At 45.6% G+C, this 279,763-nt stretch overlaps 3 protein-coding genes across 5 annotated transcripts; all 3 read left to right on the top strand.

The window, feature by feature from the left end:
• The first annotated feature begins 2,519 nt into the window (after positions 1-2,519).
• Positions 2,520-10,966, top strand: LOC135398035 (alpha-1,4-N-acetylglucosaminyltransferase-like). The gene is made up of 3 exons (XM_064629485.1): positions 2,520-2,625; positions 6,962-7,215; positions 10,310-10,966. Exons 1-3 carry the CDS (start codon positions 2,529-2,531, stop codon positions 10,919-10,921), a joined length of 963 nt encoding a protein of 320 aa, XP_064485555.1. The 5' UTR covers positions 2,520-2,528; the 3' UTR covers positions 10,922-10,966.
• A 9,770-nt stretch (positions 10,967-20,736) lies between these two features.
• On the top strand, positions 20,737-21,375 carry LOC135398628 (uncharacterized). Its single transcript, XM_064630013.1, has one exon. The coding sequence runs from the start codon at positions 20,737-20,739 to the stop codon at positions 21,373-21,375; it is 639 nt and encodes a 212-aa protein (XP_064486083.1).
• Positions 21,376-44,356: 22,981 nt separating this feature from the next.
• On the top strand, positions 44,357-154,536 carry LOC135396690 (calpain-A-like). Of its 3 annotated transcripts, XM_064627796.1 has the most exons (21): positions 44,357-44,537; positions 45,033-45,255; positions 70,315-70,401; positions 74,580-74,756; positions 85,675-85,744; positions 85,805-86,066; positions 101,579-101,747; positions 102,547-102,663; positions 106,887-106,978; positions 107,546-107,623; positions 107,692-107,855; positions 122,954-123,102; positions 123,388-123,602; positions 124,326-124,359; positions 126,489-126,633; positions 150,262-150,320; positions 150,403-150,471; positions 150,766-150,844; positions 150,925-151,038; positions 151,110-151,165; positions 153,311-154,536. In XM_064627796.1, exons 3-21 carry the CDS (start codon positions 70,375-70,377, stop codon positions 153,335-153,337), a joined length of 2,103 nt encoding a protein of 700 aa, XP_064483866.1. In that variant the 5' UTR covers positions 44,357-44,537; positions 45,033-45,255; positions 70,315-70,374; the 3' UTR covers positions 153,338-154,536. The 3 variants fall into 3 exon arrangements, with proteins under 3 accessions (XP_064483866.1, XP_064483865.1, XP_064483867.1); XM_064627795.1 differs by lacking the exon at positions 45,033-45,255; XM_064627797.1 differs by lacking the exons at positions 45,033-45,255; positions 150,262-150,320; positions 150,403-150,471; positions 151,110-151,165; positions 153,311-154,536 and having other exon boundaries at positions 150,925-151,033.
• The last annotated feature ends 125,227 nt before the right edge of the window (positions 154,537-279,763 follow it).

Raw genomic sequence — 279,763 nt, 5'->3', positions numbered from 1 at the left:
ATACAGCTCAGACACAAAGGCGTTATTCAAGTCGCGCCACACCACCGTTACGTAGGATTCTTTGTCACAAATCAAACCAAGGCACAAAACAATACCAATACATGAAAAAAGATTACAATCGTGGTCTCATTATGACGTAATACCGAACTTGTGCGTAAAGGTAATTCAAAGAAATGAATGTGGCACTTGCTTCCGCAGAGAACACGGTGTACCATGCTAGCAATGCATGCAAAAAAGCGCTCGAGTGCTCGCACATATATTGATGACAACACTACCTGTGTAGTGTAACGTGTTCTTTCAAGCATATTATGCACTCAAACTGTATTTGCCGCCGGGTAAAATGCAAGTGTGCTCGATTGAACGTCGGAAGAGCGATCAAGCAACCTGCATCCAGTGCTCGTTTTGGGCAAAAAAACACTTCATAATGGTCAACTAAATATACAGAATGGACGCCTATTTATTCCTCGATAAAGAGTGACTCACCTATATAAATTTAGGCCCTGTATCCTTGCCAGTACGGTTGGTACGACCGTAATTGCAAGAAGTTGCCACGATCGCTGCGGCGACTGTTGTGGGTACAGTAAGATGGCGGCCGGTTTCTTCACGCTCGCGCTCCCTATCCGCGATCCAGCCTTTTACAATCGAGATCAGTGGGTTGCACCCTCAATCCGCTATCCAGCCTATTACTATAGAGATCAGTGGGCGCGCCGCTGCCGTCGACCATTTCAGTCAGATGCTGCCGCCGAAAAAAAAAAAAAAAAAAAATCTGCCTGGCGCTTAGCTGAGACCACGACCTACTAGATTATAACGACCATGTCATAGGCACCCCTTCCTCATTGGGGAGCTACGGAAGCGCTACTCGTCGGCCCGGTTATTGCTTGCTCAATTTCTGCTATACTTTGTATTTCAGCTTACCTTAGTATTTTTGTACAAGCGATGGATGTCCCACAAGAGATGCTTCTTTCTGAAGTGGATTATCGTCATCACTCTACGCGTTTTCACAGGAGCTGTTACATATTGTGGCTGGCATCAGCTACGGTAGTCGTACGTCCGCCTCTGCGCGTTCATAATTCGAATTTCAATTATCCAATCATGATGTAGATCTCGCAGGCCGATGAGTAGCGCCCCTATGAGAGGGTTTGCCCCTTTGGTAGGTGATGATAGGGTTTGCCGATTATGACATGGTCGTTATAATCTAGTAGGTCGTGGCTGAGACATCTTTTGCTTGACACCGCCTGTCTGACAGACGCGTTGCTCCACGCGCATGAAACTTTACTCATAGATGGCTCTGCATGTCCGCTTTATTGCAAGTGGGAATCGTCCGGATTGGAGTAGTGTCCGATGTATGTGATGATGAGAAGAAAAATTGGTTACTTCTGCCTGAAATGTAAAGACCCGCCAATAAGGCGCGATTTTCTGTAGGTAGTCCTTTTTCTTGTCCTCTGTGCAGAAGCGTTTCGCAGGCTTATTCTGTCAATGTAAGTCTGCATTCATTTAGATATGGACACTCTTGGTTTTCCGGCGTTGAACAGAAAAAAATAATTCATCCGATGGTATGCACAGGGCAAGTCGTGACAATTTAGAAATTAATAGAAATTAAATTAATAGAATTTAGAAATGGATAAGCCAACTATATTAGGTGGCTTTATGCTTGTTCCTCAGATATTTCTTTTTTGCATATTACGATTTTCCTGTTTTCTAGGATATTTCCGGACAGCACCGGGATCTGTATTGTTTCATTACACAGCATGTGGGCGGTGGGATCACGGGCATTGTGTAGGGGCCCACGACCTTTACTTCGTCTGCTTCGACTGCAAAAACTAATTTGTATAGTCCATTACCGTGTCTCATCTTGCACCACGCGATGTCTCGTCTTGTCCCGAGGGTTGGGGTAAGATCAGCCAATTTGCATTCTTGAATTTCTTGTTCTGTGTTTACCTTACACGGGCTACGTCCGTTCTGCATTTACAGGTCAGTAGGTCTAGACACCTGAGAATGCGTCTAGTCTATCCTATTTTTTTTTTAAACTAGGAAACTAAAAATTTCATATTAAATTGCAAATTTCTGTCTCATCTTGCCCCACCTTACCCTATACGCCACAAGTTTCTGGTATCTTCTGGACAGTTTCGATAAAACTAAATCAATGGTTACTTGTGCTATGCAGATAGTCTAGTGTGCAGGAAAGTTATATAACAAGGCGCCACCCCGTCAGCAGGCACGTTCACTGCCATTGAGAAAAGCACGGCCTTCCTACCTCCATCTACACTTCCGATCCAAAGATTAATGTTTGACGGCGGGATTCGGGGAAATCCACGCAGTTCGAAATGCTGTGGCATCATGTACGACGATCACAAGATGGGAATAGAATATTGTAAGTTGTAGACGTGCGCGTAAAGTCCCTGCCTTCACCAGCTTATTTTCTCAGTTTGTCTCTATTACGGAATACACGTGTTCCTATCACACCGTACGGAAAATATTTTCAGTTACCAGCAACTCTGGCAACGCACCACTCGCAGACGCTGAAGAAGATGGCGCTCAGTAACTTGGAACGGTGCGCTGTTCCATTCTCTGTTGTCTGGTGTCTTTCAGTCTGTATCTTCATTGTTCTGTATTGCCCTATTGCACGTGAGTATTCTTACCTGAATAGCGTACCCCTTTTCAGCATGCTAGAAACCTAGAACGAACGATGCACTATGGATCGTAGCAGTCGTGGCATGTCCCCTAGTTCCCTTCAGGTGGCCTGTACAGCTATATTATGTAAAACCGCATAATGCAGTTGTATATGCCAACGTGGACGTGTGTGACCACAAGATTTTCTTTAAAGGAAGTAAAAGAACTTTATGAAACTGTGTTATGCACTCCTGCGTCTGTTTCAAGATACCGAATACCATGCGATTTCAATCGAATTTTATAATCCATCAGCTTGCATAGAACAGAGCAGCAGGGCACATGCTAGCTGGTCTCCAACAACAATTAGCCTACGTTTCGGGAATGAATGTCAGGGGATAATCTACAATAGAAGCTTAAGCATGCCATCACGCACCATGTATCCTGCTCGTATCCTGCTCGTATAAAAGCTCCGTGCACCGTCTCAGCGCCCATGTGCGATGCAATGTGAATCTGAGTGTCTATAGTCAGCACCCTCTAATGCCTGTTTAATATCGCTCTTCGCATCCTCTTCGCACGTGGAGATATGGTGGTCCGAGCCGTAGCGATGCGGGCGAAAGGGGGTGCCCTCGTCATAGAGGGCGCGTAGTTTGTACAGCATAAAGCGGGATGAAGAGAATTTGAATTTACGATCTCGGCAATGTAAATAAGCATTCTCTTTTATTTGTTTAAAAGAACTTCTGATGGCAGTGAGAGAGAGAGAGAGAGGGGGGGGGGGGGTCCACGCTTACCCTGTCCCTGCGCAAACTCGCCTCGCGACGGCTGTGATGGTGGTGATTATTGTGATGGTGTGAGTAGCCTGCCGTTGTTGGTCTCGCAACTGCAGGTAGCGTCATGACTGTACCTGCACAATGATATTATATGAGGAGATGAGCCTAGGACGCGACTATATAAGATCGATGGTTCAGCGGTACTTCATGCTATGAGAAGTAAAATGACTCCATGATAGGCAAGCCTGAGCGGTGGGGTTGCCTGCTAGTCTGCATCTACGCCATTCAATCTCAGTAATATGACCAAGCACATCATAATGGTCTCCAAGTGGGCTCCATTTCACGAAGGAAGCGTGCTAGATTCTGTGCTTTCTCTCGGAGAATGTACCTCCGGGGCGCACAATATCCTCAGGGGACCATGTTGAGCTATACCTTTGCTTTGGTCGATCTTCAACTTACGGCTCCCTTCGACAGCGTAAAAACGTATCTACTCCGTGAATGGCCCGTTCCTGACTCGTTCCAGCGTGCGTCGCAATGTCCGACGACAGGTTCGCCACATGCCCGATACGTAATCCCAGCGTCCCTTGTGCCCTGTAGGTACCGTAGCACCCTTTTCGCCATGTTCCAGTGTGTGATGGTGAAGTTGGTATTGTATTGGCTCAAAAAGTGGGTCGCGAAAGCAATGTCTGGGCGAGTTCCTTGGACGAGATACATCAAATTCCCAATCAGGTTTTGGTATGGTATGGTCGGGGGCTCTGCTTTGTCGGTGCCTGTTCGTCTGCGCAGCTCCCACGTCCTGTTCCCATAGGAGTCTTGACGGGCTTGCAGCCTTCCATATGGTAGCGTTTTGAGATGTCCTTTATGTATTTTCCTTGGCTTATCGTGAATTGCTTCGTCTCCTTTTTTCCGGCCCACTTGGATGCCAAGAACGTACTTCGGTTCGCCGAGGTTTTTAATGGCTACCCTCTTCCCCAGGTTTGCAATTGATTCTTCCATGGCTTTCGTGCTGGTCGCCAAGAGAAGTATGTTGTCGACATATACGCCAAGGACAATTTTGGTCTTCCCCCTCTCCAGCACGTAGACGCAGTTGTCTGATTCTAGTCTCCTGTACCCCTGATCTCTGAGGACAGAGTCGAGAGTATTGTACCACGCCCGCCCTACCTGCTTAAGGCCGTAGAGTGCTTTGTTTAACTTGCCCACTTTGGAGACACTAGCGCTTCCCGGGGGTTGCTCAATGTACACCTCTTCGTTGAGTGCCCCGTGGAGATACGCCGTTTTCACGTCTAACTGTCTCATAAACATCCCTTCTTCATTCGCCAGTGCCAGCAGCATTCGCAGACTGGTCAATTTCACGACTGGCGAAAAAATCTCGTAGTAATCGAAGCCATATATGCTTGCGACGTGCGGACTGCCACCACACGAGCCTTGTACTTATCAACTTTCCCGCTTGATTTCCTTTTAATCCGATAAACCCACTTCGATTTTACAATTTTGGCGCCGGGCTATGTCTCGGAACGAGGGCCCACGTGTTCATATCACGGAGCAACTTCAACTCGTCTTGCATCGTCTCCTTCCATGGGTGTTGGTAGCCACGTTGGCAACCCTGTATATATTGTACATAACTTCGTTTTCTATAGGGGAAATAAAACCGAGCTGTAGGTGCGGCAGCGCGATCTTTTTTTGGCACCGCTAAGCGACGAAGTGGACGTGGTTGTTCTGCACAACACCAGGGCACCAGCTGCGGTAGACCAAAGCAAAGGTACAGCTCAACAAACCGTTCTTGCAGTCTAACAGAGAACGTACGGGCGACCCTCGATTTCGCTTTCAGCCTGACGAGTGACGATTGCTGGCGATTGCCAAACTGGGAGCAAGTAAACAAGCCAAGAAGAGCCAAAGCGAAAGCTGACTGTGACGTCAGTGGTTCAAGCGGACGATCGGACGGCAAACGAAAAAAATCGATTTCTCCGTAAATACAGAGTAGGGTAAGGTGGTTTATGTTGAAGACAGTTGAACTATTTTGTTAATAGCAGTCAGAATAATCGCCTAAATTGTACTATAATTCGTTAACTGAATCCCCAAACCTTTGAGAAATGATCCACAAATTACTGTGGTGCTAAACCACATATTTATTTCGTACGAGCCAAAAATGACAGGCTACATCAGGCTGAGGACATAAAAAATATATAATGCCGGGTTTAAATTTTGTCTTTTGTTTCGGCCAGCCGAAGCGGTCAGCCACGGGTTGTGCACATGGAAACACCGGGCAATGACACATCATCATAACGGTGAGGTCATATTTTATTCGCCGAGGAGCAGAAACGAGCAAATTGGAAGTCAATGCTCGCGGAAGTTACAGATGGGACAAAAAAGGGCCCCTCCTACCTCGACCACATCTGCAAAACAGCGTCTCAATGTGTTTCTAAAAAGCCACGTGCGGAACGTCAACACGTTACTTCAAAGCCCTGGTGTCACAAACGAGAAAAAAAATATTGCTAAGAAAATGCCACGCGAAAAACCTAACCTGTCCTCAACTCACCCCTGTCTTCAAGTAACCCCACTTTACCCTATTCGGCCAAACTATTTTGGAGGTACATTCAGTAGGCACCAATGTCCTCAGGACATCCATATGTCCAGAGGTGGATGTCCAGAGGATGTCCTAAAGACGTATATGGTTGTCTGGGAACCTTTGTGCCTGCAGGTTTTTATTGTGATCTGTGACAATGAATTTTCCCCGGAGCTGACTTTTAAGGCGCCCCTTGACTTGTATCGCAGCAGCTGCATGTAGTATGGCGAGGAGTCCTGCAGCTGTGGAGGGTAGATGGATACCGCAGAGATTTTCCTCGCCAGGATATGATTACGGATAGGACGTAATAAGCGTCGACGGCACTTTTGTAACGGTGAACACCGCCTGTGAACACTAGCTTGTGAGCAGTGTAAGTGTCGCAGATCAGTGAACATGTATGTTCGCGGAGTCATTCACTTCAGCCAATCGCTGCAGACGGTTTTAAACACGGAAAGCCCGTGGCAACCAGTAGCTGCTCGTGCGGCTGGCAGCTCGGCTTTGTGGCTACGGCCTCTGAAAGCATGACTGTGATTGGCGGGACTGTTAATGACTACGTAACGTCGATTGCCGATGAATCCTTGTTTAGTCTAAGTGGAGCTGGTCGGTGACTTCGAGAAATACATTATGCGTCACTGCATTATGTGTCACTAGCTGTATGCGCAGTGAGTAAGTAGGCGAATGAGCACCGATGTGAGCCTAACGTAACCTGTGACGGAGACGTTATTGTGACGTGGTGTGAAGGCCATACCACGAAGGCTGATTATGAAACAAACAAAGAATATGCGCCAAATAATGCACCAAGCTGAGAATTTCCTCTGCCGTCTGTCGGGCGGTCCTTACAAAAAGAATCCCACCTCAATTGCACCAAAAACTGCGCCTCACCGAAAATGCATCGCGTTGCTACGCCGTTGCTCCGTGATGAAAGAATTCCTAGATCACGATATCAAGACATCATAGCTTAGCACTTTTCCCGAGTGACGGTAAGGAACGTATCCGACTAAATATAATATTCAATATGCAGCAATTACAGAGCCATCGATTGCGAGCGAGGATGGACAGCCTCGTCAGATCTTCTTTATGATTGACAGCGGGATACGTGTCACCAGCCGTGTGGCGTGCGCTGTTGAGTCTGCCTCAAGACATCATCCAAACTGGACAGTGTACCTGATGCGGTACACCAGGCCTCTCTTTCCAGGCTCCAACGTCTTCTCGCACGCCCTCAGGTCCTTGTCCAATGTGCGTGCCAAAATGATAACCATCGAAACCCACTTCAAGGTATAAGAACGCTTGGATACTTTTTAATGGAACACTTGGGGGATTGATTAATGCCATGCAGACTTGTACCTGACTACACCCAACCTCGTAAACGTACGATGTGTTAAACTTATCCTTCTCCTATAAATTATGCTAAATTAGCGCTTATTTATTGAAATGAGCAGTGAATCTGGGATATTTCATTTTTAACTACGGCGTATTGCACGGCAAATAACAGTATAATGGCGAGCGGGAGAAGTCTATGATATGCACATCGTCGTCGTCGTCATTTGTCGTTTTTGCAAATTTAGTTGCGCTGTAGTAAGACAAAGTACAGTAAAAACATTGTTCTTAGACTGATCGATAAATGCACATGGTCTCGAGCAGTGCTAAATGTCACTTTCTTGCTTCTTTAAGACCACTTACTAGACGAAGGACACTTCATTCGAACATTTCTAGTCGTCGTGAAACAATAACATATATTTAGAGTTCAGAGTTTTCGGAGCTTTCATTTTGGAAAATTCGGAGGCTGTTTATTGGAGTATTCAACTTTTCCGAGATTCGGAGTTTCTTAGAGAAATAAAGAGTCTGAAAAATGAAATTTCAGAGTATTTCGGAGTAGTCATCGCAGAGACAATGCAAGGAAAGAAGTGCAATAGTGACTGTGACCACACGATATAGCGCACGGATGTTTTACTCTATTGAAGTACAAACAAGCGTATTTGAACAAATTGTGAAAGGTGCCCAGGCTCAAAATGAGTAGCTGTGACGCACACAGAACTGTTCTGTGCCAAACTAGCCCAGTTCCCGGGGTCAAGTAGAGTCACGAGGGTTCAGGATGCATAGAACAGATGGACAAGTGTGTGTACTATCCTCCTTTTCGGCCATTCATGCGTCCAGCGACCCTAAGGGGGGCTACCACTTGGGACCCTTTTTTTTTTTCAGTTGTGGATTAGTTCGAAGTCGTAAAGTAGGCATGGAAGAAGGTGGACAAAGGAAGAAGGAAACGGGAAAAACCGTAAGGCCGCCACATGGCCATTGGAAAAATCGGAGTTTGTCTGATAAATCCGATATTTTGCAAAAAACATCGGAGCCATCGGAAGCCTGTGGGCACCGTGCACTAGCGAGAGGACGCTGCGGTCGCTTGACCGACAGCGCCACCCGTGGCGATTTCGCGCGTAACGGTCTGGTACTGACGCCGTATCGGCGCCTTCGCGTATGTAGCTTTGGTGCGTACGGGTGTTTTCCCGAATTTTATATATCGGCTTTGGGGCTTTCGACTCATTAACCCGTGAGACTACTTGTGTGGAAGCCTTTTGCACGTGGAACATTATGTGTCTATGCACAATGTGTGACACAGTGTGTAACACAGACACGCGTGTAGTATTCGTGGCCCGTATTTACGTGAAGTTAAGTGCATTTATCCGCAAGGGACTACCAATTATACACTACACATCAGAGACTAGCTACGTCCAGTACCTGCGCTATGAGGACGGAAATCTCGCACTGAAGAATTCACAATAATACAATCAACAACAAATTGGAATATACATTACGAAGATAGCGAAAAAAAAAAAAAACGTTCTCGTTTCTTTCTTATGCATAATCCGTTAACGTGATGATGCACTGTGAGGATAAGTTTCTTAGTCAAATTATTCCCAATCTTGCATCGCTCAAGTCGGGGGATTCCCTTTTAGCCCTTTGTGCCTGCATTTGATGCACAGTCATAGTAATAAAAATCAATCAGTCAATCAAGATTGTTTCAGGATATAAATAAGGCGTGTTTTTGTTTGAAACTGGATGTGTAATGATAATAATGTTTTATTAGTGCTAAACAACGACCACAGCGGCCTTAGTGTTGGTGAACATAGCGCATCAGACACATTGTCGCAAATTGCAACATAGAAGCAGCCAGAAATATCACGCAAAAGAAACACAAAACATAAACTATTGTTGTTAAAGGTTGCTGTTCGACAAACGCATGATTACTCTTGTGTGTGTTTGTGTGTGTGCGCGCGGACGAATAGGAAGGAGCAAAGAACCACTTGTAAACCGAGATCACAAGATTTGGCAACGATAATAAGATCATAGGGACAGAATGCACCTACATAAAATGATGACGGCTTGCGAAATGCAGCTCGGGGAGGACAAATAACTCCCTGTGTTCGCATGCAAGCTTTATATTGAAGGAAGACGAGGTCCAAATCTAGTCTTCGCCGACACGCCGCAAAATTAGGGTCCGAGTAAAAGAGATAAATACTGTACGACATATGGCAGACACTAATTTTAGCCAAGCTCCACGATGTTCATTGGTCATTCATTGGTGTATTTCGCAACTTTTTCACGTCAGTTACTGTGCTATAAGTCCGCATCGTGATGCTCAACTGGTCATTGACAAATATACTAAATGCAAGGAATAAGTTGATTGAAACAACGGATTTGAGCGGCACGTTGGGTGGATTGCCGTGAAAGCGCTCTCTCAAATACGTGATCGGCGGGACGATACAGCGAGAAGGACGAAAACTTTACGGCAAGTTGCCTCTCTTTCACAGTAACTTGGTTGTCGTGGCAGATTACCACATAGAATTAGTTTCCATTTTGTCTTCTCCTTTGACTTTCTATGCAGGCAGCTTCAAATCGCTCTTTTCGAACGGCGAAACTAGCACAGCACTGCTAGACGCTGCTGGCTGGTACCAGGGCATTACGCCGCGTTTCCCCGCGAGGGGCCGCTGCCGTCAATAGAAAACTCTAGCGCACGGTGCCCATACTCTATTATTCTTCATTGCTTTTGCCTTCGTAAGCGAATATCGTCAGCGGCTACAGGTATTTCTGAAGTTGACTGACAAGCACGGCTATAGGTTGTGATCAGGGCAAAGAAATCGAAGGTTAAATGTCATTTGTGGGGGAGCAACAGAACGTATTCTTTTTTTCTTTCTTTCTGTGGCTTGTCCGTCCTTCGGAAATTACCGCTCGAGTGTCAAAGGGGACATAGAGGTAACAAGGGAGGAACTGTTTGCCGACCTCCATCCATCCGCTTGGGAGATGGTCAAGGAACGGAATGCCCAGTTAGTGAGCTTGGTTCAGCGAGCTGAGACAGTTCTCGTTTCTGCCCCAGAACTCAAGCCTGACCTCGTGGCTTCGCCAGCGCCTGCACCATCGCAGCTACAGATTGCGCCTGTCCGACACCCTCAGCTTAAGTATCCTTCACCAACACGGCGGCATCTACCTGGACTTGGGCGTAGTGGTTCTCAAGCCCATGGATGGCCTTTCCAACTGTGTCGCAGTTTCCGGAGTGGAAACAATCGAACACGGCGTGTTGGCTTTCTGGAAGTCGCATCCGTTTCTCGATGAATGTGTTAACAATATTGTATCAGAGCACACACCAGTCGAATGGGACGGCAACACCGCAGACGTTTTGCGAAAAGCTCTGTTTCGGCGTTGCAATGAGACGTCTGTTGCACACATCACCGGGAAGACGTGCGGTGGAGTCATGGTTCACAGTCAGGAGAAGTTTCTTCCTGTCGATCAGAACACGTGGTATATTTTTTTTCGCAAGGCCAACGCAGAAGAAACATGGAAAAGTCTAAGAGATAGTTACTTAATGTTTACCTATTATATGAAGAGTCAAGGGGTTCCAGTCGAAGAAGGGTCTGCATACGAACAGGCAGCAAAAATGCACTGTCCCTTGACGTACAATACTTCTAAGAGTTACTATGGTGTATTTTAATCTACTTTTGTTTGAGAGTATTATAAATATTGCGATTTGATTGTTTTCTCTAGTTCATGTGTGAATAGAACCAGTGACGGTATTTGGACGATTCCCGACTGGCTTATGATCAGAGCTGCTGGAGCCTTCATCTGCACAGCATTGCGGACATCCAATTGATGGTTGGATGAACTAATTAATAACTTCACCCTGCATATCTGAGAGCGACATCGTGGAACTTATGCCAATCAGAAGCAGACGTCGCGGAAGCAGGCAGCTCGGACACAGCTTTTCGACGGTTCCCTTCGTCGAGTAGGCGATGAAAGTTCGCAAAACAGAGGTGGCACTTTCGTTTTGAACAGCGTCTATAGTATTAGGGAGGGTGTTCACTCGTTCACCGTGCCCGGAAATTGGTGGTTGGTTTTGACATCATACCAGAGGCTCCCGAGGCGAACTCCTGCCTGGGCAGGGTGACCGTGTCGAACCAGTTCTCTAGAATCACATGCTTGAACATAGCACGACAACCTGAAAAAAAAAAAATACGCACATATGACTGGTAATTTACCCTGCTGCAGACAGTTGTGCACTCTAAGGCTGAACAGAAACATGAAACGTAAAACTTATTTTGGCTCTTTGTTTATTGCCCAACCTTATAAACTCTACGGGATCCCTGTACGGGAACTCTACGACAACTCTACCGGGGTCTAAACCGATAATTCTACGGGGACCGTGCTGTCCGGTGCTCCCTCAAGGGAAGGCGGCCAGGGGCGGCTGCCCCTCTCGCACCCTATACCTCTCGTTATACCTCTGACGTTAAATTTAGAAGCAAAATCAGAGTTTATAAATTCGTTACTCCCTATTGAGGGAGGTATATGTTCTGATACGAATAATAGTACAGCGCCTCAGCGCAGTGAGCGAAGGTGGTTACGCTGCACTGCATTCGATGGAAGGCACTGCATAATTTAATTGGCCAATGGAGAATTCCTTGTGAACATGTGTTTTCGTGAGCATTGTGTACAACTACACTGCGTTTGATGGTGTAGCAGCACTAGTGCCATCAGATGATGGCAGCTCAGTTTGAACGTGAGCGCGCAGAGCGCGATTAAACCAGTTGTTCTCCACCAGCCACCGGGCACGGTTGTCAGTCCATTCCTGTGCCACATTTGGTGACCCAAACCTGGACATACGCAAACCTTCGGTTGGTTTCATGGAACCTCTCCCGGCGCAAACTGTCCCCGTTGCTGGCGCACCGCTGCCCGCAACTTCGACAGCGGACCCGGCCATTTCGGCCGCCGCCCCGCCACAGCTGCGACTTCCTTCTTTCTGGCGACAGAACCCTCGGTCGTGGTTCCGGCAAGTGGAGGCACAATTTGCGCTTCGGCACATACAGAGCTAACAGTCGAAGTACTTCCACGTCCTTGCAGGCCTTCTTCCGGAAATTGCGGCCGAGCTGGATGATGTCCCCGCAACAGTCTCGCTTACTGAGGCCTACGACGTTCTAAAGGGCGCCATTTTGGATCGCCTGGAAGTTTCCGAACGTGCCCGGTTTCAGCAGCTACTTTCTGAAGAAGACCTTGGTGACCCTAAGCCTTCACAGCTGCTGCACCGAATGAAGCAGCTGCTCGGAGATCCCGCCAGTCAGAGCCAGCAGCCGCTCTTGCGGGAATTATTTCTTCAGCGTTTGCCGCAGGCAATGCGCATGGTTCTGGCAGGATCCGAAGACCTCAGCCTTGACAAGCTTGCTGCTTTGGCAGATCGGATCGCAGACTATTCGACGCCCAGCGTCTGCCGCAGATCGTCGCCGTTCGCCCAGCGGCTTTAACCTTCAAGCTGCCATCAGTACCACAATCAAAACGTACGGCCTACGCTCCTTGACGTTGGACCTTGGCCTGAGGAGGACATTTCGCTTGGTCTTCGCTCTTGCGGACGTCTCGCAGCCTATTCTAGGCGCCGATTTCTTGGCTGCCTTCAACCTGTCCGTTAACACCCGCCATCGACGCCTCCTTGACAACACCACAACGCTTGAAGTGAAGGGCCTGTCTTCTTCGGAAGTCCCAACTGGTATCCGCGTGCTGCGACCAGCTTCCCTGTATGACGCGCTCTTGGACGAGTTTCCGGATATCACCAAGCCCTGCAACTTGAAGGCACCGATCAAGCACGACGTGACCCATCATATTGCTACCACCGGCCCTCCAATCTCCTCCCGCTTCCGCCGCCTCCACGGTGACCGCCTGGCTATCGCCAAACGCGAGTTTGACCACATGCTGGACTTAGGTATCATTTGGCAATCGTTCAGCAGCTGGGCATCCCCGCTACATATGCACTCTTAACTCGGTACCCTTTAGTAAAGGGTAAAAAATCGCAATATTTTACCCTCTATTTCAGAAGCTACCAGGTACCCTCTGAGCAGTACCTTTTATAAAAGTTACAAGGAAACCCACTAATTAGAGGTTACGGCCTTCAATCCAGCACCTGCCCGTAAAGGTTACGCCAACGTGCGGCTTTTTATACAGGATGTTCATTTTTATTCGCAACAGAGTAGCGCTCATTTGGCAGGTGGGTTATGTGAATTTTTGCTAATTAATCGATCCGTAGTTACGAACACATGCGTCAGGAAATGTCGGAAATGTTTGTAACTACGGATGGGTTAGTTTGCGAAAATTAACATAACCCACCTGTCAAATGAGCGCTGGTGTGATGCGAATAAAAAAACACCCTGTGCGTGGGATATGGACAGACATTTACAGAACACACCAAGGTACCAAAATGAACCAGCAGAAAAGGAGATCTTGAACATATGTATATTACAAAAACAGAAGTCTGTCGAGAGGTGACACATTGTGCAGAAGTGCGATTCTGATGTGAGGAGAGACCATGGTCGCTTTACCATGTATGTCGAAAAAAGAACTATCTTCTAAGTGAGAAGCAATGCATAAAAGTGCGAGGAAGCCAGCGAGTCAAAACAACTGACCTATGTTTGCTAAGCTGAACAGACCCAACGAAATGGAGAATTGCAGCAGAAAAAAATTTATTCCACATCCGTGTTGCAGAGGCGAGCGCAAATGGCAATACAGTGATTAAATAAAACGCACACAACCTTGAGGAATATGAGTGTACAGTAACGCAGGAGACACTACATTACTGCGTTATCAGCGTTGGAGGCGCTCTGGGACGAGTTTGTGAGGTACTGCATTGCGCTGGTGACGGTATGTGAACCTGCATGTGGGATCCTGGGAACAAAAGTTTGGGCAATGAGAGCAACATTTACGGAACCATTCAAATCCGTACAAAGCACAAGGTACAAAGCAGCATAAATGCATGAAGGCGTTCACTCCGCGATTGAGTCTTAGAATATCGTAAGAATACATCAAGTAGGAAGCTGCGAATTATATATCTCGATGCATATATCCGCAGCTCGGAAAATGCACGCCGGTGTATTGACTTGGCGACCAAGTAAGAGCAGAAAAGTAGCAAGCGTAAGTGGCGTTCATATGCAGGACCGCAAAACGCTTGCCATAATCACAACAAACATGCGCTAAGAGCTCTTGCTATCAAAATAATGCACGTACCTAGCACAAAACGTACACTTACCCAGTGTATGAAGTGTGTGAATTAGGGCTGCAGTGGTGACGTTCGTTTTCGGTTATATATTCTTTGCAATCTTCGCACTCACTACACTTTCCCCTGAGAACGCCGAAAATATCCTTGTTTGCCAGAGACATCTAGCTTTTCCGTTGTTCCTGACGATACTATGATAAACGCGAGGAAAACCACTGATTAAAACAGATTACACTTATTAACGGACGGACGACGAGCGTTAAGCGCTTCAAGGAAACCGCTCTCAGTGTGAATAGACCTAGACCAGGCTCGACTACGCAGCGAAATCGGAAATCTTGGTGGTTGCAGCATTGACAATGGTTTTCCACCCTTTAGAAAGAAACATACTATCAGTATTCCAGACTGCGAACTTATAATCTGTGTTCATACAGCATTGATAACATGTAGTCGACGTATAGATGACGCTGAAACAGGTAAAAAATAACAGCGTAGATTCGCAACTGTCGTCTCGAATGGGAGGCTGAAACGCGGCATTATGCTGAAAAACAGAAGGAAAACAAACGATAAGAAACTAACAAAGAAATTATCGTTGGAGATTTCGCTTAGAAGTTACAGTGCCGGAGTAGAGGGTACATTTATAAGTTACAACAAGCTGTTTTTGTTTTTTCCGAGATGTAACTTCTATTCGTGTTGTAAAGACATGACTGTGGTCGCTTTTAACCTCTAAATATACGTTACAGTGGTGTAACCTATAAGAAATCTCGAAATCTACGTCTATATAGAAGTTACATGTTTCTAAAAGTTACAATAAAAGGTACGGGTTTAAGAGTGTAGTGCCAAAGAAGGACCCAGGAGATTGGAGGCCATGCGGCAACTCTGGACCCTCAACGCCAGGACTATTCCAGACAGATACCCTCTACCTCACATTCACGATTTTACTGCCAGTCTTGCGGACTGCACCGTCTTCACGACCCTGGACTTGGTGAAAGCCTATCACCAGATTCCGTTGCGCCCGCCTGACATACCTAAGACTGCCGTCATAACACCCTTTGGACTCTTTGAATTTGTCAAGATGCCTTTCGGGTTGCGCAATGCTGCCCAGAGCTTCCAACGCTTCATCAACAACGTCCTGCGAGGCTTGGCTTTCGTCTACGCCTATACTGACGACTTCCTCATTGCAAGCGCCTCGCAGAAGGAGCATATTGTGCATCTCCGGCATGTATTCGCACGTCTCCAAGACCACGGCCTCGTCATTAACGTTAAGAAGTGCAGTTTCGGGCAGAGCGAAGCGAAGTTTCTGGGACACCATATCGATCAGCACGGCGTGCGTCCTCTCGAAACCAAAGTGCAGGCCATTCGTGAATTTCCCCGTCCGCAATCGGTACGGCAGTTGCGACAGTACCTTGGCCTGCTGAATTTTCATCGTAGGTTCATCCCCGGCTGCGCACGCATTGTCCAACCGCTCACGGACCTCCTCCGGGCGCCCAAGTCGGCGACCTCCCAGTTGTCCTGGACGCCGGAAGTCGAAGCCTCATTTGTCGAAGCGAAAATCGCCCTTGCCAATGCAACACTGCTCGTCCATCCAGTTCCTTCTGCACCAACCCGCCTCATGGCTTATGCCTCTACCACGGCTACTGGCGCCATTCTACAGCAGTTCGTTGATGGCATGTGGCAGCCGCTTGGCTTTTTCTCCCGCCGCCTCAAGCCCGCCGAGACCCACAATACAGCACGTTTGGGCGCGAGCTTCTAGCTGTATACGCGGCCGTGCGGCACTTCCGCTATCACCTGGAAGGGCGTGACTTCCACATTCTGACCGACCACAAGAGTAGTAAAGAGTGGTTGAGAAACAAATCGCTTGAGATTTAGGAACCTGGACTCCTGACCCCTGCCCTGAGCCCTGCGCGTATTTTTCCCCGCGCGGCGCGTGTGCGGAGGGTTGTCCACGTGATTATCGGCGGGGGATGGCTGCGCGTGCGCTCATCGTAGCGTATTTTTCAGCCTGGGCAGACTTCTTTGGCCATACTTGGGCCGACTTCACATATTTTTCCGATACAACAGGTGAGCGGTTTACATGCAGAGACATGCAACGAAGGGTCATACACAAAAAGTACAAGTCAAAATATATTTATTAATGCCAATCAACTTGAGATATATTTATTAAAGCCAATAGTACTGGGAATTGTACCAATTGTGATGTCAATCAGGTGAAGGAGAAAAACCCAGCCGAAAAACCTTCACTACCTGTAACAGGGCGGTGCTCGGGTGGAGGGCTGCCGTGGTGGGCGGAGCGTGACCGGAGGGCTGCGTGCGCGCTTACCCTTCACCCTGGGCTGACTTCTTTCACCATTTACCTACTTGGGCCGACTTCATTTCCGCGACAGGTGGGCGGTGCTCGGGTGGAGGACTGCTGTGGTGGGCGGAGCGTGACCGGAGGGCTGCGTGCGCGCCTACCATTCACCCTAGGCTGACTTCTTTCACAACTTTCCTACTTGGGCCGACTTCCTTCCCGCGACAGGTGGGCGTCGCTTGGCCGGAGGGCTGCGTGCGCGTTTACCATTCAGCCTGGGCCGCCGACTTTCGTCATTTTTCAGCCTGGGCCGCCGACTTTCGCCATTTTTCAGCCTGAGCCGACTTGAATCATATTTTTTCCAGCTACAACATGTGTGCAGTAGGCTGTTCACATGCAAAGGATAGCCATACATAGCCATATATATTTATTAAAGTCATTAGGAATTATGTTATGACTCTGTGTGACTGGGAAAAACTTAGCCTAAAATCTGAAATAGAAGGAACACAATACACGTAACAAAGAATATAATTATTAAAGGTACGATACAATAGCATTGAATAGGTATCACAAATTACACACAATATTTTTTATTAGTGGAAGTTTTCAATGAATCAGAAGTGATAGCGCATTTAATCAAAGAAGATAGTCTTAATCAATACGATTACAATCAAAATTTCAAGTGCTATGATAAAAAGTCTGAGATGTGAGAATCTGATAGGTGTAAGTAATTTCGAGCACAATAGCTAAGTTTAATATTCCAATGTGACACAAATTTAATTTCTATTGAAGTGAATAGCACAGACATAAGGCAATAATTCGAATCAACACATAGCATTAATATAGAACCTAACCGACATGTAGAGAAATAATAGCTACACCATATCAAAACGATCAACACATTTAATCAAAGAAGATATTCTTAATCAATATGATTATAAACAAAATTATAACTTGTATTATAAAAAGTCTAATATTCCTATACGTGAGAACCATCTTTGCAATAGCGGGAAGTTCTGATAGTTGTATGTAATTAACTGTGAACAGCAGAGACACTGGAAGACTATGGGACACGAACACAAGACGAAATAAAATCTATACCACTACAAAGAAGATATTCCACTTCACCACATAGCATGCTCCTAGCCAACAAACAGAACAAAGAACGACACGAACACAAGAGGAAATAAAATCTATACCACTACAAAGAAGATATTCCACTTCACCACATAGCACGCTCCTAGCCAACAAACAGAACAAAGAACGACAAGAACACAAGAGGAAATAAAATCTATACCACTACAAAGAAGATATTCCTCATCAAAACAACATAGTAATCTATCATTCAGAAAATCAGAAGAAAAAATCAAACTCATCAGAAAATAGACATGTTAAAAATGAACTTCACCACATAGCACGCTTCTAGCCAACAACCAGATCTAATGATATCTACCCTGATTTGTTGAAGACGGGTGCCGATAGATGTATGGAAGACCATGGAACACAAACGACAAGAACACAAGAGAAAATAAAATCTACACCACTACAAAGAAGTTATTCTTAATCAAAACAACATAGTAATATATCATTCAGAAAATCAGAAGAAAAAATCAAACTCAACAGAAAATAGACATGTTAAAAACGAACTTCACCACATAGCACGCTCCTAGCCAACAAATAGAACAAAGAACGACACGAACAAAAGAAAAAATAAAATCTATACCACTTGGTTCTCACGTATAGGAATATTAGACTTTTTATAATACAAGTTATGATTTTGTTTATAATCATATTGATTAAGAATATCTTCTTTGATTAAATGTGTTGATCGTTTTGATATGGTGTAGCTATTATTTCCCTACATGTCGGTTAGGTTCTATATTAATGCTATGTGTTGATTCGAATTATTGCCTTATGTCTGTGCTATTCACTTCAACAGAAATTAAATTTGTGTCACATTGGAATACTATTGTGCTCGAAATTACTTACACCTATCAGATTCTCACATCTCAGACTTTTTATAATAGCACTTGAAATTTTGATTGTAATCGTATTGATTAAGACTATCTTCTTTGATTAAATGTGCTATCACTTCTGATTCATTGAAAACTTCCACTAATAAAAAATATTGTGTTTGATTTGTGATACCTATTCAATGCCATTGTATCGTACCTTTAATAATTATATTCTTTGTTACGTGTATTGTGTTCCTTCTATTTCAGATTTTTGGCTAAGTTTTTCCCATTCACACAGAGTCATAACATAATTCCTAATGACTTTAATAAATATATATGGCTATGTATGGCTATCCTTTGCATGTGAACAGCCTACTGCACACATGTTGTAGCTGGAAAAAATATGATTCAAGTCGGCTCAGGCTGAAAAATGGCGAAAGTCGGCGGCCCAGGCTGAAAAATGACGAAAGTCGACGGCCCAGGCTGAATGGTAAACGCGCACGCAGCCCTCCGGCCACGCGACGCCCACCTGTCGCGGGAAGGAAGTCGGCCCAAGTAGGAAAATTGTGAAAGAAGTCAGCGTAGGGTGAATGGTAAGCGCGCACGCAGCCCTCCGGTCACGCTCCGCCCACCACAGCAGTCCTCCACCCGAGCACCGCCCACCTATAGCGGAAATGAAGTCGGCCTAAGTAGGAAAATGGTGAAAGAAGTCAGTCCAGGGTGAAGGGTAAGCGCGCACGCAGCCCTCCGGTCACGCTGCGCCCACCACAGCAGCCCTCCACCCGAGCACCGCCCTGTTACAGGTAGTGAAGGTTTTTCGGCTGGGTTTTTCTCCTTCACCTGATTGACATCACAATTGGTACAATTCCCAGTACTATTGACTTTAATAAATATATCTCAAGTTGATTGTCATTAATAAATATATTTTGACTTGTACTTTTTGAGTATGACCCTTCGTTGCATGTCTCTGCATGTAAACCGCTCACCTGTTGTATCGGAAAAATATGTGAAGTCGGCCCAAGTATGGCCAAAGAAGTCTGCCCAGGCTGAAAAATATGCTACGATGAGCGCACGCGCAGCCACCCCCCGCCGATAATCACGTGGACAACCCTCCGCACACGCGCCGCGCGGGGAAAAATACGCGCAGGGCTCAGGGCAGGGGTCAGGAGTCCAGGTTTCTAAATCTCACCCGATTTGTTCCTCAACCACTCTTTACTACTCACAAGCCGTTGTCATATGCATTTTCTGGCAATCACTCCGGCTACTGTGAGCGCAAGATCCGTCAGCTTGCTTTTATCTCCGAGTTTTGCACCGACGTTCGCCATATCCCCGGCGTTGACAACTCGGCAGCTAACGCTCTTTCACGCATCAATGCAGTGCCCTACTTGCCATCCCCGGTGAGCGTCAGTGACCTCCTCAACGCCCAGGCTCATGACGCTGAGGTCAAGGATTACCTCGCTGGCGAATCCTCCCTTGTCCTTCAAAAGGTACACCTCCCTGGTTGCGTCGACCCTCTTTTCTGCGACGTGTCCACTGCGCATCCTCGCCCCTTCGTCCCCGAGCCGCTACGCCGCCGGATCTTCAGCGAGTACCACAGCCTCGCCCACACCGGCGTGCGCGCTACACAGAAGTCCATTGCAACCCGCTATGTGTGGCCAAATATCAACGAGGACATCCACAGCTGGACCCGCTCCTGTCTTGCTTGCCAGCGGACCAAAGTTGAACGCCACATCTAGACACCACTCAAAGCGTTCCCCACGCCTGAAGGCCGGTTCTGCCACGTTCATTTGGACCTGGTTGGCCCACTTCCCTCTTCACTCGGCTACCGGTATCTCTTCACCTGCGTGGACCGCTTTACGCGCTGGGCAGAGGCTGTACCCATCCCAGACGCAACGGCGGATACGGTCGGCCGCGCGTTTCTACTCGGTTGGGTCGCCCATTTCGGCTGCCCTGACATTGTGACCACCGACAGGGGACGCCAGTTCACCTTCCGCTCCTTCACCTCTCTTCTGAAAGCTATCGGAGCTAAGCATATGATGACGACGGCCTACCACCCCGCGGCGAACGGGATGGTGGAGCGGCTGCACCGCCAGCTAAAAGCCGCCCTCTGTTCCCAGCCTGAGCCCACTAACTGGGTTGACCATTTGCCATGGGTGCTCCTCGGCCTACGCTCTTCGCCAAAGCAGGATCTCAAGTGTAGCTCGGCGACGTTAGTCTTCGGCTCCCCTTTGTGCTTGCCTGGGGACTTCCTCGATTCCAGTCCGAAGCCTCCCCCCACCGGTGACGACTTCGCAACGCGCCTCCGTCAGCATTTCCAGGCCGTCAAACCCGCCCTACCTCGTCAGCCTTCCCATAGGAAGATTTTCGTGTCCCCAGATTTCGCCAACGCCTCTCACGCCTTCGTCAGGATGGATCATGCCAAGCCACCCCTGACCCCTGCAAATGCTGGCCCTTACAAGATACTGACCCGCAGCGACAAGGCCGTAACAGTCGACGTTAATGGCCGCCGCGAAACCATCTCCCTCGACAGGGTGAAGCCCGCTCATCTTGAGACACTCGTTGCCCCTGTGCATCTCCCCGACCTTCCCTCCCACTGTGGAGGCCCTCAACGCCGACGCTCTGTCCCTCGGCGCAAGGTTTCCTGGCATTCTCCCCTGGTTACGACCAGGGTCTAGGAGGGGAGGCCTGTAGCAGCACTAGTGCCAGCAGATGATGGCAGCTCAGTTTGAACGTGAGCGCGTAAAGCGCGATTAAACCAGTTGTTCTCCACCAGTCCAACCGGGTACGGTTGTCAGTCCATTCCTGCGCCACAATGGCGTCTGATAATAATGACGTGTGTGCCTCCTATACTTCGCCTGGTGTGCCTCCAGAGTCTCCAAGTCGAAATCCTGAAAAGTCGCCAACGCGCCATGAGAAAGTGGCCAGAAGTTGCCAGTTTCCCTTGTATTAGCCAATTCTGAAGCCAGTGGTCTGCAGGCATCATATCATATGCAACGAGCTAAGCTTCTGCATCGTAATTGTACCACGAATGCGGAACTGCCAGTTGGACTGTCCAGCATGTGCGATACACAGTGACAAATAGAAGTAAACCCTTCGGTTCAAGTTCCTAGGGTACGCGACATTTTCAGAATGGATGACATGTCCAGGGTCCTGGGTATGTCGATATACTTTAGCTTCCAAATGAAACATGACTAGAGAATGAAACAGAAGCAGCTTAGCGGCTAGTGCTAAACGAAAGAGATAGCTTACGATAAATAATGTTGGTGCCGTGATGTTACGCGTAAGGTTTGTCTGCCTATAAAATGGAGACATGTTGCGCGTTCCGCGAGGTAGGTCAGCGGATAATTTCGGCCACTGGGGTTCTCTTGATGTCCGTCGGAAATTTCCCACACACAATAGCTTATGATTGCTCGTGTATTTACGTCGAGAGGGAGGTATATTATTATACCTCCCTCACGAGAGACACCTCCCTCATGAGAGACACAACAGCGCTTAGTCGGAGGATTAGTCTTGCCCACTCGAGGGTTTTCTAATGGGTGCTGAAGTCCCAGCACACGAAGAGAAAACAGAAGGGCGATTTTCAGGACGCCGGTCATCAAGGGAGAGACGAGTAAACGCATATTTGGTACTTCGACATTATATGAGGCGCCGCGATTAAAACTCTCCTAACTTGGGTACACAGGGGCCTCAAATGTAGCGCCAAGAAGCATCCGCGATGTAGCCACAAAACTGACCAGTCGCCCTTGCCAAAATTTCGGCGCCGACAGTGAGAAAATAGCCACTTTGGTGCAACGTAGCCAAATGTGGCAACCCTGTTGCAGATGCTTGCATTGACGCAGTCCCTGTGCCTGAAGCTAATACGAGCAGTAAGAACGGCTCGTCGGACAGGGCAACTTACTGACATTGTCGCATACCGCCGGATGAAAGCTAAAGTTACACGAGAACTTAAGAAAGAAGACCGGAAGCGTTGGCATAAGTTTTGTCAACAACTTACACTGTTTGACCCCGCGAAAAAGATCTAGAGAACAATTCGATCTCTGAAGGAGACGCTCCCTCAAAGGAATCATCTCGCGGCATTGGCTATGTTAAGGGTGTAAACGAAAACACGCTAGCGACAGACTTTTGTGTGGTAGTAACGACACCGACGGCTGCCTCGACGACTCCAGTACAGAGCAGTTTTGTCCAGCGTGTGACGGCTGAAATTAACCAACATCGGCCCAGACCACCGGAGGTCATGAACCGTGACTTCCCTCTAATCAAGCTAAAGACAGCGTTGGACCTTGTGTGAACGTAGGCTCGTCCCCGGGACCCGATAAAATCACCTATGCGGCACTGCGAAACCTTGACGGGCGGTCACTCCAAAGCTTTGCTTCATAATAATCTTGTGTATAATAAATCTTGGCAACAGGGATGTTTACCATGTACTACTCGCGACACGGTTGTCTGAAATTGGCGTTCCGCTGGTTATTCTACCCTAAATCACTACTGCTACAAGACCATTCGTTTTGGGCAATAAACACGTTTCGGAGGGCAACCAAGGAAGCGCGGGCTACGGACTCACTGATCGGCAAATTCAAACAACCGTGTCGCGAGCAGTACATGGAGGAAGCCATTAGTTTCAGGCAATCCCCCCCCCCCCTCAATGCCCTATCCTCCTTTCGCCCTGTGAGCCTGATAATCTTCATGGGAAAACTGATGGAGAGAATGGTTTGGCACCGTCTCGACTGGTGGCTGGAAAAGCAAGGTCTGTTCCATCACGAAATGGCCGCCATATTGGTGGGCCCAACGCATTCTGTCGTCTGCATTTAGTTCAAGTGGGGCTGCCCGTATTTTTTAAAATTTACCTTAAAAGAAAGGGCATGCCATGCCAGTTTTGTTGCAGCTTTGAGTACACTTCACACGGACAGAGAAAGAGGGATAATTTTTCGCAGGTAAGCTCTTTATTTTGAGGAAAAATCTGTTTATTCGTATCGCATACATCTGACAACTCGGTCTTGTTTGCATAGCTACTTCGCTGGTGCCATTACGTACTAAGAAAGTATATGTGGCAGCTCCTACAAATCTCAAGACCATGTATTTTCTATAAACAATGCGCTTGTGCTTGCAGGTTCCCCTCGCAGTCGCTCAGCTGTGCCGAAGAAGCGGATGCAGAACCTGCGCCAATATGCCAATTTGTTCCACTGTTCTTTTAATTTGTGAGGTACGGTGGAAGTAAATAAACTGTTGTGTTAACCTCGTATGTGCAGTCGCTCCTAGAGCGTGTGTGATAAGTCATGCATGTGCATGCTCTTAGTGCACAGCGCTTCGAATTTCTGTAATGAAATACGCTGACAGCTGAACAACTGCAAACCACTCATGACAATAACATTATTTTAAGATGAGGAATGGGGAGTTTTATTGCCAAGGTCTATACTCCACCTCATTGCTGGTGGTGATGTGGTGAATAAAATAATGAGCCCATTCAGAATAAGGATCGAGGTCTTATTGCAGAACACACACACAGACACTCGTAGAGCATAATACGATAAAGGAAAACGTCAAACGAGAACCGTACAATACCAAACCATAATGACGAACGAGAACCGCGGAACACCACACGAAAACCGAACAACAAACAAAAAATATAAAAACGGAAGTACCTTACAATAACAAACAGTGTGAAACCTTTCTGAGCAAAAATAATTAATTTTATAGGTTGACATTCACCAAATTCACCTTCATGCGTATGCGCCTTGTGCACGACAGTTACGAACCCCTACTCGGAATACAGGCAGCGGAGAAGAAAAAAAAAGGCAATTACCATTAAAAACTACAGGAACACGGCTGAAGCACGTTTGGAATACATCACCACCCTGAATCCTAAGAATGATGCGTGCTAATCAGAAATGAGGAGCGTTTAAAGCGCAATAAATACTCCAAATCAAATCGCTTCCCATTGTTTCCTATGGGAGCAGCCGGCGCCAGTGGGCCCTCCAACATGGCGGCCGGTTGTCGCACCTCTCTCCCACAGGCCCCTCTCCTATGCGCGATCCAGCCTTTATACATAGAGATCAGTGGTGTCAAAGTGGGCGTGTTTATCCGTGCATCTCTGCATCCGTGCCGTGTGCCCGTGCATTGAAATACGTAGTTCGTACACTTTTTGGGTTGAACAGGAAGCGACGTTCACATCTCGGAGCTGTAGACGAAGATTAACACGTGTGAACAGATGAATACAATGCATCCCCTGTTGCTGGCCCAGCGAAAAAAAAGAAAAAAAAAAGAAATAGCTTCATAGGACGAGCGGCCATGATAGCGTGAATGTTAGCAGGAATCAACTGTGCAAAAACGATGTCATGTTTTCTTGCAATGAACCTATATAATGGCCACTCATTGAATAAATGCAAAGGTCTAATCACTACGTGTACGTATAGCTCTGGGTAAGAAATTCCTTCCTAATTTCTATGTGGTCATCACGATGCCCTGCTCTTTGGAGTTGTCAAAATCTGTAATAACAGTACGTATTTCGAATTGATATGGTTCATTAAGGCTGATACGATTTACTTTTCTGTGTTCTCGTCTGGTATTGTTGCCTGGGCGAGGAAAAAGGAATACAACGCAAACGAAGTGCGCGAATGTAAACATGCCATGGCTAATTATGCACTACTTATTATTCATACTGCTGACGTTCTCTGACGTTATTTATTTACAATCGTAGTAGTCCGCGCAACGGATCGATGGCGCTGACCATCTCCATCATGGCGTCATTCTGAAGACACGGTGTCTATGGGAGTTGCGCTACCTGATTAGATATACCTTGCTCATCGGCAGATCGTCGTATCAATTTTCTTGGACATCAAGCGCGCATATGATACCGTCTCGCACATTTGTGTGCTTCACGCGTTGCGCTTTTTTGGGGTATCCGGTCGACTCTTCAGCTGGCTCCAAGGCTTCCTTACGGACCGAACTGCCGGTGTCCGTACATCCCAACGTCAAAGCTCTAAGCATCATGTTCATCAAGGAGTCCGACACTCTTTAATGTGGTGATGGCGGGCCCAAAATCGATAACTCATCGAAAAGTCGCATTCTCTGTGTATGTAGATGACGTTGCCCTTTGGACAGTAGGAAAATCACGGCCAGCCATTCAGTGCCGCTTGCAGCTGGCTTTATATAACGTATATACGTACCTCACAGAACTTGGGATGGACGTTTTGTCCGAAAAGTGCGTCGAGCTCCCTTTCACACGCAAGGCTATGACAAATTTCCCTCTTTGGGTTGGGTTGGGTTGGTGGTACGTTGAGCCTGTACGTTCCCATCGCCTCCTTGGCGTGGTCGTGGACTCGGACCTGCGCTCCGCTCGCCACATTAAGCACCTTGAAATCAAAGTGCAGCGATGGATCCCTGCTATTCAACATCTTTCTGGCTCAGGATGGGGCTGTGATCAGCTCTCCCTTCTAGCAGTTCACACGGCTTTGGTGAGGGCGACTGTGCTTTACAGCCTTCCAATCCTGTGGAGGATTTCCACAACATCATTGGATACCCTTCGGACCCTGTATGCTCGAAGCCGTCGTCTCTGCTTTGGAGTTCCAAGAATGGCTGAAACAAGGTAAGTCCTGGCTGAAGTTGATGAACTCCCGATTGAGGTTCTACGTGAACGTGAAACGGCTCGGCACTTCCTTCGTTTGTGTGCACACATTCCCCGTCACCAGCTCCTCAGGAAAATTAGGTACCGCCTTGAAAGCGACTTCTGTCGAGTAGAGCAGAGGACACGCCAGTTCCTCACCGGCTTCGTAGCTAAAGACGTAACCCCGCCGGAAGCCCCCTGAGGGCTTAATTACTTGCTCGCGTAACGAGCTAACGAGGGGCGGGGCACCCGTCGAGAAGGGCATGTGATAAAAGACGTGCACGGCGCTCCTCGCGCGACACGTGACGGATGTAGGATGCCACGCGCAATGCGCAACGTGCCATTTGAATTTCCCGCCCGTCTTTATGAATTTCGCGGCACTCGCTAGCTCGTTAGACGTGCAATAGGTACCACCCAGGTTCGTATGTCTTCCGAACCTTCAGGAACGAAGAAACCAGGTTACCCTCAAGTCATTCGAGCCCATTTTAATGCTCTGGTGGACGAGAAGTTTTCGTCATCTGCAGCAGTCACAGTAGGGACTTGACTTCGGTCCTTATTGTGCAGGGGCGTATTATTTCATTCCCCGCAATGTGTGTCGCCCTTGGCGATGCATTTATCGTCTCAAAATAAAGTTCTTGTTGTTATGATCTTATAAATCACTTAAAAGAGTGTATACGTAAGTGATTTATCCAGACCCCCCTACAGCCCAAAACGCCCCAAAATCTGCAGGAGACACTCTAAAATTTAATGGGATTGCGCATATTTCGTCAAAAGCCAAGCCAAGATGCCGAAGCTACCGCACGACGAGTGTGGGAGCAGCGCTAATAGGTTTGTCGGGAAGCAGGAATTCTTGGAATGTTGTGGATGTAATCGTGCATTTCACCGCAAGTGCATCAACGTGGGCCTAACCGAGTATAATTTCTTTATGGAAAGTGGGAAAAGCACCTTCAAATGCACGGGATGTTCGAAGCGTCGTCAATCTTTGACTAAGCCTACTACCGAGGGGGGGGGGGGGTATATATAAGTTTAATAAACAGGAGGTGGCGTCCACACAAGGAGAGGTCAGCCAGACCTATGTCGGCTTGCTACGCCCTGGTGGAGCAAAAAAGAAAAAAAAAACCGGCCGGTTTCCTTGCAGTGGGGGCGAGTGCCAAGGGCCGCGGTTCTCAGTTTACAACGTAACACTCAGCTGGGTGTCCTGTAGGTATTGCAGGAGAGCCCTTGTAACGGCTCCCTGCTGTTGGCGTGCGACGGGGCCGAGAAGCACGGCCAGTGGGAGCGAGCCGTGTCCCAGGAGTTGGAGGCGATTGGCGAGGACAGCGCGGGCTGCAGAGTACTCCGAGCAGGTTAGTAGGAGGTGCTCAACGTCTGCTACTGCGCCACAGGTAGCGCAGCTAGCTGAGCGACGCTTTCCGACCCTGCACAAGTATTGCGGTGTGTATGCGACGTTGAGTCGGAGACAATGCAGCAGCGTTTCTTCTGCGCGGACGAGCTGCTGGTATGGAGCGAATTGCATTGTCGGGTCAATGGACTGGATATACGCACTGGAGCGTACAGCGTCTTCGACAGAGCGACGCATTTCGGAGGCACACCACTCGCGGATCTTTATAAGACAGGCGGACGATGTGAGCGGCATACTAGCTGGCGGGCCGACGTCTTGGTGGGCACGCCTCGCGGCGGCGTCCGCTCGGGAGTTCCCACTGAGGCCTATGTGGCTGGGAACCCACTGTAGCCGCACACCGTGGCCTGAAGCGCAAAGAGAGTCGCATGCGGCGATGATAGCCGTTACTACCGAGGGGGAGGATTCAGAACTTCCCGCTTTTACAGCAGCGGGTTCATCAGCAGCTACTACGTCGGAGAAGATTCCTGATACGATTGAAGGCATGCTTCAGGTACTGGTTGCTGAAATCAAATTTCTGAGAGCTGAGAACCGGGAGTTGCGTTCTGAAGTACGTGATCTACAAAACGTGTTTGAGGGCAGGCAGACATCCCGGCCTAAAAGTGTAGTACCTATTACTTACGCTGGAGCTACAGTTTCGATGCCAGCGACTGGTGTGAGTGCTGTGAGTAAATCAGTTGGTCATCAGTTACACAAGGATTCTGTGGTGAACGTCGAGCGTGATTCGCGAAACATGATATCTCGAGTATTGCATGGTGCTGCTTCTGGTAGCCCAACAGAAGCCGACGACGTGGATGCAGATGGATTTAGGCTCGGAAGGCCACGGCGCCGACAGAAAACTTGTGTCGGTAGCGCTGAATCTTCTAGGGTCGCCACTGTTCCACGCGTAACTGCCCCCCGAGCACTCTTCGTGTCAAGGCTGGAGCCTTCTACGTCTGTCAGCGACATAAAGTCCCTCTTGGAGCCTATTGTACAAAAGAAGCCCGTACGTTGCACGAAGCTGACTCCGAGGTACGAAGGTTATTCGTCTTTCCATATAGTCGTCGACGATGATCTTTTTGAGGCTATAAGCAAGCCTGAAGTTTGGCCCATGGGGTGCACCTTCCACCAGTTCTTTGGCAGGCTTGATATGTCTAGAGTAGCAACGGAAATCCTACAACCAGAAGATGATGAATAAGAAAATATTTGCCTACTATCAGAATGCTCGTGGCATTCGCACTAAAATGGATGAGTTCAAGGCGAACGTTGTCGCAAACGAATTTGAACTCATTTGCATAACTGAAACGTGGCTCCATAAAGGTTTCCTGAATGGAAATTACTTTCCAACGGATTACGTGATGCATCGACGTGATAGGGACTATGAGAAAACCGGACAGCGTTTCGGCGGTGGAGTTCTGATCGCAGTTAGAGCGAACATGCGAAGTTATAGGAGGCACGACCTTGAGACTTACCCTGAATGTGTCTGGACTGAAGTCCCTTCTGGAGATGGCTACAGCCACCTCGTGGGTAACTACTAGTTTCCTCCACGTTTTTGTGAGGACTCGTTTTGTGAACATATTGCGAATATGAGTAGAGCTATAGATGTCACGAAATTTAGAGTGCATATATATGGAGACTTTAACATTGCTGGGATTGACTGGACTACGGATGTTATTTCAAACAAAGATGCTCAGGAAGCAAGGAAAGCAAATGGCCTGTTTGAGTTTATGGATATAGGTGGTTATTATCAGTACAATAGTCTAAGGAATTGCTCGGGAAATGTTCTCGATCTTTTATCGAATTGTGGTGTTGATGGTATTGTGCCTACCTGTGCCCCGCTTGTCAAGCCGGATTCTTTTCATCCGCCGTTTATTGTCTCTTACATGGGTAAGGGACGTAAATATCGTTCCCAGAGCTATCCATCTTATCATTTTGCTAAAGGTGACTATCTAGGGCTGTACAAATATTTTGATACGTATGACTGGTCGTCAGTATTGAATGATAATAATGTAGACTCTGCGACAGAGAACTTTACCTCGGTGGTTAAAAGTGGCTTAGAACGTTGCATACCAAGGAGAAGTGTATCGTCTTCCTATTACCCTTCGTGGTTTTCGAATAGACTAGTTTATTATCTTCGAAAGAAGAAACATTACCATAAGAAGTTCAAGGCTACTCAATTGAATGTTTGGCACGAGAAGTTTAGGGTCTGCCATACGTTAGTTAAGCATTTATATAAACTGGACTTTAAAGCCTATCAAAGAAGAATCGAGTACAGTTTATACAGTGCGCCTAAGAGTTTTTGGAGATATGTGAGACAACATACCAAAGACCATATTTCGGCCATACAGTTGGTTGATGACACGCTATATTGTTCTGAACCTCAAGACGTGGCGAATAAGTTTGCGTCGTTTTTTAAGGCATGTTACACTAACTACTCTTAAATGTCAAACACTTGGATGTAAATAATGAGTGGTACGACTCCTTATCGTTTGATCATATAGAATCTTATGAAATTAGTTTGGCTTTGAAAAAGCTGAAGCCGAAACGTTCCTTTGGTTCGGATGGTATCCCGGGGTTCATTGTCAAGGGATGCGGTGAAATATTTATGCCCATATTGCTTCATCTTTTCAATTTGTCCTTGAAGTCTGGTGTTTTTCCCTCGTTGTGGAAAAGTGCCGTTGTAGTCCCAGTACATAAATCGGGATCGGGATCGGTTACTTCGGTTGCCAATTACCGTCCGGTTTCTCTTCAGTGCAGTGTCTTTAAGGTATTTGAGCTTGTTATACATTCAAGACCGATGCGTTACTTTAAGCACAAGATATGTGAGGCTCAATATGGCTTTATTCCTGGAAAGTCCGTTGAAACAAACCTAGTAGAGTATGTCAACTATTGCGCCTCTCGTGTGACGGATCGGGGGCAAGTGGACACTGTATATTTTGATTTAACCAAGGCATTCGATAGAGTAGATCATTGTCTGCTATTGCACAAACTTGAAAGGTATGGAATTTGTGGAAAGTTATGGAAATGGTTTCAAACCTATTTGACATCGAGGAGAAATGTTGTTCGGATACAAGACTGTAGTTCGGATGTGTACTCGTCGCTATCTGGAGCGCCGCAGGGGTCCAACCTCGGTCCTCTGCTTTTCGTAATTTTTGTTAATGATATTGGTAATGTCGTCCAACACTCTAAGCTTCTCTTGTACGCCGATGATATTAAGTTGTTTTTAAGTATACGGGATACTGCGGATTGCTCTCTTCTTCAGAGTGATATTTCAAACGTAAACAATTGGTGTTGGGAAAATGGACTTATGATCAATCCCTTAAGACAAAAGTCTTGACAGTGACACGGAAAAAAGACAGTGTTAAAGTGAATTACGCCATTGATGGTACTGTCATCGAACGTGTGTCTGTCGTTCGAGACTTGGGTGTCTACGTAGACTGTTCTTTATCTCTCCTAGAACATGTGCGTTTGTTGGTTAGGGATTCAACAAGACTTTTTGGAATTATTTGTCGTGTAACGAGTCACTTCCGTGACCTTCATTGTCTTGTGTATTTATACTGTACTATTGTACGCACGAAACTTGAGTTCGCCTCCGTAGTATGGAATGGATTATCGAACAGTTCTTCTGGTCCACTTTAATGTGTACAGCGGCGTTCTGTGCGGGTCGTGTACGATAGATATTTTAGGAGAAGTTGTTATTTTGACTATTTGTCAATATTGTCTAGGATCGGTATGGGCACGCTGTATGGGAGGACGTGTGTGCGTGACGCTATTTTCCTATTTAAAGTTATCAATGGTATGTTGTCTTGTCAGGAATTTTTATCTTCTTTGTCGTTCAAGGCTCCGCTTAGGCGTTCTCGACTGTTACTGCTCTTTTATCCGTTGATGCCGTCCATTATGTCCCCGTCGTCCAGGCTACAATTAAGATTTAACTCTTTACCGTACGATGTTGACCTTTTTGGTAGTGTTACCTTGTATAAGAATTCTGTTGTTGACTACTTAGAATATTGTCTTCCATGATGATTGGTGTTTTATTTTAAGTGCAACATTTTGAGGCTTTTAGCTGTTATGTGCACTTTCTAATAATAAAATAATAATAATAATAAAGCATGTAGAGACACCCCCTTGCTTAGCCCAACCCCCCTCCCCCAAAGACGGAATTCTGGGTAAACCACTGATGGGTAAACTGGGTAAACCAAAGAAAAAGCAGAGCCTGTTATCCTCCTTCGACATTCGACAAACGACTGGACTACGAGGTTGCGCCTTACGATGGGTTGTGGTGCTTAAGATATAAATAACAAATAAAGAATATCCAGTCTACTTTCTCATCTCAGGGGTGCCTGATGCTCTTTATGTTATCCGTGATTCGTTTTGTAACAGTGGATATTGCCCAAATGAAGAAATAACAATGCTAGATTGTGTGAATACGAGCGCAATGTCTGGATGAAGATAAATGACGTCTGACATTGAAGTGGTACCGGGAGTCTATCTCGTGACACAGTGGGAAGCTAATTTGGACTTCTGGGTCACGTCCATGTGACAGCTGAGAACCTTTCATTTGAAAGGCAAGCGGGAGTCCAGTCTGTCTGGCTTTCGACGCCTAATGGCATTCTGTGTGCATAAACAGCCACTAATCTGTGTGCGTCGCCTTCTTTGATGTACGCACCTCTGCGCGTGGAATGAGCGAAAGTTTAGTTTAGCTCGTTCAAAAGAAGTTTCGCGTTACTGCTTCCATAGGCGAAGGGAAAGGTGCAAAACGTCGTAGTTCCAATTCACAGATTACTGTCAGCCGAATTGCGAACGTGAATGATTTCTTCGACTTGCCCCCCCCCCCTCATTCTTCCTTGCTCTTAATTATTTGTCACACAAAGAAAACCTGGATCCCCAGTAGAGGACAAAATTGGTCTCTCTGTGTATTCCGTCGGTGCTTCGCGCTTCATCGTCTTGTTTGTATTTTCATCAGTTGCCCTGTTGCAAAAGAAAAATTGTACCTCCTTGTGAACACAATGGAAATTACTGTTCTGAGGCTGAAACAGACAAACAGACGAACGCAGCAGAAGCATCAAGGTTCCCAGGAACACGAAATATTGAACTAGGCCAGAAATATTGCCATTAATTTTTTAATTGAAATATTTCAATGTATATGCCTTTTGGTTTGGCAGGACTACGCGTCCATCCTTGTTGGCTCCATCAAACTCGTTAGGCGGGAAAAAGAACGAGGTCATAGTTTTGTAACAGAATACTGCGCATAGTAATGTCGACTATACACAGGAGCATGTTCCAGCGTTCTAGCACTCCTACTCATTAAATCCCTCAGACGAAAGGAGGTAATAGGAATAAAAATATGAATATATCTGTATACATGGTGTTTGCTCTAACGTGCCCAGAAATTTTATTTAAAGCGAGCAATAAAAGAGAAAAGAACGCTACTTTTCAGCTACTTTACTAAGAAACAGGTTCTACTAGTGAAGCATGCAGTACCTGTTTCTTACTCAAGTAGCAGCAAAGTACCACTTCCTTTTCTTTTATCGCTCGCTTTCAATATAATTTCTGGATACGTTAGAACAAACACCCTGTTTTTGCTGGGTGATGAGGCTATTGTTCCTTTTACTCGAGTATACAATTTTCTAAATGACAGTGGATATCTTAATGAACTGTGAACGTACAATGAGCTCTGTTCTTACCCCTTCATGTTTTTTAAGCCACCACTCACCGAAGTTGTTTTAATATGGGCATTTCAAGTTTTAACTATGTTCATCACATTACCTCGTTGTTTGGCGCATTATTGCCCTAGCAGCTTTTGCGTAAAAAAACTCAAATCATCATCAACAAACATCCGGTATATATATATATATATATATACAAAGGAAAAATAGCCGAAGCTCTGTGGCTGTACGTTGAGCACATGTTTATAATTTGATGGTGCACTCCCAGCCGATGACAGCTGTTTCGCTCTACTTGGAGCTTGTCAGCGCGGCGCAGGGAAGTGGCACGATCTTAATAATAATAATGGTACCGTGATGTTACACATAAGGTTAGTCTGCGCAGTGTGGCGACATGTTGCACGTGCCGCAGGGTAGGACTGCGGATGATTTCGACCACCTGGGGTTCTTTTTGACGTGCGCCGGAAATCCCTGACACACAGTGCCGGAAGTGTGTTCTAAAAGTGTGTCTCGGCGAGACATCAATGTTCCACGGTGACAGCGCCACTGGTGGAGGCCGCAGTGCAAGCCAGCAAGTACATATACAAAGGAAAAATAGCCGAAGCTCTGTGGCTGCACGTTGAGCACATGTTTATAACTTGATCGTGCACTCCCAGCCGAGAACAGCTGTTTCGCTCTACTTCGAGCTCGTCAGCCCGGCGCAGGGAAGTGGCAGGATCTTGGGTCGGCGCTTACAATGCGTCCCTGTGTGACAGTGTATGGTATGTGTGTCTCTGTGTAATGGTGTGTATCTGTACTTGCTGGCTTGCACTGCGGCCGTCACACGCAGTCACGGGCGGCGCCGTCACCGCGTAACACTGATATCTCGCCGAGACACACTGTTAGCGCCGACCCAAGATCGTGTCACTTCCCTGATCCGGGCCGACGAGCTCCAGGTCAGGTCAACCAGGCGGATAGCTGATCCAAAGAGCGGATTGGTACACTGCTCCGCGCAAGAAATCTGTAAACCGAAACTGATTATTTACTTGGGAAAATCACTAAGTGTCGACGTTTTTTTTTTTTTCTTGGAATATTTTTCGCTGGAGGTCCCGATGCGTAAAACAGAGGTTCCGTAAGCGTGCAAAGTAAAATTTCAAAGTTAGGATGTTCATTTAATTAGTGAGCGTATGCAAATGAGCCATTCAGTACTCGGTTCATGGCCGATGTCCCAAGGATCTTTACCAAAGAAATTTCTTCGATGGCGCCACCTCTTCACGAATTATCGAGTCGGGGAAATGCCAATGAAAGGTCTCTTTTTACCCCACCGATGCGAAGAGCGTGCCGAATTTACTCAAAGTAATGGTAATTGACAGGAATATTGAGGAGCTGTCCCATCGAAAAAAAAAAAAAAGAAAAACGAAGAAGCCGAACATTATGCTTTTCGGAGTACCCAGAGCATAGCACTCGAGGACTTTTTTGAGCGCAATTCTCAGTTGTCTTGCGACGTACACCTTCAATTATTATTATTGAGCGCAATCGTTGTTAGTCCGACGACAGGAGGTTGCAAGCCCAGCAGCACAGAGTGATAGTAGAAAGAGATAACACAGGTATGGCTTATCGCATCTTGCTTCCGCTGGGATCATGCCTTCCTCTCCCAATTTCAAGAACTGTCACTTTTTCTGCTATCACTCTTTGGGCTGGGTTTGCAACCTTCCTTCGTCGCACTAACAACGCTGATTGCGCTCAAAGAGTCGTCGAGCGCTATGCTCTGGCTGCTCCGAAAAGCACGATGTTCGGCGCTTTTTTCTGTTGGGGTAGCTCCTCAATAACCCTATCAATTATCACAAGTCCGAGTAAATTCGTCGCACACTTCACATTGGGGGGCCGGGGGGGGGGGGGGGTTAAAAAGTGACATTTACTTGGCAAATTTTCGAGTTGAGTTCCCAAAAAGTTACATAATAAAACTTACGTCACATTACATTCACATCAATTGGTGGCAAAAACCTATAAGAACAAATGCAGTCGACCGCATCATTCTAGGTGACGTAGTGTTTTTTATTACAATTCAATGACACGTTTTCTTGGACACCCTGCATACAGGGCGTTTTTTTATTCGGTACAGAAGTTTTATAAAAAAAGTAGCAAAGCAAAATAGATGCCGTCTTAGTAGGTAGGTTGGGTTATGCGGCCGGGCGAGCATACTGTCGGACAGCGCTTGCAACTACTGGACGGCTAATTAGCCCACGCGCACTTTAGCGCAAGAATGCCATCGTGCACGGGTGAAATGCTCCTTCCGTTTGACAGCAGCTCATCAAGGTTGACGGTCTTGAGTTCACCTTGACATCTTCGGGACTCTATGGTTGACAATACATGGATTATCGCACAATCACACACGCTTCTCTATCGCACAGGGAGCATTATATTAGCCATCTTTGATCCTCAACTCGGGGTGGTACCGGCGTGGGTGCGGAAACAAGATGGCGCTCCTGCTCTCCCTTGGACCTCAGTGTCGATACGGTGGTAATAGTGCTGAAAGGGCTCGCCGTGGGCAACGTCACGACTAACACCCTGGGGGAATGCGCGTTTTGGGCCGACTTCTAAGGGAACTGTGCCGACATATGTATGAAAGCATCTGAGGAAAACCCAGGAAAACCCCCAGACAGCACAGCCGGCACCGGGATTCGAACCCGGGTACTCTGAGGCGAAGCTTATTTAGTGACTAATTAGCGGATACTCCAATCAGCTGCCTTGCTCTAAAGCATGTGCCCTCTCACCAGGATTGCCTGTCGCTGTTTCTGCGCACGGGTACTGCGTAGTTCTGGTTTCAGGATAGCGAAAGTTGACAATTTGTATCTCGAAGAATGTTCGCTCTTCAAGGGTGCTTAATAAGCAGGATGAAAAAGAAAAAAGAAATTCTTCAGAGCTGTGACATGGATACAACCTTCTAGGATTCTCGGTGCATGATCTTGGGATAATTGTGAATAGTGGATAATTGTGGACTTCTAGTGAACATGTGAACAGTGGACTCCTGTATAGCGAACATGTGAAGAGTGAATAGCGAACTTGTGAGTAGAGCACATGAGAAGTAGTTTTTGGAGGTGGGGGTGGGGTGGGGTGAGAACTTATTTTAGGAGCAGCAGAACAAGTCGGGAGACGAGTTCAATTTCTCCTCTCTTTTTTTTCCTTACAAACAAACAAACAAACAAACAAACAAACAAAACAACAACAACAAGAACTTTATTAGGAGATGATGAGATGGGGAGTTTCGTCGCCAGGGCGATACTCTACCCCATTGCTGGTGGTGATGCGGGGAATGAAATAATGAGCCCCTTCACAATTAGGATCGAAGTCGTATTGTATCCAGAAATTTGAGGGCAGAGCGTTGGTGGGCTGGATGCGGCCAGGGACAAAGCCATTTTGTGAGAGAAAGGGGGCGAGAATCTAGTTCGTTATGGGATCCGGAGAGTACGGTTCCGGAAGGTTGGTAGTATGGGCAATGGAGAAGAATATGCTCTAGATCTTCTACAGCACAGCAGTGACTCCGTTGGGGAGAGTCAACTTGCCGCAAGCGATAACGCCACTGCGCTGTAAAAGCCACATCCAGGCGCATTCGATGAAGTAATGCGGCAAATGGACGAGAGGTATGTCGAGGCATGCGGAAAGCGAGCGCTGGATCAACTCTGCTCAGCATGGCTGGGGGAGAATGTCAGCGGTCCATTGGTGGGAAGTCACGAGTCAGAGGAGTCACGAGGCTTGGAAGTACGGAAAGGAGATGGACTTGAATAGTCACATTTCACAGAAAACATGTAATTAACATGTTAATTAATCAATTTTAGCTAATTAATCGTCCAGCAGTTGCATACGCTGTCCTATAGGATGTCTGCTTGGCCATATAACTCACCTGCTAAAACTGCATCTATTTTGCTCTGCTGGTATTTTTTTATCAGAATTCTGAAACGAAAACAACAACAACAACACCCTGTATATAAAGCTGTTGGTGGCGTGGCGTAAGTGGCGTAATCTTTATTTAGTCTATGTTGAAAAATGTACACAAAGCGGGACTGTGAGGGCAAGCCCTGTAGTACAGTCCCAACACAGTTGAAGAATTAACAGCTAAAAATACAGTTTAGTTGTGATTAAGATATTGTTACATCGATATACGATTTAAAAAAAACTAAAATAAAAGTAGGGGAGTTACCCGACAACTAACACACTGATAAGTTACTAAAGAACTAAGGAACACACGGGCAGTTACTCGACAATAAACAGACTGGTAAGTAAGTTATTGAGCAGCCTTACGAGCATAGCAGCCTTATACAGTTGTTGAGAAAAACAATTTTAACCAAATCATCGTATGTCATCTTTTAATTCAGTGATAATGGGGCATTATGCTGGGAGTGTAAGAAACTGCGTAACTGATACTTAAAGTGGGGGAAAAGATGTTAGGGACCGTATATGATAGGGGGGGGGCAATGAATTCCAGACATTGGATCCGAAATAACTCATTGAATAAATCCCATAATTCGTCCGAGGTTGAAGTACCTGTAGCATACCAGGTTCGCACCGCAGCGAATAAGGTTTTTGTAGATGTGTGATTGAAATATGATGATCTGAGATCATGACGTTGCATAATCTGTAGATTAGGATGGCAACTTTGTATTTCAGTAAATTGTATATGCTCTGGATAGACAGACATCGGAATGCAAATGAGATACAATCGCGGTGATGTGCGAACATCATTATGCGCATTGCTCTCTTCTGAGCGTGGAGCAGAGGAAGCAGGCTGGATGAATAAGTCAGCCCATAAACGTCTAGGGCATAAGAAATTTGCGATTGGACTAGAGCATGGAAAACCATTAGGAGACAAGTGACGGAGACCAGGTATCGAATTCTTGAAAGAGCATAGAGCCCGCTGGTGACCTCGGAACGCACAAACTGGATATGGTTAGTGCACGATAGATGTTAATCCAAGATAACCCTTGATTGAACCTTGATTGAAGATTGAACCTCTGTATGCAATAAGGGGATAAGTCGACTTATTTCCTTTTTACTATTTTTGCTGCAATGACATCTACATAGCAGTATGTACCTGCCTAAGGAAATTTAGGACCGAATTGCAATTCATTGGCCCGCCACAGGAGGGTAAAAAACAGGAAATACATGTGTCAGTGGGACGGACAATCCCGTCAGGCCCCTTTTCTCAGTTTGGGATTTTTCGACTTATCCCCTTATTGCATACAGAGGTTCAATTTCACGGATGTCGTTCTTGACAGGGAACGCCCACAAAAATGCAATGTGTGTGCAATGTGTTGGTGAGTTTGTCATGCATTTAATCCTCAAACGCTAAGTCCCAAGATGCACGGGTTGGGGGTTCGGGGTAGGCATTAGCCGTCGTGGACCACGTTTTCGTTTTTTTTTTTTTTTGCAAATCATGCCATCATCGTGCATCGGCCGGCCTCACCTGGGGGCCCCAGACCAAGATCCTGGAGCAGCTGTACACGTTAGGGTTGGAGTTAGGAAAGAAAAATATGGAGAAGTGAGACACACGTGTTTAATACTACCACATATCTTGTACAGCGTCCCGGTCCTGCACAAGCTCTGCAACAGCAGCAACACTAACATGAACAACATGTGCTCCAAACCAAGGGGGTCATCAAAGTACACCTGCGCCACCAAGCGCGTCATACGTCTCACTCCGTGGCATACTTAGATGTAACCTACCCTAACTCAGGCTTTGGCACAGTGGTCAGAATCCTCCAGCAACACATCCAAACTGGATACAAGAAATATAGGCAGCAACACAGACCTCTTTGGAGAGAGCCGGCGCCACACCCAGCAAGCACCACTATCCCCGACATAAAAAACAAGCAACGTGCCTTCTGAAGTTGTTAGGCGGTTTGCACTGGAGGTGTTCACAGTACTAGGAGAGCGCAACACCCCTCCCTCCACCCATATACTGACGGTTCCGTGTCTGTGGATGGGGTTTCCTCGGCCGTCTACGATCCACGTATTGCCAAACCAGAGCAAGCTAAGCCAAAAGACTTCGTCCACGGCTGCGGAACTTCACGGGATAGTCTCGGTGCCCAAGTACATGGCGACTCACCGGCCGCAAAAGTGGGTTCTCTTTACCGACATATGATCTGCCATCCACACACTAGGTTCAAACAAGGAGATCACCAACGACGCCTTGAGATGCAAAATTACCAAGACATACGGTAAACTCAGACGAGGCGGACATCAGGTATCGATCCAGTGGATCCCCAGCTACTACAAGGCCCCTGGAAACGAGGCGGAAAGGCGGACGAGGCTGCAAAAGAAGCTCATTCCCTGGGAGGGAAAAGATACCACTGACCAAAGACGACATCAAAAGGGCAGCAAAGAGAACGGCAGATGTGGAGATGAAGAAGCTCCTGCATGGACCACCTACACTGGAGACACCCCCTGGCTTGTCGCCCTCGACGCTCCCTATAAATACACAGGCTGTAGATACATGAGCCGAGCTGACGCAGCACTCATGCATCGATCTCGGCTAGGCACTGCTTTCACAAGAGCTTACAAGTATAAACTAAATATGACCGACGAACCTACATGCAGACAATGCAAGACAAGCGAAGCCGACATCCGCCTATTACTGTACTGCACGAAATACGAGGACGAGAAAAGCGACTCTCCACACACTGGACAGCCGGCCACTTACCACTTAAAGATTCTGGGTGCTTGGTCTACAGACGACAAATTCTGCAAGGCAGCAGGCTACCTGCTACAACTTCTCACGGCCTCAAACCTGCGGGACCTGTGACACTTGTGCTTCCGCACATTTCCATTTTCCTGTGTGTGTGTGTGTGTGAAGAGTAGGAAGCCAAGTATTCGCTGACCTCTCGTAACACTTAAAAGGAAGAAGAAATGATTGGAACTATAGTACTACGATGTTGTCCACAGGCATCGCTTATAAGCCAGTGCTCGCAGCTCAATAACGTACTTGTTCTCCCCAGACAATGTCAGGTGTCCGATAGCGGGTGTCGCACCCGATTGTATGTGTCACACTGCTGTGACCTTTGCCCGCGGCTACATAAACATGCCGATTGCCTGGGAGCCCCAATGGCTTCGTCTCAACTGAAGACGGACAGCATGGCTGCAGTGGCAGCTCTTGCGTGGATGTGTACCGTGTCGGAAGCTATGTTGCCGCGAGCGCGTCCGTTCTCGCTGCAGATCTTCTATCTTGAAGAGCCATTCAGTCAGTGTCGGTAGTCCGGTCTGCTTTGGGTGGAGCACATGCTAGTTGCTCAAAAGCCATGAGCACAACACAAAACTCTGCTGCCACAAGTGATGTATTATACGACAGGCCGGAGTTCATTAGTTCTGGAATGACAAACGCACACGCTGTGCTTGTCATACTGACTGAGCCATCTGCGCGGACAAAAGCCCGGTCGTGATTGTCGTCTAGTGGCTCAATAGTGAGCTGTCGAAGAACCGTCCGTTGGATGCTTTTCTTCTTCTGTGGATTCCAGGAGCATCCATAGGCATTTCAAGGAGATTCAAAGTACAAGGTAGGTCACCCAGTCCCGATAATGCCTCCTGCTAAGGGGTGAGCTAGCGAGGCTCTAGAAATATCGAGACGATACTTGAACTTTGCCGGAGAACCAGTGGGCCAATCTGTTACGTTAGTCGTAGTAGGTAGGGCATGGGGGCAAGCGCTGTATATAAATGAGGCTAAAAGTAATGGCGTAAGGCGGACTCATCTAGTTAATGTTCGCTTCCGGAGAGGTTGGCTGCACCGTTGCAAAATTGTTTTCTTAGCTTGGCTTTCCTCCCGCACTCTAAGGAAGAAATGTAATCGGCGTCAGCGTGCAGAACATGATAGCAAACGAAAAAGCCATTATTTTCATTCGCAGGGATCTGGAACACTGCAGTAAGCTTGTCGAATTTGTTGATTGTAATCAATTCCCAGACTGTTACTGTAGGGAATGACATCATTTTGGCCCAAATATCGCGGGCGGGCGTTCCGAGAGAAGCGAGTTTGTTGCATCTCCCATACACTCCCATACATTGAAAATATGACAAACTTTAATTCGCCAAAAATCAATGGATCGCGTCAGGCCTTCAAAAATGTGTCATTCCCTAGATAAACTCGAGGGGAATACGCCTGTACCTCTTTCGTATATAAATTTAAATAGGTTTACGGGAACCCTGCGAACAAAAATTCCCCGTAGACTTTCTTAAGAAGTGAGTCCACCGTAAGGTATGGAAGCTTTTTTTCGCGGATGTCGTCCGCATGAAATTAATTGTATATGCATGTCAAACAGACGAATAAACACGCATAAATCACATCTACGCATCTGTTGTACGCGTTTGACCGTCATCAGCACCATGACACGACATCATGATTTGAAATTAGAAGGAAACTCACGTCAGACATCTACCGGAACGTTTTCCTAAAGTTTTGGTGCTGTATGGATACGACCCGGATGTTCGAAGATGTGTGCGTTACTGCGAGGTTGGACGGGGAACGCGGAGCATGATATGGTTAGCACGATGCCTGGTGGGATTATGTTTCGGTGACATACCATATAAGGTAAGCGCCGTGGAGAGCATTCTAGCATAGAAAAGCATAGCCCCGTTCACCCCTCCAGATATGGTCATTAGTCTAGAACGTTGTGGTTCGCTTGGCATTAGAGGAAAACTTATAGGAAGACGAGGAATTCTAAATTAATCAATACATTTTTATTATGTCAATTTCAAATTACAATGCCCGGAACTGCAGTATAGCGGCCGCTTGGAAAGGGCACAGTCACTAAAAGGTTCGACATTCGCTTCGACAACAAGTACACTGGATAACACGCACACTGCACTAATAGTGTAAGTTGCTTGTAATTACTTCAGTAAACTTCTTAAGGTTATCTAACATATGCGAAACTCATCAGCACCGTCGCGTCAATAGAAATCGAATTATATTGGATTGGACGGTTCGCGTGCGTGGGAATACAAGTACCACCTGTGGCGATGAAGCACTCCAATCATCATCATCAAAATAAAGTTGTTGTTGTTATGCTCTTAACAGGGATGGCGAGAGATCATTAACAGTCACACATTGAGTGCATTGAGAGCATTCAAAGCGCTGGGAAGACAATAAGCCAGCAATTTGTTGCCATCATTCGATCTGGGGGTGAAAGCATTTCACTGTTTTACATGACGGGGGCGCTGTGTGAGGTATTTTTCTAATGGGGATAGCGATAATACGATTTTGTCATTGTGCGTTACTCCTAATAAATAAGCTTTAATAGACCCCTGCCCGAGAAGCGTCATCATGACGTTGGTAGACAGACTGAAACTGAAACAAATCGAAAGGGGAGGGCTGGGTTACTTGTTCGATGCCTCCTATTGAAAGAAAAGTAGGACGGACGGACGCATCGTAGTCCCCTCAAGACCGTGGCTTTGGGGCGCGACCTTGTTCGCCCCTACCTTCGAGCGTAGTTCAACTCTACCAAATTGGTGGCACTGTCGAACACTAGTGACGTCATTTGTTTACAAACAGGGAGATGTCTATTAAAAGAGAGATATAGAAGTTGCTATTTTCATGATGTTGAGAGCGTGAAAGGAAACTTATGTATAGGAGGTGGTATTCCTTTCCAAGAGTCCTGACCGGCGATGATGGAATGTCCCAGCGGGCAGATGGACGTGTCCTCACACTAGGACGGTGCCGGTAGAACTGGCTGCCAGGCGCAGTGGCGCGCGCCAGCAGAGGCACGTCGTTGTCATCGTCGTCCACGGGCCGCCACACTTAAATGGACGATCGTATCCAGAAACCCATCTATGAAACCGATAAAACCGCGATAACACTATATGTTTGGCATCGTCTGACAATGTACCCAACAAAGAGGTGCTTAGATATTAAATCACGGCGGCCATCACGCCATCACAACGGCGAGGAAACGTGCCGTCCACGAGCGCCGTTCGCCGTTGCTAGCCTTATGAGACCGCCGGAGCATTCCTTTATTCATTTTCCCAAGGTCGCGTCTTCCTTGGTTCATGGGGAGCGACGTTTTTTTCGTTTTTACCAGAGAGGAAATTCAACGATACTCTCAACATCGGTCGTCTGCGCTTATCATCATGGCCTGCGTCTGTTCCATGGAATAGCAGTCAAACTACGCCACTCTTTCGCTTAGGATATTAGGATACAGTGGTCAGTGGCCCCCGAGGAATGAAATGACACTGTAGTTTCGAAATCGAGTGAAACAGATGCGGCCGTCCCTTTAAGAATCAGTGTCATAAGGAACGTTACCTACAACTCGAACAGACCTCCTTTGTATCACGAATGTACTTTTAAAAGAACACTGATGTGGCCAACATAACTTTTTTGCAGCAGTTTTGGCGTGCAGACGAAAGAATGACTAGTGAACGTGACCTGCAGCGCGCACGAGGGAGCTCTGTTCCGCACACCGTTGAAAAATTTTCCTCTCTTACAAATAGCGTGTCGGAGAACGGGGAGAGGAGGAAGGTACGTCGTGACGTCATCTGTCTCCCGGGTGGGGCCGGTCGTGCGATTCATGACGTAGACCGGCACAGCTCAAACGCGCAGCGCGTGAGCTGAGAAGAAAGAAACAAAGCAGAAAGGGCGCAACCGTGAATACCTCCCTCGGCAACATGCCTCCCTAGGCACCACAACTACAGTGAATAGGAAGAGGGCAGTGCAGCGAACGGACTGCGAGCTCCGTCTTGAGACGAATGTCAGAGCAAGTGGTGAGAGTACACTCTAAATTCAAATACACCTATTGTACCGCCTGCGATGAAAAAACCCTTATTTCAAGCGCTTTTCCGGTCAATTTGTAGCCGATACGAAGCTGTATGAGTCATTTTACCCCTAATACGCGGCCGAAATCAAGGTCTAACGCTTCATGAGGGGAAAGTTGTCCACCTTGCCGCCTATTTGTGCCGTGTAAGCCAATACGTCTCTGTTGTTTTTTCTTCTTGTGTTTGTTTGCTCTGGCTCTTACGTGCGTCGCGACCGTCTCTCTCTCGCCGACAGGTGATAAGCGATAACGACCATAACCTCGGAACGCGAGGACGCGCGGTTAACTGTTTGTCCGATGAACACTTGCGAGTGGAACATCAAATGCACCGTAGTATAGTTGACGGAATTTACAGAATTTGACGTTCAGGACATCTCTCAGTCAACATCGACTAAAACGAAGACGCAAGGCGAGCCGGCTGTTGCATCAAGTACGTTGTTGACACGCTCAAGGTCCATTTTTTAGATGTGTGCCGAAAAGCGTGTTCATGAACGTGTAGTGAGTGTTCATACAGGGACGAGCCATGAGAAAGGGTCACATGTAGAAGCTTAAAGTTATTGTTTTTTATGAACGCTTTTGCATGTAACAGACGAAATCTCATTTTCGAATTCTCTTTGTGTACACTGTGATTATTCCTAATAACATTGAGCTGTTAGTTCTGTCAAAGCAACGAGCAAAACAGTAAGAAAATGACCTTGAGTGATCTCATTACACTTTTTGTTTTACGTGGGACAGTTATGTTACTAAAGTGCAGGCGCGCTAAATTAATATTCATTTTTCATAATTTTTAAGTTCAGAATCTTATTTTTCCCGCGTTCAGTACTTTCCGGCAGGACTTTTGTCAAACACATGATTGTCCAACACAAGGAGCGTGTTGAGTTTTGATGGTGTGCCAAATCACTCAACAAAATTAACAAATTTCAAGAAGTCAACGAGACCTCTCACCGTCCCACCCTCATTAAACTTTGGAAAACGAGGGTCTCCTTCAAACTCTGAACCCAGCCGGCACATCATAAAGTGAAACACGGACACCACACAGCCCACGGCTCCACACTTGCCTACGGTTGCCCCCCCCCCCCCCCCCCAGCCAAGCAAGGAAGCTTCAAGTCCAGGCAGTTACCGCCCTAGTGCTCTTACAAGCTGCATAGGTAAGACCTTTGAGAGAATTGTGAACAGCCGACTGATTCATCTCCTAGAAACAAATAACTATATATCTCAATTCCAGTGCGGTTTTCGAATGGGGTGTTCTACAACTGGATCACCCCATTCGTCTAGAAACAACTATTCATGAAGCTTTTGTCAGGAGGCAGCATTGTTTGTCAGTTTTCTTTCACATAGAAAAGGCCTATGATACCGCATGGCGATACGGTATCTTGCAGGACCTGTATTCCTTGGATATAAGGGGTCGTCTTTTGAAATGCATCGCTGATTTCCTTCAGCAAAGAACATTTAGAGTTCAACTGGGAACTACTTTATTACGTACATTTGTGCAGGAGAATGGTGTCCCGCAGGGATCCGTTCTCAGCATCACATTAGTATTGGTCAAAATTAACTCTATAGCCAGAGTCATTCCACCTTCCATATCATAATCTTTATATGTGGATGACATCCAAATATCCCGTTGTTGGGCAACCTTGTCAAGATGTGAACGACAGATGCAGCTGTGTATAAATAAAACGGCCAAATTGTCTTTACGAAACTGGTTTAAATTCTCCACAGAGAAAACAGTGTGTGTCCACTTCGTGAGAATGAGAGGAGCATTTCCACCACCCACACTCAAACTTAATGGGCAAGATATCTCTGTAAAATTGGAGAGCAAATTTCTTGGCGTCATATTCGACTCTAAACTCACCTTTAAGTCCCATATCCAAAGCCTGAAAGTTAAGTGTATAAAGTCGATGAATTTAGTCAAAATTCTCGCACACAAGTCATGGGGTGTGGACCAGGAAACTTTGCGACGTGTGTATACCTCTTGCATTCGTTCAAAGAGAAATTACGGATGTGTCGTATATGGCTCCGCCCGTCAGTCTGTATTGAAAATTTTAGACCCTGTCCACCACCAGGTTCTTAGGCTCGTACTCGGTGCATTCCAAACCTCGCCTGTCGAAAGTCTATATGTTGAATCACATTAATGTTCCTTGAACAGACGGCGATTTTACCTTGGGGCATCATACGCCCTAAGAATAAGAAGCTACCCAAAACAACCAGCTTTAAACTGCGTTACAAAAACACGGTTCAAACAGATGTTTATTAACAGGCCTTCGGTTATCCCTGCTTTCTTAATGCGAATTGAGAGGGATATTGAGCAGCACGAATTTTCTTCTTTTAATTCCAAAGTTGTAGAGTGTAGTAAGAGGGTCCCACCTTGGGAACCACTTCCGAAGTCTGATACCACATTGACAAAATACAGTAAACAGAAAACTTCTGCACGAGTATTACAACAAGAATTCGAACACTTGAGAGAAAGCTTTGGAAGTCACACCGAAATTTACACAGATGGGTCAAGCTCTAGTGCAGGAGTGACTTGTGCCATGATTTCTGGCACATGCACAAAGTCACATCGTATTAACAACGTAGCATCTATCTTTACTGCAGAGCTTTATGCCATTATCCTGGCACTCCAGTACATTCTTCGTGGCTGCATAAAGTCTTCGGTAATATATACAGATTCCTTGAGTTCCATCAGTGCCATTTGTAGCAGGCACCCACAGAAGAATTTTCTTGTTCAACGTGCACAATTCTTAATCAGTGCAGCACAGAATAAGGGCTACTCTGTAATTCTCTGCTGGGTGCCCAGCCATACAGGCATACCGGGGAATGATTTGGTAGACCAGGCTGCTAGAGCTGCTACTGCAAAATATATTACTCTGCTTGAAATACCTCAGGAAGATATGAGATGTGCACTCAAGAAATCTCTATAAAAAAACTGGCAGAATTTCTGGGATACACAGGCACACAACAAGCTCCATCTCATTAAACCCCAAATTCAAAGCCATGGAACTTTCCCAGAAAACCGATTGTCATGCGTTATACGAACAAGATTACGCATTGGTCATACATTCTTAACCCATGCATTTTTGTTTTATGGAGAGGAGCTTCCTCAGTGTACGCACTGTGGTGAGCTTCTCTTGCATATACTCATCACCTGTACATACCATGAACCTCATCGTCAGCACCATTTCAGAGTTTTATAGACAGTTTTTACCTCTTCACCCAGCACTGTTGCTCGGTGATGAGGCTATCGTCGCTTTTAAAAGGGTTCTTAATTTCTTAAAAGACACTGGCATGGTCAGTCTTCTGTAATTTTATACAGCTGTTTTATGCATTTGTAAATATGCTTTTAATTTACTTCATATATAATTGTAACGATCCATTCACTCTCCATGCACAATTTTAACTAGTCATAATTTCACCATAGATTTGGAGCACTATGACTTTAGTCGTCCGTGCGCCACAAAAACCCGAAACATCAACATCATCACCCCCCAACGGCATTGTTTTGGTAGGCATCACAATTCTGCAAGTCGGCTTCAGCTAGCGCACGGGTGCTTTAGGGGAAGCCCGCTTTACAAAACTACCAGTACTGTACGTTAGTTTCCGCCAGAAATGACGATTTGTAACGCTTTGATGTCGGGTGAAGCCCACCTTACGGAGCAGCTTGTGTTGCTTCGTTTCGTTTTCTCCCCTTTTTTTTTTAATTTTTCACATTTTTTTACACGGTTTCTCCGTCTGTACCATGGGCGTCCCTGTGACTCTTTTTTTCAGCGTAGGGCAAAGAATACCCGGAGGGGAAGAGGGGACGAAAACATACAACCAATAGTCCCAAGACAATAGCATGATGACAATGGAATGCTCTGATATGCAGACGGTCCTCTGATAAGGTTCAACTTATTGTGCGATATTCGAGTATAATTCTTGACTACCTGCGAATGAAGAGCCCGGAATTTCCACTAATGACCTCTAGATGGAGGCCACGGTCCCTTTTATTTCTCCCTTACTCCTATGAGCTGTACTAACCTCTCCTCCTTTGCTTTTCCTTGCTTGTTTTGAGGGCTCGTGCACCCCAATAACGGAGTGGCAGTTTTAACCTGACAGTGACGCGTTTATGGCGTGTAATGTGGTGCGACATGCGCATATGGTGTGTGTTATGAAACAAGCTATTTATGTGCCTCGTGAGTGCGACCTCGTCTCGGGGGCTTCTTGTTCGGGAATGACATTGGCCATCAGTTTCCGGTGTCCACCTGAGGTAACCCGGCAACGTCCACCAGCTAGTTCACTAGTGACCACACGCAGTGAAGGCCTTCAAGGGAAGGAGCGTTCTTGGCAACCCGAATCTGAGCGATGAGTTCGGCTCCATGAAAAGTCTGAATATCGCTGTGGTCAGCAAAAAAAAAAAAAAAGAGAGAGCTGACTACAGAGGTACCCGCACCTGTATACGTCATGGTTGCCGCTCAGGTGTGATACCGGATTACGCGTGGCTGGTATCCCGTTCTGTGTGTCCGTCTGTATGCAGGGGCGTCGGAAGGGGGGCACGGAGGCAGCCCCCCCCCTGAACTTTTGCTCTGAGTGTCCTGCTACTCTATTTTCCATTCTCAAGTCTCATGCGAGACAGATTTCCTTTCAGGTCTGCTGCCGCAAAATGAAAATGAACATCGAATTAAAAAGCAGAAGACGAATAGAAAAGAGAAGACGAAATTCACCCATATAGGTGCTATCCCAAATTATCCTACGTGATACTATATATGCGCACCTCCTACGCGGAGAGCAGCGACACGCCATTCACTAGCCTTGCTTAGACGGTGAAGGCAGATTTGCTCTCCAGCAAAGTCACCGCCTTGTTTTTCAAACATCACAGGCAAGCATTCGGAAGCTCTTGTTCTATATAGAGGAGTTCGATGGTACGATTGAGGACTCGTGAGGCATACCTGGCTGTTTTTGCCTGAGTCATTGCTAGAACAATTGACAAAGCCTGTATAGTTTAGCTGTAATGACAATTTGCAGACGAAATCTTTGTACTTTTGAAGAGAACAAAAATAGAAAAATAAAGCAACACGCTACCGATCGCTTACTTCTATAAATTTGTCTTACCGCATTTATTGAAAGCATCAACAAGTATTTTAGTTTCTGCTCCTCTAATGCGAATATCTTTTTCGCCTCAAGGTAAGCAAGAACGCGAGATGGTCTTCCCTATCTGCGTTACAACTTCCACCTTTCATCGGATTACTTGGACGACTAATTTCCAATGAGCGCGTCAATGGCTCCCATTTTTAAATTTGCCGCACTTCTCAATCTAGAACTCCACACACCGTAATACTCTCCTTTAGGTTAGGTTAGGTTGCCTTAGGTTGGGTACACGCTGGGTGTTCGTGCACGTTACGGGACACACAAACTTCGAGTTATGGTTAACTGTTGCGTGCTGCAGATTCATGTGTGTTCCGTTGACCACGCGCAGGTAGCTTGCGTACCTGTAGTCCTGCCATTCGTCTGTTGCTGCTTTCGTGCCCGGTGTGACGTCCCACCGAATGGGTGGGCCAGGTGTCAAGAAACGAAGAACTATTCTCGGGTATCGTCAAAATGGTTTCAACCTTACCATAGAGCATACGATTGTCCTCATGCTTGTCTTGTGCATGCATCTCTTGTATCTACCGGTTGTACGTTTTTACCCCCCCCCCCCCCTCCCCGTGAATGGATTACTTTTCCCTACGCTGAGAAAAAAAGAAAAGACACAGGGACGCCCATGGTACAGAGTGAGAGGCGAAAAGAAGCAACGTTGCGAACACCGTCCCGTATTGATCCGTTTTTTCTTCGCTCACTGTTGTCGATAGTCAAAAAAATACAAGATAAAAATGCACAAGTAAAGTTACAAAGCAAAGAGAGAAAACAAGAAGAAAAGAAAACGTGCCAAAAAATGCACATAATTTTACAAAGAATACGAAGTGGAGAAAACGACACGAAGCAACACTAGCTGCTCCGTAAGGTAGACTTCACCTGACATCAAAACGTTACATTTAGCTATTTCTACTGGAAACGTACGTAGTCTAGGGGTGATTTCACGCCGGATCAGGCAGGGTGGTCTGGTCGACCGCTCCAATTTTTTTCTTTCAAACACATATTAAGGCCTTGTCCCTAGGAGGCATATCCGTGCCGTGCGTCCCTGCTTGTAATACGGGGTTCGTACACTTTTTGGGCTAAACAGGAAGCAACGTTCATATCTCGGAGCTGTAGACCAAGATTTACACGCGTGAACAGATGAGTACAATGCATCTCCTGTTGCTGGCACCGCGAAAAAAAGAAAAAAAGATTTCGTCAACGCACGACCGGCCAAGATGGCGTGAGTACTAGCAGGAATCAGCTGTGCGCAAACGATGTCATATTTTTTTGCAATGGACCCATAATAATAATATTAATCCTTTATTGGCAGTGTTCCTGCAAATAGACAAGCCTCAGTAGCAGTGCACATTCATGCTGAGGTAACGAAGGACCTCCTGCGTAAAACATTTAAAAGATGGATAAAAAGGTCACGTTGACCAGATATAAGGCTAAAAGTAATCTGAATCCGTCTAGTAGACGACTCACACGCGGCAACATCGTCCACATAAAATAAGGTAGGACGACGAATAGAGCGAGCCGGAGCATGGAAGCGAAGTAACTTGATAACAGATGGGACATCGAAGATATTATGTACACCTTTGCATAAAAAGAGAAAATCACGAATGGCCCTACTATTTGACAGGAGTGACATAGCTGAGTCGTGTACAGTGTCTAGTGGAAATCTACGTTTCACAACATTCAAATAGCGCTTGGGGATACTATCCAGACGTGTCATGTTCGTTTGCCCAATACAATTACATGCAACTGAGCGAAACTCAATCACAGGCAAAAGAAGAGAGACAAAGAGAGTGTGTAAGCAGTCAGGGTCGTTTAGGTCTTTAGTGACAAGACAAATGAAGCCAAGTACACGATAAGCCTTTTTGACCACATAATCAAAGTGCAATTTAAAAGAAATGCGTCGGTCAACCCACACACCAATATCTTTGACGCTAGTCAGCTTACTCAGCTCAGAATTGTACAATTTATACGTAAAATGTACCGGCTTCAGCTTATTTGTAAGCGACATTATTTTAGTCTTGTCACTATTTAGCACTAAACCGTTACGTAAGCACTCCACTCACACGTTACGTAAGCACTCAATAATGGCCACTCATTGAAGCAATGCAAACGTCTAATCACTACGCGTACGCAGTTCGCAGTTCCCCCCCCCCCCCTCGACTAACGTGTCAATGCAACCTCCTTTCTTCGCAGCTTTACGCTCAAACTACGAGCCGACAAAAAAAGAGGCGGAGCCAAGGGCTCATGTTCGGCGAATTTATTTCGGCAATTGCCATTGCATTATGAGTAGGATTATGTGCTATACTGACTAAAATGACCCCGGGGAACCCATTTCCGCAAAGAAAACGTTAGGTTGCCTTTGGAAATTTCGGAGTTCAATTCAAGAAATTAACTTTCCGTCAATTGAATGAAATAAAAATGTTACCAATATGTGGCAAACGTTATTGCCAGAAAAATCCATTGACCGCATGTCTCTCTGGGGCCTACGTTTTCTACTATGAATTTTTTTACTATCATGACTGTAGAGCCATGTAGAGCCATTTCTATATTAGCATCTGTAGAGCTGGGATTAGCGGGACAAAGGTATTACTAACATCGGGACAAAATTGGGACACTTTCTGGAACCACGTACCCGTCTATGAGTATGTCAAAACTGCTTTTATTAGCTTCAGATCATTTTAACTTGTTTTGCATCACCGAAACCGACAGACAACAGACACAAGAAGAAAAGAGAAAAAGCAGAAGGTTTTGTGATAAAACCACAGCCATTTCCCGATACCTTCCCGTTAACCCTTATGCGTCGGCGCCCCCCCCCCCCCCTCCAAGGCACGCACTAGGCGATGCGGGCGTCGAGACTGTGGCTCGGGCCTCGGGTTAGGTCAGAAAGTCCTCATCCAAGATGGCGTATTGCCTCGAAGAAACGAGATAAAATTTAATTTTTGTATGTGTGGTGCGTTATACGACGTTGATTTTTGTTTCATTTCATCCGTAATTTTCTCATCTTTCTAGTAAAATCATCCGTTATTTGATGTCTACTTCCGTGTGTTTAAAAAAGCCATAAGCAGGGGTACGGAACCACCTCTGCACTTCTTGAGCAGCAAAAGTTTCGTGCGATGGTTGATGTGATACATGGTAACACGGGCGAAAATCACAGGAATGAAGCGCTGATACGAACAATCTGTAGCGAGCGTGAGCGGCTGCACAACAGACAGGGTCCCCAACACAAGCCACCGCAGTACGCCTAACTGTAGACAAATGCGATAAATGGTTCGGCGCAGGTTCAGTTTTCGGATGGGTATCATGGAAGGCCTTGGCCCGTGTCCTTGTTTGAGAGCAGCGAAGTTGAATACATTTACGTATCCGCGAGGCAAGCGCGTGCGAAGTGACGCCTCTTTTGTGAACAGGACACGAAGAAAAGAAAACGAAGCCGTCGAGCGCGTTTGTGAGTGAAGGTGTTCCTCGATTTGCGTCGTACTCGTGCGGTAGTGCTTGCTGGCGAGGAAGCAGCAACAGACATTCGGATGGGACACGATCGCACCAATCCAGCAAGAAAGTACTTTAAGTACGGCATGACGACAAACAAGTCCGCCTGTATCATGCGCTTCAAGGGAGGAGAAAGCCTATTTGAACAGACAGTCACCTACAGGAACCAAGAGCATATCAGTTTCTCAGCTGCCTACTAATATTAAATACTATGTATGCGGAATAAACGGGGTTACATTTTGCAACATTGATTTTTCTTCTGGGAATGAATATGCCCACCAGAGGCGGAACCGGTTAAAACCGGTAGGAATCGTTATTTTTTTTGCTCCGGAGCAGAACCGGTACCGGACCGTTTATGATAGAACCGGAACGACAAACGGGGGGGGGGGGGGAGGGGGGGCAGCCGGCAACGAGATGAGTACTACGTAAGCGCAACCTGTAGCCCGTAAGCGCGAACGTGGCAGCGTGAACCAGCCTTTACTCTGTGGGCACATTTTGTTTCGTGAAAGGAAACGCAACCAATCATTCCAGTCTCCTACTCTGGCACACGACGGTCGACCGCAGCACGCTGTGAGGGTTCGTATCTCGTGTGTCCCCGCACTCTCAGCCAAATTTATACCTTTAAAGGTATAAATGGCTTGTCCTGTGGCTCATCCCCCAAAAGGGATAAAAATTATACCACCAAGTGAGGTATAATAATTTATCCCTCCAGCAAGGTATGAAAATTCAGACCTTGGTGTGCAAAGTATACACCATACATGAGGTATAACTTCAATACTTCAAGGTATAGATTTAATCCCAGGAACAGGGTATAGCAAAGGTATAAAAATGTAGACCCGTGGGTGCAAAATGAATACCCTTCACAAGGCATAACTTAAATACCTCAAGGTATAAACTGAATCCCAGGAACAGGGTATAGCAAAGGTATAACAAAGTAACCCTTGGGGAGTAAAATATGTACCATATAGAGGTTCAAATTATATACCCCGAGGTATAAATTAATCATAAGAACAGGGTATAGTAACGGTATAGAAATCCACGCCTTTAGGTGCAGAATAAACTGTTTAGAAGGTTTCTATCAGGTAATTTGAAGGTATAAATTTAATCTAAGCAGCAAGGTACTACACAGGTACAGAAATCTAGACCAGTGGGTGCAGAACAGTATCGTTCTTTGCACCAAAAGCACGCAAGGAATAAAGTGCGCCATGTCTGTACCTAAAATAACTTCAAAGACAATGCGGAGTTTTGTGAACCAAACAGGAAAATATTTATTTACAGTAGTACATAAATAAATTTACAAAATCAATGCACTTCTCCCGAGCCTTTGTCACTTCGAGCTTTAAAATTGCCCTTTCAATGATGTTTATATCGATGAGCTTGATTATGGGGCAGAGAAGCAGGTCTTGTTCCTGAAAAGACTGTACCTACATGCAAATACATAATACCTACATGCAAAGGAAGCGTATTTTGTTCTCACCTGTATGATAAGTGACGAAGACTACTCATTACATCTCCGTGAAATTAATTTCAGGGCAAGGACGCGCAGGTCACCTGAAATAGCACATATTGAATATTTAGTTTCCCAAAATGGGAAAAGGCAAAAAAGGAAAACTTACCGTTGCTATCTGCAATGAGGAGTAGTTCAGCCTCCGTGCCGTTTTCCTGTACGATCATCAAAAGATCTTCAAATCCCTGCTGCGCTTGTGCGACGAGTTCTCGTTGGACGGAACAATATTCTCAACTCAAGCAGCAGCTATACAAAAAGATCAGAAGCTGTCAGTTTCGTTAAACGGCAACAAGAAATAAGTATTGATGTAGGTAAAGGGCAGTTTATGATAAACTATATCAAAATGCATGCATACATAGTCGTATTTATCAAAACGAACACAACTATCTATCTTTTACTTGGAATTTGGCAGTTTCAAATTTTATCCTGCATTTTCCCGCACAGCACGTCGCTGCCAATATTCCGCCAACGAAATCCGATATATATCAATATATCATCTTCTAATCCATCCGCATATACGCTAAATGCAAACAGTAAACGCAAAACTGGCTGGTATGTCATATAGTAACAAACGTCACCGCAACAAATGACATACGCACGAAGGAAGAAGGTACAGACGATAAGACTGTGTTCGCTTGTCTTCTCGCAAGGCGCAATCTTGTCGTCTGTTCCTTGGTGCGTATGAGTCACTTGCTGCGTTTACGTTTGAAATTACTCTAATCCCTCGAAAACACTCTTACATGCGAGTCGATTGAACAATAATTGGGGCGAAAGAAATAGAAGGTCGACGAGAACGGCAAAAGAGTTTATGTCAGGTTCGTGTAGTACTGCACAAACACATGAGCACATCGTCCCTTTGTGTGCACACACTCCGGCCTCTACATTATGAAGTTTATCCACCAGCAAGCCTGCACCTACGCCATTTTGTCAGATCACAACTGTTATACAAACTATCAACACTATTAACCTAGAGGCGTTCAGCTCTCCTTAACCAAAAATAAATAAGGCAAGTTTTCTTACCAAGATGTTGCAAGCATTGCAGTCTAAAAAAGCGAACAATCTTTCGATGAGGTTTCCATGCGTTGGCTCTTGGAGGGGAAGAATCACCATGCAAAACATCCGCATAACTTGGTTGTATGCTTGACCTGCACTGGCGCTCGCTCGTGGAAGGCCAGCTCTGGCAGACTCTGGCAGGAATACCCCATTGATAACAAGAAGACCCCTGAGAAGCGAGGCCCATTCTCCTCTCTTACTTTTCTGGGTCGGTATTCAAAAACTCTAAAAGGGTACAACAGTTAAGATAGCCGTTATTGTGTGTGGGCAGAGGGAGATCTCGTATCAGACTTCGTGTCGTGTTTGTGACGTTGTGTGCCGTGTGTGTGTCCTTCGTCGTCAAAAATTCAAAATGAGAGCTACTATAGGGTTCATTTTCAAATTACCTTTATTTATTTCATTTGTTTCATTTGTTACCATTATCCCCTTAACTGGCAACAACTACAACCACATGAATGTCGATGGGGCAACGATGTCGATTCACGGCAACAATTGCGGTAATTAAAACAGTACTGTCCATTATTTATTTCTTGCATTATTCCATAGACACCACTGGGGTTGCACTTCTGGGTGATGAAGCTCTTTTACCGTTTAGTAGAGTTTATAATTTTATTAGAGACACTGGTTTTTAAAACGCCTTGTAATTTTAAGGAAACCTTTTTTGAAAACACAATACTTGAGTTAATTTGTATCCTGCACTGTTTTTAACCTTATCATTCAATTTTTAACTCAGTTTCTCTTAAATCGTTAATGTTTTTAAGACAGCTTTGGCGCATTATAATCGTAGTTACCGCTGCGCGAATAAAACACTAATCATCATCATCATCATCACCATTTTAACTAGTGACACTTTTAACAATGTTTTGGCGCATTATAGCCTTCGTCGCTGCTGCGCCATAAAAATACCAATCAACATCATCGTCATCATCACCTCTGGGGTTGGTGTCATTTCGGGTATCCAATAACAAACAAAAAAAGTCATAGAGGGGCCAGTATTTTTTGCGGCCGACCACAGCAAGCAATTCCATCATCACCACCCTCAGTCCACAACAACAAATGCCACACGGTAACGAGTAGGGAAATTGCCCATAAGAGAAATATGTCAAAGCCGAGGATAATTCAGGTTGATTCCAGTTTTATAAGTTTGATTTTAGATTAGGATGATGTGTATGAGTACATAGAAGGCTGTGCTAGTGCAACAATAATGTTTTACGTTAGCGTAAAGGTAATATGGATAGTAAGAAACGAAAACAGTATCATATGAAATAGTGTTACACATAAAAGCGAACGGAGGAATATAACATGAAATTCACGAGTGCTTTCCTACACGCGAAATGCAAATTCCTCGATACGTAAATGCGCACTTTTTCTCTTTCGTATGTTTCCGGCAATCATAATTTTACGTGCCAAGTTTGTAACTGACGCTGTTTATCCTTGAGACGGACAAACGCGTTTAGCGATATGTTTGTAACGTTAACATACCCGTGACCAGTGACTTTGCTTAGAGGCATGCACCCTTTGTTACCTCAACGGCAAGTTAGGTTAGGCCAGGTAAGTTCTTGCTAGGTTAGGTTACGGTGGGCCAGTGCAAATTGCGAGTAATTATCTGCCTTTGGCGTTTTTCTGTGGTGAACAATTGTACGAGTGGCCGGACGGACGGCACCACAACAAGTATGGCGCGAAAATAAACTACTGTAAATAAATGTTATCTGACTATAAAATGCATAGTTGCGCGCGTGAAACTAATACCCCTGTCATACGACAAACCGAATGACATTCCCATCAAATGACATCGCACCGAATGTCATTTGTTTGTCTTATATCGAGCTACACGAAGAAACAGAATGTCATTCGCAACTGATGTCAGTGTCGAAGACACCAGGGCCGAACATCTGAAGCATTATACTGGTACATTAGTTAAATTTTTGTTTCTTTTGCTCGAAATTGGCGAAACCTTAGATTATTACACAGAATCGTTGCCTTTTCAAAGACACCACAAGCACCACAAGCAAAGACAACTAAGGGGCCTATCTGCACCGCACTTGGCAATGTGGCGATGGGAACCAGGACAGTTTTCCGAAAAGCAGTGGTTAGCCTTCCTACCTTTTTTATGTTTTTTCTACCTGTCCTAAATTAACGAATTTTAATACATCTGAAGGTTTTCACGATAACGGTTCTGAAGGCGCCTGCCAATAATGATAAGCCAATTGGCCAGTTTCTTCGAAGGAAAGGGGAATCACATTGCTAAGCTTGAATTTGATAATTTCCTTTGTCGTGTCATTTTCGTAGAGTTCATCTAATGTACTTGAACTCGCTATTTTTTTGTATCATGTACCGTGTATCGTACCGTGCAGCATATCCCATATGACTGGCACACGAATGGGAACAGAGTATAGCTTCGAAATGCTAAAACAGGAAGAGATGAAACATCTATTTATTATTTCCTATGCTACAAGCTTTCGCCCGGAGCCCTTCTTGAGAATAAAGACTAGTCGGACGGGGAAAAGCGGGAACAAAAAGGCAGATGATCGAATAATGTTCCAAGCGCTCAGCGTATTTGGGTCAGGTAGCTATAGAGGTTGTGTTCGAAAACCGGATGTGCCTGTGTGTCCTGCATGGGAAGACCTTGAGTTTTGTGAAACAATGCTGACCAGTGGTTGTTAGTGGAATTTTGCGATTCGGAATGACTCCTGATTATTTTATTGTGTTGCTATCCGTAAAGTTTGACTGTATGATGACAATGTTTGATGATTATGTGTGTCGTAAAATCATGTTCCAGCAGTAGAAATTTGCAGTACGGACATGTGTGGAAGCCTGAATTTTTTTGAAGGCTGTAAACTGCGTAGAATATTATTTTCTCTATCATTCTACACATCCCATGCATACTGTGCAAAGTCAACAAATGCACCTAGAACATTTATTCTGTGTCTGTGACACTGCGAAGGGTTTACGCCGAAACATTCAAAAATCCGCGTTTGTATGTTTAAAATACACCCGTGAAAAATCCGCGACGCAAATAAACACTGCCAAAATAAATCGTAGTTAGGCTCAAAGAGGGAATGTCCCGAATGCTAATTCAAAGCGATACATATGTTGTTTGCAATGCAACGCACAATTCGAACGTTTTTTTTATGAATATTTCTAGGGTTATTAATGCTGTATCTTCTAATAAGAGCTGGAAAAATTGAACCATCCAGCTTAACATTGCAGAAGACGACGCGCGTATGAATACAGGAATAACAACGAATTCGAACACCAACATGTTGTTTCGACACGTCCACCCTGGTAAGCCTAACGGCCGCTAAAATTTGACTTTTATTCGCCAAAAAGGACATACATTTTATAGTGCACTGGAAATAAATATCTGCTTTTATGTAAGAAAATTCCAACAACAACTCATAGTGTGCATCGTAGTTCACAACAACACTTCTACGACAACACTGCCGCATTTTATATTAAAACGGCGCAGATGGCAAACCAACACAAATTTGTGAATATAGCCGCTAATGCACGAAGACGCATGATATATTCCACTTAAAACTTCCATCCGCCGCATGGCGTCACTGAAGCACATCACTAAATCACAGTATTCTTGTGTTTTATCGACGCAAAACTACAGCAAAACAGCGCAAGCGGGCATCTTCGGAAACCACAAACAAGTTATACCATTATAATGCATTATACCTTCCCTTGCGGAGCAGGTTGCCAACGAGGTCTCGCGGAATGCAGGGGTATAAAAAAATAACCCTGAAGGTATAAACGTGGAACATAATACTGCTTTTATACCTACTGACAGCGCGCAAGGTATATAGTTGGAACATGACACTTATTTATACCATTTGAAAGGTATATATATAGCCCTGATGGTCTAAAGGACATGACAAGACCCGCCTTTGCACCCCGTTTATCCCTTTTTCGCACCATTTTGGCTGACAGTGCGGGGTGGAGATACGACATGTCGCAACGCGCGTATGGTACGACACATCGCATGTCGTGTCGCCTGTTTTGTCGTACATGTGTCTCGGCTTCGCTCCCTCGTCCCTGCGACGGAGTTTTTCTACGTTTCGTGGCCACATTTGTTATCGCCTGGGAACATTTGTCGTTATCACCACACACGCGATCTCGAAGCAGCAACCAATGAATGCAGGTCTTACACGGCGACATGTCCTGCCTCAAGAAAATGCAGTCGGTTCGCTCATAAACGCTATCGCAGTTAAAATGTTTTTGTTCCACCTAAATGTACCACCGTCCGAGCTCATTTAGGAGCTGTTGGCGAGCTATTAATGGTCATCTGCACACAGGTTTGGAATTTCTGCGTTTCCAACGCGTATAATCAGGTGCACTATAAAATAGACGCGTCTGTCTGTCTGTCTCTTTATCTGTCCGTGTCTGCCTGTTTTCATTTTTATGAGTATCATTTTTGAGAGAGATTTTATTTGAATTATGATACTCCATGCGAGTCCCATAGTAAGATAATGTTGGTCAACCTGGACACACCTTTGTTTTATCACTTGTGTCTTCATTTCTGTTGCCTTGGCGGTACGTCAATGCCCTGTAACCCTCCTGGCGTGCTAGACTCGTCGTATCTTGAAACACGAAGAAAGTTAAAGAAATGGGAGGTTGGGCAACCATTGGATGCTTTCTGTGGCCCACGTGAGCGCTAGTGACTGTCAATCAAACCTCAGGTCAAGGCTACCGAGACGCGCGCACTTTGAAATATTTCCATGATGTCAAAATGACGCTTTGGTTGCCCGGGGGGATGGTGCCTTTGCAAATTTTGCCAATGTAAACAATTTGGGAGATATGAGGAAAGACAACCGCGTTGGACAGCTTCCCTGGCTCACGTGACCGCCCGTGTTGTCAATCAAACCAAAGTTCAAGGAAAGGGAAAATGGAGCTTTTGGCAGAAGTTCCGTGACGTCAAAATGACGTTGCGCAACTTTGTTTCCACAAAGAAAAGTTCAAGGAAAGATAGTGGCGAACTTTGAAGTCTGTTAGAAATATTGCAGCCGCTTTTATTGCCGTGCCTTTACTACTGGGCCTCTGGCTCCTCATTTATCGTGAGTATCGTTTGAAATGCCAAACGAGGATTTTTGCCAGTGTCACCGACTGTGGAAGAATGCTGTTCGTTCGCTGTGTGACCATCTGCTCAGAGCCTAAACTCTGAGAACAGAACTTCACCGCATAGCATGTTGTGCGCCAACTACAGCCACGAATGATTTGCTTGTCGCTTCTGATTTGAAGAGAGAGGGGGAATAGGCATTTTTATAGCAATTATCATATATCCAAATTGCTATACGCCCCCCTCGCTCTTCGAATCAGCAGCGGTAATCCTATCATTCGTGTCAATGGTTTGCGGACAACGTGCTATGCGGTAAAGTTCTGTTCTGAGACTGTAGGATTCACGCAAGATGCGCTTCTCGTCACAGATAATGATGTCACTGCGCACAAGGTTGTTGTGTTCTCCACGTATGACACTGTACAGGGTCCGCCACACTTAAGAGTATCGCGGGAGCGCATGACCTGCAAGTACGCCAGCGCCGCGCAACGGATGATCCTGGGTTTGAGACCTCGCGCATGCCTCGCGCCTAGCGAACGTCCGCCGCCTCCCTGTTGGGTCCGTCATTGCTCTCGTAACACTGACGGGCGGGGAGACCACAGGGGGGCCAGAAAGCCGCCATTTTTGTAACTACCCCCAAGCGGTCGCTTTCCGCAAAATCGCCATCTTGTCGTGTTCAACGTCACGGAACTATCGCCCAATCACATCTCGGCTTGGCTTGTTTTCTTTATTATGTTTTGTTTCTCCGTCTCAGCTGATCCGTGTCATCTGCTTCGCCGCTTTCGACGTCCGCTTTGACTTCGCGTGTTTGGCTATTGAATTGCTGTTTGCTTGCCACACATGCCACTTCTGTGACAGGCCATGGTAGTGTGTTGTTATTCCGGTTGCGCTAATCGTTCAGAGTTTGCAAGTAAAGAATCTGGCATAACGTACCACCAGTAAGTATATACCCCTGTGCTCTCGGTTTCGATTCGTCTCATTATGTTGCCTTTGTTTGTTCTCGGCGGTACGTTTTAGCTTTCCCCGAGACGAGTCCTTACGATTGCAATGGGTGAATGCGATCGGGAGACCGGATTGGGTGCCAACGAAGTACAGCCGAGTGTGCTCAAAACACTTCAGGAACGAGGACTTCGACAGAACGTCGCTAACACGCGTGCGCCTGCGGGAGGGTTCCGTTCCTGTCGCACATCCGTCGGTTCAAGTTCACCAGGTACGTTTCGCCATAATTATGGTCGATAATCAATTGCATATAGCCACACTATGGGCCCAGAGCTTGGGTACAAAGGGAATTAATGCAAGGGACATGTTAGCGGTCAAATTTGCCAAGTATTTGCTCGAGGTCAGGCCCTTTGACCACAAAATACGTTCACCAGTTCTTTTGTGTCTTTGGTGTTTAAAAGTCTGGTAAATACAACTCGTTCGTTGTCACCTCAGGAGGAGCATGACTTGCCAGCCAGACGGGAACCTAGCGGCCAAGAACCAATAGGCGTGTGCACGCCTGAACCCGGCACACAAGAGCAAATTAACGTGAGCCTGCCTGAGCCTGACACACAGGAGGAGATTGAAGTGAGCATGGCGTCTGGATCTGACACTCAAGAGCCAATGGATGTGGGCCTGCTCGAAGCAAAGACACCAGAGCGAATCCATGTGAGCACATATTTGAAAGCCTTTCAAATGTGATGCCGAACAATAGTATGCCGTTACAGGTAGACAGAACTACAAGCACACCTCTTGTGTCTGCTGTGGTAGGTATCATTTTTTAGCATTAACCGCACAGTTTGTTTCACGAGTAAATCTTTATGGGTTTGTGCTGCCTTCATGTTTTTATTTGTTCTATACGATACATCAATTTCTCAGTCTTGCTTACACTTAGTGGAGTAAAAGATGAACTGTATCGCATGCTAGTCCTTGAGTTAGTTAGCAAGCTTCCTATTCATTGTCATCCCCAGTTGACCATTAGGTCTTACTCAGAATTGAGCCACTTGCTCTGTGGCAGTGGCTGCCCAAACACTGGCCTCCCTTTCTCTTCTCCAAGTGTGTCATGGTTCGGTTTTTCAGGCTGTACAGAAGTTAGACCCAAGGTGTTATGCTCTTACTCATAATCGTGTGTAGGGAATCAACAGCTCAGGCTTCACTACTAAGCCACCTACCACAACTTCAATGTGAAGCCTCAGCAGCACAAACAAATGAACCACAAATGCATTGTGCCTGTCATGCACTTACACATTCGGTGCCTGGCTTGCATGTCACATGTATATAGTGTGCGACATTAAAAACTGATCAGAGCTCTTCATGAAGAGAGCAATAATCCTAAACCAGAGAGTATCTATATGTTGCACATGAGTTACAACCAGGTGCTACTTTTGATGTGACACCTGTTTGTAACCCAAGTACCACAAAGGTAGCCTCCGGTTTCCGTTTATCAGTCTCACTGTGATGCACTCTGATCAGTTCTTAATGATGCACCCTGCAATATATCTATGGCATGACGATCACACAGAAGAGCAAAAATCATGAGAACACAGTAGGATTTAGTTCGGGCAACTATATTTGAAAAGCATTTCCAACGACCATAAAACCACATAAAACCCACTTCCTCACAGGTACCCCAAACAGATCTTGTACAGATTTAAACATGCCCTACGCATGAAAAAAAACACTGTTCACTTTAATGCCCATCCAATCGCATTTTCCATTAAAATTTCGCACACTGGGTCACTGCTTCCAAGACTACTCCCGCACGGTGTAAACCGAGGTTGTCCGCTACCCCCTCATATCTTGGCTTTAACATGGTGTTCAATGGACCAATCCCAGCATGCGCCTGGCATTTGTCCATACTGGATCCCAGCCGCGAATAATCCTGGATCCGCCCATGCTTTCCACGATACAGCACCAAACTCCATCTACAAGTGCTGCAGGACTTTTGAATCTTTATTTGGAAGTTTTCGTTTTGTTCTGATTATCAAGGGGTCCTGAATGAAACAGTGTTTTAATGATAATGGTTCTTGCGTGCACTCTCCTTCCAGTCCAGCCCCACACCAGCCAAGGCTTCCAGCAGTATCAGTTCCGACACACCAGGGCAATTTGAACAGTCGCGCACGGTAAGCCTTCGGAAGTATTGACACTAGGGGCTTCTCTCATTCTCTCTCCACTGCAAATCAAATGTAGCCTTCCTCTTTGCCTCTGAGTATTGGGACTTTACACCGCGGTTGTGTACTTAATTTAATTTCTTTTCAGGGCTCTTCCGTTTGTCTGTTCACAAGCTTGACTCCGAACACTAGCAGGCCTGACCCCATGGTAAGGATTGTGCTCTCAGCGGAAAGACTAGGATGTACATAACTAACGCACAGGGGTTATGATCATACTGAACATCCTGTGGATTACATTTGTACTGCTATTTCCACGTCTTTCCAGGGCACAACCCCCAGTGGCTCAACTCCAAGCACCAGCAGATGTGAACCTTTGGTAAGAATTATACTCAACGTGGAAAAGAATTGCATGTTCATAACTAATACGTTAAGATTCCACTGTAGGTGCTGACTGCACCATTCAAGTATATGTTCCAGGAGCAGGCTTTCAAATACCTTATTTCATACAGTACAGGTGCATAAGGGAAAACCAATTAGACTTGAGCATACAGTTTAAACATATTATTGCCCCTTTCACGTCTACATTTCAGTACAGTGTAGTGCCGTTAGTTGCAGCCTGTTGTATAGTTACTGGCCCGAGGAAACATTTCTCAAATTATCTGTTGCCAGCACTTATTGGTGTTAGCAATGGGTATGAGGGTAGTCTGAGTGAACTAAGAGGGACAGTCTTTCTGACAAAACTGATCTGTCTCTGCTGCAGCGATGCTGGCAACACTTGTAGCCTAATAGTTATAGTTACAAAGCTCAGAGAGTGCTCTATATCATGGAGGGAATTCCCAGCTTGGTATGCATGCTGCTGATTATTACTAACCCCAATACTTGTCACAATGAATTGTACTGTTTGAATCAATAAAGATGGATTTGATCAAGCGCAATGGCGTGGAGAAACTTCTGTGATCTGCATGGCTGACTTTTTGTGATCTACTGTGACCACTGCAATGTGGATCTCTCCTCTAGTGAGTATATGCACAGTGTGTCAAAAAAGGAGCAGTGTTGTGCTACTGTGTCTCGTGATACTAGGTCCTAATTCACAAAGATATAAGGGTGCGATCGCTTCCATTCAGTGCTAGGTAAATACGTCAAGAGTGCTCATAGTAAACAGTTAAATTCGAGACATCCAAGGTCTGTTTATCTGTACGAGTGATACGCTGAGAGCTGGCAGCTCACTATAGGCAGGCTAACTGCCGCATCAGATGTTTTTTTTAAATTTTAGTAAACATAATGTTAGGACAGTAACTGTAGACCTTCATACTTTCTTCGAATAGCCACCATATGAGTAGGTCCTGTACCAGACAGTCAATCATGCTGTGTTGTAAAGGAACTCTGAGCAAGCAGCTCCTACATGTATCTGAGCAGAAGCACAACCTGTGCATGACTGCATGGCCTTGCATGTGGCTGCCACGTACTATCTAAATTGTTCACAGCTGAGTATTAATGAGGTTATTGGTACCTGTTGTCTCAGGCGACATCCTCTGAAGACACGCCAGTAAAGGCCTTCCTCAAAAAGGAAGTCAAACGTATAGGCAACCTGCATACCCTCAGCAAAAAACGAATCAAGGCCTTGCAGCAGGCACAAAGACGCATCAAGCAGAAAGTTGCAAAGCTACAGCATGTGATATCCCATCTCACATCTCAGAACATTTTACTTCAAGAACACGCAAGCTGCCTCGAAAACATTGCCGGTGCAAATAAGGACTTGCTGATGAGGCAGTCAGCAAAAAGTGAGGGGACAAGCTTGCCTCATAAGTACAGCCCAGAGTTACGAGCGTTTGCACTTACCTTACATTTCTATTCGCCACGTGCATATAACTATGTAAGGCAGGTCTTTGACACGTGTCTACCCCACCCACGTACGATACGGAAGTGGTACCAGTCAGTCGAAGGTGAGCCAGGGTACTCAAAAGAAGCGCTGTTAGCCCTGCAGATGCGTGTTACGGACAACAACCAGAAAGCACTGTCAACTGTATGCAGTCTTATGGTTGATGAGATGGCGATTAGGAGGCATGTCGAGTGGGATGGGAAAAGGACTTATGGCTTCGCAACCGTTGGGCCAACCTCGGAGGATTGTTGTGCTGTAGCAAAGGAGGCATTTGTCATCCTACTTGTTTCGCTACATGAGCAGTGGAAGCTGCCGATAGGATACTTCCTTGTAGATGGAATAACTGGCGAGCAAAGAAGTAACCTTGTCCTTCAAGGCTTGTCTCTTGTGCACAATGTTGGAGTGAAGGTTGTATCTGTTACCTGCGACGGTGCTGCAGCAAACTTGTCAATGTTGCATAACTTAGGATGCTCGCTGCAGTTTGAAAATCTAAGGACCAGCTTTCCCCATCCTGACACAGCCGAGCCCATAAGCGTATTTCTTGACGCTTGCCACATGCTGAAGTTAATACGAAATGCATTTTCTCACTTCAAGTCCTTCATTGATGAAGATGGCAAGGAAATATCATGGGACTACATAGAGGCACTCCACTCACTTCAACAGAAAGAGGGGCTCCATGCCGCAAATAAACTAAGGAGGGCGCATGTTCAGTGGCAGCGGCAGCCCATGAAAGTCAATCTTGCTGCAGAGCTTTTAAGCATGAGCATTGCAGATGCCATACATGAGTGTCGTGATCTAGGTGTATCAGGGTTTGAGGACTCGGAGGCAACTGAGAGGTTCCTGAGAGTTATCAATAATGTGTTCGATGTGTTGAACTCCGTCAATATGCACCAGAAGTCATGGAAGAGGCCGCTCTGTCCGGAAAACATCGAAAGGGCACGCACAATGTTTCAAATAGCCACAACATACATTTGCAGTCTACGGAGGAGCAACTCTGGGCCACTTCTTGTGCAGACTAACCGGAAAACTGGGTTTCTTGGTTTCATCACATGCTGCAAGAGTGCCATCGAGCTCTATGACTTTCTCCACTCTAAGAACCTTGTGACATACTTCCCAACACATCGCGTCAGTCAAGATCATCTGGAACTGTTCTTTGGTTTAGTACGTTCGCACGGAGGATACAACAATAATCCTACTGCAAGGCAGTTTGCAGCAGCATACAAAAGATTGATCATTAACACCGAAGTGGAAGCCTCTCATAAAGGAAATTGTTTACCACTCGAAGATGTCTCCATACTGCACGTCAGCAGCGCTAGACAGCCCCTATCGGAAGACATAATTAACTGGACATCAAGAGGAAGAAGCATACCTGCAGAAGAAGTGACTCTACAGGAGGATCTACGTGAGCATAACTACTTCTCAGACCCAACGGAGCCATCAACTTTTGGTGAAAGAGTGATAGTGTACATTGCAGGACGCATAGTGTGCTACCTATGCGAGTATCTGAAATGTGACATCTGCATCTCCCACCTGACAGTCCGTACACCTTCCCTCTACCATTCACTAATACAACAAAAGGATTACTTTCACAGACTTCCCTATCCATCTGATGATGTGATCACCATTTGCAGGAAATCTGAGAAGCTGCTGCGTGCAGCTCTTTTCCAGGAGGGCATATCATCGGCAACACTTCTGCAAAGGTTAATCTTACAAGTGCTGGAGTCTATGATGGACAGGGGTGTGTTCAGCTCCATACGTAATGACCACATGCTCGAACAGACGTCACTTGAAAATCACTACTTTCATCTCATACGATCTATTGCTCACAAATACTTAAGCATACGCATTCATCACGCTTGCAGACTACGTACAGAAGAGTTGCACAAGATTAGATGCCGGCAAATGTACACTAAGCTTACCCAGTTCAAAGGACAATAGTTGCCTTAGGAGCCAAAGTACATGCCACTGTGATTTGTTATTATATTTGCCCTAATAAGTTGTTGTTCCCAATGATAAATGTGTACTAATTGGGCCATAATACTGTCATCTGCATTCATATTCCAATACTATACCCAGACGTTGCCCCAGTCCTGAAGCAGTGTCAGCAAAAAGGATTTCTTAGCACGACAGGAGAGAGCAGCCCTACAGCTATAATTACAGGAGAAACGCAAGTACTGCAGCTGATAGACTGGAACAAACGCTGGCAGGCTGCTTGAGGAATGATTGTGTGTGCGCATGAAAGTGAGATTTCGGTGCCTGATGCTGAAAACTGCTACAAGCTTTGTTGCTTTCGGGGTGATTTGGAGGTAAAAATTTTCGAGCACAGTGAGAATGCAATTTATTGCTTAGAACGTTTTGTCAGTTGCAAAAATGCAGAAGTCACACTGCCTCCTTCCTTTGGTTGTATACTCAGCCCGGCTTTTGCAAGCAAAACAAAGCAGTCTGTTGAGAAATCAGCTTTACAGGCACAGTATGAGGTGACAGAAATCAGCAGACCTAGCGTGAAACAATGCGCGCAGGCTGCATTTCAGGTACTACGGTAATTCTTCAAATGTATTATCAGTGATTGTGCCTTATAAATAATGTGAGGTGAATGGAGGAATTACAGTTTTACCCAACAAGTAAAGTGGCACAAGTAACAAGGTCTCCTACAGCATTATTTCGTTTTTCAGACATCCCACTGTCTTCTAATTGTATTACACTTGGAGACCTACTTTTCTACTACAACGCGACAGTAATAACCAAGGCTGGATGATCTTATAAAATGAAACGGACAAAAACAAACGAACGGCGTTACAATGTTTACATCGACCCAGGTCGCGGTTCGTGGGCGCCGCCATGTTTATGGTCACGTGTGAACACGACAAGATGGCGCCTACTGGCACGCTCTCGTGTATGGGCGATTGCATTGAAGGGCCGCCCTGTGGGGGAGACCCACCTGTTGTTGCTATTCAATTACTGCTGGCGATGTTTTGATCAGTGCGTGGCGCGGCGTATTCTTTTACTTTTCTTCTCGATTCCGATAAGACAGAGATTACGTCGCGCCACGCACTGATCAAAACATCGATAGAATAGCAACATCAGGTTGGTCACCCCGCCTGCCAGTGTTACGAGAGCAATGACGGACCCAACCGAGAGGTGGCGAACGTTCGCCAGGCGCGAGGGCGCGAGGTCTCAAACCCAGGAGAATCCGTTACGCGGCGCTGGCATACTTGCAGGTCATGCGCTCCCGCGATACTTTTAAGCTTTTAAGTGTGGCCGACCCTGTACCTACCATGGCTGCAGGTTCCGTGATGTCCTTCTGTTTTCGCGTGGTTTCCTTGCTGTACAAAAATGAAATTTTCCATTGAGACGCGGAGGAGGACAACAGCTTTCCTTCTGATTGAGAGATGCATCCTAAATATAAAATGCACACAAAAGACATGAACACTGCATGTGCAGGGCGTTGGAAAGCGTTGGTGCTCTTCTATGCAGCGGAGCAGCACCTCGAAATGGGCGCTTGGAAGTGCACGGACCCAGGGTTTTTCGGACATGCGACCGTTTTCCGAAGTGGTTGTGTCGTTGCAGTGCGGGCACCAGTCTGTTCACATGTGCTCAAATTTACGCAGGGTCCTTTTGAAAAAGCAGCGAACAGATATATAGAAAAAGGAAATACGAAATAAACTGTTTTTTAACCGAAGCGTTGTTGTGTGCACTGATCCCGAATACACGTATAGTACACATGCCGACACATCGGGTGTGTCATGTAATGTGTCACAAAACGGAGGCTTAAAATTCTACTTCGGGGCTGTCACTGGCGCTTGTCATCGACAAACTTTTGGTGTGACTTGCGCGCACCTGATCGATTTTCAGTCGCGAGAAATATTCTGAATATAACTCTGAAATGTGCCAAGTCAGCGCAACTTTTTTTATTTCGTTTCTTTGTTGTTGTCTTTCTTCGTGTTTTTTCTTGTCCGGAACAGGAAGCTCATTTCGTTTTCTCAACCAATTTCAACACAAAACTCATTACCCTACTACAATAAAAATAGCTGCGGAAAATTTTCTTTGCGCAATTTTCTTCCTCTTCTACGCTTCTGCTGATAGCGGCAGCAAGGTTGAAACGACGCAGCTATCTGAAGCAACAGTGAGGAGGTTACAAGAAAAGTTGTGTCATCGTGCTTCGTGTTTTCTTTTTGCGTTTGCATAACTTGACGGAGGACTGCACTGCCGGCAATTACCGTGAATCGTACAACAATCTTCCGTTTCCTTTTTACCATTACCCAGTAGCGCGGGTGTTTTGTGATGCCATGGGATCAGGTCTCGAGTCATGCTGTTTCTGTATGTATTCGGTGTGGAAGAAATATTAATGCGATTCAAAATTGACCATATAATTCCGTATTCCATTCGGAACACACTTATGCGCCTCAAGGTCCGAAATATTCTAATGTTCGCGCAGCCCAAATATATTTGGCAATGTATGATTTGACCTCAAGGATGTATTTCTCTGCATTTCACTCTTCACCGGAGCGGACAGAAGCGGTGCGCTTTCTCGTTCTTCATTCTATCACGCTCGTGCCAGTGGGCGGGTCGCGCACACACTGATTTTGATCGGCACTGACGTAGACCCAACTTCGGTTGCCGGGAAAGGGAAACATTTTTCTTGAACTTCGGAAGTTCAAAACTCCTCCCCGCGCGACGTCATCTTTTGAATTTAGTTCTGCTTTCACGAGTCTAGCACCCCAGGAGTGTCTACGCCACGGAGTGTTGTCAACGATTGCAAATGATAAGTGATCTTCTGTTCAAGTAGAATTTATGGTATGATTGAAGAGCGTCCTCCAGGAACAACTTTATCTCTCTCTATATATGTAAGAACAGACAGGAACTTCCCAACGTTATATGCTATCGGCGCAGCACACATCTTGAAGTGGATTGGTCGTTTTCAAGAAGGTTTCTTATCAGTACAGCTCCCGTAGTAGCCCTTGTCGTGATATAGGTCGGAAATTTCTAAGCTCGGTTGAATGCTCTAAGCTTTGCTCGTTACCATTCCAGTGCATCGAAGAGCAGAGGGTTGGAAGACGGTGGTGAAGGCAAAAGTGGACCAGCTGTAGTATGTCGAAAACCGAAAAAGTTTACAGAGTAAGCTGTTCCTTACCTACTTGTGCCACTCTAATTCATAATGCTTTGTTAGTGTTAATATGTTGCGACTGAGTCTTTGATGCTGTTGCGTCTGTGTTGCTGTATCGTTTTTGTAGTGTTGGTTTGGACACGTGGTCTTGTGCCACGAGCTTGAACTCTGAAAGAGCAAGCGTTATCGTTACTATATTTAAAGTTCGCGCGCTCCAAAGCCATTTTGGCAGGCTTGCGCAAGAGCTCATAGCGAATGACGGGCGATGTGAACCAGCTCGCGTGACTCAGTGGTTATCACGTCGAGACTGGGAGGTATCCGGATTTGAATCCTGGTGCCGACTGTGCTGTCTGGTGTGTTTCCTGGGATTTCCTCGGACACTTTCAGACATATGTCGACACAGTTCCCTTAGAAGTCGTCCCAGGATACACTTCCCTCAGAGCGTTAGTCGTGACGTGGCTCACATCTGCGCGGCCGCGAGCTCTTTCACAAGCACAACCACCACCACCACCGTGGGGCGGATTGATGCATATAACGCGCGTTATGGGGATAACGACACTTTGAAGATCGGGCTTCAGGGTCCTATGGCCTATGTGTGTCGGTAGCGCGAAAGTGAGCGCACGTGGTATGTGACGCATCCTAACGCTAGTGATGACAATTTGGTGTTCCCCGCACTCCCAACCGCGTCTCCCGTAAGCGAGGGGGTCGTTTCCGGGAACAGCAGCCTCAGCAAGCCTTGCCGATTAGCGGAGGGAACGCTATCGAGATGGCAGCAAGCTGTTTCTTCTGACATTTGTTGACGCCCAGCGCGGTCATTCAGTGAAAACTAATTTTTACCGCTTCGGTTTAACACAACAGATGGGAGTTTTAGGAAATCGTAAGCGCCCTCAGACTCATATTCCGTATCGCTATCAACCAGTCAGCTATCAGCGTAGCAATTGGTGACTGCTGATAGCGATACGGAAAAGGAATCCGAGGGTGCTTAAGGATTCCTAAAACTCCTTAATGTAACAACACGTAGACGTTTCTTCACCTACGTAAGTGGTATCCTCAGTACACACTGGCCAAGAAAGGGGTCACGCCAAACTATTTATCCACAAAGGACGTCCCGTATCCGGTATAGAGGGCCACGGTTTTTGTTACATGCTGACGTTTCACGTCTGATGAACCAAGTTTCCAACAATAATTTTCTTGGGCCCCATCCTCGTCCTCAGGATGTCCTCAAAATGTCATCGCGTCCTCGTCCGTGATGGGATGTCCGGAGGAGATCCACAAAGTGTCATAGGATATTCTAGTGATAATCATGTGCGTACGTCCCGTGGCCGTCAACCGAATGGCATGCACAGGAGAAGAAAATTACTTTAATACTGCGCTGTGCATTTTAATGCCTGCTGCCACTAACCGGTTCCGGTTTGTTTGTAATAACCAAATTCAACCGAACCAGGAGTGATCATGTATAAATAAAACGAAAGTTACAAACAAAAATACCAACAGATACAGGGGTACAGATACAGATTTGATGATTCCAAAGGAATCCGTCCATGTAGTGAGTTTAGCCATAAAATATAGCTTGCTAGAACTCTCATTGTGGTTTTGTTGCCGTGAACGTCCGAGGAAAGTCTCTGACTGGATGCTACATGAAGCATTTATTGCGAAAGACACAGAAAAGCGATGGTGTAGTACAGCGCATGTTTTACTTTCGATGGATGTCTCAAATCAAAGCAGTAGGAAACACAGACGTTATCTTGATTGTGAGTTAATACTCCAAACAATTCCTCACTTCACTGTTGCATATATACGAAATCGAATTAGAATTAGGCACCTCACCTTCATTTTGACTCAGATGCGAGGAGCGCTCTCGAATTTGCGGGAGTTCGCGACACCATGAAGTAACTTCGCTAATAATCCTGGTGGTTACCGTGGTACAGGGAGCATCCCAATCAAGACTATTGAGGGATGCTCACATATGTTTTCTGTGGTGGATAGTTCTGTTGGACTACCCAAATCCCTGAGCAAGAGGGGTAGCACACCTCTCCAGTGCCACCATCATCTCTCCCCTCTTTTGTCCTCAGGTGTTGTGACTAGGATCATCTCTGGAGGCTCATTTTAATACTTTTCGAACAAATTGAGAAGCCCGTGGGATATTCCCAGAGTGTCATTTCAGGGACATCCTCAGAATGAGCGAGGGATGTCAGTGTGTTCTTGGGGCATGGTCACATGCAAAGGTTATTGCACTGTCAAAATTAAACACGTGCCCCTTCGACCAGTAATGATGTATCAGTTCGTTTTTTGCACGTGTAGCGTTAGTGACCCTGGCCACATCTCTCTTGTGGTGCTCCATAAGCCACCCAAGGATGCCACCTGCAGAAGTGGCGAGACGTCTACGTGTTGTTACATTGTTGTTAAGCCAGAGCAGTAAAAAACGAGTCTTTACAGGATTGCTTCATACCCGGCTTTTGAAATATTTTTTCACAACTGCGATCGGTGCCCATATTTAGGTCACGTGACAATGCGTCGTCATCTGTCGTGAAAGGTTTTTACGTCTCCAAGGGATCGGCGTGGGACAAGCGTGAGGAGCTTGCCCTTTTAACCCCAGCGTCGCGAAGACACTTACGTATAAGGAGACAGACACGGTGACTGCACGCAGGAAAGCAAACTACGGTGTTCGGACATGAACTTCTGCATAATTTTGCATTGTTCATATGCGAGACGTATTCGGGACTTTTCTTCCATGGTCAACACCTGAAATCATATGGCGCGTCCATTTTCAAATCGAATTGTTTTCCACGTGTTTTCTCTTCTTCGTGCCTCTCGTTCCCAGATATCATCGTCGCCAGGTGTGCATCAGGCGTGTGACGTGAAGCACGTGAATGGGTGGCGGCAAGCTGACAAACGACAAAGCAAACACGCAGTCATTAGAAGTGATAAGGAAATATCGAAAGAGGCAGATGTCACTACAAACACTTTTTCCAAGATGAAATCAATTGCAATATAGCATATGCTGCAGAACTACATAATAACACATTCTTTATAACAAAATAAAGAAAAAATGGCGTTCCTTCACGAATTTTTTTGCGGGCGATCTACTAAACGGATTTTTGTTCTGGAAACGGCTATGATATCAGGTTACCAAAAGGAACAGATGATCTCATTGGGAAAACTTTGTAGCTTTTATAATTAACAAGTTAATTAATGAAAGTTAATTAAGACATTGCCTTTGGAGTTTGCTAATGCCCTCCTAGGGAGTGCCCTTCAGCATATGCTATATTGCAATTGATTTCATCTTGGAAAAAGCGTTATATATATTTAAAAAAAATCTGTATACACTTAGCTGGGACACCCTGTATATTTAAAGCTCTCTACCTTTGAGAGAGGAACATCGGTAGGGAGTGATCCGTGCGACTCGCTCGCGAAAAATACTTCTGAACATTAAATTAAAAGCTGATTTCAAGCAGAAATGCCGTTTATGGAGCTGTCGCATAAAAGGAACCCTCGACGAACGCCTCTTTTAGAAGATAGCTTCTCGGCGACATTTGCATGTTGTGAAGAAAATTCTCGAATATGATTAAAAACGAGTCCGCTGATATATACCACACCCTTGCACGCAAGCTGAACAACGTATCAGTGTGTCACAAAGGAGGCATGCATTTCCAACTGGTCGATCGAGGCTGCTCATTCTGTATTTTCACACCTCAGGTGGGTAAAATTACTTTACGTACGCGGCGTTGTGGAGTAACCTTTGCGGCGTCGCTCAAGATCATAGTCGTCCCGCGGGGTAAATCCAAGAAATTGAACCTCTGTGTGTAATAAATACGGGAATAAGTCGAAAAATCCCAAACCGAGAAAAGGCGCCTGATCTGATTGTCCGTCCCATTGACACATATACATTTCCCGTTTTTTACCATGCTGTAACGGGCCAACAAATCGCAATATGGTCCTAAATTATCATTGGCAGGTGCATACTGGTATGCAGATGTCATTGCAGCAAAGATACTAAAAAGGGGATAAGTCGACCTATCCCCTTATTGCATACAGAGGTTCAATTATCATCCGCTTAGCGTTGCACTACGTTTGTTCTCTATGTCATGCTGCTACGCTTCTTTTGCCCTATAAAGACGCGAGTAGTAAAATATGTATTTTTTTTTCTGATAACCGCTTGTGTATTTGTATCATCACTCTTGCCATCCAGTATGGAGAGCGCGGTTCCGGTACCAAGACAAAGAGTGGGAGACCTCAATATTACGAGAAGATCCTGCGTAAGTGCTTGGACGGAAAGAGGCTCTTCGAGGACCCTCAGTTTCCCTGCCAAGATTCCAGCATCTGCATTGAGAAGCACGAAGGAGAGATTGTTTGGAAGAGGCCCCATGTAAGAGTCAACATGGTTATTTTCTTTGTTTTTGTCGTGTCATAGAGGTCCATCGCACTGGAAGAATCACTTTAAAGTAACTCACTTCCATTTCTCTTGCAAGTCAACGTTCGAAGGATAACTGCAGTGAGTTCCTTTTCGTCGTACATAACCCCATCCGATAACACCGCATCCGTACATGTAGTTGTCGTCCTAAGACCAGTGAGGTGACAATCGACCAACTGGTGACAGTGACAACCGTCGGACTGGGGGAATGCTTTTGCTTCTGCTGTTGCAAAACAGAAGAAAAGCAAGAAACGAAGACAGATATATATTTTTTTCGTACTACTGCACAGCGCTTCGCAAACTCTAACAGAGAGAGAAAGAGAGACAGGGGACTAGTCCAAGAGGCTCTACAAAACAAATGAGGTGCGAACAACATAAGTGGTGAGATTAATAGAAGGGAGAGTGAAAGGGGACGCTTAGTGCAAAGTGCTACCCTAACGTTGCACCTGGAATGCAGATCTGTAACGCGCAGTGTTGCCGTGAACCATCGCTGTGTCGGCAACAACCACAAAAGTACATTGGTGTTATTTGTGTGTTGCGATATTTTGCACTGTTGCGGAGTTGAACACGGACCGAACCGAAAAAAAATAACTGTTCCAATCCTTGCTTCTAAATGCAAAGAAATCTGCTTGCACTAATGGCTCAAGCGCTGTCTCGGCTGTCCATGCCGTGCCTCTTCGCTCCCTCTTTACTTTCGTTCAACCAACAGGCGAGCTGGGCTCCTCGGACAGCTCTAAACAGAACTACCACTTGTCATCTCCTTGCGCTCGCCATATTAACCTCTTTTGAAGTGGGGTACACTCTAAGGGGGAAAAAGAAGTAAGTAAGAGTAAATGGAGTGTACCTATGACTTTTACACTCACTCTTGCCATACATACTTTTTTCTACCCATCTTTACTCTGATCACCCCACCTTACTCTTCCGATATTCTCTTTACCGTGCTATGACAACTATGGCACGACTATGGACTAGAAACTCTATACTAGACGGAGCGTGGACATTACGGCGGATGTGAACGGCGCGCTCGGTCCTGCGTTGTCGCGGTCGAGACGCTCACCCCGGTGAGCTTTTGCGGTGCGCTCGCACATTCTGTGGTGCAATCGTACCGTTTCCTTTCTTTTTTCTTTTCTGCTTTGGGGTGTACCGTCTTTCTTTTTTTTGGGGGGTAGCAGAATTCGCTTGCGCGAATTCAACCTCCCCTTGTTATTTTACCAACCACCACCACCACTATGGCACGCAGCACGTTGCTATACCACGCTGTATACGCAGGTTCTCGTCCGTTGACTACCTGTACCCTGAAATGGCGGCTTGTGAATGAACGCCAAAGTTTGTGCGTGTTAGTGAGCCATCCTTTGTTAGTTCAAGTCTCAGCGTCTGTACGCCCGTCCATATAACCCTTCTCAGTGTGTATACTCCCAGAACGACGTCAGGCCCAGGGCACGAACGTTAAAGGGGCACTCTTCATCAATAAACAAAAAGCAGTAACAAAGCAACGCAAGTGAAGGACAGTAACATAATTTTCATCTCAGTTTTTTTTCTTTATCGCATCACCATCACCAATAATTTTACCACGCATCCACGCAGAATAATTTTTACACCCTTGCAGGGTTAAGTTACACTCCTGGGCGACAGTGTAACACGGTTTCGAAGAAAGAAGTGAACATTACGCTAAAAAAAGGTGATGTCAGTGACAAAGATTTTACACTGCATAAGAGTTGGATATATTCTTTTTTTTCTTCGTCTTAGAGTGTATAGGGTCCTGCGACGACCCCGGGGAAGCATCTCACATGTCACCATCACTTTTCCTTCATTCATTTGTTGCACCGTTGTTATCCCGGATTACAGTCTACTTTAAAAAAAATTACGGCAGAATTGGCTGTGCAGATTGTCATTGAGGTGCGATAGCATTTAAAGGCTCATGGCGGAATTATCCGGCGCAGCATGATCCCTGTTATCCTTGCGAAGTAAGGTCAAATCAAATCAAATCAAACCTCATGGCGGGGATTCTCTGATGATGGACAGTAGTGGCCTGTGAAGACTGAAGTAGATGACGTATACTTGTCCACCACTAGCTTGTCTGTGCTTCTGACGAAGACACAATGGACACTTTCCGTACGGGTTGTGGTAATTTATGGGCACTGACTTAGTCGAAGTCACGTCACTGCACTGACTAATTTATGGTCACTGACGCACTCCGCGAAGTCCGCGCACAATCGTAGTAAACTAGCACTGCAACGAGGACTGACAGGGGAGAAGACAAACACCTGTTGTTGGAAGTCTAGCACAGTGTTTGTCTTCTCCCCTGTTAGTCCTCGTTGCAGTGCCAGTTTACTACGATGGATCCATAACAACCTGCCCGGTTCACCACCGTCATGCGTCCGCGAACCAGTTGTTCTGGGACTTCCTAATGTCCGTAATGAAGCCTCCCATGACGATCATGGGCATATTGTAGATGGGTAGAAATCCAGCGAACCGGTAGAGATGTAGGAAGGGAGTTGCCTCAGGACAGAAGCCGCCGATATTTCGAACAGAGACTGTTCTTCTTCTGGGCACCGTCCTCATCATTGGCATGGTATTTAAAGGGTTAGGTGTGACGTGTTTAAAGGTTCATGCGAATTGTGGGTCAACAGCCCGGAGGGAAGAAAGGTCCGTACGGGTTTTTACGGCGGGAGTGAATGGCTGCTTTGTTAGAGTGTGGAGGGGATTATGTGAACGTAGTGATCTAGGCTACAGACCGGTTGCAGAAAAATGGAAGGTTCACGAACACGTGGACGAAACGGGACAACAGGCAAGAATTCGGGAGCATAGCGAAAGATAAGGAGGTTAGTGGTTACGTGGGGAAAATTCCAGAACGAGCAAATTTATTTTTTATTTTTTTTAAATGTATATTTGTAATACAAAGTTGTGGCATGCAATAAAGAGAGCAGAAAGCAGTGGCCATGCAGAACATAACAGATGATAATGGAGGTAGATGGGAAAAGCATATTTTATTTGTGAAGTGTTTCTAGGGTGCCTTGTGATTTGTTGATACCGGACGGGTGAAGAGCGTTGAACTTGTATATGAGATAAGACTCCCTATCACGTCTGTCACGTGTGGATCTAAACCCGGTTTCTAGAATATATAGTTTAATGTTGTCAAAATTGTGACCAGGAACGTTAAAGTGTTCGGCGACTGCTTTGGGGAGTTTGTTGGACGTGTCGGTTCTGTGTCCGGTAAGGCGGTTGTTCATTTGTTGGCCGGTTTCACTAATGTATTGCATAGAGCAGTCGCCGCATTCAATGCAGTATATAACATTGGAGCTTGTGCATGTGAATGCGTGGTTAACGGGGTGGGTGTAATTGCTCGCAGTGCTTTTGATGGAGTTAGCGTGTTGAACGTGCTTGCATGTTTTGCAGCGCGGGAGGTTGCAGGGTCGTGTTCCCGTGTACGGGGCGCTCGTTTTGCTGATTTTGGCATTGACCAAGGAGTCTGCCAGGTTTCTTGCGCGTCGGTATGTCACCTGTATGGGATTTGTGAATATGTTGTTAAGTCGGTCACTGCTTTGGAGGAGGGGCTTGTGCTTCTGTAGAATGGCTTTGATGTTTGGAAGTGCGTTGGAATATCTTGTGATGAAGCTTATTTGGCACGCGTCGGGATTTTTTCGGTTTTCCAGAACCTCGTTTCGATCGAGTGTGAGTGCCTTGCGACGGAATTCGGTTAGGAGGGAGTCTGGATAGTCCCTTTGGGCAAGTGTACTGCAGAGTTCGTCAAGCTTCTCAGCGTAATCTGTGTCGTTTGAACAAATTCTGCGTAGTCTTACACTCTGCCCATTAGGAATTCCAACCTTACAGTGACGCGGGTGGTGACTCTTGAAGTGAAGGTATTGTTGTTTGTCAGTTGGCTTTTTGTACAGGGTTGTGACGAGGTTGCCGTTGTCTAGTGATATCGTGGTGTCGAGGAAGTTAATTAAGTGAGTTGACTGTTGTGATGTGAACTTTATGTTGCTATGCGCGGTGTTCAGTAGATCTACGAACTTTTGAAATTCATGTTCCCCGTGTTCCCATATTATCAGTATATCATCGATGTATCGAAGGTACACCGTGGGTTTTAATGAGAGGGCGCTGAGAACTTTGTTTTCTAGGAACCCCATGAAGATATTTGCGTATGTGGGTGCAACAGGTGTGCCCATACTTGTACCGTGTACTTGTAGGTAGTATTCACCATTGAACTCGAAGTAGTTCAGTTTAAGAACCAAGTCCATTAGAGCGAGTATGGTTTTCGTGTCTTTTCTGGTGTTTGTATTAGAAAGGGTATTGCAGAGGGCTGTGATTCCGTCGTTGTGTGGGATGTTAGTATACAGTGATGTCACATCCAGCGTGGCTAGTATTGTGTCCCTACCAAATGTACGAGTGTTGTTTATATCTCTGATTATTCTGAGGAGGTGGGGTGTGTCTTGTACATGCGATGGCAGTGTTGTCGGAATATGGTTTAAATAGTGGTCCAGGAATTTCGAGAGTCTTTCTGTTGGTGTGTTGTTATTAGATACAATTGGCCTGCCGGGGATGTCAGCCGTGTAGAGCTCGTTGGCGTGTACCTTGTGGATTTTGGGCAGTAAATAGAAACGACCTGCGTCTGTGTTTGATGGGGTGAGATATCTGAGGTCATCACGTGTGATGAGCTTTCGTTCGTGGAGATCCTGTATGGTATGGGTTATTAGCGCCGTGTACTCCTTTGTTGGGTCATGGTCCAGTTTGAGGTAGTGTTGCGTATTGTTGAGTTGCCTATGTGCTTCAGAGATACTTCAAGTTCTATACTTAGTTCTCTGCTAAGTAGGTGTACGTGTAGAGTAATTGAATAATATTGCTAGATAGAACTTCTTGATATTGCCTTTAGGGGATCCCGGCGTAGTGTGCACCAGCACGATGAGGGGGTGCATCCATGGATAGTCCACTTGTACACGCATAGGTGGGGTAACGTCTCCAATCATACTGGCGGTTACCGTGGTACAGAGAGCATCCCAGTAAAGGCTACTGAGGGATGCTCGTGCGTTTTCTGCGGCGGATAGTTCGTGACTACCCTATTCCCAGATCAGGAGGAACTGCACAACCCTTCCTCTCTTGTGCCATCACCACATTTCCCCTTTTTTCGCCCTTCCGTCTACTCTCTTGCTTGGCTGCACCGAGCCGCCACCCACGACCAGGCTAACCGCACCTCCCTCAAACATCATTGTCCCGTCTCTACGACGCATAGTGCCACAAGCTTCGTCTGCAGCAGCTAGGACGTCTTCTACCTTGTCTACTTTGAGCGTGACTATCTTGGTTGATAAGATAGTTCCGTCAGTTCTCGAGTAGGTGGAGGCACCGGCACTACGCTTGTCTTCTCTCTTGATAAGGGAAACGCATCACAGGTATCCAATGTCGCGGTAGATTGGTCCAGGTCTCCTGCGCCTTGCATCCGTCTTGTATCGCCCGCTTACCTTGTCGCATTTTGCACAAACGCGCTTTGCGTTGGTCTGAAGTCTCCCTCGCACACAGTTGCCGCTGCGCCTAGACACACTTACGCTTGAACTCGAGAAGTTCCTCCGCAGGCGTGCGTGGCGTCGGCACGTCCACGGCGTGACATCTGAAAGCGCGCCTTCTGTCACGTCGGTTTTGTATCCGCGCTGGGAAAGCACACCTCAAAATCACACGCCGACCTGTCTGACCACAGCCAATGACCCAGAGAACACAGCAGCGTATAAGTTAGCCAACAGCAGAGATGTTTATTTGCTTACATGGAATTCTGTCGTGCTTGAGCTGTGCACCGTCCTCTGCCTTCTCTGTGCAATGTTCCTATTGTGAATGGGCCACTCCTTCATGTTCGTCGTGTCTCTTCTTTTTCTCTTCGCTTCGCGCTGCTGGTGTTGCCGCACTTAACGGCTTCGCTCCCTCGTCCCTGCGAGGGAGTTTTTCCACGCTTGTTATCGCCTGGGAACATTTGTCGTTATCACCACACACATGATCTCCAAGCAGCAGTCAATGAGTGCAGGTCTTACGCGGTGACATAGCAAGAAAACGCAGTTGGTTCGTTTATAAATGCTATCGCATTTAATATGTTTTTCTTCCACCGGTGGTACGGTGGTACATTTCGTACCACCGTACGAGCTTATTTAGGAGCAGTTGGCGAACTGTTAGTAATCATCTGCATACAGGTTTGGAATTTCTGCGCTTGCAACGCGTATATGTGGGTATACTATCAAATAGACGCGTCTGTCCGTCTGTCTCTTTATCTGTCCGTCTGTCTTCGTTTTTATGGGTATCAATTTTGAGAGAGATTTTATTTGAATTGTGATACCCAATGCGAGTCTCATAGGAAGGTAATGTTGGACACACCTTGTTTTATCACTTGTGTCTTCATGTCTTCACAGCCGCGTACAAGTTAACGAACAGCAAAGATGTTTATTTGATTACATGCAATTCTACCGTGCTTGAGCTGTGCACTGTCCTGTGTCTGCTCTGTGCAAAGCTGCTGTTGTGAATGGGCCCCTCCTTCAGCTTCGTCTTGTCTCTTGTTTTTCTCTCTGCTTCGTGCTTCTGGCATTGCCGCACTTAACGGCTTCGCCAATGAGATAGAGAGACATACCCAAGGTAGCACAATGTACTAAAAGTCGAGTGCAATAGGGGTGGACTGGTAGGTGGAAGGCCTTGAAGAGACTCGTGAAACTAAAGGACACTGATAAGACACATACCGTTCACCCCTATTGCACTCGACTTTCAGTACATTGTGCTGCTTGGGTATAGATCGCGCAACCGCCCCGCGTTTCCCGTTGAATTTTGATGTTTCAAGGAGACCTCTAGCACTCCTTCGTTCAAGGCAAAAACGAACGAAGAGCGAACCGAATGACCAATTAAACGGGAGTGCGCGACGCACGTTGGGTTGAGGCGGCCGTGGGACACGCACACTCGAGCCAGTGCAACTTTTTCTGCACGAAAACAACCAGCTGAACTCGCTGTAAAGCCGGTTCCTAAAATTGTTGGCGGCATTACCTAATATAGAACAATAAAAAAAAATAAAACAACAACAACACTGAAGTTTAATACGTACAAGCTTTCGCGTGGGGGACCAGGCTTTATCAGGTAGCGAATCCACTGAAATTCATTGACATTCTGCGATGCAGTGGGCACACGATTGTTCAACACATTATAGACCTTGATTCGTTGTATCATACGCTCTACATGAATCCTAACCTGTGCAGTATTGTAGCAATCCATCATTTCCTCCTCTGTAAATTGTCTTCCAGAAAAGAAGGGTGTGCATGACTAACACTGCATTTTGGTCTGCCATAGCTGTTTTGATAGTGGGAAAACCTTTGTAGGCAAGAACGATATCCCCACTTGTTACGTGCTTTAGAAATCCTGAATCCACTGTTATGAAAGAGTGAGCTGCGCCCACCATAGCCTTTTGACACGAAGCTAATTGTGCCATTTGGCAGCACAGCAACTAAGAACTTTAATGTGTGGGAGTCTTTGTGACTTAAGAAAAATGCACGCTGCCGCTCTGGAGTGTCTGGTGTTTCTATCCTTACTTCAGTGCAGGTTATGATAAATTTGCCGTTGAGCGAGGCCAGGTTCCTGTAGAAAGTAGACTTTGCCTCACAATAGGCTGTGCGCCAATCATTTACGCCGAACGACGCTGTTATCGCTTCCAATTTGTGGGGAGATACTGAGGCGTACGCCTATTTACGGCAATTAACGTAAATATGTCCAAATTGTCCCAAAAGGGCATACGCTTCCTATTTTCAACAAACAAAGGGGTACGGTGTGCTTCTCAATTATTACCGTTGATTCTGAGTGTGTTATGCAATGATGCTGGGTTTCTAGAATGTGGTGGTCATGGAACTGTTTACCGTAGTCGCGGCCACACGCTGTCACACGCGGCCATACCCTACCTAGAGATAATAATATTAATTTATTTTTATTTTTCATCCCAAGTTTTTGCAATACAGTACCGCTTGCTGAAGCCAATTGACTTGTGAGGAACATGAGCGAGATGCATTAGAGCCACATATCTAATCAGAAAGCACCGCACACCCTAGAAACAGAGCGTCATCAAATAATACAGGATCGATACTATAACCAGCATTCAGAATTGTTTCGCTCCTTCTCCTGATTTATTAAATTTGTTTCACGAGTCGTTGCGTTATACTGCGTACTATTGCCATGCGTTATACTAAGAGCTATACTAAGGCCATGAACTATTATAAGTGATAAGAACAAAGATCCAATGAGCTGTAGCAGAAGTCAAAGTTCTCAAAATTAAAGAAAATATTCGAGACGCAGTAGTTCTGTGCACCCCAAATAGAATGCCTATTGACGTAAAAGATATTCCTAGCTTCATCTTCACGAAGAAAATAAGGAGCTTCTTCGGTAATGTGACATCGGTTTCCCTCACTCGGAAACTAGAAAGTAGGCTGAGCAGCAAAGCAAACACATTCATACTAATACGACACAAGTCCTGCAAAGCCTGCGGAGAGTCCTTCAAACTCTCAATACCCTGGAAAAGCGACAGCCTCTCAGCATTCCCTGTTGCTGTTGACTTCGTTGTGGGTGCAGCAAGAACACTTGCAGCAGCTATGATGATATGTGTCACTTGCGTTGACGCACCATCAGTGGAAACCGCTGAGATGAAGACGGAGAACCTTGCGTGGCTGGCTACACTTTGCTCATCAGTCTGGGTTGCCTGGTTATGAAGGAATTGTTTGAATGACGGAGAAGAAATTGGATGAAAGGCACTTATTGACACCAATAAATTGAGGATCAAACTTTTTGCCCTCAGTGCTAAACATTACACATTTTTTGTCTGTGCTGCAAAATCATCATATGATGTAGTTCGCTTTACAAAGCTGCTGAACAAGGACGACAGGTTCAACATATGGCAATGCTTACCACTGTGGCATGTGTGGCTGAGAAGACCTCTTGATCTGCAGCCACGCCTGAGATAATTTCTTCAGATGGTAGGACATCAACATCCGTGGCGCTCATGTCTTCCAGCTGGATGCAGTGCGTTTGCTTTCTTTGCTGGCCCCGCTTCTTGGACCTAAATTTGCATATTGTTATCCCACACACAGCAAGGCGCACAAATCTAACTTCGTCACAGTTAAAATTTCTATTGATGCAAAGACATGTACTTGCCTTTCGTATCGTGTGAGATCTAGGTCCGCTGTACTTTTAACTGCATAGGCAGAGGGAAAGATTGACGAGACGTAAGCCGGGTGGCGCTCAATATCGCTCTTGACCCCGCCGACAAAATGCACGCCTCTTGCACAAACTCTTGAGCCTTTGTTCGGCTGCCATGGGCTGCCATCCTCACTGTAACATGTAACCGATTGTTTCGTTACAGCCAGGTTACCCAACAGGAAATTAATGTATATAATGTATTAATGTATGTATGGTATACGTACATTTCTCGCCGAACGGCTTGTATCCAGCGCTGCCTCCGATCGCGGTCGTAGGGCCGAGACAAGAAGCGGCCGAACTTCAGCGCTGGATTTCTTCCTTGGTTGTTCGAGCAGCCCACAATACAGCAATAGGAGCCACGTGAAGCGTACACAGCGTTCCCGTTCGTAACGCGAAAGCAAAATGCAGTTACTTGTGATTACAATGCGATTACAATTTTCGCCAGATGGCGCGCTGCCATCGCTCCGAAACAGTAGTGCCTATAGGGGGCCGAGCACGCAGCACACTCCCACCAGTGACTGGAAGGTCTCCTGTGCTTGCATCAGCGGTCATTATAGGTCCCATAACTAGACTGTACAATGTGCAAAATAGGCGCCAATAAATGTACTCACAGCTTCCAGAGTTGCATACAGAAATAGAGTCAAGTGTTTGCTGTTTCTAAAAAAATACTGAAAGTACAAATACAAACAAGTAAAATATAAAACAAACAAACAAATACACTAGCGGATGCACATCCCGGCGATATATTTATGTTCGAACATCTGAAGTAGATGGACTTCTTTTCTTGCGATATTTTAATCTGACTGAAAAGCTGTAGGCTCCCAAATTTGGAGGAGCAGTTCTCCTAATGGGCAAAAAGTTACAAAATTATCCAAAGTGAGATATTCGAAATATTTGAATTTGCCTTTCTGGGAGTATTCGAATTTGTTTCGAAATTCATATGAACAGTTGGAATTCACTTCGCAGTGTCTGTGAGGTATTTTTGTCGATTCTATTCGATCAGTTTGAAAATTTTGCTGCTCACACAGCTCATATAACAATCGGGTGTCCGCAGAAAGAAGGCAAAATTCGGCACGCAATGATGGGGTCATATGGTGCCGCCGAGCGAGAGTACGGCGCTGGAGAGAGCGTTGCAATGCTGTGGCGTCAATGTCACAAACGACACCGTGACAAAACCACACTGACGTATCCGACATAGCGGATTTGTTCCCGACACTGCCCTGGCCGCATTTTCAAAGAAAACAATGTCAGGCATCTCATCGCCTTAAATTAAAAATTCCCTCGCATCTGGGCAAGGAGGCACAAAACGTGCTGTTGGGATGGACGCTGTTGGTGTTGGACACAGACGTTGACGTTCTGCCTTTTGTGCAACTCTTCCATTACCTCAGATTTTGTCTGCCCGGATGGTCTTTCGAACGTTTGATTTGCTGTTCACGTTTGTTTTTCTACGTACTTCCGAGCACTGAAGGAGCAGATTTTGTCCGCATCATTAGCTAGTTATTGTTCTGGTTGTTGTTGACCACGTCGGAATTAACACCCACATTTTTTCTTTTTTCTATCTAATCTATTGTACACTAGTATAATATACTATTATCTCGTAAGATATATCGCATGTAATACTGCCTGTAAGAAGATTACGTTGTTAACAGGAAGGGGGGGGGGAAATGTCTTATGACAGGACATTGTGGAGGAGCCACAGTTCTTCGTGGAGGGCATCAGCAAGGACGATGTTCGCCAAATGAACGTTGGTTAGTGCAAATGACCTCCAGTGCATGTTCTGTAGCTTATGAGGTACTCTTGCACCACAGGTAACTGCTGGTTCGTTGCCGCACTGGCGTCACTGACGCAGCGCAAGGGGTTGTTCGACCGTGTTGTGCCTCGGGGCCAGAGCTTTGAAGAGGGCTTGTATGCGGGCGTGTTTCACTTTGTTTTCTGGAAGGACAACCGTTGGGTGGACGTCGTCATTGACGATAGGCTGCCGATGTTGAACGGAGGAGAAGGCTACCTGAGTATCAAGTCCGGCGACGACAATGAGTTCTGGAGCTCCTTGGTGGAGAAGGCGTATGCCAAGTAAGTCTGCACAAAGATCGTTTTCCTCCCGACACTCCCAGTTTCACCCCAGACAACCGCCCGGGACGCCCGGAAAAAAGTTGTGTCGAAACATCGTTGTCCTCAGAGAATGCCATGCAGACGTTCGACGGACACGCGTCTCGGACATAGTGCTCTGGAACAATCCAGGCTGCATTGTGTGAAGAATGATCACAGATTGGTTGATTGCGCCCCGGAAGCATCGCGAGTGCGAGTATACAAATTCTGTAACGTCAAGGATGTATTATCCCAATGCCGTTCTTAAGTTAACCACGAATAGTGGAAAATGCTTGTGGAGACTTCTTCTGGACGCCGTACTCTTAAACGATCCTTGACTCGACTCTCCACTTGAGCTGCTCCCCGAGGCTGGTTTTGTGGTTAAAATCAACTTTCTCAAAAGGTGAGATTCTCAAAAGATTCTCCGAGCGGAGGAAATCTTTCGCGCTTTCCACTAATGCTGCAGGTAGCAGCGGTTTTTTTCTTGAAGCCCAGTGGCTCCTCAACTGGAAGAGCGCTTCTTTCATCCACTCACTGGAGTTAAGGAGGGATGTCGAGTCAAGGATCGTTTAAATATCGCCGTTAGGACGACCTCTGTAGAAAGAAGACGACAGTCTCGTAGGTCTCGTAAGTCTCGTCTATGTGCCACGTACGTTTTAAAAGGTACATCGGCAGTGGAGGAAAGAAAATCTGATCTACAGGCTGGTCCACCAACCATGATAGAAATTCATAGTAAAAAGCGCAGGTCCCGAAGAGACATGAGGTCAAGGTATTTTTTTTTCTGCCAATAACTTTTGCCACATGTTGGTAACTTTTTTATTTCATTTCATTTGACTAAAAGTTAATTTCTTGAATTGAACTCCGAAATTTCTCAAGGCAACCTAACGCTTTCTTTGCGAAAATGGGTTCCCCGTGGTCATACGAATAATACAAGCCATACTCAAAATACGAGCCGTCAAAAAATCGGCGGAGCCAAGGGCTCATTTCCACGGATTTTCGGCGAATTTATTTCGGCAATTGCCATTGCATTACGAGTGGGATTATGTGCTATACTGAGTAAAATGACCACGGAGAACCCATTTCCGCAAAGAAAACGTTAGGTTGCCTTGGGAAATTTCGGAGTACAATTCAAGAAATTAACTTTCCGTCAATTGAAATGAAATAAAATGTTACAAATATGTTGCAAAAGTTATCGGCAGAAAAAAAAATCCCTTGACCGCGTGTCTCTCCGGGGCCTACGTTTTTTTCTATGGATTCTATCATGGTTGGTGGACCACCCTGCCTTTGGCATCTAATACACTGTAAACTTTTTCACACCTTTAAAGGTGTGCGCTATGAACATTCAACCTGGTTGCGTAACATTGCATCTCCAGGGTGATATTTTACAAAATTTGGAAAGCATTACTAAAGATCAAGTGTCAGTGCAAATCTTGCTTTCATTATGTCTTGGATATCGTAGGTACGAGCTAATGCATATATGCATCGCTATCGATAATAGAGCACGCGCAAGTGTCTACAATACTGTTGAACAATGTTGAGATGTTGCAAGACTGAATTTTTGGAGGACAGACAACACTCGAGTAAAGAAAATTTGTGCGAAACCGTGCTCCATTACGGTGTTACGAAAATTACACCTAAAAAGGCGTGCGCCATGCACGCTATTACACCTTTAAAGGTGTGAAAAGATTTAGAGTGTACCCAAAAAAGGCACTGTCGCACACAATCTTGATCCGTCCGCAATCCTGGTCTGCCTAATCCCGCTGGGCACGTCGTACCATCCGCACTTCACGTTCGTGATATTGGTTTTCATTTGCAGCCGTTTGGTGGAGGCACAATACCCAATACCCAGGTTTACACAATACCCCCAGAAGTTAAAAATTAAAAGAAAACACTGGTCCAGGATGTCTACTTTAAAGAAATTCACATTAATACAAATGTGATTTCATCTGTTTCGGCGTTTGTCGAGGTTTTTTCTTCGTGCGGGCCGCTGTCATCGCCGCAATCTTGCCAACCCGGAACCTGCAGTGCGAGTAGCGAGAAGGTGAGGCTGAAAGGAAGCCACTGCGCCTGCGCCAACCCTCCTTGAGGTGTGTAATCATGTTTGCGAACGGGGAACAAGTGTCTGCGTTGTTGATCTCTGTCGCCGAGACTCGCTTTGTCCGCACCTGAGGGCGATCATAATCGCTGCCTAATCACAATGCGCGCGATGTGGATCCTGCATCGGTGCGTTTTGGGTATAATACCGCAAACGCACTGTCGCGCACAATCCGGATCAGAGAATATGCCTGCGCCTTCCGTACGTCACACTCGGGATCCAGGTTTTCATTTCCCGTCGTCTGGCTAGAGCTTGGTACGATACCCACTGAAGTTTTAAATCAAGAGGAAACATTGGTTTCGAAAATGTCTGCTTAAATGAAATTCACATTAAAACAAATGGCATCTATGAGGGCAGCCATTTCGGTGTTTGTCCGTGTTGTGTTCTTGTTGCGAGCCCCTCCCCCCCCCACCTTACCAGAGCAGAACCGGCAAAGGCGAGCAAAAGTAGGCAAATGCCCTCATCTCAATTTTAGTCCCAGATGTGTTTCCTCACCTGAATTTTTGGGTGAATTTTTTCCTCACCTCATCATATTCCTCAAAAAAATTCTCCTAACCTCAGCCTTGTTTTAAAACCTCGCCTTGCGCCACATTTTTCTGTTCCTCACCTCACCAGTATTTTGTCGTACACCTTCCTCACCTCATGCCACCTCATTTCTTGTAAATTTTCCCTCGCCTCACCTCACCTCAACCTTGTTTCTAAAGTATTTTCCTCACCTCACCCATCATAATAAAATGTATTCACCTCATCTCAGCTCCACCTACTTGCCATAATTTTTTGTCTCGTCTCAAATTAACCTGTTCCCATGAAATGTTTTCACTTTACAACTACTCTTTCTACTAGGAATCTGTAGGTGTAGGTAATGTGTCGTAGTTGGCTTTGAACTGCTTCGTTGGTTGATTCCTGACAAAAAGTTACAAGTGCTCACTATTAAGATTCATTACATTGCTTCGTTCATTCTCTTTTATCAAGTGTCCACTACATGTGCGATCAGTAAAAATTGGACGTAAGGTACTTGGGTAGAGTTGCACTAACCGCCAAGAACAACAACAACAACAATAAATGATGACGATGAGATGGGGTGTTTCACCGCGGTGGAGCGGTACCCTACCCCATTGCACGGGAACATTATGTGAAGATGATGAAGGAAGGATGAAAACACAAACAACCAGAGTTCGAGGTAACTCGTTAGAAGTAACTCGTTACTGTAATTAAGTTCCTTTTTTTGGTAACTTGTAACTTAACTCGGTACTTTTGCACCGTGGTAACTTTCAGAGGAACTCGTTCCTTTTTCAGGTAATTTTGCCAAAGTAACTTAAGTTCCAAGTTACTTTTAACTCGCTTTTAACTCACGTCCACATATTTTCTTGCTTTCTCTCCGGTTCCTTCATGGTACTTTTTTGCCATAAAACGTGATATTCAATCAATGACAGTATTTCATTCAGAAAGTAAGAACCGTAGCGGTTCTTACTTCCATTGAAATGAAGCTGAACCATTCTGCGCCCACAGGGAGTAAGATGCAAAGCGTTCGAATAGACCTATACCAGAGAAACGTCATCATGACATTGGTATAGACAGACTGAAACCGAAACAAATCGGAAGGAGAGGGCTGGGTTCCACTGACGGGCACTTGTTCGCTGGCTCCCATTGAAAGAAAAACAGGACCGAGGGTCGCGTCCCTTTATGGGACCATATCGTAATCCCCTCAAGACCGTGGCTTTCGGGCGCGACCTTGTTCACCTCTAGCGTCGAGCGTACTTCAGTTCTAGCAAATTTGTGGCGCTGTCGAACACTATGACGTCATTTGTTTACAAACAGGGAGATGTCTATTGTTGGACATAAACTATCTAAGCGTGTTGCATTCCTCCGCAGGCAACTGAAGGTGTAACTCTACTGCTCCCGCGCGCTGCACCTGCTTAATGATATTTTGTGTCTGAAGTAACTTGGATGTAACTCGTTCTTTTTGTTAAGTCACTCAGTAACTGCGAGTTACATTTCAGACTGAAGAACTTCGTTATTAACTTAGTTACATTTTGCACACGGTAACTTAACCTGTAACGAGTTCTTTTTGACGGGTAACTTCTCAATCGATGCAAAGAACTAAAGCGTCTGAAGCAATCCAGTGGACGACAGGAAGTTCGTGAACAGGTGAAGAACCCGACGATGGAGCACAATAGGGGGCCAATGAGTGCAGCTAAGGTGAACGGCATCTTGCTGATGTGGGCAAGCTCACCACACAATGTCCGCCTTTGCGCGCAGTAGAGTGAACATTCCATAAGAATGTGCTGGGCGATCGCCACGACACCGCAGGTGGAACAGAGGCCCGTGTCACAGCATCGGATCATACACTTGAATTGCGGGGTGAAAGCAACATTGAGCCGCAGTCTACGCAGGAGTGAGGTAAAACGGCGTAGGAGACGGGCAGGGAAAGAAAACGACAGATTTGGATCTACCGAATGCATTAGAGATCGAGCCGTGATATTCCGGCGCCATTGCTGCAGAGTCAGGGGCTGAAACCATGCAATTAGTAAGGCCCTTCTGTCGCCGCTCGAGAGCACAATGGGTACGGCTGTCGGGGACTCGTGGGCAGCCGTCGCTGCTCTGTCAGCCTCCTCATTGCCTCTTAAGGCTGGTTCACACTGTCACGTTTACGCTTGCGGCTACGGGTTACGGGCGCTTACGGTGGGGGTTGCCATGACGACGAAGAGACGGCGTCCGCAAGATCGTTTCCGCAAGGAGTTGAGGCAACTTCAACTTTTCTCCCGCAAGCTCCGTAACCGTAAGCGCACTGGCCAATAGGATGGCAGAAAAGTTCGGATGCCGCGCATGCGTTTTGTCTCGCGCGTCTTCTTGCAAAGATGGCGGAAACATTGGCTGTCTTAGAAGCTCTTATTCTCCAGGTTGAGAAGTTTTCCTGGCTATACAATACACAGAAACCGACACTGAAGATTTTTGTTTAAGTTTAATTTGTACAAGCTTTCGCGTGGAGGTCCACGCTTCCTCAGGTACAAAGTGAAGTGGTGACACACATAAGTATATATAGTATAGCCATATACACGACTAAACATACTGCTGTACAAAGAAAGGGAAGGGGAAGGAGATATGGTGCCACATGTCTGTGTACAATGAATAGCTGGGCAGACGGATAAGTGACCTCTAACCGTTTAAGAACAGTAAAAGGTGTTATTGTGAACAAAAAGGCTCGCCAACCCAGTTTCGCGGAAGGGGGGGTCAGGAGTATGGGAAACGAGTGGCCCAGAATGGACAAAGGGGAAGGTAACGGATTATCTAACGGAGTGCCAGACGATGACTGAAGCGAAGATTCAAGAATTGTGCACAAATAAATATAGATATATAACTATTAAATTTACATAAGCGGATATAACGAGCCAGGACTAAGATTCAGACCATTTGGTGCGAGACACTTGAATTGCGAAATTAAGTAGGACTCCCTATTCTTACGTTTGATGTCGGTGCGGAACCCAGATTCTAACAATATAATTTTCAAATCAGTTTCAAAATCGTGATTAGGTTGATTGAAATGAATGGCGACAGGAGTTTGGCGGGCATTTAGGATATCAAATTTGTGGCCGTAAAATCTTTTTCTCATTGTGTTGGAGGTTTCACCGATGTATTGTGAATTGCACTTGCAGCAGAATATCAAGTAACAAATATTGGGTGAATTACAGTGGAGTGAATGACGAATTTTCAAACAGAAGTCACCCAAAGTACTACGGGCAATGGTGGACGGTGCGATAAATTTACAGGTCTGGCACCGTGCACTACCACAGGGATAACAACCCGGCGAGCGCTTCATGATGCATGATGACGTGAGGATGTCGCGCAAATTTTTGGATCTACGGAATGCTACTAATGGGGGAGTCGGAAAAACTTCCTTTAATTGCTCGTCAGCATGTAATATATTGAGGTGGCGTCTAAGAATGGAATTGGTATTGACAAGTGATTTATGATATGTAGTGGATAAAACTACATTACTTAAGTCTTCTTTGCGTTTCGGGGTGAATAAGGACTCCCTGGATAGGCTAGATGACTTGGCAACAGAGTCATGAATGAGTTCAAGTGGGTAATTTCTTTTTTGGAAATCAGATACCATTTGCTGAGCATGTTTTACAAAATCAGTCTGATCTGAGCAGATTCGTTTCAGGCGCAAGAACTGACCATATGGAATACTCCTTTTCTGGTGATTAGGATGATAGCTTTCATAGTGGAGATATTGGCGCTTGTCCGTTGGTTTCTTGTATAGTTCAGTGGTCAGCCTACCAGATTTACATGACACTGTCACATCAAGGAAGTTGATGGATGACCTTGAATAGTTACAGGTAAATTTAATTTTGCTATGCAGAGAATTGAAGTGATCAAAAAATGACTGCAAAGATGCCTCATCACCAGACCAGAGGACAAAAATGTCGTCGATGAACCTGAGATATATGAGTGGCTTAAGGGGGAAAGAATTAAGGGCTAAGTTTTCAAAACGACCCATGAATAAATTGGCATAATTAGGTGAGACCCGGGAGCCCATGGCAGCGCCATGAATTTGGACGAAGTGTTGATCGTTGAATACGAAGTTATTACAGCCAAAAACTAGTTCTAAAAGGGGGATGATAGCGGGCATGGGAAGAATATCGGAAGGGTGAGAATTAAGGAACTGTTCAACAGCAGAGAGACCCTCGTCATTAGGAATATTAGTGTATAGCGAAACGACATCCATTGTTGCCAACAAATTGTCAGCATGGTTACTGAAATGGTCATGGACAGCGTTAATTTTGGAAAGAAAATCGTGTGTGTCTTTGACAAAGGATGGGAGAAGGGGTGGGATGTGTTTGATGCAGTGGTCAGCAACTAAGGATAAATTCTCTGTCGGTGTGTTTATTCCTGAAATAATGGGCCTCCCGGGGTTATTGGGTTTATGAACTTTGATCAAAAGATAAAAATTACCTGGTGTGACGTTCTTAGGACGCAAGAATTTGGAAATGTGGGACGGGATAAGTTTACTAGTGACGAGTTCATCAATTTTCTTATTAATAAGAAGACAAAAGGAAGGGGTTGGATCCTGATCGATAGCTCTGTAGAACGAGCGGTCACTCAACTGCCTGTCCGCTTCTGCGATGTAGTCGGATGTATTGAGAACCACTGTACCGCCACCCTTGTCCGCTGGTCTGATGATAATGTCATTACGGGCTTTGGGTTTGTGATCTACAGGACTTGACTCCCCTCTTCGTATACGCTTCTGGCTATACAATAGCAAAAGGAGCGACTACAGGGATGCCACGAAAAAAGAAAACTCATGGATGACAATAGACGAGTTCAGAAAATCCCAGTGCTCTTTGCGCATGCATTGCATCCTGGCGCTTGCGCAGCGGGGAGCGAAGAATAATCCTTCACATTTTGCTTTCGCTGACCTTGACACGTCGTAGACAATGGGCCGGTAGGGGAGAAATCGGAACAGTTTGGAGGCCACCCGTTTCTTTCGTGTTAGTAAACTTCCACAGTTCAAAGCGGCGCTAAGCACTCTGGGATTTTCTGAACTCGTCTATTAGCATAGCAGAGGGTCTGTCAGGTGATATCTTCACTCAATGAATCTGTCTGAAGTAGCGAGTTGTACGTAGCACTGTCGACGATGGCGTTAAATTAAGAACATTAACAGTTAAGAACATCGTCAAGGAATGTCTGATTGTCTTCCCAAGCACCCAGCATCGGGGTGCTGGACGCTGGACGCCATGCTATTCTGTGGCTCTATTTCACTTTTCTTCGGAAGGATGGCGCTCTAGGAGGCCGATCCTCATTGGAGGAACGGAGCGCCGAAACGTAGTAATGTAAACGATGGAGGAACGCAGCCGACAACGAGATGGGTAATACGTAAGCGCAACCCGTAGCAGTGGCGTAGCCAGACCTCCAAGGTAGGGGGGCTCGATACAAAAACTCGCCCCCCCCCCGCTGATCCTGTGTCGACAACACACACATACTTGTGCACACTGCAAACTGAGGATTAAAAAAAGGAACGAAAATAGTTGATTTAGACGTTCACAGTACGATTACATGTATAGGCTGTCATGACAAATGAGGGGTGTCACGAGATTGGAAGTATTTTGAAAAGCTCATACTTTGAAAACCATTCAAGAGTGCTTCTTAGATAGACACCATGAACTGCAAGAACTTTCGCGATCGTCACACTGGTCCCCCCCCCCCCCCCCACACACATGTATTATGTTCTCGGATTTGCACAATTTGTGTGGGTCGGTCCGTGGCAAGTAGGGGGACCTCGAGCCCCCCCTAGCCTCCCGTGGCTACGCCACTGACCCGTAGCCCGTAAGCGTGAACGTGGCAGTGTGAACCAGCCTTTAGACCGCAGTGACCTGGAATCCACTGCAGGGATATACGATGACCCTCATCATGTAGACGCCGAACTTGGTGGAGAATGTCTACCACGATGGGGGCTAGAGACCCACGAAGCCCCATGGTTGCCACACATTGTAGAGCAGCCCGCGAATCGGTGTATACCACCCAGGAGGAAGTTGGAGGAAGTGGAAGTGGAGGAAGTTGGGAGACCTGCTGTAGAAACAGTAGAATGGCATACAGCTCCGCCGATGTTGACAACGTACGATGTGACAGACGATATCCACGTGTGACTGCATTTGATGGGACAACAAAAGCACATGACGAACCATCCCGTGTGGAAGATCCATCAGTGAAGACGGCAGTGTGGTCACGATATTTAAGGTGCATCATGTCCTCTACCAACTGCTGGAGAACTACAGGTGGCACTTGATGCTTTGGAACATTGAGTCCAGGGACAGTAAGGTGAGGGAGAGTGACGGGAGCGGAAGCGACCACGGAGGGGTCGTGGGAACTGTTGGGTGGATTATGAACGGAGGAAGCTTTGGCCTCACTTCCATCAGCACTTTGGCTTCGCCCATAAATTTTTGCTAGAAGGGGATGACGACGGTGGTGCGTTCTGAGGCGCAGGTAATGGCGAATTGTTTCCATCTGCCGTAGGATTTCTATCGGTAGCTCACCGGCTTCGGCTATCACCATTCGAGTTTCCGCGGCTGTCGGCACACCAAAACATATCCTCAGGCTTCGCGCAAGTATACACCGATATTCCGCATGGACCCCTTATGCGTGCGAACAGAGACTGTTCTGTCGCGCAGAAAATCCGCCAGCCGCAAGAACATTCTGTCAGAGGCCTAGGCTTGCAGCAGTGCGTGTAGGTACGGTATCGTAAGCTCTTTTGACGGCCAGGAAAACCGCCATGACAATTTTCTTCGGAGTCTTGGCTTGTTCGACGGAGGTGACAAGGCCTAGGACCGAATCCATGGCGCTGCAATGGCGACGGAAACCTATCATCTCTGCAGGGAAAGCTCCATGTCCATCAAGCCACCATTCTAGCCTATGCAGTACCATCCGCTCCAAAACTTTACCGAGACAACTTGTCAGGCTGACAGGACGAAAGGAGAAGAGATCAGAAGGTTGCTTGTTTGGCTTTAACAGAGGGACAACTAACACATCTTTCCAGCTTGCCGGCACTTCCCCGTTTCTCCATGATTTGTTGTAGACATGACGCATACAGGAAACACCCTCATCACAAAGATTTTGTATGGCCCGACAAGTGATGCAGTCTGCACCTGGCAAGGAGTTGGCACGTCGGAGGCGTACGGCAGCCCAGAATTTGGCAACTGAAAATTCCATGCCCATCACGTCGTTGATCACTGGCTGTCTACCCGCAATGGCTTCTTGGATTGTGGAAGTATGGTTGTGAAATATTTCACCGAGCAATTTTGAGCTGTTTCTGTTTTTCATACTGGCAAAACAAGAATTGCTTTTAACGAGTATCTTTCAAGCGAGAATGATAATGGAGCTGCGAAGGTCGTTTTCAAGATGGTGCGCAGCTACATTTTCACTTGTATATTTTGCATTTTTGTCTGTTATGACTTTATATTATCGATCAATATTATTTAAATAGCAGACGTATTCATGTGTACCAGAACTTTGGGGCCTTGTCTTAAAGACCCTGGTTTTGAAGCCACCATGTATAGGCGAATTGAACAGATTACTGGTGGCTTATGTCTTGACTTCCTATTAAAATTACTTTATGAGGACACACACACCTCTTGTTCCTTCTCACCTACCTTCATTGCTGACAGTTGGTTACTAAACGGTCAACTTGTGCAAATACGGAATATACGCCAGTATGTGCGCTTATTGCGTTAGAAGCGCGTGTTGTTGCCTCCATTTCTTACAACAGTCTCTGGTGAGGTCATTCGTTGTTAGGTATTATCGTTCCCAAATATTCCAAACATATCTGCTTGCAGAATGACTAGTTTGGCTTCGGTGAAATCTAAACACACAAAGCACACAAACTATATTGACTTGTCCATGCATCTGACACATCATGTATCTGACTCAACTGACTAGTTTGACTGTATTGAAATCGAAACTCAATAGATAAAGCACATATACGCTATATTCACTTGTATTTGTATTTGATGTGACATATCTATCATGTATGTGACTCAACTGTCTCTCCGTGCCCTTTTAAGCGATCGCGCAATTGAAAATAGCTGCATCTCCTCAACCTCAACCTTCTCCTTCAATTTTCCTCGCCTCGCCTCGCCTCGCCTCATCTCATCTCATCTCACCGTCCTTATTGGAAAATTTTCCTCACCTCACCTCAACCTCCTTCTCGAAAATTTTCCTCAACTCACTACGCCCCAACCTCCCTATCGAAAAAGTTTCTTCACCTTACCACACCTCAATCTCTCTTTTGGTATTTTTCCGCACCTCACCTCACCTCAGCTCACCTCACCTCAGCTCACCTCAATGCACGTGAGGTGAGGGTGGCCCTCACCTTGTGAGGTGACCCCTCATCCTTACCTTCCCTCGTGAGGATGCCCACCTCTGAAGGCGACAAGCGAGCAGGCGAGGGAGAAAGGGAGCTACTGCGCCAATCCTTCTTCAAGTGCGTAATCTTAATCCCGTTCACGAACGGGGAACACGTGTCCCCGTTGTTGATCTCGGTCGTCGAGACTCGCTCTATCAGCAGCTGTAGGCGATCACGATCGCTGTCTAATCGCGATTGCGCGCGACTTGCATCAAGCCTCAGTGCGTTTGAGGTATTTGACATTAAACATTAAACATAATGCAGGTTAGAGCACATAGGGTGCCGCCACATCCTTCAGGCTTAGAGTACTTTCCACTGCAACAAAGTCACCACAAAGGTTGTGGTATATCCGTATACTTTGGGATGTCAGGAGAATGTGTACGAAATATCTCGTTCCAAAACTGCGCATATTTTATTTAAACAAAGGTACTACGAAGCGCGCGCTTCGCCTCTGTGAAGCAGGAGGGCACTGAGAGCAACACGCGGCAGACCTCATACGGCATCGGGCAAGGGAGAATGCAGGTTTCAAAGCAGACAACAATGCTGGGTGACGTCACATTATGCTCCTCCGGACGAACTGTCGTAGTATGGAGCTCTGTTTTCTGCTTTTCGCATTTCGGTTTGCTATTGCTATTTGTGTTCGGTATCAAGGGGGTGTTTCGTGTTCGGTATTATACTGACCTAACATTTTTCGAATGCTTAGGAAGTCTCCCTTAACACGGAATGTAAGCGAAAAGGCACAACGAATGGTACTCACATGTACACACACACACACACATAAATGGGATGATGATGAGCTGGGTCATTCTCCGCCGTTATGGCGGTACACTGCCCCATTGCGCTTGTAGAATGGATTAGAAAGTGATGATGATGGAAAAGTGTTCGGTTAGAGTTCCTCCATTACTCCTGTGCTGGAGAGGAACTCAGCAACAGCTCGTAGGCCTTGCATCAGAGGTGAGGGCTCCGACCATGGCCCCATAATTTTGGCTAAGTCGAACTGGCGTTGATCGACGCGTTGGAGAGCAGTTTCCATGAAGGCGCGCTCGCGATAGTACTCTCCGCAGACCAGGAGGACGTGATGGAGGTCACCGCGCACACCACACGTGGAACAGAGGCTGGACGCGCCGACACCGAGGAGGTGTTTGAAGGCCGGTGTGAACGCCACAGTAAGTCTCATACGGTGGAAGAGTGTGGCAAAGGAACGCGGCACTCGACGGGGGAGAGTAATGGACACGCTGAGGATAACGGAGTAAAGCAGAGAGTGGGTGGTGATGTCACGTTGCGATTGAGGCTGCATCATCGGGCCAGTGAGGCTTGAGACGAGGTAGCGGCGATCCCCCCGAGACAAAATGATGGGGACACGCCGGGTGTACTGGTGCGCGGCTGCGGCTGCTCGATCTGCGTCCTCGTTTCCGCTGATGCCCACATGACTCGGGATTCACTGGAAGACGATAGAGTGGCCCTGTGCGCTTGCTTTCTAGTATACTTGTAGAATTTCAATGACTACAGGACTGAGGAAGCCGCAAAGCCCCATAGTTGGCACACATTGCAGTGCAGATGTGGAATCTGTCATAACGACCCAGGAGCAAACGGGGCTGTCAGTAATTTTCCGCAAAGCGAAAAGAATAGCATAAAGCTCAGTGCATGTTGACGATGTTTTATGTGGGAGATGATGTCTATCTGAAATTGACTCGGAGGGAAAAACAACGGCAGACGACGAACTTCCCCTCGTGATTGAGTCGTCCGTGAAAACTGCGGTGGAAGTATCATAACACGAGCTCATCATATTGAGAGTGAGCTGCTTCGTCACGCACGCAGCGACGTTGCCTTTCCTTCCTGTTAGCCCAGGCACCGACAGAGAAATGCAGGGCATCGGAAAAGTCCAAGGAGGAGTGCTGGGAGCTGTGGGTGCGACCACAAAGTCAGGTGTGCTAGCCTTCATTTGATGCACACATGGGTGTACACTGCTGTGCTTGCGTCTCCGAAGCTTCCTAACTAGCGGATGCCGCCGATGCTGAGCTACAAGGCGGAGGTACTGCCGACACGTCTCCCCGTAGCGAAGCACTTCAAGCGGGGCTTCCTTAGCCTCAGTAATGACCATATGGGTCTCAGCCGTCCGAGGGACTCCCAAGTACATTCGGAGTCTGCGCGCCAGGAGGCACTGAAGCTTATGGACTGAGGAAGGTGGGAGACCGTTCAACACAGGCAAACTATGCAAGTGACGCGCGAACCAAAGCTCGGTGGACGGCCAAAAGCGACGCCATGGTACTGCCCCACTTCATATCTGCAAGATGCCTCATCACCGCAATCCATCGGTGGACCTTGGCTTCCAAGCTCTCTATGTGTTTGCTATAGCTATGTGCTTGCTATAGCTGTGTGCACCGATGAAAGCATGGCGTCTACCGTAACACCTAGGAAGCGATGAAAAAGTGCACTCCTCAGCTGTACACCTGCAACTGTAAGAGGGAATGGGTGCATGCCCCTTCTCGTAAACGGGAGTACCACGGCCTTTTCAGTCGAGATGTCCATGTCGGCCGTTGTGAGGTAGTGCTCAATAGTGTTCAAAGCGTGTTGCAGGCGCCGCTGGATGGCCGGACGGGATTTTCCGCTGGTCCCAATGCAGATGTTATCCGTGTAGATCGAAATTGACAGTTTCTTTCCAATGCAGCCCCGAATATCAGTCATGGCCACGTTAAACAGAATTGGGCTCAATACGCTCCCCTGTGGAACTCCATGGGTCATCGATACATGCTCTGTATCCCCTTGACTGGTGCGAACAAATAGTTGCCTCCCATGGAGGAAGTCCTTAATCCATGAGAGAGCTCTGGAGGGCAGGCCAGCTTGGGTGAGGGAGATGGAGAACGGAGGCATGACTCACGGTGTCGTAAGCGCGTTTAACATCAAGAAACGCAGCCACCACTGTCTTCTTGCGCGCCTTTTCTTCTTCCACCGACGTAATGAAGTCAAGAACCGAGTCCATGGAAGACCTGTGCTGGCGGAATCCAGACATTTCCTGCGGGAAGTAGGAGTGCCTCTCGAGACACCACTCGATTCTGTGGAGGATCATGCGCTCCAACAACTTGCCAAGGCAGCTAGTCAAGCTCACTGACCTGAAAGAAGAGAGCTGAGAGGGCGATTTTCCCGGCTTCAGTAGTGGGACAACCCGCGCATGCTTCCAACTGTCAGGTACTTTCCCTGTTCTCCGGGACGTGTTAAATACCTCGAGCAGGCACCTCTGACATCGCACATCCAGATTACGGATAGCCAGGTACGTGGTATTGTCCGGGCCTGGGGAACACATGACAGGAGGAGAGCGTTCTTAAACCCCGAGAGCGAAAAGTCACTGTCCATGTCCGGATCAGTGATGACTGGACTAGCTTCATTCTGTTCTGTCAAATAGGTCATGTGGCTCATGAAAGCCGGTGAACAGGCTGCCACGGAATGAGTGCCCATGGTCTGGCAGAAAGCCAGAGCCACTTCACTTTCTGGCGTAGAAGAGAACAGCGCTAGAGCACCTATCGGGTCGCGGTCAGGTTCGGCTCTCTTAAACATCAAGCGATCCGCTATACTTTCGCAGGACTATGAAAAGGCGACAGCATTTCACAGAACCGCCGACAACGTTTTCGGTCAACAGACTCCATTCCCTTAGTCACCAACTTGTTCATACGCCGAGCCTCCGCCACATCCTCCAACAGCCCAGTCCGACGCGCTTTGCGCTCAGCTCGCCGACCGCACGCTCGCAGCTGCTCCCCCCGTGGGTTTGAGCCAAGATGACCAGGGACCACCTTCACAAGCTTGCTAGAGGAACGAAGCGCTTTCTCAATGCCTTGAGTCATCTGATTTGCAGACGTGTCTTCGCGGGTGCTTTCTGCGCATAGCGCGCGAAAGGCCGACCAATTCGTAAGGGTCACAACTTTGTGCCGAAGCGTCCGTAAAACTCACATGTACATGTTGGACCTTCTGGTACGGTTTTCCCGGCTGTTAATCATACTGCATTATACCGAATCCGGCGCCATCATGCGCTAACGCAGCGTTCTGCAAAACTTTCAACATGTCGTTCACTAAAGAGCAATTTGCTGATTTCCCCTGAAATCGTAGCCACTTCTTCGAAGTTTTTCATCTTAGGGAGGCTTTAGAATTTCACACGGGTGCGCTGAATTTGCAAACCGAAAAGTAGTAATGCTAGGAATAACAACGAATGTTACTCTTCTGTTTTCGGTGAATTGTTCAGTATTCTTATTTTCGTTCTAGTTAGTAGGGCCTTTTGTGGCTGTACGGCAGATGCGCAGCATACTGTAAAACGACTAGAGATCGAAAAAAGAAAAATACCAGTAGCAAACTGTGGGGTTTCTCGGCACCTTCCGTCATCCTTTCGCATCCTCCTCCCCGAGACACCAAAAACAAAATGAGATATAAAAATGCATGTTAACCGTCCCTGCCGCCTATGCTTGTTGGTATCCAGAGACGAGATCGTTTGAGTGCGTACTTCAACCCCAACTGCAGGTTAAACGGATCGTATGGAGCATTGGAAGGAGGCACAGGCACGGAAGCACTGACAGATTTCACCGGTGGAATCCCTGAACAGATCCTTGCGATTCCGCTACCCAAGAACACCTGGCGCATCATGAAGAGAGCCTTCGAAAGAAAGTCCATAATGACAGCCTCCTTCGTGGTAGGTCACACCATGGTATAAAGAAATTATTTCAGGAATCACTCCATGCATGCCGATGACTTTGGCCATCCCAATTCTGTTTCTCGAAGAACGAGTTATGTTGTTATGAAGAAATGGCTTACGGCGGGTCGTCCATCACGTGTAGCCAAATTATGCGACGCATTAGAGTCCCGTACTAAAAATACTGTATTTTAAATACTTGTGTTGGTGTTTTAGTATACCGTACTTAGTACTTCTTCCGAAAGGAATTTGAACCCTTCTTCAAATACTTATTCAGTGTTTTCTACTCAATATTACCGTGCCTCCCATGATGTGGTAGATAGGGCGAGTCATCGGGGCCTTCCCAGGGTGATATGGCGTCGAACGATGTTTTAAGGTCGTCCTTTCGAACGGCCAGGGGCTCCAACGCCCAATTCAACGCCTGTGCCTCTTGGAGGCAGACGTGCTCAGCGCCGCCGCGTGAAGATGTTGGGGATTAGGCTGTTCGGAAAGGGAAGAAGCAGGAGAGGCAGGGAACGTTTGACACGTTTTGTAAGAAAAGAAGTAAAGGTTATCACTAGAACACACGGGTTGAGCTGGGACAGCCTCCTTCCGTTCTTAACCTAATTGTGAATTACTTTTCGTTTGTCTTTTAGCCATGTGTGCATGTCGTTGGCATAGCGTGCTCCGACTGATAACGTGCACTGACTCTTCGCGGCATATGCTACTATGTACAACGCACCTGCTTTACACACGAAAATACGATACCTCTACAAGACTAGAGGTACGATGCATAATGTATTTTCATTCCTGGAAACAGAAACAGGCAGGAGGAGATGACGATGACCAGGTCACAGAAGGTGGAGAGGTCACAGAAATTGAACAGGATGACGGTCTTTTCGCTAATCACGAGTACAGCGTCACAGGCGTAACTCAGGTAGGTGAATGCGCGCACGAGAAACGGTGCCTTTGGTAGCAATGAGCTGGTAGGCTTTTGAAATCAGTCATTGAAGTCCATGTTTAGCTTTTGTCCTACCAAGAGTGGGTAATTTCAACTACCGCAGGAGTTAAGATTCTGCGCGCATGCTACCTGTAAGACCTCTACACGAGTAGGCAACTAAGTTGTTGAGGAAGTCGTTTGAAGCAAGAGAGCACGCCTCACACAATAGAATTCCACATGAGACAGGAGTGACCAAATATGTCCCAGAAATAACGTCATGTGATACGAATTCTGGTCTGGCGTTTCCCCAAATTCGACATGTCAAAGTCGCGGACCTACTAGGTTATAACTAGGGTTCCGCGTTTTCGGCATTTATTCCTGCGAAGATTCGTAGGGCATTTCTCGGCATTGATATGTTTGTAGAGGACGATGGTCTTCCTCTACATGAGCCCCGACCGGCGATGATGGTATGCCACGGAGAGGCGATGACGGTGGCCTATCTCCATGGCCGCGCCGGTGGAACTGAGAAGCGGGTGCTCCACGCGCGTGGCCATCGTTGTCGTCGTTGTCGTCGTCCAGCGTCCGCTACAGGGGTCCCCCGGCCGTCAGATGCGTTGCGGACGCATCGCAAGAGCTGGAGTCCAGGTAACGCGTCTGGGAAAAGCTGCAGTTGGGGACGACCGTGGTAGACGTGCAGACGTAGTGACGTGTGGTCGAACAGGGGCACGGCACACGTTGGCGGCATTTCACAGAGGATGAAGACGGGAACAGCGATCCGTGTCTAGGTAGTCATCCTTGTGGTAGGTGAGGACGGGAACAGCGATCCGTCAGGTAGAGACGAGCGAGAGAGAGTGAGTCGCTTGGTGGCGTGGTCCTGGGGTGCCGCGACCGGCACGGGAGCCGAAGCTCGAGAGTCCCAGGTGTAGTGAGTGAGGTGCCGAGACGGGCTGAAGCGTGCCAAGGCGTCGGCTGCCGCGACCGGCAGGTGAGCCCAAGGCTCGAATGTCGCGGCCGGCAGTGAAGAGCGTGAGAAGAGGAGTGAAGAGTACCGAGATGCGGTAGGAGTGAAGGTGGGCCGTGTGTGCCGGAGGTAGCGCTGCTCGATGGCGTCGTCACAAATTTGGGATGGTGAAGGGCCGAATTGCTCCGGACGTAATGTTCTTCGTCCGGGTCACCAGTTGTGGTGTCAGGACCACAAAGAAGAGACAACTGATACCAAGGAAGGTCGGGATGAGAACGAATGTTTAATTCCCGCGCTCTCGCGGTTGTCGAGCGGACGATACTGATGAGAATGAAGACGAGGATGAAGACGATGCGCTACAGGTGTCCCCCCGCCGTCAGATGCGACGGAGGCGCATCGATGGAGGTGGTCCCCAGGAAACGCGCTTGGGGTTAGGGGCAGGCGAAAAGTCGATGGTCTGGAGGGCAAGGGGAAAATCTTCGTTCGCCACGAAGGCCGGCTTGACGCGGTCGACCGAAACTGTGTCCTTGCGGCCGCCTATGTCAAGTACCATGGTCTTCTCGGACCGGGAGATGACACGGTAGGGTCCTGTGTAGGGGGGTCTAGGGACTTGCGAGGTGTTGGAGCCCGGAGGAAAACGTGTGTGGCCTTGGCGAGAGCGGCTGGAACGTAAGAGTTCCGGCCAGAAGGGAACCGTGGAGAAGCAGGCCTAAGGGTCTTGAAGACGTCACGGAGGAGCGAGACGTACTCCGAGTGGATTGTGGCTTGCGGCTGGTTTTCAGAGGAGATGGGAGGTTGTTGGGTGACGAGGTCGGCCGGAAGGCGTAGTGGTGTGCCGAAAACGAGCTCGGCGGCGGAGCAACCTAAGTCCGGTTTGAGGCATGCTCGTACGTGCAGCAGAATGAGTGGGAGAGCGCTGGTCCACTTTTCGGGATGGCGGAGGGCACGGAAGCAGCTTTTCATCTGCCGGTGAAAGCGTTCTACCAGACCATTGGCACAAGGATGGTAGGCAGTAGTGCGTGTTCGCGTCGTGCCAAGAAGACCGCAGAGCTCATGGAAGAGGGTAGACTCGAATTGAGCCCCGCGGTCGGTGACGATTTGTTCAGGGGTCCCGTGTCGGCAGATCCAGGCGTCGAGAAGAGCGCGGGCCACGGTTTCGGCACGCATGTCGATGATGCTTTCTCTCTCTCTCGTCTCTACCTGACGGATCGCTGTTCCAGTCTCCATCCTCTGTGAAATGCCGCCAACGTGTGCCGATCCCCTGTTCGACCACACGTCACCACGTCTGCACGTCTACCACGGTCGCCCTCAACTGCAGCTTTTCCCAGACGCGTTACCTGGACTCCAGCTCTTGCGATGCGTCAGCAACGCATCTGACGGCCAGGGGACCCCTGTAGCGGACGCTGGACGACGACAACGATGGCCACGCGCATGGAGCACCCGCTTCTCAGTTCCACCGGCGCGGCCATGGAGATAGGCCACCGTCACCGCCTCTCCGTGGCATACCATCATCGCCGGTCGGGGCTCATGTAGAGGAAGACCACCGCCCTCTACATGTTTTGTCAAATTCGGAAACTTCTGGCATTTTGTAACGTTTGTTCCAAAAATAGGGTCGACAAATGAGCAGCTGTAACCGCCGTACAGAGTTACACGGGGAGGAGCCATTTCCCTGGAAACCGCGTGAAATACAACTAAATGATGAAATTATGAGACGAAACATATTTCCATAACAAACAGTCAATAGCTGCTGCAGACGATACTTCAAACTCAGGATTTTCTTTCATGTAGTCATCAGGAGCTTTCCTCTCGCGTCCTATTTCACAGCCGCTGGAGGGACTGCCTCAGGGTTTCGCGCCAGCCAACTCAAAAAGACCACTCCTGACCTAAACGTGCAGGGTCATCGCTACTCCTTAACCAATGACAGGTATAGGCATGATTCATGGAAGGAGAGCAGATTACTAGGAAGACATTGGGGACGCAAATAATTTCCTCTCCTTTGTTGACCACCTCTGTGAGGCCGACAACGGCAAGCCCTTTCACCAGAGCCAACACTACCACACGACTGCGGCGGCGGCGGCGGCGGCGGCGGCGATAGCAGACGACATGAGCGGTGCGCGTATTTCGAAACTTCGAGACATATTCAGACACATGGAATGATGATGGTAATCAATGTAACACTTTTTGCAAGAACTCATGTCTCATGGGACATGTACTCAGTGTGCGAAAATCCTAACCTAAGCTTGAGTACAAGATATAATAGGAACTGAAGAACCAATAAGCGGGCCGGTGACTAGTGCCGCCGCTAGCCTCGAAAGTGCGGCTCTGGGGATGGCTGCAAATGACATGGCCGCTGAAATCTAGTAGGTCGAAGTCAAAAGTATGCTGCGCTGCTGCACCGGGGTGCGCTTATCTGGACGCAGTTGGAGAGGAGAATACACCGCCTTGAACTGACATCACTTTCGCGGCTAATAATATGCTACGTTACCAATTTCCGCAACATACTTCATTTAAATGCAGGGCCAGCATCACGATGTAATGTAGCGTGTGTGGGTTGCCATGATCTTGAAGAGTGCTGACCATCTTAGGAATGTCAGTAAGGAATTATCATGAAAGTGTCCAAGCAAGCCCGAAGTTGTCGTGTGACGAATTCAATCTTTCCCTAGTATTTTCAACATCAACATCAACTACCTAGAAACGCGCGTTCATAACATTCGCTTAAATTCCACGTTGAGCATGCTGAGAAGAGAGTCCCAGGAAGGTATACGTCCCACTCTCTTCACAAACTATAAGTGATACCTCTGCCATTCTGTGCCGCGGTCGTCAATGGGCGTGCTATGTGGTTCGTTTTTTGAAGTGTAGCTGAAGTCATCCAGTATTTAACGTTGAACGCGGTTTCGGAGCTGGTGTTATTATAGGGAAGAGTGACGAAATCTGGGCTTGTTGGTATGAGACCATATGAGCATGCGCTTAGCGCATGTGTTGTGTTCCTTCTTAAGACCTCGTCTTATAGCGCTCAGCAGCAATATGGTTATTATAGGGCATTAGGATCTATGACCCTATTTCAAGTCTCATCCTTAGCTCTATGGTTATCTTCGTCTGTACGTCATTCGTTGCGGAGGTGCACGTTGACTGCGCAGAATATATTTTTGCATTCATCTCCGGGGTAGCCGGCTGCAGATACCAACCTCTCGATAATAGTTTGCAGCAAATCGGTTGTGCTTCCTTTACAATGTGCAGTACACAATAGTGTTCTTCGCAGTTCAGATTAGAAGACACAGAAGAGTTAGTGAGACTGGTTCGCCTTCGCAACCCATGGGGTCAAAGTGAATATACTGGGCCCTGGAGCGACGTGTAAGTACCATGCCATCCTCCTTCTGAAATACTCGTGTTTTTTTAGTTATCCAATTCAGTGGAGGTACACAAGGCACCTCATTGTTTAAACGTTGGACAAAGCCAGAGGTTATCGATTGCTCGCTTCTTCCCTTTCCGCCAATTAATACATGGTACACTGTAAACTTTTTCACACCTGTAAAGGTGTGCGCTATGAACATTCAACCTGGTTGCGTATCATTGCATCTCCAGGATGATATTTTACAAAATTCGGAAAGCATTACTAAAGATCAAGCGTCAGTGCAAATCTTGCTTTCATTATGTCTTGAATATCGTAGGTACGAGCTAATGCATATATGCATCGCTACCGATAATCGAGCACGGGCAAGTGTCTACAATACTGTTGAACAATGTTGAGATGTTGCAAGACTGAATTTTTGGAGGACAGACAACACCCGAGTAAAGAAAATTTGTGCGAAACCGTGCTCCATTATGAAGTTACCAAAATTACACCTAAAAAGGCGTGCGCCATGCATGTTATTACACCTTTAAAGGTGTGATAAGATTTAAAGTGTACACCTGTTTCAGTTCGGAGGAGTGGAATAAAGTTTCACCGGCCAAGCTTGAGGAATTGGGCGTAACTGTCCGAGACGACGGAGAGTTCTGGTATGTCCGCTGTTTAGTGTGGACTTGCAAACCTGTTCACGTTTTGGTCGCATGACGAATCGTTGCAGGATTGAAACGGAATATTTCCTGAAGCGCTTTATGATGGTGGACATGTGTCACCTGAAGCCCGGATGTGTCGAGAGAGACCCTCACACAAAGCGTTGGGAAACAGCAACCTTCGAAGGAAGCTGGGTGACAGGAGTCAGCGCGGGAGGGTCCGACATCGAAAACGGTAACCATCAGAATTCCCGCTTCCGTACATGACTGAAGTAACTATAACAGCACGGATATCAAGTATGGGCAGCTGTACACAGGTAGACGCTCTAGTTTTAAAAGGAAAGGACGCAGAAAACGCTTTTATCATTAAAGTGCAGCTCCGCTGCTGTTCCGAAAGTATGAAGACGTTGTGATATTCAGAACCGTGGTCCCAACTTCATTCATAAACGCATATTGCTTTCCAAAGTTCCATACTCCTTCGTGAGAAATTTGAGAAAAACTACCGGGCGGCGGTTCCACTTGTGACGTCATACTTGGAACTGCGCGGATTGGATAGCCACACCTAGCCAGCTCTGCCTGGCAACCAGTTTGTGTTTACACTCCGTCATGGCCGCTGTATCGTGCTGAAATAGCTGTCACGAGCTATCGGGGACCACAGCACCGTTTTATCATGTTTCTTATAAGGAATACTTCGTCTTCGAGCACGTTCTCGTTCTCAATAGCTTTGGTGGTGCTTTCTGCACGCGCAACAAGTCCGCGCATATTGCGCTGCCAAAGCTATTGAGAATGCGTAAGTGTACGTCACACGTTAGGTGTTAGGTCTTGTTGGTAGCATGAAGCACAGTGCGGGCACAGAATGTCCGCTCACGACGGCCGTCGTTGCACAACGAGGCCACCCTGTAAGGCTTGTTAAAGAAGACCGGCAAAACTATCTTTGAGGCTATTAACGACAGCAATTATCACGGAACACACCCAAAACATTCACCTTCGCCCATAGATCTCCGCCATCGCATCGACGATTTGGCGTTAGCCAAGCCACGAGCGCGGCTAAGCCAGGACGAAGCCGGGATTGGTCAGGGTTTGCCGACCACAGGACCGCCGTGCCAGGGAAAGTTAAAAAATTGTTTTCTTAAAAACTACAAACAAATGGGTGAAAATTTTTCACATGTATGCTCCCTGTGCGGAAACGAACGCACAGCCCAAGCATGGCTCCATTCTGTCGCAGTCGAAAATCGGCGGAGCTGAGCTTTAATAGTACGAAGTAGTGCACGACTTTCTTGTTTGTTTTTTCGGCGCCAGTGGTAACACTCAGCTACGCTCTAGAACAGTAGGGCGATTTCACGCGAAACGATCCAGCGGGCCTACTCCGCCCTCTACTGTGGACCGAGCAGGTCCGCTGGATCGTTTCGCGTAGAATCGCCCCACAGTATTTTCTTCTGTAGCATAACGCGCGTATTGCAATCCTGGGTGGTGAAGTTTATGGCAATGTTTCCAGTGTGCACGGTGCCGTGACGGAAATTTGGGATTAGCGGTGATGGCCAGGTCTAAGTAATACTTTTTGTCGTGTGAGCTAAAGCCCTTCGCGGATGAGCTTTTTGACATTCGCCAGTATGAAGCAAATTGATGGCGCAGTCTTGCGGTTTATCTGCATTCGATTCGCTCCTGATCCGCAGGTCACAACATGCGTCCATATTTCATCCGAACCTGCAATTTTCTTGCGAATATCCGCGGATATACGCTTCCATCCGCGGATGGTGCAGGGCTTTAGCAGTGAGCCTCACTGGAACCTGTACAGCGTGGACGAAGAACGAAGACCACAAGATTCCGTCGCTTCCCGTAGTTCTGCCACGTAAATGACATGAGAGAACTGATGTTCTGAGGCTGGAACAACACCTAACCTTTTCAGTGACTTTCATCTTTCAACGTAAATGACGTTTTGGTATGTTTGTCTATTCGTGCAACGTTATAATTTCTTAGACTTTTCGTGGTTAATATTTTTGCTGAATTGTTCACCGTTTAAATATGACTTTAATATTAACCGAATTAACCTAATATTCATAGTGGTGAATTGTAACTCTACAGCGCTCAACTGGAGTCACGTTCCTTTGGGCCGGATGGTTGTCATATTGAAAACCAAAGAGAAAAAATTAAATCGGAAATAACAAGAATTAAAACTGGAGCCTAAGAAACAAATACAGAACACCCCGATCACCCATACGCTCGACTGTAGCGAATTTCGGAAAAAGCGCATATTCACTACCCCTATTTCTCCTGCAATGACTGCGAAAGTACGTGTCTTGCTATTTTTCCTGTTGAAGTATCCCATGAGACCTTGGAAGGAAAAAATTTTTTTTTTTTTTAAATTTAATGGCTTGATTTGCCGCAAAAAATCGCGAAATAGGAGGAAAATTGCGACCTGTGTATACCAGCGCCGATTACAGCATGACAACAGGGATTGGCGACGCTGTGTAGAGCATAGTTTCCTCTACAGACCTTGCCGTGTTATTCTCAAACCATCAGTCTCCGTGCGCTCCTTAGGCTTCACACGGGGCAACATTTTCCAGCAACTATGAACAACTTTGGAGTTGCTGACAGTCGACAACCTCCAGCAACTCGAGTTGCTCAGAGTTGCTCCGAATCGCTCCCCGACCGAAAACTTGAGAAGTTGCTCGCGCACCGGCCAGTCAGCGAGGGGAGCATTGCCACGTGACTCCCGATGGCGTTGTGGATTTTGTTCGTGGATTCATGGGTTCAAATCCTGCAGGTGCAGCTGAGAAATACCTGTTTCTTTTTTTTTGTGTCATGAAAACATGTCAGTTCAGTTGCCATTTCTGGAACGTAACAACGATCTATTCGCGCAATAAAACTGACTGAAGTCTGATAAACAGCAGCTAAAGAAAAGGTTCCACCAGTTCGATTCGAACCCACATTATCCGGTCGCCATGAGGTTGCTTGTGGGTGGAGCTACAGAGTTGCTACGTGTGAACGCGGACTCGAAATTGCTCGAAAGACGTTGGTTTGAGTTGCTTCGAGTTGCTGCGAAAAGTTGCCCCGTGTGAACGCCGGCTTAGCCTCGTTCCCAGCGACGACACAACAGGAATGGACTGCCAAAATCGCTCTTCCCATTGGGATGAATACTGGTGGCCGCCGTCTTTAATAATTATGACTGACGATGACGTAACATTCCATATGCTAGTCATCCGGTAAACATCTGAGTAGCGTATCCACGTTTGAAGTATCAAGAAAAAAGAAGATTGCTTGCTTCAGCGTGCGATATGCACACTTGTTGACGTTGTAGCGCCACCGCCATCTAACGATGGTCACGGTCCTCGAGGACTGCTGCTTCCCTCTCGAGCTGGCTGTTCTTTTCGGGCAGTGTCAAAGTGGCACCACGCAGTAAAGACTGTTTTTTCCCTTTCTGTCGGAGTCAAGTGTGGACCCGTTTCCTCAGACTTCCACATCTGGTGACCCGAACGGCGAACGCCCTCCTTTTCCTCGCCACTTCCAATGCCAACGCTTCGCTCCGGCCGGACTACTACTACTACTACTGAACTTGATATGAACACGTCTGGCCCCTTGCCCACCGCTCCCTTACCTTCCGTGGAAGGAACTCTGTCCCTGCGTCTACCACCTTATTGGGCCCACGACCCGCAACTATGGTTTGCCCAGGCCGATGCTCAGTTTTCCGCCCGAAACATTTCGTCGCAGATTACCAAGTACGGGTATGTCCTTGGGGCTTTACCTGCCGATACCGCGGCGGAGATCCGCGACATTATTCTCCAACCACCCCTCGATAAGCCTTACGACACCCTCAAGACAGAATTAATCGCCCGAACAACAATGTCTTCCCAACGTCGCCTGCAGCAGCTTCTCACCAACGAAGAGCTCGGCGACCAGAAGCCAACCCAGCTTCTTCGACGGATGCGAGCTCTAGTTGGGAACGCCACTCTAGATTCATCGCTCCTCCAAGAACTGTTTCTGCAACGTCTGCCCGCGGAAGCACGCCGCATCCTTGCTGCGGCAGGCAGCACTTCCTTAGACGACCTTGCCAAGCTTGCTGACCGTATACTTGACCACTCTCCTGCGGCATCGGCTACCATCGCCTCCCTTGGTCACACGCCCCCTCCTGCACGTCCTGACATCGCACTCTCTGACATACCTGCAGCAACGGCAGCCATGACTCCAACGTTACAGAGCATGAACGCGGCCATGGCGAATCTCACGGCAATGGTGGCTGGCATTTCCACCCGCAGCAGGTCCCCCTCTCCCGTCGGTCGCCAAGATACCCGACGGCGCCGTTACTCCAGCCGTCGTCGTTTCCCCTCACCCGTACATTCGGAGGACAGCCCATTTTGCTGGTACCACTTTAACTTCGGCGGCAGAGCTCAGAAATGCAAACCCCCATGCAGCTGGCCGGGAAACGGTCCAACCAGCAACTGAGGGCGGCAGCAGCTGGTGTTTCGGGAACCCGCCTGTTCTTTATTCGGGACAAGATTAACAACGCAAGATTTCTCGTCGACACGGGAGCGGACGTCAGTATCGTGCCTCCCGAGTCGCCTCACCGACTACGTCCCGACCCCAATTTCAGACCGAATTTTTTTTTATTTCCCGACCCCGACGCTTGCAGGCGGTCAATTCCTCACCAATTACATGCTACGGCCGACGATCGCTCACCTTGAACCTCGGTCTTCGCAGAACCTTTCAGTGGCTCTTCATGGTTGCTGACGTCCCCCACCCTATTCTTGGAGCGGATTTTCTGCGGCACTTCGACTTGCTTGTCGACGTGAAGCGCCAGCGGCTCGTCGACCCCGTCACCGGTTTGAAGGTCCAAGGCGTCTCAACCACCTTGAAAACCGTCAGTCCGACCTTCCTCCGCCCCTTTACTTCTCCCAATTTCCTCGCCATTCTGGACGAGTTCCCGGAGATCACACGTCCTCCACCTCCGGATGCTCCAGCACGCCATTCCATTACTCACCACATACTCACCAAAGGTCCGCCAGTTCACGCCCGTCCCCGGCGTCTCCCTCCCGAGCGCCTGGCGATCGCTCGACGGGAGTTTGACCCCATGCTTGCCCTCGGTATCGTCCGACCTTCCAGCAGTCCATGGGCATCGGCCTTGCATATGGTCCCGAAGAAGGATCCGGGGGACTGGCGGCCTTGCGGCGATTATAGAGCTCTTAACGCCATAACCATCCCCGATCGTTACCCTGTGCCGCATATCCAAGAGATCACCAGCCATCTTCATGGTGCTACTACATTCTCAAAGGTCGACCTCGTAAAGGCCTATCATCAGATTCCGGTAGAGCCTGCGGACATCCCGAAGACCGCCATCACAACACCTTTCGGCCTGTTCGAGTATGTCCGCATGCCATTTGGCCTCCGGAACGCGGCCCAGAGCTTCCAGCGCTTCATCGACCAGATTGTTAAAGATTTACCATTCTGTTTCGCATACACCGATGATATCCTGGTCGCGAGTTCATCGCCCGAGGAGCACGAATCACACCTGCGTCAACTGTTCCAGCGTCTCCAGGAATTCGGGGTCGTCATAAATGCTGCCAAATGCGAGTTCGGCGTACACAGCATAGATTTTCTCGGTCATCACATCACCTCGGACGGTATCACGCCACTCCGCACGAAGGTCCAAGCTATTGACGATTTCCCTCAACCACAAACTCATCGCAAGCTCCGCCAATTCCTTGGGTTGATCAATCTTTATCGAAGATTCCTTCCCGGCTGTGCACGTCTACTTGCCCCACTTTTCGACCTCCTTTCTGGCACCAATCGTTCCAGTAAAACCCTCGTGTGGACAGCTGAGGCTGAGCAAGCGTTTCAGCACGTTAAAAAGATGTTGTCCGAGGCTACGCTGCTCGCTCATCCTATCCCGAATGCACCGACGTACCTCGTGGTTGACGCCTCAAGTGTGGCGGTAGGCGCAGCCCTCCATCAACTCGACGACCAAGGCCAGCCCGTCCCATTGAGTTTTTTCTCTCGCAAGCTCACGGCTGCAGAGAAACGATACAGCACCTTCGGCCGCGAGCTCCTTGCCGTCTACCTAACCATAAGGCACTTCCGCCATTTCCTCGAGGGACGACCCTTCACCGTTTACACGGACCATAAGCCGCTGACTTTCGTCATCAAATCCTCCAGCGCCTCGCTTTCGCCCCGTGAGATCCGGCATCTCGCTTTCATCAGCGAGTTTACCACCGACGTTCGCCACATTTCTGGCCAATCCAACCAAGTAGCCGATGCGCTGTCGCGTCTCGATGTATCGGCGGTCACATCATCTCCACCTCCAGCCATTGACTATGCTGCCCTTGCTCTGGCACAGGCTGATGATCCGGAACTCAAGCAACTCTGCGCGTCGCCGAACAACCTAGCCATCAAAATGGTCCCATTGCCTGTCAGCGCTCAACCCCCTTCTCTGTGACACTTCCACGGGAACGCCCAGACCGTATGTCCCTCAGGCCCTTAGACGCCAGGTCTTCGACGCGTTCCACTGCCTCGCCCACCCCGGTATACGCGCCACGCAGCGTCTTATCTCCACCCGTTTCCTGTGGCCCAGCATGCAGAAGGACGTACGTCACTGGACCCGCACGTGTCTGGCATGCCAACGAGCCAAAGTGCACCGTCACACGTCGACGCCCTCCGCTGCCTTCCCCGTACCCGAAGCCCGTTTCCGGCACATACACATCGACCTCGTCGGGCCCCTTCCACCTTCTTCGGGTAACACCTACCTTCTAACATGTGTTGACCGGTTTTCCCGACGGCCAGAAGCCTACCCCATTCCCGACATTACCGCCCCTACTGTCTGTGGTGCATTTCTCACCACATGGGTATCCCGGTTCGGGGCGCCAGCCACTATCACCACTGACCGCGGTCGCCAATTTACTTCCCGCCTTTTCGCCGCGGTATGCAGATTCCTGGGAGCCCAGCACCGTCTCACCACTGCATATCATCCCTGCTCTAACGGGCTCGTAGAGAGGCTCCATAGACAGCTCAAGGCAGCCCTGAAGACCTCGGATTTCCGGAACGTTGGTCTGAGCACTTGCCCCTGGTTCTGCTTGGTATCCGCAGCGCCATCAAAGACTGCGGTGTTTCCGCAGCAGATTTGCTGTACGGCGGCCCCCTTCGCCTCCCCGGTGAATTCTTCGCTCCCGGCGCAACTCAGCCCCTGCCCGACCCGCAAGATTTTGCCACCCGGCTCTCCTCATTCTGTGCCACCCTGCGGGCGCCGTCTTACCGACCCTCATCCGATCGTCGCGTCTTTGTGCACCCCGACCTGGCAACCACGACACATGTCTTCGTACGCCACGACGGCTATCGGCAGCCCCTGCAGAACCCATACGACGGTCCCTACCTCGTCCAAAGTCGCCGTCCGAAATCCTTCACACTCCTCATCAATGGGCGCTCCGAGGTGGTTCCACGGATCGCATTAAGCCCGCATACATGGACATTCCGCCTGGCTCAGCGTTTCCAGCCCCCGTCTCTTCGGTCCCCTCCCCCGTGACCCCGGTTTCCTCCCCGTCTCGCCGGTGCACTGGGACTCGAAACCGCCTACCTGCCTTCGGCAGGCTCCAACAGCTCCCCATAGAGCCCATAGTTTGAGATAATTCACACAACACTGGGCACACGACCAATGAAATTGCGACGTGGTGGATATTATGCACAACCAGTCGGCCAATCAGGAGCCTCCATGCCTGGCTGGCTTTTCGGTCGGTCCTGGCTACCATCGACTTCTACAGGATTTCAGGCCTGCCGCCGTTACTCGGTATTCAAAATAACTAAAGCGATTTTGGGGTAAAATAAAGATTTATTTGATACAAAACACTAATTCAATGATCTGATACATGGGTGCACTGTGCGTACAAAGCCCACTGCGTTGCTGACACACTGGGACAAAGTTCGAACATGAAGCAGAACGAACACACCGTTCAACTCCTAATACCGAGTCAGTCTCATGAGTGCGTACCATTTCATGATGAGCATCTTCTTTCGCTGCCTGCGGTGCATCCATTATAGCGAAGCGAAAAGCGCTTGTGTGGCACGTAATCCTGTCTTTGTTGACAGTCCTCGAAGTCCAACGGCGCTCGAACTTGTTCTTCACGCTCCAACTCATGAAGCATTCCGGTACAGCAGTTGACAAATTGTTCGTGGGATAACAATTGTGTCCAGAAACAGCACAACACGCGTAGACTCACAAGGACGAACTAATAAACCCGCGAACACATTTCTGCAAACTGTTCTGTCGATTGACACCACCGAACACAGGAGGACGACATGCCGGCCATGCTATTTCGTAACTATGCTGAAACGGCCGAGACGCTGTACGCACATGCGTGCTACAAAATGCTATTTCAAAACGTTCTCGACCAATCGGAGCGCGCGCACAGTCTAGGCCAATGGGCTTGCAACATGGTGTATGGGCGCAGTGGTACATACTCTACAGCCGCGTCCGCGGGTACCTGAGGAGGACTGCCTTCGGCCTTAGACTCTTTTTGTGTGCTCGCTCTCCGAGCGTCTAGAGGGGGGAGCCTGTAGCGCCACCGCCATCTAACGATGGTCACGGTCCTCGAGGACTGCTGCTTCCCTCTCGAGCTGGCTGTTCTTTTCGGGCAGTGTCAAAGTGGCACCACGCAGTAAAGACTGTTTTTTCCCTTTCTGTCGGAGTCAAGTGTGGACCCGTTTCCTCAGACTTCCACAACGTTAAGAGTGCTGGTCGATGCGTTATCTTTTCTACACCGGTTCCCGAGAGGGCGGAAATGAACGGGCACGAAACATACACGAACGTACACGACAATGAATGAAAACACACACGGGAAAATGAAGAAGCTTGACAAACGGCAGTCCACATGTCCACAGTTCCTGTGACTACCACGGGGTGGCAGCGCTACTGTCCACGCCCATTCCTTGAATCTTGTTTTGTGTACACGCAAAAGAAAACCGCAGGTACTTTCTATGAGCTGCAGCCGCCATCCACGCCAGGCACGGTTTTCGTCAGCGCTGCGAGCTTTGCTGGTGTCCGGCACTCGCCACATCGAGATCTAGGTAGAAACCTTTCGCAGTACTAGGAATTGCTAAAAAAAATCGTAAAAACTCGCAATAGTTTTGTGAGGGCCGAGCAGGTCCGCTGGATCATCTCGCGTGGAATCGCCCAGTAGGTCTCTTCGATTCTGTACTCCCTGCACTAGTTTAAACTAGAGTCACTAAATAAGCTACGCTTACATTCCGATGGAAGGCCCGGCCTAATTTTGACTTGGCCTCGGCTACTGCTTTGAGATCAGTCATTTGACACATCAAGTGCGCTAAGTCAAGTACGAAGTTGCACTTCCCAAGAGTCCTGCAGGCAAAATGGTAGTCAGTCAATCTCACAGAATGCTAACAAGTCATACATTTTTTTAGTACTGTTATTCCGCGTCAAGACGTCAGCTGCATATGAGTGTTGTAAAACCTCCAGAACACCTAGCGCTAAAAATGACGTGGACATGCGCAAAATAGTAGTTTTCCCTTACAAAAATCTGTGATGTGACGAGTGTCTGATTGACTCTAACTGATCTTTCACAACGGCGCCATCAGACTTTCTGTTGAGTTTCTTTGATGTGTTTCAGATGAGTTTCAGTGGAAAATTGCCCGCAGTATTCGTGATGAGGTCCAAAATCAAAATGTCTGTTTAGTTTTTGATGACACATAACATGAGCATCTTCTTGTGTTTCTGATGATTTTTGATGTTAGATGTTTCCTGTGAATTATATCAACCCATATGGAAGCATAAGTTATCAACTATATATATATATATACACACATAGATACTCATGGAACGATGCGACAGCACCAGAGGACACGAGGGGTGCTGTCGCATCGTTCTATGAGTATCTGTTTCTCTGCATGCAGCCATAGAAGCCACCTTAATCTGTAATTTTGAATTTCAAACACGTCTAGTGTCATTTAATTGTTTCTTTAATGGCTTTTTCTCTCATTATACACACACACATATATATACCGGATGTCTAAGCTAAATCCCCTAGCTAAATAATTCGCGAACGGGAGCACAAATCGAAGAACTTTCTTTTTGACAAGTATCTGTCCAATACCGCCTACATCCCGCGCACCGTGCGAATGAGTTGGAGCCGCTCACTATTTAAATAAAAATTCAAATGAGTTTCGTGAAAAAATATAACTTCTAAAGCAGGGCGGCGTCGGCATTAGAATTAGCAGAAGGTCGAACCTGGTAGTATTTGGCATCGCGTACAGCGACAACGAAACAGAGTCCACTTTACGTACGAAAGTCATTAAGGAGGTTTTTGAGGATAGGCTCGGCTTAACGTGCACTTCCGTTGCACGTGTTCACAGACTTGGGAAGGCTTCATCTATAACAAACCGGTCAGATTATAGAGAGAAAGAAAGTGTTTTGAGAAATACTAACAAGCTGGAAGGAACCGGTATCTTTATCCAGAACGATTATTGTTCACATACGTTGCGGAAACGTAAACGATTATGGGAAAGTGCCAAGAGGCGATAAAGAAAGTGGCAAGAGGGTATCACTGTCGCATGATAAGCTGCGAGTGGACGATAAGGTATACGTGTGGGATGATACCGCGGGTTGTCGCCGTCTGGTGCCTACGGCCCCTGTTGATCCAGGGACATGGAATTGTCGCAGGTGACCTAAGACGCGCGCAAGGAGCTGACAACCCAACAACTTCGTCGGCTCGCGGGAACTAAAAAGAAACGGCTCCTGCAGTTCGCCTTTATTTGGTCAGCTTACGAAGAAGAGAGAAAACGACAACTATGTACATGGTTAATTGACAACGTGCAACCAACAGCCCCCTTAACTTCAGCTGCACAAAGATAGCGATCACGGACCCACCAACTTCGCATATTGTCATTCCATGCAAGAAGTATTTGTAATAAGGTTGATAGGCTTGAGAGCATCCTATTGTCTTATGATCCTCATATATGCGTGATTACTGAAACATGGTTACATGGACACATGTGAGTGATATTGTTCCGCCAGGTTATCGGCTTTATCGACGTGATCGTGGTTCTCGTGGCGGGGAGGTAGCTATTGTCACAAAGCATTCTGTTGATGCCGTTCTTGCTGATCAGGTTCCTTCACATGAAAGTTTATTGTTGAAAATATCTGTGTGTGGATTGTCATTTCATTTATGTGCAGTGTATCGTGCCCTCGATTCGAGTGATTCCTTTTTGTGTACTTTCTATAATCATCTTCTTGCATTGCCCAGGGGACATGTAATTATTACCGGTGATTTTAACCTTCCTTCGCTTGACTGGGAAAATCCATCTTATGGCCAATCTCGTTCGCATGATGTTCTTTTGGATCTTATTTTATCACTTAACATGGCACAGTTGGTGAATTGCGGTACACGTGGAAGTTCCATTTTGGACCTCTTATTTGTGAGTGAAAAATTTCGCTCTGGAACAGTTGTCGTAGAACCAGGATTATCCGATCACCAATTGATTTCATTCACGTGTGTTCTGATTCTCGTACTGATGAGGTAACTTTGGCTAAGTATTTCGGTCGAGCAAATGACCCGGAAATAGTTAACTTTTTAGATACATTCAAAGTTCTTGGAAGCATTTTTGCGGTACTATTAAGTATTGTATTGACAACTTTGTTCCGTCAAAAAAGGTCCATAAACGGAGATCAAACCCCTGGATAACGCGGGAGATTATTCATATGAAACGTAAACTTAAAAGGCTGAGAAAAAAAAAATCAACGTCTACACTGGAATTCAACGCGCTGAATACAAACCTTGGCATAAAGGCTAGGAGTGCCGGAGAAAATTTCTTCACATACAGATTGGAGGAATTTTTGAAGCAGGAACCTCAAAAGTTTTGGCGTTACTTAAAGCAAGGTAAACATGAAGAGCAAAAACTAATTATTTCTGGTGATATAGTTTCTGATCCGTGTCGTGTTTGCCGAAAGTTTCAATAATTATGTTCGAAGTGTCTTTGCTTGTCCTGAAGTATATCGTATCCAATCGCCGGCAGGAGATCCGGGGTTTGATCTTACGGTGTCTACGGAAGGTGTCTTGCACATGTTATTGAACATTAATACTAAAAAGACTACTGGAGGGGGGGGGGGCGCAGGTGGTATACTAAACGAATTTTTGAGGTGCTATGCGCCGCAGAGATCTAGGTTTTTGACGAACCTTTTCAATATGTCGGTACTCACCGGTGAGATCCCAGATGATTGGAGAATTGCTCGTGTAGCCCCAATACACAGTAAGGGCGATCCATTGTTGGTCAATAATTATCGTCCAGTGTCTGTCACTAGTACCTGTTCTAAATTGTTGGAGCACATTATTGCTGGGTAGATACGGACATTTTTGAATGCCTGTGGGTATATTTCCGAACACAAACATGGCTTCAGGAAATCTATGTCAACGGTAACTCAGTTGATCTCTGTGGTACGAGGATGGTTCCATAAGTTTCCGGTCCGAGGTAGAAAATGCCCGCTAATTTGAAAATGCGATTAAGGACGCGTTGCGCCATATGTCGGAGAGCCGCAGCACCACCCTCAACCCTCTCCGTGCTTTTGTCAGTTGGAGAGCGGCATTTCAACCAGCCAGGGTGCACTCTTCAGTTAAAATGGAAAAAATCGAGTACCGCGCTGTGATAAAATTCTTGACAAAAGAGGGACTTTCGCCTAAAGAAATTAAAGCGCGACTGGACAACGTGTACAGGGAATCCTCTCTGTCGTACACAACGGTAAAAGACTGGGCTAAGCAGTTTCGACTGGGGCGAGAGTCCATTGAAGATGATCCACGCGATTGTCGTACAGTGGAAGTGGTGACACAAGAAAATTTGTCTCTTGTCGTGGAGGAAGTGCTGAGCGACAGGCGTCTGAAGGTGAAAGAAATCTCAGAAAGGCTGGGGCTTTCCAAAACAACCGTTTTTCGCATCATCGGCGAGGGCCTTCACGTGATAAAGGTTAGTGCGAGATGGGTGCCACGACTTCTCTCGTCAGTTCAAAAGCAGCAGCGCGGCGTCTGTGCCAAAGAGTTTTTGGAGCTCTGTCAAGACAACGAAGAAGAAATATTGAAGTCAATTGTCACAGGGGATGAGACTATGGTGCTCTACTATGATCCCCTTTCGAAAAGGGATCATAGTAGAGCACCATAGTCTCATCCCCTGTGACAAGCCCCAAGAAAAGCCAAGGTCACACAATCCACAAAGAAGATAACGGCAACAATATTTTGGCATTGTCACGGGATCCTCCTCATCGACTTCAAAGAGAGGACCACCACAGTGCTCCAGGACAATGCCCCTGTCCACACGGCTTCTGTTGCTAAGGCTGCACTGAAGGAGTGCGGCTTCGAAGAAACCCACCACCCACCCTACAGTCCAGACTTGGCACCGAGTGACTACTTCCTGTTCTCAAACTTGAAGAGGGATCTCAGAGGACGGAGATTTCAAAACGATAGTGAGGTGGAAGAGGCAGTTTTCCAGCATTTTGTGGACAAAACTTCGGACTATTTTTTCAAGGGTATAAGAATGCTGATTGAAACGTGTCAAAAGTGCATCGAAGTTAAGGGTGACTATGTCGAAAAGTGATACACTTGTTTCGTCTCTATGACTATTAAAAGTTGGTCGGGCCGGAAACTTATGGAACCACCCTCGTACATCATTTTGCTAGTGTTCTTGATAGGATCGTAGAGCCTTTGACAAGGTCCTACATGGAAAACTATTGCGTGAGCTTGAGGAAACTAGTCTTCCGTACGGTATTTTACGGTGGATCTCTTCATATTTGAAGGATCGTCGCCAATTTGTTGAAGTTAATAATGGTCGTTCAAAAGTATAACGTAAGGTTACTTCCGGAGTTCCACAGGGAAGCATTTTGGGGCCCTTATTATTCTTAATTTATATTAATGATTTAGTAAATGTAATTCCTAGTGGCGTTTCTGTATAGCTTTTCGCAATGACTGTATAACCTATAAGGACATCTCCTCATTGGCAGATCATACCTTATTGCAGAATGCTGTTACAGAGATTTCCAAACGGTGTTGCCAATTGGGAATGGAAATTAACAACGAATAGACAGTTTTGTTGAGAATTACCAGGAATAGGATTCCTAGTATTCTTGCCTATTTCCTTAATGAGTGTGAGATAAACCAAGTACCAAAATACAAATATTTGGGCATTACTCCTACTAGTGACCTTAGTTGGTCTATACCCACGTAGCGGAAGTATGCTCTTCAGCCTTGAAGAAGTTGTGGGCTATCCGAAGAAGGTTGAATGAGGTCCCAGTAAGCACAAAAATTTTAGCTTATTATTCTTGTATTAGGTCAAAGCTGGAATATGCGGCTGTCGTTTGGGATCCCAGTTTGAAAAAAGACATTACGCAGCTCGATAGGGTTCAGAGGAAGGCTGTGCGTTTTATTTTTGGAAAATGCAGAAGATCTGATTCACCATCTTGTCTGATGCAGCAGTGTAATATACCTACTTTACAGGCGCGCAGAAAAATAGCTCGGTTATCGTTTTCTGCAAATTGTTTATCAGGTAAATAAAATTGCCAGATTGCGTGAAGCCCCTCTCAACTAGGCGCACTCGTCATAGCCAGCACGTGTGGTTGCTTACTCCGGTTTTTGCGAGGACCTGTGCCTACAAAACAAGTTGTTTTCCTAGAACCATAGGGGAATGGAACTCGCTTCCATCTCAAGTTTTCCATTCGGGAAGTTTTGTCAGTGAGCTTGAACGTATCTTTTGTTGATTATTGTATGTCAAAGTGGCTGTATAGTTCAATTGCTGGAAAAGTTTTCCGAATGCTCTTTTACTGAACCACTTTTGTTGTCTTGTTGGCTCAATTTGCGCTTGGCCCCTCCTGATTGGGCCCCGCACTCGCAGTATGTATAAATAAATAAATAAAATGGTTACTACCCCTTTTGGGACCTTTAGTGGACACCTTTTAGAGGAAAATCTGCCACCGTAGCGGGTCATTTGTTGCAGTAATTAATTGGTTTCGATTAACATATTTTTGTCACGGCTGGTCGCGGTGAAGCTCAAAAGGACTCTCTTCCGCTATCATATCCACCAATGAATTACGTCCTTTTGTTGCGTTGTGATGCGTTGTGACGCGGGGAAACGTCCTATGCGTTTCGGTCTTAAGTGACACGCAAGGGCGTAGGCTCCGCGCTTTCCAGAAATCGCAAATGACATCGGTATCATTCGGTGCAGTGGATGGCCTAGTTGGCCTTCACTGTGCTGTGTGGTGAAGCTCTGTATTTAGAATGTAACATGCTGTCACCCTGATTATCTTCAGCGACACGAAGGCTGGGCCTCGAATGACTTGACGTGTCTGTCGTATGATATACGCAGACAAATACGGCACTAACCCTCAGTACCTGGTAACTCTTCGAGAGCCCGACAGTGAAGACCAGGATGGAGAATGTTCTATGCTGGTGTCCCTGAGACAAAAGACCGAGCGAGGAGAAAGTTGGACACCCATCGGATTTGCTATTTATGAGGTACAGAGCCGCTTTCACTTCCTCCTTTTCGAATTTTGTTTTCAGGTGATGCCTTTCTGCATGCATACAGAGTTCCACATGGCGTTCACGGTAACTAAAGTGACAGTGCGTATACCAGCTACCGTGCCACTGTTTGGTATAGGCTCCACTCTACGACGTATTTTGCGCAAAGTTTACCTAAATCTGGCATCTCTCTTGCTGACAACCTTTCCGTGGGAGAGGCAATATCTATGGCTAAAGACAAGACCTGGATCGTGAATTTACGGTGTTCGGTTTCGTCCTTAGGTAGAAGACCCAGAATCTTGTGAGAAACCTCTACCTGTTGAGTACCTGCGTGACCATACCTCCGTCGAGGTGGTCGAACTTGGGCCATGTCGAGACTTGACCAAGCGGCTTCGCGTTTTGCCGGCGACATACTGCATTGTGCCATACACGGAAGATGCTGACACCGACTGTGATTTCCTGTTGCGTGTGTTCACTGAACAAAAGAGCGAGTCCAGGTGAGACATCAATCACGAGATTAAAGCAGCATGGAAGGGCTAAAAAATATGTCAGGAGGAGTAGAAATTAGGATTACGAGTCCTGGGACATACATTCGCACAAAAAGTACAAGTGCAGCGCGCCATCCTGGTGCACAAGAGATAATCTCTGGGGTCAGAAACGCTTCTTCCCTCAGCTTCCAGCCTGCGACGTCATGTCATCCGCCCAATAGTGTGGCGCGTGCTTTGTTTTATTTTTTTCGTTTCTTTTTGCGCTTGTATTTGGCGCCGTACGTCCCGCGGCTGGCGCAGAGCAATCGCCCGGTCACCTTGCTCCTGCGAAGTAGGAGACTATTCTCGTCATCCAATAATAAAAGTGCTCTGATGATTTGATCTCACAACACGCATGAAGGAACAGGGAGAGTTCGCCGCATTCTTTTAAACTAATCTTCTCAAAAAAGTGTGCGGTGAAGAATGTGTTTCCCAAAGGAAACATTTCGCATGACAGTTCCTGGATTCATATCACGCGGCTAGAAGAAGAAGAAGAGAAAACATACTCGAGGTGACTTCCATGCTCTTTTATAAGTAATGGGGCCTATTACGCAAGAGAGATTGTGCAAGCGAAGGAGAGAGAAGGGGCCATAGTTGCACTGCTGGTAACTCTGCCGTGACTCAACTGCTCTGCCCCATTGGCTCTTGCGATGTCCATGGTTTTGTTAACTACTTTTGGATTTTTCTTTTCAGAGAATGTGATGGTAATAATGCATGCGTTCCTCAGGTGAGAAAATGTCCGTCTCGTTCATGTAAATTTTGTCCCCCTGAGTGTTCTTTAACAGGTACTGAAATCTCAAGCACACAAAAAGAAAGCAACCCGGAGTACATTATACCGACTATGAGAGGGCAATCGTTACCGAGAGAGAAGCGAACGCATTGTTTTTAGGCATTAGATGTGGCGCCACGACGAAACACACATGTGCCGATTTGGGCACGCAAGAAACCCTAATGTAGCGCAAATACAATTTCGCAAAGTAGCCAGAAAATAGCCATGTCGCCCAAATTTCTGTGCCGCAGCAGTTGCAAAGTAGCCAATGTAGCGCGAAGTAGCCAGATCAGGCAACCCGTACCAGGACAGATGATGGGAACGGACGTGCTAACATTGCTCACCGGTACTATGGTCCTTGACGATGGTGTGGGCATCTGAAAAGCTATACTAGATGGTAGTTCCATTCTCTACTTGACTGTGGAAAATTCAGTGCCAATGTCAGTTTTCCGTTCATCATCCCCCATCATCATCCCCTCATCCTTTCCCAACGCGCAATAGGGGAGTGTAACGCCTCAGCGGCGGTGAATCGCCCACCCCATCATCATCCAATGTGTGTGTGTGTTCTTCATCAGTCTTTAGAGTGGAGCTTCCACAATTCGAATAAAAGAGTCACTGCATTAGGGGGGGGGGGTGATATGTTTATTGAGAAAAAAAGCAAGGAAAGGTTAGTCAGGCAAAGGCCGACTTGCTATTCCTTTCGTAAAGAGGAACGGAGAAGGAAAGGGGACGGAAAGATAGGAAGAAAACGAAAAAAGGAAAGAAGGCGGCAAGAAAGAAAACGAAAAAAGGAAAAAGAAAAGAAAGAAAGGAAAAAGAAGAAAGAAACGAAAAAAGAAACAAAGAAAGGAAAGAAATCGAAAAAAAGGAAAAAAAAAACGAAATGCGCGCGCACACACACACACACACACACACACACACACACACACACACACACACACACACACACACACACACACACACAACACACACAACACACACAACACACACAACACACACAACACACACAACACACAGACAGACAGACAGACAGACAGACAGACAGACAGACAGACAGACAAAAGGGCCTTAGAGGCTGGGCTGAGGCTCGGGGGAGTTCGTCTGGCGCATTACACACACACACACACACTACATTAGCACATCTGTGCTACCCTGTGAACACTTGATAGTAGTCGTGGGGAACCCCTTATGAGCCCGAGTTTTCAATGAAGGCCCTGAGGTTGCCTCGTTTGCTGCAGCAATTGCGCCGTCCAGACTTCCGACGCACATTATGCACAAGGATATCGTTGTTGCAGAACTCTAAAAGAACTAGATGCTACTGCAGCCTTGTGGTTGTATCCTTGCGGTGTGGTCACTCTCTTGCAACTTGGACGAGAATGAGATCAGATGTTTTTTTTTTCTTAGCTCTTGATAAGACGTCGTCAAAGCGTAGTCTGGCAGGCCTCCATGAAGGATTTTCGAGCGTGCCAGTCCCACAAATGTTCAAAGCGCACAAGACGTTTTCCCCGCCGTTAAAAATTACAAGCTAGGTGCTAAGGGCTCACGTGCTTGTGGCACGTGTGGGACGTACAGCAACCGAAAGGTTGCGCTGCGGTAGAATCGCATACCATGATTCTACCGCAGCGCAACCTTTCGGTTGCTGTGTGATTCATGTTGCTGCGTTGTTCTCGCACACACTCAAGGAAACAGAGTTGGTTCCGAGTCTTACTCATCCTCGAAAACAACACAGCAATTAGAGAAACCACTTTGAACGTGTTAGCTTTAAAAAGTAGCCAAAGCCCTCTGATACAGTGTCACAACGCTTGGTTCAGCAACGCTGTTCCAGCCAGGTCATGAAAATATGGATGACCACGCAGCTGGTATTATCGCACATATATTTTCTGGCTCGTTGTGTTTTGAATGCACAGGTTCGTTATTGCGAAATGAGAAAAATAGCATATGTCATTACCTGGAGGAAAACAAGAAACTGTCTAACACTTCAGTGGTAAGAACCGGAGCGCACAACACGGTTAATGGTCTAAAACAAAATAATTGGGTGTAGATTTACACGTAAAGGTCTGTAAAAGGTGGTCTGTTTCACATTGAAGCCATTGGAAACCCAAGAAGAAGGCAACACAGAGGAGGAAGAAATCCCGGAGTATGTCATTGAGATCAGAAAAGAAATTGTAGGCGAGAAGGAAGCAGCGAGTCCGGGTGATCTTCGCCTGATGCTAAACAAAATCTTCGAAGAAGGTAGGTTGCACCACGTTTCCTACTTTAACGCTTTCCTTGCAAAATCGGGAACAGTGTCCGTTACAGTCAAAACAACACCGTCAGAGCAGCCAAAACCAAGCTTGATGTACCGTGTCTTGGGTTACGGCCGAAAGGTCGCAGGGCAGTATTGCTTGCAGTGTTCCTCCTTGAAAGATTTTTCCAAATTTGTCAAGCCTCACCAATGCTCAAGCAGCGATCTGAAACATGGCTGAATTTTTGTAAACTGCATGAGCACTGTGTGAATGTGATTGGAAGAAAAATGTAAGAGAGAATGGGCCAGAGTGGATGTGTGTCCGTGTCTTCATGAACGAGACCTTGGTATGTCGATGACAGTGTTGCTGTCCTTTAACCGACGTCTTTCAGTTCAACCGGTTGTACGAAGCGTCGCTACCGTAGCGCCGCTCTTTTCATCGTAGTGGAGCAGCAGTTTCTCTACATTTTAAGTTCTTCATGGAAAAGGTATTCCCGTTACCAATTTAGATAACGTTGGCGGTTGCGACTGTTTCTGTTGCTACTCAGCGAGAAAGGGAAAACTCAAAATAAAGGGGGGAGAACACTGCCCTGGGGACCAACTGATTTAACACACGCAAAATCAGGTATAACATTATGTATAACGACATCTTGATCTGTGGACGATAAATAAGATCGCATAAGATCGACTGCAGCTCCGCGAATTCCATACCATTCTAATTTGCTAGCAAATATTTGATGGTTTAAGCAGCCAAATGCTTTACGATAATCTACGAAGATCGCTGACGTTAGGTTGTTTTCTTCGAAATCATTTATTGCAATTTCATTTAGTCTCAATAGAGTCGTCTCTCTGTAGACTTATTCTTTTGAAAACCAAACTGCTGATCAGTTATTATTTCATAAAAATTTCTGTAATCTGGTCTGAATAAGCCTCTCAAGACCTTTTGAAAATAAAGGAAGAATTGATATTGATCTGTGATTTGATAGATCCTTTTCATCCCCACTTTTATAAATAACCGAGAGCTGAGCTTTTTTCAATTATGTGGGGAAAGTTCCTGCTTGGAGGGAAAAAATTATAAATGTGCACTAGAGCAGGAGCAATCAAGTCTATAAAATATTTAATTCGTGTTATTTGTAGCCCATAGATATCGCAACTTTTCGAATTGTTAAAGAGTAAGTAGGTTGTAGCTACTTGAGTAGCATCTGTTGGATATAAAAATATAGATTCATTGGCACGATTTCGCAAGAAGTCATGTCAGCCATATCGGGCTATAAGTGATATCGGACTGTAAGTGACTATATGAACAAAAAAAAAAGTTAAATTTACTTGCCAAAGCTTATCCGCTAATAACAATCCAGTCAGTCTCAACACCATCAACAGAATGTTGACGTGGTAATTGGAATTCAGGATGTTGTTGAGATTTTTCGATATTACAGAAGGTAGGAACTCCTATCTGCATCTATCTGCTGCTGGTGTAATAGATGTAACATTGTTCTTCCACGCTTCGTAATTCTATTTACAATTTATTGTTCAACACTTTTCCTTCATAACGTGTGCAGCGTTAATAAAAAAACGCACTTTTTTTTTCGGATACGGGCGAGTAGACGCACCGCCATCTGGATACCTCTATCCATTGTTACGTCATCTGAAGAATTGTAGCACCCAATCAGACGCAAACGCGGAGGTACACATAACGTTCTGCTCTACACTCTTAAAATGAACTTCACCACATGGCACGCCCCTAGCCAACCATCATCCCGAATGACAACGTTCTCGTCCCTGATTTGTTGAAAACGGGAGGCGGAGTCTGTTTTGTCGCCATAATGCAGTACATAATACGCCCTGCCTCCCGTTGTTAACAAATCAGGAGCGAGAACGTTGTCATTGAAGATGATGGTTAGCTAGCAGCGTGCTATACGTAGTGAAGATACGGATCTATCACATTCATCTATACAAAAGGTGTCGCAGTCAACATGTTAAAGGAACTGTAAAGTGAAATTTGATCCCCCTGTTTCTGTGTGCGACCAGGGGCGCGTTCCTAGAAGCGCGTGAGCACCATAGCATCGTTGCGCAGCCCGTGCTTTTGCAATGAGCGGCACGACGGTGCTCACGCGCTTTCAGGAACGCGCCTTTGGTATGCTTGTCTGTGTGATGCTGCACACAGAGCCTAAGCCCTCAAAGCGCGTTAATTATTACACAGCATAAATTAGAAAAATTAAATCGGACGGTAGGTTGCGCCCCGCAACAGCTAAAAAAGTCATGATCGGAGTACTCCCGTCATGTGATACCTAAGTAATACAAGATTAACTTATAGGAAGGGAGTTGCCTCAGGACAGAAGCCGCCGATATTTCGAACAGAGACTGTTCTTCTTCTGATCTACTAATTACCAATAAACACTACTTTAAGAATCACAAGAATTACTGGGACTGTTCTTCAAGATATCGAAGAAACAGTATCCCAAAATACTGTCAGCGCCATCTGTTTGCTCTCCTTTCAACCATAGCGCACGGCGTGAATAGCGTCTGGAGAGGTTTATGTATGCAAGAAGTTCATTTCCTGCCAAAATTGAACAGAACTTCTGCTGACAGCAATGCCAGGTATCTATTGTAATGCTCAGGGATACACCAAGTGTGCTCTTTCGACAAGGGACGTTGTGTGTACCACAAGATTCCAGGATAATGCGCGGAAACGAAAGTGGTTGCAAGAGCTTGGTCAAGAGGTTCGTGATCCACGCCGTATTTGCTCAACCCATTTTTCTGACGGGTCATACGAAATGGTAGCACCGGACGGTCGAAAACGTCTCAAACGGACCGCAGCCCCGACACCAGTGTTTCTCCTTGCGACATCTGATGATGCGAACACCTGTGCACACAAGGTATGTATTTGCCGATACACAGGAATAATACATATACATACAGGGTGTTTCACTTAAGAGTGACCCTTAATTATTAAAAAAAAAGTACTTGAGATAAAAATTAGAAACCTTCTGCGTCATACTTGTGAAGGTTTTCGCCGCCCAAACAGGTGGTTTCCTCCAGTCTACCTCATTAATTTGTCTAATTAGCTTAATTGAACTAAAAAATTCGGAAGGAAAGGTAACGTTTTTTTGCTCTAATTAGAAAGCCCATGGCCACAACACTCCATTTCAATCACAATTACAGGATCTTTCACGCTCTTTCCACAAAAAGTTGACACCCGAGGACACGTAAAAACTGCCTGAAAAACTATCGCTCATCAAGGCGCGCTCGTTCAAGTTGCCCCGTCTAAAGTATGGGGAGGACAACACAGGAAACAGCACAGAACATCCGATGTCGGTGATTATCGGTAACTGATGGCTGCGAACAGACAAGCTTGCGAAGACAACCCAAGCAGCACAATGTACTGAAAGTCGAGTGATAGGGGTGGACGGGTAGGTGGAAGACCTTGGACGAACTGGTGAAACTAAAGAACATTGATAAGACACATACCGTCCACCCCTATTGCACTCGACTCCCGGTACATTGTGCTGCTTGGGAAAATGCGGGATTGGGCCGGTCCCCGCCCTCACCCCTTTCTTTCTGTTTTTCTCACGCTGTTTTCGTGGGGGGGGGGGGGTCGACGTAGCTTGCCGTTGTTGGTCGCACTCAAGTGGGCATCGTTACGACTATAGCAAAAAAAAAAAAAAGAAATAGAAGAGGGGGAGAGGAGAGTTGACGATTTCAAAGTGAGGCATAGGCAGGATGACCGATACTGATGGGACGGAGGCACACTGTAAATGAGAGGTACGCTAGAGTGGTCTTTCTGCGAGGCCCGTTTCTCGAAGAAAACGCACGAGGCCGCGAGTTTTTGAAAGTCGTTCTGCATAAGAACCTACGGAGAAGAGGACGTCCGTCAGTATGCCAGGCCTGGCGTAGGGAAGGTGAGTTTCCCGCATAGTATGGTATGCCTGCATTCTGTCAGGATATGTGCGATAGTCTCCGGATGATTACGGTGACCGCAACTGGAGCCCTCCCTTGAGCCGATCTTGAACAGTTGCGAGTTCGTGAACGCAGATCCCGTGCGTAACCGATGGAATATTGTCTGCCTAACACGGGGAAGATATTTCGTGGGAAGAGAGGGACGATGATTCTGCATGATGTCCTATATGCCAGGATGACGCACTTCAACTAGCTGTTTGACGGCCGTGTCTCTGAAGGTGTGAGATTACCCGATGCCCAGCAATTCGAGACAAAACGTAAAGCGGGCTCCACCTGATACTTACTCCATAGGAGCCATGTATTAGGAATAGAAAAGGGCGTGCAGCACGTTTGCATTCGTTCACTAATGGGACGTTCTCTGTGTCACAGCGAAACATATGGTGCAAGTTTCGTTAACGAATATTGGGGTCTTCGAGGTTCCATTTTGGTTCCAAATTTCTTACATGTAAACTAGGCTTCACGAGATGCACGGAAGAGCTGGTTGGAGCCCTCTACCTAGTTAGTTAGCAAATACACCATGTACTTTGCAAGAAACGCGTGAGCAGTTGAATGCTCTGTACGGCATCTCAAACATGCTACAAGACAGATAAGTTCGCATAATCTGTCGGTGTCGGCTAGAACTGGTAAGGATGGGCTGCAGCTGTGGTGTGCTGAGAATGCTAGCTGGTCCGCAGTGGGAGTGTCTTCGGGCTCAGAGCCAATAGGGAGAGTTTGGCCATTCTTTGATCTTTTGCCGCCTCAGAGGCCGCTTATTTTGACATCAGAGTCGTCGTTGCGCCGCCCAAAAAGCCTGAATCCGAGCGCAATCCGCTTATCAGCCATCTAGTCCGCGCGATATTGATGCTGTCCGCCAGCTGGTCGACAGTTTCGTGGTCACGTTGAATGTAATCTACAGAAATAACCGGCTTATGACCCACTGGCGCCAGTGATAAGGGGGGCTTTGTTGCCGAACTGAAAGAGTTCAAGGACGAAATGCTTTCGAAGCAAGAAGTACGCACGTGTCTTCTCTCCTTGTATTGTAAACAACGATCAGCATCAATATGGCGTCGGCGACCGGTTGACGACTGGATAACAATAGAGCACGACGAGGGAGGTCGCTCAGCCGTGACGTCTCATGACGCGCTTTAAGTTAGCTCCCCCTTATGGCCAAACTCTCTCTATAAACGGCTCTGTTCGGGCCTTGCAGATAGCGCCGCCACTGATAAAATCCGAAAACGGTTTTCGGGTGTCGAATTTTTGTGGAAATCGTGAAAAATCCTGTAATTGTGACTGAAATGGGGTGTGGTGGCCATAAACTTTCTAATTAGCGAAAAAGAGAAACACGTTACCTTTCCTTGGGAATGTTTTTAGTTGAATTAAGCTAATTAGACAAATTAATGGGGTACACTGATGGAAACCGCCTGTTTGGGCGGCAAAAACGTATGACGCAGAAGGTTTCTAATTTGTATCTCAAGTATTTTTTTTTAATAATTAGGGGTCACTCTTAAGTGAAACACCCTGTATATCAGACAGCGAAGCTTGTACCACCCCATCCACAGGAACCAGTGTTTGGACAGCAAAAGTGCTTGAACTGGGAGATAGCAGCTAATCGGAATGGCGACCTTTGTTTTCCACCCTGAAAGCAGAGGTTGTAATGTTGAGGGCAGGTTTACGAGTGGTGCCAAGATGTCTTCATGAAAGAGCCCATGAAAAGCGGAATATAGGTGGATACTGAAATTATAACATCACATTGTCCTATCTGTTGGTGGCAGCTAAACTGCAACTTACGTGTAAGCAATTTCTTCATGCACCAGATGCAAGCATGACCCTGCTTGATTTCCGCCTTCAGCGTGCACCTGTGGTAATTAACAAGTTAGATTATCAATACTGTTGTGATGTTAATCGTGGCTATATCAGAGGAAGCGCAGTAGGACCAGGGATCGGAACCGGTATTTTTTTTCGGTTCGGGTTCGGGTTTAGGCATATTGGTTCGGTTCGGGTTTAGCTCCGCTGAACCAAAATTCTCAGCTTGAACCGGTTCAGGTATGTCGGTTCGGTTCAGGTTTGGCTCCGGGAGAAACGAGAAAAAATAAACGGCCAAGCGGTCGGGACACTTACAGGGATTGGAACCGTTACTTTTTTCGGTCCTGGTTTAACCGGTTCATCGGCAGTAATGTTGCTACATGAAAGCGAGCTTACCTTCACTGCACACGGTTGTAAGAGAAAGGTGTGAGATAACCCGATGCCCAGCAATTCGGGAAAAAACGTAAAGCGGGCTTCACCTGATACTGACTCCATAGAAGCCATGTATTAGGAATAAAAAAGCGCGTGCAGCACGTTCCTTTGTTACCGCTTTGCATTCGTTCACTAGTGGGACATTCTCTGTGTCATAGCGAAACATATGGTGCAAGTTTCGTTAACGAATATCGGGTTTCTTCGAGGTTCCATTTTGGTTCCAAATTTCTGACATGTAAAGTAGGCTTCACGAGATGCACTGAAGCGCTGGTTGAAGCCCTCTACCTGGTGAGTTAGCGCAAATACATCATGTATTTTGCAAGAAACGCATGAGCAGTTGAATGCTCTGTACGGCATCTCAAACACGCTACAAGACAGATAAGTTCGCATGATTTGTTGCGCATGCAAACAAGAAAAAAAAATCCCTTGCTATTCACGAGGCTCTTGCTTCGATGCACGGAGCTAGTGAGGAGGTCTGAGGCCAGTGGCGCGCGTGCAGGCAAGGAATATCGTGGTATGAGCAGTGGTGAACAAGCACAAAGGGCGATATTAGACCACTAAGTTGATTCCTTTCGCTTATTAAAGCATGCATCATCTACCTGCCGCCGCGGGATGCGCGTATTGAAAATGAAAGAGCGCGTGTAGTGTTGTTTCTCTTATGGTGATGCTTGTAAATGCATATATGTTGGTGAATATTGTCAGGTTCCTTTGGGGTCTCTCCTGCGTCGACTCCTCCTCAATGTGGCTTTCACCCCACAATTCCAGTGCATGATCAGATGCTGGAACACAAGCCTCTGCTCAACCTGCGGTATCGTTGTGAACTCTCAGCATATCTTATGGAATGTGCACTCTACTTTTCGCAAAGGCGGATTCTATGTGATGAGCTTGCCCCTATCAGCAAGACACCACTCAGTTTAGCTGCACTCATTGTCCCCATAAAGATCCTGTGCTCCATCTCGGGTTCTTCACCTTGTCATGGACTTCCCGTCTTCCACTGGATTGCTCCAGACGCACTAATTCTTTCTCGTATTTTCATCCTTCCATCATCATCATCATATAATTTTCCACGTGCACTGGGTTAGGGTACTAAACCACCGCGGTGAAACACCCGATCTCATCGTCATCATCTATTGTTGTTGTTGCCGTTTGAGGTTCCAAACTGTTCTGCTCGGTTTGTTGAGGGAGCTTCACTTGGGAGCCCCAATGTTTGTGTGTGTGTGTGTGTGTGGGGGGAGGATTTGCTCTGCATAGTTCCGCATGTACTTCGCGTGCTCAACATTCCGCTTGCATGGATTTGACATAAGAACAGATCCAATGCCCCTACAACCCGAAGTCCTGTATAGGCTGTGAAAAGAGCAACGAAAATCAGGTGAGAAGATGGTATTATTCAGAGGGCAATGGTAAAATCCCCTTTCTTGTTCTTTTTTTTTGCCAATAAACCCCCCCCCCGCAACAAACATCTGTTTCCAAAGTCACGAACGTACACAATAATCTTCGCCTCCTTTAATGTACTCTATGATTAGTCCTTCAAGCAGTCATATTTGCGTATGGATATCTTTTTGTTTGAGCTACTTGGCTACGCGCGTTTCGGAAAGCTTTTCAGACATAGTATGTGCAAGCGGAATTGGTACAAGCGGAAGACCAGCTGTCCAGCACCGGATCAGAATCCGTAAAAGTGAAGCATTATTTCCTTTGTTGAGTATGCGGTCATCGTAGTGCAGCGCACAGTTCACGCAATTTCAAAGAGTTCTTTTGGCGCTCTATGGCCTTTGTTGCCTTTGTGCCATTCAACACATAATCAATCAATCAATCAATCAATCAATCAATCAATCAATCAATCAATCAATCAAAGAGTTCTAGCAATTTGTCGAAACATTTATCTGCATAGAGGTGACATCGGGGGCTTTTACAGCACCCTGCTGTGTGTGATCAAGAAACTCCAAGAGCGTATACAACCTGTTGCGATAGAACCGTGTCAGCTTTAGTTCACCAGTAAAATACCAATGAGAAAACATACAACGTCCTCGTACAGTTATCGCTGCTATCGGTGCTTCAGAGACATGTAAGAGGAAAGCAACGCTGCCTCTGAGACCCCCCAAAGCGCATAATATCTTCTTTTTGTTCTTCAGATTGATCGAACCACAGTTTAAGCACACGGGTTTCAAGCAATGGAAGCTATGTGAGCACCTGCTGTACAACGCCTGCGGTCTGTTTATCAGCATCGTGATAAAGGTTTATGTTAAGCTCTGTACGGAGAGCGTCTGGAGCTTCCGAGCATATTGCATGATACGCCAATCGCCCTGTTTCTTTGAAGCGGGTGACATCACACTGCTAAGCCTGCATATGATAACTTCCTTTATCGTATCGTTTTCGTACCCAGCAGCACAATGTACTGAAAGTCGAGTGCAATAGGGGTGGACGGGTAGGTAGAAGACCTTGAACACACTTATGAAACTAAAGAACGTTGATAAGACGCATACCGGCCACCCCTATTGCACTCGACTTTCAGTACATTGTGCTGCTTGGGTAGACGTCTTCCGATGTACTAAAACTCGCTATTAGCGAGGTTTAGCGAGAATTCTTCCGGTGTACTAAAACACACGATAACACGAGGTTTAGTGCATCGTACACTATCGCCTTTGCATACGTAGAGGATAGCGTGGTGGTCCTGCGCAATGCGCGAAGCTCTCTATGTTTTGCTCGTGCGCAGAACCAACAACAGTATCCTTTACGTGCGCAAAGGAGATACCGTACGGTGCACTAAAGCTCACTATCAGATAGTTCTAGTGCATCGTACGCTATCGCCTTCGCGTATGTAAGTGATAGCGTTGTTGGTTCTGTGTACGCGTAAGACACAACGCGAGCTACAGAAGGTACGCAGCCAGAGTCAAGGGACGACAGACACGCAACAACTGCATGCTTACTAACAACTGACGTAATTTAATGCAACAGAAAACAAGGAAAACACAAGCGGAAGTGATAGGAAAAACTGTCTTGTTAGTCACTATCTTCCTCTACGGTGGTCTAACAGCGCGTGTCGTACAGGTAGCTAATCCCTTGTAGCGATAAGAATCAATTGACCACCGAACAGGAAGATAATGACTAAGAAGACAGTTTTTCTTATAACTTCTCTTTGTGTTTTACTCGTTTTCTGTTGCATTAAATTCTGTTAGTAAGCAATTCTTGCGTGAAGTCTGTCGTCTCTTATCTCCAGCTGCGTATCTTCTACAGCGAATATGTACCAGCATGAACTCATTAATAAAGAGAGCTTCGCGCAGTGCGCGTAACCACCACGCTGTCCCTTTGCACTAAAACTCTTTGTTGGAGACGCCGGTAAATAAGGTACTTTTTACAATGACACTTGAATGAATGATAGCGAAAAGTAAAGTCAGCAAAAGGAAAAAAGAGCATATAGTGATGTTATTGACACCCGGAGAAGTTGGCTGATTCGATTACAAACAGCTGAAGAAACATGTCTTCCACATAACACGAACAGCAATTTACCTGTCGAAGCGCGACGTAGAGTATACGATCATGGTTATCGCTTTTATTTCTTTTTTTACGTGCGAGTGATCTGAAGCAGTCATCACCGCACTATTGAGACTCCTCAGTTTGCACTTTGGTTTGATTTGGTAGGAAAACACTGAAATTTCAGTAGGCAGAAGGCCACTAAGACAGAAAAATACAAAACGTTCGAACAAGAAATGCAGCGGCGGCTCAAGGGCTGTTGCTCAACGCACATCGCAACATTTGCCTGAGCTTCCTTATGTCCTTCGAGGTGTCACTATGTCGTTTGCGTCGAGCTCCGCGCGCAGTTCAGCGTGCGTCATTGAGCGGATATGTGGTTATGTGGTTCCATCAGCCTGAAGGTAAAAAAACAAACAAAACGATATTGTGCGATTTGGGGGCGTGAGAGGCAGCATTGCTTCCCTCTTAGGTGTCTCTGAGGTAGCGATAAGCGATAACTCTAGCAGGGCGTTGTATGTTTTCTGATTGATATTTTACTGGTGAAGTAAAGATGTCGCCTCTCTATCGAAACACGTTGTATACACTTGTGGAGCTTCTTCATCGCATACAGCAGGATGCGGTAAAAGCGTCTTGATGTTACCTTTATGTACGGAAATGTTGAAACGAAAATTGCTGGAACTGTGCGCTGTATCGTATACTCAACACAGGGAATTGTGACATGATTGTGGTTCATTTTTACGAATTATGCTCCGCTACTCGACAGTTGGTTATCCGCGTGATGTGCAGCTTGGGACACGGCACACCGTGGTGTTACATTTCTCCATTCGAGCGACAGCTCAGCATCACCAGAGCGGACGCACACACACACACACTCAGAGAATAGCTGGTCATCGTTTCTTATTCGATCTCTTCCTGATAGTTAGCAGAGGGCCGCTTCGAAGAAGAAATACGTCAGCGCCGTGTTCCGTAAACGTGTATCCCAAGCTGTACCAATAGACGACTCTCAGCTGCACGTCATGTCAAGATATCATGAAACTGGGAAAGAGTGGATCTTTGGCAAAACAAGCGCACGTGGTTGTCGCCGTCGTTTAACGTCGTGGTTTTCGCAAGAGATCCAGAAGATGTGGGTTCGATCCCTACAGCTGGCTATCCTTTTCAGTGACTCTTTCATCGCGGTTTTCGCGTTTTGTGAGGTGAGGTCAGGGTAGTTCTGCCTCGCACATGAAGTTTTCCTTGGTATCTCCTTCTTACAATGGCATCCATCCTTGGAAACTCATGTGGTCGGCGGCTGCCAACCCACGTCGCTTTATTTTGCCAACGATGGGTCGCGACATTTGGCAGTGTGACGTAGACTGTTCGCAAACATCGGGTAGTCTATTGCGCACATTCTATGTACCGAAATGCTTTACTTCTCTCTTTTCTTTTGCGGGCAGCAGCAGAATGCCCGCCTTGTACAAAGTTAGGCGCGATGACAAACACTGGACGACAAAGGACGCATTAACAATTGCTTTTTTTTAAAGTTCAGTGTTAGCGCAGCGAAGCAAATGTAGCTATGATCGGCGTACAGACGTGGACAGATGGAGAGAGGACAGCAGGAAGGACACGGGGGTTAGTATGCGTCCTCGGCAGATTTCAGCGAGAACTGTGCAGACATTCGTCTGGAATGTCTGCCCGAAAAGCCAGGGACAACCTCAGACAACACAGCCGGCGCAAGGACTCGAACCCGCGTTACCTCCCAGTCTCGGCGTAGAAATTAGTAATTCTAACCACTATGCCACGGTAGCTAGCACATAAATAAATATTGGGTAATATGATAAGGTGGGGCAAGATGAGACAAATTTGTAATTGAACGTGAAATTTTTATTTTTGGTGTTTTTCAAGAAAACTAGCCATAGACATATTCTACGGGTTCTACAACTTCTGACCTGTAAATGCAGAGCGAATGTAGCCGGTCTAATATAACTACAGAACAAGAAATTAAAAAAAACGCAGATTGTTTCATCGTGCCCCAATCCTCGGGGTAAGAGGGGCAAAATGAGACAAGCCGTGGTAATGTACTACACAAATTAGTTTTTGCAATCCAAGCAGACAAAGGGAAGCCCGTAGACCCCTATACAAACCCCTGAGCCCACCGCACACATAATGTCCAATAAAACCGCACACAACCCGGTGCTGTTTTGCTCCAGCGTCCTTCACAAACACGGCACGGCCCGTCTGATGTGTCGCTGGTCGCTCGCTTTTGTGTGCGCTTCTGCTTTCCTGGAAATATCCTAGGAAACAGGAAAATTTGCTGGAAAATACTACACAATATGCAAAAACGAAATCTCTGAGGAAGAAACATAAAGCCACCTAATAGTTGACTTATCAGTTTTTAAATCACATTGAATTTAAATTGCATTAAATTGTCGCGTCTTGCCCCGTGGCATGTCATCGGGCACATTATTTTTTCTGTTCAACAGTGAGTAACCAAGAGTACCCATATTTTGCCTATATATAGAAGAATGAATCAAAAAACGGGATGTGAACTTACATTGACAGAAAAGCCTGCGAAACGCTGCTGCACTGATTGCAAGAAAACGGACTACAGAAAATCGCGCCTTTTTGTCGGGTCTTTACATTCCAGGCAGAAGTAACTAATATCTTTCTCCTAAACGCATACACCAGTACGTACAATTCCCACGTGCAATAAAGCGGACATATAGAGCCGCCCATGAGTAAAGTTTCAAGAGCATGCAGCAACGCGTCTGTGAGACAGGCGGCGTCGAGTAAAGAATGTCGCGCCTTGGCCCGTGTCTCATCTTACCCTACATGTTACCAACCAAAGAGAGAAAAAACGATCCGCAACGCGCGTAGTCAAGTAGCGCAAACAAAAAATCATCTATACGCAAATATGGCAGCATAAATCAGCTGTTTCAAGGACGAAGATGGCAGATTCTGTACTTTCGAAACTTTCGAATCCGATGTTCTAACTGGGATGGTACCATTACCGTTTGAGTATCTTGCATTATTTGCGCATTAACATTACAGCGTAACAGCGGTATTTGGAGCACGCGAAATTCATGCGGAATTGTGCAGAGGAACCACCCACATTGGGGCTCCCAAGTGAAGCTCCCTCAACAAGCTGAACTGGAAAGTCTGGAACCTCAACGGGTCAACAACAACAACAACAACAATAAATGATGACGCTGAGATGGGGTGTTTCCACGGTGCGGTACCCTACCACATTGCACGTGAAACATTATATAATGAGGATGAATGAAAATACGAGAAATAATTAGAGTGTCTGGAGCAATCCAGTGGACGACAGGAAGTCCATGAACAGGTGAAGAACCCGACGATGGAGCACATGATCTTGATGGGAACAATGAGTGCAGCTAAACTGAGTGGTGACTTGCTGATAGGGGCAAGCTCATCACACAGAATCCGCCTTTGCGGGCAGTAGAGTGCACGTTCCATAAGAATGTGCTCAGAGTTCACAACGACACCGCAGGTTGAGCAGAGGCTTGATTTCCAGCATCTGATCATGCACTGGAATTGTGGGGTGAAAGCCACATTGAGGAGGAGTCGACGCAGGAGAGACCCCAAAGGAACCTGACAATATTCACCCACAAATATGCATTTACAAGCAGCACCATAAGAAAAACAACACTACACGCGCTCTTTGATTTTCAATACGCGCATCGCGCGGCGATAGGTAGATGATGCATGCTTTACCAGGCAATCAACTTAGTGCTCTAATGTCGACATCTGTGCTTGTTTAATACCGCTCATACCACGATATTCCTCGCCTGCTCGCCACTGGCCTCAGACCTCCTCGCAAGCTCCGTGCATCGAAACAAGAGTCTCGTGACAGCAAGATATTTTTTTGCGTGTGTGCATGCGCAACAAATTATGCGAACTCATCTGTTTTGCAGCGTGTTTGAGATGCCGTACAGAGCATTCAACTCCTCAGGGGTTTCTTGCAAGGTACATGGTGTTTTTGCGCTAACTCACCAGGTAGAGGGCTTCAACCAGCGCTTCAGTGCACCTAGTGAAGCCTACTTTACATGTCAGAAATTTGGAACCAAAATGGAACCTCGAAGACCCCAATATTCGTTAACGAAACTTGCACCATATGTTTCGATATGACACAGACAACGTCCCACTAGAGAACGAATGCAAAGCGGTAAGAACGGAACGTGCTGCACGCGCTTTTCTATTCCTAATACATGGCATCTGTGGAGTCAGTATCAGGTGAAGCCTGCTTTACGTTTTGTCCCGAATTGCTGGGCATCGTTTCAGGAAGCGTCTACTGCTGCCTCGCCACGACCCCTTGCTTCACAAGACGAAGCGTTCTTAGGGAAACGCACTAAGTTTTGCATAATTTCGGTTTCACTCTCTGCCTCTTCGTTGTACAAGATGGTCAGGGCATCCGGAGGGAGTAGCAGGGCTCTGATATTTTATTATTTCACTCCCGTGGTCGTCTGCTGGAAACGAAAAGCGAAGTGCTGGAAACCTTTTGTCAGAACCCGGTCAGGGTCCTCATTTGTTCCTGCAAAAAACTAGTGATACAGTCACAAAATTTTACTCTCATCTGGCATCGTACAAAAAATAAATAATAATAAAAAAGGTCGGTCGATAGTACAATAAGGTATTTCAGCTCTGGACCGATTCCCGAACCGGAAACCGTATCAATTTTTTTTGGTTTAGTTCCGGTTCAATTCAGGACAAGCAAAAAAATTGTTCGGGTTCGGTTCGATTCCGGTTGAGTTCCGGTTCCGATCCCTGAGTAGGACAGCTGCACAATCGATTCATGAAGGTTCCTATTTTTATATCCGAACCGCGACTTATCTTTCCTCGCGTTTTTTGCCTTGATCCTCCGTGGCACGTTTAAAATTTGTGTGTCGGTCAGGAGACGATTTCGTGCCGAGATTTCAAATTGCCTCTGGAGTCGCGTGTAACCTATGATAACATTCGTGGACGAAATCCTTGGGGCGCACTGTTTGGATTTTTTCGCAACTTAAATAGGTAACACTTGAATGCTCCGTTGAATTGTTCTAACAGCGTAGCACCGTCGCATTCTCGACAACTTCGTGGCATATCACGTATCATATCGCTTCAGCTCATAAAAGACAAAATCAGCACGAGGGAGTGCGCTTTCCAAACGACGTCGTGCCAAAGAAATGTTTACATGCATTCAATTTGTTCCCGGCTTAGTAATAATATAACGCTGTTTGCTAATGTACGATGCACACAGAACGAACCGAAAGAAGCCAAGCGGCCAAGAAAAGAGTCCGTGCCAAGCAAAAGACACATAAACCTATTGCAGCGACGTTCGTGCGCCCGTGCGCTTGGTTTGCCGACGGTCTGACGGGCGGGCTGGGAAACTTTCTAAAAAAGTACAAACAGTCGGACTAAGATATTTCGCATAAATATTCAGTGTTCGCTAATGAACACACAGCGCGAGTATCGCACAGTTCTGCGGCACTTCAAAATCGGCATATCTGACCTTTAAGCATGGAATCGTATTGTTGTAGCAGGGAGCCACCCACGAACCGTCTCATTAGAACGCCGTGCTGTGACCTGTTCTTAACCGAAACCATACATTTTTAAACAGAATAATGTAGAGCCTTGAAATTTGTATTATTTGATCATGTCTGGGATATGCTTTTGCAAAGATTTTGCGACGTCTGCAAGAAGACAAGATTGTGGACATAATGGCACGCAAATGATTCTACTAAACGTTTACTAGATGGTGCTTGTGTTCTCGGGTGGGAAATAACATATGAATATAATCAATTTGACTGAAAATGTAATTGTTCGAATTGCACGTTTCTATACAGGGTGTTCAAAATTAAGCTTTCACTAGGACTTTATAAATAGGCGAACAAAAGAAAACTGGTGCTATTTTTCTGTTCCTTGAGTAAGAAACAGGTGCTACATAATTAGCAGCACCTGCTTCTTACACAAGTAGCGTAAAGTTATCATCCGGTTTCCTGTCATGGCTGTGTTTGCGTAGCGCTCGTGAAAGCTTAATTTTGAACACCCTGTATGTGCCTATGATCACAACATGCAGATATATGCCTGCAAAAAAACTCAAAACAAACTCGAATCACTAATTCTCTTCGTCATAGTGAACGCTGCCGCCATCTTGTCCATTGCTAGATGTGCTAAGATTAATTACGCTTGTAGCAGTCGGTCACTTTTCACCGTTCAAAGTAATGTCGACACGTGGCAGCCGACGTCAAAATGACGTTGCCAATGTTAATGAGCTCACGCCTTGGACATTGGGAGGAAACGGAAAACAAGATTCCAAAACCATTCCTATTGGTCGAGCCACAGACTGCTTCCGGTAGCCAATTGAAGGATAGATTATATTGATCTTGTTGGTTTGTGACGATACTTCCTCACACAAAAAGTATATATATATATATTGACAATTTAGCACATCAACAAACCTCAGGAGATGAATGGCAGAAGCATAAAATTAGCGCACCGGCGGCATAGCTTTGATCACTGTGGCGTTAACACTTTCGCACCAAATAGTAGGCGACCACAACTATAGAACAGTAGCAGTGCAAGAAGCACGAAACATTGAAGTCTACGTAGTCACCCCTAGCAACATGGGCGGAGCCCGAGGCGGCGCCCTTATAAAGGAGCATGGAAGGGCTTGGAATACAGGGTGTTTCACATAAAGTGATAATAAATTCTAATTGGCGACGTACTCGTCGGAGGATTGTGGGACTTTCGGCAATTACCTTCTGGGCACTTTTGTCGCTATTTAGGAAGGCTTTGGACAATTTTTAATTCAGGTAAATTAATTTTTTCAATTGAACTTTGAAAATTGCCAAGCGAACCTCACTTTTTTTAAAACAGAAATATGAAGTCCTCCAAGGATAACCACAGACCCAGCAAAAACTATGCACAGTATCGCAACAGAAATAGTCGAAAAAATTAAATTAAATTAATGAAAATTACTCTTTAGCCCCGCATGCTCTAATGTCGCAAAGAAGAGCGCACGGAAGGTGCGGGGAGAGGCGGAAGTGTTCCCACCTCTTGTTTTACCTTTCTTTCCCCCGCTTTGACCTTGATGCTGGTGAGTGGTGACAACCGTCTTATCACAAAGAAGACAAAACAACCGTCTGATCACAAAGAAGGCAAAACAAATGAAGGCGGGGACACTTCCTCCTCTAGACGCATATTTCGCACGCGCTTCTTTGCGAAAATCAAGCAGGCGGGGCTAAGACGCAATTTTCACTTAATTTTTTCGTCTATATCTGTTGCGATACTGTGCGTAGTTTTTGTTGGGTCTGCGGTTATCCGTGGAGGACTTCACATTTCTGTTAAAAAGTGAGGTTCGCTAGGCAATTTTCAAAGTTCAATCGAAAAAGTAAATTTACCGCAATTAAAAATTGTCCGAAGCCTTCCTCAATGGTGGACATAGTTTCCAGAAGCTAATTGCCGGAAGTCTCACAATCCTCTCACGAGTACGTCGCCAGTTAGAATTTTTTGTCACTTTAGGTGAAACACCATGCGAATATTTTTTTTACTACGTCATATGAGCATACTACCTTCAGGAACCGTCACGCAAAATATTTCCTTTGGGAATTGCGGATTTAGTGAGGAAATTGCTTTGCAAGAGAGCGCGCAGCGGTGACGACCTCACCCAGCGGCTCCCAGCGTCTGGTGACGTCCTGTTGCAGAGGGCTCTTCATTTGCCACCGAGAATCATGTGCTAGCGAGAGCGACCAGTCGAGACACGGGAAGGGCGGAGCGAAATGTGACTCCAAAAAGGAAGAAAGAAGGCGCTCGCCTCGGTATTGGCGAGGCTCACATGACGCTGCAGACTGGCAGAACTGGTTTCCTGACTTGGTTGATTGAAAGCTCTCTTACGCTTCAGGATTACGCGGTACCCTCGTAGTTTTTGTGCGAATGTGTGTCACAGGGCTTGTAATCCTAATTCAGAGTTCTCCCGACATATTTTTTCTCGAGTCTTTCCATGCTCCTTTAACGTGACGTCTAGCGTGACGTAACGTAATCCTGGTCGATTAGTTTTGTCGACCTTACGTCTCCTGGGACGCCGATCTTGAACTCTGACATAGGAAGCGTTATCGTTGTATTTAAAGTTCGCGCGCGCTCCAAAGCCGTTCTGGTAGTGCATGAAAGAAGTGATGTTCTGAGGCTGGAACAACATAGAAGGGACAAATACATACAAAGCCTCGAGGCTTTGTATGCATTTGTCCCTTCTATGTTGTTCCAGCCTCAGAACATCAATTCTATCATGTTCAACAGTTGCCGCCTGTGTCGATCCCGTCGTATGAATGTGTGTATGAGTGAGCAAAAATGTAAGAGTGAATGGAGGATGAGTGAGAGAGAGTGGCTGGTTTGTCCCTTCAGATGACGCACCCTGGAAGTCGCTGAGAAGGCGTGTTAGCTTAGCTCAATTGGTAGAGCCCTGGACCGGCAGTCCAGAATATGTGGGTTCGTATCCTACAGCTTGCTAAGCTTTTCAGTGACTTTCATCTTTTACCGTTTTGGTAGGCTCGCGCCAGCACTCGTGGCGAACCATGGGCGAAGTGATGCACGTTATGGGGTGACAAGTTGGAGATCGAACTCCTGAATCAAGAATGTTGAGAATTTGTTGTGGCTGCTTGTGTGTTTCCCTGTCTCGGGGTTACTTTTCGTCACATTCTGCACATGTCGAAAATTTTTCGTAGTCACTCTCACTTTCTCATGGAAAGACATCATTGAGGCGGGCGACATCTTCCACACGTAGTGCAATGGTAACTGTGGTCTATACGAAACACATTCGTACGAATGAACAGAATTGATACTCGTCCGTGTGCCACAGGATGGTGCTGATGACGACAGTGGACAAGTGCCGCCATGATGAGCACTTTGAAACGCATGTTAGAGCACTGCACGGGTATGAATTTACCGGCCCGACGCGGCGCGTACCCGAAGCCACGGAGGCTTACACCCTAGCCCGCTCTGGCTATCTAAAACTCAGCCCGGTCGTGGTCAGGAGCGCAGCTGCATGCAGATTTGTAAAGTGATCCGTCCAAAAGGTTCAGTCCATAGCGATTAGTAAAGGTAAAGGCTCAGCGTAAACCACTAAATGGCTGTAAATTGTACTTCGTGCATAATAGCCCCCGAATACCTGCCATAACCCTTGTTTCCTCCGTACGTGATTAATTCTGCCTCAAATGTGAAATAATCAAACCGAAACTAGAACGTGGAGAGAATGACGCGAAAATCTCCCCCTCCGAAGACAACTGCGCCGGCGGTGGCGTGACGTCACTATGCATGCAGCGTGCGTGCAGGATACCACGACGGACTTGGCTACGCTGTGTTACGTTCCCGAAAGCGGAACCGTACGACACTGTGGACGAAGGTTCGGGATCAGAATACTGAGACACAGACGAAGGTTATTCGCAGCGACAGCTTCATGTGGACGGTTCTGTGCGTGTGAGACGCGTATTCACAGCAAGGCACGGTTCTCCGTTTTCCATCGATGCTCGTCCAGCTGACATAGCGAGGTACGATTTGCATTCTGAGGAATCTGAAGGATCCGACGTTCGGAATCGCTCGGGTACAAGCTATTTCTAAGGATTGAGTTCACAGGATGACCATAACCCACCTATGGTGCTTTGTACACCAGTGGAGAGAGGAACCGCGATCAGCCACTTCCCTCAGAGCATGGTCTACGACCTATATACTTTTGCATCTGTCGGACATCTGTCCATTAACACGTTAGAAAATATCATAATTTCTTTGAATTGTTGTTTGATGTACGCGCCACGTTGAGCCGGCTTCTGAGAGTCGGGAAACAGCGTAGGAATAGCGTGACTCGTTAGGACCCGTTCTTTATACTCTGTGCTATTGTATGAAGCGTGCTCTGATGTTGATCATCTCAGGTGTGAAATGGTCGGAACAAACTCTGCTGTATGTTGTTTTGGTTATCACGCCTTTCGCAGCGCTGCATCCCACAGACGGCGACGCTGTTCGTCTTTTGGAACGGAGAAATAAGTGACATCCGAGGTCGAAATTGACTTGTTGTCACACGCTTTGAAGCAACCTCTCGACCCACCTTCTTTTCGCTCATTTCCGAATAATAAACGCAAGAACGAGAGTAGAACGGACACAAGGCACGTACAGAATGGAATGCATGCACGGCGGCTTCAGTGTTGTATCACAAAAGGCTTCCATCGACGCAAGCCGGCCGGAGCCAACCCCTCGCAAATTTCAAAAATCGTTTTTATGATTCTTGCTTCGTTTTCAAAAGAAATATTTCATAACTGTGATCTGGTCATGTAAATTATCGTAGAAATAACACAGACGTTAAATCCATTTGGTTTCGAAGTCTTCATTAAGACAGAAAGGTAGGTTCACATCTCGGAGCTATAGGCCAAGATTAACACGTGTGAACAGATCAATGCTATCCGTCCCCTTTGCCGGCCCCACGAAAAAAGCCTTTCTCATGGCGAGGCCGGCCATGATGATATCGGTGTGAGCGCTAGCACGAACCAGCTGTGCACCAACGATGTCATGTTTTTGCAACGGACCCATTATGATCACTTATTGGAGGAATGCAAGCGGCTAATCAGTATGTGTATCTAACGCTCTAGGTATAGATTGATAAGTTATCGGTCAAAAAGAATTCATTACAAGTTAAGTTACCGTGTGCAAAATGTTACTAAGTTAATAACGAAGTTCTTCAGCCTGAATGTAGCTCGCAGTTACTGAGTTACTTAAAAAAAAGAACGAGTTACTTCCAAGTTACTTCGGACACAAAATAGCATTACGCAGGTGCAGTGCGCGTGAGCAGTTGAGTTAGACCTTGAGTTGCCTGCGGAGAAGTGCAACACGCTTAGATCGTTTTCGTTTATGTCCAACAATAGACCTCTCCCTGTTTGTAAACAAATGTTGTCATAGTCGTGTCGTCGATGTCGTCAACGTCGTCACAAATGTCGTCATAGTGTTCGACAGCGCCAAAATTTGGTAGAATTGAACTACGCTCGAAGCTAGAGGTGAACAAGGTCGCGCCCGAAAGCCACGGTCTTGAGGGGATTACGATATGGTCCCTTAAAGGGACGCGACCCTCGGTCCTACTTTTCTTTCAGTGGGAGGCAGCGAACAAGTGCCCGTTCGTGGAACCCAGCCCTCTCCTTCTGATTTGTTTCGGTTTCAGTCTGTCCACCAATGTCATGATGACGTTTCTCTGGTAGAGGTCTATTCGAACGCTTTGCACCTTACACCTTGTGGGCGCACAATGGTTCAGCTTCATTTCAATGGCAGCGGTTCTTACTTCCTGAATAAAATACTGTCATTGATTGAATATCACGTTTTATGGCAAAAAAAAATGCAATTAAGGAACCGGATAGAAAACAAGAAAATATGTAGTCGTGAGTGAAAAGCGAGTTAAAAGTAACTTGGAACTTAACTTAAGTTATTTTGGCAAAGTTACCTGAAAAAGGAACGAGTTCCTCTGAAAGTTACCACGGCGCAAAAGTACCCAGTTAAGTTACAAGTTACCAAATAAAGGAACTTAGTTAGAGTAACGAGTTACTTGTAAGGAGTTACCTCGAACTCTCGCTCTAGGTAAGAAATGGTGAAGTGAACTTTCATAATTTCTGTGTGGTCATCACGATACGCTTCTGTTTGGAGTTGTCAACACCTGTGACAACTATATGCATTTCGAATTGCTATGTGTCATTAAACCTGATAGGATTTATTTTTCTCTGTTCTCATCTGGTATTATTGCCCTGAGAGATTAGTATGGTTCAGTGAGGAAAAGGGAAAGTTTGGTTAGACAGGTGAGCCATCGGCTTCGGAATGTCTGTTGCAAGTGTTAACTGCGCCAGGAGTAATTATGCACTGATTATTATTCATACAGCTGACGTTATCTCTGACGTCATTTATTTACAATCGTAGTAGTCCGCGCAACAGATGGATGACGCTGACTGTCTCTATCATGGCGTCATTCTGAAGACGCAGGGGCCTATGGGAGTTACGCTGCCTGATATACCTTGGTTGGACGCTTGTCATCTTTTGTTGTCGGTGAATACGAACCGGGTCAATGTGTTGCATAACACAAATGTGAATGAATAGCTCGCAGAAGCTCGGCCCGACTCAGGCCCGAGAACTATCGGACTGGACCCAAGACCTGCTGGAGCTCGCAGTCAAAGCGACATTAGAGTCAAGATTTCGTCCCGCGTGCCGGGCTGGGATCGGGTTTTCGGGCCAGCCCGGCCCTTTGTAGTTCTCTAACGCAAGCTATATATCCCTAAACGCGCCTGCTTCATCCGTCATTGACGTACCTCTGTCGAGAAGTGAGCGTGGTTTGGGAGGACTGCCCCTCGAAGGCAGCTACTGCAAGCATACGCTAAGACGGTACGCTACGACAGTAAGTCTCTGCGCATGAGAGAAAGAAACGGTTGGAGGAAGCACGTGACAAAGCCAAAGGCGCCGCTAGGCAATTTTTCAGGGCATGATCGCGGACCCGGGCGCCACGGCACAGTCCCACATTATTTAGGACTGGTCGTGTGCTGTATGCGGGCGACAGAACGAACAAGAAAAGTACGAGACATACGGCAGGAACTTGCAGAGACGTGCAGCCTTGACCACGTCGGCAGGGCTCTGGCAAAGTCACGAACAAAAAAAAAAAAAAAAAGAAGAGAAAATGACAAAAAGAAGAGAAAAAAAAAAACTGAGCCATGGAGGGTGCAGCTGCTCCCTTGCCCCCCCCCCCCCCTTAACGGTGGCCATTGACAAAGCGGCTGCGCACTCAGACAGCAGCAGTAAGGGGGCATTCGACCAGACGGGTTCTCCTCAGACTTTTTCAGACATATGTCGGCACAGTTCCCTTAGAAGCGGACACAGGACGCACATTCACCGAGGGCGTTAGTCGCGACTTTGACCACCTCTGTGAAGTCGACAACGGTGAGCCCTTTCACCACCACCACCACGGGCCACACTGTGCTGAAAAGATGAAGCAACGTGGTGGTGGAGCTTGCCGTAGTCGAGCACGCTTAGGCGGGCAACCTACGACGACGCAACGACTATCGCAAGAGGAGACAGTGTGTCCTGGGCCGACATGAGAGGAAACTGCGCCGACATTTGCCTTAAAGCGTCTGAGGAAAACCCAGGGAAGACACCCAGACACACACAGCCGGCGCCCGGATTCGAACCCAGGTCACCTCCCAGTCTCGGCGTGGATTGCCACCACCGTAACCACTAGGCCACGGGTAGTTGTTGTGGTACCCGATTTCAGAGCGGTACAATGAGACTGTTCTACGTGCACGAGGCGAAAGAGAAAACCTGAAGAGCTGCGCTAAACGCTGACCTACTCGCATATATCATATAGCTTGACATCATACCCAGCATAACTGTCTGTGTCACCGTTCAAGTCACGAGAATTGTGGCGAGTGAGGCAGCAATAGAAACCGTCGAGCACTGGCAAGAAATTTATCAACCGCCTTGGCTACAATGACGCATACTAATGCAACATTTGGAAGCTTGCTAGATTTGGGCTTACCATATAGGAACATAGCGCTGTCCGACGGTCTCTAAAACTTTTGACTTTTCAGGTACTACCTTGGCCACGTAAATCATATGGGGTACTTTCGCCAAATATTCCGTCAATTAACGTGTTGTAGGGGGTTCTGTGGTGGCTTCAACTGGATATTCCTGATCGAGAGGGTCTGTGCATCCCTCTCTCTCCTGTTCTATCATGGAAGTTCTCTCTCTTGTTTCATCTTTCTTCTTTAGAATTCCTTTCCTGCAGCGAGCCGCGAATTCAGAAAAGGTTTACCGCAACGACAATAAATAGATCATGACTATGGCCTGGGGTGATTCACCGCTGGGGGTTACCACAACTTCCCCAGGTCTCCCCTCAATCCTGTCACGACCAGTCCTCCATACTGTAAAAAACAGGATGCGTGGCAGTATATCTGAAATGATCAGCAACCGCTTATTGCTGTTAACTTTCGATCTTTTATTATTTATTTTCCTTGCAGAGGGCCTACAGGTAGACTTTCCCCTGGATGTGTGTCGAACGATGGTGGCTCTTTTCGACGTATCCTTACCCTTATGACGAAGTGATCATGTTACACAATGTGTGATTTCCATTAAGGGTAGTCTTTGACGCCACATGACAGAAAAACTTGACAGGGCATCTGGACGAGAACGAATTTGCGGCGCTCTACGTGTATCTCAAGAAATGTCAGGTGAGTTGGTGGTAACAGCTGGGGTACACAGTTAGTGTATGGTTCAGTACTCAGAGAAATATCGAAAAAGCCCTCATTCACTTCACCTTTCGTACCGCCACTGTTCCTGTGCCGTTGTGAACACGAGGCATCCTATGATTACCTACCGAGTAGAAAGCACTTTGCACATGGCTCGATGTGGTCCAGCAGTAGCGATAGCCCTCGACATTACGCCATGCCACATGCAGCGTTTCTGTGAGGCTCATCTACTTAAGCTGCAGGAGTACTTAAATCATGACCCCTTCTCTGATTCAGCGAGCATATCAGAGGTACGACGAAAGCTGCACTGGTTTCTTGACCACCTACCAGCTGAGGAACGCTCTACGACTAGCAGGCAAGTGAGAGCGCTAGAGGGCTTTTCCAATTTGTATTTCGTCATAACTGTTCCATGCAATCGTTCTGTTTGTGCGGCAGGTTGTTACGTTAACTTGCACGTGCTCAAGGCCCTCGTAATGCGCTACGGTCGCCGTAACCGGACCCGCTTTGTGGATTTCATGGCCTGCGCTGTAAAGGTCGCTTGCATGGAAGGTGAGATAAAATTACGTTCACGTTCAGCTCGGCTTGCGTGCTCTATTTCTCACAGTTGCTTGATTTTGTAGAAATTTATTCCGAACATGCGGACGAAGACGGCAACGTCGTGCTTTCATTGAATGAGGTACGGTCCAAATACTTGTCATTAAGACGCATTGGAAACAAGCTTAAACAGAAATCACGAAACCCACACAATATTTACAAAAGCCCAATGGTGGCTAACGGCGATGTAGTCGATTACAGGTTTGAAACACAGAACAGAACAATTGGGGGATATATCGGTTCAACTTGAATATAATTGGCAGTTTTAGCACACCTTTGCTAAGGGTATCGTGCATATCGGAGCCAATCGCAGTGGTGTGTGAACTCAGAATCTTATCCACTGATTGGTTTGGTTGATACGGTGTGACGCAAGCCACGTTATCAACGGTTTCCTAAAACTCTCGAATGCTATGTTTTCCCCGTTTACCTACCGTGACTTTGCCATATTCAGGTGACTTTTCAGGTTCTGTCTGTTTGAATAATATCAACCTCATCGAAATACGCGAACGTGTCGCGGTCTCGCGATGCTCACGGCATCCAACAACACCGAATATCCACTGGATGTACAATTAATGTCCTAACGTCTGTAGTCGGATTCGTCAGTCTGATGGATATCCCTCTGATATCCAGCGTGGATGAACGAAATAAAGCGCGGAAATAATATCCTCAAGATATCCAGAAACGGACATGCGCTGTGATCCATGCCTCAACCACACATGGCAGTCCTAAGATTATCCGATGTACGTCTGAAGCTGGATGTTGGTATATCCTGGGGATGACGAGTTTCGTCCGACATATACGTACCCTCACAAATCCAAGTGGAGCCCTCCGGGACGTCCGACAGACATCCAGTGTTCGGCGCTGCTTGCCCCTGACGTCTTTTTCTTTGTCTGAGATTCAAGCGCTTGATGTGACATATCTAGTGAAACTAGCATTTTTTGCACGTTAATGTGGATCAACAGCTGAAAATTAAGGAACAACATGCCGTGACTCAAACCGGAATTTAATGATTTTCGAAACGTAGCTGACACGAAAAAGTGACGGTAGCTGTGAGAATATAATCCTCCTCCCCTACAGTTATTGTACCCTATAGACACGCCCTTCCTTTTTCGGAAACATTAAAGAACCAGCATAGTGGTATTTCCTAGAATATTGTAACTTGGCAAATGCTCACAACACGTTAGCGAACCGACGCAAAGCGAACAGCGAACGATGAGAGCCAAGAAATTGAGGGGCTCCCCCGTTGGAGAAGTCCACGATGTTCTGGGCGTAGCATTTACTGTGTTAACCATTAATTTAATGTAGTCCAACAATTGCGTCTGATTCATTAGATTATTCACATTAGTGATATAGCATGTATGCTTTAAAATTAAGGATATATGAGACAATTGATATTCTGAGGCTGGAACACATGGAGATGACAAATACATACAAAGCCTCAAGTGCCTAAGAAATGAAAAGAAAAGTGTACGAGTGAGAAAAATGTAAGAGTGAAAAGGGGTTGAGTGAGAGAGAGTGGTTGTTGTGTCCCTTCAGATGACGCACCCTTGGAAGTCGCTGGGGAGGTGTGTTAGCGTAGCTCAATTGGTAGAACCCTGGACCGGTAATCCAGAAGATGTGGGTTTGAGTCCTACAGCCTGACTAACCTTTTCAGTGACTTCCATCTTTCATCATTAAGGATATATTATGCCTGCTTTATTAGGAGCATTAGCTGGAATGAGCTGTCCATAAAACGTCTTTCTCTCGTCCGCTTAACGTCCCTATGCATATCTTTCGGACGTCGCGGAGAACTCCTTCTTTCTCTCACTTGGACCTGTGAGCGTACATATATCGGACGAAAGTCGTTATCCCCAGGATATCCCAACATCCACGTCTGACGTACATCAGATATCCATAGGACAGTCTTGTGTTGTTGGGGTACTGTGCGGAGTAACGCTATGAACTTTTTTCACATTCCAAACTCGCATAGGACATTATATTGTCGTTGGGATTCTTTTTCATGTTCCTTACCACTTCTTTTGTGTGTGCATAATTTCATCTGGAAAGAAAAGAAATTCAACTGCATGTATTCTCTTGCCATCGTGTCAATTCTATTACCTATTTTTTGTTCTGAACGCACTTTTTAATCAATGTGTTTTTCAATAACTGATTAGACTATGATCGTTCATAATTTGAAAGTTCATAGATCGGTGTGAATATTCCAGTGTTTAACTCGTTTCTATCACAGTGGATGAAGGCGACCATGTACTGCTGAATGACTGCTGCCAAGAGGACACGTTGCTTCGAAGCTCGAACATGGAGAGTTAGGTCTTTTATAACGTCCCTAATCTGTATTCATAACAACAAATAGTAATTCCTGTCCGTTCTCTCTGAGAAAGTTCAAGAGAATGTGTATTTTCACTTAAAATCGACAACGAACTCTAATGCTGGGGTCAAAGGAGTAACAGCACACGACACAAGACACGCACTGACAATTACCCTGTCTCGTTGTCTAGCCCTCTGTTGTTTGTCCTTTGATCTCTGGTCTGGATGTTAAAGGAGTTCTGCACAGAGAGACCAAAACTTTTCTAATGTTGGGTGTATAATACTTGAACTCAAATCTCGCCCGCCACTATTGGTTTCTGTGGATGTTACAGAACACTGGTAATTAACTGCGTTTAACTGTTCGGTTTCGGTTTCGCCGTTTTAAAAGAAGCGCCATTTTCGTGTGTAATACGACGTCGCACCTCCATGCCAGCCGTCAGGCGTGCGCCTTTCCGAAGTGGGGGTATAGTCGGTTTCATCCAAAGTGAGCCGGACTGCAAGGTCATTTCGCAGGAGAATGCAGCTAGTCGAAGTCGCAGCGGAGCCAAATAGCCGGTTGTGGCCGAATGCGAAGACGCGAAGGCGGCAGCTTCCGTTCGTGCGGAACAGGTTGCCAACAGCGGAGAGCCAGCAAGTTTTTACATACTTGGGAATGTTTTACGAATATGTTTCCGTCTACTAACTAACTACTAACTTTATAGGGTCATTCTCCTACGGGGACTTTATGAGATGCATGAAACAGCAGCAGTGTTTTTCGGACTGTGCTGAACACCTTAAATCAATTTTTGGCAGTAATCACCTAACCTGTATAAAACAGCGCAATTTCAAATGCTTGTTTTTAATCCTATATTGATACCTTGTTCTCTTTTCTTCAATCTCTATATGTTCGAAAAACGCTTTAGTTTAGTTAAATAGTTCCTGGAAAGGGGGGCCGAATAAGTTTCCTACGCTGGGCCTTGCTTCCTGTGCACTGCGACAAACGATATAATCGTGTGCGCCCCTTGGCATGAGGCTCACTAGATGCTACGAGACAAGCCCATTATAAAATAAAAAATAAAACAGATGAATAAAGAAAATCAACAGCTGTATTTGTTATCCTCCATACGTTTTTTGTATGCTTACACAGCAATAAACGAAGCATAAGATGGATATTATGACCAGTTTGCTTCGTTATATTTTTGTCTTTGTCGCAGTAATGATTGGTGTACAAGGGTACTGAAACGGTACACTTAGTTGTAGTCATCGTAGCAGCACATTTCGGGGTTTTAGAGAACCTCATTTTAGCGTAGTTTGATCGACAACAACAGAATAAATGATGGAAGGAAAAGTGACGTCGACATGGGATACTTCCGTGGTCGCAGGAACCTACCTCCATTTTGCTCGAATAAAGCGTGCGACCTTGTATTTTGTATGTTGGAGATTACGGACTGGGGCTGTTCAGATTCGCAAAAAAATAAAATAAAAATAAAAATAAAACATGGCCGATTCATTGGTGGATCCGACGAAAATACGTAAGCACTAAAACTTGAAAAACCTTTGGGAACTTCCCTGCACAACGCTACCCTTCCACGACCCCTCACAAACGCTACAGAACCCTTCACACGAACCTACACAACGCTAACGCAAGACAGCATCCGCAGCCAAACGAGCCTTTCGAGTTGCCTCAGATTGAGCTTGGCGACGCCGTCTCGCAGCTTTCTTTCGCCGCCGCTTCTCCGCACAGCTTTCATAAACCATGCCGCGTCCACGCACACACGTCTGAACCTGTCGACAACCACAGCCGCACTGCCTGCGCGTCGCGTCGCCAGTCCCCAACAGCTACACGCAGTCGCAGCCGGAAACGGTATCACTGCGCGCAGAGCTAAATAGAGACTCCCATAGGTCAGGCACGTGTAACGTGCCACACCAGAGAGAGAGAGAGTTTGCCAGAATCGTGGCTATGATTCAAAACGGCACTTCTTACTTTCTTGCTTGCGTACCTGCGTCTGCGTGCTGGCTCAGGCTGTGGGCAGCTGCGAATTGACGGCTTCGTGATGTCTTCTTGTGTTGGAAAAGTTGTGTGCGGCATGCTTACTCGTGTGTTATCATGTGTACCTATACTGTTTATCGACCCCAGATCGGCCAGTCTGTCAAATATCTATTGTCGTCAGTTGAAGCCATGTTGAACCCGATTTCGAACACAGTGGCAACAAAGCTAAGCCTGCAGCGTACGTACTTTGCTTCGCTGAGACTGCTCGACGTATTGCACGCAACGAAACGGTATGGCCATGTGGAACTTGTTCGTTATTAAGAATAGACTGTGTGCGCGCGCTTTACATGTTTCAACTTGATCACAATCGTTTTTAGGAATCAACTGTGTGTGTGCGTGCTTTGCGCACTTGAACTTGACCACAGGGTGTTAGCAAACGCGACAGTTAGGGTGCTGTACGCGCTGCGCTTATTCATGCTTTAGGCGTGGCAACGTGATGTATCAGTAAATGTCTGTTTTGGCCAGAACCAGTTATTTTGGTTTTCCAGTTTTCCCGGTTTTCCAGTTATTTTGGGATCACGACGGTAGACATGAGAGCCAGTAGAAGTCAATTAGAGCCGAGAACGGCCGAGCGGTGACCCGAACGGGAAGGCTGGATGATTGAGGGAGCTAAGGAGACATTCTGATTGGCCGCAGGCACAGTGTTGTATGGATTTTTCCCGACAAAGGGCTCTACGGAGAGCTGTTGGCGGCTGGCGTCGCGCTCTCCACGAGCCTTCTCCTTCCCTCCTTCCCATAGAAATCATAAGGAGAGGCTAGATGCAAAGGCCTGAGGAGGAAAATGGGAGAGAGCAAAGGAGTTCAACGGACCGACTTTCCTCCTCAACGGCAAAGTGCGGGCTTCGCCATATTGAAGTCGCCGAAGCCGACCGGAAGTGCATGAGCGCCAGATAACCAAGCCAATCCACAAAAAAACAAAAACAAAAATGGCAGCTGGTGCAGGTTCGTATTCGTTTTTCTGCCTCCCGAATGTGCCTCTCCAAATACAGGGTGTTCGAAATTAAGCTTTCACGAGCGCTACGCAAACACAGCGATGACAGGAAACCGGATCATAACTTTACGCTACTTGTGTAAGAAACAGGTGCTGCTAACTATGTAACACCTGTTTCTTACTCAAGGAACAGAAAAATAGCACCAGTTTTCTTTCGTTCGCCTGTTTATAAAGTGCTAGTGAAAGCTTAATTTTGAACACCCTGTATTGTACGCTGCAACTTTATGTTAGCCTTTTATGTCAGGTCTCGTATGCCTGTTTCAACCGCAGGTTGTGCTAGCATGACAAATGTCTGTAAACACGTACGCTGCGTAATTTCTTACGGGGATGGAACGTCAATACTCAAATTTTCAGTGCGTGTTACCGATATAACTTGGTCTGTGCAAGAAGTTTAGATATTGTAAGCTACTCTGTTATATTGAAAAATGCAGGAAAGGTGATCTGGGTTGATATGTGACCTCCATTGAGCTCGGCGTTCTTCACTAAGCAGACACACAGACACAGGAAAATGGGAGGCCTTAAAGGTGATAGGTGATGTCGTAGTTGTAGCATAAATTCTGAGTAAACGTAGGACGGTTCTCGCCTAAATATTAAAGGATAATTTGCACATGTAACAAACATGACTGGTTGAACTCGTTTATTGGTCTTGTCGTGACCTCCGCCTCACTGGTTCACGACGAGCACTTGTTCTGTCAGCTTGCTCATGATGGAGGCCTTCTGGGATTTCTCTGTTATCTTGCGAGACAGTTCGTGCAGCCTCAACAGCAGGATCACTTCATGATCACTTTCACCAGTGAGATATGTTCGGGCTCCGAGCTGTAGTGGTCCAACAGATGTTCATGATCTATGTAGTGGACTTTATATAAGAGTTATGTTACATTGTTCGTAACGATGTGATTAATCAAAACAGACTTCTGCTAAATTCATTTTGACATGAAGGAATTTCACTGCACGTATATGCATGTAGAGACTGTGTTTTCAAATCTGTTGCTTGCACGCTGTCATTTTCACAATGTTTTAAATCCTAATTACACAGGCTATGGACACTGCAGTCATATGCTCTGGAATGACATGAATGTGGCACCGTGCCTCGCAAACAGGTAAAAGCGCTTCATCACCTTCAGAAGAAGGTATCACCAGGGTGTGGAGCTATGCATTATTAGTAAAGCTTTGTACCACAGTACAACTAAACAGTTTTCAGCATTTGCTTATTCATTGTAATACCTATTTCTTAGGTGCACTTTACTGTGTGCTACAGTACTACTAGTAGACTAGTGGACTACACTTTACAACAGAGTGAATATCCTTGTGCATCATGGTGTGTTTGAGTTGACCATAGATTTCAGCTAATGTGACGTTTGACTGAAACAGCATTCACTGTATAATGCTCAAAACTGAGGTGTTGATTTTGAACTTGCACGTTAGTTACAGCTCAGTCATAGCTATTGGATATCTCTGAGATTAGTACTGTTGAAGGATCTGTTACTTACTTGTACTATAATACAAATCTTGATTATTACTGCCTACTCCTGCCAGAGGTGACAAGATGTAATTATGTAAGTAAGTATAAGAAAACAAATGTAAGTAATTATTTTCTTGATAGGCATCGTGCGTATACACGACCTCATTCTTGCTCCAAGATTGCTTTAGTCTGTCCTGTTATTCAAAGGCCATGCCACTTTTTGCATATGCAATAAATTGTAATGTACCACATCTTGTTCAAGTGTCATTCCTGCATATTTTATGGACAAGTGTAGAATAAGCATCATGGACCACAGACCAGTTGCAAATGCTGCCAATACCCCGAAAGTGTGTATTGAACTCTCTGCATCACAAAATGAAATTAATATACTGCCGTGCTGCTGTCCTGTTTCCAGGAGAAAATAGTGGGGATAGCACCTGGCTTCAGCCATTTCTTGTTGTGGCTAAAGTAAAAGTATGGGGGCTCGAAGTGTTTGGAACATATCCTTTGAGTCTGAGAAGGGTGAAAAGACTGCTCAGATACGCTTTGAAGCCACTGTCTCAAGAGTATGGGGTCATCGTGGGGAAACATGCAATATTTATTTATTTATTTATTTATTTTACTCCAAGGGGCCCTTACGGGCATTACATGGGGGGCGGGAAAAACAGTTACAGTATACATACAGTTACAATTGAGAAACATAAATGCAGTATATAAGATATAAATAAAATACTGAACATTTGCATGATGAAAGAGAAAATAAAAAAGAAAAGAAAAGAAAAAGAGGACGTAATACAAAGGAGTTAGTACACCAATGAACAACCCGAACATACTTAATACAATTTGCAAGTAATCTAAAAGAGAAAAGCAAAAACAAACAAAAAATCAGTTTAGCGGACATATAATGTTCAAAAATGACTGGTGGTCGTGGGTGGTGGCTATATGTCCTGGTAGATCATTCCAAATGACCATGGTGGAACAAAAGAATGACTTGGAGAATGCGTTTGTGTTACAGTGAAGACGCGTGATTTTATTGGTATGGTCTAGACGGGGGAATATGATATGGGCACGAACGATTGGGGATTGATCTGTGGGAATGGTATGGAGCAATCGATGAAAGAGGGACAACTTTGAAATGGTACGACGATGTGCTAAGGTCAAGAGGTTAAGCTCAGCTTTCAGTGCAGATACTGATGTTGTTGTGCAGTAATTGTTGAATATGAATCGTGTTGCCCTGTTTTGATGGACGCTAAAGGTTTTGATGGGTGCAATTTGTTTCCTAGAAAAAAAGAAAAAGAAAACTCACATAAACATGGCTCCGCGTCTTCACCCTTAACTCGCCACTCCGGGTAGTACGAGCACGAGAAGGTATGATGCCACGACACCGATGACGTTATAAGTGGAACCCGTTCTGGTTCGCCGGTCAATGGGGGTCAGCGCCTTGTCCCTTTGCCGCCGCAAACCAGTTTTGCCAGTTCTCCCACAGAATTGAGGATAGAAGGAGCGGCCGCATCATTACCGAGTCAGGAGAAAGGCTTTTTCAGAACCCCGAACAGCCGAGTAGCAGACAACATTTCTCTAAACCAATCAGCGAGCGTTCTCCTTATAGCGTCAGCGCGAGGTTCCAGGTAGAGATGCGAAGCCCCCCCCCCCCCAAAAAAAAAGAAGAAAAACTTTCTTTTTTTTGTTCGTCTCTGGAAAAATTACCCAAAATTTCCAGGCGACAAAATTCAAAAATGTAAATTTTCGTGCCTTCGATGTGTTCCAACCCGCCAACAGTGCCTTAGGTGCCTCTAATCCGCCAAGAACCACACAGGGGTGGGCACGATACTTGAAAAAAGTATCTTCGATACCGATACTCGATAACCTCGAAAATTGTATTTCCGATACCGATACAAGATACAGAACCGAAATTTATTTTCGGTACAGATACTCGATACTGTGTCACCGATACATCGATACATCAGTGAAATCCCGAATATAAAAAGCTGGTGTTATGATTAGCGAAGTTTACATCAATGAAATCCCAATATAATAAAGCATATTGCATATCATAGCGAAGTAATACGATTAGGGAAGTAAAAAAAAATCTCCGTTATTTCTGGAACCTTTAGTGTATTTTTATAGAGCACACTTTCTGAAAGGGCCTAAACGTATCTGATCGCACGGATTTAATGAAGCTGCGCTGTCTGAGCAGCTAGCCTTGTTAGAACTTTAGATTGGACTGAAGCCATGGGTACGTTGAAACGATCTCTTCCATAAGCAGCCTAGCAAAAACAATTCTTTAAGGTAATGTTCTTCGTGCGTACCTGTTTATGAGCGCTTGATTATACATACGAATAAACCTGAAACTTCTTTCTGCTGCTTTTCGTTTGGTATTGCAGTAGTTACCTGGTAACCTGGAATTTTTCTGGAACCAACTAGAGGCCGCGAGCGCGTCCCAGAGCACGGCCAAGGGCCTCCTCTCCCGGAGACCATGACGATGGAGCGCGCGCGCGCACGTAAGCTTCGGTCGAATCTATGGTCGATATGCCTACGCCGCTGCGGCCTGGCTTGTACAACCGGCTGAGCGAGCCACGCCGACCCAAAGTCTCACAACAACCTCAATATTTGCGTCTTTTTCTTTAGTATCGAGTATCGTTAAAATACACGATACACAAAAAAAGAAATGTATTTTCGATACTGATACTCCGATACTCTCATTTTTGGCACGCGATACCTAATACCGATGCAGAAAATGTATAGAAAGATAGCATCGAATCGCAAGATTGAGTATCGGTACTGCCCATGACTGCAACCACCAACCTAGAGCTCCGTCTGGCTGCTCCAAGCGATCGCCATCGCATCGGAGTCCTGGTCGGAGTGGACGGGTGGAGGAACGAGTAACGTGAGTAACGAGTTACCGATTTTTGTAATTGAGTACGTTATTAGTTACAATTTTTAGGAAAGTAACTAGGTCGTTACTTCGTTACTGAAAAAAGTAACTGGTTGCTGGCTAGCCATTTGCAAATGTTCCAGAGAGCAGCGCGCGCCTTGGGAAGGAAGGCCGGGAAATGCTGTGAAAAACGACAGCGACGATGCATACACCAGTAGCTGCCGATTTCTTGTCTAGGTCATGCACTTGATCCGGCCTAAGGTTCGAGAAATGTATGCAATGGTCGAGGGTTTAATTGTGGGAAATAAGGCGTGCTCCCTGCTCCGGACGGTTGCGGGATTTTAGTATAGTGTTAACTGCTTTGCTTTTTGCTTCTGGTTGCTCTGGTTCTGGTTCTGGGGGTGAATTTAAATTATATACTGATCGTTCGTGGAACGTATCAGTTGAGATGCTAACCGATTCAGAGTCATGTCGCCTCTAAGTCCACAGTGTCTCGTGTCGTCTCATGTGTATTCCCCAGCCAGCCCTCATCAGCACGCATGATACGTGGACACGGTTTCATACTCGAAAGGAGGGAGGTGTCATGTTGTCAGCTCCGGCAAACAGCAACGACGACGAGGCAGTGGCATCGACGGACTGCTCGTGACGAGGAAGAGAACGGAGGAACAGACTGGCAGTTCGAGCCTGGACTTGGAACTGGGAGAATAAACCCTGAACACTCTCACGTTGTTGTCTGATTGTAGGTCCGGGAGAGATTTAACTCACGCTTACCTAAGCACCCTTCTCCAAATTCGAATGCGACGAGTGGGATGCACTCGGTCATTTTAGTTTGAGAAGGCAAAGAATACACTAAAATGCTACATCCCTGTCACCTTTTGCCACCTTCACCCTGAACGTCTCGTCCAACCCAGGCCACACTCACGAGACTTTCATCTGTGCCATCTTATAATCCAACGAATGATCCTCAGTGAACCCACAAGTGTGGAGGTGGGAGCGAAAATACAGGGACTAAGGTTTCTTCCCGGGATACGGTGCTAGGCCAATGACACGCGCGAACTGTATATAATAAACCCGGGATTGCGTGGTCCACGTCGGGTGGACCCACTTTACAACAAGACTGCGAATCAGCAGAGAATGACAATGCCATCTCAGGATCTGAGTTTCGGCGAACTTGGTTACTCTAGTACATCCATTGGCCGCTGGTGGGAGATAACACCCACGCCCACAAACAAATCCAGGGTATTTTTCCAAGAATGCTTTCATGGTCAATGACACGACCGGGAAGTGTTGCGGCACTCGTCATGCCGCTCACCTTAGGACTCAACAAAAGAATGACTGTCGACCTCAGGCTCCCAGGAGCTGAACATCCAAGTCAGGTCACCTCGCTTTAGAAGCGTACGAGATTTCGGGAATCTCCACATACTAACTGACCATGTCGTCCATGTTGAAGCCGAGCGTAAACGAAGGAAAGAACGAGTAACGTGAGTAACGAGTTACCGATTTTTGTAACTGAATACGTTATTAGCTACAATTTTTAGGAAAGTAACCAGGTCGTTACTCCGTTACCGAAAAAAGTTACTGGGTAACGAGTTACGTACAACTCTGCCCTCTAGGCATAAATGCAGAGCAGAGCATCCCATGAGACTGCTGTCTAGTCAGCGATAGGTAATAGGCCATTTGCAAAAGTTCGAGGGAGCAGCTCGCGCCCTGGCAGGGCGTGCCGGGAAATGCTGTGCAAAACGACAGCGATTTGCTATAATCTCCTATCGTCGTCGTCGTCGTCGTAATTCAACATTCCCAAAACCCGACGCAACTCTGTCTTCGTCGTAGGGGCGCGCAACCGGAACACCGATTCGATCCTAGCAGGGTCCGGTGTGTGGCTACCCGATCCCACCATGTGTCCTAGGTATTTAACCTTGCCGTGTGCGAATCTGCACTTTTTCAAGTTAACCTTCAACCCTGCCTTCCGCAGAGCTTTGAATACCCCGCACAAGTGTACTAAGTGTTGTTCCCAAGTTAATGAGTATACCGCTACATCATCGATGTAGGCGGCGCAGTACCCTCTGCGTTCCCTTAGAACCTCATTCATAACGCGTTGGAAGGTAGCTGCAGCCTTACGAAGTCCGAAGGGCACGACCTTCCACGCAAAAAGACCGTTAGGAGCCGCGAAAGCGGTGAACTTCTGACGCTCCACGTCAGCCCGCATGGCCATCGGTACTTTGTACGGGGGTTGCCAGCGGGGCTCGGCGTCGAGTATCAGATGTATTTTATGTTCTCCCGCCGTGCACCTGCCGGGTTGTTCTGAAAAGCAGTCTGCTGCCTCCTGGATGACATCCTTCAACTGAACTGCTTGTTCAGCCTCAAGTGTTGAGGGCATTGCTCAAATTCCAAGAAAATTCGGTCCAGCCCTCCCACCTCATCTATCAGAGCGGGTGCGCTCACAACCTGCCCCAACTCTTCATCAGCCTCAAAGATAACAGATACCTGATCCACCCGGGCCATGTAGGGTCTTAAATGGTTCGCATGCGCCAACTGCCTTTTACCGTCCGCATGTTCAATTACGTAACTATTATTTCTCCTACGTTCCGTAACTTCCACTGGCCCCTGCCATTGGGCTTGTAATTTGCTTAGTGTCCGAGAATCCAAGACCAACACCTTGTCCCCCACACAGAATGTTTTAGCGCGAGCCCTTAAATTATAGCGGTCAACGTAACCCCTCTGCATGCGTCCGCTCCGTTCTGTAACAGAGTTAGCGGCGTCTACCATCCGGCGGCGAAGAGTGTCTAGGTATTGAGCAGCGGAGCGATTTAGTGGGCCGGGAGCTGTCCACTCTCCCGACCATGACTTTCGGTGAATGTCCAAGGGCCCGGGGATGTCCGACCGAACATCAACTCGAAAGGTGTGAAACCTGTTATCTCATGCGGCACATCGCGATACGCCCAAAGAATGCAGGGAATCTCGCTATCCCAGTCACGTGACCCATCCGCGACGACATGCCGTAACATGTTCGCATAGTGACTCCAAACCGTTCATTGAATTCCCTGTAAGGGCAGAGGTGAAATTTGTCCCTTGATCACAGCAGATCAGTTCGGGGGTACCATATCTGGTAAAAATCTCAAGCAGCGCTTGACACGGAGCTTTTGCTGTTAAGGCTAAGAGGAATCACTTGTGCCCAACGTGTGCAGAGGTCTACTAAGCACAAGGCGTAACGATGACCTCTCGCGGACGCTGGTTCCAGTGTACCTATGCAGTCTACATACACTATTTGAAACGGTTGTTCCGGTCTAGTGAGCGGGGTGATTGGAACACGATCCGATACACGGGGGTGGGCAAACGTCTGACACATATGACAGCTTGCGCGATATTTGTTCACATCTGCTACTAGCGTTGGCCAATAGAAGGAACACCTTATTCGGGCTCGCGTTTTCTTTCCTGATAAATGGCCACCAATCGGTCTGTCATGCGCTAACTGTAAGACTGTCTCCCCCCGAGACTGTGGCAGAACAAGTTGCATTTATCTTTTACCATCGACGTCTTCCTTATGAAAGAGCACTCCATTCTCAATGAGCATGCCATGGGTCTTGTTTCGGGCTTGCTCCCACGCGTCCGAAAGGGACGTGTCTTCCTTTTGCTTCCTGGCAAACTGTCAATCCGAGGGTTCCTCACATTCGCCCGCTACCCCTACACTGTTTGCTCCTACAACTGCGCTGACTTCCCTTGACTCTTCCGCTAGGCTGTCTTCTAATTCTACGCGCTCATTCCTCGTGGTCATCCCTACACCTGCATCCACCTGGCGTTCTATAACGAACATCTCTTCCGCTTCAGGTTTGGCCCTTCAGACAACCCTGGTGAGCTCTTCGTAATCTTGAGGCGTGATCAGGGCACCGACGTCATCTGACAACTCACTGATAACCGCACACAAGATCCTACATTGCGGAGATTGAGGATTCTCTCCTTTCAGCGCGATATCCAAATATCGCAGTTCTGCCTCAACCGGAGCTCCGAAAGCCCCCTTTAACTGTACAACACCCCCCGCTTGTGCCCAACACTCCGCTGGTACATCTCTCGAGTGCACCACCGTTACATCCGCGCCCGAGTCCACTCTGGTTGTGACCGTTCTACCTTCTATGGCAATGTCCACCCAGTCCGCACGATCCCGAACTGTTCTGTCCGTACCCTGGAACCCAACCTTTGCGACTAACCTCCGTGGACCACCCGTCTGGGATACAGACCGTTGCACCCCCGATCCCCGCTGAAGCTCCGGGCAAGCCCTACGCATGTGGCCGGACCTCCCGCACTAGAAACAGCGTCTCCGGTTCCCATCGTCACTGTCCCCTGTCCGACGAGGTCGTGCGGTATCCCTGTCCGCCCTAGCATGGCCGTTCGGATAATCTCGCGTGACCCCACCGCGTCTTCTCGCGTCAACTAAATCCTGCCACGACTCCTCGAAATTTTCTGCAGCTGAAACCAGCTCCCTAGGACGTAGCCACTGATTTACTTCACCCTGCAAGACAAACCTTTACATGTCCTCAGACATTTCCTCCTTCAGTGTGTCTGATATAAGTTTCCTGAGGTCATACAGCGTCTGAACGCTTCGACTGTCCAAGTAATACCTGAACAACGTCTCTACCCTAGTGGCAAACTGATTCCAAAACTCGTCCGCCGCCTTCGTAGCGCTGTTAAATAAATGCTTGTACGTGTTCGCCGTGAGCCTTAACTGCGTCTTCAACTGCACATAGGTTAGGATTTCTGTGGCCGTCTGGGAAGCCACGAAAGCTCGCATCCGCTCATTAAAGAAAGGGAGGATCACAGACTCAGGAATTTGCAGGGAATTACATAACGCGTCAGCGTTACGAAACCACGCTGGCACCAAGGCATCCAGATCGGGCATCGGGGGCGAGGTAGCCCGTAGTTCTGCTGCGTACTCGCCCATTCGCCTTCGCGTACCTCGAGCCGCACTTTCCCCACGAGCCTGCACCTCTGTCTGCACTGTCGCCAACCTTAACCTTTGCAACTCAATCTGCAACCTAAGCGCCTCTAAGTCCCTTCGATCCGCCCCCAGATCAAGCGTCACATTTACCATCTCACCACTACTCTGCCTCACAGGGTCTGCGCGCATGCTGTCCTGCTCAGAGTCGGTCAGCCCTTCCATATGTCCCGGAGACAATGGCGTCTGATGTGCCCCTTCCAGCGCGAGATCCCTACCCTGTTCTGCCCTTTCCATTCCCCTCGTCCTCATCATTGACCTGTGGTCCTTCGGGAGCAAATCAATTGAGGTTCTCACCCGTCCCTGGACTCGCCTCCTATCCGCCACTGCAAGAATTCTGCTGCTGCAGCCGATGCCACGCAGCCCACGGCAGTTGCCGTTGCCTTAGATCGGTAGGCCAGAAGTCCGGTCCGCCGTGCTGCCCCTGCTTCGGAGTGGTCTGAGTCGTGACGTAGGTTGGCCGGGAAACTCCGTCCACCTGTCCTGCCAGGAGCGTGAGGTTGGGTGATCCTGTCGACTGCGCCAGTTAAATCTCTCCCGGACCTACAACCAGACAGCAAGGTGAGAGTGTTCAGGGTTTATTCTCCCAGTTCCAAGTCCAGGCTCGAACTGCCAGTCTGTTCCTCCGTTCCCTTCCTGGTCACCTCTCCACGAGCACTCCGTCGATGCCACTGCCTAGTCGTCGTTGCTGTTCGCCGGAGCTGACAACATGACAGCGTGTCCAATATTTTAGTTAGCTGTAGCAGTTACCGTATCGATGATTATACGTTAAAGGCACTGCTTTCCACGAATCAATCGAATACCTCGTGGATCCAATGCCGTGTTGTGAGGAGGTAGCCCGAGAACCTTGGCGGATTTGATAGTTTACGGGGGGGGGGGGGTATGTTTACTAAAAGAAAGGAAAGGTTAGCCATGCAAAGAGCCAGCTTATACAGCGGCTTGTAGACGTTGGTGTAGCATCTATCAGTTCACATAAACGCACAATATCCCGCTGACCTCGTGTAGCCTCTTAACAGTGGTGCCAAACTAAGGAAATAAAAGCAGCTGCTGACCTTGAATTCACACAACAACAACAACAACAACAACAAAAAAAAAAGAATGACAGCCAGCCTCGATACTAATCGGGCGCATCCAACACATGCATCAAACAACGGTGGCTGTATTTGATGCTACCATGCCTTTCCACAGCAATTTTTAAGTCTTGCCACAGAGAGTCTCTCGAGCAAACGTACCAAAAATAACCGATGCCCATTTTCGAGTACCTACTATTCCTCAAAGCGAATTCCATGGAAATCGTCCGATCAAATGAAGCACGAGTCAATTTTGACATGGTTGGAACTCTGTAATAGCGTGGTAATGTAAAAGTAACTCGTTACTATCGAGTAAGAGAAACGCGTTCCTTTTGTTACTTTGGTAACGGGTAACGTATTTAGTTCCTTTCTTTTCATGGTAACGAGTAACGGTATTTGGTTCCTTTTTTCGGTAACGTGTAAAAAACTACTAGAGGGTGAACACTACTAAAGATTCTTGCTCATTGTATGCTGTGGCTTGGCTGGCAATGCTTCGACTAAGCCGTAACCGCGTTTGTTTCCATTTCTTCCAATTTTTGGGAAAAAAACCCCGAAAGAAACCGTTTTTTTTTCGAGCGATTCAAAATTTCCGGAGATTTGATCGATCGATCGATGAAATTTCGAAAACGAACGAAACGAACGAACGAACGAACGATTACCCCCGACAGGGTAATTTTTCTTTCTTTATTTTTTCCAGAGTTTATCACTTTGTACGAGTCATCTAAACTTCACATGTCTGCTTTGCAGTTGTTAAAGTGATAAAACAGTGCGCTCGCACGGGGAATCTCTAACGGATCGCGCGCGTGATTGCGTCAGCGTGTTCAAACCACGAGAACGCGCCCGCGTGCGGCTCGCGTGGGGACGCGGCTCGGGCGCACTGCTTTATCACTTTAACAGCGACAAAGCAGACATGTTAAGTTTAGATGACTCGTACAAAGTAATAAACTCCGCTGAAAAAATAAATAAAAAGAAAAATTACCCTGCCCTCATTGGTATCAGTCCCTACGTACTGTTTAACACGACAAGAGTGAGACTTTTTTGGCGTGTCTTAAAAAAATACGACGCGAAGCAGATGATTATCCTTGCGATAAACATTTGATTCCGGTGGCAGTAGGACATATCCAGACAGGTTTCGTTTGTGTGCGAAGTGAGCCCAAGGCGTGTTGATGGGCGCGCATTGCTCTGTTGGGCACTGAAGCTTGCAGTCAACGATGTTGGAATTGACAATTCCAACAACAATTTATTGACAATGACAACTTATTTAATTTATGTGAGTCATTAGCGACTTACCTATTTAATCAAGGGTCGTATGCTTATGAACACATGTCAACTGGGTTGGTTTAAAAATGATGAGAGAAACAGCGTGTAACGAATGATGTTCACATTTACCAATTCCACTCTATGTATAGTATTCTTGCAAAATATATGGGTGCAAGGAAATAAAAGCAAAAAGAAGCGATTTCCCTTCTATATCATAATTGCTGCACAAATGCACGGCACCGTTATTTCTTGGATGTATAGCGAACATGAATTCCTTTCTTTTTAGGTTCGCGACGGTCAACTGACGATATCCTATTACATCCGGAACGAAGACCTATTGTTTTGCGTTCGCATATATGTCTGTACCGCCTTTTGACGATGGTTGGATAATCATTGACCTGAGGAACAACATGTATTTATGAGATTGTGAAATAGACTTTGTGTTTGCGCTCGCCGTGGCTACAAAACTTGCGAGTGTGTGTGTGTGTGTTGTTGTTGTTGTGACAGGGTTCCGAGTCGACGTGGTAGCGAGCCGACACAGCCAGGAAAGGAAAACTATACAGGTTTATTTACATTGACATGTCAGTATGCGAGTGAGCAATACAAAATGGCGCTCTGGGCTTTTAAAGAATTGAACAAAGGAGCCACCGTTGACCTTCGCTGGATATGGCACCACGGTTTCCCAGAAATCCCTTGGAGCTGCGGCAGGGCTGGGCAAGATACTTCAAAAAAGTATCTTCGATGCCAGTAGTAGGAGGTCCAGTCCACGGAGGATGACCATTTCGTTCGAAAAATATTCGTAACTTTTACTATCCGCGTCATGGAGGATTCACATTACGTTATAGAGTATATAGCAAATATCAATACACTCGATTAAATTCTTTGACATCGTGAAAAAGTTCTTAAAACCTTCGCGTATCAAAGTGAGCCAGCTAAAGCTTGCGAAATTACACTTTCTACAACTCAGTTCGTAAATTGCGGCAGCAGTTCAAATTTTTATTAAACACTTACCGATAGTCACCACTGCTCCGGAATGTGATGTGATAAATTTTAGCAATTAATGTACAAACAAATATATTGTATACAATGTGTGACTATATAGACAGCTTTTTAATCTATATATTAAAAAATTGTAAGAAAGAGTATACAGTTTTGACTTTGAAAATTTAAACAAGAACCTTTGGTGTTGGAGTTTGCGTTTTGTTTCATTATGATCTAAAATATTCTAAAATTAATATATGTCCTTCCCATTTGTAGTGCCTCATATGCCGTGACATTGTGAGTAGACTCATAGTTTTTCAGTATGGCTAATGAAAAAACTCGGGTGCGTCCTGTGAATTGGAGCTACGTTTATGTGTGCTGCTTTGGTTAAGTTTGCAAAAGGAATATTTACTTGTTATAATTACATATCTTATGGATAGTGCACATCTTCGTTGGTTAAACATTTCTGATGACAGTTGCGTGATTCGATTGTCCCAAAATCTTATTGGAATTGTGTGCCGCATGTTATGATGATTAGAACTGTAGACTCCGCTAGCGCATCATGCATGTCCATCACTTTCATCGCGTCATTTGATAATAGATTCCTTTTAATATAGTATTGTCAACCATCCAATAGTCTGAGAAAATATATACACTATGCAATTTAATTCGTAAAATAAGCTAACGCATAATATTAGTGATCATTTTTGTAAACAAAGATTGATGTAACATGTCTCTAAATTTCTATTATCGATTCTTCTACAATTCTTTCCTTCGGGTGTCGGTGTTGTATAGAGTGCGGTCGTGTAAAAATCTCTTTGATTGCCAGCGCTGATTCCGTGCGAAGATCCTTGTATGTAGTGTCTCCTTAGCAATCTTCAATCTAGTCATAAGCTGTTTTCATTGCGCTGTGTAGAATACATTACAATGATGACAAAGAATACAATTATTATTTCAATTATACACTTGTTTATTTTGATAAATATTAGTTCTATTCCAAACTCCGAAGTTTTCGTTTGTTGTCTTGATTGATGAATTCCGAAGACATCAAGTAATTTATTCTGATTATTGGGCGCTTGAATCCAGCGTTGATTAACGCAGGTGATATGTTGTCGCCGTGTTTGTATTGTTTCAACAACTTGCACTTTGTTGCGACGAACTTGCACAGTCTCTTATTGATGCTTCCTTTCTTTGTATGAAGATTCTTGAATGGCGTACAAGAGAGTATTAGATGAAAATCATCCGGTGGCCCACCACAATTGATATGTTTGTTGAGTTTCAATAAGTGATGATACATCAGACCTTGGACGACAATATTGAACTTCTGTTCATTCGACATCCTTGACTGGTAGAATAAAATAAATGTGTAGAGGCTCTAGTGGAATATATCACGTGATAAGATTTTTTATGTACTTTCCATTTCAACCGTTAGGTGTAATTTCAACAAATCCGTAATGAATCGTGCGATATAGACTGCTTGTATATGATAATTTGATCTGATTGCTTTCTTGATTAATGCAATACCCATTGCAATGATTACAATTACGTTTGGTCTAGTGTATTTCAATCCTTCGTTAGCAAACCTCAAAAACTCCATCATCAACCCAAGTGGTCCTTCCGATGATGACGTGCAAATATTTTAATAACTACTGTAGATTCGGCATACAAGTTCTCGCATCTTGAATTCCATAATTTGTGCCATATCTCCGAATACGACCATGTCTAGGACGTATTGAAATGCAGCGATAAATGAATCGTTTCGCGGCTCCTCCTTTTCGAAGCAGCTTTTTATCAGGTCCTCCCATGACGTATGGTAACGCGTACAAAATCCGTCCATCTCTTCAATGTATAGCAATTGTCGAGGCGCACTACAAAACAGAACAGACATTTAATTAAATCATATTGGTGGTAATTTTATTTATTAAAAATTTATTATCGCGTTTAGAATGTTCCACCTGCCGTGAGAATTATGAAATTCAATTTACAAAAAAAGATGTGATGTGTAAGGAAAAAAACGTTTGCTTTTAATGATTCTATGTACAAGACAGCGCTATAGCCCCTCCTTCCCTAACTTGACTTGGTGGAGTCGGTTTATGGCTTTGTATACCAAGACTATTGCTGGATTCCCCTACTCCCTGCGGGCGTAACCTTAACGAAAGTGTACGGGAACTCAGCTTCCCTCTCTCACTTCGTTTTCACTAGTGGGTCCTGAATGAAAAAGACGTGTTTCTGTGATGTATATTTGCGCTGCGTGGTTACGAAAAATGTTTGCCTAAATTAATTACTGCTTTTGACTTTATTTCAGATGATCACTCGATTGATATTAATAAAAATATTCCATTAGTTTGGAATGTTGTGTGCGTTGATTTCCGCTGTAGCAAACACTATAATTTACATTTCAGATGAGTTGATTGTGGTTCTGCATGTAGAAATTACTGTTGCAAAGTTATCATAAAAAATATGTAATTAAATTTGTTTCTCGTTTTCGAATTAGTATTGTTTCTATCACTGAATAAACTTGACTTTCACTCGATTGATATTTTGTTTCCACTATTGGGTCCTCAATGAAAAAGACGTGTTTCTGTGATGTATTTGCGCACTTGGTTAGGAAAATGTTTGCCTAAATTAATTACTGCTTTGACTATTTTTCAGATGATCACTCGATTGATATTAATAAAAATATTCTACTAGATTGGAATGTTGTGTGCGTTGATTTCCGCTATAGCAAACACAATAATTTTGCATTTCATATGAATTGTTTGTGGCTTCTGCATGTATTGCAAAGTTATTGTTAAAAATTATGTAATTAAATTTGTTTCTCGTTTTCGAATTAGTATTGTTTCTATCACTGAATAAACATGACTTTCATTCGATTGATATTTTGTGAGTTGAGAATAATGATTGCCTAATAGTTGTGTCTGATCTGAAATACATTAAATGCAACGTTTCTCGTTGAGTATTGTTTGCACCGAAAATATTTTATCGTTTGCTTAGAAAGTCTATTCTTAGATTTTTTGCGTTCTATTGTTTTTTGATAGTATTCTTATTGTGTTCTTGAGAGTCGAATAATACCAATGTCTATTTGCGATCAATAAAAAAATTCGTCTCTGTACACCGAACCTAAGAATATTTCCTTTTGGAGAAAAGAATGTGAAAAAGAGAGAGGATTTCCCCATCCCCACAGATTGACAACAGGTTCCATGCTTTGGGCTGTATAGATGGAGAGAGTGACCCCACCGGGCTGCATAGAGGGAGAGAGTGACCCCGCCGGGTCTCGAGTCTTGTTGTACTGTGTAAAGCATAGCTGTGGTGCGTGTTTTGGATAGCTCTGTCAAGGTAATGTTTATAGTGCCTGAGTAGGATGAAAATTCTATATTGTTAGCTCGCAAGGTTGATTTTATGATAGTTCAAAAGATATAATATTTCAAATTGTAATGTTTGATAGTTTGTTTCGCTATTATTTTCCGGTGTGTTGTTTACATGTTGGCAGATGCATCGTTCAAAGCGTTTCTCTGCTATTCATCCGTGCATGTTTATCGTTTTGATTGATTCTTTTTCAATTATTTTCCTGTCTGTTGTTTACCGTTGGTAGATGCACCGTTTAGAGTGTTTCTCTGCTATTCATCCGTGCATGTTTCTTGTTTTGTTAGATTGTTCTTCAACTATTTATCCTTTTTGTACCACTTGTTTACGTGTTGGATTTTGGCTCTCTATTAGCTGTTTCAGTAATATTTTCCTGTCTGTTGTTTACACGTTGGCAGATGCGTCGTTTAGAGTGTTTCTCTGCTCTTCAGCGTTAGCTCTGTGCTGTATTAAATTATTCATCATGTGCTGTTCAAAGTGTTTCTCTGCCATTCATCCGTGCATGTTGATCGTTTTGATAGATTCTTTTCCATTTATTTTCCTGCATGTGTCTGTTGTTTATGTGATGTGTTCTGGTTCTCTATTAGCTGTTGATCGTTTTTCTCATTATTTCCATATGTCTATGCTGTTTACTTAATAAGAAATCGATTAATTGTGTAATGTTGGAATAATCTTCACTATTGCGCTCGAAAATGTTCATAACTGTCAGGTGTACGCATCCCGTCTTCAACAAATCATGGCAGATATTATTAGAGCTGATTGTTGTCTAGGAGCGGCTATGTGTTGATGTTCATTTTTTAATATATTTTCTGTGTTGAATTCATAAAACAAAGTAAGGTCTGTAGTGTCTCTTAGAATGAAAATTGTATGGGGAAGTCACGAGGATGATTTTATGATAGTTAAAATGATAGATTATTCTCCTCCTCTGTTTTGATTAACCAATGTATTGTTATAGATTTTATTTCCTCTCGTGTTCGTGTCTCATGGTCTTCCAGGTTCTCTGCTGTCCACATACATCTATCGGCACTTGTAATTAAAGCTCCACTATAGTGGTCATGTTAGACTTTTTATAAGAAAACTTTTAATTTGATAGTAATCGTATTGATTAAAAATATCTTCTTTTATTAAAAATGTGCTACTCCGTCTGCTTAATTGAAAACTTGTGTGATTATCACTAATAAAATACCCCTTCAATGCTATTGCATCAGATTTTTTGGCTGAGTTTTTCTCCTTCACACGGAGTGTGAAGGAGAGCTGAAAAATGTCAGAGGGCAAACGCGCACGCAGCCCTCCCCTCGCCGATAAGCGCGCGGACAACCCTCCGCACACGCGACGGTGTCCCAGACGCTGTGGGGTTCGAACCAGACACCCATGGAGCTAACTGGACCTGACTGAGCCTGGACAAGACCTCCTACTACTGATGCCGATACTCGACACCCTCAAAAATTGTATTTCCAATACCGATACAAGATACAGAACCTAAATTGATTTTCGATACAGATACTCGGTACTGTATCGTCGATACTTCGATACATAACTGAAATCCCGAATATAATACAGCTGGTGTTATGATTAGCGAAGTTTATATTACTAAAATCACAATATAATAAAGCTGGTGTGATGATTCGCGAAGTTTACATCACCGAAATAACAATATAATAAAGCTGGTAATATGATTAGGGAAGTAAAAACATTTATTCGTTATTTCTAGAGCCTTTTGCGTATTTTTATAGCGCACTTTTTCTGACAGGGCTTGAACGTATCGGACCGCACGGATTTAATGAAGCTGCACTGTCTAAGCAGCTAGTCTTGTTAGAACTTTGGACTGAAGCCATCGGTACGTTGAAACGATCGCATCAATAAGCAGCCTAGCAAAAAACAATTCTTTAAGACAATGTTCTTCGTGCGTACCGGTCTGTGAGCACTTGACTATACATACGAATAAACCTGAAACTTTTTTTTTCTGCTGCTTTTATCGTTTGGTGCTGCAGTACTTACCCGGTAGCCTCTGACTTTGCCTCTGATTTGATTTTCTTAGGTGGCCGTTGTGAATTGTTAGCTGTAGAACGGGTTACAGTGCTCAAGCTAAGCCGGTGGTTATTCTTTCCGCATGGCAGACGCGGAATCCACACTTCAAGTCAAGTGGACGTGCTCTTGCACACTGAGGAGGGGGACATCGGGCAGCGCAGTTCCAGAAGCCGTGAGGTTGGTCCTCTGTAAGGCGTTTTCGGTGCGCACGCCGTAGAAAGAGACGGAAGAGATTCTTCTGGAACCAACTAGAAGCCGCGTGCCCACGAGCGCGTCCCAGGGCAGGGCCCAGGGCCTCCTCTCCGGGCGACCTTGACGATGGAGCGCGCGCGCGGACGTAAGCTTCGAACGAATTTATGGTCGGCATGTCTACGCCGCTGCGGCCTGGCTTGTACTACCGCCTGAGCGAGCGCCGCCGACCCTAAGTCTCACAACAGCCTCAATATTTGCGTCTTTTTTTAGTATCGAGTATCGTTGAAATACACGATACACTAAAAATGTATTTTCGATACCAGTGCTCCGATACTCTCATTTTTGGCCCGCGATACCTAATACCGATACACAAAATGTATCGAAAGATTTTATCGAAGATACATGTACCTGCGATACTGCCCACCACTGAGCTGCGGAAGAACTTAGGCTCCGTCCCTTTCTTTCCAACTTGGGGCAGGACTTTGTTCCTGCATTGGTTCGGATCGTGCTGATTCCTCAATGGGGATTAAAAGCGTTTGGCAGGTGTGCGTCCTTGTCGTCTGGCCGAAGGTTTGAAGGACCTCTAACTTCTATTCCTTTCACCTTGGCTCTTTCGTAACATCACCCCGCCGCCGGGTGGTCCATCAAGAGAAGGAGCTATCTTTTGTGTTGCTGCTCTGGATTGATGCAGAATCGCAGAAGCGCACTTTATTTGCTAGGACGTCCAATCGTGGCACGAAGTAATTGGATGCTCTGTTGCCGTGCTTTCAATTTGCAGAAGTGTTTGTTGTTGAATAGGCCAGACAAGGGACCTCCCTGCTGTCTTCATTCTTCGAAAGGCAACCCACTCATATAGTAACTACAGGTATAGAATGAACACACAACAAAGGTAGAACAGTGGCAGAACCGACCAATCCAAACCACAATCCCAACACAGACAAGTGCTGTTTTTTCGCAACGTCAGCCAGACTTGACAACATAAGGACAAATCCTACGATATATTCCCAGCTCTCCCCAATAATCAAGAATATGTCCCATCAGTGCGAATCACAGTCAATCCTCCCGAAGTGAGACAGTTGTCTGCCAAACGGCGCCAATGCGGGATCCTTTTCACGCAAATGCAAAAATGCAAACATTCCCCCAGCTATGAGGGTGTTCAAGTCAAACCGGGACTTTTCATTTTCCGCAAAAGTAAAATGAACTCACAGGCGAGAAATTAGTGTTATTTTTCGACGTAATCTCCAGCTGCACTAATGCACTTGTCCCAGCGTTTCACGAGGGCTTGGATGTCAGCAGCGTAGAAATCCTTACCGGCGCGTAACAGCCATGATCGGACCGCATTCTTGATCTCGTCGTCGCAGCTGAAGTGGCCGCCCCCAAGGAACGCCTTCAGTGGCACAAAGAGATGGAAGTCGCTGGGGGCGAGGTCTGGACTGTAAGGGGGATGTGGCAGCAACTCCCTGCCAAGTTCCTGTAAGGTGCGTGTCGTGAGATGCGCGGTATGCGGGCGTGCATTGTCCTGTAGGAGAAGGAGTCCTTTGGTGATGAGGCCCAGCCGGTTTTGCTTCAGCGCCTTATGCACATCCCTGAGAACCTGGCAGTAATATGCACTATTGATGGTGGTACCACTGGGCAGAAAATCAACATGAACAACGCCAACCTTGTCCCAGAAAACCGTGGCCATGACTTTACCCGCAGACGGGGTGCTTCGGAACTTGCACCTGGATATGGCACCACGGTTTCCCAGAAATCCATTGGAGCTGCGGAAGCACTTAGACTCCGTCCCTTTCTTTCCAACTTGGGGTAGGCCTTCGTTCCTGCGTTGGTTCGGATCGTGCTGATTCCTCAATGGGGATTAAAAGCGTCTGGCAGGTGTGCGTCTTTTTCGTCTGGCCGAAGGTTTGAAGGACCTCTAACGTCTATTCCTTTCACCTTGGCTCTTTCGTAACAGTGTGCGCGCGCTTTTGTGAAGCTGGGACCCCACTAGACAAGTAAGTGCTTTGTGCTTGCCTTTTCGTGTGACACGAGTGATAAATTTATGTACTATTGTGTGAAATAGTTGTTTAAAAAATAATTGTTATCATGTTGGCATTATAATCTGTTGGATTAACGAGCGTTTTTAATGGAATTGCCACGCGAACCTGGTGAAGTCCTTGTTTTGGGCAGGCTATTTTATGAGTTCTTGACGCGGATCCTGTTGCGCTGCATTTGATATGCCTTCCTGAAGCGGTGTGCTTTGTTCTTATCGTGTGGTTCACGCCCTTAGCTCGAATTTTTCTGATGGGCCACCAGAAAATTTGATGGACCATCGAAATATTCTGATGACATCTAATGGACCATCAAATCTACCTTGATACTTCCTGGTGGACCACTAAATCGCCCTTAGTAGCGCCTGAGAGACCAGCAGACTGTCGCTGTTGGTGCCTAATGAACCAGCAGACTCTCGTTGGTGGTACCCAATGGACCGCCAAATTTCCGTTGGTGATGCCTGGTGGACAACTAGATTGCATCTGATGGTGCTGGTGAACTCCTTCTGCCACTTTACGCCGCCGCCTTGCACGTTCATCCGCGTGTATAGGACTAAGTAGTTCCAGGATTTTTAAATATTTGTACATGTTAAAAGCTCAAATATACACCTCCATGATGACTAAAATAGGTGCACTCTGTAACTCATTCGTCCTCAACCAACACGCGCATTTTATCTGTGAACATATTTGATTCTGCCGGACGCTTGTACCATTACGCTATTTCCTCTTTCACGACGGCGTACGGCTGTTAGCGACACATGTTGTTGTTAGTTGTCATTGTAGCTGAGACGTTGCGGATGGAATATGTGAAACTCAGTGTGCAAAGGTATTGATACTTTTCGGAAGGTTCTACGAACTGAACGCATTTGGTAGAAAACCAATCCACACGGACGCGAGAGATGTTTCTGAATACGGTAAGGCTTAACACGATTGCTTCGCAGTCACTTTGTTCCTTTGCTCGAAAGAGTCGGTTGATTGAATTGTGTATTATTTTCAGACTGCATTCCATCTTGACTAGTAATGAAAAGTGTAACAAGTAGGATTGACCAATTATTCCGCTCGAAACACAGGTGAGCTCATGTTATTGTGCCTGCAATGAGTCGTTGACGAGGTGCGTCTATCTCTCTGGCAGTCCGCGCCGTGGAGATTGACCGTTGATCCGTGATGCATTAGGAAAGAGTACTACGTAGCTCCCTCTTGACACCTGGACTTTCATTCGTCTGTCATTAAAACTATGTCCTTTCCACATGTGACTGAATCTGTATTGTCTTGCTACAAGTACACGGTACAAGCATGGGCACACCTGTTGCACCCACATACGCAAATATCTTCATGGGGTTCTTAGAAAACAAAGTTCTCAGCGCCCTCTCATTAAAACCCACTGTGTACCTTCGATACATCGATGATATACTGATAATATGGGAACACGGGGAACATGAATTTCAAAAGTTCGTAGATCTACTGAACACCGCGCATAGCAACATAAAGTTCACATCACAACAGTCAACTCACTTAATTAACTTCCTCGACACCACAACATCACTAGACAACGGCAACCTCATCACAACCCTGTACAAAAAGCCAACTGACAAACAACAATACCTTCACTTCAAGAGTCACCACCCGCGTCACTGTAAGGTTGGGATTTCTAATGGGCAGAGTGTAAGACTACGCAGAATTTGTTCAAACGACACAGATTACGCTGTGAAGCTTGACGAACTCTGCAGTACCCTTGTCCAAAGAGACTATCCAGACTCCCTCCTAACCGAATTCCGTCGCAAGGCACTCACACTCGATCGAAACGAGGTTCTGGAAAAGCGAAAAAATCCTGACGCGTGCCAAATAAGCTTCATCACAAGATATTCCAACGAACTTCCAAACATCAAAGCCATTCTACAGAAGCACGAGCCCCTCCTCCAAAGCAGTGACCGACTTAGCAATATATTCACCCATTCCATACAGGTGACCCCATACCGACGCGCAAAAAACCTAGCAGACTCCTTGGTCAATGCCAAAATCAGCAAAACGAGCACCCATACACGGGGACACGACCCTGCAACCTACCGCGCTGCAAAACATGAAAGCACGTTCAACACGCTAACTCCATCAAAAGCACTGCGAGCAATTACACCCACACCGTTAACCACGCATTCACATGCACAAGCTCCAATGTCATATACTGCATTGAATGCGGCGACTGCTCCATGCAATACATTGGTGAAACCGGCCAACAAATGAACAACCGCCTTACCGGACACAGAACCGACACGTCCAACGAACTCCCCAAAGCAGTCGCCGAACACTTTAACGTTCCTGGTCACAATTTTGACAACATTAAACTATATATTCTAGAAACCGGGTTTAGATCTACACGTGAGGGACGTGATCGGGAGTCTTATCTCATACACAAGTTCAACGCTCTTCACCCGTCCGGTATCAACAAATCACAAGGCACACTAGAAACACTTCACAAATAAAATATGCTTTTCCCTTCTACCTCCATTATCATCTGTTATGTTCTGCATGGCCACTGCTTTCTGCTTTCTTTATTGCATGCCACAACTTTGTATTACAAATACTAAAAAAAAAAAACATTGCTTGTTCTGGAATTTTCCCCACGTAACCACTAACCTCCTTATCTTTCGCTATGCTTGCCAATTCTTGCCTGTTGTCCCGTTTCGTCCACGTGTTCGTGAACCTTCCATTTTTCTGTAACCGGTCTGTAGCCTAGATCACTACATTCACATAATCCCCTGCACACTCTAACACAGCAGCCATTCAGTCCGGCCGTAGAAGCCCGTACGGACCCTTTCTTTTCCTTCCGGGCTGTTGACCCACAATTCGCATGAACCTTTAAACACGTCACACCTAACCCTATAAATACCATGCCAATGGTGAGAACGGTGCCCAGAAAAAGAACAGTCTCTGTTCGAAATATCGGCGGCTTCTGTCCTGAGGCAACTCCCTTCCTACATCTCTACCGCTTCGCTGGATTTCTACCCATCTACGTTCGCTACTGACGATCCGATGCCTCAGGAGGTAAGCAACCCGTCCTCTCTTTCTCACATGTCGCACTCCTATGGGATAGCTGTTACAAGTACATACACGAACACATCCCGCACGGAGAGCACGGACCTCACATATACTTCTCAAGCGGCGCAATAATACGAGACATCATGACACATGTAACCGCCGCCCCACCGAACACCACGCACTTCGTACGCCACGTAGGGACCAACGACATCGCACGGTCGACAGCACAACACGTCATCCAGGAATTCGAAGCACTAGTTTCCTTCATCACAGACAACAGACCAGGCGCTGAAATAGTACTGACAACGATACTTCCCCGAAACCAGAACAAACACCGAGCATACATACACCAGGACACATGGCTTCACGAGTTCAACAGGAAGGCACACGCTGTCAAAAACCACCTCATCCACATGCGTCAGGTGCACACCAACGTTATGGTTATCACACACGCAGCTTTTGAATACCACGCTGAAGCACATCTCGCTCGGGACGGCATCCACCCAAACCACGCGGGCGTACGAGTATGGCACACAACATCAAACAACTAATGGTTCATAGATGCCGTCCTGCACTGACAAACGCTTAAAACACAACATCCTCAACCAGCTTACACTTTAAGTGCCAGCACCGCAAACACGCCAGAACACACGATGGCATCAAAGGGGACCACAACGACCACTGCACCCACGCATACACACGCGGCAAACGACAACACTCCAAACACAACCCGCACACACACAAAGTTCACGCAAACTGTGACACGGAAGACCACAAGCACGCAAACACAGACAGATGACATCGAGGAACACAGCGAGTCTCCAGAGCCACTGACCCCACAGGCACTACGCACGCGCACATCACGCAGAAAACACCGTTGACTATCTAATCACCAGCCTACCATGCAGTCAACGAACTTTCTACGAATGCGAAAACTCACGGAGAAACGTAGCCGATACCTACGTCATCTACAGATCTACACCCACCACCTGGCTCACAGCACAGTACCTAAAGGCGTCACCCCTAAAACAGTTCCTGCATTAGGAAAACTGACACCTGAACTAGAGCTAGAGTGGGCATCAGCCCTTAGCAACACAGCCCGTACTTTTTTCTAATCCAAGATGGCCTATTCTAATCCAATTCTAAGCCAAAATCCAGTTCTAAGCCAACACAACCCAGTTGTAATCCAACACAAGCCAATCCAAAGCCATCTGATTGGCCGCCAATAACTCAGCCCACTTCACGTTGATTGGTCCACGCCAAGCCTACTGATCACTGATTGGTCAATCGTAGCTCCACCCCTTTATGCTAATTACTTAGCTCCGCCCACTTCACGCTGATTGGCTCATGCTAAGCCTACTGATTGGTTGACTCCGCCCCTTTATGATAATCACTTGGCTCTCACGCTGATTGGCGCACGCCGATCGCTGAGCTCCGCCCCTAATTAACCGGCTCCGTTGATTCGTCCTACTGATCACTCTCCCAGACTTTCTAAGCCCTCTGATTGGCCGTCCTCAATCTAAGCCTATCGATTGGCTCTCGTTCTAAGCCCACTGATTAAGCCCGCTGAACATAGCCTTCGTTACCGCCTGCACGCTCGGCAGCGACCCCGCGGTGGCCTTATCTCAGATGTCCACACTTACCTCGTGGCGCAACTGGTTCCATCCACTTCATGCTGATTGGTCCTTCTGATCCAGACTTCTAAGCCGGTCCACGCTGAGCCTACTGATTGGCCCTTCACACCATTTGGTCCATTCTAAGCCTACCGATTGCTTGCCCTGATTGGTCCACACTAAGTCTACTGAACAGTGACTGGCTAGCCTGCATTTGTCGCTCCTAAACCACAATGCAGCGGATTCAGACAAGACACGACAATTGTTGATTTCAACCTTTATTTGATTGATTTCAGCCTCCTGGTCCAGCAGCATCGTAGAGCATGGGTTCGTTCAGCTGCATCAGAGAGATCGTTAGTCCATAATTCTATCTGGTCATCTCTTGGGCTCATTGGTCACTCACCTCCCTCGATAGACACCAACTGCTATCGGTTCATCTAACTGCAAGTGGCTCATTGGCCCATCTGACTACAAGCCTTTCGTTGGTCACTTATGTCTATAGCGCCCTAACAGGCTCCAACTGCAATTGATCACTTCCACTCATCGCTAGACCCGACTGCTGCTATTAGTCACTCCCTCTAATCTCTGGATGAGATAATATAAGTTTAACAGTGGGATATTGGAATTTTTACTATAAGATAGATTTAGCCTGGGGCTGGTAGGCAGCAACTGCTATCGGCCCATGCCTCCATCCGGCTGCTCACTGGTTCACGATGAAACTTTTTCACATGCTCTGACGGCGCCGAAGAAGGTTCCCTACACATACAAGAGATGGCGCCGCTTGTGATTACCCTATTTGCAAAGATGGACAGCTGCGTCGCGAGTGTGAAAAAAAAAATCCATTGCATTGGTGACTCATTTCTATCCAACTGGTTCATACTTCCAGAGAGCCAGCGTTAGAAGGCTGAACAGCTTACATGCCGCCTCCTCCTGCTGTTCACATAGCCACAGTTGCTCAGGGTACACATCTCAAAGCACACTCTACACGAGTAAAGTTGGCTTCACCTGGTTACATGCGTGCGTTAGGTGAAGCCCACCCCTGGGAACAAGCTTAGGATCGTTTTCTGTGTGTGTTTTGCAGTTCAACATAAAAATTGTTTCAATCAAGCAGAATGGCAAATGATGCTATGGAGCGCGTTCAATCCTAAGTACGAATTTTGTTGCAGACCCACCCACACACACAAAAAAAAACAAAAAACAAAAAACATTTCAATGTGTATTAAACAAAGTCCAAAAAGCTCATCGTGATGCTAAGCAGGGAAGCCAGCGCGCGTTCGAAATAAGCAGGAAGAAGCACATGATCGAGAAAACATCGATAGTTGATGCTGTGCAGAGAAGCTGGCTTGAGAGAAAAACAATTTGAATGATCAATAAACCCTATAGAGCTTGGGCCTGTTTTTATTTTAGACAGCGCGCGTTCAACACACGAAATTAACTAAACCAAGCAGAATGACAAAAGCATAGCGGCGCTATGTGGTGAAGCTCAAGACGCACCGACGCTCCAACGCTTATTAAACAATGCTATGCAGTGAAGCTTCGCACGTACTCAAGCTTAAAAAAGAAGACTCAACCCAAGCTGAGTATGAAGAAACACAATTTCACATTGCTCCCCTCAGAATATTCTGTTCAAACATAGCCAGCGTATATTTGACGCGACACAACTCGTACGCAGAGCACAACTGGAAGCACCCTTACAAATATAAGTTCAGGGCACAACGTCGCACTATGAACGAGTTCATCTCGGAAAAAATGCGCTCACCTTCGCAGACGGGCACATAGATTCACGAGCACCATGCAGCAATATCTGAAACATGAATTTCCAGCGGCGCGTGGACAGCTCACGCGATTTTAGCCAGCCCGTGTTTACGCATATTGCTGTTTTAGATGGCGCATTTCAACATAAGATATTGATTAAATCAAGCACAAAGCATAGTGATGCTATGTCGTGACTGACGCTCCAACGCTTATTAAACAAATTGGTTGGGGCTATGCACGCACGTACTCAACTCAAGCTGAGTATGAAGAAACACAATTTCAGATTGCTCTCTCCCAGAACATTCCGTGCAGTCGCACCTCCGCGTTCCTTCTCTACTGGAAGCACCAATATTAGAAATATTAAGATCGTCGCACTATGATCAAGGTCATTTCATTAAAAAAAAATGGGCTTACCTCATCACACCGGTATGACGCACGTAGATTGTTGTCGCGCGACGCGGTACAGCAGGGTAGGGAAACACGGGCGCGTGGACAGCTCACACGATTTTAGCCTGCAGGCGCACACCTCACAACATGCGCCGACACACGAAAATGCCGCGCACCTTCCAGGCACCCGCATGTCTACAACTTACCGTGCCAACCGCACGGAAAACTAGATGGCCGGAACACAAGCTCGTAATATACCCGTCTCGGTCCGGTTGGGGCCATCTGTTTTATATTAATGCTCGCTCGTTTCCGTAAGGTTGAAAGTCCGAGAAATTGGGTCACCTTGAGAATGAGCCTGTGTTCGAGCCATCTGTTTAATATCAAAACGCACTTCCACCCGTCGCAGCAGGCCCTAGCGAAAAAAATGTTGCGTATGTTTCAAGGTGGTGTAAACAGATTTCGCTTGAAAAAATGGCTAGGAAGCAAGCGGGCTGGTGAAGATGATGCATAATATAAAACCCCGAGACTTTCGTGTTTGTGTCTGTCCTTTCGTGTTCCCTAGTCTCGGGGTCTTACATTATGCAGATTTCGCTTTCTCCGAGAAATTGGGTCACCTTGAGGATGTTCAAACACGTTGGGGCACCTGTGTAGTATATGGGCTTGTCCAGTGAGCTTGCTGTCCAGTTAGCTATATGGGTGTCTGGTTCGAACCCCACAGCGTCTGGGACACCGTCGCGTGTGCGGAGGGCGCGGCGCCAGTGCGGAGGCTTGTCCGCGCGCTTATCGGCGGGGGAGGGCTGCGCGTGCGCTCATCGTAGCGTATTTTTCAGCCTGGGCAGACTTCTGTGGCCATACATGGGCCGACTTCACATATTTTTCCGATACAACAGGTGAGCGGTTTACATGCAGAGACATGCAAAGAAGAGTCATACACAAAAAGTACAAGTGAAAATATATTTATTAATGCCAATCAAGTTGCCAATTGTAAAGCCAGTGCTGGGAATTGTGCCAATTGTGATGCCAATCAGGTGAAGGAGAAAAACCCAGTCGAAAAACCTTCACAACCTGTAATAGAAGAAACACAACACACATAATAAAGAACATACTTACTCATTACCAATTTCACAGATTCCATATGGATATGACTCAATGGCATTAAAGAGGTATCTCTTATCAAAGTGGGCCAACTTCTTTCGTCATTTTTCAATCTGCGCCGAATTTTTTCGCGACTTTTTCCCGTGCGCGACAGGCGGCGCTCGGGTAGAGGGCTGCTGCGGTGGGCGGAGCGTGGCCGGAGGGTTGCGTGAGCGCTTACTTGCTCACATTTTTCAGCTTGGGCCGACTTCTTTCATCATTTTTTAATCTGTGTCGACTTGAATCGCAATTTTTTTCCCACTACAGCAGGTGTGCAGTAGGCGTTTTACATGCAAAGGATAGCCATACACAAAAGTACGAGTGAAAATATGTTTATTAAAGTCATTAGTGTCAGGAATTATGTTATGACTCCGTGTGAAGGAGAAAAACTCAGGCAAAAATCTGATGCAATAGCATTGAAGGGGTATTTTATTAGTGATAATCACGCAAGTTTTCAATTCAGCAGAAGGAGTAGCACATTTTTAATAAAAGAAGATATTTTTAATCAATACGATTACTATCAAATTAAAAGTTTTATTATAAAAAGTCTAACATGACAACCATAGCGGAGTTTTAATTACATAGTTCTAATATGTAACTTCATGCGCAACAGCTAATATTCCATTATGATACATTTAATCAAAGAATATATTTTTAATCAATATAATTACAATCAAAATTAAAAGTTTTATTATAAAAAGTCTAACATTATTATACGTGACCACCATACTGGAGCTTTAATTACAAGTGCCAATATATGTATGTGAACAGCAGAGAACCTGGAAGACCATGAGACACGAACACGAGAGGAAATAAAATCTATAACAATACATCGGTCTATCGAATATCGGTCTATCGAGGAGAATAGTCTATCATTTTAACTATCATAAAATCACCCTCGTGACTTCCCCATACAATTTTCATTCTAAGAGACACTACAAACCTTACTTTGTTTTATGAATTCAACACAGAAAATATATTAAAAAATGAACATCAACACATAGCACGCTCCTAGCCAACAATCAGCTCTAATAATATCTGCCCTGATTTGTTGAAGACGGGAGGCGTACACCTGACAGTTATGAACATTTTCGAGCGCAATAGGGAAGATTATTCCAACATTACACAATTAATCATTTTCTTATTAAGTAAACAGCATAGACATACGGAAATAATGACAAACAAAACGATCAATAGAGAGCCAAAACCTATCACATAAACAACAGACACATGCAGGAAAATAAATGAAAAAGAATCTATCAAAGCCATCAACATGCACGGATGAACAGCAGAGAAACACTCTAAACGGCGCATCTGCCAAAGTGTAAACATCAGACAGGAAAATATTACTGAAACAAGATCAACAGCTAATAGAGAGCCAAAATCCAACACGTAAACAAGAGACACACAAAGGATAAATAGTTGAAGAACAATCTAACAAAACAAGACACATGTACGAATGAATAGCAGAGAAAGACTCTAAACAGTGCATCTACCAATGGTAAACAACATGCAGGAAAATAATTGAAAAAAGAATCAATCAAAACGATAAACATGCACGGATGAATAGCAGAGAAAACGTTTTGAACGATGCATCTGCCAACATGTAAACAGCACACCGGAAAATAATAGCGAAACAAACTATCAAACATTACAATTTGAAATAATATATCTTTTGAAATATCATAAAATCAACCTTGAGAGCTAACAATATAGAATTTTCACACTACTGAGGCACTATAAACATTACCTTGGCAGAGGTGTCCAAACACGCACCACAGCTAAGCTTTCCATAGTACAACCGCACTGGAGCCAAGAGGGGTCACTCTCTCCCTCTATGCAGCCCGGTGGGGTCACTCTCTCCATCTATACAGCCCAAAGCAAAGAATCCGCTGTCAATCTATGAAGTGGGGAAACCCTCTCTCTTTTTCACATTCTTTCCTCCGAAAGGAAATATTCTTAGGACCAGTGTACAGAGGCGAAATTTTTTATTGATTGCAAATAGACATTGGAATTATTCGACTCTCAAGAATACAATAAGAATTCTATCAAAAAACAATAGCACGCAAAAAATCGAAGAATAGACGTTTATGTCAGTGCAAACTGATTTTAGAGAAACTTTATCTTTGCAAACGAGAAAATATTATCGGCGCAAACAATACCAAACGAGAAACGATGCATTTTAATGTATTTCATATCTGACACAACTATTAGGCAATCATTATTCTCAACTCACAAAATATCAATGGAGAGAAAGTCAAATTTATTCAATGATAGAAAGAATACTCATTCGAAAACGAGAAACAAATTTAATTACATAATTTTTAATGATAACTTTGCAATACACGCAGAAGCCACAAACAACTCATATGAATTGCAAATTATTGTGTTTGCTAAAGCGGAAATCAACGTACACAACATTCCAATCTAATAGAATATTTTTATTAATATCAATCGAGTGATCATCTGAAACATAATCAAAGCAGTAATTAATTTAGGCAAACATTTTCCTAACCAAGTGTGCAAACAACAACAACAAATAAGTTACTGATAATGAATGGGGAAATTCGCCACCAAGTGTGCAAATACATCACAGAAACACGTCTTTTTCATTGAGGACCCAATAGTGGAAACAAAATATCAATCGAGTGAAAGTCAAGTTTATTCAGTGATAGAAACAATACTAATTCGAAAACGAGAAACAAATTTAATTACATATTTTTTATGTTAACTTTGCAATACATGCAGAAGCCGCAAACAACTCATCTGAAATGCAAATTATTGTGTTTGCTATAGCGGAAATCAACGCATACAACATTCCCAACTAGTAGAATATTTTTATTAATATCAATCGAGTGATCATCTGAAACAAAGTCAAAAGCAGTAATTAATTTAGGCAAACATTTTTCGTAATCACACAACGCAAATATACATCACAGAAACACGTCTTTTTCATTTCAGGACCCACTAGTGGAAACGAAGTGAGAGAGGGAAGCTGAGTTCCCGTACACATTCGTTAAGGTTACGCCCGCAGGGAGTAGGGGAATCCAAACAATGGTCTCGGTATACAAAGCTATAATATAGCTCCTTCAAGTCAAGTTAGGGAAGGAGGGGCTCTAGCGCTGTCTTGTACATAGAATCACTGAAAGCAAACATTTTTCCTTTACACATCACATCTTTTTTTTTTGTAAATTGAATTTCATTATTGTAACGTCAGGTGGAAGATTATGAACCTGATAATAAAATTTTAATAAATAAAATTAGCACCAATATGATTTAATTAAATGTCGAGGCGCACTACAAAACAGAACAGACAACTGATATACATTGAAGAGATGGACAGATTTTGTACTCGTTACCATTCGTCATGGAGGACCTGATAAAAAGTTGCTTCGAAAAGGAGGAGCCGCGAAACGATTCATTTATCGCTGCATTTCAATACGTCCTAGACATGGTCGTATTCGGAGATATGGTGCAAATTATGGAATTCAAGATGCGAGAACTTGTATGTCGAATCTACAATAGTTATAAAAATATTTGCACGTCAACATCGGAAGGACCACTTGGGTTGATGGTGGAGTTTTTGAGGTTTGCTAACGAAGAATTGAAATACACTAGACCAAACGTAATTGTAATCATTGCAATGGGTATTGCATTAATCAAGAAAGCAATCAGATCAAATTATCATATACAAGCAGTCTATATCGCACGATTCATTACGGATTTGTTGAAATTACACCTGACGGTTGAAATGGAAAGTACATAAAAAATCTTATCACATGATATATTCCACTAGAGCCTCTACACATTTATTTTATTCTACCAGTCAAGGATGTCGAATGAACAGAAGTTCAATATTGTCGTGCAAGGTCTGATGTATCATCACTTATTGGAACTCAACAAACATATCAATTGTGGTGGGCCGCCGGACGATTTTCATCTAATACTCTCTTGTACGCCATTCAAGAATCTTCATACAAAGAAAGGAAGCATCAATAAGAGACTGTGCAAGTTCGTCGCAACAAAGTGCAAGTTGATGAAGCAATACAAACACGGCGACAACATATCACCTGCGTTAATCAACGCTGGATTCAAGCGCCCAATAATCAGAATAAATTACTTTACGTCTTCGGAATTCATCAATCAAGACAACAAACGAAAACTTCGGAGTTTGGAATAGAATTGTAATTTATCGAAATAAACAAGTGTATAATTGAAATAATAACTGTATTCTTTGTCATCATTGCAATATATTCTACACAGCCCAACGAAAACAGCTTATGAACAGGTTGAAGATTGCTAAGGAGACACTACGTACAAGGATCTTCGCATGGAATCAGCGCTGGCAATCAAAGAGATTTTTACACGACCACACTCTATACAACACCGACGCCCGAAGGAAAGAATTGTAGAAGAATCGATAATAGAAATTTAGAGGCATGTTACATCAATCTTTGCTTACAAAGAGGATCACTAATATTTTGCGAAAGCTTATTTTACGAATTAAATTGCACAGTGTATATATTTTCTCAAACTATTGGACAGTTGACAATACTATATTGAAAGGAATCTATTATCAAATGACGCGAAGGTGGAGTCTACAATTCTAATCATCATAACATGCGGCACACAATTCCAATAAGATTTTGGGAGAATCGAATCACACAACTGTCATCAGAAATATTTAATTGCTATACAATGAAGATGAGCACTATGCATAAGATATGTAATTATAATAAGTAAATATTCCTTTTGCAAACTTAACCAAAGCAGCACACATAAACGTAGCTTCAATTCACAGAATGTACCCAGGTTCGTGTTTAAATTTTCAAAGTCAAAACTGTACACTGTTTCTTACAATTTTTTAAGATGTAGATTAAAAAGCTGTCTATATAGTCACACATTGTATAGAAGATATTTGTTTGTACATTAATTGATAAAATTTATCAGATCACATTCCGGAGCAGTGGAGACTATCAGTAAGTGTTTAATTAAAATTTGAACTGCTACCGCAATTTACTAACTGAGTTGTAGAAACCGTAATTTCACAGCTTTAACTGGCTCCCTTTGATACGCGAAGGTTTTAAGAACTCTTTTGCGATGACAAAGAATTTAATCGAGTGTATTGATGTTTTCTATATACTCTATAACGTAATGTGAATTCTTCACGACGTGGATAGTAAAAGTTACGAATATTTTTCGAACAAAATTTACTTAAAACTCGGAGAAAGGGTCACTCGCGTCGTCGAATGCGTTTCGGCCACACGCCGGGCAGCGTTTCCCGGACACCTTCCGAAACCGAACGCGATTCGGCGCCCAACGCGTTAACGCGGCATCCCACGCGAGAGTGTTGCTTTCTTCCGGAAACGGGTTCGTCGACGCGGGTGAGCCTTTCTCCGAGTTTTAAGTAAATTTTGTTCGAAAAATATTCGTAACTTTTACTATCCACGTCGTGGAGAATTCACATTACGTTATAGAGTATATAGAAAACATCAATACACTCGATTAAATTCTTTGTCATCGCAAAAGAGTTCTTAAAACCTTCGCGTATGAAAGGGAGCCAGCTAAAGCTGTGAAATTACGCTTTCTACAACCCAGTTCGTAAATTGCGGTAGCAGTTCAAATTTTAATTAAACACTTACTGATAGTCTCCACTGCTCCGGAATGTGATCTGATAAATTTTATCAATTAATGTACAAACAAATATCTTCTATACAATGTGTGACTATATAGACAGCTTTTTAATCTACATCTTAAAAAAATTGTAAGAAACAGTGTACAGTTTTGACTTTGAAAATTTAAACACGAACCTGGGTACATTCTGTGAATTGAAGCTACGTTTATGTGTGCTGCTTTGGTTAAGTTTGCAAAAGGAATATTTACTTATTATAATTACATATCTTATGCATAGTGCTCATCTTCATTGTATAGCAATTAAATATTTCTGATGACAGTTGTGTGATTCGATTCTCCCAAAATCTTATTGGAATTGTGTGCCGCATGTTATGATGATTAGAATTGTAGACTCCACCTTCGCGTCATTTGATAATAGATTCCTTTCAATATAGTATTGTCAACTGTCCAATAGTTTGAGAAAATATATACACTGTGCAATTTAATTCGTAAAATAAGCTTTCGCAAAATATTAGTGATCCTCTTTGTAAGCAAAGATTGATGTAACATGCCTCTAAATTTCTATTATCGATTCTTCTACAATTCTTTCCTTCGGGCGTCGGTGTTGTATAGAGTGTGGTCGTGTAAAAATCTCTTTGATTGCCAGCGCTGATTCCATGCGAAGATCCTTGTACGTAGTGTCTCCGTAGCAATCTTCAACCTGTTCATAAGCTGTTTTCGTTGGGCTGTGTAGAATATATTGCAATGATGACAAAGAATACAGTTATTATTTCAATTATACACTTGTTTATTTCGATAAATTACAATTCTATTCCAAACTCCGAAGTTTTCGTTTGTTGTCTTGATTGATGAATTCCGAAGACGTAAAGTAATTTATTCTGATTATTGGGCGCTTGAATCCAGCGTTGATTAACGCAGGTGATATGTTGTCGCCGTGTTTGTATTGCTTCATCAACTTGCACTTTGTTGCGACGAACTTGCACAGTCTCTTATTGATGCTTCCTTTCTTTGTATGAAGATTCTTGAATGGCGTACAAGAGAGTATTAGATGAAAATCGTCCGGCGGCCCACCACAATTGATATGTTTGTTGAGTTCCAATAAGTGATGATACATCAGACCTTGCACGACAATATTGAACTTCTGTTCATTCGACATCCTTGACTGGTAGAATAAAATAAATGTGTAGAGGCTCTAGTGGAATATATCATGTGATAAGATTTTTTATGTACTTTCCATTTCAACCGTCAGGTGTAATTTCAACAAATCCGTAATGAATCGTGCGATATAGACTGCTTGTATATGATAATTTGATCTGATTGCTTTCTTGATTAATGCAATACCCATTGCAATGATTACAATTACGTTTGGTCTAGTGTATTTCAATTCTTCGTTAGCAAACCTCAAAAACTCCACCATCAACCCAAGTGGTCCTTCCGATGTTGACGTGCAAATATTTTTATAACTATTGTAGATTCGACATACAAGTTCTCGCATCTTGAATTCCATAATTTGCACCATATCTCCGAATACGACCATGTCTAGGACGTATTGAAATGCAGCGATAAATGAATCGTTTCGCGGCTCCTCCTTTTCGAAGCAACTTTTTATCAGGTCCTCCATGACGAATGGTAACGAGTACAAAATCTGTCCATCTCTTCAATGTATATCAGTTGTCTGTTCTGTTTTGTAGTGCGCCTCGACATTTAATTAAATCATATTGGTGCTAATTTTATTTATTAAAATTTTATTATCAGGTTCATAATCTTCCACCTGACGTTACAATAATGAAATTCAATTTACAAAAAAAAAAGATGTGATGTGTAAAGGAAAAATGTTTGCTTTCAGTGATTCTATGTACAAGACAGCGCTAGAGCCCCTCCTTCCCTAACTTGACTTGAAGGAGCTATATTATAGCTTTGTATACCGAGACCATTGTTTGGATTCCCCTACTCCCTGCGGGCGTAACCTTAACGAATGTGTACGGGAACTCAGCTTCCCTCTCTCACTTCGTTTCCACTAGTGGGTCCTGAAATGAAAAAGACGTGTTTCTGTGATGTATATTTGCGTTGTGTGATTACGAAAAATGTTTGCCTAAATTAATTACTGCTTTTGACTTTGTTTCAGATGATCACTCGATTGATATTAATAAAAATATTCTACTAGTTGGGAATGTTGTATGCGTTGATTTCCGCTATAGCAAACACAATAATTTGCATTTCAGATGAGTTGTTTGCGGCTTCTGCATGTATTGCAAAGTTAACATAAAAAATATGTAATTAAATTTGTTTCTCGTTTTCGAATTAGTATTGTTTCTATCACTGAATAAACTTGACTTTCACTCGATTGATATTTTGTTTCCACTATTGGGTCCTCAATGAAAAAGACGTGTTTCTGTGATGTATTTGCACACTTGGTGGCGAATTTCCCCATTCATTATCAGTAACTTATTTGTTGTTGTTGTTTGCACACTTGGTTAGGAAAATGTTTGCCTAAATTAATTACTGCTTTGATTATGTTTCAGATGATCACTCGATTGATATTAATAAAAATATTCTATTAGATTGGAATGTTGTGTACGTTGATTTCCGCTTTAGCAAACACAATAATTTGCAATTCATATGAGTTGTTTGTGGCTTCTGCGTGTATTGCAAAGTTATCATTAAAAATTATGTAATTAAATTTGTTTCTCGTTTTCGAATGAGTATTCTTTCTATCATTGAATAAATTTGACTTTCTCTCCATTGATATTTTGTGAGTTGAGAATAATGATTGCCTAATAGTTGTGTCAGATATGAAATACATTAAAATGCATCGTTTCTCGTTTGGTATTGTTTGCGCCGATAATATTTTCTCGTTTGCTTAGATAAAGTTTCTCTAAAATCAGTTTGCACTGACATAAACGTCTATTCTTCGATTTTTTGCGTGCTATTGTTTTTTGATAGAATTCTTATTGTATTCTTGAGAGTCGAATAATTCCAATGTCTATTTGCAATCAATAAAAAATTTCGCCTCTGTACACTGGTCCTAAGAATATTTCCTTTCGGAGGAAAGAATGTGAAAAAGAGAGAGGGTTTCCCCACTTCATAGATTGACAGCGGATTCTTTGCTTTGGGCTGTATAGATGGAGAGAGTGACCCCACCGGGCTGCATAGAGGGAGAGAGTGACCCCTCTTGGCTCCAGTGCGGTTGTACTATGGAAAGCTTAGCTGTGGTGCGTGTTTGGACACCTCTGCCAAGGTAATGTTTATAGTGCCTCAGTAGTGTGAAAATTCTATATTGTTAGCTCTCAAGGTTGATTTTATGATATTTCAAAAGATATATTATTTCAAATTGTAATGTTTGATAGTTTGTTTCGCTATTATTTTCCGGTGTGCTGTTTACATGTTGGCAGATGCATCGTTCAAAACGTTTTCTCTGCTATTCATCCGTGCATGTTTATCGTTTTGATTGATTCTTTTTTCAATTATTTTCCTGCATGTTGTTTACCATTGGTAGATGCACTGTTTAGAGTCTTTCTCTGCTATTCATTCGTACATGTGTCTTGTTTTGTTAGATTGTTCTTCAACTATTTATCCTTTGTGTGTCTCTTGTTTACGTGTTGGATTTTGGCTCTCTATTAGCTGTTGATCTTGTTTCAGTAATATTTTCCTGTCTGATGTTTACACTTTGGCAGATGCGCCGTTTAGAGTGTTTCTCTGCTGTTCATCCGTGCATGTTGATGGCTTTGATAGATTCTTTTTCATTTATTTTCCTGCATGTGTCTGTTGTTTATGTGATAGGTTTTGGCTCTCTATTGATCGTTTTGTTTGTCATTATTTCCGTATGTCTATGCTGTTTACTTAATAAGAAAATGATTAATTGTGTAATGTTGGAATAATCTTCCCTATTGCGCTCGAAAATGTTCATAACTGTCAGGTGTACGCCTCCCGTCTTCAACAAATCAGGGCAGATATTATTAGAGCTGATTGTTGGCTAGGAGCGTGCTATGTGTTGATGTTCATTTTTTAATATATTTTCTGTGTTTAATTCATAAAACAAAGTAAGGTTTGTAGTGTCTCTTAGAATGAAAATTGTATGGGGAAGTCACGAGGGTGATTTTATGATAGTTAAAATGATAGACTATTCTCCTCCTCTGTTGTTTTGATTAACTGATGTATTGTTATAGATTTTATTTCCTCTCGTGTTCGTGTCTCATGGTCTTCCAGGTTCTCTGCTGTTCACATACATATATTGGCACTTGTAATTAAAGCTCCAGTATGGTGGTCACGTATAATAATGTTAGACTTTTTATAATAAAACTTTTAATTTTGATTGTAATTATATTGATTAAAAATATATTCTTTGATTAAATGTATCATAATGGAATATTAGCTGTTGCGCATGAAGTTACATATTAGAACTATGTAATTAAAACTCTGCTATGGTTGTCATGTTAGACTTTTTATAATAAAACTTTTAATTTGATAGTAATCGTATTGATTAAAAATATCTTCTTTTATTAAAAATGTGCTACTCCTTCTGCTGAATTGAAAACTTGCGTGATTATCACTAATAAAATACCCCTTCAATGCTATTGCATCAGATTTTTGCCTGAGTTTTTCTCCTTCACACGGAGTCATAACATAATTCCTGACACTAATGACTTTAATAAACATATTTTCACTCGTACTTTTGTGTATGGCTATCCTTTGCATGTAAAACGCCTACTGCACACCTGCTGTAGTGGGAAAAAAATTGCGATTCAAGTCGACACAGATTAAAAAATGATGAAAGAAGTCGGCCCAAGCTGAAAAATGTGAGCAAGTAAGCGCTCACGCAACCCTCCGGCCACGCTCCGCCCACCGCAGCAGCCCTCTACCCGAGCGCCGCCTGTCGCGCACGGGAAAAAGTCGCGAAAAAATTCGGCGCAGATTGAAAAATGACGAAAGAAGTTGGCCCACTTTGATAAGAGATACCTCTTTAATGCCATTAAGTCATATCCATATGGAATCTGTGAAATTGGTAATGAGTAAGTATGTTCTTTATTATGTGTGTTGTGTTTCTTCTATTACAGGTTGTGAAGGTTTTTCGGCTGGGTTTTTCTCCTTCACCTGATTGGCATCACAATTGGCACAATTCCCAGCACTGGCTTTACAATTGGCAACTTGATTGGCATTAATAAATATATTTTCACTTGTACTTTTTGTGTATGACCCTTCTTTGCATGTCTCTGCATGTAAACCGCTCACCTGTTGTATCGGAAAAATATGTGAAGTCGGCCCATGTATGGCCAAAGAAGTCTGCCCAGGCTGAAAAATACGCTACGATGAGCGCACGCGCAGCCCTCCCCCGCCGATAAGCGCGCGGACAAGCCTCCGCACTGGCGCCGCGCCCTCCGCACACGCGACGGTGTCCCAGACGCTGTGGGGTTCGAACCAGACACCCATATAGCTAACTGGACAGCAAGCTCACTGGACAAGCCCATATACTACTCACCTGTTTCATATCAGAGCTCGCAGTTTGAAGATCGTATATCATGTTTTCCGAGTCTTCGAAGCCGCGCGTATTAAAACCAAAGGTAAACGGTTCTCTCTGATGAGGCAAGTCTATCTGAAGAAAAATATCCCTATGAGCCCGCGTCACCACCTGCTCATTGCCGAAGCAAGTTCAGTTCATTCGGTGTGCGTAGAAACTTGCACTGAGATGTCGTCTGTTTTCGAAAAGCTGGACGTGTTGGACTTACGCAACGTCGACACGGGGAGGCGGTATAGGTGGAACTCCTGATGGAAAACGATAAACGCGTAAAGGTGCCCAGTCGTTTTAAGCGATTCACAGATGAAGAGTTGCAAGAAATGCGTGAATTACCGGATCTGAAACTAGAGAAGTGACTCATGGATGGATCGCGCCAAATCATCTTTACTCACACGAAGTGACGCATCCCACGCAGACCAGCGAAAGTGCGCGCGTCTCATATGTAATCATCAGTAAAATAAAAGTATTTCCTGTTTTTAGGCGGAAAAATTCTGTGTTGTGTGATGAAGCTATACAGGGTGTTTCAAAAAACGTGTCATTCGGACTTTATAAAAAAACGGGGCGACGGAAAAATACGAGGTAAACGGCATTTGTGTGGCAACTGAATTTGCCACAATGAAAAAATATTTTCATTTGATTTTAATTGAAATAAATTGAATTTCTTTAATTGAACTCCAAAATTTCCCAAGTCAACCTAACGTTTTTTTTACAGAATTAGAGAGCACGTAGCGAACTTAGTCAGATCCACTAAGAAATCCGCTCGATATTGCAAATGGAACTGCCCAAAAAAAGTCCCGAAATTGAGGCTTCCAAGTTTCGGGTATTCAACGGCGCACCAAATCAGACGCAAAGATTCGTGGAGAGGAGGGCTGCTCCTGCCCCCATGAAAGATAGAAGGTCGAAAAAACACAGGGCGGGAAAAAAGAGGCGGAATCATTTTTGTTTGCCGCTTATCAACGTATGGTGGAATGCAGACTTGTGCCCGTTACTCGAAAAAAGTAATTGATTACCGTTACCGTTACTTGCACGGAAAAAGTAATTGGTTACCGTTACCAATTACAGGACTTCAAATGTAATTGAGTAACGAGTAGAAAAGTAACGCGTTACTCCGGTCGTTACTCTGCATTCACGCAAATTATACCCGTCTCTGTGTTCCTTAGCAAAAAAAAAAAAAAAAAAAGAGAAAAAGAAAAGTTTAACAGTGGAACAGCTGAAATAACCCAAAAATATGTACGTCTACTGTAGTTATCGCCCGGGAAGACGTTAGGGTTGTCACCTTTCGTAGTGAAAAATACCGACTGGGGGAGAGGAGGTGGAATAGAGGGAAAGGAGGAAAGGCTCGTGGAAAAGGAAAAGTGGGTGATGGGTGGACGAGACACACACATAGAGAGAGAGAGAGTGCTCGCTCAAGACAATACGAGGAAACATATGTCCCTGTGTTTGGCTGTATCATTGATGCTAGAAATAACAATGATAATAATAATAACAATGAATAATAATAAGAATGAATAACTAAGAAAACGACTGGTGACTCCGGAACTGGGTCTGTGTTCCAGATTTATTCAAGCTGTAGTGGAATGTTGAAGGGAAAATCCCGTAAAAGCACTTATGAAAGGTCTTGAGCCACAAATACCGGCAAAAGGCTGCCGGTACCACCTTCCTACGGGCAACCGGCAGAGCGCCCAAATAACCGGCCGTGCCGGTATAATACCGGCCTGGTGGCAACCCTAGAAGACGTTGACCCGATTGTGGAAGATCATGCGTGGAACTTCCCCATGACTCACTAAACCTTCAAAGCTACCACCAAGGGAACCACAACACTGGTGTAGGAAGAGATCAGGGAGAGAGACTCTGAAATTCCAGAACAAAGGCACGAAAATCTTGACTTGGGGCAGAACATCTAAAAGATGAGTTAGTCTCTGCCGAGAAAGTAATCAATTACTCAGTAATCGATTACTCAGAAAAGTAATTGATTACTCGAAAAATTACTTTGACTTTAAAGTAACTGATTACTCGAAAAATTACTCAAAAAAGTAATTGATTACAAGTAACGCAATTACTAGTAACGCGTTACGCACAAGTCTGGTGGAATGTCACCTGCCTTGTTATCTGCGCGTCTTGTGCTGCACGCCGGTCCGGCGATAAACTGTTCTAGCTTCATGGGGGCAGGAGCATGTCCTGCCCTCCGCGCATTTTTCCGACTGATTTGGTGCGCTGTTCAATACCCGAAACTCTGAAGCCTCAACTTCGGGACTTTTTTTGGGCAGTACCCTTTGCAGCAATATCGAGCGGATTTCTTGGTGGATCTGACTAAGTTCACTACAGGCTCTTTAATTCTGTAAAAAAAACGTTAGGTTGACTTGGGAAATTTTGGAGTTCAATTAAAGAAATTCAATTTATGTTAATTAAAATCAAATTAAAATATTTTTGCAAGATGGCAAATTCAGTTGCCACACAAGTGCCCTTTACCCCGTATTTTTCCGTCGCCCCGTTTTTTCATAAAGTCCGAATGACACGTTTTTTGAAACACCCTGTATAGATAGGACGATATGATAGGGAGCTACATAGAAGGACGTACTCATTGACTAATACCCTAGTTACACTAGCTTTCACGGTTGAGTCGACTGCAGTCGAATGGCTCAATCACGGTTGAGTGAACTGAGCAACGAAATCAGTTACACGGGCTCCTGTGAGCTCAGTTGACAGTAGCGCTAGCAGCGTCGCCTGATGAGCAAACAGAGAAACCCCAAAACAAACAATTTAAAATATTACGTCGTCAGAAAAAAATAACGCTTTGGACGCTTTCCAGAGGTGTATAATGCCACAAGAATGTGTGTTACTTTGTATTGGAAGGATTTCGTACGCAACTCGACGTTTTTACTATTGTTTCGCATTTCCAAATTTACATTTCAGCCGAATCGCGAAATATGTTCACAACACTAATTCGCACGAACGCTTCTGCTGTCTTCTGTTCTTTCGTGCGTCGCCGTGCATTTTTCTTATCCGCGTTGTTTAGTCTTTTATTTTGTTGTACATGTCATTGTCCTCGTTGAGTTCTACATATTGTCACGAAGCGAAATGGGCCGGCGAGTCGTCGAATAAACAGCAAACGGTTTATTAAACTACTTGGTAGCAAAAGCACAAGAGTGATAGCTCTCTTAACACAACCGAGTCCAAAGAATGAATGCTCCAGCCTGGAGCGCACAAGCATTTAAGCGTCGCGCCGAAAAGTCTAGAAACAGCACGTGCAGCAGGCGATGTGTCTGGAAGCTTCTTTCTTCTTCTTCAGCATGCACCGGGATGAGATGTACCGTTTCGAGCCTGCCCTGGAAGTTTCTCGAAGATGATTCGTGGCAATATTTCGTGTAAATATTTCTTGTGCTGCCGTGTCTGTACTGTGCGTGTACGTTCTGTTGGGCAAGCGATGTGTTTGAGCAAAACGAAGAACGACGTGGTGCGAGACAGGGTCAGGAATGTTTTTCTGTACCTCCCCTACTTCCAGTCTCGGCTGAGGAAAACAGAGTGTGAGCTGGATGCTGTGCGCGCGCGATAGATAAGCGACGAAAGCGGAAACCAGCACGGCAACAGGTGAAAATTCTGACAGCAACAGCTCTGCGATTGTGCACAAGGGAGAAGCAACTGCGCAGCTATCGACGGCCAGCGTCTTGGTCGGAAACCACACTGCCCAACCTCGCTGACGAGTTCTTTAAACCGAAACGGGACTATCGCGTCACCTGTGCAACGTTCAGCTACATGGTCGGCGTTTGCCAAAGCATAGCTAGGCGAGACACGGACATGAGGCAGGCTGTGCCTTTGCAAAAGAGTGGCAGGTGCCCTTTATCGCCGATTAGCATCTGCAGAACAGCCTTTTTGGTGTCAGCAGGCATTTTGTGAATTATGTGTACTGGGAGTTTTTACTTAGTGATTGGACAAACTACAATCCCAGTTTGTGAAGCTCACAACACAAGCAGAGCCACCTACGTCGGTTTGACGGAGTAACAGGACTCTCTCAAGATTCTGGACGGATGCCACATTGAGATGTGCTCTCAAAGAACCAAGGCTCAGACTATTACAACTACAAGGGCTGGTACATAGAGACAATGCAAGGGCTCATCATGGGTCTAGTCATTTTATGTCACCAAGCGTTTCCTTTGCAGCCGTATATCATGAAGCTATACTCTGACGGCAGTTTAATGCTTGACTGTCAGATGCAAGACACGTGGTTGAAAATGCCTTAGGGAGAGTGAAAGCACAACTCTGCATCCTTCTAAAGGGGATTGAATGCGACATCAATAACTGTGACATGATAATCATGATAATTAGAGCTTGCATTCTACATAACATGTGCAAAGGCATGAATGACAGTGCAGGACTGAATGCAGGACTACCGCCATCATGTCAGGGAACTGCCGCAACATTCGACACCAGTTTCCACTGAAGGTGGGGCATGTGTGCAGGATGCCATCGCATTGCACATTTATGGAGCAACGCCTTCATGAAGTCGACATCTAGCGCGTCACCCCCACACCAAAAAGGGCCTCGAAAAGGCCATCACAATTGTCTCCACCAAAGGACATCTCAGCATTAAACAAACCCTGCTTAAACGCTAAGCATTTGCTTGTGAAGTAGATTATTAAAATGCCCATAAACCAATTAGATTTATTAGCGTAGCAAAACGGTGCAGTATTGAAAACTTTTGCCGTAGCAAATAATAATGATTTTAAATGAGAGGTGCTGAAAGCACCCATCATGCTTCAATAACATCGACGATTCCCCTCCGTCGTCAGGAAAAACCACCCTAGCTCTACGAGTTGGGAGATTGTGTACGTGTACTTGTTAAAGTTGCAGCCAAGGGCAACTGTGTGTCCTGTTGTATGAGGTTCGGTCATGTCAGTTGCACTTAGCTGCAACTTTAGCAAGCAAAAACTGTCCATCGTAAGAAACAAATGTCCACATTATCAAATACAAAAAAAATGAAGAGAGCAACACCAATGACATTTTACAATCTATGTTCATTTGAACTCTTATTTCATTTACTGGACACATCCATCAGGTGGACCATGTTTGTTTTGCATGGTTTTTCTTCTTTGCCTCTTCGTCATCTTGAGGTTGGTTTTTCTACTGTTTTCTATTCACGAGTTCTGCAGTAGCAGACCCGAACACCTCCATATTTTTTAAAGTCTCAATCAATCAAAGAACGTTTTACAACACTATGACAGCATATTTATTGTGGGCAAGTACATTTCTCTAAAGTGGATAATTTTACTGTCATGCTTCCTTATATGTAGATTTTACAACTACAGTAATATGATGAAAGATGTAAGAAAGACAATAATATGCCTATGTTTTCTTGTGTGTGTGTGTTTTTTTTTCACGCAATGACCCTTTTTCAATGTAACAAAAGCCAAGTATCACTGACATAATACATTACACATATACATTTAATGAGGCTTTGCAAGGACAATGCACTGTTATAAAGCCAAAAAGCAAACTACGTATGCAAGATTTCTCTGTTATAGAAAAAAAAAATATTGTGGTGACGATGATTGAAAATAAGTCTGCATCGAATGAAACATTTCTTTGAAGGAGGAAACATTTCCTTGAGTTTGAGGAACACACAATATGAACTGAAGGAAATGTTAGCTCTTTCTACAGTACACCATCTCGCTTGCACCATTTTAATTTGCTTATCGAAGCATTTCTTGTTGCATTCTATTAACTCCTTCCTGCAGCCTCAATACTTTTCTTTGAAACCTTTATTCCTTTTTTCAGCTTTTGTAGCTCTCATTTCCACAGCTTTTTAGAGCTCTAGGACCTGCATCATCACAGTCTGGTTTTTGGGCTACCTTCTCTGTGAGGTCTGTGCAGGTTCCGAACTTGTCTCTTGTTGCTCAGTTGTTTGTTCTTCAGGCTGGGATGCTGCAACAATGGTTTCCATCTGGCTTTTCGTGTACAATCGGAACCTTGAAGATACACAAGAATGTGTGAAGCATGCAGTGAGACGACATATTACTGAGGAAGATGCCTCGATGTTTCCTCTGCAGTTTTTTTATTTGTTTTGTCACTCCTTCGAAGTTTATCGGGACTACTTCCAACATAGCATGCTTATAGTGCATCACATACACATACACATGGGATAAATAGCATGCATAACAAGTGACATACAATACACACAAGCTACTGTTATTGTCTTTTCTTGTTGCACATAAATCTCTTGATTATGGATCCCCACCCACTAGTTGCCTTGCTATGCTTTGTAGTAATATGCATATGATTACATGCAGCATTGCCAGCACTGGCACTGATTTCCAGCTTAGTAAATGCTCATCCATATTTATCATTTTAGTGACTTCACAATTGTTGCTCTTTTATTTTTAACCACTTAATAATGCCTTTACAAACTATTACATGTTTTAAGCACATGCTTGGTTCACAAGAGTTCAGACCAAGCAGTGATATACTAACTGCAACACATATTCCAGCGAAGAGGACGTACACACCCCATTTCCATATCCCCTCATCATCCTGAAGCAGATCAGTCAGATGCAGAGTTCCACACGTCATGTCAGCACACAGATGCAGATTGCAGCTGTGGTTATGCTCACCAATCATGACAGCACTGTTTCTGAAGTAGTCGTTTTGTAGCAGTACGAAACCGTGCAGTGTGGCTGTAGTTTTCATAGGTGAAGCTGGAAATTCAAGTATGACATATCAGTTGTACCGAATAGTATGAAACATCGAAAAGGACACCAGACAGCATGTACATCATACGCGCTCGCAGGAATGCGACGCAAACGCCACTGATCGCACGGAATCATCTACCAGCATGTTGTGGTAGCTGGACAAAATAGGCGAAAGTAGCTATGACATACACAACAAAGCAAGCAGAAACAAGAAATGAACTAACTGAGTTTCCTACCTGTATTCAACCGTCAGGTTTTCTATTTTAACCCGCACCGGCTTCCCGACGAACACCGCAGTAGCTGTCTCGACGCGGTCGTAATCGGCGGCGTTTCTTTTCTGGCCTCTTTGGTCCCCGATACGGCTACATTGTCTTCCCAGGTGTTTATCAAGTGCATCGTCATAGCAACTGACCAAACGAAGTGTTTTTTACAGCACGGCAGCTCACTTATTGCTTCCGACGACACTACAGTAGCTGGCTAGTTCCATCTCAAATCGAACAATCCGGTACACTTGATGTCTCGAATGAACGGGAAAAAAATATATGTTGAAGCCATCGGTGAGTTAGGAGAAATAAACGCTTTCCGAATTCTCTGCGCTGCGCGGTTCGGGAAATAGTAGAGGAGGAAAAAACTGCCTCTCATAAGGCGACGTCGTCGCGAGCGGGTTTGAGCGTTCGCTACAAGGCCATTTCTTCTCGCATTATAGTAATTTCTTGATCTGGCTTTAGACCACTTAGGGCACAATAGGATCCTTCGTTGGCAGTGCTGCACCGGTTTTTGTTTGTCGGCAAAAAAATATCAAAGTTGACTCAAAGTGCCGAAAAACACCATATTCACTGCAGCTCTGCGGACGATGTACAAAACGGATAAGGCTGAGCTTTATGCCGTTTAATTTGTCATTCATACGGCTATCGAATGATGTATAATTTGTTGCTCTACTCTGTAAGGAACGTAAGCGATACCTCTTTTAGTAGCACCATACCACCGAAAAATGACGCATTTCGGAAGCCTTCATCTAAAGAACCCCACCAAAAACTTTCCTCGAAAATTTTATATGTTGTAGGTAGTTCCTTAGACTATGCACAGAAGCAAAATCAAAATTCGGACTTGATCGGTAGGCGCACTGTGAATTTTTTGCCAGCCCTATACGCGAAGCGCATTCAAGCGGAAGCACCGTGTCCCGCGTGTTGCAAAATCGAATTTTCCAAAGGGACTTTCAACTTCTGTCTTCATATAAAAAGTAATTGCTGTCATTTGAAACCATTCTGAAGTTTCAAGGTTTCCTTTTCAAGGTTCTGAGCGTTTGCGTTGCGCATTGCGTTCATAACAATGGTGTAATCGCTGAACCTAGATTGTGGAGCAACCAGATGTGCTCGCATTTTTTGCGGGATGTCACACATGTATTGCAAGTGCTGGGAGCAAGGGAAGAACATAATGATTTTACGTCTTTGTAAGAGGCATATCTGTTCAGGGTTATTCTAAAAAAGCATATTTACTGTACGCATTATGGCAGGAGGGACGCAGTGACTTCCAGTATTCTTTGAAACATTTCCTTTCCTACGGCCTCATGACCTCGGGGGGGGGGGGGGAATTGCACTGAGGAAAATGTTGTAGTGTCATACGCACACACTCAAGGCTAATTCATTGTGCCTTTTGTGAACCTTGCCGAAACAGCCCGACCGGCGCCGCTGCCCAATATGTCATTCGGTTCGACATGCTGCGACCATGGGAATGTCCTGGTCACATTTACTCTCTGAAGACACCTTGCCCAAAGTTTCGCCTACACACAGAAGACGCTTCACTCACTTCTCGACTACAGAAGTGCCTGGAGTGCCCTTATACAGAGTGTGCGACGACATCTGCATTACTGTAGTGTGTCGTCCTGGTATCACATCTACCTCAATGGCCTCTTCGTTGTACAGTGCTGATCGTGTGGATTTCGCTGACTACCGCCTCATACACAAGAAAAAAGTGTTATAGACAAAGGGTTTTCGCTTTGCTTCGGAGATCGGCGTAGTTGCCATAAACACTGTGGTTCCAGCAGATGAAGCCGAAGGCGTAACAGAAGTGGGTCTGCTATGCAGAAACTGCTTCAAGTACTTCACAGCAAAGGTGGCTGAATCACAACACGCAGCAATGTTGCCCACATTTGAACGAAAATCTAACAAGAACCTGCCATCAAAAGTAACATTAAGGAAAGTGGCTTCCCCAACGGCCTAAAGCAGTTCCTGACACGAGCACTCTCATCCACCCAGAATGCTCTGCATAACTTACGTTACCTTCTTACCTTCGTCACCTTGTCTTGTTCGCTGTCAAATTATTTTTATTCTGTGTACTGTAAATATGCTTCGATATGATCACCGTGGACAAATATACCTCTTATAAAGACGCAAAAGTATTCTAAAGCATTCTGTTCTTGACGGGCTCCCAGCACTTGCAATGCATGTGTGTCATCCCGCAAAAAATGTGAGCACATATGGTTGCTCCACAATCTACATTCAGCGAGTACAACACTATTATGAACGCAAGCGCTCAGAACGGTTTCAAATGATAGCAATTACTTTTTATGTGAAGACAGAAGTTGAAAGTCCCTTTGGAAAATTCGATTTTGCAACACGCGGGACACGGTGCCAAGGCTTGAATGCGCTCTGCGTATAGGGCTGGCAAAAAATTCACAGTGCGCCTACCGATAAAGTCCGAATTTTGATTTTTCTTCTGTGCATAGTCTAAGGAACTACCTACAACATATAAAATTTTCGAAGCAAGTTTTTGGTGGGGTTTTTTAGATAAAGGCTTCCGAAATTCGTCAGTTTTCGGTGGTATGGTGTTACTGAAAGAGGTATCGCTTACGTTCCTGACAGGGTAGAGCAACAAATTATACATCATTCGATAGCCACATGAATGACAAATTAAACGGCATAAAGCTCAATCTTATCCGTTTTGTACATCGTCCGCAAAGTTGCAGTGAATATGGGGCTTTTCGGCACTTTGAGTCAACTTTGATATTTTTTTGTAGACAAACAAAAACGGAGACAGCACTGCCAACGCAGGATCCTATTGTGCCCTAAGTGGTCTAAAGCCAGATCAGGAAATTTCTATAATGCGACAAGAAATAGCCTTGTAGCAAACGCTCAAACCCGAGCGCGACGACATCGTCTTATGAGAGGCAGTTTTTTCCTCCTCTCCTACTTTCCGAACCGCGCAGCGCAGAGAATTCGGAAAGCGTTTATTTCTCCTAACTCACCGATGGCTTCAACATATATTTTTTTCCTGTTCATTCGAGACATCAAGTGTACCGGATTGTTCGATTTGAGATGGAACTAGCCAGCTTAAGTGGAGTCCGCCATCTTGATTTTCAGTTGACCCGGCCGTGGTTGAGGAGCTCGGTTGAAACTCAACCGTGGTTGTGCAGTCAACCACGGTTGGCGCTGCAGTGTAACACACTCAACCACGGTTGAGTTCAACCGTGGTCGACTCAACCGTGGTTGAGAGCGCTAGTGTAACTAGGGTATAAGCGAGTATAGTTTGTGGAGAGCACCACCCTATTTTAAAGCCATTTTATATCATATCCCAAACGTTCTGCGCGATCAAACAAGTCCGAGCATTATGGAAAGAAGAAAACCGTTCTACATATCACGGTGCGTGCGCGTTTCAGCATGCTCAAACAAGTTCTAGCTATTAGTAAAAAGTTTTTTGGAGTGTTTGTTTCCCAGGCGGGTTCTGCATGGTGTTTCTAGCGCATCAAGGAAAGCTGAACGAAACCCACAGGAAAAAAAAAAAAAAAACGACAAACTGCAACCAACTCGAGATCGAAAATGCCGCGCTAAACCACCACTCGTTAGTACGCTGATGTTGCTGCTGGCTCGCGCCCCGCAGAAGCAGGTAGTTGCAAATCCGATATTTTCCCGATGGCTTCGGAACTACCACCATGCCCGCACACAACGGGGTTGGGTCATTCACACGCCGAATAACGCCTTTTTCCAGCCTGTCTAATTCTTCTTTAACTGCTTTCCGCAATGGGATGGGTACTCTTCTAGGCGCAGAAAGGGAGAAGAGGACCGCGTTCGGTTTGAGCCGTATTGTATACTCCTCGTGTAGCGTGCCAAGGCCCTCAAATAACTTACTTTTCACCGCCGACACACCTTCGACGAGCTTGACCACACTGAGGGCTTCTATGGCCGGAAGTCTCAAAAGTGGCGTCGATAGTGAAGAAAAAACTTACACCCTCTGCTGCGCTATCTTATCCTTCCAGGTAAGCGTCGCCGGAAAGGAGCCACGAACCTGAAGCGCCTGACCGCCGGGGCCCGTAAGGCTGACATCTTCTGGATCCAAGAGCTTAGGCACCCACAGGAGGTCCTCTGGTACCGTAACTTCCGCTCCCGAGGCTATCTTAAAGGTACTATAAAGCAGTCGAGGTGCAACCGCATGTTTTGTGAGCCCTGAATTGTGTACGTCCTCCGGAGTAAAATGCCGCAAACTTTTCTCACATAGACGTTATAGCTCCCGAAAAAATACAAATTTAAATCTACTGGCAACACTGTGGCGAAGCAGACCGACGAAACGCCAACTCCGCCAAGTACGGCGGCGAAAATGACTTATGCGCACGACTCTGGGCCAAACAGAGCGACGTACGATAGCAGCTCCACGCTGCTGAAACAAGACCCAGGTATGGACGTTTAGCTACTGAGTGCAAGATTCGGATTTTGTTTATTTTCTTTCACACAAATTACATTTTCTCAAAAGGTAGTATTTGCAAATCCCAGCAGGAAAGCCATCTGTTTATCGGTCTCCTTGTTTACAAGGTTGCTTGACAAATTGAGGACTCCTTCCCACCAGGCGTCGCCCCGACATTCTTGACTGCGTTTTTATTTGACAATTAAAAATACTTAGGGTAAACTCCTGCGCATATTACTTGTTGTGCTGAACCTTTCAATCTAGCACTCTCACGTCATGCTGATTGCATAGGTTCGACCTCGACTGCTTTATAGTACCTTTAAACCGGACCCACTGTCCGTTAACTGCTAGTCTAGTGAACCTTGCTCTGTCCGTACGGTCCTCCACCTCTTCTAAACGGAGCGTATCCAATGTTGCGTTCTTAGACTTCTTCCTAGCCCGGCACACTTCGCGAGAATGTCCCCTCTTTTTACAATAATGCCATACCGCTCTCCTCGCAGGGCACTCCAGCCGTCGATGTTGTCCACGTCCGCAATATTGGCATGACCCTTCTTCTCGCTTCCTCTCTCCCGGTAATCTTGCAACGTCTGTAGCATCTATGTTAAGCACATCTGGTTCCTCGTGGCGGCTCTGGCCTTGGTTGTCCCTTGCTCGCTTCTCTTTTTCGGCGTCTTCGTACTGACATGCTTGAATCAGGGCTTCCGCCAGCGTCAGCTTTGGGATGCGACACAATAGATCTGACAATGGAGAGTCCCGCAGCCCAACAACAAATCGGTCCCGCACCAGCCGCTCTTGCACCTCAGCTGAGAGATAATCGCATGTCTTCACCATGTTACACAGCGCCGTATAAAATCCCCCCCCCCCCGTCCACCGTTTCTTCTGCCGCCTGGGCTCTTCTATGAAGGCGAGCGCTCTCATAAACTTCATTGACTGGATGAATGAAACAGTCGTCCAAAGTACTTTTCACTTGTTGAAACGTTTTCGGTACTCCCTCTTCTTTACCAGTCGACACAAGGATTGTTCTCGCCTTGGGGCCCATGCAATAGAGCAGTGTTCGTACCTTGACTTCTTCCTGCGCCTGATATAATCCAGCCGCGAACATATAATCCTCAAAACACTGAATCCACGATGGCCACTCTCCGGTTACTGAAGTCGAAAGGCGGCGGCGGGAGAAGGGCCGCGGCACCGGGGACGCTGAAGCAGCCTGCCCCACTGACAGAATACATAGCAGCCACCTCCTCGTTGTCAGGTATGATGTCAGTAGTCGTATAGTTACTTCAACCGAAGCAGAGCGGCGCACGTAGCGTTTGGGGCCACCACTTCTGACACCATGTTGTGCATTCGGCCAGACTTCTGTCTGGGCAAAAGCCCCGTACCAAGTCTTTATTGCTCTTAAGTAGGTTTACACGTGCACGTGTCCTTCATACAATCACGCTCTCTTTGCGATAAAAGATAAGCAGCGAGGAAACACCCACGCACAGATAGCAGTACACTACACCCCCCTTATAAAATATGACGCTTGATATAAAATATGATTATAAAATATCATATGATTATAAAATATCATAGCTTGTTTCAGCGTGCTCAAACAAGTTGTGGCTTTTTAGTATACTATGCGTTGGGCTGAGACGTGGGACTCGTCGCGGTAAATGACGCGTATGATGGTGCAGATTTGTAAGAAGCACTGAATAGATTCAAGGATGATCCTCCGAACATAACAAAAGTGATGAGTAGCGACTTGACAATTGCAAAAGTGCGAAGCCCCAGTGTGTCGTGTGAGATGGAGCAAAGCACACACAGAAAACGATCCTAAGCTTTTTCCCAGGGGTGGGTTTGACCTAACGCACGCATGCAACTAGGTGAAGCCAACTTTACTCGTGTAGAGTGTGTTTTGAGATGTGTACCCTAAACACGATTTTTTGTTTTAAATTTCCCGTTAGCAACTGTGGCTATGTGAACAGCAGGAGGAGGTGGCATGTAAGCTGTTCCTCCTTCTAACGCTGGCTCTCCAGAAGTATGAACCAGTTGGATAGAAATGAGTCACAAATGCAATTGACTTTTTTTCACACTCGCGACGCAGCTGTCCGATATGCAGCTGTGGCGTTGCCGGTAGGTGTTGTACACGGCGGTTGCATATACCGCTCTAAAAAAAAGATGTGTATTATTTATCCAAAACTATTTCTAAAACGTGAACAGATAACAAAAACTGAATAATAATACATAGTGCTCACATACAAGCTAATTTTATATGAAACGGTAAACGTCCCATTCACATCCCGATATCCAACGGAGACGTTCATAGGACGTACCCTGGACTGGAAGATGAGGAAGAAAGTCTGTTCCCAGGGACGTCGCACGGACGTAAACGGGACGTTCACGAACATCCCTGGGATATCCAAGTGTCAAATTCAGTTCTTCAGTTCTTGGAACATATTTGGTTTACTGGAAGAAAGCAAGTGATGACGACGGTATTGTGGCGCCAATGTTAGCCACTGTACCAACTGTACGGTGAAAACGGTCAGAGAGGCTGCACACTTTCGGGAAGCACTTGGTTATCGTTGTACAACACATCGTTAATTTCGGGCTGCACCACTCGTTCTTCCCGTGGTGTCTGCGGTCTCAAAAAATCGTGGTCGTGTCGTTGACAGTCCTCAAATCCTCCGTTTCGGAAATCACGCAGACGGAGAATGCCTGGCGTCTCCGAAGCGGTAGCAGACGCTTCGGCCTGCGTGGTGTTGCTCACCTCGATCATGTGATCCCAGGTCCAGTGAGGAGCGTCCCACCACTCGCGTCACATAGTCGCACGCGTGGCGGAGCTCATCACGTGTCTATCGTGAAGACGAATGAGGGTGTTTCGCACACGGGAGGTTCAGGGGGGCAGGTGTTCCAATTTCGCTACGGTTGCACTAATTGTGGGAAAACAGTTTTCGGCCGCCTAACATTCCATACCAACCAAAAACAGAAACAAAGTTGTGTGCGTCTAGACTGCTCCTTTAAAGCTATTGTCTATAATGTGATCAGCTGCTGAGTGGGCCTATAAAAGTGATCGAATTCCACGGACGTGGAATTCCACTCCAGTGACGAATGTTACGCATATAGATAAATACTTTCACAGCTAGCTGCACGCGAACCATAGAAGTACGAGTATATAACAATTTTACTTGCTCCCCCATATCCAGTTAACGTTTACAGAGGTTTTTGCTTGCGCTCAGCACAAACAAAAATGTGGGTGTGGGAACAAGAAGTCGTCAACTTCACATTTATTCCCATATCCTCAGCTGAAGTCCTGGCGATGTACCTGTGACGTTCAACCAGTGCCCAAAATGTCATGTACTGGATCTTTCATGGGTATCCCAGGGATCTCCAGCCCTTTCCTTGTTCAAATATCCAAAGCGCGATATCCTACAGATGTACCTAGGACATTTGTTATTTACTGGATAAAATCGAAACACCCCCTTCGTTCTGGGACATCCCATAGATATCGCATGGTTGACCAGATATTCAAGACGTTCGCAACGTTGTAGGGGTGTCTTATGGATATGAATGGTTTACTGGGTGTGCTCCAAGTAAGCCGCATCTTCATTTCAATATGGCAGTTTTTCTTGCAAGTAACAGAAACGAAACAGAAATGGCATGAAGCAGGTCAGTGGCGCGCCCCGGTGAGGGTCTCGCCACCAATACGTTACATTTGCATACTAGACAGCAGGAATACAAAAGCATCGCCTATCTACATCGCCTACATATCCGTCTGTCTACTATTTCCTTACCTGTCATCCATCACCTACCTACAGTATTTGATTATCGGTGTACACTGTCGACCGGCGCATCAAATAAGCCCTAGGCTAAATGTACACCAAAGAACAGTGCTGAAGGTGGCGATTGATAAGAGGAATTTCCAGTCTTCAGGCAGTAAGAGGAACAGTCTTCATTGACAGAGAGGCCTTCACATGGTGACTGATGTGAGTTCCCGAGTAGGGGACAGAGAGACAAAGTACTAAATGCTCTTAGCGCAGAGAATCCTTGAAAGGAAGAACACAAAGAACACATTGAATGTTCTGAAACACTGTGGACTCTAGAGCATGACAAAGGCTTTGCTCTCAAGCAGTGGCGTATCTAGAGCTACCTGCGCCCATGGCAACATGGTTAACATGATGTCCTTGGGGATGCGTTTTCGTGTGGTCCGCACTAGGTTTCACACTACAACCTCTCTAATGGCGGGTGCTTTAGATCATTTATGAATGTGCCAGGTTGAGTACCCGACCTGGCACATTCACACCCGACCACGTAATGGCGCCCCTGTTCACCTGGCGCCCATGGCACCTGTCCACACCTGCCACACCCTAGATACGCCACTGCTCTCAAGTATCCTTCTCTACGCTAGAGATTTTCCCGCGTGCTCCACTCTCGTGCTCCACCCTCGTGGAACTGTTGCCATGTGAGCGAAAAAAATTGCAACTGGTGAGCAAAAAAAGAAAAAAGGAGAAACGAGTAACTCGCAGTAACGTGTTACCAATGTTGTAAATAAGTGTGTTTTTAAGTTAAAATAAATTCAGTTACAACACTACAGAAAATAAGGTAAAGTGGGTAAGATGAGACAGAAATTTACAATTGAGCATGTGCATTGAGCATTTTTATTTTTCATGTTGTTAAAAAAACTAGCCATAGGCAAAATCTCTGGAGTCGAGAGCTTCTGACCTATAAATGCAGAAGGGGTGTTGCTGGAAGAAGAAATTCAAAAATGCAAACTGTATCATATTGCCCGAACCCTCAGTGCAAGAGGGGACATCGGGTGGGGCAAGATGAGACCCGCCGTGGTAATGAACTATACAAGTTACCGTGTATTCACATGAGCGTGCTTTCTGATGGCGCAGTGACTAAAGGAGCGAGAGGGTAAATGATAAAGCGCTGAGGCTACGCCCTTCTGGAATGCCTACACAGATAGTGTTCCAACGTGCTGTCAGCTTAGCAGCTGGGGATAACGTTCGCGCTGCGGCTGGGGGTTGCAGCCTTTATTTTATGCGCACGGCGCTTGGTACACAACGGACGAAAGAAAGAGTAAACTGGTGGATCTTGCTGTTCTCATTCACGACAGTGAATGCTGCCATGAAAAGAAGCGGCTAAGGAATATATGGATGAAAGAATGGGTGTTCAGGGAAGAGCACGGCCTGCAAAATGGCCTTCTGCAGGAGCTACGATACGAGGACCCATATGTCTACCGGAAAGTTTTGAGAATGAATGCAGCCACTTTTGAATATATTCTGCTCCGCATAGCAAAGCGCATAAGGAGAGTTGAGACGAATATGCGGGACAGTATACCAGCCAGTGATCTTCTTTCCGTAACCCATTTGGCAATAGGTTCTTCCGAACAATGTGCGCTTAAACATGCCTCTACATGCACAAAGCGTTGGTAAATAAGAGTGAGCGGGTAAGAGCGTAGGAGAGAGTACTATGAAAGCTGTGCATCGTCGTTTTCGGTATTGAGTGTGGTGTAAAGCAGAGATGGCTGTTGCGTAAATGTCGCACCTTTCGGACAGACTGAAAACAGCTTCACTGCATAGCACGCTCTGCACCAAACATTGCCGTGAATGATAGGGTTCTTACTTCTAATTGGAGGACAGAGTGGGGCGTACGTCTTTTTGTGTCAATTTGGATACATGATAATTGACACTAAAAGCCGTGCGCCATCCTCTCTCTTCGAATCAGAAGTGATAACCGTATTCCCAGACGGAACATATTGTCCCCCGGATACCCGAGATTGATCCTTACGTCCGTGTCCGATGCCAGACATCCACAAGACGTCCCTCGGAGATCAACCTACGGACAACGACATTTCGTTAACCCACGGACGTCCCTAAATAGATGTAGAAAGTTCGTGATCCGTGGGACGTCCTATGGATATTTGAACAGATCTTAATTAATTGACACAGTCAAAAGTTGAAAGTCGATGTCAATGTGCACTGCTTGCAGCAAGAAAATGGGGAAAGGAACACGCTTCTTGTTGTGCATGATAACGCAGCATTGGTGTGCTGCCTCCAATGCATGCTGTAATGATGTCCACATTTGCTATATGTGAACTGCGATAATAAAATCAAAAATAGTTTTGAAACAGTTAATTATAAACTAAAAGGCACTTCAAGTAACTTTATCGGAACTAAAAATATACACATTTTTAAAAAATATTTAGGAGATATACGAAACCCGAGCCGGTTGGACGGCTGCATCTGCATGGCCTAATCAGTCCAGCACCTACGCACCTACAGCACCAGCACTTCTACGCTGTAGCAGAGCGTCTTTTTGTGTTCCACAGCCGTAACGACGGGGGTGCGAGAGGGGCAGCCCCCCCGGTCGCCCCCGCAGAAGAGGGCGCCGAACGGCAGTTCCTGGAGGTTGGTTGGACAGTATGAAGCAGGAATGAAGGAACTTGAATTTACGGTCTCGGCACTGCAAATGGCCGTTTTTCTTTCTTTGTTTACAAGGTTTCTGACGGCAGTCAGGGAATGGGGGGGGGGGGGGGCGCTTCAGATTTGCCCTGCCCCGGGCGCAAACTCGCCTTGCTACGGCTCTGTCTTCCTAGTGACCTTTTGAAGGGCTTGTTGGTGCTTAACGAATGTACACTCAGTATTCTGTGCTGCTATGCACACAAACGTCATGTGCCGTTACGGCATTATGTACAGCTTATATCAACTATTTTCAAGTTTGGAATATGTCCTGTACACCTTAGCAAGCCTTACTAAAATTTCGTAAGTTTTAATGCTTCGCGTTGCTCATAGTTTAGTCTCTCGTGTTTACAACTATTCATCTTGATTGGTTGTGGCTGTCAGATTCATTTTATCGGTGAATATGCAGAGCCAATTCAGTAACAAGCAATCTGTTTTGTGTGCTGTTTTTTAATATCTGTTGTGAAAATATTTGCCAAACAAAAGCACCGTGTACTATACAAACACGAGTGTCTGAGAGATGAAGTTTCTGTTCGAACGTTTCTTTTCAAAGTTTTCTTGTCCTTTTCTTGTCCTATTATTTGCCAGGATGACAATGGGGAATTGTCTGGTCACAGACTGCGGCCACAGACAACTGTGTCCAGTTACTCTGGTCCATACAAAAGGCACCCTATATGGGCCTTTTTACTACAGAGATTGTTATGCTCTTACAGTTTAGCTTTATATACGTGTGTATGTATTATTAGCATTTACCTGGAGGTAGAGCTTTACCTCTGCCTTTAAGGCAAAGCAGATGACTTGTTTGTGATAGTGAGTTTACCGATGATCTCGTCAGTGCTCGAAGTTCACTCTGTACGCAAAGGCCACGTATGACCATCTTGATATATCTCTCATAGAAGTTTTGTTTACCAATTTACATGTTATATAAGTTCTTCGCAATATTTTGCTACTTTCCCTTACATTTGCAGTTGATGTGTGAGGTTGTGTTGCTTCCACCTACGTGAAGGTTTTTATGAGTTTTTATTTAACCTAGTTATTTTTACATTTGCATCCAGTGTGAGAAGTGGTTTCATAGTGAACACGTGCTCAAGTTGCACGAAAGGATATAATTATTAACGAAAATCAATAAAACCCTATGAGTAGCAATGGCTCCTCCTGGAACGGACGTATTTCGGAATATCCGAGAGGTGGCCACTCGGACGTCTTAGGACGTCTAGTGGAAAATAGCTGATATCCCAAGGACATCCTCATATATCGGATATCCTGTGGACAACAGTGAGCTTTTTATTTCTGGCTGGGATTGTTCGTTTCGTTGCCATGGTTGGCGCATTGTGTGCTATGCCGTGAAGTTGAGTTTTTAGAGTGCTGAAATAGGATGGTTCATGTCCGATTCCCGCCTCTGGTACCGTCCAATTCCTCCATTTCATTGGCCCCATTGCTTTAGGCTTTGGACAGGCCATATGTTTTTGTGTCAGCTACCTTCGTACACTAAGCATTCCAGGATAACATTCATCGCATATACCGGTGGCATAGCGAGATTGAGTTCATCGTCATGAACCCGCACCGTTGGTAGTGCAATTAGAACAGGAAAAGTACCTATCTTGAAAATAATCGTCTCCCACTCAAACAACTCTTATGATCTTTCCTGATCTTTTTCTTTCCTTTTTTCTTCGGGGGGGGGGGGGGGGGACCGGCTTGTGGATTAAGTTTCGCACACATTTGGCTTACATGGCGTGTGACATACTGCTCACACATCTTCTCGTTTTTATACGAAACTGCCGGCATCCTGAGCCGATACCTTTTGGTATGGAACGCGAGCATGCTGCCAACTGGTTATTACAGGGGCACTAAAATGGAGAAACAACTTGCAGTCAAATGAAAGTGTGCTATGCTTCAATTAGTACAATTCAAACAAAATTAGTTCACACAACGCTACAGTTTAGAAGAAAACCGCAATGGTGGTGGTGGTGGTGGTGGTGATAGGGCTTGCCGCAATGAAAACAGAGCCGTCTTTGGTGGCAACCAATGGGATCCACAGGAGGCAAAGATTGGTGGCACCCAATCAGACAGCAGGAGAAGCGCGCATACCTGTCTTGAGCGAGTGGATTTGGAACGGGTCCGATCGTAGTGCTCCGTAGGCGCGGCATGATGCGCACTACTGCATTTTTCAATACCGATTCACTGAATTGTAGCCCACAACAGTTCCCGCGAATGTTCCACTGACAACATTTATCTTCACGTCCTTCGGACAGCGACGCCAGCAATGCGCACTATGTTTTTCACATAGATTGAGAAGTTATTCGTCAAAAAGAACTCGTTACAAGTCAAGTTACCGTGTGAAAAATGTAACTAAGTTAATAACGAAGTTCTTCAGCCTGAAATGTAACTCGCAGTTACTCAGTTACTTTAAAAAAGAACGAGTTACTTCCAAGTTACTTCTGACACAAAATAGAATGACGCAGGTGAGCGCGCGTGAGCAGTTGAGTTACACCTTGAGTTGCCTGCGGAGGAGTGCAACAGGCTTAGATCGTTTCCGTTTATGTCCAAGGATAGACCTCTCCCTGTTTGTAACCAAATGACGTCATAGTGATCGACAGCGCCACAAATTTCCCAGAATTGGACTACGCTTGAAGCTAGAGGTTAACAAGGTCGTGCACGAAGGCAACGGTCTTGAGGGGATGACGATATGGTCCCCTAAAGGGACGCGACCCTCGGTCCTGCTTTTCTTTCAACACTCTTAACTCCGTACCCTTTAGTAAAGGGTAAAAAATCGCAATATTTTACCCTCTATTTCAGAAGCTACCAGGTACCCTCTGAGCGACCCCTTTTATAAAAGTTACAAGGAAACCCACTAATTAGAGGTTACGGCCTTCAATCCAGCACCTGCCCGTAAAGGGTACGCCAACGCGCGGCCGTGTTATACAGGATGTTCATTTTTATTCGCAACAGAGTAGCGCTCATTTGGCAGGTGGGTTATGTGAATTTTTGCTAATTAATCGGTCCGTAGTTACAGACACATGCGTCAGGAAATGTCGGAGATGTTTGTAACTACGGATGGGTTAATTTGCGAGAATTAACGTAACCCACCTGTCAAATGAGCGCTGGTGTGATGCGAATAAAAACAAACACCCCGTGCGTGGGACATGGACAGACATTTACAGAACACACCAAGGTACAAAAATGAACCCGCAGAAAAGGAGATCTTGAACATATGTATATTACAAAAACAGAAGTCTGTAGAGAGGTGACACATTGTGCACAAGTGCGATTCTGATGTGAGGAGAAACCATGGTCGCTTTACCATGTATGTGGAAAAAAGAACTATCTTCTAAGTGAGAAGCAATGCATAAAAGTGCGAGGAAGCTAGCGAGTCAAAACAACTGACCTATGTTTGCTAAGCTGAACACACCCAACGAAATGGAGAATTGCAGCAGAAAAAAATTTATTCCACATTCGTGTTGCAGAGGCGAGCGCAAATGGCAATACAGTATTACATAAAACGCACACAACCTTGAGGAATATGAGTGTACAGTAACGCAGGAGACACTACATTACTGCATTATCAGCGTTGGAGGCGCTCTGGGACGAGTTTGTGAGGTACTGCATTGCGCTGGTGACGGTATGTGAACCTGCATGTGGGATCCTGGGAACAAAAGTTTGGGCAATGAGAGTAACATTTACGGAACCATTCAAATCCGTACAAAGCACAAGGTACAAATCAGCATAAATGCGGGAAGGCGTTCACTCCGCGATTGAGTCTTGGAATATCGTAAGAATACAACAAGTAGGAACCTGCGAATTATATATCTCGATGCATATATCCGCAGCTCGCAAAATGCACGCCGGTGTATTGACTTGGCGACCAAGTAAGAGCAGAAAAGTAGCAAGCGTAAGTGGCGTTCATATGCAGGACCGCAAAACGCTTGCCATAATCACAACAAACATGCGCTAAGAGCTCTTGCTATCAAAATAACGCACGTACCTAGCACAAAATGTACACTTACCCAGTGTACGAAGTGTGTGAATTAGGGCTGCGGTGGTGACGTTCGTTTTCGGTTACATATTCTTTGCAATCTTCGCACTCACTACATTTTCCCCTCAGAACACCGAAAATATACTTGTTTGCTAGCGACATCTAGCTTTTCCGTTGTTCCTGACGATACTATGATAAACGCGAGGAAAACCACTGATTAAAACCGATTACACTTGTTAACGGACGGACGACGAGCGTTAAGCGTTTCAAGGAAACCGCTCTCAGTGTGGATAGACCTAGACCAGGCTCGGCTACGCAGCGAAATCGGAAATCTTGGTGGTTGCGGCATTGACAATTGTTTCCCACCCTTTAGAAAGAAACATACTATCTGTATTTCAGACTGCGAACTTATAATCTGTGTTCATACAGCATTGATAACATGTAGTTGACGTATAGGTGACGCTGAAACAGATAAAAAATAACAGCGTAGATTCGCAACTGTCGTCTCGAATGGGAGGCTGAAACGCGGCATTATGCTGAAAAACAAAAGGAAAACAAACGATAAGAAACTAACAAAGAGATTATCGTTGGAGATTTCGCTTAGAAGTTACAGTGTCGGAGTATAGAGGGTACATTTATAAGTTACAACAAGATGTTTTTGTTTTTTCCGAGATGTAACTTCTATTCGTGTTGTAAAGACATGACTTTGGTCGCTTTTAACCTCTAAATATACGTTACAGTGGTGTAACCTATAAGAAATCTCGAAATCTACGTCTATACAGAAGTTACATGTTTCTAAAAGTTACAATAAAAGGTACGGGTTTAAGAGTGAATGGAAGGCAGCGAACAAGTGCCTGTTTGTGAAACCCAGCCCTCTCCTTCCGGTTTGTTTCGGTTTCAGTCTGCCTACCAACGTCATGATGACGTTTCTCTGGTAGAAGTCTATTCTAACGCTTTGCATCTTACTCCCTGTGGGCGCACAATGGTTCGGCTTCATTTAAATGGCAGCGGTTCTTACTTCCTGAGTGAAATACTGTCATTGATTGAATATCACATTTTATAGCAAAAAATGCCATGAAGGAACCGGAGAGAACGCAAGAAAATATGTGGACGTGAGTGAAAATCGAGTTGAAAGTAACTTGGAACTCAACTTAATTTGGCAAAGTTACCTGAAACAGGAACGAGTTCCTCTGAAAGTTACAAACGTACCGAGTTAAGTTACAAGTTACCAAAAAAAAGGAACTTAGTTACAGTAACGAGTTACTTGTAACGAGTTACCTCGAACTCTGGTTTTTCATAGGGACTGCTCCATGGCGTGGCACGCGAGTGCACGTGCAGAATGGACTAAAAACACCTATGCACGAGCTAAGGCGTCGTTCACTGCTTAGCGCCCAAACCAAGAATAAGTCTAGTATAATTTTGATTGTAGCTTCATAACGGAATCAAAGTTTTGAATTATGATAACAGGTACAAAATTGACATAGGTGTAACGTAATTTGAAGTGAACTTGTTTTTGCATGTTAGCGCCCCTTTAATAATGAACAAGTAATACAACGACTGTACCGTGAATATCGGAACTCAAAATGTGTCTTGGTGTACATACCAACCGTTGCTTAATCATCTGGGTGGCTCTTTTTCATTTCAAAAGCAATCTTTTCCCACATGTCATGTTTCATTGGTACATTTCGGTATTGCACATCGACAAGTTTCCACGAAATCGGGTGTTGCTCTACCAGGTGTATTAGATCAAAAATAAAAGAGCTGGTCACATTGCAATAGAGGGGGGCCTTGTTTTTTCGTCCCCCTGGAACGGTTTGCGCGTCAGTCGTCAGATTTTGTGCCCCGCGGACAAAGGCGGATGGAGCTGCTGAGCGCAATAATGTTGCACAAGGCTCTTTCATAGCTCGCCAAAAATTAAATTAAACTTGCGCGCTCCATAGATTCCGACTTGCGATAAGCACCGCCCACGACCAAATTGTTGGATGATTGCGTGACTATGCTGATACCTCCTTCTCCTCTTTAAAGGGGCTATAAACTCTACCAAGCTAGCCTGCAGACTGTGTCGCCTCCAAATGGCGTTTTTAACTTGCTGGCTGTGACAGCTCTTGTATAGATTAATCTGATAGGTCCGTATCTTCACTACATACGGTGCACGGTTCTAGCTAACTAACCATTTCCAATGACAACGTTCTCGCTCCTGCTTTGTTGATAACGGGAGACGGATCATATTATGCGGAGCCGTTATGTACCGTACTATGGCTACAAAATAGGCTCCGCCTCCCATTTTCGACAAATCAGAGGGACGAGAACTTTGTCATTCGCGATGTTGGTTGGAACGTGCCATGTGGTGAAGTTCATTTTAAAGAGTGCAAAGCAGAAAGTTATGTGTACCTCCGCATTGGCGTCTGATTGGGTGCTACAATTCTTCAGATGACGTAGCAATCGATAGAGGTACCTGGATGACGGTGCGTCTACTCCCCCGTATCAGAAAAAAGGTTTGTTTTTGTATTAATGCTGCAACGTTGTGAAGGAGAAGTATTGAACAATAAATTGTAAATAAAAGTGCGAAACATAAAAGAACAATATGACAGTTATTGCACCGGTGACTAAATGCATGCAGATAGGAGTTCTTATTTCCTTTAAGTCGGTGCGCAGTCAGAAAAGACGCTCGTGTGAATACATGGTTAGTTCTTGCAATCCAAGGAGGAAAAGTAGGTCCCGCGGCCCCTACACAACCCTCTTGAGCCCACCGCCCACACGATGTGCTGTAAAGCCACGCAGAACCCGGTGCTATTTTGCTCCACCATCCTTTGCGAACAAGGCACTCTCAGTGTATCGCTGGCCGCCTGCGTGTTCTCGGTGCTAAAATTATAAGGAAAGCGATAACACGTGTGTAACATCAGCAACAGCGTAATAGCAAGAACAAAGATACGGTACAGCGGCAGCAATCATAACATCACACACCGACAGTGCACAGAACTTAATATACATATTAAATTACATTAAATGGTCGCGTCTTGCCCCGTTCACATCATCGGATGCATTAATATTTGTGTTCACCACCGGATAACCAAGAGTGCCAATGTTTTGCATATATCTAGATGAATGAATAAAGAAATAGAATGTGAACTTACGCTGACAGAACAAGCCTGCGAAACGCGGTTGCATAGATGACAAGAAAAAGGACTAAAGCCAAAATCGCACCTTTTTGTGAGGTCTTTATATTCCAGGGTGAAGTAACCGATTTCAATTCAGCCGGCGATTCTCAAGCGCAATATAGCGGACATGCAGAGCCACCTATGAGTTACGTTTCAAGCGCATTGAGCAAAGAGACAGGCGGCGTCGGGCAAACAATGTTGCGTCTTGCCCCGCGCCACATCGTGCCCAACCTTACCCTAACTGAAAGGTTGCTTAGTTACCAAAAACAGCAATACGTTCTTTGTAAAGCGTTATGTACAGCTGCGCGGCTATCCTATTTACACTCATGCGGCGCATTCGTGAACCTCGTGTGGTGAGCAGCGGCTACTCATACGACTGTAAAATTTGTACACTTTAGAAGAAATGCCACGCTCAGTCGGTAGATAACCAAAGCCGTGCACCTCTACTGTTTGATCTTACCGAAAGCCGGCAGGCGAATGTGGTCTGTCGTGTCTTCATTTATTGTTCGCGTTCACCGATTTCTGTTGCGTTGGCAGTGGTGAACCACGGAATCGTTGAAATTACCCTCCTACTCGCTCAGCAACGAAATAGCGCGTCAAGCGCCATATCATTCGGAATGATGGTTGGCTATAGGAACGTGCTATGAGGTGAAGTTCTGTTTCAACTGTGTAGTCAACCATCATTCCGAATGACAACGTTCTCGTACCTGATCTGTTGAAAACGGGAGGTGGGGCCTATTTTGTAGTAATAATGTCGTACATATCGTTTACATAATAGCTCCGCCTCCCGTTATCAACAAATCAAGAGCGAGAACATCGTCATTGGGTATGATGATTGGCTAGCAGCGTGCAATATGTGGTGAAGATACGGAACTATTAGATTCATCTCTACAAAAGGTGTCACAGCTAACAAGTTAAAATAGCCGTTTGGAGCCGTCACAGTCGGCGGGCTAGCTTGGTAGAGTTCATAGCCCCTTTAGGCAGTTTCGTGTCCCGCAGCAGCGAGCAAATGCGTCGGATCCGGCAAGCCATTTCCACTTCCTAAGGGAGGACTATAGTTGCGACATTGATAGCAGCGAACTGCCAAATAACAGTTTTGTGCGACTTTTTAAAGCACGTCGCTTTTTATACCTACCACCGGTGAGGAACTGCACACTCTAAAAACGGAACTTCACCGCATAGCACGCTGTCCGCCAACCATTCAAAAGAATGATAGGGTTATCGCTTCTGATTCGAAGAGTGAAGGGGCGTACGCCTTTTTGTGGCAATTTGTATATGAAAACTCCCACAAAAAGGCGTACGCCCCCTCTCTCTTCAAATCAGAAGCGATAACCCTATCATTCGAGGCAATGGTTGGCGTACAGCGTGCTGTGCGGTGAGGTCCTGTTTTTAGAGTGCAATAAACCGTACGTTGCCATTCAGATGTGAAACAGTGACGTACACGGTGCACGGCGATTTTTATAGTGCTGCTGGGATATGCATGTAACTACACGGTTTATCAGCGTTGGGGACAAAAAATGTTGTTTCGACCTTCTACGGTTTTGCATGATTGTAGTTGTGCCCGGCAGGTTTCAATCCCGAAAAAAAAAAGAAAAAAGGAGGGTTCCGAGCAACATGTAAACAAAGGTGCGTGTGTTCCGTGTCAGTATAGTCGAGAGAATGCTATTTTGCCTGTTTTAACATGATGTCGTCTGAAATATCATAGAATACATGTACTGTCAGGAAAAAGTTCGTAGTGCCGTTTTGCTGCTGAAATAATGCGGGCGAGTAATGCACCACAGAATTCGAACAAGATCTGTTGAAACAGCTGTTTCATGCGTAAAACTCGAATAAAAAATGTGCAACAAGTATAGTTAAGGCCAAAGTTGAGGTCAAGTCACCTGGGTCTAGACCCGAGCCCAGTCCGCTCCCAAAGGCAAAAGAACCACGTAGAACCCAATCAGCAGGCTCTGGTTTTCTGTTGTGAGGCACGCAGGGGCGGGTCCGGACCCCTTGGCTTGGGGCAAGGAGGGGGGGAGGTTTCTTTGTCGGAGCGCGTAGTGGGGGAAGGGAGAGACGGAAACCCAATGTATAAACTGACGCTTAAAGAGGGGGGCGATCGCCCAGCCGGCCCCCTCCACCGTGGATACTCTACTGGTGGCACGTTCCCAGGCTCAAAAAAGAAATCAGTGCCTGACCCTGATTTTCCGGCCAGTGCTGTCTGTTACAGCGCCCTACTGGCCCTACTTCGAGTGCTACACTCTAGAAACTTTTAGAGTGTAGCTTCTTCTTCACGTGCCTTCCAACTCGCTTCGCCACACCGGCGAAAACGGCTGCTTCGTGCCTACCAGATCGTTCCGACATTCTGCGCGCGGTGCGGCTGTTTAATGTAGTAATGTCTGGGCTTCCTGAAGCAATTCCCAGCCTTTCCCCTGCTGTGCAGCTGACCATGTATGCAGACGACTTCACAATCTGGACTGTTGGCAGCCGACTAGTACAAATGAATCGCAACCTACAAAGGACCTTAAACGCCATCAAGGAATACTTGGACTCCGTGGGCCTCTCCATCTCAGCCGAAAAATCGTCCTACATGATCGTCAACAAAAAACGGAGAAAAGATCCAGCCAGCCTCAATATCAACGGCATAAAAATACCCAGGGTGAAACAACAAAAAATCCTAGGCCTGATCATGGACGAGCGGCTTTCATGGAAACCGCAAGCAACAGCACTCATTACAACAACTGCACAGTGCCGGAATGCCCAGAGAAGGCTCTGTGGAACGAACTGGGGTTCGTCTCCAAATGCTCTCCTTCACGTCCACAGAGCACTTACGCTCTCAAGAATATTATATGTACTGCCATACGCACTCCCCAGCGATACAAGTATGCAGGAGATTGAGCGCATAAACAGAGGCGGCCTCAAAACTGCTCTTGGCTTACCTAGAGCAGCAAATAACGCTGAGACTTATCTGGAAGCTAAAACCCTCCCCCTCCAGCTAAATGCAACGGAAAAACTACTCCTCCAGTTTGATCGACTTCGGAGAACACCAGTTGGAATAGACATTCTTGAACGCGTCAAAGCGCACAAACACTCGCGCTTCGCAAACCTCGAGCACACCTTCTCCCTGTTAGCTGATCCACTCCCTGTAACCCCTGAGGCAATACCACCATGGCTTATCCGTGAAGTAAGCTGCGGGATGTCCATACCACACTTACGGAAGAAGACAGCCTCCGCAATCGTCGCAAAATCAATCGCCTCCGACTTCATTCAGACGACACTCGACGAGCACCTGAAGATATTTACAGATGGCTCTGTCCTCCAAAAGCCCAGATCAAGCACTGCCGCCTTCTGCATCCCAGCCCTTAACTTATCTTGGAGTGGACGCATCATCACCAACGTCTCCTCCTCAACTGCCGAGCTCATAGCCATAGAACACGCACTGAGGAACCTGCAAACACTTTCCCCTCAACCAGCCGTCATCCTCACCGATTCCCGCTCTTCCCTTCTTCGGATCCAGCACCCAAAGCACGAAGACACCGTGGCTTGGCAAGTTCGAGACCTAATTCGAACGCTCGAGGACTTGAACTATAATGTCCACCTCCAATGGATACCCTCACACGTGGGCATAGTCGGCAATGAACAAGCGGACAACCTTGCAGCAGCAGCGCACCAACTTGACGCAAACCTACCTGCCCCTATTGACCCTGACGCCACGCGCACGGCAATAAGGGATTATATCACCATGGTTCATCTCCAAACAGCAAACACTCCAGCAGAATACGCACCTGCCTGTCCGACCAGAGGACTTCCGAGACACACTGCCACGCTTATACATCGCCTGAGAACGGGAAGTGCCTTCACACCAGCGTTCCTGCACAAGCTCGGACGAACAGAGTCACCATACTGCAGGAGCTGTAGAGAACTATCTGATATATGCCATCTTCTCCTTCGTTGCGGGAGGTATCACAGCGAAAGGCAATCCCTACTTCAACGTCTTCAGGGCACAGGAACGACTTTACGCTCTTCTAATGACCTCACGCACCCTCAAGGGTCAAGATATACCCGAAGAAAAATTCGGGACGCACTCCTCAGCTTCCTAGAAGACACCGGACTTTCGTCAGTTTTGTAATTTCATCCCCCTAACCCCTCTTTTTCCTCTTTCCTTTCTTTCTTAACTTTTTTGCTTATTCTTTTCCTCCCTTACTCCCCTCCCTTGGAAATGTAACTTGCCGCCATTATTCTGAGCACGCAGACCACATTTCTTTTCTTAATAAACGTCACTACCACCACCACCACCCGCGCGGTGCGTTGCAGTGCATGTTTGCAGCGCATGCGCCTTGCAAAGTTTATCGCTAGCTTGTCCCATCCTACAGTTGGCAATACAAGTTTATCGCTAGCTTGTCCCATCCTACAGTTGGCGATACAAGTTTATCGCTAGCTTTTTTTTTTTATGCAGCCATTTACAAAGTCTACGGTTCTTTACTTAGTGTAGTCCTAGCGTGTGATATTTCTAGCGTTTTTTTTATGCAGCCATTTACAAAGTCTACGGTTCTTTACTTAGTGTAGTCCTAGCATGTGATATTTCCTCTCTACCACGAAGCTGATCGTTCTACGGAACTAGTAATGATGGATTGAGCAAGGCTATTCCGCTATGGCCTTCCGTTTGCGATAATGCGGCGCTGGATGTGTGCACGTGTTGATTGTAAAATGTGTGTTCTAAAGCGCATGTAAACGTCGCTTCCTCGCACAAATTCCATCAGCGGAAATAAAGCGACGTCCTGGCTCTAGTCCAGACTCTACTTGAAAAAACATCAGTTTCAGGCTAAAGGCAAACTGCATAACTCGCCCGTCTAACGATTTGTATCCTATGCAGTTAATAAACGGCTGGTTCAACGGTTAATGAATTTGTTAGAGATGGGACAAATCCACAATTTCCCGAACCCGAATCCAAGGAAGGTTCTGCGAATCATCGAATCTCACGAACATCGAATCTTTCGAATCCTTTCTTTTAAAAACAGATTTGAAAGCGCCCGGGGCATAAAACGCTTCTACAGAAAAGTGTTTTGGAGCAGAATTTGATATATCTGCTTAGTGAAAAATAAATTAAATAATAGTTTACTTTAACTTTCAGAAGAAAACGTGTCCATTTAACATGTTCTTCATCTACTACAGAAAATACATAAACTCTCGTGTGTGAATTCCAGCCACAGAACTACGAAAGAAATAAAAAGGCAAAGCCATGTTACTTTTGAACTTATAATATGGGAGCTTTATGTTGCGGTTCTTGCGCTGCCAGGGATACGCTAATCAGGCTTTCTGCGGACTCCAGACGCACCAATCTTAAAAAGAAAGAAACAAACGTTATTAGTGTATTGGGAAAATTCGATTCGCCGTTTTGGGCACTGGGGCTCGGAACCTGCCAATGAGGCTTTCGTCAAACTCCCGAGGCGCCAGTTTTAAAAAGAAACAAACGAACGTGGCTGGTGGGTTCGATGGTGCTGGTGCTGGTGAGAACGGTGAGAGGGCTCACCGTTCTCATCCTCACAGAGGTGGGCAACGTCACAACTTACGCCTTGGGGAATGGTCGTCCTGGGCCGACGTGTAAGGTAACTGTGCAGACATGTGTCTGAGAGCGTCTAAAGAATACCGAGGAAAAACACCAGACAGCACAACCTGCACTGGGATTCGAACCTGGATACTTCCCAGTCTCGACGTGACACGGCCAGCACTGGTGGATTCGAAAAATTTGAATTCGCCGTTTTAGCACTATAGGGTTCGGATCAGGCCAATCAGCCTTTCGGCGGACACCAGAGGACCCAATTTTGCCTGCTGGAAATAGTACAAATGTTCTCATTGACTTCTTGAAAGCGACGTCTCATAGAATAGAGAATAGAAATATAAAGAACAAAATGGAAACGTAGGTCGGCACTGATGCGACCAGCTGTTCCAGGACGCTTGACGTGTGGAAGCACTGAATGAATTAAAAGAATATATCAGCAAGTATGTCCTTGAGGTAGGTCGTCAGTGCACACATATGCAGGTTGCTGGTGCTGCTTTGGCCAGCTCCCCAGTAACTCCTCAACACTAAATGATCGGTTGTCAAGTTTCGCGAGGGCGTTCTTCAGTGTTCGCCGACTAGAGTCGAAGCGTCGACAGGTGGCCAGCACATGCTCCGTATCCTCCACAGTTCAGCAAGTTGAACAGTTCGGCGATTCAACGACACCTATCTTATGAAGGAATGGTGCTGCGAACGGGACGTTGAGTCGCAGGTGATGGATGACGGACTCTAACGGCCTTGGCATCTACGATGGGAGGTATAGTAGGTGCAGTTGGGGTCGATTCGCGCGAGGAACGAGTGATTCATGACTTCGCCTCTCCACATGGTTTTAGAGAGGCGATTACCTAAGGAGGCCAGCAAAGTACTTTGCATCGGATTGCGTGAAGTAGATTTTATGAGTAGTTCTTTTATGGTGAGCGATACGAGCAGCCTGGTCCGCCTTCTCATTTCCACTGATACCGCAGTGCCCTGGGATCCACTGGATGATGATGTTGTGACTTCTCATTGAAACTGATTTCCAATTGATTTAAAGGGATCCAACATTTTCATGGCCGACAAGGAGCCAGTTGCTGAAAGAACGAGCGTAATCGTGACCAACGGTATCACTCCCAAATTAAGTAATAATATGATTAGGAAGAACGTCCGTGTAGAAAATGAGCTAATTCGAGAACGCGTCCAATCCAAACAAATGAAATTCCAGAATACGCATCGTATCGAACATATTGCAAGTGAAATAAAAATTTGAAATTAAAATTTATTACGAACAAATCAACTGAGGAGACGAGACAAAAATTCAAATCAGTTTTTTGAAAAACATAACTTCTAAAGCAGGGCGTCGTCGGCATTCAAATGGGTACTGCCCCTTTTGGAACCTTCAGTGGAAACGTTTTAGAGAAAAGTCTGCCACCGAAGCGGGTCATTTGCTGCAGTATTTAATTGGTTTTGGTTTACATATTTTTGTCGCGGCTGATAGCGATGAAGCGCAAAAGGACGCTATTCCACTCCCTTATTCACCAATGAATTACGTGTTCTTGAGCCTGCTTCGCAACGGATAGTGCTGGAAAAAAGTAACAGCGTCACACAGGCTACGCCAGTCCCCACCCCGCTAATGTGACTGATATGCGCCCTATCTATGTTCCCAAACAGCACAATGTACTGAAAGTCGAGTGCAATAGGGTTGGACGGTATGTGTCTTATCAATGTTCTTTAGTTTCAATGTTCTCTAGTTTTAGTTTTTAGCACTCGCCTTTCAGTACAGTGTCTGCCTGGGTTATGACCGCACGGACGAAATACAGTTAATTACATATTTTTTTTTTAATTTCCGTGTTAGCCCCGCAAGGCAACTGTGGCTATTAGCGACGTAAGACGTGAGCAGATTGAGAGAGGACAGCAGGGAGGAGTGGAGGATATGGGGGTTATAATCACATAGTACCTTGATATCACATGCTTTCCATTTTTTCTTCAGCACTCTTCATTGCTTTTGAACATTTCAAGATTTTTCTCCGGGACACTGGTCTCCTCTCTACCCTATGATGTGCCTGCGTATCTGTGTGCTGTGTGAGATGTGTTTGTGTGCTGTGGTTTTCCCTACCGTTCTGATGTCTTACTGACTCCACTGACTATCGGCCCTTATTTAGTATCGTTCACCACCTCATCATCAGGACACATCTCACCCTGCCCATTGTGCCTTGGGGTAGTCGGCCTCACCTTATACAGCGAATTTCCCCATTCATTATCATTAATTTATTTGTTATAATTGTTGTTCATTGCGAAGCAAGCTCAAGGAGACGCACTTCATTAGTGGATAAGGGAGTGGAAGAGCGTCCTTTTGGCGTTTCACCGCGACCAGCCGCTGCAAATTTTTTAAAACCGAAACCAATTAGTTACTGGAACAAATGACCCGCTTCGGTGGCAGATTTTTCTTTGAAATGTGTCCCCCGAAGATCCCAAAAGGGGTACTACCCATTTTAATACAAACGGCGCCCTGTTTTAGAAAGGATGTTTTTCACGAAACTGATTTGAATTTTTATTTAAATAATGGGCCCCTCGCACTCATTCACACGGAGCGCGGCTTGTAGGTGGTGTCGGACAGCTACTTCTTCGAAGTACAGCAGTTCTTCGAGATATATATATATATATATATGTATATAATGAGGGGAAAAAAGCCACTAAAGAAACAAGTAAATGACACTAGACGTGTTTGAAATTCAAAATTACAGGTTAACGTGGCTTCTATGGCTGCACGCAGAGAAACAGATATTCATGGAACGATGCGTCAGCACCAGAGGACACGTGTTTCGCCGTGTTTGCGGCTCGTCAGCTCTGGGTAGCTGCGCATCGTTTCTCTGCGTGCAGCCATAGAAGCCATCTTAATCTGTAATTTTTAATTTCAAGCACGTCTAGTGTTATTCACTTGTTTCTTTAATGGCTTTTTTTTTCCTGCATTATAACTCACTGGCTTGCACTGTGGCATTGAGGAGTGCTCAGTTACCCCCCAAGGTGTATAACGCTCGCTGAGCGACCCCTTAGCTTGTGGAAGAAAGCTATCCAAAAGACAGTCCGCCAACGTCGTCAACACGCACAGATATTCCGATCCGGTGGTACCACAATATGGCGTCGGAGCAGACGACGCGCTTCCGTGACGTCACGTGAAGAAACGCTCTAGGCCTGCAGTAGGAGGGTTTCAGCATGCACGTGGTTTTTGAAAGGCGCTGTAGGACAAATGTTTCCATGCAGGATTGTCGCTTTTCAGCTGACGTAAGCAATAACGTAGCTGCTGCTATCACATTTTAATTTTTCATTCCGTACATGACTGCGGCGGCGCCACAATATACCCATTATTCGACATATTAGGCCTCTGCTGTTTTCCCTCTAGGTCTGAGGTCTGAGAGTTTCGAAGCTGCCATACCTCATGCACAATTAAACGGCACATTTCCATTAAACATTTCGTGCTATGTTGCTCCAGCATTAACAAAGCGCACTTTTTGAGCAATTTATAGCGCTGATGACAAGTACATGCATTAAAAAAATATCACACTGAGCCACAGATGCTCGAAGTAAACTTTTAAACCAGGGGTCGCTGAGCAACCCATGGTTTTCTAATTCCGAACGATGCGCAGCTACCCAGAGCTGACGAGCCGCAAACATGGCGAAACACGCGTCCTCTGGTGTTGTCGCATCGTTCCCAGAGTATCTGTTTCTCTGCGTGCAGCCATAGAAGCCATCTTAATCTGTAATTTTTAATTTCAAACACGTCTAGTGTCATTTACGTGTTTCTTTAATGGCTTTTTTTTTTCTTCGCTGTACTATAATTCACTGGCTTGCACTGTGGCATTGAGGAGTGCTCAATCACCCTCCCAGGTGTATATCCAGAGCCGTTTATAGAGAGAGTTTGACCATTAGGAGGAGCCTAACTTAAAGCGCGTCATGTGACGTCACGGCTGAACAACCTCCCTCCCCCCGTCGTGCTCCATTGTTATCCAGTCGTCAACCGGTCGCCGACGACATATTGACGCTGATCGTTGTTTACAATCAAAGGAGAGAAGACATGTGCTACTTCTTGCTTCGAAAGCATTTCGTCCTTGAACTCTTTCAGTTCGACAACGAAGCCTCCCTTATTCCTGGGGCCGGTGGGTCATAAGCCGGTTATTCCTGTAGATTACATTCAATGCGACCACGAAGCTGCCAACCAGCTGGCGGACAGCATCAATATGGCGCGGACTAGATGGCTGATAAGCGGATTCCGCTCAGATTCAGGCTTTCAGGGCGGCGCAACGACGACTCTGACGTCAAAATAAGTTCCTCCCATGAGGCGGCAAAAGATCAAAGAATGGCCAAACTCTCCCTATAAATGGCTCTGTGTATATAGCTCGCTGAGCGAGCCCTGGTTTGCCAATTCCGAACGATGCGCAGCTACCCAGAGCTGACAAGCCGCAAACACGGCGAAACACGCGTCCTCTGGTGTTGTCGCATCGTTCCCAGAGTATCTGTTTCTCTGCGTGCAGCCATAGAAGCCATCTTAATCTGTAATTTTTAATTTCAAATACGTCTAATGTCATTAACTGCTTGCTCGACAATTTTGTTGAGCATGTTCAAAACCGGCGTTCTCTGAGGAAGAGAGCGATTGAAGAGTGCCGACACCTACATTCTACTTGTGAAATAATGTTCTGTTGTTTGACTAAGGCCCGGTTTCACCAACGCCGATTAACACTTGAACCGAGATCAACGGTCCCTTAACTTGAATTTAACGCTTAACTCTGCTTCACAAAAGGGAGTTATTGTTACTGAAACGTTTATCACGACACCAACTAACGTTTGCAAAAAAGAATTGAGCGTTAACGCTTGATCTCGGTTCAAAGTTAACCAACGTTGGTGAAACCGAGCCTACGTATCGTGAAGATAGGTATCCCGGGTGGCATCTAAGAAGAAAGACGACGATCGCGCGCCAAAAGTTACGGCGCTTTGGAGAACGAGCGTCTTTGTGCAGGACATTTCCGCAGACAGAGATCAGGCAATGCATCCAAACTTTTTTGGTAATAATACGGCCCTTGTAGAAGGTACAGAAAAAAAATCACGTCTCTTGTTTTATTGGGCTCTCTACTAACACGCAATTTCCGAACTCTACAAAATTGTCGAGGTGCCCGTTCAGGGGTAATGCAGTGAGTGAGAATTACATAGCTTCGGTAGATGGGGGGGGGGGGGGGCTCCATGTTCTTATTAGCTGTTTCTAAGGGGTGGTGGCATTGATTACATGTTATTACCAGTCTATCTGATTAAGTCTCATCTGATCAGATTAAGTCTATCAGCGTACTTGGGACTGGTTGAGCTCACTGACATCAGATTTGTATAAATTTTCACAATTTCCACAAATTTGTGGAAATTTCTAAACGGGGTGTTGCAGCGACCTGGCTCGTGCAGTTTTACATTTTTATGACTTGTTGAAGCATCATAAATGCATTAAAAAATTATTTGACCGTGCGTTCTATTTGCGCAAGTTAAAGGGTTAATGGCTCCCCCCCCCCCTTCATTTATAATTCACTGTCTTGCACTGACGAGTCGCAAACACGGCGAAACACGTGTCCTCTGGTGCTGAGTATCCGTTTCTCTGCGTGCAGCCATAGAAGCTTAATCTGCATCTTAATCTGTATTTTTTAATTTCAAATACGTCTAATGGCTCTTTTCTCTTCATATATATATATATTTCTGTTTATATATTATATTTCTCTATTATATATATATTTCTTTATATATAGCTGAATCTGATCCTAACATGCAATAACTTTGAATTCGACGACAAACACTACATACAGGTCAACGGTACAGCAATGGGAACAAAAATGGCCCCTAACTATGCAAATATCTTCATGGCATCCTTAGAAGAACCGTTCCTCAGAAATTGCGCACTGAAGCCACTCCTATATAAGCGATTTCTAGATGATATTTTCATTATTTGGCCCCACTCCGAATGCGACCTTCAGTTGTTTGTTAACGACTTTAACCAAGTACATCCCCAGTATTAAATTTACATTCAATTACTCCTCCTCAGCTGTTAATTTTCTGGATGTGGAAGTTAAACTACATAATGGAATCATAACCACCAGTCTGTATCGAAAGCCTACCGACTCCCAACAGTATCTATCGTTCAGAGTTGCCACCCAACACTAAGCTAGCTATCCCTTATAGTCAAGCGCTGCGTTACCGGAGAATATGTTCTAACGATGATGAACTAGACAATCATCTTGAGAGCCTTGAAGAAACTTTCGCAGGTAGAAAATATCCTAATCAGGTCGTAAAAGATGCCATAGCGAGAGCTAGATCAATTGGTCGAGAGAAGCTATTCCAAACACAGCCCCGAGCCGAAAAGAATTATTCGGTAAACCTCACTATTAGCTTCAACGGTTATGCCCTGGACGTAACCCGCATACTTAAACGGCACTATGCAATCCTCACCCACTCTGATCGTATGAGTCAGGTGTTTCAGGAACCACCCCGTGTTACTTATTATCGAGCAAGGAATATCCAAGACAGACTTGTAAACGCCAAGTTAAACAAGCCGTCGGAACACAACGGTTGTCAACCACGCGACGGACGCAGGTGCCAGATCTGTAAATTAGTGCAAACTGCTACCAGAGTAGGAAGCACAAATTCTAACTATCGCACAAAAATTAAGGGTCTAAGTTAAGATTTCCAGCTCACGAGGTGGTTTTAGAAGTGATGGAGTGGTGGTCAGGTGCAGCCGCAAGTCCGTCGCGGAGTCGCAAGAAGACAGGCCAGGCCCAGGCGTGGAGACTGTATACACGATCTTTATTTCATAACGCTCACAATCCAAAGACCCTCTCACCCGGTCTGGCGGTTCCCTATATACATCTTCATCTTACCCACTCTCCCACGGGACACTCAGTCACGTGCAAGGCAAATTCCACGAACTGTCAATTCGTGACACACTCCAGGACGCTTCACAGTATAATACAAATATATACATATACGTGTGGATGGGCCGGCACACGTGTTACACGTTTGCCCACGTATGCCACGAGGGTCGTAAATAACGAAAGACGACACGGCTCTCAGGGAACACTGTCCCGTACTTACCACTGTCGTTATTACGAGTCAACCAGTGCCTCGTCTCATTTTCGTGTGAAACCAACGAGGGCTGCGTCTGCGGAGGATTCCCGGAATCGGGAACCCATCGTCGATAACAGGCACAGGTGTGGCCGAGGGGACCAGCCACGCAAGCCAGTGGCATTACCCTGTCGGTTTCTTTGAACGCTGCAGCTGCAGCCTACACGGCAGGGTGTCAGAAACTAACACCTCCCCGCCAAAAATGTGTTGCACTGGCCTCTGGAAAGTGCAACACACAACATAAAGAGTTTCTGCGTATATACAGCTTGCACTCGTAAATGATACACTTGACAAGTTATACACATAGTACCAAACGCTGTACAGAACTTTCATCGGCAATGCACTTTTTTTTTTTTTACACAGTTTGTTACACCGTCAGGAAAGGCCCTTTATACGACACTTACAAGGAACCCACCCTGTCTTTATGTAGCCAATCTGGCACAACTAAAAATCTAACCGCGACAACGCGTCGGCACATTTATTGTGCGATCCCTTTATATGGGAAATTTCTAGCTCATAATTCTGGAGCGCGAGAGACCAGCACGTTAGGCGTGCGCTGCTAGGAGACGAGCGTGCCAAATATGCCAGGGGATTGTGATCGGTGAGCACCTTTATCTTTGCCCCAAACAGCCACGTATCCAGACGCCCGAGTGCCCATACTATGGCAAATGCCTCCCTCTCAATTGTTGACCATTTTGATTGTGAATCGGACAGCTTCTTGCTCAGGAAGGCAATTGGTCTCTCCTGACCGTCAATTCTCTGAGACAGACATGCACCCATAGCTTTTTCGGATGCATCCGTGGTCAAGGTATATCCGTGACGCGGGTCTGGTGACACCAGCTCTGGGATCTTAACCAGCTTCTCCCTCACCACCTCAAACGCCTTCTTTGCTTCGGCATTCCATGGCAGCTTATTTGGTACGCGCCGATTGGTCAAGTTGGTCAACGGGAGTACTAGTTCTGAATAGTTAGGTATATATTCCCTATAATAGTTGAACATATCCAGCGCACTTCTTAACCCTTTCTTGTCAGTCGGCGGCTGCAATTTCATTATGGCCGCGACATTATCCGGGTCCGGTGAATGTACGCCGGAACCGACCCAATGACCTAAGTATTTAACTTTCGGCTCTCCAAATCGACATTTCTTTATATTCGCAGTTAGACCACTCTCCCTGAGTGTACTGAGAACTGCCCGCAAATGTCGGACGTGTTCCTCCCGTGAACTGGAATGAATTGCAATGTCATCAATATACACGCACGTGTAATCTCTATGGCGCCTTAGTAAACCATTCATCACTTGCTGAAATGTGGCAGCTGAGTTCCGAAGCCCATAAGGCATCACCTTCCACGCATAGAGACCACTAGGGGTGGCAAAGGCAGTGTATTTCTGCGATTCAGGGTCCATCTGAATTTGCCAGTACCCTCTTGCCCTATCTAATACAGATATGAAGCGCGACTTTGACACTTTATAGATAAGTTCAGTTATGTTTTCCATCGGAAAGCGATCCTGTTCTGTGACTGTATTTAATTTCCGGTAATCGACGCACATGCGCATGGTGCCATCCCTTTTCGATACGCATACTACGGGGTGCGCAACATTACTTTCGACGGGGTATGAAGTCCCATCGTAGCAAATTCCTCAACCTGCTTGTCAACTTCGCCCCTCAATGCTACCGGTACTTTGTAAATGTGGCCCCTATCAAGCTTTGCTCCAGGAACCAAGCGTATGTGATGGCTCCCTACATTACATTTTCCCGGGTTCTCACTGAACACCTCGTGGTATTCCGCTACCAACTCGTCCAATTCTGTCTTTTGTTTAGCGCTTAGCTGATTCACGAAATTATCTACTACTCTGGGGCAGTCTTGTGTTGTAGGAACTGTCACGTGTTTACTTCTCCAAATTCAACGTCTTCGTCGAATATAACTCCTACCGCGTCAACACGAGCAATATAACTCCTCAATTTATTCGCATGAACCCAGCGTTCGCTACCATCAGGCATTTTCACCCTGTAACTATCCGGTCTTACCCTTTCCGTTACTTCCGCCGGACCTTTCCATTTTGCTTTCATTTTGCTTGATGATTCAGGCTCGAGTATCAGCACTTTGTCGCCGGGTTGAAATGCTTTCGCGTGCGCCCTAAAGTTGTATCTACCTGCGTACGCCTCCTGTGCGCTCTGCACCCTTTCGGATACCTCTCTGGACATTTTAGACATTCGCTCGCGGAGCTGACCTAGATATTCTCCCGCCGGCTTGTTTAGCCCTGTCGGTGGCATCCAATCGCCCGCCCATGTTTGCTGTAAGATGCAGAGAGGACCATGCGGAGCTCTACCAAACATCAACTGAAATGGTGACACTCCTGTAATTTCATTCGGTACCTCCCTGTATGCCCATAGGAGGCACGGGATATACCGGTCCCATTCTCTGCCCTCCTCGTCTACAACATGACGTAGCATCGCTTTGAACGTCCCATTCCAACGTTCAACGAGTCCGTTGCTCTGGGGGTGATCGGGAGTCGAAAATCTCATCTGTACTCCCATTCTCTGTGCTAACTCCTGCGTCAGCCTACTGGTCAAGTTTGTCCCTCGGTCACAACAGATGGTCTCGGGCACGCCGTATCGCGCGAACACATCAACCAATGCCTGACATGTAGCCTTGGCCGTTAGAGACCTAAGCGGTACAACTTCGGGCCACCGCGCGCAAAGATCTACCATGCACAGCGCATATCGATGCCCACGTGCTGACGGGGGATCTAGGGGCCCAATACAGTCCATGTACAACACTTTGAACGGCTCCTCAGGTCTAGTCAACGGAGTGATCGGGACGCGATCGGTACTCCTGGCTTTAGAGAACATTTGGCACCCGTGACATGATTGACAATACCTTTTTATATCCGTTGCCACCGAAGGCCAATAGAAAGCACTTTTAACCCGTTGTTTGGTCTTCTTCTGGGAAAAATGACCTCCCCATGGAGAGTCATGCGCAAGGGTCAGTACCTCGTTCCTACGAGATATCGGTAAAACTTACTGCCTACAGTCACCATAATCAGTGCGGACGTTATGGTATAACAACCCATCGATTACAATCATGCCGTGCGACCCTTCCTTAGCGTGTTCCCAGGATTCTTTTAGGGAGACGTCCTCTCTTTGTTCCGCCGCATACCTACGCGACTCCTCACTTCTTATTTCGGGTTCAGCATCAATTTCGCTGCTGACAACATTAATAGAGGCATTTTGGTTTTGCTCTACTTCCTCATCTACCTCACCCTCGTCAGTCGTTTCCCGACATTTTATTTGCTCGATTCCTATCGATCCCATGCTTGCTAACTCTGCAGCTTCTCTACCAAGCTCTTCGTTTACATTTCGTACCTCCTCGAAATCGTGAGGTGTTATCAACGCGTCTATCCCCTGCGCTAGCTCTTCGGTTACAGCACACAACGTTAGAACCTGTTGTCCAGAGCCATCCTCTGTTTCTATTCCTAGAGGTATTTCCATCAGCTGAGCACCAACTGTGTGTCCGAAAGCACCTCTCAGTCCTATTTCACCACTTTCAATTTCGCTATCAGGAAACGAAACAATGTTTCGCTTCAGCACCGTTATATCGGCACCTGAATCAAGACGAGCTTTGATAACTCTATCTCCTATTCTAAGTGTTACTAGATCTGGGGTCACACCCTCTTTCGCCCTTTCAATTGTCGAGCTCATCTGATCCCCGTTCAATAGCGCTACCTTAGCAACCAGCTTAGAACTGTCGTTCTGTCGAACCCGTGGCTCATTACATCTACTTCCCGTTTCTTTTGCTGAAGTCTGAGGGCATTGCCTAGCGTAATGGCCTTCTTCCTTGCAATTGTAGCAATGGACCACACGACCTGACATTTCGCGTGTCGGCATCGGAACCCGGCTGCCAGCGTTGTTTTTCCCTGGGACAATTTTCTCCCTTGCTTCAGGCGGCCGCCTTTGAGTCGCCGGTGCTACCGTTCTACGCTGCTTCGCCCCTCTTTTAGTTTCTTCGAAGTTTTCAGCCATTTCGACGACTTTATCGGGCCTGTGCCATTTTCCCGTGTCTGCGAGCGTTACGTACGAGCGTGTTTCATCCGACATTACATACGTAAGTCTGTCGACCAGAATTAGGTCTCTCAAGTCGTCTAGCGTCTTTACATTACGGCTAGCCGTGTAATGGTCAAAGAGAGCTGACAATCTCGTCAGAAACTGGCCCCACGACTCCGAGTCACCTTTTCTCGCTTGATAGAAGTGTCTCTTGTATTCGGCCGGCGTTAAACGCAGTTCGGCAAGCACTTTCTCTTTAACTTCGGGGTACAAAAGAATCGTCCCATTGCCGTGCCGCGCAATCACTGCCCTCATTTTTTCATTGAGGTACGCCAACAGTACCGTGCCTTGTATATCTTCCGGCACACCAAAGTTTTTGAACACAGTTTCGACACCAACGAACCACTCAGGCACTAGAGCTTCTGATTCGGGCATCGCTTTCAACACCCCACGTAGATCTCTGGCATATTCGCCCACTCTACTCCTATGTTCCGTGTTAGGCCTATAGCCGCTGTCACCTCCCGCCTGAATCTGCGCGAGCTTTATCCTTTCAATCTCTAACTGAAGTCGTAGCTTCTCGATTTCTCTGTCGCTACTTCCTCCGGAGCTATCCTCATTCGTTGCATGCTCGACATTTTGAGCATCGCAAACAATGTCGCCCTCATCTGTATCTGAGTTTCCTTTCTTTGCGCCTAGCCTCGTCACTACCGACATGGTGAATTTCTAATAAGGATATCGCAAAGAGCCTACCTCAGACACAGTTTCTCCCGTTGACTCCACAGTCCAACGTTGATCCTTTTCCACTTCAAGGATGGACACTATAATTGTCCCTTGGTTTCTCGTTAGTAAATCAGGGTCATCCTCTTCGACGTCGCTCCGTCGCGTCGTTCCACAGACGATGGTGGACCTCTCCTTTCGATTCCGTCCAGCGCTGCTATGTTGCTCCACCTCTGCTTCAGGGACTCCACGATGAGCTCAGACACCTCCGACCCTTTTGCGCCTATGGGCCTGCGAAGTCTCTCCTTCCGATGCCACTTCGCCGTGATATTCGATGGTGGACCTCTCCCGAAGATGCTGTCCCACCTGCTGGCTATCGCCTTGTCCGAAGATATTTCTCCTCCAGTCGCTCCTATGTGATGACTGTTTCTGGACTTTGGCGCCTCTCGGTCCTGGCCGACTTCTGCTGTCCTTGCTGATGACGCTGCACCTATCCTGTCAACTGCGCCAGTTAAGATTTCCAGCTCACGAGGTTGTGGTAGAAGTGATGGAGTGGTGGTCAGGTGCAGCCGCAAGTCCGTCGCGGAGTCGCAAGAAGACAGGCCAGGCCCAGGCGTGGAGACTGTACACGATCTTTATTTCATAACGCTCACAATCCAAAGACCCTCTCAACCAGTCTGGCGGTTCCCTATATACATCTTCATCTTACCCACTCTCCCACGGGACACCCAGCCACGTGCAAGGCAAATTCCACGAACTGTCAATTCGTGACACACTCCAGGACGCTTCACAGTATAATACAAATATATACATATACGTGTGGATGGGCCGGCACACGTGTTGCACGTTTGCCCACGTATGCCACGAGGGTCGTAAATAACGAAAGACGACACGGCTCTCAGGGAACACTGTCCCGTACTCACCACTGTCGTTATTACGAGTCAACCAGTGCCTCGTCTCATTTTCGTGTGAAACCAACGAGGGCTGCGTCTGCGGAGGATTCCCGGAATCGGGAACCCATCGTCGATAACAGGCACAGGGGTGGCCGAGGGGACCAGCCACGCAAGCCAGTGGCATTATCCTGTCGGTTTCTTTGAACGCTGCAGCTGCAGCCTACACGGCAGGGTGTCAGCAACTAACAGTCTATTTAACTGTAACTCTTCTAAATGAGTGCAAGGCCCAATATATCGGTCAAAAAGCTACATCCTTCAGAATCCGATTCAACAACCTCAGGTCCGACGTATCCAAGAAACCTAATCTGCAGTAAACCCGGCCACTCAATTAACGACATAACCATTTTCGTTCTGCAATCGGGTTTTCCATTCCAACGCCTTAGAGAACAAAGAGAATCGTTCCTGATCTACAAATTTAAAAGCCAGATTAACGAGGACCTCGGCGTCCTCTCAACACTTCGCAACCTAAATTCCTAATTCTCTCATAATACATACACTCTTTTGTATCTCTTTCAGACTCCCCGGTTGGTCACCCCAGGAAATCATTGCCCTCCGGCGAAGAACATGACTGCCTGTGATTCATTGTACCCCTTTACCTTTGTTTGACAAAGCACGTGTGCTGCCCTCTCCCCTTGTACATATTCCCCTCTCATTCTTTGCAATTGTCTTGCGTCACCATAATATCCCATTCCTGTTCAAGACAGCGCTGCTGTCGAAACGTCGAATACCCCCTCTTAGTTTTTAATAAAGTTCCCCTTTTATTCCTTGTCCTGTAGAAGCACCGTCTCCACATCTGATCTTTATTGAATATATATATATATTCAATATATATGTTGCTATATGTATGCTTGGAATATATATATATATATATATAAGGAACAAAAATGAGCAGGAGCCCTTTGGCTGCACGTATAGCATATGTTTGTAAGCCAAACGTCGCCATGCCAGTACTGGACAGCTGTTTTGGCCTTCTTGGGCCTCATCAGTAGTACGCAGGCTGGCAACGTTTGAGCGGATGGAGTCAGAAGGTCACGTCGCACGTGATTCCTTCCGTTAGGGTGTGCTAAGACACCACTGAAAGCCCAGTACAGAGCAAGTCAAGTGTATAAGGAATAAAATTAGTAGGAGCTCTTTGGCTGCACGTATAGCATATGTTTGTAAGTCAAACGTCGCCATGCCAGCACTGGACAGCAGTTTCGGCCTTCTTGGGCCCCATCAGCAGTACGCAGGCAGGCAACGTTTGAATGCATGGCGTCAGAAGGTCACGTGGCACGTGATTCCTTCCGTCAGGGTGTGCTAAGACACCCCTGAAAGCCCAGTGCAAAGCCAGTCAAGTGTATAAGGAAAAGAAAATAGCAATAGCAGGAGCTCTTTGGCTGCACGTATAGCATATGTTTGTAAGTCAAACATCGCCATGCCAGTACAGCACAGCTGTTTCGGCCTTCTTGGGCCTCATCAGCAGTACGCAGGCAGGCAACGTTTGAGCGGATGGCGTCAGAAGGTCACGTGATTCCTTCCGTCAGGGTGTGCTAAGACACCACTGAAAGCACAGTGCAAAGCCAGTTAATTGTATAAGGAAAAAATAGCAGGAGCTCTTTGGCTGCACGTATAGCATTGTTTGTAAGTCAAACGACGCCATGCCAGTACTGGACAACTGTTTCGGCCTTCTTGGGCCTCATGAGCAGTACGCAGGCAGACAACGTTAGAGCGGATGGCCTCAGAAGGTCACGTGGCACGTGATGCCTCCCGTCAGGGTGTCCTAAGACACCTCTGAGAGCCCAGTGCAAAGTCAGTCAAGTGTATATGAAAAAAAAGTAGCAGGAGCTTTTTGGCTGCACGTATAGCATATGTTTGTAAGTCAAACGTCGCCATGCCAGTACTGGACAGCTGTTTTGTCCTTCTTGGGCCTCATCAGTAGTACGCAGGCTGGCAACGTTTGAGCGGATGGAGTCAGAAGGTCACATGGCACGTGATGCCTCCCGTCAGGGTGTCCTAAGGCACCTCTGAAAGCCCAGTGCAAAGCCAGTCAAGTGTATAAGAAAAAAAGTAGCAGGAGCTCTTTAGCTGCACGTATAGCATATGTTTGTAAGTCAAACGTCGCCATGCCAGTACTGGACAGCTGTTTTGGCCTTCTTGGGCCTCATCAGTAGTACGCTGGCAGGCAACGTTTGAGCGGATGGCGTCAGAAGGTCACGTGGCACGTGATTCCTTCCGTCAGGGTGTGCTATGACACCACTGAAAGCCCAGTGCAAAGCCAGTCAAGTATATTAGGAAAAAATAGCAGGAGCTCTTTGGCTGCACGTATAGCATATGTTTGTAAGTCAAACGTCGCCATGCCAGAACTGGACAGCTGCTTCGGCCTTCTTTGTCCTCATCAGCAGTACGCAGGCAGGCAACGTTTGTGCGGATGGCGTCAGAAGGTCACGTGGCACGTAATTCCTTCCGTGAGGGTGTGCTAAGACACTATTGAAACTCCAGTGCAAAGCCAGTCAAGTGTATAAGGAAAACAATTAGCAGGAGCTCTTTGGCTGCACGTACAGTATATGTTTTTTTTTAAGTCTGGACAGCTGTGACAGCTGTGTGTGTGGACAGCTGTGTGTGTTCCTTCCGTGAGGGTGTCCTAAGACACCTCTGAAAGCCCAGTCCAAAGCCAGTCAAGTGTATAAGGAAAAGTAGCAGGAGCTCTTTGGCTGCACGTATAGCATACGTTTGTAAGTCAAACGTCTCCATGCCAGTACTGGACAGCTGTTTCGGCCTTCTTGGGCCTCATCAGCAGTACGCAGGCAGGCAACGATTGAGCGGATGGCGTCAGAAGGTCACGCGGCACGTGATGCCTCCCGTCTGGGTATCCTAAGACACCCCTGAAAGCACAGTGCAAAGCCAGTCAAGTGTATAAGGAAAAAAAATTTAGCAGGAGCTTTTTGCTGCACGTAAAGCATATGTACTGCTGATGAGGCCCAAGAAGGCCAAAACAGCTGTCCAGTACTGGCATGGCGACGTTTGACTTACAAACCTATGCTATACGTGAGGTCAAAGAGCTCCTGCTACATTTTTTTCCCTTGTACACTTGACTGGCTTTGGACTGGGCTTTCAGAGCTGTCTTGGGACCACAGGTGGGCGTTTGTCCTCACTAGCCTCGCTCTCACCTCAGTTTTCTGGGAGAAAGTTTCCTCACCTCACCTCAAAAATTTTTTTGAAAAGTTTTCCTCACCTCACCTCACCTCAAAAATGTTTTCCGAAATTTTCCTCACATCGCCTTACCTCAATTTTTGAAGCTATTTGTGTACTCGATGTGAAGATTGTGTATTCAGTGTTCGTTGGCTTTGAGTGACTTCCAATGTAAATGCATAACCTCAAGCGTGAGTTCATACAGGGTGCGGCACGAAACGTGTCATTTGACCATTATAAGAAAACGGCTTAACGGAAAAATATGGGGTAAACAACTTTCTTCTGGACATTTAGTTTGTCACCAAATGCAAATAGTTTCATCAATTTGCCATTGAAATACATTTTCGTAATTGAACTCATGAGCATGCTTAGTCAATGTAACGTTCTTCCTTTTTTTTCTTCTTGGTGGAGGATTTGGCCAAGTCAATCACAGAAAACGCTTCGTGGAACGATTGGTATACCCTTAAAAGTTGCGCGGAAACTGAGGTTCAGTTGCGGGTATGCGAATGACGCGCAAAGTCGGGCGTCAGATCAGCGGCGAGAGAGGAGGGCAGTCCCCGCCCAGATGAGAGACAGAAGCTGCGGAAAGAAGGAAAGATATCCCGTGTACGCGCAGGAAAAGTTTTCATAAAGTGCGCGTTCATAAGTTTTTCCTCGCCTCGCCTCAAAAATTTTCCCATAGTTTTCCTCGCCTCACCTCAAAAATTTTCCCATAGTTTTCCTCGCCTCACCTTAAAATGTTTTTGAAATCTTTCCTCATCTCACCTAAAAAATTTAAAAATTTCCTCACCTCAACTCAAAAATTTTTAAAAAGATTTTGCTCATCTCACCTCACCTAAAAAACTTTTTGAAAATTTTCCTCCCCTCACCTCAAAATTTTTTTGAAGATTTTCCTCACCTCACATCACCTGAAACATCACCGGAAAAATTGGCCCTCACCTCATCTCACCTCAAATATCGTGAGGTGAGGGTGAGGAAACCCTCACCCTCGCACGCCCTAGTGAGGGTGCCCACCTCTGCTTGGGGCACCCTGACGGGAGGCATCACGTGCTACATGACCTTCTGATGCCATCCGCTCAAACGTTGCCTTCTTGCGTACTGCTGATGAGGCCCAAGAAGGCCGAAACAGCTGTCCAGTACTGGCATGGCGACGTTTGACTTACAAACACATGCTATACATGCAGCCAAAGAGCTCCTGCTAATTTTTTTCTTCCTGATATACTTGACTGGCTTTGCACTGGGCTTTCAGAGGTGTCTTAGGACACCCTGACGGGAGGCATCACGTGCCACGTGACCTTCTGACGCCATCCGCTCAAACGTTGCCTGCCTGTTTACTGCTGATGAGGCCCAAGAACGCCGAAACAGCTGTCCAGTACTGGCATGGCGACGTTTGACTTACAAACATGCTATACGTGCAGCCAAAGAGCTCCTGCTACTTTTTTTCCTTATACAGTGACTGGCTTTGCGCTGGGCTTTCAGAGGTATCTTAGGACACCCTGACGGGAGGCATCACGTGCCACGTGACCGTCTGACGCCATCCGCTCAAATGTTGTCTGCCTGCGTACTGCTGATGAGGCCCAAGAAGGCCGAAACAGCTGTCCAGTACTGGCATGGCGACGTTTGACTTACAAACATATATATATTTATAATGAGGGGAGAACAGCCATTAAAAAACAAGTAAATGACACTAGACGTGTTTGCAATTCAAAATTACAGATGAAGATGGCTTCTATGGCTGCACGCAGAGAAACAGATACTCATGGAACTATGCGACAGCCCCAGAGGACACGTGTTTCGCCGTGTTTGCGGCTCGTCAGCTCTGGGTAGCTGCGCATCGTTCGGAATTGGCAAACCAGGAGTCGCTCAGCGAGCGATATGCACCTGGGAGGGTGACTGAGCACTCCTCAATGCCACAGTGCAAGCCAGTGAATTATAACGAGGGGAAAAAGCCATTAAAGAAACAAGTAAATGACACTAGACGTGTTTGAAATTCAAAATTCCAGATAAAGATGGCTTCTATGGCTGCACTCAAAGAAACAGATACTCATGGAACGATGCGACAGCACCAGAGGACACGTGTTTCGCCGTGTTTCTCGGCTTGCTGAAATGACCATACACGTGCACTGTAAAGTTGGAGAAGTCGATACGCTTTTCCAGTTCGTAGAAATGGTCAGTGACAACACAGGCGGATACAGTAGGAGGGAAATAATAGTTTCCGATAACGAAACTGGTGCCGTCTGCGCAAGGCACGTCAACCCACACGTATTCGTCGCAGGATTCAAGATCACACCCTCTGATTGGGTTAACCGATGTGTCAACAGCAATGAGTACACCACCTCCAAGCCGCTGAGCCTTACTATGGTAATCCCGGTCTCATACTGCATAGCCCGGAGTAAAGTAGTTAGCTCTAGAAATGCTCTGTTATAGCCAAGTTTCCGTGAGGCATATGAAAGTGTAGTTTTCAGCAACAACAGCAGACATAAATTCATCAGCCTTCGACCTCAAAGCACGGACGCTTTGATAATACGTTGTGCATTTCATCACACTTCTTTTTTGTCGGTTTCACATGGTCACGTCCGAGGGCACCAAAAAAGGGCCGGAATAGGGATCCGGCGGGCCATAAGTTAGGATCGTTGATGAGGTCCAAACACTCAGGAGAGACTGAAACATAAAATGACGCATAACTATCATGTTTAGACACAAGTTTAGTGCAACCAAGAAACTCAGGTTCCACAGCACCTGACAAAGCAGACACGATGTCACTCTCCGTAGTAGAGGGGTCTGGCCTTGATACAAACAATGCCCGTTTCATGTTGCGGGATACAGCGCTCAACTTGCTGCTCAACTATTCTTTGCACAACAAAGGGATAGTACAAGACTACCTACCTAATCTATTACCTATTATTAGAATTCCCTGGTTTACAGCTACAAACGATCTGCCTACGACTACAGTGTGCTCTACAATGTAATGCGACAAAAAAACAACAACTTTATTTTAAGATTATGAATGGGGAGTTTCATGGCCAGGAGCGATACTCTGCCCCATTGCTGGTGGTGATGTGGGAAATGAAATAATGCGCCCCTTCACAATAAGGATCGAAGTCCGATTGCGTCCAGAAAGGTCAAGAGAACTTTGAGCGCAGGATTCGGCCAGGGTAGTATGAGACTACCTGCACGATTTATGACATGTCATGACTGTTTCATGTTTGCAGTTTCAAATTAACCTTTTATAAATACGATTAGTACTTCTTACACTCCAATGGGATAATATATGACTGCCTGATTTATGACCTGTTATGACAAATTCTTCGCTTACAGCTACAAATGGATTTCTTATAATTAGGACTACTCCTTACACCGCAATGGGATACTATAAGGCTGCCCTCACGATCACGTTTGCTATGTGAGAATTCAAGAACGGGGCCGACGTCATTTTATAGAAGGCCTGTGTCGCGCAAATAGATCAATGAAGCAATAAATTGTAGGAAAACATGAAGAGCACTATAAAGAACTAATGACCAGGATGTGATACTGTGATGTGCATGTCATTGCTGATCAACTTACATTTCGAAAGAGGCGTGAAAAAGAAGGGTGCTTTTTCGATTAATGTTATATTTCAATTGTTCTTGTGCCCAGGCAACTTGAAGGTTGTATTGTGTCTGTCTGTTTGTATGTTCCGGCTTCGGAACAATTACCTTCCAGGTAGTTCTCGTTAGTTCCAGGTAATCCCATACTATCCTATAGTAGCGCACGTAGTAGTCATAGTCATAAAAAGTTCATTTATAGGCGTAAACAAGGAAATATACTGATAACATGTCATATATGCAGGTAGTCCCATACTGCCCCATTATAGTGCATTGAGTAGTCCTAGCCATAAAAAGTCAAATTATAGCCTTAAAGAAGGACATAGTCAAAACAGGCCATAAATCATGCAGGTACTCCCACCCACCCCATTGTGTGCATAGAGCTGTAATAGTCACAAAAAGTCAACTTATAGTTATAAACAAGGAAATAGTCATAACAGGTCATACATCATGCAGGTAGTTCCATACTAAACCATAGTAGTGCATAAGTAGTTAGAGTCACGAAAAGTCAGTTTATGGCTACGAAGAAATAGTCAAAACAGGTCACAAATCATCCATGCAGTGGTATACCTTCCCATAGTAGTGCATAGAGTAGGCATAGTCATAAAAATGTCAATTTATGGCTGTAAACGAGGAAGTAGTCAAAACAGGTCATAAATCATGCCGGTAGTCCCATATCATCCCATAGTAGTGCATGGAGGGGCATAGTCATAAAAAGTCAGTTTATAGCCATACACAAGGAAATACTCAAAACAGGTGACATATTATGGCGGAAGTCCCATACCATCCCATAGCCACTACCGTCCTTATACCTTTACATTTTTTATCCTTGTTTTGCTGGATATAATCCTTATGCCGCCACTTTTAATCATTATACCACGGGATTTAATCCTGCTACATTTAATCCTTGTGCTGCCAACTTGAACCCTTATGCAATGAAATTCAATTCTAAATACTCGGATTATCTTTCATTACTCTTTTCACTAGAATGCGGCAGTGCGGCACTACCTGTACGATTTATGACCTGTTTCAAGTATTTCCCCGTTTACAGCTAGACGCTGACATTTGTGCCAATCCATGCCAACTGAACCTGCACCACATCCAGAGCCACCACCGACATCGAACCCAAGTATAGACTGATGCTTCAGTCTCTCTAGTTGGGTCGTCTGCTGCCTTTTGCATCCCAGAGGATGGAATTGAGCACGGATTCAAACTCCCTCTTATGTCATTCGCTGAGGCTTGGGCATTCACACTACTGGCTGCTCTGAGACACGTCTCCTCGTTGGCGCCCAGGGCCTGGACGATCCTCACCGACAATAAAGTGGCTCTGGAGGCGCTGGCCTCTTACTCTGCTGCAGTCATCAGTGACAGCTACACCACGATCATCGCCTCGCACTCCGAACTTGTATCCCTGGGACACGGCGTGGTATTCCAATGAATTCTGAGCCATGTCGGAGAGAAAGTCCGGCATGGCAATGATCGTGCTGACGCTCTCGCTCGGCAAGCCTACGACACTGAGCAACCAACTGTCCTTCCCCTTGCGCTCGCTATGTTCCAGCTGAAAATCCGCCTCTTTATTGCCAATTGCACGCTGCTCTTTCAGCAAGAAGCTATGCGCACAAATGCCTTCCTTAAATCCATTGACCCTCTAATGACACATGCTGTACCTGGCCGCATCCCGCGCATCGACGAATCATTGCTTCATCGGCTGCGGCTGAATGTGGCACGAACTCCACTTCTCCTCTTTAAGATGAGCCAACATCCATAACCTCTTTGCCCCACGTGTCATGTAGAAGCTGACGTGCCACATATACTCCTTGCCGTACGAAGATCACCGGTCCATTCTCCGGCGCCGTCTCGCTCATCTAGGCTACCGAGAGCTTTCCTTCGCGGTGCTATACTTGGCCCTACTGAGCACGCTGAAGTCACGTCTGCACTGACACGATTCCTTTGGAAATCTAAACTCTGGGGCATTCTCTGATACCTCCTATATGACTGTCTGCACAACGATTAGTGAAGGGGCGGTCTTTTTCTTTATTTGTTCATAGTTTTCTGTGTCTCTGATGCTTTTATCTTCCTTTTATTTGTTCGTTCGCTTTTGGGAATAGCAAGCCTACATCATGGCTACCCTTTCCCTTCTTTTTTCATTTTTTTCAGCATTAAACATATCCCCCCCTTCATATATTTCCAGCCGCCTCGATCATCAATGTAAGGTACTACTGACCCGCTCCAAAACAGCGACATTCAAACTCATTCTTCCAACAAACATCATCCGACCGGATTAACCTACCGCACCATATCGCAGAAGTATGTGATTACAACTACTTTGTCAGACTATTGACCTCATATTTCACCTGACTCACCCGATTTCCTTTTGCCTCAATGTTCTTGTGTATTATTGTACGAAATCCTTTTATAATGCCTTTGTAATTGTGCCGCTTGTTATCATACTAATCATTGTGATGCATTTGATATGTTGTGTTCACGTGACGGTATTATGTGGTGTACTTACCGATACCCACTCCCTCATGTAATGGCCTCACGAACCCTTGATGGCTCAATAAATAAATAAATAAAATGAATAAATACATTACTTTCGTAGTGTTCTCGTCAGAGAATGACAGGACACACTTTATTATCCTCCGTCCCAGAACAGAACGTTCTGCTCAGAAACCTTTATTCCTCCTCCTCCTCTATCGTCCCTTACCCCTACTTCCTTCTCGTCTATACAACTTTGAAGAAGCCTGAGCTTAGACACACAGAAGATGAAACAGTCACAGCAGCCGAAATCAGCAACAACTTCACGGTTCCTGCTTTGAGACACTTTGTGTCTTTCTTGACTTCTGTGTGATCACGGCCAGCCTTTTCCCTACCATGGAGTTGCCCCCATCCCACTTACATGGCAACATTATTGTTCCTCTTTAAAAGCCGGGCTGTGTCTGTGAGTGCTCTGTGTTCAAGTTGAAATGTAAGGTTATCACGCGCCACAAATTCCATTATGTTCTTCTAGTTCACTGAAGTTGACTCCAGCAACCGGCAGGCCTTCAAAGGGTCAAAGGACGCTCGAGTACCTTGACCAGCAAGGGATGACAGTCAGCATGATCATCACCGATAGGCACCATTAGGTGAAGTCCTCCATGAAAAAGACTCATCCATCTGTGAATTATCGCTTCGAGGTGTGGCGTTGCAAGATGTAGTGACCCACACTTCCTTTGTAGTGCACACCATCATAACATACATGTGCAGTCCAGCCTGTATATGGTCCCGGCGTGTGATGAAGGCGTAGAACAGTGAGTGCTGTAGTTCACGCCGGCGTCGTTGACAACAGCCGCTATCCAGGTCTGTACACGTTACCCCAAAAAAGGAACTAAGTGCGTTACTCGTTCCTTCGAAAAAATAGTAACGAAATACGTTACACTTACTAACAAATAAAGGGAACGCGCTCTCGTTACTTCTATACGTTACATTTGCATACCAGACAGCAGAAATGATTTTGTACAATATCCTTACCTGTCAGACATCACCTGCCTACAATATACGATTGTCTCATGTACACTGTCGACCCGCGCTTGCCTCAAATAAGCCCTAGGCTAAATATACACCGAAGAACAGGGTTGAAGGCGGTGATCGGTAAGAGGGATTTTCAGGGAAAAAGCAGCGTTCATTCGCAAGGAGGCCTTCACATGGTTACTGATGTGGGTTCCCGAGTAGGGGACAGAGAGACAAAGTACTAAACGCCCTAAGCTCAGTGAATCCTTGAAAGGAAGAACACAAAGAACACTTTGAGTGTTCTGAAACACTGTGGACACTAGAGCAACGAGAAAGGCGTTGCTCTCTAGTATCCTTTCACCTTCGCTGGGATTTTTTCCGCGTGCACTCGTGGAACTGCCGCCATGTGCACGGTAAAAATCACAACAGGGAAGTAACTAAGTCGTTACTTAGTTACCAGAAACAGTAACGCGTTCGTTGTAACGCGTTATGTACAGCTCTGCGGCTATCCTATTTACAGTCATGCGGCACATTCGTCAACCTCATGCGGTGGGCAGCGCATGCTCATGCACCTGTAAAATTTGTACAATCTAGAAGAAACGCCACGCTGAGACGGTACATACTCAAAGTCGTGCGCCTTTACTGTTTGGTCTTACCGTCTTACCGCGTTTGGTCTTAACGAAAGCCGGCCGGCGAATGTGGTCTGTCGTGTTTGTGCGTTTGTGCGAATGTGTGTCGGTCTGTCGTTATTGTGCGCGTCCACCGATTCCACTTGGGTAGGCAATGGTGAACCACCTCAATCTCCCCGTTATTCAGTCGATCGAAATCGTTGAAATTACCCTCCTAATCGCTCAGTGACAGAAAAGCGTCGATGCTGCTAAATTCACTATGACATTTGACAATGTCGCGCGTGAACAACTCTCGCGCCATTGCGAGATAGACCTCACCCTGTTTGATAGACCATTGCGATGATAATGCAATGATGCGAGATAGACCAATAGACCTCACCCTGTTTGTAAACAAATGACATCATAGTGTTCGACAGCGCCACCAATTTGGTAGAGTTCAACTACGCTCGAACCTAGGGGGCGAACAACGTCGCGCCCCTTCCCAGCCCTCCCCTTCCAATTTGTTTCGGTTTCAGTCTGTCTACCAACGTCATGATGACGTTTCTCGGGTTGAGATACATTGCCATGACAACGAAGGCAACGGAAAACAAGTGTTTTGCTCTCCGCTCAGCCAATGGGCATCTGACCAACTCGTCAACGTCATGAGAGTAAGGTGGAACTTCCGTGGTCTACTCTAGCTGTATACTTGCACAAATTTCTCGAGAACCATTTCCTTATTCCGAGTAAACCTTTCACAGCTGTATATGTCTATAGTACTCGTGAATATAGTTTTGCCTAAGTTTTACGGAATCGCCCGATCTCCGACCGTTCCTTTATGGTCATGGTGGTAATGGTCATGGTGCGGCCAAATATAGTTGTTCTTCACGCCAGATTCCACAGCAAGTTGTCTTCTCGAGCACCACATCGTAAGTCATTGCATGTTGTTCTTCTCATATGTGCAAACTATTACGCGCAGTTTAAAATTGTGCCCGCATTTTCTGAGCAATTCACCGATTGCTATATCGCTTTAATCCTCGTTGCATCAACAAGGAGACCGCTAACTTTCTTTTTTATATACAGCTCTTTACAAAGGATTGCACTAAGTCCTAGCATGTGATATTTCTAGCTGTTGCAATTTCCGCTCGACCACGCCGCTGATGGTTCTACGGAAGCAATAATGATGGATTGAGCAAGGTTATTCTGCAATGCCCTTCCGTTTGCGGTAATGAAGCGCCGCAGAGTGGCGGCACGTGTCGACGCGAAATTTAAACGTCGCTCTCTCATGCAAATTGATTGCATCAGCGGAAATAAAGCGACGTCCTGGCTCTCGTCCAGATTCTACTTGAGCGGCATCCGTTTCAGGCTAAAGATAATCTGCATAACTGGCCCGTTTGAGCGACGCGTATCCTATAAGTTAATTAACGGTTGGTCCAGCGGTTAATGAGTCTACCCTTCCCCACGTTATGTGCTCGAAAACAAGCCGTACTATTATTCCTTATTGCGTCGTTACGCGTTATTAATGCAGCAAATATTCTCGTTTCCTACCCGCTTGTACTCACTCAGCTACTTTCCTGCCCGCTGTACGAAACAACCGGCTTCAACGTAAAAGTATGCAGAGTCTAGCCTTTCACGTTTTCTTTCTTTCTACATCATATCGGCCACCTCTGTAGCTTCTGCGTACGACGATGTATGCCAATATTATTTTTCGTCACGAATAAATCATCAAGGTTGTTTTGCTTCTGTCCCTGTGGTTGAGTGCGACTTTCCTTGAGGATATGCCTTGGTTGACGATGGATTAAGCTTTCCTCGTTTCTGATCGTGGCAAAATATCAGAAATTAAGATTGGATAGGGTCCAGAAAACAGAAAGAAAAAGGCAACAAGAATAATAATTGAGTGTAGATTTACGCGTAAAGTGAGTCCGCCCACAATGGCGCGCCATGGTGCAAAAAGACAACAAAAACACCGATGTCGTGCTTGTTTAATTGACGAACCCCGTGGCTGGTGCGTAGTTACAGATTTCCTTCCGTTTCTTTTTTTTCTCTCTCTCTCTCTCTACCTTAGTCCTGAATCAAACAGATCGATTCCTGTCAGCTTCAGCACTACCGCAGCATACTAAAGGATCTGAACAGTGGTTATAAATAATACGCGCGCAGAACAAATAAAAGAATATAGCATGAAACAGAGAGGGAGATAGCAGCGAACATTTCGAGTTTCACGCAGTTTGACAGCCAACAACAACTATATTTTGGCTTTGGAGGGTGGGGAGCTTATATGGGAGGCGATACTCTACCCCATTGCTGGTGGGAAAGGGGGGAATTTATTTTTATTTTATCAATCTCGGCTCCAGTGCAAACCCGCATTCAGGACAAATGACTTGACATCGCACACAAAATCGATAATTACAACTGCGTAACAAAGAGCAAAAAAATACAATTAATTGGAATCAGGTCAATATAAAGAGAGGTGATTGTCATAATCATCAAGGAAATTTTAGCGTACTGTAATGTGATCAGATTTGGAGCGTGCGCAGATATCGTCTCTGAGCCTAACCTCAAACTTTGCCAGCCTATTTATTTATTTATTTATTCGTGGGTGCATTTGCGCGGTTCGACATTAGTTTGACTCGAGGACCCGCTTGCACGAACGTTGAGTAGATTCCACATTGGTGTCCACCCACAAGCCCACTAATGCTCTGCCCTCAAAGCTCTTTTGACCTTTTTGGACACAATAGAACTTCGATCCTTCTTGTGAAGGGGCTCATTATTTCATTCTCCACATCCCCACCAGCAACGGGGTCGCGTATCGGTCTTCGTTGTGAAACTTCCCATTCATAATCTAAAATAAAGTTGTTCGTGTCATTGGTGTCCTTTGTAATGCTTCGGTAGTTCCGGGGACGCGCTACAGTCCTCAACGATGATCGTGCTTATGCTACCAATGCTACTGAGAAATCTCATCAACGTTCTTGCAAGCGGGTAAAGGTGAGGGACCCGATTTCCTCAACACTGTAGCGAACATTGGAGTCGTCTATGCGGAATGTATGAAGCGCATTAGGACTGGGATTTCAGAATGTTTCACTAAAGGGAGACTTGGCAAGGTTTCGACAAAAAAATTAGGTGAGCATCGTACCGAACACGAACCTCCACCTCGATACCAAATACAACATTCGCATGCATTTTGCGGAAGTAAATAATTCATAAAATGATGAGAATAGCAAACCGAAACCGGAATGCGAAGAGCAGGAAACAGCTCCATGAAACGGTGGTTCGTCCGGAGGAGGATACCGTGATGTCAGCCAGCATTTTCGTCTGCTTCCAAGCCTGCATTCTTTCTCCCTTGCCGGATGCCGGATGATGTCAGCAGTGTGTTGTTTTCAGCGCCCTCTCGATTCACAGAGGCGAAGCGGTGCCTTCGCAATAATTCGTTTGAGAAAATCTGCGAAGTTTTGGACCGAAATATTTCGTACACATGATCCTGACATCCCAAAGATTACGGTTACATGACAACCTGTGTGGTGATTTTGTTACGGAGTCCCACTTTACGGCCCACGATCATGTTCATGCTGGTTTAGCAGCCATACTTGAGGTGTGATTTACTCTTTTTCTAATATTTTGATCAGGTTAATTCAAAACCGAAACAATACAATACAATACAATATATTTTATTAGTCATCACTATTAGAAAATACATACATATTTACATACAGGTGGAGAACCCAGTAGGAAACAAAATCCCTGTTAAAGGGTTCTCCATAGTGATAAACAAATACATTAGGGACAGTTCACCAAGTATTAACATACATTAATTCGGCATCACACTTCTAGAAGGCTTCTGAAAACTAGTTAGAAGACACAAACAGTAGCAGTAAGACAACTAAATGTACACAAAAAGAGATCCGTATAACAACTGATTACATAGGTAAAGAAGATAGCAAGAAGTTCTTAGTTTGGAGTTTAAACGCTCTGGGGCTAGCAATCCTCCTTATTTCAGGTGGTAAATGATTCCACTCGCATACACTGCGGAAAAGAAATGAGTGCTTACCGTAATTAGTTTTTGTTAGAGGTAGACTGAGCAGACCCTCCGCACAAGCCCTGCTTTCACGTTTTGCCTTCAAATGGTTATAACTAAACATTTCTGATTCTGAACAGCCGGTAATATACAACCGCGCGATGAGTAAGACGTTATGAGAAATAACTTGTTGAACACTTAATATTCTGTAATTAGTCATCACAGGAGAAACAGGGAACTGATAAGGTAAGCTAAATATAATTTTTATAGCACGATTCTGCAACACCTGCAGTGCCCGTAAGTGAGAATTATAAGTAAGGCCCCAGACTGGGGCACAGTAGGCGATATGGGAATGGACAAAAGAAAAATATAAGCTTAGGAGCACAGAACGAGGAAAGCATTGTCGTGTCCTGACAAGTGCACTAATACCATAAGAAATTTTGTTAGAGATATGTCTAATGTGTGACTGAAAGCGGAGGTGCTTATCGAGCACAACACCAAGAAATTTTGCTTCATTACTAAAACTAAGTAGCGTACTGGTGATAGATAGTCGGGACCGGAGAGCTAGCGACACTGCGGGGAATGAAATAGCATACAAACAGTTTTATCAGAGTTTAACTTCAAATGATTGCTGCCACACCATTGTTCCAAACTATCTAAATCAACTTGTAGTCTATCTATTAGTTCTTCTGTATTTTGGCCTGTGATAAGTAAGGTAGTATCATCAGCGTACAAGAACACATCGGAATGCACGATATGATTAGGAAGGTCATTTATGTATGTTAAGAAAAGGAGAGGCCCTAAAATAGATCCCTGAGGAACACCGACGTTGAGTGTCGTAGCAAGCGATAGTGCGCCATCATATCTGACAACTTGTGTGCGGTCAGCAAGATAGCTACGCAGAAGGTCGTGGGCGGGTCCACATATTCCATAGCTGGTAAGTTTCGACAAAAGAGTTCTGTGGTTCACGCAATCGACAGCTTTGGAAAAGTCAACAAATACAGATAAAGCAACGCCGCCAGAGTCAATTGATTGCTTGACACGTTCGACGAAATTTATGAGAGCAGTCACAGTCGACAAACCACTGCGGAACCCGAATTGTTTAGCGTATAGAATGTCGAAAGATTGAAGATAACTCATTAAGCGGTCATGAATTAGCTTTTCAAGGACTTTACTAACAGCAGGTGGGATAGATATTCGCCTGTAGCTTTTAATATCACAGACATTCCCCTTTTTATAGATAGGCGCAACAATTGCCCTTTTCAGTACCGCGGGAAATCTGCCCTGTTGAAAAGCTAGATTAACAATGTGTGCCAGAACAGGGGAGATTAAAGTTTGGACGAGTTTAAGGTTTAACACAGATATGTTATCATAGCCAGCATATGTATTGCGCAGCGAAGATATGGTAGGCAAAACTTCAGAGCAACAAGTAGGACGCAAATAAAAAGATTGAGATGAATGCTGCAAGACTGAAGCGGACGGCGCACTCTGTGTACTGCAAGCAACTGTCGAAAAATAATTGTTAAAAGCAGTTGCGATATTAGCTGAGCCGCAATATGTTATGCCATCATGAGTTATCGTGTTGGAAACTACATGACGACCAGATCTATTAAGAAACCTATTAATGATCTTTCACTTATCATTAGTGTTGGAACATTTCACAATCATGGAGCAATAGTACCTTCTTTTTGTATAGCTGATGATCCTAGACAAGCACTTTCAGTACATCAGGTATCTGTTCCGTAAAGCCACGCTAAAAGGATTTCTTTTTACCTTCTTCCAAACATTATGTTTTTTCTTTACAGATTTTAAAACTCCAGTGGTCATCCAGGGACAGACGCAACTAACATACCTGTTTCTAGTAACTGAGGTAGTCGTACTATTTCTAAGACCATCAGTAATATGTGCAGTAAATCTATCGTAAGCGTCATCAACACAAACTGCATCGTAAACATTACTCCAGTCAACACTACTTATATAATTCACATAGATCTGTGCGTTAAAGCGCATAGACTGGCTATTTTTCGCCTGACAGTACAAACGTGTATCTAATACAACAGATATAGCAAAGTGATCTGTGATAGCAGTCTGTATCACATTGGCGTGGGAGAGTGTACAGTGCTTCATCCACGATGAACGATCACCAAGAAAAAGTGAGAGTCGGAACCCAAGCAAAAACAAAAAGAGTTCATATTGCATGAACGACTAATTACAGCGCAAGTACCGGATACATACAGCACGCAGGGGAGTTGGTGGTAGTTCATGCGCTACAATGCAGCACTGACGCGGGACGAAGGGCGGTTAAAACAAAGCGGATTTTGCGGTTGTTTCCACATCAGCACAGAGGACAGCTAGGTTACCTGCGAGGATGGCATTGACCCTAACATGGATACTATGTAGTTATACAGACCCGCACGCGGTGGAAATAATTTCACGGCTACATGCGGATGGAGCGACCGAGTATTTCCTCACATCGCATCTGTTGGGGTTAACGTCCCTATAATCAGCGGCAGCGGAACTAGTGGCTCAGATATACTCGCTTATCCTCGATTTCCTTCCATGGCGCCTGTAACGTTAGTCGCTTTTCGTTGACTCAAAATTAAAGTAATCCCCTTGTGGTTACTGGAGACAGACTGGATTTTGATTGAAAAATAAAAGTAAGGACAGCGTGTTTTATGTACATTGCCTATTACGTTCACAGGATGTGCTACATGAGGAAACCGTTCATATAATAGATAGTCGACCTCACAAAGGGTACGATACGTATTCTCCGCTTCACACAATAAATACAATTGTGAAATCAAATAGAAAAGTGATGTCAGCCATCGGGTTATTAAATTTTCGGGTTAAGGCGGAGTTATTATCTTTTCGGGGCAGTTATCATGAATATACCTTCCATTCCACTAAAATTCGCTAACACTTCAGAATGGCAAGGCATTACAATTCAGAACTTCAACATGATGGAAAGTAAGTGTTCTGAGACTGAAACACATGGCTACGTTCCAGAACTTACCCGGGTACCTATACTCGACGACGTCACGACCCCAGTTCCAAAAGCGTGTCGCTTACTTGAAAGTATATAGCCACCCGAGATCGACCCGCGCTACTCACTATTATATGGAGGTAGCTTATAGTAGAGAACTCAGAGGTGATGTCTGGTTTTGGTGCTGCTCGTCTCGGCTTCACCCTTGAGGACGCCCAGAAATTCCAGTTCGGATTTTGCAACCTGATGTTTTCTTCAGAGCAGCATGCGCGGAACCATACATACGACGCACACCAGCTCGTTACATGTGAAGGTCACAAGCTGTGTCTGTGCGTTTTAGAGCTAGCTGCAGACCAGAAGAACGCTACTGTTTCTCGGAATGCGCGTTATATAGCCCTAATTCACTGCGTGAACGCTTTGGAAACTCAAGTAGATCACCCCACACCGAAGTCAACACCGTCACAGCAAAACAAAGTTGCAGCCCACGGGATCTGATGTCCGGGAGCTCAATGTCACTGTCGTCTGCTGTCGCCGTGTCGAGGATTGCACTCCGCGCTCGTTCCAAAACCAACTTGAGGATCACATCACACTTGATCATGATGTAGTACAAATCTGTCACGTGATGAACTCCTACTCGAGAATTTGTTTTGGAACGCAGCCGTCAGGGGTGTGCCCCATGCTTCAAAGAGCAGCCTGATGTCAGTTGAGAAAGGGTGACAGCGAGAGGATGATAGGAAAAAGTTGTCGCAACTCCCGCAACTCGAAAATTTGTTGATTTTCGTGTCCTGTTTACTAGGGCTGCGGTTTCGATTCTTATGGGTTAGACTCCTCAGGGTTGTGCTCTACAACCTTGCAATTAAGCCATTAACCTATTTTCGCTAATTATGACGATTAATTATGAAAGGTCGTTAACGGCTGCTCTAATTACTGGTACACAACCACCATTGAGTAGGCCCCATCAGGGATAGATATATTGCGCCACCGAGTACCCAAGTCTCCACAAGAAGCGCCGCGTGTCTGCAAGACGAAAGTTGGGCGTCCTTGTGCGACACACGTTGGCATACAGATATCAAGGACGGTCGTGGGCAGCCCAACGACAATGCTGCGTCTATGAGCGGAAACTACTCAGCCTCCCAAGCACTGATATGGCAGAAGAATCCCCTAGCCATAGCCATTTGGCTCCTTGTTCGGCGCACTCTTTGAACCTGTAAGCCAAATGAGCTGCAGAGTCCAGCCCCGCTACTGTTGCCTTTTTCGACTTTCTGGAACAGGTGTACGAGCGGCGGGGGGGGGGGGGGATTTATTGGCAGAAAAAAATAAGGAAAAAAGAAAGGGGAAAGGTCAGCCATGCAGCACGCCGGCTTGTTATTCCTAAAAAGAAAAAAGAAAGGCAAAATATAAACAAGAGAAAATGAAATAACAAAAAGATAAACAAATAAATGAAAACAAGAAAAATTGAAAAAGACACTCGGCTCACGGGGATCCCTGGAGCGTGTTCCTGGCAGCGCGTGAGCACCGTAGCATCGTAGTGCCGCTCATTGCAAAAGCACAGGGCTGGGCAAGATACTTCAAAAAAGTATCTTCGATGCCGATACTGATACCCTCAAAAATTGTATTTCCGATACCGATACAAGATACAGAACCGAAATTGATTTTCGATACAGATACTCGGTACTGTATCGTCGATACTTCGATACATAACTGAAATCCCGAATATAATACGGCTGGTGTTATGATTAGCGAAGTTTATATTACTGAAATCACAATATAATAAAGCTGGTGTTATGGTTCGCGAAGTTTACATGACTGAAATAACACTATAATAAAGCTGGTAATATGATTTGGGAAGTAAAAACATTTATTCGTTATTTCTAGAGCCTTTAGTGTATTTTTATAGCGCACTTTTTCTGACAGGGCTTGAACGTATCCGACCGCACGGATTTAATGAAGCTGCACTGTCTAAGCAGCTAGTCTTGTTAGAACTTTAAACTGAAGCCATGGGTACGTTGAAACGATCGCATCAATAAGCAGCCTAGCAAAAAACAATTCTTTAAGACAATGTTCTTCGTGCGTACCAGTCTGTGAGCACTTGACTATACATACGACTAAACCTGAAACTTTTTTTCTGCTGCTTTTATCGTTTGGTACTGCAGTAATTACCCGGTAGCCTCTGACTTTGCCTCTGACTTCATTTTCTTAGTTGGCCGTTGTGAATTGTGAGCTGTAGAACGGGTTACAGTGCTCAAGCTAAGCCGGCGGTTATTCTTTCCGCATGGCAGACGCGGAATCCACACTTCAAGTCAAGTGGACGAGCTCTTGCGCTCTGAGGAGGGGGACATCGGGCAGCGCAGTTCCAGAAGCCGTGAGGTTGGTCCTGTGTAAGGCGTTTTCGGCGCGCCCGCCGTAGAAAGAGACGGAAGAGATTCTTCTGGAACCAACTAGAAGCCGCGCGCGCCCACGAGGGCGTCCCAGGGCAGGGCCCGGGCTTCCTCTCCGGGCGACCTTGACGATGGAGCGCGCGCGCGGACGTAAGCTTCAAACGAATTTATGGTCGACATGTCTACGCCGCTGCGGCCTGGCTTGTACTACCGCCTGAGCGAGCGCCGCCAACCCTAAGTCTCACAACAACTCAATATTTGCGTCTTCTTTTAGTATCGAGTATCGTTAAAATACACGATACACTAAAAATGTATTTTGGATACCGATACTCAGATACTCTCATTTTTGGCACGCGATACCTAATACCGATACACAAAATGTATCGAAAGATTGTATTGAAGATACATGTATCTGCGATACCGCCCACCACTGCAAAAGCATGAACTGTGCAACGATACTACGGTGCTCACGCGCTGCCAGGAACGCGCTCACGCGCCAGGAACCCGTGTCACGCAGAAAGCGGAGCACCGCTTTTGTGACTCTCCACTGGTTAGCTGGCTGCACAGGGCCAAGGAGTGGCAAGTGGGAGATGAGACGCGGCCCATTTTGAACAGGAGTGAACGGTTGAGGGTGTAGCGGAGGAAGATGACCTGACGGGATGCGCATGGGCATCGCGCGCACACCCCGTTTCTCTCGAACCGCTCGTTTATTCGTTGGAATAAACTACTGTTGCAACCTGCCTCCACAAACTGGTGACCCGAACGTTTTCCGGCTATGTCTCTCACGTCAGAACCGCAACGCCCAACCGGCACCGGCGACACCGGCAGCTCAGTTGAAATTGCTACGGTCACCGCGGCATGTCGCCTTCCTGACTTCTGGCCGACGAACCCCCAGCTTTGGTTCGCACAAGCCGAATCAGAATTCGCGTTAAAGGGAGTTCGTTCCGAGCTGTCAAGGTACCACCTGGTCATTCGGGCGCTTTCTGAGCGCGATATCGTCGAAGTCGCGGACATAATAGCCAGCCCTCCCACTACTTTGCAGTACCAGGATCTGAAGCAGAAGCTCCTTCGCAGGTTTCAGGCGTCTGCTACCGAGCGACTGAACCGCTTACTTTCGACTGAGGAGCTGGGCGACAGCAAACCCTCTCAGCTTCTGCGGCGTCTCTACGCCCTTCTCGGAGAGAAAACAAGTACGTTCGATGAAGACTGTCTGAGGGAGCTTTTTTTACGGCGACTGCCATCCATTGTCCGTAGTCTACTCGTTGTCTCCCAGCCATCATCGCTACCGGACCTCGCTCTTTTGGCGGACAAGCTAATGGAAGAAGGTGAAGCGTCGATCGCAGCTGTCCATCCCGCCAGCACCCTCCGGGGCTGCGGCGATATAGATTCTCGCCTCCGCGCCCTGGAAACTTCAGTGGAAAATTTGTGTCTCCAACTTCAGGCCACCCGAGATACGCGCAGATCCCTCTCCCCGGCATCGCCTAACCGGCAGCCGGCGGCTCGACGGCAACAATCACCGCCGCCGAACTCTCGCAGAAGCATTGGCAGGTTTCGGTCCCCAGCACTTGCTCCACCGCCCACGTCGGCTTATTGCTGGTATCATTTCAACTTCGGCGCATCGGCTCGCCAGTGTTCCCCGCCATGTCAGTGGCCGGGAAACGAGCCCGCCGGCCGTTAGGGACGACGAACGGAGTAGGTACGGCACAAAGTCGTCTGTTTTTTCTCACCGACCGACTATCAGGTCTGCAGTTTCTCGTCGACACTGGGGCCCAGATTAGCGCCGTTCCCCCTTTGCCCCACGAGCGTCATCGACCGTCCAACGGACCATCCTTGCAAGCTGCCAACGGTTCACCGATTCCCTCGTATGGCGAGCGCAATTTGACGCTGGACTTTGGCCTGCCAAGAAAATTTCGCTGGACGTTTGTCGTAGCCAAAGTGCTGCGCCCCATACTGGGAGACTCTCTCGACGACTCGGAGGTAGCATCGGTAGCGCTTCAGGGGTTGCCACGTCCGTATTATGGTGTTGCAAGAAGTTTTAACGCCTGTTCAATGGCAAACATCACTCCTGAGAAAGTGAAATATGCACTGCTACAAGAAGGACGTCAAACTACGTCAACGGATGAGGCGGCGTGCAAGGTTAGGATTTCTTCAGGCAGACCAAGGGACAGCAAGAAAGTAAAGTGCTACCACTGTGGGAAACCTGGCCACTTCGCTCGAGAGTGCTACTCCCGACAAGACAATAGAAAAGTCTCTGATTCTCATCCTTCGAAATCAGGACAACAGGATACCAGACCCGAGAGACCAAGACAGGGGCCCGAATGGCCAAGTCTTTTTCTAGGCACGAGTTTCACCAGGACAACGGCCAAGGTCATCACTACGCTTTTGGCGCAGTCGAATGTTGAACGGCAGAGAATCTACTTAAGTGGTCTATCGATTCTTGTGCCAGCAATCATATGACAGGCAGAAAGGAAGTTTCAACCAACTTCAAAAATGATGAGGGAAGAAAGGTGACTTTGGCGGACGGGAAGGTTATGAACGCCTGCGGAACTGGAACAGTCATGTTCAAAGTGAAAAACGGAAGTGTTGTCAACACATTGGCAGCAAAGGAAGTCCTGTATGTACCCGGAATGGCGGACAATTTGATCTCCGTTTCCAAACTAAGCGACAGTGGTATCATCGTCACATTCAGCGGGGACGAAAGTACTGCTTTCAAAGGAAACCGGTTCGTTTTCTCGGGGGCCAAAGAAGCAGGAATCTACAGACTGAATGGGGAAGTGACGTCATCCTCCACAGAGGTTGCGAAAACCTTAAAAAAGAATGACAGTATGGTGTGGCACCGGCGTATGTGTCATTTGAACTTCGATACATTGATACAGATGGGTCAACGACACGTTATCAGGGGTTTACCCTCCATCCAACGCGAACATCCCCAATGTGAAGAGTGCCTTACAGCGAAGCAGCCAAGGACTTCGTTCAAGTCCATAAACGCTAAACCAAGGGATTACGTACTGGAATTGCTGCATGCCGACCTTTGTGGTCCGTTTCCAGTATTATCGATTGGTAAAGTAAATGTAAAGTAAATGTGAAGTAAATACGCCCTCATCATTGTGGATGACCATAGTAGAAAAGTCTTCGTCTACTTCCTCAAATACAAGGATGAAGCAGGGGACAAAATTATACATTTTGTACGTCAAGCAGAAGTACAAACAGGAAGAAAAGTCAAGAGGTTGCGAACAGACAACGGTGGGGAATGTCTTGGTGAACACCTCGAGCGTTTTTTGGGGAACAAAGGAGTCATTCATGAGAAGACTGTTCCGCATTCACCAGCTCAAAACGGAATCGCGGAGCGCATGAACCGCACCCTAGTAGAAACTGCAAGATCAATGTTGGCAGAGTCCAAGCTCCCGCCCGTATTTTGGGCTGAGGCCATGAACACTGCTGCGTATGTCCGGAATAGATGCAGTTAAAACAGTTCTGAATGGAAAACTCCCCGAAGAAGTGTTTACAAAGAGACCTCAGACGGTGAAGTACTTCAAAACCTTATGATGTCTTGCCTACATATCCGTTCCCGATAGGTACAGGACGAAGCTGGACAATCGAAGCAAGCCTGTCATATTCCTCGGCTACTGCATCGACAGGAAAGGTTACCGTTTCTACGACCCTCAAGAGAAGCGTGTAATTATGAATCGGGACGTCACGTTTGTCGCACAGAAGAGAGGATCAAACTAATTACAAGAGTCTCTCGTTCAGACACCACGACACGATGAAGTTCAATACATCGTTTTGCGGGGCACAAGCCCTAACGAGAACCAGACAGACCGGGAAGAAATTCACGAGCACGAAGCGGCTCTCGAACACCGGCCAACCGCTGCAGAGAGCAACACTATAGGCTTGCAATAACTTGATCACTTGTTGTACTAATGCATCGGTAACCCGACTTTGAGCACAACTTCGTCACAGCATTTTTGATCAAGGCCTCTTCACTAACTTATGGTGACATGTTTTGAATGCTTTGTCTGAGAAGTTCTCTGACACGTTTTCTATTTGGTTTCCCATAACCCCCAGCATAACCCAATCATCAAGGTGATATGCCGAAATCTTAGCTTCACATTAAGAGGGAACTCTTTCTTGTCCACAAACACTACAGCAGAAACACACATGAAACATTGCAAATTTAACAGGCTGAATTTAACACGCTACAGCTCCTACTCTTCCTTTTGTGTAGTAACGGATAGCGCCATCTTTCATCTAATCCACAATCGAGATCTTTGGCCAGAGGGCTATTTGTGCCGTGTATTTTGTGACAGAATTCCTTCACTGGAGGCTACTCTAAGTGCTACTACTTTATCTGTACATTCGGCATGACTAACATGTTTTCTGTATATTATCAGAACGCTAGAGGTCTCCGCACAAGGGGAGTATTCTCAGCTAGCCTGTGGCTTCCAGTTACGATAATATATGGATTACCGAAACTTGGTTGCATTCACATTTTCTTAGTTCCGATTATTTTGGTAACGAATATCAGGTCTTCTGACGTGACAGACATTATGGCTCATTGGGTCTACAAATTTGTGGGGGTGTCCTTATGGCTGTTCATGCATCTGTTCCTGCCTTTCGACGGTACGACCTCGAAAGTAATCACTGCAGCCCAGATTCCTAAGCAATTGCCTTTTTTTGTTTGTGCGGTTGCAATAGTGCCTTATCAATACAGGAGCACGAACTGGGTACTGAGGAACCTCCTGTATCGATTTGATAGTGCCTATAAATGCTTATTCCAGCATTAGTGCCTATTTTGCCAAAGATGCCTAAAACTCCGATTACACATCGAAAAATGCCTTTAACAGCTCTAAGGCGGTGGCGAAACTTCACTGGCCAGGTGAAATTGACATTGGTCACGTCGCACATCCTTTTGAAGCCATCAATCGCTTGAAAGGCGCGAGCATCTCAAAGGTGCTGAAATGTAAAGCTGATAATTGATAATCTCTTACTCTGTACAGTTGCTCGTTCTTTCTCTACTTTCTAGCATTGCGTGGTTTTGCACGTCGTAATTGTAAAATATAGGCATGTTTTGTAACGGTGTTGTCGGGTGTGGGGTAAATGAGGGGTGTGACGAACGAAGAGAGGCACAGCACAGGCCCGGTACTATCCCTACAGTTTTGCAACATGAGGAAGCTGAACTCCTTGCGGGCAGTCAGGGCCAGAGTGGAGTTTCTAGTCCACTATAGCCATAGGTACACGAGCGAAAGTGACACCATGTCTAGTGTAAGCAGAATTGATCCCCCATATTTGCCTGCTAGTGCGAGTCTTGTGGTAATGCTGAAAACGAAATGTAGAAGGTGAAGCTTCAAAGATTCTAGGACTAAGAAATTTGCGCGTTAGACTAAAACCTCAGATGTTCCAAGCCCATCTCGCATAGCGCCAGTACGCTGCCCGTGACAAGCCATTCTGAGAAGTGTCGTTAAACGGGTGGCAATGACTAGAAGCCTCGTGACCACAGTAGGATGGATAAGCTTTGCGTTTCGTGCAGCAAAAATGAACTCTCACGAAAGAAGGAAGTCACTGTGCTTTGGTGTGTTTATCCTTTCTCTATGTTCCAGCCTCAGAACATCAATTTCCACAACTCTCATTTATCATATTGTTCTTGCAGATGAAAGTTATTTATTCACTTTGTTTTTGCACTTTCAAAGCTACAGATGAAAAAAATTAATAAGTTTATGGTGTCAATAATGCCATTTTTGGTCCCTAAATGTTTTTTTTTTTGCGCCTTTTATAGGTGCCAAAAAACAAGTTTTTTTTTTTTCGTGCTTAAAAATCCGGGCTCTAGTAATCACAAGTCTGTTTGCGTCGAAATACCAAGGCTCAACTGGAGAACTAAGGCTCAAGGTCTCTTATCTCCTTGAGTTTCTCGATCACCATAGCCTTGTCCTGTCAAATATATTTAAGAACTGCTCCTCCAACACACTGGATTTGCTAATTAGCAACTTTCATATGGAAGACATAATAACCACTTCAATGATGAAAGAAGGAAGTCACTGAAAAGCTAGCCAGCTGTAGTGGTTGGTTTGTCCCTTCAGATGACGTACCTTCGGAAGTCGCTGGGGACGTACGTTAGCTTAGCTCAATTGATAAGAGACCTGGACTGGTAATCCAGAAGATGAGGGTTTGAGTCCTACAGCTAGCTTTTCAGTGACTTCCTTCTTTCATCATTAATTTCTTAATCACCTGAGGCTTTGTATGTATTTGTCGTTTCTATCTGTTCCAGCCTCAGAACATCAATTCCCATCATAACTACTTCAACCGCATTAGTTGAGCCTGACAAATATCATCCACCCCTGATCACTATTTTCCCCCTTACCGCTAATCGACGATATCCAGAGGTCAGAAACGGCTATGAGTACAGTAGGGGCGACTACTTACAGCTGTGCAGATTTTATGCCAACGCTGACTGGTCTCCAGTAACAAATGCTGATGACATTAATATTGCCACAGCTAATCTTACCAGCTTAGTTCTTGATGCCATCGACATATTTATTCCAAAATGTAAAGTCAAATTGAGAAGATACCCTTACTGGTTTTCTCGGAAACTAAGATGCCTCATGCGCAGAAAGCTTCATTTCCACCACAGACATCTCACTATGGGCAGTTCCTACTGGCACAATACATTTTCAGTTGTTCGTCGTCAAATAAAAAGCTTATATAGACGGGATGATTCCTGTAGAGGGTTCGCTTAATGGAAATCCTAAAATGGTCTGGAGACATGTTAAAATCAAAATGTCGCCTGATACCTGTTGTATGTGTCTGTTAGAAAGCAACGCCCCTGTGACTCACTCCATTGAAGTTGCCAATGCATTTGCTAAGCAGTTTGCTGAAGTGGTTTGAACAAAGCAAAATTCCCCTTGCAATTGTGCAAAGTGTACATCCAGCATTCCGACAACTTCTTTTACACTGTCACGCATTTACATAACTGAGTCAGATGTTTATTTTGCTATAAAAGACCTGAAAGGTAACAGAAGTTGTGGCTTCAGCAAGATACCCAACTTCATTGTGAAAGGTCGTGCTTCAGTGTTTGCTCCCATACTAGCAACTATATTTGATAGGGCTCTTAGACGATGTGTGTTCCCATCGTTATGGAAAACAGCTATTATTCCTGTACATGAATCTGGGTCGCACCAATTCTTCGGCACACTATCGGCTGATATCGCTATTTTCGTTTCTCGAAGTTCTTCGAAAAGATAGCATTCGTCCACCTTTCGTCGTTTTTTAAATCTTTGCTGTCAGCTACCCAGCATGGCTTTACTTCTGGTAGAGCAGTAGAAACAAACTTGGTCACTTTCCTTAATTATATGGGACAAAGAGTAGCATCGAGCTTACAAGTTGATACTATTTCTTTTGATTTTTTTGGAGGGCTTCAATTCGGTTTGTCACCCATTGTTATTATGTACATTATCACACTATGGTATTAGTAATCCACTTTGCTCATGGTTTGCCTCTTACCTCTCTGACAGATTGAATGTTGTTCGTGTCAACGGTTATTCATGCTCTTATAATGTATCCGCAGGTGTACCACAGGGGTCTTACCTAGGTCCCCTACCTTTTAACATCTTTGTGAATGACCTGCCAACTTGTGTGAAAAATTAAAATGTTCTTCAATAAGCAGATGACCTGAAGCTGTTGAGAGAAATTAGATGCTAATTAGAGATTGTATATTGCTCCAGGATGATATTACTTCTGTTATTGAGGGGTGCTATAATAACTTTCATGATTTCATTCACAATGAAAATTTATTGGATTACCCACAAGTACTATCTTTCGACTTTAACAATTGTACGTGTCGATCTTACTTGTGATCTCAGCGTTCATTTTGAACACTCCTTATCTTTTGTTCACCATGTCAACAAAGTGACATCTGCAGCGATGAGAAACTTTGGTCTTATTGCCCGCATTTCTAAATTATTCTCGAGTCCTTCTTGCTTCTTATGCCTGTACATCACTTTGGTTGTGCCACATCTAGAATTTGCTTGTACCGCATGGAATTCTTTAGACTTGACAAGACAACAAGCGATCGAAAAAGTGCAGTCAGATTGTTCTATGATAGACAAATTGGCGTTTCTATTTATTACAACTGTCATCACCTGCTACGAAACTTAGGTTCGCCAACATTATTATCTCGTTGAGCTATTCATGATCTTTTGTTCCTGCACAGAGTAGTGCATAGTTCATTCCCTCCTTGATTGTACCTATCGGCTATCGTCTCTTTCTTTTAATGTGCCGTCAAAGGTGCTATGTCATTCCCCTATTTTTTACACTGCTACACACAGTGACTATAGTCCATTAACATGCCTAATGACTAATTTCAGTCACCTTTATCATCAGCACGGTGTCAGCATTTTTATGCCCTGTAGCCTATTTTATATAGTGCTGTAAAACCTATTGTTTAGCTGTTTGTTATATGATGTTTCTAATGTTCATTATATTGTTTTAGGTCATAGGTAGACCTACCATTAGGTAGACCTTTATAGGTTGTTAATGGGCACTTTATAAAAATAAACTTGAAACTTAGAATGGGACACAAGAACTGGTTCACCAATGAAACTCGCAACAGGCATGGCGCGTGCTAGGTTCATGTCTTTTGGAAGTGAAGATCCAATAACTTAGTAAGCACGTAATACCTTCTCTTCATCTGGAAAATGAGCAGCATACAAGCTGTGTATGTGTGTCCTCTTTTCTGCATTCCTTCCCGTTTCTGATAAACACCAAGGAGGGGAACCCAAGACAGGGATGAAGTGACGACACAACAAATCCTCAAACACAGCAAAAAACTGTAATGCAACTGTGCCCTATATATCCAAAAACCTCCATTTTTTGCTGTGTTTGAGAATTTGTTGTGTCGTCTCTTCATCCCTATCTCGGGTTCCCCTCCTTGATCATGCACCAGCTTGTCAGCGCTTTGTCTCTTCTATCGATCATCTGATAAGCACCCAGTGGGAAAACCTGTTGTTCGTACTGTCTTTCCCAGCCATGATCAGTTCATGAGTTCTGGCTCACAACTTCATGAAATTTGGTGTGAAGAAGTATGAGTTTACATACATCATGATAATATAATTTGGTGTGATGTGAGAACACAAGATTGACACTCATCATTTTGGCTAATGTGCACATTGTGCACATGAATCTATGGAAAAGATAACTAATGGTTGTATTATACAGGGTGTCCCAGAAAACGTGTCATTGAATTATAATAAAAAAACTATACCACCTAGAGTAATGCGGTCAATGGCATTTGTTCTTAAGGGGGTTTTGCCACCTCCTGATGTGAATGTCGTGTAACGTAAGTTTAATTATGTAAATTTCTGCGTGCTTAAGTCGGAAATTTGCCAAGTAAAGGTCACTTTTTTACCCCACCAAGGTGAAGAGCGTGTCTAATTTACGCAAATTAATGATAATTGACAGGGATATTCAGGAGCTATCATATCCGAAAAATAGGCGAACATCGTGCTCTACGGAGCTCCCACAGAATAGCGCACGATGAATTTTTCAGCGCAATCTTTGTCAGTCGGACGAAACGAGGTTGGAAACCCAGCCCACCCCGGCATCGCAGAAAGAGATAACACAGGCATGGCTTATCACGTCCGACTTTCGCTGGGATAATGCTTTCCCTCTCCCAATTTTAGGAACTGTTACTTTTTCTACTATCACTCTGTGGGCTGGCTTTTGTGCCTCCTTTCGCCGGACTGAGAGCGCTTACGCTCAAAAAGTCATCGCACGTTATGGTCCGGTGCTCCGAAAAGCATGATATTCGGCTATTTTTTCCGGTGGGATAGCTCGTGAATAGCACTGTCAATTATCATGAATTTGAGTGAATTTGGCACGCTCTTCATATTGGTGGGATAAAAAAGTGACCTTTACTTTGCAAATTTCCGAGTTCAGTTCGCAAATATTTACATAATTAAACTTACGATACATGACACTCACATCAGGAGGTGGCAAATACATGATAAGAACAAATGCCGTTGACCGTATGATTCTAGGTGGCGTAGCTTTTTTATTATAATTCAATGACACGTTTTCTGGGACACCCTGTACATAGATATATATGTTTAGATAATGTTAATTATAAGTGCAGGCAAGCTGGTGGATAAATTCCATACTCAGAGAAGCCTGGGATTGGGCACTCGTAAGAGCGATATACACGAACTGGGAGCTCAAGAGTCCTGTGTGAGTGTCTGCTATTCTTCCTAGTGCCCAAGCTCAGGCTTCTTCAAGTTTAGATATTATGTACACTTTTGATGACTAGCAAACAGTTGCACATGTTACAGAAACAATAAGGCTGAAGCAACGATCTAGTGGGGGAAGGGATGCCCCAACCGTGTGCTTGTCTATGTCTCTCATGGTGACCACTGGGGTGATTGGCAAAACGCAGGACAGTGTGGGAGGCAGTACTTCTGCCTCAAAACCAGCCTTCTGTATTTTTCTTGTCTTTTGTCTTTCTTCTGTTTGCATTGACAAATCTCACAAAACCGTGGTTCAGGTTTCTGAGGAAAGCAGTTGGAAACGCAGAATACTTGCAGATTTTCCTGGATAATAGAGAGTGACCCAACTTCAAATGGCATACATTGCCAACTTACACCAGCTTTTGGCCCACCAGCCCTCCCATATATTGAAACCGGAACTTTTCACTAAAATGTGCCTTTTCCCCTTAAAACAGAACTCGTTAATGTATGACATCTACTATAAAATGAGGCTACCATAAAGCAGCCTGGAAGCACCATCAGTTTACACGGGACAATTTTGTCCTCCCATGCCAGCTGGGACATTGTCTGTGGTGTCATTCTTTTCGGGACCCTTTTTCCTGGAGCAAGTTTTTCTCTAACCCAGGACTTCCACGTTTCTCTTGAGAAGGGTCAACGTGCAGCACCTTGGGTTTGTGAGCTACAGTGAGTAAAGCATTAAGACCCCGACCAGGCAGGACAGAAGGCCCGTGCCGAATGAGGAGTGAGAGTGCACGTAAAATATTAATAGGGAGTTTTAGTACATCGGCACATTGCTAAGCTTGGATTTGATAGCTTCTGTCATCATATCGTTTTCATTCAAAAATTCCTTAATAACCGTTTATGAGGACGGGTGGATTTACGGGGGGGGGGGGGAGATGTCCTGACCCCACCCTCAATTTCTGTTGTTACATAGAGTTTCAATTGACCTTGGTTGTGCAATAGCATGTTGTGCAAGGCAGGACCCCCCCCCCCCCCCAGAAAAATCCTGGATCCGCCTCTGTACGAGGATACTAAGCAACAATGAATAGCAAAGTGCCGGTGAAGTCAGTCATTTCTGTAGAGCATTCGTTTGCATGTGTAGAGCACCTATTCAATATTGGGGTAGTGCTTCAAAATGAAAAAAGAAAACTGGGAAGGCTATCTGATAGTAACAAATGTAAATGCAGCAAGTGACACACATGAAAGGAAGAACTGTGTGCGCATCCCTTCTATAGAGTTGAAGAAAGAAGAGGTCTCGTTCGTATGTGTTCAGCAAGAATAAATGTTTTTGTCCTCGCAAATTCCTGCCTGTGAGTTACTGATGACACCTTAACAGAGCTGGTATTTTAGAGTGTGTGTTCCTTCTTCATTTCATGTGGATGTGTCACTTGATGTGTTTCCATTTGTTACTCTAGCATACCAACTACCCTGCTTCAGCATTTCAAGCTATTAGAAAGTAATTTCAAAAAGCAGTTCTCCTTGTGAACTAATAAGGTCTTCTGATGCCATTCGCAAATTCAAACACCCCAGGGAAAAGAGGTGCGGACGCCAGGAATCGAACCTGGTTCTTCTGATCTGTTCAATTCTTGGTCTCGGCACCTCTTTTCCCTGAGTTGTTTGAATTTGAGAATGGCGTAAGAAAGCTTTATTAGTTCACAAGATGAACTGCTTTTTGAAATTACTATCTACTATCCAATAGCTTGAAGTGCTGAAGCAGGGCCATACTAAGGCCATAATGTGCCAAATACTACTGGAAGTTTTACCTAGGTAAAATTAGTGTCAATGGAAAAATGGCTAGGATGCAAGCAAGCTGGTGAAGATGATGCATAATGTAAAATCCCGAGACTATAGGGAACACAAAGGGACAGACACAACACGAACAACACGACTTCGTGTTGTGTCTGCCCCTTCGTGTTCCCTAGTCTAGGGGTTTTACATTATGCAAAATTAGTGTGTTCAAAAAAATTAAGATAAATGCTGGATTAGTAATTAAAATCACAGAAAGGAATTTAATTTCTGGGCGTGTGAGGCTTACGTGTCTGTGTCGTCTCTAATTATGGTCTGCCTCGGCCAGTTCTCATGTGACAGGTTTGGTTTTTACGGACACTTCAGATTTGATTCAAGTGGGACTGTTGTTTCTGCACACTGTTACATGTTATTTCTTTCTTTGTTTCTTCCTTTATTAGCAATACAAAAAAAAAAAGAAAACATGCAAGAAATGGGATTGTATGGTAAACCTGCGACGCAGTCCTAGATACAAAATATAATATAAATAATAATAATAATAAAACAGTGTCACTGCCTTGTGAGGATACAGCAGAGTAGCAACAAACACACTTTGAAACTACAAACATAAATCTGATGTCAAAAATTAACAACACACAAAAAGTAACAACAAGCACACTTACAAACAGGAAACAAAATGTGACAATGTCAAAAATTATTTATTGCCGTTAGCAGTAGAAAAGAACACTTAAACATCCTGTTTAAATTTACGAATGGAAGAAGTCTGATGTGCAACCAAATTCAAAATGTTCCAGACCTTGACACCAAAAAATGCAACAATAAACTGCCCAAAATTGGTTCTGGAAATTGGAAGCTTCAGAGTAAGGTTATCAGTACGCAGTAAGTATGGTGATGAATAAAGTTGTAAGGAGATCATTGATGAATTGCAGATCCTGTTTATGAATTTATAGACAAGGCTGGCAAGTTTTACCTTTAGTAAGTTAAAGACACTACTTACAGACAAAAAGGAAAGGTGAGGCTAACAGAAGCGTGAGCATGTAACGATAGCACAATCCTAAGTGCTCTTTATTGCGTAATATATCATCTGTTCAAATGGGATTAGTATGTGAGTCAGTATATGCATAATTTATGTGGCTCAAAATCAATGCCTAATATATCAGAAGAAGGACTCTGGTAGGTAAAATAGATTTGACTTTTCCAAGTGCAAGAAGACCGGGAACAATCATGGTCTAAACATCCAGAATATGTGGCTTCCATCAAGGTGCTCAAGCAGTAAAACACCCAGAAACTTTACAGACGAGAATCTATTTATCTCATCGTCCCCAAAATGCAGTTGATAGTGAGTAGTTGCGATTGCTTCCTGTTAAGGATGAAATATGATGTAGCTAGATTTACTAGGCATTTTCAATATTTCTGTTTGGAGATAACCATGTTGAATACCTCAGAAGAACTGCGTTAGCTTTGGAAAACAATGAGCGTGTATCATTAGCCTCGACAAGGATGTTTGTGCCATCCGCATACAGGGTGTCCCACCGAAAAAGGGCCAGGGGCTAATGAAAAAACAGAGTGATCTACACAAATGGAACCAACTGTACGTGCTTGGCAGTTGTGTGGTCTATCGAAATTTTTTTTTTCATCGCCCCTTGTCAATTAATTAGCGGTAATTAATTTTTCAACTTTTTAATTATCGGTTTTAGCTCTCAGATGTCAATGAGGAAGTTGTAGTACATGTCGAAAAAGACGCAACTGAAGTGGTTCGAGGTTGCTATGGCTTGTGGTTTAGTTTTTTCCCGGGTTTAAAAATTGGTTTCTGAAGCCGTGCGCACCACAGAGCGCTTCCCATAATTCGGCGCCCGCGTGCGACGATTGCAGCACACTCTGATAGGTGTGCCGTGAAACAGGTGAAATATCTTCCTCTTGTGTGAAGTGGCCCAAGGATGGTCTCCAAGTGCTAATATCAAAGTCAATGTACGCCGGAGGGCGCTGGAATCGTCGCGCGCGGGTGCCGGATTGCCGGACTTTTAAGCTCGGGAAAAAACGAAACCACAAGCCATAGCGACCTCGAACCACTTCAGTTGTGTGTCTTTCGACATCTACTACAACCTCCTCATTGACATCTGAGAGCTAAAACCGATGATTAAAAAGTTCGAAAATTAATTACCGCTAATTAATTGACAAGGGGCGATGAAAAAATTTTTTTTTGGATAGACCACACAACTGCCAAGCATGTACAGTTGGTTGCATTTGTGTAAAGCACTCCGTTTTTTTTAGCCCCTGGCCCTCTTTCGGTGGGACACCCTGTATAATATACATGTAACTCGTAAATCGTCCAGTACGTCGTTTACATATACTAGGAAGAGAAATGGGACGAAAACTGACCCCTGTGGAATGCCACTGTTTATTGGCAACATGCGTGACTATACTTCACAGATCTGTACATACTGATATCTGCTGTTAAGGTAGCTCTGGGGGACGCCACATACACCATACCTGGGGAGCTTCCTTAGTAGTATGCTGTGATCAAATAGATCAAATGCTTTTTTAAGTCAATAAATATGCCCATAGTCAGCAGCTTCTGATCAATGTTTTGTTTTATGTCTTCTGTTGCATTCACAAAGGCCAACTCTGTTGATTTAGCTTTGCACAAACCAAACTGAAAAGGTGTCAATAACTTGTGACAATCAAAGAAATGCTGCAAGCGCTTTAAGATTAGCATTTCCACAATCTTGCTTAGGACCAGAAGAATAGCTATAGGTCTGTAGTTCTGAACTCCTTGTTTAGCACCTTTATGTATATAGGTATGACCCTTGCTATTTTTAACTCTGAGGGATACACCCTAGCCTCAAACATTTTGTTGACAAGGTTGCCATGGGTTGTGAGAGGAGGCTAAAGAAACCGCCTGACAAATTCAGTTGAGATCCGATCGTAGTGCACCCAACGTGTTTTTTTTTAGTCTGCTAATTAGCTGCTCAATTTCGTGGGGATCTGTAGGAGCAAGAAAAAAGTGTTAGGTTTGTTCCAGTTTGATCATAAGGGTTCGGCTCCGAAAGGCAACTATAGTGGTTCAAACCTGTTATTTCTAAACAGTTCGGTCCATGAACGAGCTCAATAAGATGAACTTGCCTCCATTGGAATGATCCATATTATGTCTACTGCACTACATTTGTTTGCTATATTTAATTTTGTATGGTGGACTGAGGCAGGGGATTGCAATGCTCACGATAGATTTTTGGGATGGTTTATGGTGGGCACTCTAATGCGGAGAATGGGCAATGTGCAACTCTTCCTCTGAGAAGTTGAGAACAGGCACTGTACCATTATCTGACACTTTGCATATATTTTAACAGTAATTGAAAGACGTGCACCCTGCTTTCATAGCAAATAGCAAGCATAACTTCAATCCTTTAAACTTGCGCTAGCATTACTATAACATGTAACTTTTATCTTGCGAAGTAATTGCTCCTGAGCGTATTAAATGATGATGCCCTGCTCATGAAACGTCGAGTGGCAACCACTGCCACCACCTGCTCAAAATCAGCAAAGCCATCACCTGTGAATGACGAGAATGTAGAAGGCGGCATAGACTACATATGTCAGTCTAAGTAATCGCTTACAATGACATTGGCCAGTACCACTTTGTTTAAAACCTGATGATGTATATGCCCTTTTGTAACAGTATGAATGTTTCTGAGTAGCCACAAAGATTGTGCTCTTCAGATTGCAGTTGTCAGTCTCACTGGAGCATATGTTACCGGCAAAGTATTCTGTTGAATACCAAGATCTTTTTCGCGAAGTATGAAGTTTGCTTCCTAGTAAACGTCTTTCACACTCTGCCTACACTGTAAAAAAATACTGTGATTTCTATGGGCGTTTAATATTATCTGACGACGGCGTGCTACCGTAATCAAAAATACTGCGAAAACTACTTAAAACGGTGGCGCCATCATCATGCGCGGCCAAAAACTTCAAGGCGGAGGCAAGGCCAAGCCAAGTACGGGGCATCGCGCAGTGTTGCCAGGTCAACTGAAATTTCAGTAGATCTACTGGACTTCGAGTTGGTCTACTGAAATACTGAAAAAAGATCAAAACATGCTTAAATCTACTGAATTTTTTGCCTGAAGTGTGGTTTTGCATAGGGAACTCCTATTCACGTTCGCTGGCACTGTCTGGTTGCATCGTACACTCTTAAAAATGAACTTCACCGCATAGCACGCTCCTAGCCAACCATCACATCGAATGATCTCGTTATCTTCCCTGATTTGTTGAAAACGGGAGGCGTACGCCTTTTTTGTGACACTTATGCTGTTCATAATTGTCACAAAAAAGGCGTACGCCTCCCGTTTTCAACAAATCAGGGAACATGCCGAGATCGTTCGAGATTATGGTTGGCTAGGATCGTGCTGTGCGGTGAAGTTCATTTCTAAGAGTGTAGTCCGCGTACGAGCGAGAAAATCATGTACTTTTGACATAGTGAGGGGTCTACGCGTTATGTGGCATCAGCAGGCAGTCACCTTTAAAAAAGCGAGCAGCTGCCCAAGTAAAACAATTTATGGCGAATACATTGCAGAATCATGCATACTCCACAGGACACCCGGTAACATAGCAAACATGAAAACAAGTTCCGACGAACTTATGTTTCCGTCGTGAGGAAGTTTCGTTGTTCCGTCGTTAGGAAGCTGCTTGACGCATTCGAGCGCGTGCGTGGAACGGATATTTTCTTAGGTGAACCTCATGAACAGCTTTCGACAGAAAGTATCACTGGGCTGCTGCACACGAAGCGGCTGATAGGAGACAAGAACTGCTATAACAAATATGACGAACGAATATAAAAACGAAAATATAATATAAGAACGAAAATATAACGAATATGTATGAGCAAGAGTACGTGATCGAATGACGGTGTGCAGTCACGTCTTTACTGTGTACACCAAATTATAAGTATATTTTACTTATTCTATCGCCTATATATCGTGATAGTTCGTCTTTATTTATCATATGGCCCACTAGTTAGGTCGCCGTGGAGCGTTTCCCCTTGTTTTTATTACATCTACTGAATTCTACTGAATTTTCTGATGCCGACTTCCTGAATTTCCGCCTAAGTGACCTGGCAACACGCCGTCATTCGCAACCGCCGGAAGCGGAACATCGTGCGCGGACGATGGTTGACTAAGGAGGACGAAGCAGTTGTTGTAAATCTCGTGAATGCACATAGTCCGGTAAGCACATTTCTGTTCGCACATCCTGTTCTTTGCGATTGGAGCGTGGTGCACCGTATGCCTGGTTTTTATTCAACTTATGGGACACCAGGAAATCGTGGCTCGCGTTTGTTGTGAAGCGTCTTCCTAGTTCCCCGTGTGTCATGCGTCCTGGCTCGTAGGGTGATCAAGGCACTCTTATTGTAAAGTATCGTTGCGGAAGGTGCCCTTGTGTTTTTAACACTCTGATGAGCTAGTTGGCCACCGTAGAGGTGTACATGAAGCGAGCAGAATACCGTGCTGTCATACAGTATGTGTGTACACGGCGGCGAACTATGCAAAACTCGGATGTCACATTTTTGGGCGTTACAACAACACACCAGCGCCACGAATCGATTTGCTCTCCGAAACCACGAAAGTATGTCACGTCCATTGGTTTTCGCGCCTGTTCACTACGAATATAGGGACAGTGTCGCATATGAAGCAGTACATACGAGAGGGTCATGATCAGATATCCTTATGAACGCTGCCAGAAGAAGTTCCGTGCCGTCTCCGCGTTTTGTGTGCACCATCTTAATATGCGCCTTTGAAAAAATAAAACAGTGAGTCTAATTTCCTTTCTCTTTGAAGTGTTTTGATGCGAGAGCTGACTGATGGGTGCACATGGCTCATTCGTATGTTCTTCCTTTGAAAAAATAAACGATGAGTATAACTGCATGTCAATTGCCCTGCTCCCTGTAACAGTTTTCTTTCTCTTTGCAGGGTTTTGATGCCAGAGGTGACTGGCGCATTTTCATCATTATGTACATAGAAAATCAATCCCAATGTGACAAACATCCCAATGTGTTGCGCATGGTCATTGCTTAAACTGCTCTCATTGCTGCGACTATATGTAGAAAAAAAAGAGGGGCTCCAGGGACGGGCACGATAAGGGTACACGGCTTATGCCAGTTAAAATTACTGGCCAATGCAGTTTTTTTAACGACCACAGCGCAGTAATGCTACACGGCGTATCCCTGTTAAAATTACTGGCCAATGCAGTAGTTTTTCATGTGCACAACTTATACGGGGCCACCGTAAAAAAAAACGGCCAATGTTTGGCAGCCAACTTTCCTTGCATTTGCCCGTTTTTTTTACGGTGAAATTTTTTGCAGTGATAGGCATTCTGTATATTGCCAAAGCCGCCTCGGGCAAAGTATGAAAAATGTTTCTTCTCGATAGTAAACACCTGTTGATGAATGAAATCTCTAATTTTTGTTATTTTTAGTGTGTATTGTTTGCAAAAAACATGCGACCAGAGTGGGTCCTCCCATAGATTGTTCATCCGTCGTGACTGGTTAGTTTTGACTATCCTTTTGCATCAACAGAGGAACCAGAGTGGGTACAAGTACACTGTTCATCTGTCGTTCCTGACTTAGGTAGTTTTGTTTATATTTTGCATGATGAAAACAAAAAAGAAAAAAACATTTTCGCACTTTGCCTGCCCCAGCGTACACGTTCTGTACATATTCTATAGAATGCCTAGACACTGTATGAAATGAATTTCATTTCACACTTTGCCGGCTGATTTCGAATAGTTTATAAAATGCCAGGAGGGGGCATTCTGTAGAATGCCAGATTTAACACTTTGCCGGTAATATACGTATTATCATGAAGTGTCTGCTTCGTGCAACAATTAATCAGTTCAACACATTGATTCTATTACCTTGCATCCCACATAGGTGGCCTTTAAATTCCTTGAGTATTTTGTAGTAAACCTGTCTCTCCCTTCACTGCTTCTGTCTGCTATTTCTACTGCTATTAAACTTTATACATGTTTTGCCTGTGTGTATGGTTAAACCATTTTTCCATGTTCATTTTTTATATTTTTACTGTCCTCCTACTGTTGCACATGCATGTGGCAGTGTAGTTCTCAATTTCTCGCTTCTTCAGCAAATTTTACTACATGTCATACTGTTGAGCAGAAAACAAGTGAGATGTTTCATAGAACAAATCGATCGCATCACCTGATGTAATGCAGACATAGTGCAGAAATACTTGTGATTAAAACTGCACCAGAGTGGTCAGTCCCCTGCATTGCATATCTGCTTTTTCCAAACAACAAATGGACCACCTACGTTTAATGTTTTAACATAGCAACTTGTTGCAAGCACCCACGTCTTGGCACTCGACAACCATGCGTTTTGAAAGCCTCTGCAAAGTGTAAAATGCCCTAGACTTGGGAGTGCTCAAAAAGAAAAAAAAAACAGATGTTGGGGACCACCTGCACTCTGAGCAGGGAATGATTTATTATCATTAATTCCATGCCATTGTGTTTGCGTGTCAGAATGTCTACAGTTTGTGTAACTAAGCAGACCAGGCTGTTAGCGAAGTAAGAATCTATCGCCAGGCATCGCTGCTTCTCTAAATACAGGTATCAGATGACAAAGGAGGCGCACCGGCCGACGCCCGAGAGAGAGAGAGAGAGAGAACCACGAGACACGAACGAAAGCGGACGCGTGGCCGCACGGAGTGTTTAATTTCATCCTATATCTAGTATGTAACCTACCAAATAAAATTCAGTTATCCCGTTACGAATTCACTATGACTACGGTGCTCACAACTGACACCACACTGCATCAAACTGTGCACAAATCCGATCATGAGACTAAACAAGTGAACGGCATGTGTCTCTTTCTTCTTGAAAATAATTATTCAAAATAAAGATCGCGCTAAAGTGGCACGTCTGATCGGTCAACACAGAACTGACAAGACATTTGGAACTATTTTCTGCCGCGGGTGTGGCGCTGTCACAAGGATCATCCGGGTTCGGCCAAGCCGGCCAAGCCACGACGAATGGAAGTTGAGAACTATTTTTCAGAGCGGACAACGACACCCCCGTTTGCTGCTATACTGCTTGGCTACAGCGACCAACGAAACCGGGTGGATACTGAACAGTTCATTTTTAACGATATATTGTTAACCGTAGATTTTTGAGAATTTATTGATAAAAGTGGATAGTTACGCGCTTTATTTTTAATGGTGGATTCTTAAGCGTATATTCTGGGCGTTTTATTTTTAACGGTGGATACTTACGCGATTATTCTTGAGCGTTTATTTTTAACGGTTTCAAATAGGTTACACCCAAACTAACCTAACATAACATGACCTAACCCGGCGCAAATTGCAATCAGTGCGCTTCCGTGCTAGATAGTGAGGGGATTTTGAAACAGTTTATTTTTAATGGTGGATTATTAAACGGTGATCTCTAAGCTGGGATAGTAAGTGGTTTATTTTAGGAGATATATTTTTAACCGTGTATTTTTTAAGCGAATTATTCTTGAATATTTTATTCTTAAACG

The sequence above is a fragment of the Ornithodoros turicata genome, chromosome 6 (genome assembly GCF_037126465.1).
Source record: "Ornithodoros turicata isolate Travis chromosome 6, ASM3712646v1, whole genome shotgun sequence".
NCBI classification, from domain to species: Eukaryota; Metazoa; Arthropoda; class Arachnida; order Ixodida; family Argasidae; genus Ornithodoros; species Ornithodoros turicata.
The sequence above is the reverse complement of the archived record's forward strand: the minus strand, read 5'-3'. Positions and strand labels throughout refer to the sequence as shown.

Bases quoted from the DNA above. Each gene is read 5' to 3' on its own strand.
- LOC135398035 (XM_064629485.1), top strand. From the start codon at position 2,529: ATGGCGCTCAGTAACTTGGAACGGTGCGCTGTTCCATTCTCTGTTGTC. The intron at 2,626-6,961 runs GTGAGTATTCTT...TTCAATATGCAG, and splicing joins TCTGTATTGCCCTATTGCAC to CAATTACAGAGCCATCGATT. The intron at 7,216-10,309 runs GTATAAGAACGC...TTTCTGCCCCAG, and splicing joins CCATCGAAACCCACTTCAAG to AACTCAAGCCTGACCTCGTG.
- LOC135396690 (XM_064627795.1), top strand. From the start codon at position 70,375: ATGTCGAAAACCGAAAAAGTTTACAGA. The intron at 101,748-102,546 runs GTAGGTCACACC...TCCTGGAAACAG, and splicing joins TAATGACAGCCTCCTTCGTG to AAACAGGCAGGAGGAGATGA. The intron at 106,979-107,545 runs GTAAGTACCATG...CACCTGTTTCAG, and splicing joins ACTGGGCCCTGGAGCGACGT to TTCGGAGGAGTGGAATAAAG.
- LOC135398628 (XM_064630013.1), top strand. From the start codon at position 20,737: ATGACGACGGCCTACCACCCCGCGGCGAACGGGATGGTGGAGCGGCTG.